This window comes from Cyprinus carpio, chromosome B3 (genome assembly GCF_018340385.1).
Source record: "Cyprinus carpio isolate SPL01 chromosome B3, ASM1834038v1, whole genome shotgun sequence".
In the NCBI taxonomy this organism is placed as follows: Eukaryota; Metazoa; Chordata; class Actinopteri; order Cypriniformes; family Cyprinidae; genus Cyprinus; species Cyprinus carpio.
In genome coordinates this window covers 17804891-18093248 of record NC_056599.1, presented here as the reverse complement: position 1 = coordinate 18093248, position 288358 = coordinate 17804891, and the positions used below count along the sequence as shown (strand labels likewise).

At 36.9% G+C, this 288358-nt stretch overlaps 9 protein-coding genes and 4 long non-coding RNA genes across 22 annotated transcripts; 5 read left to right on the top strand and 8 right to left on the bottom strand.

The window, feature by feature from the left end:
• Nucleotides 1-45314: 45314 nt before the first annotated feature.
• On the bottom strand, nt 45315-66845 carry LOC109078602 (ubiquitin carboxyl-terminal hydrolase 31-like). 3 transcript variants are annotated; one of them, XM_019093844.2, is made up of 17 exons: nt 65273-66845; nt 62245-62382; nt 60550-60644; nt 60375-60467; nt 57383-57518; nt 56948-57095; nt 56111-56285; nt 55832-55943; nt 55604-55698; nt 55169-55246; nt 54388-54517; nt 53525-53644; nt 51163-51388; nt 50896-51054; nt 49676-49828; nt 49469-49507; nt 45315-49384 (listed from the first exon to the last, which is right to left on the bottom strand). In XM_019093844.2, exons 1-17 carry the CDS (start codon nt 65798-65800, stop codon nt 47883-47885), a joined length of 3927 nt encoding a protein of 1308 aa, XP_018949389.2. In that variant the 5' UTR covers nt 65801-66845; the 3' UTR covers nt 45315-47882. The 3 variants fall into 3 exon arrangements, with proteins under 3 accessions (XP_018949389.2, XP_042575993.1, XP_042575992.1); XM_042720059.1 differs by lacking the exon at nt 65273-66845 and adding an exon at nt 65059-65258; XM_042720058.1 differs by lacking the exon at nt 49469-49507 and having other exon boundaries at nt 65273-66844.
• A 3434-nt stretch (nt 66846-70279) lies between these two features.
• On the bottom strand, nt 70280-81916 carry LOC109064212 (BTB/POZ domain-containing protein KCTD5-like). Its single transcript, XM_019081205.2, has 6 exons — nt 81569-81916; nt 78221-78329; nt 77947-78038; nt 77341-77436; nt 74092-74217; nt 70280-72426 (listed from the first exon to the last, which is right to left on the bottom strand). Exons 1-6 carry the CDS (start codon nt 81788-81790, stop codon nt 72397-72399), a joined length of 675 nt encoding a protein of 224 aa, XP_018936750.2. The 5' UTR covers nt 81791-81916; the 3' UTR covers nt 70280-72396.
• Nucleotides 81917-84064: 2148 nt separating this feature from the next.
• On the bottom strand, nt 84065-102355 carry LOC109064211 (3-phosphoinositide-dependent protein kinase 1-like). Of its 3 annotated transcripts, none has more exons than XM_042720055.1 (15): nt 102205-102355; nt 91291-91515; nt 91031-91073; nt 90798-90935; nt 90534-90678; nt 90334-90431; nt 89972-90047; nt 89813-89881; nt 89308-89404; nt 89046-89219; nt 87880-87960; nt 87452-87648; nt 87074-87131; nt 86757-86909; nt 84065-85572 (listed from the first exon to the last, which is right to left on the bottom strand). In XM_042720055.1, exons 1-15 carry the CDS (start codon nt 102226-102228, stop codon nt 85465-85467), a joined length of 1686 nt encoding a protein of 561 aa, XP_042575989.1. In that variant the 5' UTR covers nt 102229-102355; the 3' UTR covers nt 84065-85464. The 3 variants fall into 3 exon arrangements, with proteins under 3 accessions (XP_042575989.1, XP_042575990.1, XP_042575991.1); XM_042720056.1 differs by having other exon boundaries at nt 84065-85557; XM_042720057.1 differs by lacking the exons at nt 87880-87960; nt 102205-102355 and having other exon boundaries at nt 84065-85557; nt 91291-91581.
• A 12074-nt stretch (nt 102356-114429) lies between these two features.
• On the bottom strand, nt 114430-116548 carry LOC109056081 (interleukin-21 receptor-like). 3 transcript variants are annotated; one of them, XM_019073299.2, is made up of 7 exons: nt 116323-116365; nt 115917-116076; nt 115714-115828; nt 115439-115605; nt 115205-115356; nt 114811-114979; nt 114430-114706 (listed from the first exon to the last, which is right to left on the bottom strand). In XM_019073299.2, exons 2-7 carry the CDS (start codon nt 116071-116073, stop codon nt 114684-114686), a joined length of 783 nt encoding a protein of 260 aa, XP_018928844.1. In that variant the 5' UTR covers nt 116074-116076; nt 116323-116365; the 3' UTR covers nt 114430-114683. The 3 variants fall into 3 exon arrangements, with proteins under 3 accessions (XP_018928844.1, XP_042575988.1, XP_042575987.1); XM_042720054.1 differs by having other exon boundaries at nt 114430-114979; nt 115917-116061; nt 116323-116548; XM_042720053.1 differs by having other exon boundaries at nt 114430-114979.
• Nucleotides 116549-135046: 18498 nt separating this feature from the next.
• Nucleotides 135047-139949, bottom strand: LOC109050548 (interleukin-21 receptor-like). Its single transcript, XM_042720052.1, has 8 exons — nt 139795-139949; nt 139592-139706; nt 139286-139452; nt 139052-139203; nt 138646-138826; nt 138461-138548; nt 138239-138323; nt 135047-137422 (listed from the first exon to the last, which is right to left on the bottom strand). The coding sequence occupies exons 1-8, from the start codon at nt 139859-139861 to the stop codon at nt 136922-136924; spliced, it is 1356 nt and encodes a 451-aa protein (XP_042575986.1). The 5' UTR covers nt 139862-139949; the 3' UTR covers nt 135047-136921.
• A 6-nt stretch (nt 139950-139955) lies between these two features.
• LOC109045629 (interleukin-21 receptor-like) lies at nt 139956-149455 on the bottom strand. Its single transcript, XM_042720051.1, has 8 exons — nt 149295-149455; nt 148778-148901; nt 148445-148553; nt 148126-148322; nt 147351-147496; nt 146956-147203; nt 145964-146057; nt 139956-143909 (listed from the first exon to the last, which is right to left on the bottom strand). The coding sequence occupies exons 2-8, from the start codon at nt 148878-148880 to the stop codon at nt 143220-143222; spliced, it is 1587 nt and encodes a 528-aa protein (XP_042575985.1). The 5' UTR covers nt 148881-148901; nt 149295-149455; the 3' UTR covers nt 139956-143219.
• Nucleotides 149456-151355: 1900 nt separating this feature from the next.
• On the top strand, nt 151356-159610 carry LOC109050538 (SUMO-conjugating enzyme UBC9-B). The gene is made up of 7 exons (XM_019068099.2): nt 151356-151566; nt 153748-153842; nt 157692-157775; nt 158032-158104; nt 158203-158312; nt 158599-158678; nt 158772-159610. The coding sequence occupies exons 2-7, from the start codon at nt 153777-153779 to the stop codon at nt 158830-158832; spliced, it is 474 nt and encodes a 157-aa protein (XP_018923644.1). The 5' UTR covers nt 151356-151566; nt 153748-153776; the 3' UTR covers nt 158833-159610.
• Nucleotides 159611-166783: 7173 nt separating this feature from the next.
• On the top strand, nt 166784-217532 carry LOC109045108 (BAI1-associated protein 3-like). Its single transcript, XM_042720050.1, has 34 exons — nt 166784-167315; nt 178883-179044; nt 191048-191135; nt 194039-194116; nt 194227-194334; nt 196785-196844; nt 197508-197574; nt 198105-198318; nt 198395-198439; nt 198527-198604; nt 198734-198839; nt 198940-199047; nt 199782-199874; nt 199959-200062; nt 200286-200403; nt 202418-202542; nt 202942-203032; nt 204159-204215; nt 204517-204614; nt 204941-204992; nt 205089-205240; nt 205432-205555; nt 206493-206636; nt 206796-206891; nt 207177-207392; nt 209514-209582; nt 209667-209746; nt 209945-210053; nt 213752-213823; nt 213903-213986; nt 215149-215269; nt 215569-215692; nt 215776-215981; nt 216924-217532. Exons 2-34 carry the CDS (start codon nt 178896-178898, stop codon nt 217025-217027), a joined length of 3540 nt encoding a protein of 1179 aa, XP_042575984.1. The 5' UTR covers nt 166784-167315; nt 178883-178895; the 3' UTR covers nt 217028-217532.
• Nucleotides 213269-215626, bottom strand: LOC122136522. 2 transcript variants are annotated; one of them, XR_006154192.1, is made up of 2 exons: nt 213834-215626; nt 213269-213639 (listed from the first exon to the last, which is right to left on the bottom strand). It is a non-coding gene; the product is annotated as an uncharacterized LOC122136522 (long non-coding RNA). The 2 variants fall into 2 exon arrangements; XR_006154193.1 differs by having other exon boundaries at nt 213726-213855.
• A 4498-nt stretch (nt 217533-222030) lies between the features above and the next one.
• LOC122136521 lies at nt 222031-255999 on the bottom strand. 2 transcript variants are annotated; one of them, XR_006154191.1, is made up of 4 exons: nt 255643-255999; nt 226988-227055; nt 226351-226423; nt 222031-222794 (listed from the first exon to the last, which is right to left on the bottom strand). It is a non-coding gene; the product is annotated as an uncharacterized LOC122136521 (long non-coding RNA). The 2 variants fall into 2 exon arrangements; XR_006154190.1 differs by lacking the exon at nt 255643-255999 and having other exon boundaries at nt 226988-227414.
• LOC122136520 lies at nt 245306-261969 on the top strand. The gene is made up of 3 exons (XR_006154189.1): nt 245306-245401; nt 260907-261036; nt 261506-261969. It is a non-coding gene; the product is annotated as an uncharacterized LOC122136520 (long non-coding RNA).
• Nucleotides 261970-266923: 4954 nt separating this feature from the next.
• Nucleotides 266924-277275, top strand: LOC109082054 (probable G-protein coupled receptor 146). 2 transcript variants are annotated; one of them, XM_019096981.2, is made up of 2 exons: nt 266924-267220; nt 274508-277275. In XM_019096981.2, exon 2 carries the CDS (start codon nt 274550-274552, stop codon nt 275549-275551), a length of 1002 nt encoding a protein of 333 aa, XP_018952526.1. In that variant the 5' UTR covers nt 266924-267220; nt 274508-274549; the 3' UTR covers nt 275552-277275. The 2 variants fall into 2 exon arrangements, with proteins under 2 accessions (XP_018952526.1, XP_042575983.1); XM_042720049.1 differs by lacking the exon at nt 266924-267220 and adding an exon at nt 274310-274350.
• Nucleotides 277276-277549: 274 nt separating this feature from the next.
• Nucleotides 277550-283694, top strand: LOC122136519. Its single transcript, XR_006154188.1, has 2 exons — nt 277550-278512; nt 280254-283694. It is a non-coding gene; the product is annotated as an uncharacterized LOC122136519 (long non-coding RNA).
• Nucleotides 283695-288358: the final 4664 nt, after the last annotated feature.

The window sequence follows — 288358 nt, the reverse complement described above, 5'->3', positions numbered from 1 at the left end:
ATAAACTAATGTGAATCAGTCATCCAACCATCCATTCTCCAAAGCGCTTGTCCCATGTAGGGTCACAGGGTGCTCAAACCCATCCCAGCATCTCGGCCGTATGTGCCAATATGAATCAGATAAGCCAATAATAATAATAATAATAATAAAAACTTTTGCTGCTAAAGTCAAAGTAAGTTCTCACAGAAAGAGTTGATCAGCCCTGTTCCTGATGAAGCATTCAGAAAACATCCAAGCATTTCAAGGGTCTTGAAAGCAAACACAGACGTCAGTTTTTTTTTTTTTGTTTGTTTTTTTTAACAACCACTGTAATATGAAAAGCAGAATAAATAAGTTATACCCAGAAATATATAAATAAACATGGTTCTCAGTTGAAGAATGCTGCAGCAATGTTCGTTGAGGAAATAACGAGAGCTTGTGAAGGAGTTAAACTGGTTCAGTGACTCCACAGCTGATATAACGTCTGAGAGAAATGCAGAATACCCATATAGTCAAAACATCTTGATCCTATTTTCTTCTCTCCTTCTTTTACTTCAAGGATACTTCAGATGGAAAGGACTACATCAAAAACTTCATTGTAGCCTAAACTCTCTGCAAGGGCTTTCATGTTCAGAGAAAGAGCTTAGGCTTTGGAAGACTGTGCGTTTTGGGTTGATATGTTATTCATTCCACATTTTCCACTGCACAATCGAATACCTCAGCTTGATTCAGTAATGAATAAATGAGGGATACCAATCTCTATTTTCTGAACCTGCTAAGGCCAGGTGCCCACTTCAACACTCAATGTAGCGTCACAGTAGCAAAATGTCCATCATCTGTCGTTAATACTGTAGTGACATATGAAGCACTGCTCTATATGTTTCCATCTACTTCTGTTTGAGCAAATGTTGAGCAAATGCCAAAAACATATGCTGAGCAAATGCCAAAATGTGCATAAAATCTTAAAATGCACATTAAAAAAATGTATGCACACAGTTGAGGCAGATAATTTTTTTTATCCAAAAAGAAGACATGCAAATAAACTATAATGGAAACACACTTACAAAAATAAGTTATTTTATTTGCATCAAAAAAATAATGTGACTTTGCCTCAACAGATCATGACATACAGCAAAACTGGACTAACCAGAGGATGGTCTCGTTGCACAGTATCTAAAATGGTGGTTTAGTCATTCTGAAATGCCTGAGCCAAAGTCTATCGTCAAAATTATTTGGTATAATTGCCTTCCAGAATGGTCTCACACGACTGCTTTTCCAAAGATCAGGAATCCACCTCCAAACGCAAGATAACATGACAGTGTTTATTGCATTTTGTCTGCACATTCTGAGGTGCAAGTCATTTATTTTGTATGAAAAAAAGCTACTGTGGCTCCTCCTATTGCAGCAATTTCCTTTTTCTTACTGATATTTGTCATCAGTTTTCGAGGAAGTGACAATTTTGTTCTCTTGGACTCACAGGATAGAATCAGTGCTTTATTCGCAAATGTTTTATGCAATATTCCACTTTTTATGGATTAGAAACATGGCCACAGAAGTCAGTTTTTACACTAAGCAGCATTCTTTTAGTCAATACCGCAAATCTGTGAGGGGAAATTGTTCACCCTCACACGAAATTCCAGATTTCTATTGAAATTGCTGGATTTTGTCTGCAAAAATGAGCTGAGCAATGGTAAAGATGCAGTCGTATATTAAACTAGACTAACAGAATTTATTGTCTTTCCTCCTTATTTTTAATATAAGAGTAGATGCGGTCAAGTTTAAACCTGAATGTCGAGGCTTTCGGTGTCAGCTGTACAAAAACAGTTCATTAAGCTGCTTGATGTTGCAAAAGGGTGTTTCTTATTACTCTATTTTAATTTATTATTGCAATCACAAACACACTAATTTGTTTTACCATTAACTGCTACTAGTAACAAGCAAGTCCTGAAACTCCAGTATTGCAGGACCATGCTACTCAATTTTTTTTTTTTTTGTGCAACAAAGGTCCATTGTCAATACTGCAGATGAAGCAGCTTTCTGTTGGTTACAATGGAAAATTTGCATGACCGGTTTGAAAATTTTTGCCCTCATGCACAACTTGCTATTTTGATGCAATAAAAAAGAAAAAGAAACTAAAAAAAGCATATATGGGCAATTTAAGTTTTTTTTTTTTTTTTTTTTTTTCCCATTTCTCACTGTGTTGCCCTCATGTGCTCTTTCGTCCTCTTGTAATTTAATTGGCTGTTGCTTATGGCTGTTTTCTCTCTACTCTCGATAGTCACCTGAAGACTGGCTACATTTAACACCATTTTGAAATAGTGTTAAATCTGTGAAATATCGTAGCATCTGTGACTAGCTGCTGCACATCTCACAAGCGCGCATACTAGAACGGACGGCAACAGGGAGTTGCACCCCAGCTTCAGTCTTACAGTGCGCGCTTGACTTAAGAGACAAAAAAAGTCATGTTCTCTACGTGGAATTGGAACCTTTTCTAATCTGAAAAGGTGTAACAAAGATAAATAGTGGCCTTTGCGATGCCCTGCGGTCTCTGTCACGCATCCGCTGGGGAGGGTCAGAACAACTTCCTGTCGACCATCCCTAAGACAGAGAGACATGCCATGGCTGAGACTCTCAGTGCTTCATCATATAAAGGTCACAGGCATTACAGTAAGGAGCCGCTGACAAGAGTCCACTGACAGTCTATGGAGACATATGGACCACTACTTGCAATGCAGCACGGCCGCCATCTCCGCAAATGGAATTTTAGTTCATCCGAAATCATGGCTGAAATTTCCTCTATATCACCCTTTCTCATTTATCTAGATATGCGGCAGCGGGCGAGGGATATATTCTGGGAATATTTCATAAGAACAGGCCAAAGCTGTCTGGGAAGCTATAACATATTGTACTCTTTTTGAGGATGCTTGATCCAGCCTGCCAAAAAGAGTCCTGATAAGAGCCGAGAGTGATTTTGCTTAGCATTGTGTCTTATGTTAGAGTGCTGACACTGCCATTTTGCAGTTTGCAGGCTCTCAGAATACTAAAAAGGTTATCATTATACTGCAACCAGTTGGATGAACCATTATGCCACAAAACAATTCTAAATTCTCACCTTGCAACAAACGCGTCCAACTATATGGCAACAGATCTAATGAATAAAAGGGGTGAAAACATCCATTATATTACAAATTACATATCCTGGCCTACATACTATGATCAAAAAAATATTTCAGCCTAAATTTAGGTTTATGTATTTGAATTGTATGTAAAATTTCCATCTATTTGGATTCCATAAACAAAAACTAATAAACCTAATGTGATGCATATTTGTCATACATTAATAAAACAGGTAATATTTGTGTAATACTAATAATAACCTGAAAGTGTTTTAAATACACAATAACCAAATGTTAAAAATATTTTTCAAGTTTGTAATTAAACAAAGATTATTGCAGTAAATTCAAATTTTGCTTTTTCCACAGCTAGACATAATTTAACAACATATTTGTATATACTTTTTAACTGAATAAAGTGAATTGTTTCACAGTTAACAGATTTATGCTACAACTTTTTTGACTGCAGAAATCTTACCTGTTTCATTTATGTATGACTGACAAATCACATTAAGTTTATTAGTTTGTTGGTTAAGTTAAGACTGTAATTTTATTGGGTGCAACTTTTATATGCATAACTTTTATATGCAATTCAAGTCAATCTTATCTTTAGGCATAAAATATATTTATAAAATACAATAACCGGTAAATAGTAAATCAGTAAAATCGGATCCAAGAGACCCCTTACCTCCAAACAATCCATAGCAGGGGGTCTGTTATCTTTTGCTTAACAGAAACGTGCGGGATGTGCTGATCTCGAGTCACGAGGCTCGAACAGAAGGCCTGTCAGCTTCAAAGTGAATCAGTCTTGTACTGTAGTTTGTTTGATCACAGAAGACAAGTGATCTTAAGGCTTCTGACAATATTTAAACTTCCTTTTTTTTCTCTAGGCCCTCCTTAGAAACACTCTCTGGCATGCTTGTCTCACGGAGCATGTGATTGTGTTATCAATGTCACTGCGGAGCGGATAATTAGCACAAACATCAAACATTAGCACCCCCTCTGCCCCATAGTGAGGCTCCGTCACATTGGTAGATGTTTGTTGATTTTACTGAGGCTGCCTTGTCCCGTATGAAATTCAACCTGTACAAACATTCACAAGACCTACAACATTAAGCAAAGAATGAACATCAAGCAGGTCCTATCCTATGTTTTAACACACTATGTTTTAACACACTATGTTTTTATCCTATGTGTAATTTGATTTCTGTAGTATTTATCAATGCAATAGTATGATATATTTGCAGATCTATAAGCTTAAGGGGAATGTATTGAACACTTTTTATGCTTTGTTTTGTCTTGTTTTTTCCCTGTCTGTTGCTACAAAAAAATTTCATGTGATTTCTGAACACCACATAGTCGGTGTAGATGTGTAAATGTGGGTTGTACTGTTTTCAAATGTATTCTGTTATACTGACCTCATTAAGTTTCAGATGTTTTGAGTGCAAGTGATTTTTTGTATCTACTGTATGTGTGTTCTGGCAGCTTCATATCAATAAAGGTTTTTAGCTGTGGAGAAACTTTTAAGTTTTGAAAGTTACAGTATGTTTTTATAGTACAATGAACTCTTTTATCTCAAGCGATCAAGGACGATTTAATTCCTTGTGATGTTTCTCAGTGTGAGTATGGTATTTTATTTTATTTTTGAGTAAAGAATAGACACAAAAGCAGAGGCCAGATTTGAACAACTTCTCTTTATGTGTCATGAGCATGTGCATTGAGATTTGTTTTTCTAAGCTGCTTCATGTGATGCTGATGTTGTTCTGACTTTTATTTTGAGACATTTGAATTTGTTAATTCATTCATTTCACCTGCTGATGATTACTGACCCAATTTATATCTGTCCTTCATTTGATGAAAGTATACCTTGAAAAAGGCCGTAAAACCAAAGCAGTTTACAGATAAAAACTTTTAGTTTAGTGAAATTAGAAATGTCACTTATGCACACTTTGTCTCAGATTTACAACTGCATTCGGTTTTAGTATTTAAAAAGTAATAGAATGCATTCATGAGTGCATCCCTCGTCACTATTTAGTCTGTATACTCTGACCTAATGGTCGTATTAATAATTTAAAATGGCAAAAATGCTGATATAAGTGGCATTAGGAGAGGCTGGGGCACTGCGACACTGAAATATGCATCGGTGCAGAGTGCACTCCTTCCTGTATAAATTAGCTACTGCTAGAGTTATTAGCATTCTGCTATTTATACATTTAAACTCTGAACTCCCTCTAGCGATGCTCACATAAAAGTGATAAGCGATTTGGCAAGTCTGAGGAATAAATCTATTTACTTACACAAAATCCATGTGATAGCTTTTTAATAGAGGCCATTACTATTGTTTCCAGTGATCTAGTGTGATTCCATTAGTGGTTAATTTCTCTGATGATTAGATAAACAAATGCCCTGATGAAACTTTGATTATGTTTCCATCTCAAATACAGTACAAATCTAATACACGGGATCAGCGGGTCCTTGGGACAGCATCAGAAGGGATTTCTTACGGCTTTTTCAAATGCATCAAAAAACACAAATGACATATTAGCGTGTCACTTAATTGGACGCGTGCCCGAACGGATTCAGACAATATATCGCACCCAGCTGTCTGTTGACAAATAACTCCATCACCTCCTCCCGATCTAGCTGCTTCGATATGACTGAAATAATTCAATCACAGTATAATTGCTAACATCAGAGCACATCGATCACAATATTCTGGGAGAGTGCATTCCTGCGGAGGGAATTAAGACAGTCTCTGCCAAACTTTTGACATGATCTTTTATCTCTTCTTGTTGTTCAGCCATCTTCCAGAAGCTTTTATTAGAAAAAGGATCTATGTGTCACATTCGAAATGGAGCAAATTACATGGCCTGTTGGCCTGGCATAACAACTTTGCTCATGGACAGTTTTTCTTTTGCACTCTGTTATGGTTTACACTTTCTACTGTAATTGCCTTTAGACTGTGTTTTGTTTTGTGCTCTCTGTGTGTGGGAAAGTATTTCTGCACTTTTGATGTTCAGCACCTGAATTTCCCCCTTAAGGATCAATACATTTCTTCCATCCACCTTGCCATCTGCAATAACAGGCACTGAAAGGAAGCACACTGCAAACAGTCATTTCTTTATAAGGATTAAGGATATAAGACGGACGGACGGACGGACGGACGGACGGACAGACAGACAGACAGATAGATAGATAGATAGATAGATAGATAGATAGATAGATAGATAGATAGATTATACCAAACAATCTCCTGCTATTTTGGACCAGCAAAAACAGCCTTTCCACCTACACAGATGCATGGACCAACATTCAGATACATCATCCAAGCTAAGAGCCTGATAATTAACGGCCCTGGGCATTTTGTGACCAAATCAAGACCCAATAACCAAACTTTCCCTCTAGACGAAAATGCATATCTCACAGAATACCAGACGTATCACTTGAGAAATCACTCAGGGCCTCACACGGGGCCTTTGGGAGGGTAAATCACTAAGTGCACAAGCAATCCCGCCATTAGTTCTCCCTCCATTTCCTTGATTGCACATGTGGCATGAACCGTAATATTCATGCCAACCTCCCCGTCACAAATTCATAAGGATCCAGCACAACTAGAGCTTTTCCGTCATCTCAGCTAGTCCAATTACCAGTATGTTTTTCTTTGCCGAGTTTATCAATCATTTACGCTGAGGGGTGCCTGTTGAGGGAAGCAGCACAGTGTTCATTGATACCGCATTCAGGTCGTGTTTGTGTTGTAGCAGGGACGCGGAACAGAGTTTCATCCACCTCATATTGCTTTGCATACTATTCTATCAGGGAGGAATGACACTTAACAAGTTGATGTTGGTTAACCCGTGGTTGGCAGGGTCAGTGTTGGGGTGGAATTATTTCACGCTTGGGTTCAACATCTGGCTCGTTTGTGTGACAGGCACGGGAAGCAACTAGCAGCTCAAACTCGCAATGTAGATTTTCAGATGTGATGCCACACTTCGCTGACAGAGCGCAAACTGGTCAGCTGCACGCAATGAATGTGAATGTGGGAATATGTGAGCATGTGTATAAGAGACTCCTGACCATGTATTGCTTTGATAGAAGCATGGACACAATCATGAGGAGGATTAGCCGAGAGATCACTCTTAATCTCTCTCGCTGACAATGTATCAGAGTGCAGGTTTAGAATTGAAAGAGAATGCCTCTTGCGTTCTAATTTGCATTCCAGTCCTGAATTTGAATTGAGGGAAAACAAGATACATTTGAATGTAAAGGGGTAGAATTCATTTGAAGGAGAATCCCACATCAGTCTCAACCAATCCACTCTTGATTCCCTAGTGTTTTAAGAGAAAATCTTGTGTGCTGAGGGGTTAAATCTAAAATGACTAATATTTTGAGGTGAACGTTTATTTACATTTAATTAAAGCTGCAGTGTGTACCTTTTGCGGTTGCTCAAAAAAAAAAAAAAAAAAAGAGCAGTACATAAGATAGTGTTCAAAACTGTCTCCCATTCGCAAAGGTAAGCTTATGTTTTATAATTTGAGGTGTTATGTTCAATTTCACGGGAAATTGACATCATTTGTCAGTTTGATGTTAAATGCCATTGCGGTTACATCACATCTGTAAACGAAAAGAAGACCCAGCTACCATATGACGTGTGTGTGTTGAGCATTTGTAGCTTGTTCTTATAACAGCTGCTTAGAATTTAACTTATCTCAATGCCTGCATTTAAGTTGTAATTTTCTAAATGTTAATCAGTATAAACTACTGTTATAATGAATAAATTAACAATTATTTATTAATGATACTGTCACAAACACGCTGCCGGAAGGAACACAGAGCCGAGGAAATCGAGAGTATTTATTAATCCAACACAGGGGTAAATCCAACATGGAAAACTGGAGGACGACACACGTATGGAACTGGTAGAACCAACAAAACTGAAAGGACTGGGGCATATAAAGCCAGGACAACGAGGAAACACAGGTGTGGGGAATCAATTAATAATCAAACTAAACAAGGACAGGAAACAGACCAAATAAGGAAAAACAGGAACGAAAGGTGTCCTCGCACCGTAGGCAACAACAGGAGGAGGCATAGGTGGGAGCTTGGGAGGAGGCTCCAATGGAGGACGGACCACCGGGATGGGGCTGGCAGACAGAGACGATGGGGGAGGAGCCAGGGAGGAGCTTGGAGTAGGAGGAGTCCAGCTGGACCCAGGCCACAGCCATAATGACAGCCCACAGTGGAGCCGACGGTGGGAGGAGCCATGGAGGAAGAATGGCCGCCGACTCCAGGGGGCCAACCAATGGCGGCGGAGCAGGTGCGGGTGGGAGGGCGGGAATTTTGGAGGAGCGGAAGCCCCCTCAGGGCTGGATGAGGAAACAAAGGATGAAGGAGGGCTGGATGGAGAGAGGAGAGGGGGCAGTTGAACTTCCAGTTCCGATTCCCAATCAATAAGTTCCTCCTCCTCATTTTGGTGTTCCATATTTTGCTCACCCTCAGCCGTGGTGCAGGGGGCAGAGCTCCTATCCACGCTCACACCGTCCACGGCTTGCTCCGTTATTATGGGCACTCAGGCTTGCGTCATAGAAAGCACAGAGTGCGTAATCCGGGTAGCTGGTGATGTGAGCTCATAACAGGAACTGTCTGGTATGGTCCTCAAGGGATCGTCCTTCCTGCTCCAGCAGGAGGAGGAGGAGGAATTCGGGGCAAAGGAGGGGATCCATGAACACAACAGAAAGAAAAAGGCCTGAGGAAAACTGGAAAACAAACGGAGAGTAGACACAATTTACACTTTTAGGTCAGGTCTTCGGCCACAAATACGCTGCCAGAAGGAACATGGAGCTGAGGATAATCGAGAGAGTCTTTATTAATCCAAGACAGGGGTAAATCCAACATGGAAACCTGGAGAATAACACACGTATGGAACTGGTAGACCTGACAAAACTGAATATAAAGGACTGGGGCATATAAAGTCAGGATATTGAGGAAACACAGGTGTGGGGAATCAATTAATAATCAGACTAAACAAGGACAGGAAACAGACCAAATAAGGAAAAACAGGAACTGACACACATGACAACAGGTCCAATCCTGACAGGTACATTGATCAAAAGTATCAGTAAAGACTTTCAGTGTTATAAAAGATTTCAGTTTTAAATAAATGCTGTTGAATTTACTATTCATGAAAAAATTCTGAAGAATAATATTACATTTTCAAATGTATTAAAATAGAACATTATTATTTGATTTTAATAACTATTTACAAGATCACTATTTTACTGTATTTTCTTAAATAAAGACTTTTAAAACAACTTAAAAAATCTTTCTGACCCCTAAGTTTATAAAATGATGGTATTAAACAGTATAATATATTTTTTGTGTTTTTAAAAAATCTCTTTTTTTAACAAAATAATGCACCTTTTCTGAATAAAATAAGTTATTTAAAAAAAAAGACCTGTATAACTTCAAATTCCTCATATTAGAATGATTTCTGAAGCATCGTGTGACACTGAAGACTGCAGTAATGATGCTGAAAATTCAGCTTTGTCATCACAGGAATTAATTACATTTTAAATTCTTTAAATTCTAATAATATTTCATGGTAAAACTATATTTACTGCATTTTTATCAAATAAATACAGCCTTGGTGAGCATAAAAGACTTTCAATAACATTATAAAACTATACATTGGACTTGCAGTGTTCTGTAGTCAAATTCATTCCCAAAATACCAAAATAAGTAGTAACCTAGGAACTAAAGGCAAGCCAGTTCTTAAACTCTTAAATTTGGCCTAGCCCTAAAAAAATATAAGTGAACATCAAAGTCTGATCTTAATCACCAAGTAAACAGAAAAACAGGATGATCATTTTTGTGCACATACAGTTTGTAAAGTATAAAAACCATTATGCCTATGGAATGTCCCCACAATTCACAAAAACAAATAGTGTGTGTGTGTGTGTGTGTGTGTGTGTGTGCGTGCGAGTGTGTGTGTGTGTGTGTGTGTGTGTGTGTGCGCGTGTGTGCGTGAGTGTGTGTGTGTGTGTGTGTGTGTGTGTGTGTGTGTGTGTGTGTGTGTGTGTGTGTGTGTTGCAGACGCTGATCATTTCCATGGTCTTATCTTACCAGATAACATAGTGCTCACTCAACTCAGGGCTTTATAATTAAAACCATAATTACACAACTGTGCAGACAATCTCATTTCCAGCTAGCAGCAATTAAACATAGTGCGACCATGACTTAATGATCATTAGAGAGGAACTTTGTATCCAGCAGCCTGAGGATCTCATGAGACTCATGTGCAGAGAAAGACAAAGACCATGTTGAGGCCTGTGTGATGCACCTGTTTAATGATTACAAGGAGTAAAAAAGAGATAGCACACAAATCATTTTCCTTTGCTTTCTGCAATACGATGGGATGCATTTATGGGCATGTCGCTCCAAAGGAGCCTTGGATCATCGTATTGGTCGGCAATCAGCACCAAGGACAGATCCAGCGCACAGACTCCAATACAGCAGCTCCAGGGAAAGAGGAAACACAAAACACAGAGCAAAACAGAAAGAGCTGGCACTGACATTATAGCACAGACACTTTAATTGCATTCCTTTGCAGAAATGAACCCAGTTTGAACATTCTGTGTCTAAACTACAGGCTGAATCATAAAATATGTTTTAGGGCCAATTAAATTTGGTGCAATTATAGGAAAAACTGGAAAGAGTCAAATAAAAAGAAGGATTTACAGTGGAGATATGGCTATAAATAGTCCTATTCAAAACTTGAGAGTTAAATGGCCTTTTATTGGACTATTTTAGCTAGGGGGAGTTCTTCCTTCATGATTATCAAAGGTAAAGGTTTGGTGACAATATTATCCAGTGCAGGTTTCGCCTACTTAAAATTGATTATAGCAATTCCACAGCACTCACAGGTTCAGGCTAGAGGGAAATGCTTACTTTCTAGTGAAATGCATGTCATGAGTGACTGACTGAACTCAATAGAGCAGGGACCCCATTCACACAGCAGCATTCATAACCATTACTGCCTGCATCGTAAACGCAGGGGGGCTATAAATATCATGTTAACTTCTCACCCTTCATTCAGTACTATTGGAGAATCAGTCAAAATAGCCTGACAGTTTCTCAATAGACTTTCAAACCAATCACTTGATTACAAGGCTAGCTGACTCTTTGCTGTTATTAAAAAAAAAAGCTTCTGAAAGGATTTGATGTAATTTTGAAAAACGGTACCTTCAAAAGTTTAGGGTTAGTAAAGTTTTTTTTTTTTTTTTTTAAGAAATTAGTACTTTTATTTAGCAAGGGTGTATTAAAAAGATGTATACTGTTACAAAAGTGTTTCTCATAATGTTTCCTTTTCAAACAAATAAATGCTGCTCTTTTGAACTGTATTCATTAGCCCTCTGGGGTCTGAGGGGGTTTTGGGGCCCTGGATGAGTTTTGACATGTCTGTCAGTCCTGAAAAAGAAAATTATCACACAAAAATCCACAAACATATTAAGCAGCACGACTGTTTTAGCTAACACTTTAGAATACTGTTCCATCATTAATGAATAACTACACAAGAACACATGAGTAGTGCAATATTAGCACTCTATTAACTACTGGTATCTAACGAGAAACTCTGATTAATGAATTAGTAAGTAATAGTGCTTAGTCGAATGTGGTAGTTCACTATTAGCTAATCAATAACAACTATTTTTTTTTCAAACCTCCCCAAGAACTTGAGTCATTACTATCTAAAACCTTACATATATCTCAAAAGTTTATAATGACATCAGCCAATATTATGGAGTCGTCATGCTTTTTACTTTAGAATACTGATCCAAGTAATCAGTAGTTCCTTTAGAAGGATTTGGTAATACTTGAGTCATTATCATCACTTTAGATACATTATGCATTATTCACATTAAGCATGAACCTGCATACAGTAGTTCTTAGTATTTCTTCCAGGATATATATATATATATATATATATATATATATATATATATATATATATATATATATATATATATATATATAATAGTAGTTATTGATTTTTTTAATAGTGAACTACCAGTTTCAATGGAGCACTATTACTTACTAAATCGTTAATCAGAGTTTCTTGTTAGGTTATAGTACTATAATGTTAATAGTGCGTTAGTCATTTGTTCCTGTGTAGTTATTCATTAACGATGGAACAGTATTCTAATGTGTTACCCTGTTTTCAACACTGATAATATTTATAAGGTTTCTTGAGCAGCAAATCAGCATATTAGAATGATTTCTGAAGGATCACCTGAAACTGGAAACTGGAGTAATGATGATAAATTGTAAGCATGAGACTCCACTGAAAATAAATAAATAAATAAATATATAAAAAACCTTCACACTCTGAGTTTTTAGACCAATAGTGTACAGGCTAATATCAAGCAAAGATATGATTCAAAAATATCATATTATAGTTATGTTTTTTATGATGCTTCTGAAAGTGTCAAATTTAGGAATAAGTTTGGATTTATATTTGTCAGGATAGGACTGTCATTAGTCAAGGTTTTAGCACTGTTCTTGTGGTGCCATCAATGAATCTGTGTTGCCTTTTTTCCCCTTACAATATCATTTATATGTCAAAGTGTCCATGAGCAAAGATGGAACCACGCCAAAAAAAAAAAAAAAAAAAAATGTAGCAATTTTAAAACATTCCACTTCTTAAAATTGTAGATTTGGTCTGTCCCAACTCAGAAGTCTTGACTTCCATCATATAATTATGTTTATGTTAATCCTTAACATAAACATACTTAACGCGTTAATCCTTAAATAAAGAATACAGATTATTTTCTGTTAAAAAATTGGTTTCTGACATGCTGAAATATCAAACTTGTCAGCATTTTAGAAGCTTTTGTATTCTCAGTGAGTAAATCTGCATTCAGGAGTGGGATTTGGAGAGCTTATCTTATAAACCAGCCTGTTTATATAACCTATGACTAATGGAAACTCATATTCACAACACACTATGAAACTAAAATGGATAGTGGCCTTTGTAAACTGGAGGCAGCGGCATAATGTTTGTCCACATGAAGTATGTGATATGCGCATCTTAATACATGTTGCTCATTGTAACGGTTTGAAATACAGGCACTCAGTAAACCACAGCATCCTCACCAGTGCCATTAGAAAAACTCTCATTTCTTTCTTTGGTATTCCCAGTAAAAGGTCAAACCCAATTACAGATATTTTGCCGGCGGCACTGTGCGACTCCACGAACAATGATTCCTCAACCATTCAAATTAAAGGTTGAGACAGAAACAAGTCAAGGAAATTAAACCCCGGCACACAGGTCAATTTCAGCATTGCAAAAAAAAAAAAAAAAAAAAAAAAAAAAAAAAAATGCCTCCCATGCTTCAGTATGTCAAATAAACCTTAGTTAGAGAGTATGAGAATCATTAGAGCATGAGATACTATGTCTAATGCTAAGCTGAACATCATTAAAGGTTTCTACTAAGGTTTATAGCCAAGGGGGACAGAAAGTGCACAAGGAGGAATCTGGTGATTTCACTGCCTACATGTTGGCTTAGACTTAAAAAAATACAGTAACTTGTGAGTGGAAAATGAATGACTGACAACTGTCGAGATTCATAATTCCTTGTCATCATGCCATCTTGGTACAGTATGTGAGATTTGTTATATATTGTAAGTTTATGTAACATTCCTGAGTTTCTTTCTTAAACTGGTAAACACATGATTTCCGGTGGTTAAAATACAGAAATGTGTCGCAACAATTGACATACACAAAAAAAAAAAAAAAAAAGTCTCGCCATGCTGGAAAAAGAGAATACTAAAACTCATCCAGCACTAGATTTGAGAGAGAACACTGTTTCAGTCCCTCTTGTCCATTTATTTTTCCTTGTGATCTATAAGTCTATTTGTTTATTTATTAATGGCAAGCTGTGAGACGAATGGAAAACAGCGCAACTGAGATGTGCAATGAAATTTATCAGTTCATTAAAAAATTTATGTTTTAAAGAGAAGCTTATCAAAGCAAACCACGCTGACCACTTCTCAGAGCCGCTTTGTTGTGCTGCGACACAAAACCGCATGCAAGATGTTTTTCTGAAACACGTTTAATTTCTAATTTAAAATGGCAGCCAATGGCCCTTTACGAGCCAATGATTCTGAAAATGTCGAAGTGACCGTATATTGGTAGATTGATGAACTTTCCTTTCAACAGCCATATTCTATCACTTTTATGAGTCTGGCGTGTGAGGTGTTCCCATCAGGACAAATGGGATGGAAATGTTGTTTGCATTGGGTTGTCCTCAGCCAAAATATAGGCATGCCCACTATCCCATCAGCCTCGGCTGGACTCTGTTCAGTGAAGCGAGATTACAGGACAGGCATCATTTCCGTCATAATGTCACGCATTAGCATATATCCTGCAGCCGGACTCCAAGGCATGTGGCACTTCCATGAATGTAATAGACTTTGCTGTCCCATTATTTTACTAATTACTTTTGAGGCACAGATCCTGTGTGTTTTTGAAAAAACTACATCTGTTATATAAACTATATAGGATGACATTAATAGCAAGAAATTTAAAACACAAAAGGCAAAAAATAGTCTTGAGGCTAATAATAAGAAGAAGAAGAAGAATAATAAGCATTAAAAAATATTATATACCCAAACTTTTTTTTTTTTTTTTTTTTTTTTTTTTTTTATAAAATTACAAAACTAGTCCAAAACCAGTTCTTATAGACTGATGGCTTAAATTTGGTTGCTTAACCTCATATAAATGCAAAATAATACATTTAATATGTATTTTTAGATTCTGAGATCAACAAAAATTATTTCCTGATTATAAGCACCTTCTTTCCCTGACCATATGCTAAAGAAAGAAAAAAAAAATTATATCATGTATGTGCTGCTTAAAACTAAATTACCTTAATTCATTATACTATGCTTAGCTCATAGTTTTCTATTAATTAGCAAGCCAAAATCTAGCTAGGGTTTTTCATATTGAATGCCAGCTTGTCTAAAATCTATCTTCATCTCCTGCAGGTATTGTTTTTTATTCAAGAATAAAGTATTGTCCTTGTTACAAGAGCTGGACAGTGAAGCATGGCTCAGTTCTCTCTGGCAGATGAAAAGACTGAAAGCACCTTCCTATTCCAATCACAGTCCCATCCATCCCAACTCCACGCCACATTTATTATGGAGGATGAATGTCTTAGTCATTTCAATAAATAACAAAGGCAAACCATAGTAAAAGTTTAATCACACTCATCACAAGCATAAAAGCATATCTTTCTTCTCACGCTGCTGCACTGATGATGGACCAGAGTGCAAATAGAAAAGAGTTCATGACTTGTAAACAAAGAGCACATAGATGGAAATTTTATTTTCACTGTGTAGCATTTGCAATTTTCACACAATTTTCTTTGTCATGTTTGAACAAACAGTGGACAAAGCTGAGATTTACTGACCTTAAAGGTTTAACTCTCATAATGCATTCAAAATCTGTATACGATTTTTGCATTCTGAGGCCATTCGGTCCAATCATAACTTAATATTTTTCAGCTAAAACCATTCTGTATCTGATCAGCAACTCCTGAATAATGAGTGAATGTAGAAAAAAAAAATGAATGTTACAATGTTATTACCACGTTATTACTGCTTCACTCCCTTTTTAAAATAATTACAAAATTTATAAATTCTTTGAAATGTAAAATTACACATGACCACACCAAAAAACTATGATGCTTTGACTTTATAATTCATGATTGCTCAAAACTATTTATGAAACCTGCATATTTATTTCAAACAAAACATCAAAACAGCATAAATATTACTCTGAAAAGTTTTAAAACAAAATAAATTTATTTTACTTGCATAAACTTTTTTCAGATGGAAAAACTGATAAATTTTTCATGCTGCAATGGGTTGTAAATAGGCATACATATTCCTGTTTATCAACAAATTTCAGTCCAAAAAGTGTGTGAGATATGATTTTTTTTAATTTATTTTTTTTTATATATCTTCAAAGATAATTTAACAAAAATTATTTTTAACACATAGTGGTGCTCCATACTAACCTGGGTCCAAAATGACCCAAATACTAATATATTAAAGGGGTAATATGATGCGATTTAAAATTTTCCTTTCTCTTTGGAGTGTTACAAGCTCTTGATGCATAAAGAAGATTTGTAAAGTTGCAAAGACTAAAGTCTCAAATCCAAAGAGATATTCTTTAGAAAAGTTAAGACTTGTCCACGCCCTCCTAAAACGGCTCGTTTAAACACACCCCCACATTTCAACGTCACTATGTGGGAAGATTTGCATAACACCACCCAAATGTTCACACAGAAAAAGAAGGCGTAACTTTTATTCTCACTGTGTGTTTCGTTGTGAAAGCTGAACTGCTTTGTTTGGCCTTCCAAAAGAGGACGATATCTGCTTCGTCATGCCTAGAGCTGATCCGTGTTGGTCACTGAGGAAATACATCAACTTCACGCTGTTGATCGTTGGATCGGCTTTCACCTGTGGACGAAGCGGAGTCCAGCCCGAGGTCGTCACATGTGGTTGCCTCAAGCCTGGCCGCTTCTTTTTCGAATCCGCCGGCCGTGCCGTTCTCAAGTCCGCTTTCTGTTCCTCACTCAAGCCCGCAGCGTGTGATGCATTTTATGGAGGACTGTTTCCTGAACCTGCAGAGTAGCCTACAGTGGGTCTGTGATCAGAGGCTGTTCTATAAACTGGGGCAGTTCCAACTTTGGAAGGACAGTATGGCACTTCTGACTCACAGCCTGTAAGTACATTTTTTATATTTAAAGAATTTGCCACTGATGGTTCAAACACGAATTTGAGCAGTGTAGAGTAGTGCTTGTTGTTTGTTGTTTCTCCAATCACAAATGCAGACATGGTTTTATGTTTACGCAGCAAGATACACAACGCAACGTGTAAATAGACAATATAAGTCATTATAATCAGTAATTATGTCCCCACTGGATGCAACAAGTGCCTAGTTTGTAATGGATTTTATTGGTTTTGTCTTGTTGCGCCGGGCGGGACACACAGCATCACAGTTAAGGGGCATAACATTTCCGTGACACGCTTGATGTATTCGGCCAATCACAACACACTGGATAGCTGGCCAATCAGCATACACCTTGCTTACAGACCGATGAGCTTTGTAAAAATGTTAGCGTTTCAGAAGGCGGGGCATAAAGGAGAAACAATAATGTACATTATGTGGAAAATAATGGGGTTTTTTTAACCTTAAACCGCATAAACACATTTCATTACACCAAATACACAAAATAATGTTCTTTTTAGCAACATCATATGACCCCTTTAATATTCTTTTTTAAATGGTTATATCTCTTTAAAAAATAATAATAATAATTGTGAGAAGAAAAATCAAGATTTTGAGGGTCTTAAAAATAAATAAAAAAATACATTGTATTCACAGAAAATGCTGCAATTTGTGTCACATGGCTGAGTACTGAAATTATTAACAGGATTTTTACTCAGATTATCTATCAGTTTTAACTCAGTTTAGAGTGTAATGAAATATTTTATTATTAAACATTTGCTATCTCAGCCTATAGTCTATAGTTTTTGTCTATATTATTATAATATATGCTTTTATAGAAATTAAAATATCACCTTGTGATATCAAGTATTTTTGACCATGTGGTTCAAACAGACGCTCTTGGAGTCTTTGAGAATCTATTTATAACCATCCTTGTCAAGCTCAAACTTTTAAATCTGTTATAGGCAGGATAGAAAAAAAAGTGTTTGCACATAATTAGTTTTTCTTGGCACAAAGTAAAAAAAAAAAAAAAAAAAAAAAAAAATCGACTGAATAATGTAGAGTTGTGTGATTTATGCTAGTTAAGGCTGGTATTTGGCATTTCTGCTTTGACCTTCAACCCCGTAAAGCTCAATCCCTGAAACATTTTAAATGTAACAGTGTTAGCACAAAACATATTGAAAGAGAAATGTCATGGGTTAGTTTTATTTTTCTGTTTAATTACAATATGTGATGGCAAAGGTGAATAATAACCAAGTTTACACACTAAAATTATTCTGTTTATGAATTGCAAACTTATCGTAATTGGAAAAAAATAACATTTCTTTTCTTAAAAAGTCAGTAATTAAAAAATGTATACATAAATTAATAAATCTTGACCATTTTAGGCAAAATGCACTTTTATGAAATATTTGTTTTAATATGTCATATAAACAAATACAAGAAAAGAACAGTATGGTCCATATCCAGACGGGCATGCACTGAAATGTTTCTTTAATCCACTACTTTCAACATCCTCCCAACCATCTGCAGTTTTCACAAAGCAGCTAAAGATACACACGTACAGTATATCACCAGCATCCCAAACGTCACATTTCATCAAGTGGGAAGTTAAAATAGAAGCAAGGATCTGCTGGTCTCTGCATTTCATCTGGTAAAACCTTTGGTGTCAAAACACAGGGAATGGCATTTGATCTTAAAAAGAAGGTGGAGAAAGAGACGAAAGCATGGCGAGACGACATTTCTCGGCATAGCTGTTTCAACAAATCTTAAATAAACACTGCAAACAATGCAAACCACCACTGTCTTTGAGTAGAGGTGGCAGAAGAGTCTCTATGCTGCAGTGCTCTGTGGGATGGATCCGCATGATAAAGACAGCAGATAAAATACCACAAGACAGGCAGAACACACACACACAAAACCTTACCACTTATTATAGCTTACCTTATTGTGAGAAACCAAATTCGCCTTTTCTTGAAATGATTACGAGAAGTCACCCGAGCAGTCTCTACATCAACAAAGTCCGGCCAAATGATAGCCTTGTGCCAGCTTTGTCCTAATTATACCCTTGTTTCCTGCAGGAAAACAAGCCACACACACTCTATCTTTAAAAAAGCTTTGACAACTTTCCTACACCCTGTCACAAAAAAGCAAATATTTTCCAGTACAAATTGGGCTTACCGTAGGGAGAACACAGCGTTCATTATTTGATCAAGTATCGAGTAGTATTGTAGTGGTTCGTATGAATCTATCGTGCATCCCGAAAAGGTTGCTTTGTGACAGTTTTTCTTGTTAAGTTCTCTGTGAGCGGCAGCCCTCTGTGGAGAGGAATCTGACGCTATCTCTGCCTGTTTGTCACATACTAGAGTCTCGCAAGTCTAAAGCCACTTCAAAAGGGCGACGAGAGACATGAAGCCATTAGGAAATAGAGAAAAAAAAGATGGAGGCAACGAAAGAGCAGCCGAGTTTGCCGCGAAACAGACCTTGAACAGTTCGAGGGGAAACGAGCCAAACTCGCAAGATCCAGACGCTTCGTGTTTTCGTCTCTCATATACCTATGTCTCATGTTGTAATTATAGCATCAATATCAATCAGCGACTCAGAGAGAAACACATCTGGCTCCTGTGCAGACAGTCTCAAAATAAAAGTGTTTATGGCTTTCAGCTCTTATTACTTTGTTCTTGCTTTGAGGAAGGGTAGAGTTCAGATTCTGCTCAGGGCGTCAGCAGGGCTGATGAATTACAAGCGAGTAAGAAGGAGCTGACAGAATAATGGAATTCAGAAGCAAAAACAGGTGCTTGTTGGCTGCGTATCATTCTGAGGGAAACTGCAACACTTCGCTGCATTCTGACATATGTCAACACTGTCGGACGGAAGAGGCCTGTTGAATGAGCTTCACCGCAGACATCAGATCAACTGTCTCTGATTGTATATTGAATCAGGGGAGGTCTACTGTTGTTCTGCTTGCTTTTGCAGGTCTTATATCTGTCTGTGCATCTTTGATCACTATAAGCAGCTTTGACCGATTAGCATGGAGCCATTAAAGTCACGATGTAATGGAAATAAGCAACAAGTCTTTTCTTCTGTATTGTGACATACATATGAGTTATGGATGGTTCGGTCTACATAATTATTTGTCAGTTTTGATAGTCACTTTATGTGTCAGATTATGCAATTTTGACTAGTGTTGGGTGATATGCTTCATAGTAATATCATCCTTTCGTCAGCCTGTGATATCGGTGATACACGATATTATCATGCTAATTTATTTCATTATTTACTTAGTTTCATAGCTAGAGAGTAAACCAACTGAGGTTAAAAGCAGCCTAATGTTAGTGTAATCTATTACCTTCTCATTAGGCCTATATCTTTTTAGTCAAGTAGCATATGGATGTCATGTCATAAGATGTTTTTAATATGACTGAATTTGTATTTAACGTGTTCATTTAATAAAAACATTGTAAGCTATAATGCTTACATTTTCTCAGTTATTTAAACAGCAGCTACAGAAAATGAGCAAAGAAAATGTACATTATCAAAAGAACATCAACATTGAATGCATTGTAGTTTACGCACTTTAAGAAAAAAAACTCCCGTTATAATCAGTGAAGCTGTCTACACTGTATGAATGATAAATCTCTCATACATACTTACATTGCACGGACATCTGCACTTTGTTGTTTATGATGACAGAATTTGCGAGAGTGCAGAATTCACCGGCATTTCAGCGATGACTCATCTGAGCACCTCTGATTGGCCATTGCATTCAAAAACTCAATGAAATCATGTGTGATTGGTTATTGTGCACAACACTGTAAAAACGAGTAAAAAAAAATGTGATGGAACAAATAAGCCCTAATATTAATTAGACAGTATTACTAGCCTGATACTACTACTACTACTACAACTACTAATAGCAATATTAATAATAATAATAATAGTCTTGATATTGTCAAAGGCACCAGCCACAGATTATATCTCTGACCATCACTGATGCACAACCCTCATTTTGAATCCTAAAATCTTGTTGTGTCAAGAACAAGAAACATGTCAGACTACTCATTGCTATCTGACCACTCATTGCTTGCCGTCTTTAACGACGTGCGTGCTGTCATCGATATGGCAGGACTAGACAGAAGGTGCCATGAGCATAAAAAAAATGGCTATTAAACAGTCTTGTCGTCAGAAAAGCCCAAAAAACTGGGCACAAATCTTGATTGCATGAATAGGACAGTATGGACTGTCAAAGAGAACTGAAGTAAAATAATTTTTTGAAAATAAAATCACTCTGTCGCAGTTGTCCCTCTAGGAAGCATCATGAATGCAGGAGTATTGTTCCCATAGCTCCACAAACATTTCTTCCATTATAAAATTCTACCTAGCAGGACCGATACCATTATCTCTCTTTCTTTTTGCCATTTTTTAAACCATGTACAAAAGCACTTCTGTGTTCCTATTGGCTAGTGTCACAGATGTGACAGAAATCGTCATGGACGACCAAAATATAAATAACAAAATTAAACATGCTAGTCTTTCTGTGGTGATGTCGTGAAGCATTGCAGAAGTGGCATAGGGCTACAATCGTCTAGTCTGAACTGGGCTTGAAACGGATTATCAAATAAAATTAGGGTTGTTGAATTAGATCTGAATGCAGTCAGTTGTAAGCAGGGACGGGGTTTACACAGATCTAATAATGAACCTTTTTAACATTTTCGGGGTTCTCAGAAGTCGTCATAGATTGATAAACTTCTATATAACTTTTTTATTCAAATATAAAAAAGTTGCTAGATTCATAGTGTAAATACTTGTGGAAATGCATTATCACAGTCTGTAAAATAGCGAAGTCCGAATCAGGAATTTTGATTAAAAATGACAAGGAAAAAATGTTGAAAAAATGAAACATGGATGAATTGTTCACAGCACAATCAATAACATAAATTTGGAAAATAGATAGAGTGAATTTCCATTTAACTCCTGCTGATGACTACACACTGAAGCAAAAATATCTTTCTCCATTCACAACCAAACAATTTCCTCTTATTTTTTTTTACTTCTCCTTCTACTGTGTTTAATGGCAGCAAGCCAACCTAAAGCCAATCTCTGCCACCTACCTGACTGGAATGTGAATCACAAAATGGTTGGCCGCGAAAGAGGGAAGGAAATCTCAAACTTATTTTTAACAACAGAATGGGTGCCAACTGAGTGGCCAATAACGATGTCAGATTTAAAATCATATATATCTTCCATTTAGATGAACAAGAATGCAAAAAATAAATGTGTTCTGTGCAGTAGATCTATAAGCCTTGTTATTGTTTACTTTTCAAAGGCAATTAATATTCTGTTCATGTCCTAATGTTCTGGGTTTGACTTTTAATCTTTCTCATATGGATTCTGTAGGGCTTATTTAAATCAATAAATGGCTGCAATTACGCGTGAGATCCGATTCCATTCAATTCACTCCTTCCCCTCGGGGCTATATTTTATACAACATTCACTCATTTAGTTTCATTGTCTACAGAAAATGCACTGCTTTCCCTCACATCAAATGACATTTTCATCCCATTGCTGACAACATCAGCGCAGTGACTCCTGTGGGCCTGGCCGCTGTTCCTCAATGCATATTTCATCCCAGAGAGATTGTTGGCTGGTAATCCATTTTCCATTTTTATGGATACATTTAAAATCAGATCACCATTTGCATGAGTTATGATATGCCATAAGAGCTGATATATATAAAATGACACAAACATCTGCTTTCACTAACAAACAAAACTCACATCCAACCCAACCCAAGCTGGTCGATCTGACAGATAAGATTAGATTTGAGAAATGGTCCAACTTTTTTCATGCCTTCGATATCATTTCTAGGTTTCTGTCAATAGTTGTTGCCAATAGAAACTATCAAACCCGCTGAAGCATGTGCCTCTAATTAACCTCCATTACCCTCTGTCTGTAAAGCTACTGCATCTGTCAAAACCTCAGACACACTGCTCTTTGAGTGGACTCGATGTAAACCTCCAATACGTCCATGTAAGTGATTGTAGATGCATTTTATGAAAGAGAGAGGATTTGCCAGTCGGTAGTAAATAACTACACATACTCTCAGGCCACAGAGGTACATATTTGATAAGCTTTGTCTAACGGCCAAATGAAAATGTCCCACATACAGAACTCTTGCCCTGACATAGACTAATGCTTGCCTCTACATCCTGCTGTTGTTGAAGGTTTATATAAGGAAACATGCTCAAGAATTCTAGTTTTTACCTAAAACATATTTCTGAAGTAAATGACTAGCATTGTTATACGTAATTAATTAAATCCATTAACTATTTAAATGGATAGTTCACCCAAAAATTAAGATTCTGTCATCATCTACTCAACCCAACCTCATGTCGCCCTCATTTTCCATCATTTTTATTTTCTTAAAATATCTTTTAAGAAAATAGTTCTGTTCTTTTCTGTTCTGTTCTGGTTTGTTTAATTTTTCATTGTTTACTTTCAAAATGGATGTCGTTTCCGTTTTGAAAGGGTTTTGTAATTTTTGCAAATAATTTTGAATTATTTTTAACTTAATTTCATCAGACAAAGGATGTCCAGTTAAGTATTAATAAACGGCATTATACCCTCTCAAGCTAAACAAATATATGCATTACAGTCCAAAGGTCTGAAATCACAGTACAAATATTTGATTTCATTTATTTGTATGTTTTAACAATAAAAGTTAATAGGGTCCAGTTTTATATTGAACCCCATTGAGTTTCATTGCATCTACAAAAATAGTTGAAACATTCTTCAAAATATCTTCTTTTATGTTCTGCGGAAAAAAGCCACACAGGTTAGTAACAACATAAGGTAAGTAAATTATTTTTTTGGGGGTGAAATATCCATGTCATTCACGTTCAAATGATTTTTAATATTCGTACCACAATTCTCCGATTGCAGACAGTGGATAGTCCTTTCAATCTGAATGATATAGGCAGTGGGCAGGCGTATATCTGAGAGGAAATCAGCCCGCCAAACTCTGACTAAGCTCTCCTCCATCAAACGTTATATGCTAAAAGGGTACACGGCACTAAGTAACATGAGATGGCGGCTGCATTAGTGCGGAGTGCAAGCTTACCTCTCAGTCCATTTGAGTATACATCCTTCCCTCTGCTTCGTTTGCACACTAGGTATGACAGAGTGTTAGATTACGAACATTTACACTTCCTCTGATGAGCAACGGCTGCATGGGATCAAACTCACCCACCCCCTGAGCAAGAGACACCAGCACTTATTTAGCATGACACCAAACATATCTCCCCGCTCTCTTCAAGGGCTCAACCAGACTGACTGCTACCTCCTTACAATGAATCATAATTAATTTCACACATGCTAAACAACTAATGAGCTCTAATGCCTAGAGCCCAGAATTTCCAATTCCCAGAGGCTCAGATTGCATACTGTGCTGAACCTTTAATGCGAGTGATATGATCATGACACTGACTGAATAAATAAGTTTTATGATGCATTTAAGAAGATTTAATAAATAAATAATTATTTTGTTTTTCATTTGTATTACTTTTATAAGATGAAAGATGCCTGATTAAGTGTTAATAAACTACCATACAATAAATAAAATACTATCTTAAGTACAAATGTCTGAAATCATGTTTAATATTAAACTTATTCATTCAGTTGGTTCATTTAGTCATGGAAATAAGTTTAAAAAATTTAAAATCATTGTAAAATGATAAAAAAGTGTTGTTCTAAAGTTTGGGGCCAGGAAGAATTTGATTGATTGATTGATTGATTGATTGATTGATTGATTGATTGATTGATTGATTGATTGATTGATTGATTGATTGATTGATTGATTGATTGATTGATTGATCGATCGATTTTTTAATAGCTGTAAGTCTGAATATATAAATGAAAAATTGTAATATATATAAATGTAAATCCTGAACAAAGTTATAATTCTGAAAATATAACTGTAAATCAGAATATTTATTAAAAAATCTGAATATATAAACACAAATCTGAATATATATTCTATACATATAAATGTAATTATATCTTTATTATCCAACATGCCAATAGACAGAAGTTCTTTATTTTTTTTTTATGAAAACTGAATGCCTGTACATCCTATATGTATCAGTGAAAATACTGTACTATATTAATTCTTGTAAGTGCATATCACTCATCTAAACCAAAAGGAGTATTTTCCCTCTACTTGCCAAAAGGTGCTTACAGTCAGTGAGAATGTTGATATCTTGCTTTCTAGACAATTCAACATGACTGAGAGGGAGTACTGGTTTTATTGAGACAATTGCAGCAGCATGTGATAGACAATAATAATTACAATAATTAATATAGTACAATATCTCCATTGACACATGTACAGATTTGCATCAGATTTGCATTTATATATTCAAGATTTATAAATATGCATTCCGATTTAGAATTATATAGTCAGAAATGTAACTATACATTCAAAATTTAAATTTATATATTCAAACTTATAACTATATTGGTGAATTTACTTCTGTTTATTAAAACTTTAATATACTGTAATATACTGTAATATACTTCATATATCTCCCCGAGAACAGCTCTGTCCGGTGCAGAAGGCGGAATTAACCAACCTGGTCAGTCAGCAAACCACCGTGTGAGCTATTATCCACAAATAGCAAAAACATGGAACAGTGGAGAACCTTCCCAAAAGTGGCCGGCCGACAAAATTACCCCAAGAGCACAGCGACGACTCATCCAAGAGGTCACAAAAGAGCCCACAACAACATCCAAAGAACTGCAGGCCTCACTTGCCTCAGTTAAGGTTAGTGTTCATGACTCCACCATAAGAAAGAGACTGGGCAAAAATGGTCTGCATGGCAGAGTTCTAAGACAAAAACCACTGCTGAGCAAAAGGAACATAAAGGCTCGTCTCAGTTTTGCCAGAAAAGACTTTTGGGAAAATACTCTGTGGACTGACAAGACAAAAGTTGAACTTTTTGGAAGGTGTGTGTCCCACGTCTGTCGTAAAAGTAACACCGCATTTCAGAAAAAGAACATCATACCGACAGTAAAACATGGTGGTGGTAGTGTGATGGTCTGGGGCTGTTTTGCTGCCTCAGGACCTGGAAGACTTGCTGTGATTAATGGAATCAAAAAATCCTGAAGGAGAATGTCCGGCCATCTGTTCGTGACCTCAAGCTTAAGCGAACTTGGGTTCTGCAGCAGGACAATGATCCAAAACACACCAGCAAGTCCACCTCTGAATGGCTGAAGAAAAACAAAATGAAGACTTTGGAGTGGCCGAGTCAAAGTCTACCTAAATCCTATTGAGATGCTGTGGCATGACCTTAAAAAGGCGGTTCATGCTCAAAAACCCTCCAATGTGGCCGAATTACAACAATTCTGCATAGATGAGTGGACCAAAATTCCTCCACAGCACTGGAACAGACTCATTGCAAGTTATCGCAAACGCTTGATTGCAGATGTTGCTGCTAAGGGTGGCCCAACCAGTTATTAGGTTTAGGGGCAAACATTTCTTCACACAGGGCCATGTAGTTTTGGATTTTGTTTTCCCTTAATAATAAAAACCTTCATTTAAAAACTGCATGTTGTGTTTACTTGTGTTATCTTTGAATAATATTTAAATTTATTTGTTGATCTGAAACATTAAAGTGTGACAAACATGCAAAAAAATAAGAAATCAGGAAGGGGGCCAACAATTTTTCACACCACTGTATATACTAGTGGCTAGTGGCCTATATATATATATATATGATTTACTTCTCACATATATTCACAATTTACATTTATTTATTCAGACTTTATATAAGTATTCCCTGTTTGGCACTTCATATATTTCATATAAATATTTATTGTAGTATAACATTTTAAGATTATCACAAACTATTCATTGTTTGAGGCATTTTTACTTGCACATATGTTCATGAAAAACACAAAAGCACCTTTTTGTAGAAAGACTTGTCAAAGGCTTGTCTGAAGCGAAGCCAAAAATGAATAAATTCATACATTCAGATCATCATATCTTGTGATGGAGAGAATATAGGGCTGAGCTTTACTGGAATGTGACAGACAGCACTCTGGATATGTGCCTGATGGAAACGGATGTGAAACTTAGCGCTGTTCAGATGGAAAAATGCTTATTTTTAACTACAGGTGACACAGCTTAGATGTCTGTGTACCATAACACAGAGGAAACACCTAATCGTTTTGCTGCCGTTAAGGGACTTTATCTCACATTCAGTGATATAGCCACAGGGTATACGCTCACAATGAGCCACCTGAAAAGAACAGAAGAGGAAGCAGCAGCTGACGTGTTACATAACACGAATGCCGCCACGTTAGAGACGTGCAGTGTTTAGTGTCTGCACATGCTGCTCAACAGCGTATGGCTTGGCAAATCTCCTCACCTTCTGCTTATGTATATTGGCAGGCTTATTTTTAAACTAAAGTTTGAGGACATCTGTGCTAAAAAGCACTGTGCTTAGTTATTCAATACTTCTGATTTGAGTTTGATACTTGAGATGAGAACAGTAAGCTTGAGCACAAGGTCACGAAGGCCCCAGTGAACGAAAGCGTTCTCTCAGGCAACTTCGTCGTCCTTTCCAACAAAGTCAACGTGAACCTTTATAAGAAACCAAAGGACAAGATGATTAAATTTCCCCCTTCAGCCACACAGACTGGAAATACTAGAGGGAATATACAGCAAGGTCATGACAGTCTCCACAGTGCAGACCAGCGACATGTTTGTTTGTTTGTTTGTTTGTCCAAGTCATTTCCCTCCCACTATTTTCATGAGGGAACTAGTGAAAAGTAGAAGAGAAGAGATGTGCCAGGGAAGGGTAAACGGAAACATCGTAATGAAACAGAGATATAAGAATTTAACAACTGTGATGTAAATGCAGTTGTCTAAACATTTTTAAGTGGTTAAAGAGGCATTTGCAATGAAAGTGAATATGTGCCATTTCATAAACGTTAAAATACTCACTGTTTCAATATAGTCACAAGTAAACAATACCAATGTTAACATGATTTCAGAGGTGAGAAGTTAAAAGGTTATTTTAACGTTACTGACACACTATTATAGGTTTTAATCATATTTTGAATCAGTTTTTATTTTTATATCTTCCATTTGCATTTTCATTTTAGTTTAAGTTTAAAATGTAAAACAAAATTGAAACTAAAATTAGAGCCTGAAATAAAATAAACTATTGAAAAAGCGTGGTAAAAAAGACAGGGCATATATAAACAGGGCATATATATATGTATGTGTGTGTGTGTGTGTGTGTGTGTGTGTGTGTGTGTGTGTGTGTGTGTGTGTGTGTGTCTGTGTGTGTGTGTAATTTCACTTTTATTTCAAGTTATAGTGCATTTAGTTAAAATAAATTAAAATGAGAAATGTTGCCTCATTTTAATGAGAATTTTTCAGTATTTTATTTCAGATAATGTTTATTTTATTTCAAATAACAAAAGTTTTTAAAGGGTCTACTTTTAGATTCAATTTAGTTTAAATTTTAGTTAACTATAATAACCCTGGATTTTAGTATGTTCATTATATTCAACTTGACAACACTGTTATCATTGCAACATAATGCCATTAACCCTAAAACCCCTTTAAAAAAATGATGTGTATATATATATATATATATATATATATATATATATATATATATATATATATATATATATATATATATATATATATAAACATTACTAATATATCTATGCAAATGCATATATTTCTAAAATTCTCATGAAATTATTAGCTTCACATTTCTGCTTTTAAATCCTCCTAAAATTACCAGTGCCACTCTGTGAGACAAGGAGAGACATTTATTTATGTATTTAGTTAATTAATTAGTTAGTTATTTTGATTTATTTATTTGTGGTAATCAACTTTTTTTTTTTAATATTACTTTAAAAAAAAAAAAAAAAAAAAGCTTAGCGACATGTTTGTTTTGTTTGTTTGTTTGTTTGTTTGTTTGTTTGTCAAATTCGACTTTGTCCCTCGATCTTCGTGAAAGGACGAGTGAAAGGTAGAAGAGAGGAGATTCGACCGGGACGAGTAAAGGGAAACATCAACACGTCTGGGCATAATCAGTTACTATGACACTCCGGAGGATCAAAAGCAATGAGCTGCTGACTGTTTAATAAACTGGGAGCTTACGCTGCAGTATGCTCTTAACTGTGATTCATTACTGTCACTAGATCCTGTATGAAAATAAAAGAGGTGCCTGAGGAGTCTACTCAATTCCAGCCGCGCTAAATTGCCGTAAATTGCCTCCGCATTGCACGTCAAGACTTCGTATGGAGTTCACTTTCACACTTTTTTAAAGATCCAATTAAAAATACATGAAAAGAAGAACTTTAGAAATCCTCACAAGTAGCTAAAGGAGTTTAAAGTTCATGTATTGGAAGTAGGCTGATATTTTATTCATAAGAGGCTTTCGTTTAATTATAAAGGTGGAATTTTAATGCTAAATAACCAAGATGATAATTCAGATACAAGTGTCAGTCATATTACTGAAGTCAATATGCAAATTAAATCTGCATGCTCAGTTTGCAATTAGTATTCAGAATCGAATTACTGTATATGGATGACTGTACATCTAATTGTGAAAAATACTGATTAATGAGTGGAGAAAAACAGCTACTATATTAATAAATTGTGGATTCCCTTGAGATTGAGAAAGTGTTTGATTGTGTGCGCTATATTATGCATTTTAATACTTCTATAATAAAATGCATCACTCTGTTTGCTGGTAATACTGCAAAAGCAGAGAAAATAGAAGAGAAACTTCACCTTTAGAGGAAATGTGTGTGTTTGCTAGAGATGTTAGTGTGCCCTTGCCCTACCTGGGTCATGAGAGAAAGGGATTCTTGGAGTGTGAAAGAAATCTGAGGTGAATACCCTAAAACAGTTCCTACATAATAAAGACTTCACACTCTTCTAGTATAACATGATCTATAATTTATCGTGCTGCATTCATTATCATTCCCATGACTCTTCACTTGAGAAACTGGACAGTACATGGGAAGGCTGCTGCCACAAGCAGTTATGAAAAATGTATGTATTTAAAACGTCAATTACTCTGAAAAGCCTGTTGAAGTTGCACTTTTGATGTATATTTTAAATGCACAAACTTAAGATTTTTCACTGTGCAAAACAGCTCGAGGCGCATCCAGACTGACAATCACATATGGAGACGCCAATCCTCTGAAGATGAGATCACCAACAAGTGAATTCAACTAAATGAATGCTGATCTGAAAATTTAATAACTTTACTGTGATGTAAATGCAGTTGTCTAAAGGGTTTTAAGGGAATGGGGCCAATTCATATATGATGCAATCATGCTAAGTTCACATACTTGTTTAAAAAAAAAAAACCTTATACAGCCCGCTAATAATTTATTTTGAAATGTGCAGGTCTGTGTGATTCCGCCCACTTCCAATTTACCCAATAGTATTTTGACACCCGGGTTGCCATTTGGCAGAAAACAGCATATTGCAGCAATGAAAACCAGCAGGGTCAGTGTTTGTATATTCTACCTGATCTACAAAGCCTCAGCTTCCATCTAAAAAGCTACATGACCAGAGGAAGATTAAAACATGGATTAATCAACTCATCAATTTACAGAGTAAGGCTCATCATTTTCCAGTGTCAGTTGGGCTCGTTCCTGTTGAGTGTCCTCAATCTGGCAACCCATGTAAGAGTTGAGTCTGAGGAAGAGGAAGCAGGAGAAACATTGCTGTCCAATAATTTGTATTTGGACTGCCATGCCCATTTCAACTGTTAGCTGTCAATATTACATACAGTACCTTTATTCAGACTTATAAGCATATATTCAGATTTACATATATATATACAGATTTACAACTATATATTCGGATTTACTTCTATATATATTTAGACTTATAAGCATATATTTAGATTTACATTTACATATTCAGACATAACAATATATTCAGAATTATAACTATATATTCACAGTTTACATTTATATATTCAGGCTTATAACTATATATTCAGATTTTTATATGATTATTTCATGTTGTGTGTGTGTGTGTGTATATATCTTTATATATATATATATACATATCTTTTGTGCCAAATGAACAGTTTGTCAAAAGTTTAAAATATATATAATATTAATATATATATAATTTTAACTGATTAACAGATCAAAAAATATACAAGTTTTAACAGAAGAGTTTATGCAAATGCTTTCATATAATTACACAATTCTGCTTAGAAATCCTCCAAACATTGCTCTGGTTCAGAACCATTGTAAATTCCACTGTAATCTCAGTTTTTGCTTTTTAATTAATATATATATATAGAGCAATATTTGGAGGATTTCTTCAAACAGGTCTGAATAAGTTAGTTAAAATTATATATATATATATATATATATATATATATATATATATATATATATATATATATATATATTTGGCGCACTCTTTCTGGGATATATAGATTTAGATACATTTTATTTCATTTATGAAGTCTTTAATGTGGTGTAAATTATATTATTTCACCCAACGCAACATAAGAACGAGATGTCAGCTGCATCAGCAGCGGTCGTTTTGCACGATGGAAACGCCTTTTGCCTTACATAAAAATAAATGGATTTTATTCATTATAATACTGAGTTAAATTTAATTTGATGTTAAAATATTTTCTCTACTCTCAGTGCTGTTTGTTTTTGGGCAGATTTTGGAGTCAGTCACTGCATCTTTCAAAGCCTCAGCTAAAGTGCAAATTAATAATTAACACTATGATTGGCATGATGTTAGTCATGTTGTTAAAGCTTTAGGCTGGTGTTGTTAGAATCGCAAGTTCAGTTCCAGGTATGGATCAGTGTGAACTCCAAAGTTACTGAGGGAATTTCACCTTCATTGTGTTCGGCACTCAACCCCAGATTGCTCCAGAGGGACTGTTCCTGCAATTAGCGTACTGCAATTTACTTTGGATGAAAGCATCTGTTACATGACAAGTAATGAAATGAGATACAAATGCCCTGTTCAAACAGGAGAAAAACAGCATAACAACTGAGTCAAAACATGTTTCAGGTGTAGCAAAGATGCCAGTGGCATCTGTTGTTATGGGACGTGGCATTGAAGTTTCTTGAGAAAGACAGTTGGAGTAAAGCATTAGTTAAAATTATACCATACAAGTGTTACCTGAATTAAAAGTGAGTTTCATTCAACTAATATTACTGAGGTAAATTCAGGCTAATGATACACGGGGCAACTTCTTCAGCAATTTTGCTGGGAAACTTTTTTCCTTAACACGTTATATAATATAATATAATATAATATAATATAATATAATATAATATAATATAATATAATATAATATAATATAATATAATATAATATAATATAATATAAACATTTAATATATTCTGTCACACAGTGTACCTTTAAGTTGAATTTAAGGTGTAATATTCCTTAAAATGTTTTTTTTTTTTTTTTTTTTTTGTCTTTTTGGATTTATTTATTTATATTTATTCAGACCTGTTAGAAGGTTTGCTTCAGTTCATTTGGCACAAAAGAACAGTTTGTCAAAGTGTCAAGGTTATGTTAAATGTAGATATATTAGATGTGGACATTAGCAAGGATAGATTTTACGACATGAAAGCATATCCATGTCATTTAAAAGCAATGCACTTGTAAGGTTGAGACATTAATAAAAATATTTAATTGTTTTTGAAAAGACAGTGCTAATATGGCCTGATTTATTGTCTCTGTGAGCTCCTGTTCTGGTGCTGAAGAATTTAGCAGCTGCGTCCTAATAGAAGTAATGAGAAATCCCTCTTGCTGACAAATCTATTAAAGCACCAATTTACTTTCCAGAGCTGCTGTAGGTGATATTTATGATGCAAATGTGCGAGGGGGAGACAGAGCAGACGACCAAGTCATTAACAGTAAATGTATCTGCATTTGCATTTTGAGTGTCTCAGTTTAAAGATGATTTTTAGACACCCTGAGCTTTTATCTTCTTTATATTCCCTCCACAGGCTTGGTGGCAAGAAGCCCTTTAATGACAGCCTACCATAACGTAGGTTTGCTTCATGAGTGACAATGAGTTTAAAGGCAGTTTTCTCACTTAGACAGGCTGTTAAACGGCAGCTGTACTCAAGGACACTCATTTGCATATTATCACTTCACAGGTTTAAAAAAAATTTAAATAGCTATCTATATATACATTTACACAGTTTCCACATAGCGATGCATTAATTTGGTAATTAAACAGCAAGTGGGTGAATGAAATATACATTACAACTATGCACCATAAGAACTGAAATTCTGTGCATTTATTATCTTTCAGAAAATGAAATTAGAGTCAGTGAACTCAGGATGAACAATGAGGAGTGAAAAATACCCAATTCAACATCACCTTAATCCCCATGACAGTTAATAGGGTTAATTAAAAAACAGAGAACAAAGACTCACATACCCATTAGCTTTACCGGCTAAGCTCGGAGAAATATTAGAAGAGCCTGAAATTATTAGTCCATAAATAAATAATGTTGAGGGCTGCTTATGAGGGCATCTGGCTCCCCAGCCCCATATTAGCACTCAAGGGGCTATGGATCCTGATAAAGCTCTATTCTGCCTCCATTATGACTGCATGAAAATGAAACTGTCCATTTAGGAAGGCACTGAGAAGATGGGGGACGGCTTAGCTGTGGTCTTAGATGTGTAATAATGTTCATTTCCTGTTGCAATACATTTTATCTGTAAAGTAATTGCGTGATTGAACAAATAAAACTCAATAAAAAGGACAGCTGGCTCGAATGCATGGCCCAAGATGAAGATTTTGCTACACCTGCCAATGGTGGGTGAATTGAGATAATTTGTCATAAATGTTTTTATTTGCCATGAAACTGTACTTTACAAAATTTTCATATAAATATATGTGTGTGTGTGTGTGTGTGTGTGTGTGTGTGTTCAGTTCAATTAACCTTTATTTGTATAGCAAATAATTTACCTATTTATTGCTTATTCTGTATATTATTGTATATATCTATCAATATTAATGTAACTCTTTTGTTACATTATAAATGTAACACTTTCCGACATTAGTGCTAATAATGTTTAATATTTTTGCAATAATATTTTAATTTTAAAATAAGCACTTATATTCCAAATAAGACAAAATCTTTGCATATTTTAAAATAAAAATATTAATTGCAAACAGTTCAAATTGATTACTTAACAAAAATAAATAAATAAATAACAAAATAATAATAATAACAAAAATATATTTATATATATATATTTTTTTTTTTTTCTTTATTCCCCTAAATAAATGTAAGACCTTTATTTATTTAACTATTTATTTAAAGCCATCATTGGCATCTTTTAATTAAAAATAAATAAATAAATATATAAATGTGACCCTTTTGGTCTAAACTCAATTTGTTTGCTCATCTAAGCACATTTTCTCTCACATTTGGCACTTGGCAAGTGTTCATTTTGGAACCCACTTCAGCCTCTTCCTTTCCTATGATATTAAATCTTTGCAGTGTTCCAGGTGCACCATTGCATGACCATGGAGACGTTGCCCTGTTATGAGCAGTGCAAAGACTTATATATTAGATGCCAAGGATATTAGGCTATATGACAAGAAACAACAGCAACAACGTTTAAAGGAGGTGGTGGAATGCATAAAGAGGAAAATATGTTTACTCCAGCTATCAGCCTTTGTTTGGAATTATATTAATCAAGTTGTGAAAGTACGAGAGCTGTAATCTGACCTAATTGACAGGTGCAGAAGCTTCATTAAATCTGAGTGAAAGCTTCAGGAGCAGCAATCAAACCAGACGGCATCTGCTGTCATGATGAATGAATGTGCATCAGTTCTCTGCAGTGATATATATCAGTAGGACTTGTGAAATGCTGTAATTATGCATGGCCGATCAAAAGCAAGTCCATCCCTCTCTCGCACAAACACACATGCTGTCATCATTGTTGCATGAGTCTCTGAAGATGAGATTTGATCCTAAGTAACTGTGTTAGGCTGTTCTACATGCATTGGGCTTTCCAGCATATAAATGAAGGCCAGTGGAAACGCTGTTTGATTATTGATCGTTCCCTTGTTTGTGAACAGAAGCAGAAAACTCTCACAGAGTTACATAGACATTGAGCTTATGCACCATTCAGAATGTCTGTAAAGTTCAATTCAATTCTTGATTTCAAAATTCAGTCAGCAAACAGAATGCCATCTTGCATTTTGAATTGGAATTCAAAAGATAGTAAAATTCTGTCATCATGTACTCACCCTGTTTTTTAAACTGGATCAAGTGATTTGTGTAAAAAAATAAAAAAATTTAAAAAATGATTTCTACTCTTCTGAATGCAGCAAGGAGAGCAAGGTGGATTTTCAGTGAAGAATATCCTTTCAAAAATATCTACAGTTTGGAACATGACAGTAAATCATGACAGAATTTACATTTTGGGGTAAATTAGTATAATAAAAAATTAAATAAAATTCAAAGAAATTCCTGTAACTAAGTGTAGTTTTAAATTATGTACACCATTCTCAAGTATGGTTTCGGTAAGATTAAGTTTTCGAAAAAGACTTGATTTATTTGATACAAATCAGTAAGAAAAAAAAAAGTAACTGTGAAATATTATTGTAATTTAAACATTTTCTATTTGAATATACAGACCATTACTCCAGTCTTCAGTTTCACGTGAACCTTCAGAAATCATTCTAATATTCTGATTCGCTGTGCAAAAACTTTTTCTTATTATTGTCAGTGTTGAAAACAGTTAATATTTTCATGGAAATTGTCATACATTCACTGAAAAAAAAATGGTGGTGAAACAATTTTCACTCAGAAATTTCACTCAGCTAGTAAATGACAAAGAAACGGCAAGTAAATGTGAAATTTTAAAGTGGAAATATTTTCTTGAAGAAATAGTATTTTCTTGTCAAACATACTCTAATAATCTTTGTTTTATTTACAACTTTGAAAATCATTTTTTCAGTGCCGTTTTTAGGATTCTTTGATGAATAGAAATCTTTTGTATCATTATAAATGTTTTAACTGTCTCTGTCACACACAAACATTTGTATTTTAAGTCTTCTTGTCATTCTAGTTTAACATCCTGTGAGACGTGGGCAGCGTTAATTCTTAAAATATGAATTTTTGCCCACACGAAACTGTCTGACAATGACTAAGACAGGCTTTAAGGATTACAGCAAATAATTTTAAATGAAAAACCTCCGGATGCTAGATGAAGTGAAACAGATTGAGTATCAATATCTTGGAGCAACTCATCCAGTATGGATGATAAAATCATGTGGCATTTGAGCTCTGCTTAATGGTTGAGTACATGAACCCCAAAGATCTATATTAAAATCAAGCTTGGGTTTAGATTGCTGCGATGGGGATCTCAGTCAAACACTGTGCTTTTGTTTCCATGCCAGATAAACTCTGTATTTGTTTCTGCAGATAACATCAGACAGGAAAGAAAAGGAAATTATAGCAAGTCATCTCAAAAACAAGAACAATGGCCCCCAAAATATTTCCCTCCTGCACGCTCACATTGTGTTTTCTGAGAGTTTAGAGGATGAATGTCCTGAAACAATCCTTGAGGATGAGGGTGTGAAGCAGGCAAGAGGCTCATCAAGACCGCAGGGAGTCTAGTGTCCAGAAATCCCTGCAGGGGTCTCGGTTTTCCGCGCGTGTTGTAAACACTTTCTCACCCAGTGGGCTGCGGTGGTCTGGGAGGATGTCCTGCATCAATCTAAAAGCTGTCGGCCCAGTTGACCTCATCGCACCACAGGAGAGACAGATCCCGGACCTCTTTATCTGTGGCCATGCTCTGGGTGTTTTGTTCCTGTTGTATCTCTTACTCTACACATCACTCTACTAAGGTAATGACAGTCACCTGAGGAAAGAGAAAGTGGCAGACAGGAAATTGATAGTCATGGAATGTATCCAGGCCTGGGTGGACATGGAGTGAAACAGCTGAGCGTATAACTCATACAGACAACATGATATCAAAATCCACACTATTAACTTCCTTAATACACACATTCCTGGTCTTATTGTGCATAAGTGATCAGTACATGTTGATCAAAAGAAAAACGTGTGCCTTTGTAATTTGTTCGTCAAAATGTAACAACTTGATCCACCTCTGAAATGACTTTCTTAATGGCTGACATTGCTTACACATAAAAATAATGTTAATAGCAGTGCTTTTCAACCTTTTGATCTCAAGGGCTTTCATTGTGATATGAAAAGCCCCTAAAGATACTTTCACTCTGATCTTGCAAGAAAAACTTAACCATTTTATGAGGTGGCGCTTTCATATGAATTTGTATGATGTGAATCATAAGCATAAGCATAAAGGCCCACTCTAAACATAACCATCACTGGGGCATGAGCAAATCATATTAAAATGTACAAATTCATACAAATTAGCCACCAATTTGCCAAAACATAAAATAGTATAAATTATTCAAATTATTCAGTTCCATTATTTCAGATGTTTACATAACTAAATGTTATTCAGCATTTAAACTTTTTAGTACCAATATATTATTATTATTATTATTTATTTACTTACTTATTTATTTAAGAGCTTGATATACTGTAACTACAAAAAAAAAAAAAAAATACATTCATTATAAAATTCACACTTTCGGATCGCTTCATATGACCATGAGAACCCTGGTTCATTTATAAAAAAAAAAAAAAACCTTGCTGAACTGACTACAAAAAGAAATAAGATTCTAGCTTACATCTTGATTTTGTGTTGTTGTTGTTTCGTATATTATTCATTAATCTGCCCCAGGCCTAGCCCTCTGGTTAAGAACCACTGATTTAAAGAGATAGGTGATGTAAAATTACAATTTTGTCATAATTTACTCACCCTTTAGAGCAAGGGTGTTAAACTCAGTTCCTGTAGGGCCGGATCCCTGCAAAGTTTTGTTCCAACCCTGCTCCAACACGCATACCATGTAGCTTTCAAATAAGCCTGAAGGACTTGATTAGTTGGATCAGGTGTGTTTAATTAGGGTTGAATCTAAACTCTGCAGGACTCCGGCCCTCCAGGAATTGAGTTTGACACCCCTGCTTTAGAGCGTTGGTCTCAAACTCAATTCTTGGAGGGCCACAGCTCTGCACAATTAACTCCAAACCTAATCAAACACACCTGATCCAGCTAATCCAGGTCTTCAAGTTTACTAGAAGCTTCCAAGCAGGTGTGATTTGGAGCTGGTTGGAGCTAAACTGCAGAGCTGTGGCCCTCTAGGACCTGAGTTTGAGACCACTGCTTTTTGAGGATGAGTAAATGCTGTATTTTCATTTTGGGGGAACAATTAATTTAAGCAGTTAAGAGCAAAAATGCTGTGATTTGGTTCTACTATGATCAAGAAGTTAACTGAAGAACTTGCTATATGTTTCAGACAAAGTTTGGCCAATTAGTTTCTGTGTATTTCTTTGCTGCCAGAGAAATTAATTCCCAAAATGATCTTGACCTTCAGCCTCCATGACAAAGTCACCATCTCATTTCCCAGCAGGAACTAATAAATAAGGCCAAAAATTCCCTCTCTGCAATCGACTGCAACTCGCATTCATATCTGACTTCATTTTTATGTGCAACTCCCACTTTTACAATCATTACCCAATGGATGAAATCAAGTCCTGGTCATTTTTCTCTTGTTGAAAATTTGTTCTAAGTTTCATGTTGTCTTCCGTGACAGGTGAAAAATATCAAATAAAGCAAAAAGAAAAACGCAAATGTGTTGCACAAAGCATAGCAAGTAAACTTTTCACAGGCACACAATACAGTCTAATCCAAGATCTCAAAAGCACGCCTTCAAATAACCTTTAGAAAACAGCCAGCCTCCCAGTAATTGGGGCTCATCTCCACAAAGCTGTAAATACACAGTTGCTCGGGATCTTTTTGATAATCTGCGGCTGTAAACAGCATCACACTGGTGACCTTTAGCAGGGTTTGTTGCGTGCATGTTAAAACCAAGGTCCTCTTCCTCTCACTCTGATGCTCCTATGCTTGGCTCTGAATAGTGGCCCTCTATGTCTAGCCATGGAGGAATCAATTACTATTGATTTTCTTACAATGTTCTGTTCACTCTCCAAGGCCGAGTCAGAGAAAGGGGACAAAGGGGATGAAAACCACTGGTGAATTACTAAAGTAACCTGCTTTACTGTGGGAGAGAGAAATTATTGAGTGCAAACAAGAAGAGCACAGTACGACGGACCAGGTGAATGTACATAAATGACGCCATCTGCGCCACTTAAAACCTCTCATCGTACTGGAGTGGAGCTAAACCATAGGTTCCTCCATGCGGCTGCTGTCTACCTCTCTTTATTGAGCCACCATGGGAAGAGATCCAGATGATGTCTGACTTCTTGTACGATTGAGAAACCAAAGGGAACAGCAGCAGTGTGCCAGCATACTAAAAAGAGCTGTGGTTCTCAACTCAGAACAACACGGTCTAGTTAAAGGGATAGTCAACTCCAAAAATAACAATTCTGACATTTATGTCATTCCAATCTTGTATTAATTTCTGTAGAAATTCTGCCTTCTGTAAAACACAAAACAGAAATTAAGCAGAACGTTCATGCTGGCCTTTTCCATATAATGGAAGTTAATGGGAACCCTGATCTCTCGTATCTTGTGCATATTCAAAAACTTTGTGCATCCTAAGGCTATCACACATATCATATTTTCATTACATGGTTATCATGGCTGAAAGAAATCACAATAACAATAGAAATGTTGGAGAAAAATATGATCAGACAAATTAATCTCTAACACTCAAAATTTGTAGTGTGTTGTAATACAAAGTGTAATGTATATTACATATATATATATATACATATATATATGTATATATATATATATATATGTATATGTATATATATATATGTATATGTATATGTATATATATATATGTATATGTATATATATGTATATGTATATATATATATGTGTGTGTGTATGTATGTAATACACAATTCATTGTATGGATTAGACTGTATTGTGTGCCTGTGAAAAGTTTACTTGCTATGCTTTGTGCAACACATTTGCGTTTTTCTTTTTGCTTTATTTGATATTTTTCACCTGTCACGGAAGATAACATGAAACTTAGAACAGATTTTCAACAAGAGAAAAATGATCAGGACTTGATTTCATCCATACTTTTTAGAGTAAAGTCACTTTTGTTTTTGTGCACCAGTAGTAGCAATACACTGGCTGTATCCAAATATGCATTCTTCTCTACTATATAGTAGATGAAAAACAATATGTGAATAGAGTAATAGAACCCAATTAATTGTATTCATAAAATAGTAGGCCAAATGTACAGAATATACCTTGATGGACATCTTACTATCCCAAGAGGCCACTGGAGAGGATCTGTGAATGTAACTGAACGTTAACATAACTGACGCTGGTAGGTAACATGACAATGACAACATGACAAATGGTATGGATTGTGATCATAAAACAGACATTCTTATTAAATAGAACATATATATATATATTTTTTTTTTTAAAAGTTGCAAAGTAACTAATCAAAAGTACCACCTACTCAGAAAGCATGTGATTTCAGAAGCAGCCATTGTGGCACCATCTTATTTTTTCTGTTTTATGGTGGGTGACATCCAGGGTTGAGCTCCAATACCATCACTTACTAAGTGGAGTTATGGGCTCTGGATTATTGATGATATCATTGTATGTGTAGTATTAACATATAATCAAATTTCCATTTTTTTTTAAATATCACAATTATTGTCAAAACTGTTATTTTGCGACATTCCTAGTGCATCACATTTAGTTCCAATAGTTGGAATTTGGCATTGTTCAGGTGAATCAAATTAACAGATCTTAAATCGAACCTGCTTCAAACATATTTGCCTGGACGTTTCTAGTGATTCTTAAGACCCTGGGTGCTTCTCAATCAGAAGGCTGCATCTTAGTAAGGCTGCAGTCTCAGCTACCACGTCATCAAGTGCCATAGAAGGACGTCTCAGTTTGAAGGATCCTTAGTAGTCCTTCATTTCATGTCCTTCATTCAGCCTGTTTTGAAGGGTGCATAAGGTGTATCCTTCAAGTCCTTCAATCACCCACAATTCTTTGCACAGATTCAAATTCATGAAAGCTTCCTGAGCTTGTCCACTTTCATTTTCATTTCATGTAATGCAAAAAAAAAAAAAAAAAGATATTGTAGATTAAGATATGTTTTCTGTTATTTTGTTGTAAATTAATTACATAATGCTAAACGGTGCATAATGTAAACCACTGAGAGACTATAGATAGCAACCTTTGAGAGACTTTGCAACCCTGCTAGACTGTGTCATTCTAGTGTTTGATGCTGAGCAGGACTCTAGCCTTGTAGCCTCAAAAGGACTGTTCTAGGAAGAATGGCTTGAAAAATACTATTCAAATTGTTCAGTCCACTTTTATAATACAATTAGAGACATTTTTGAAGCTCAATAGCACACTGCTGTTTTTCATAGCAGAAACAGAACAGTAAAAAAAAAAACTCATACAGGTCTGGAATGACATGACTGAGTAAATGATGACAGAATTTTCATGTCTTTTCATGAACGGACCCTTTATCCATGGTTCTCCAGATAATTTAACAGCTACTATTGTTGGTCATATTGAAACAATTCTCAGTTTTCTTGTTCCTCTAATGAGACCAATGCATTATCTCTCTTAGCGCAGTTGCAGTTAGAGGTCAGCGTGTGCACAAAGGGGCCTCTGTTGATCGGTATTCAACACATTTTTCATCATTTCATCGTCCCTCTGCCCTTGACTAGATGCGGCGTAAAATGGAAAATTTGCATCTCAAAGGTAAATAAGCATAATTCGACAGTCTTGTTTTTTTTCATTGCCTTCACTGAGGTTAGATGTGTAACAGTTGGGAACATTTAGGAGCTTTTTGAAAGGTTTGTTCCCTGCATCTCACATCTGGCTACAGATGTTAAATGTTCAATTAAACCAGCGGTCAGGTAGGCATGTACTCACCTCACAAAGGAAGGAAAGGAACTAATGCACAAGGCTTCCGAGGCAGATTTAAGGCTTCCTGTTTCAGGGCTTGTGGGATGCGGAATGATGCCACAGACATAGCAGTGCTGCAGGGGAATAGAGGAAGTGACAGATGATATCACCTCGCGGGCTGAGCTCTAATGGCCTGTGAATGACTCTCACAATCCCCACTACTAACTGTCATAATTAGCCAACACAGTCGGGCTGAATGGCGATGAACACAGTCTTCATCTGGCCTGTAAAGACTTTGGAGCACTGATCAGACTGCAGATTGAGCAGGTGAGGGGTAGATGCCCGGGGCAGTGAGTGTGGAGACGGCATTAGACTGTGATCATAAACAGCTGGGTGGGATTCGTAGTGATGCAGTGGACTCAAATGTTGTGAGATGCCTACCTGGTATGAGTGGTGAAGGCTTAGCTGGAAAAGCTTTGTTGGAAGCTCCACATTAGCTCCTGCTGGTAGATGTTGTAACTACACCATCTGGACAAAAGTAACCTTTTCCACTGATGATAGAAAAAAGTAGCTGCAACCCTGCTGAAAAAAAAAAATAAATAAAAAAAAACAGCATGTGCTGTTGTTTTGACGCTGGGATGCTGGTTTATGCTGGTCCTTTGCCAGCACATGACCAGCATAAACCAGCAAAGAACCAGCTTAAACCAGCAAGAACCAGTAAAGGACCAGCAAAGACCAGCGTCAAAACATACCTAACCAGCATATGCTGTTTTTTTCAACAGGGTGTATTCTGATTAAATACCCTTGTGCAAAATAATCATGGTTTTACTGTAGTCAAAGTGTAGTAACCATGGTTTTTTGGCGTATTGACTACCATGTGTAGCAGAATCATGGCTAATTTGTTTACCATGGTTTTAGTTGTAGTAAGACCATGGTTAATTTTAGTATGGGTAATTTTGTAAAGCAACTGTAAGTGTTTTTTTTTTTACCTTGAGGTACCAGTTCTGACGTTACACTGATTTCTAACGAGGCAAATGGCAGCTGTTTCTTTCCCACACTCCACCCCAAACGTCTGTTCTGGGAGTAGTTTGGTGAGCAGGTAGAAATCCCGCCAAAAGGTGAACTGCTTTACGGCAGCAACAAACACACATGCAGCGGTCCAGTGCAATCACGACAGTAATATATTTATGACAGTGAATTTCACTTACCTGTAGAGTGCTCTAAAAACAGTTGCTTTAAAAAAAAAATTAAGTGCCCATTAGCAAAGATATATCAAATAATATACCTCTTTATGAATGTATATGGCAATATATATATATATATATATATATATATATATTATATATATATATATATATATATATATATATATATATATAATTCAATTTTGTTAGGGTTTTTTTTTTTTTAATTAAAAGTTTCATAGACACTGCACCTGTAGACCAGTTTGCACTGTGGCTCAGGTCACATCTTGTTCATATAAAAGCATAAATACAGATCACAGATATTTTAGTACAGCTAAAAAGTTCCTGTTCCAAACATGATTGCTTTTTTTTTACCGGGTTATAGCAGTTTTGTTTAAATTATGATGATTTTTTTAGTAACACCTCCGGTAACACTCTTATTATTTAAATAAATAAATAAAAATTCTTCTGTGGGCCCAGTCTTCTGCATGTCTAGAGTATTGGATGTTTGATTGTACCAAATTTGTCTAAAAACAGCTCACTAGGTTTACAGATGCAGCCAATAGTCACCGATTTTTAAAGCTAGGTAGGAGATTCCAAATCTCAAACTAACAATTAACAGAAAAGCTATTAACTTTGTGGCATTTTATGTTTTGCCATTAAGAAAAAAATATTATTAATGAGGTTCCTCCAATCTGTAAATCATCTCTGGATTAAACGGTGCAAAGAGCACTTTAGGTGAGCCTCTTTCTAGACTGTGTAAATGAATATCGCAGATGTTAAATATTCAGCAGTGCATTTGCACTCAACACCCAGGGCACTTGCCAGTCCTCAAAAATAGCTGCTAATGATAACAACACTCCGAAGAACTGGGCTGTTCACTAACACAAATGGCTGTCAGAATCTGTAATGAAGAGGGAAAAAAGGAGCGAGATGCTGAAGATGCTGTATTTAAAAAAAGCAAACAAAAAAGACAGGAAAAGAGAGAAAGGTGTTTGAAATGCAGCACATGGTAATATATTAGGTCTGCCGGTGCTTTTGAACACCTTGCTGACGAAGTTTGCTTAGAGACAGCTTTCACCTCTGCTGAGATACGTGAAAACTGAGTCAAGTTGAGCTAAAAGCAAACAATAAATATTGTAGCTGTCCCTAGAGTCTTGGGATGCTCAGGGAGGGATAAGCCCTTAAAAAATGTTTGCTGGGGTTGAAGTGTAGCCTATATCGAGGCCTCACATGAAATAATAGCCTTACTTTCTCTGCAGTGAAAAAAACATAAAAAAACCTTTGGCCGCTATTCAAGCAATCACACAGAACAACATGAGCTTTTCTCAGACAGAGAGCTTTTACAAATGTGAACATCCACCTGCCATGTGAAAAATTAAAAACATTGTTTACATTCACTTAAAGGGATAGTTCACCCAAAAAAATGTAAACTCTTTTATTATTAACTTCAAACCTGTATGAAACTTTTTTATTTCTGAAACTAAACAGTTTTGGTTCCTACTGACAAAAATACAATGGAAGTCAATAGGAACCAAAACTGTTTGGTTACCAACATTCTTCAAAATATCTTCTTTTGTGTTCTACAGATAAATGGAAGGTTTCAAACAGGTTTGGAATGACTTGGGGGCGAGAAATTTATGACAGAATTTAAATTTTTTAGTGGATTACCCTTTTAAGACATGACTGTTTTTACATGAATCTCTCACTCAAACTACAATGATTCCATTGGTACTCACATTCATTATGAGCACCTTCACTTATAAAAGAAATTTAGTTAATTGCAAAGGGCCAGAAGTCCTCTAAAAGGGGTCTAGAATTACATGTTTTTCCCTAACAGGAAATCTTCTGTACAGCTGCATATTTTTAAAAGCATGGTGGAAAGCCCCATCTTGTGGTCAACATTGGATATTACACTGCTTGCTGCAAAGAAAAGTTCAAACTCAAGCAAAGCAAATAAAATGAATCAAAGTAATTATTTCAAGGACAAATTTGAGGTTGGACCTCTAATACAGGTCTATTTTTTAATCATAATTCAACCGCCAACTTACATTGGGGAGACAATGTTATGAATACAAATGATTCTTCAAAGAAATGCATTCTTTAAAATAATAATAATAAAAAAACATTCAAAATAAAAAAATGTGCATACACATAAAACATACAAATAAATTAACAAAAAGCATTTGACGCAGTCTCGTGCAACCAAACGTTTACATTTTTTTCTCTTTTTCTATAACCAAATATTATTTTCCTCTTTTGGATGACTTAGACTGTTGTTCATTATTAAATAAAATGACAGCCCAGTTATAAGCCCACCAAAGCACGTACCAGTTCATGAACAATACATGAAAACTGCTCTGGGCTGAGAGAAATCTTTCAAGTCCAGTGTGTAAACCAAGAGCACGCATATTATACCATAAGACTGATACAGCTTTTTTATAATGATAAAATCTTCTGTCCTATCCAAACACTTGATAAGACCATGTCCTATTAGCACTTGAGCCATTGAAAACATCCCATTTGCAGTAAGACTACAGAGAGGGTAATAGCACTTCTCTGAATTCATGGTTCGAGAGCTTCACAACTTAAAACATGGAATGACATGAAAAACAAATTGAATGTAGTGTTTAGGGTATCAGCATTGCAAGCGATGCAGGACTTGTGTGCACTGATTGAATGCCGACGATAAAGTTACACAGCTGATATAAGATACAACATTCCCTACATACTACATGTGAAAGCATGAGCAGACCACATCACGCCAGCGAAATGTGAAAAACCAAAACTAAATTAATCACATGGAAACAGGGAGGTCTTATGCTAGGGCTTATGAATTAAAATAACAGTTTTAATAATAAAAAAGATAGGAAAAAACAATGCCAATTGCTAATTCTGGAATACATATGATTAAAGTTAATAATTTATGTTCTCATATCACAATATTTAAAAAATTAAAAGTTGGGCAAGTGTGCAAAAAAGCAACAAAAAAAGGAAACAATTCATGCTGTTTTCTTTATAAAAAAAAAAAAAAAAAAAAATCAGACATTAATCACCAGACTCGTCTTGTTTAGCAACAGTTACTTGCATAGTTAAGTGCATGCGTTAATGTAATCATGCAATACTGCTTTTTACAAATACTTTTTCAGTGCACACACAATATGCGCCTGTCGCAAAAAATAAGAAGCGTGCTACACATTAGGTTCATTGCTGAATTATCTATTTTAAGATAAAGTGTGCTGAAAGAGATGGGTTTCTGAGACCAAAAAGCAGCATGAAAATGAGAATGGTTCAACAGTGGCGTCCGCAGCGCTTGGATTAATGTTTTAATTACAGGGCAGCAAGCTGAACAGCAGCCAACGTAATGACACTATTATGCAAATGTAACAATAATGACTTGCTTAACCTTACATTTCTCCTGTCATACATAACATTTTGAATAAGTCCAAATGAACTTGTCTGAGCTAAATTGAGAAGAAAATGTATTTAGGTGAAGTCGATAGTGTTGACAAGTACGGTTTCTGCAGAGCCATTTCAATTGGATATTAAATCACAAAGTCTTGGCACAAAAAAAAAAAAAAAAAAAAAATACAAATAAAAACAAATAATGAAACCCATTGTGGTGAGCCATTACAGTCCTGAAAATAAATTTTGATTTACATTGATTAAATGGTTTTATCACTATTGCATATGCACTGTATTGATAGTTAAAATAATTTGTTTCTAAAACAGCAACATTAAGTTCAACATGATTCCCAAGTAAGGAAGGTCATATATCTGTTCTCCTACAAAGTGTTGAAAACTATTGCACTGGTTGTCCACAGATAAATATGGGAGATAAAAACCACTGCGCAAGGGTTTAACCCCAGCTCGGAGCAAGCCAAATGAAAACCGCTCATATATGTTGACATTGGACTTGGCGGGCATGAAATGGTTCAAGTATGATTATGTGGTTTTAAACTTTCATTGTAAAAACAAAGATATACAAAACGAATTCATGCAGGGCTTACACTGCCTTCATTAATATCCAGATAAGTAGATCACAGCGTTTTGCTGGAATAAACTAAATATTGTTCATTTAAAGACCTTCACTAATTTACCATTTGAAAGAACACAATCATACAGCAACAATTCAGCTATCGGCCTGTAGTTGGCATTGTTGCGCATATTTCTAAGGGCAGTAATGCTACTGGAACACTTGTAACTGCTCTTAGTACAAAATAAAAAAGTTGGGGTAGAAGAGCAGGCTTTGAGAGGTACCAAAGAGATTGTTCTGACTCTGCCGAACCCCATTAAGTCTTCAGTCACAAATTCGGCCAGGTTTCATGATGTAACTCTTCTCAATCTCATGCTGTATCAGTGCCAGGGGAACACTGGACTGTAAATAGCACCAAGTGTAGTTGTGGAGTGAATTGGTACAGTACTCCAAGGAATAGCGCAAGAATCTAATTTCATCACAAGTGACTTGTCCAAATAGAAAGGAATGGTACCAAGTTAAAAAGTATTGTACATAGTATCCATTACATCTAAGCATTATTCAAGGGAGGAAAAATATATACAAAGTGCTAAGTTAAAACATTCCTATTCAGAGTCGTGAACAGTAGTAGATTCATATACCATACCTTGCCAGAGGCACCGATTTGGTTCCATGGCAGGATAGAAAGGCGCTTTCTGATAATTTACATATTTTCTTTGAGAAAAGTAAAATACAGGTATATACTATATACTTTATATTTTTCTTAGGCACATCAAAAAATAGCTGCATTACAGAAAATAATGGAACTGCTATTAAAATTTCATTGAGGCGTCTGTGTTGGCCGTGCAGAGGATTGCATGCTGGAAGAAAGCTTTTTAGAGGATGAGATCTTTTCAAGATGCCTCTTTCCATTGATGGGAGACTGAAGGCTAGTCTCAGAATTGGAAGACTTGGACTTGCCTACTAGTAAGAGAGAGCGTTTGTTAGGGGTGGAGGTCTTTGAGGACTCTTTCTCATTGGCGGCGACCTTGCAGGAGCGCGGCTCTGGAGAGACCTGCAGAGAAGAGTTTACTGAGCCTTCGCCCTCGTCAGCATCGAGTCTGCACTGGCTGCTGGACTTGGCAGTCCTCTCGACAGCCTTCTTGGCGAGAATCGTGGTTTTACCCAGATCGGCTGACCGCCGAGTCTCTTTCTGCCGAAGTGCGCTCTTAAAGAACGAGAGTCCCTTTTCCTCAGATTTGCTGCTGCGGCGGAAGTCTCTCGAGGCGACGCTTGGGGAGCGCAGGCTGGTGACTGAGGAGCTACTGCTAGAGCTTCTCACCGGCCTCCTTTCAGGCCGGCTCACCTCGGCAGTTTTAGGTTGGGATGTTCGCGGGGTGGCACTGACTCTAGACTTCTCTGCCAGGGGACTGGTGTGCGCCAAGTCCTTGCTGGAGCCTCTCTCCACCAGCTTCTTCTTGCCAGACACAGAGTTCCTCTCAGCCACCGAGGAGCTCTTTTTGGATGTGGGCGAGGGAGATGCAGAGGATTGGGGTGTGGAAGTAAGGGACGGCTTCCCCTTTGTGCCTCCAGACACTGGAGACTCCTGTGCCTGCAAAGACTCTTTCCTTCTGGAGGGTGTTCCTGAAGGTGTACCCTTGGTACTCTTGGGAGAATCGCTCTTCTGTTTTAGATTGGTCGCTTTGGTGCCCTTCGCTTGAGGGCTGGAAGACACTTGGGAGGATGGAGACTTGGTGACAGAAGAGGTGCTCTGGCGCTTCTTGGAGGGCTTCTCTTGGTCCCCCTTGGTTTTGGTAGAACTCTTCTTGCTGGAGCTCTTCTCATCTGCTTTCTTCTCTGACCCAGAGCTCTTATGCTTCTGCTCTTTGGCGGGCGTTCCGAGAGCATTCTGGTCCACAGCATTAATCTGGTTGTTGTTGTCAACGGGCTCACCTTTAGAGCTCTTCCTGTCAGACTGCGTCGGAGCTCTGCAATAGGCCTCGTCTAGGATCCGTTTCCCGCTACCATCATCACTGCCATTACCCTCCATCATGGCAAGTGGGGCCTTACTGCTGGGCTGACGTTCATGTCTGCTGTAGCCGCCGAAGCAAGACGTGGACACTTTGTCGTCACAAGCTTCACCTATCCTCTCGAGAGGAGGGGAGGAGCGTGAGTCCAAGGAGAATCGCGAGGGCGAGTTGGATCTCATTTGTAGTTTCTGTGACAGGGACCAGGAATGTTTTGTCCCATTTTCGCTGAAAGCCAGAGGGCTGGTAACCGACGATCTGGATGACAAGCTCTGCCGCTGGATGCTCCTCACGAAAGGCCGCGCTGAAAATCCTCCTACAAAAAGAACAGAGAGTTTTTAACTAATGTGCTGATACCAGACTGAATGAAAAGAGCATTGGCATGCAGTTTTGTCTTAACTGAGCAAGGCGGGAGATCCTGTGTTAGTAAGCGCTAAAGCTACAAAAGAGAGAAGACATAATAAAGAAAGGCAAGAGTAAAACACTGACACAATACACAGAATAAGAGGACAAGGAAGATAAGGGCAAAATACGGTACTACTCAGCTTTACGTTAAAGACACCAGAAAGATGAACGCCCATGTTAGAGGCATAACGTAGCTCCTCACCATCATCTTCACTGCGATCAACGGGAAACTCCACTGACTCTGCCAAAGAGATCAGAGATGTGCGTCTTGAGGAGGCTCCAGAGGCCAGGCTGGGTGGCCTGCTGCCCGGAAGCCGGTTAACCCAGTGTTCACATAAAGATGAGCTGGTGGAGCCTAAAAGAGTAACACAAATCCAAAAACAAGGATCTTCATTTATAGGGACATGTTCTGCATTGCTGTAGAAGGGTATTTTTCACAAAAAAAAAAAAAAAAAAAAACAGTCCATTTTCTGTCCACTCTCTGACCCTTAGACCCTTAATTGGGCTGTTCTGATACAGTAGTCTTCATATGCTGATCTTTTAGACTAACCACTGCTGATCATCAGGGTTGTTGAATACAAAGACAGATGTTGATATGTAAAAGCTGATTGGTCATATAGCAGTTACTGCTATACAACGCATGATTTTTTGTTCCCCAAACAAATCGAATCATATCGTAATCATATGGTACATTTTTTTAGGTATTGGAAAATATCGTATCACTGGCTATGAGAATCGATGTCATATCATTTTGAGATGAAACCTCCGATTTACATTCCTACAAACTACGCCCAACAGCTGATTTCATTGGTTAACTACATCACACAATACCCTGTGAAGTTAAGCTTACACTTTCGGATTCGGTTAAGAGTTCAGAAAATCATGGACTGATGTGATCACATCAGAACTGGCTGCAGGGTGATGTCTTAACTGGGTTGGGGGGGGGGGGGGGGTTCAATTAAAATTAGGCCCATAAAACAGCAGTACTGTTTAAAAATAAAAAGTCATAAAAGTACCCTAAGAGTAATTTACAATAATTAAAGTGAGACATTTTCATTGTTTGGTGAACTGTTTCTGTAATGTGCTCATGACACTGATGTCAATATTATGATGATTTTAAATGACTCATTTTTTCTAACTTGGTCTCCATAAATGAGCCGGAGGCCCTTCAATGCTAGATATGTCTAGACAGTACATCAAACTCTTTTAATTCTTTTATTTTTTCTATTTCTCCGAAATGGAATCAGGCTCTACTAAAATTCTCATCAAAGAGTGTCATATTAATATGAAGCAGTTTCATTGGGCTGGAAAAAGAGGGTCACTTGGTTCACATGCCAGCACCTTCACAAGCTTTCTAAATGAACAAGACAAATGAGTCAGCAAACTGTGTCAACCCAAAACTCAATAAGGAACAAGAGTCACCTGCGACAGAGCTGTTTGCCGACCACGAGGGAATAGTTGTCCTCCTTTGATAGAACAGAATGTATGCGGTTTGCTGACAGACATCCTCGTCAGCTACAGGCTGAACCTCACTGTCATCAAAGCAGTACCATTGCCCATCAATGGAGTTCTTACAGTACGCTGTTAAGAGTTAAAAAATAGGGACTGAAATATCAAAACCACCAGTCAAGAAGGTAATTCAATGAAATTCTGACGTAAATCCAAGCACTTAAGTTCTTAGTGCATTACCTGTGTAATGCCCTCCGTGCATGTTTCCATGATGGTTACACACAGCATACAGGTCATAAAGGTAGTCATCTGGGTTACGGCCAAGTCCGTAAGGTCGCCTCCATGGGGACCAGTGGGAGGGTAAGCTCCAGCTGCTCTGGCTTCTCTTCACCACATGAGGCGCCATATCCATGCCAATCAAAGGAAATCGTATCATGTTTTGCATCTTTACCCTCCTGTCCCCTTCTTGAAGACACAAGGTCCACACATTAGTAAGCTATTTACACACATTACACACTTTTATCCAAAGATAGTGAACTGGAATGCTAACACACAACTCCCCAGGTAGACCTTCATGATATTTAAAGTATCGCCCCCTGGTGGGGTTCAAACTTTAAGTTACTATCCAAACGTTCACCACAGGCCACTCTACAGGCCTGTTTACACCTGGTCACTTCATGCATTTTCTCTGATCGGATATCTATCGGTTTTGATAAAACAGTTCCATTTACACTTGGCCACATAAATGTGTCTTTGTGTCTTTAATTCCTGCACTATTTAATAGAGTTCACGTCAATGAAAGCAACAGACATGCGCTGCAGTTTATTCATTATCAGCTAATTTCTAGACGAAAGACCACAAAAGAAGAGAGAGTGGCATCAGCACTGGAAAGATAAGTTTGTCTAACTACTTTTAATGAGGATGATTGTGTGTTGAGAGTCTGTGACTTAATTTCAGTTTTATTTGCAGCAGTTTACGCATCGGCTCGCTGAAGAGATACTCAGCTACTCATCAGCGGTGATGCATGTTGTATTATATCTGACTGTAACATGTCATATAGCCTATAACACTCTCACACTTTATTATTTTAACATTTTGGGAGGAGTAAAATTTGCATATGTGGCTTCAACAACCAGATGCATTTACACTTGTCTAGTTTTGTCTGGAATGTGTCCCAGACCACCTCCTGAAGTGGTTTGAGCGATCAGATTTAAATCTGTCTTGAAAGCATTTGGGACTGCATTTACACCTGGGGTCTCATTTATAAATGTTGCGTACGCACAAAATGGGCATAGAAAATGCGTAAGCAATTTTAAATGATTTTAAACTCTGTTTTCATTTCGATATACACATTTACATTAAATATTCCACTCTCATTAATGGAGATAACCAATGAAATTACATAAAGTCATTACACAGAAGTTAAAAACTATACGAATTTAGGCATGTTTAGTGTATGCGCTTGATCACTTTTCCTGTGGTATGCTGTTTTAATGACAGCGAGGAGTGCTATAGGTGCACAATAATTCATCTTCAGACTAAACTGCATATCTCATTTTATGAGAAAATATTTTTGTGAGAACAATGATCAATGATGCGCACTTCGATATTGTGGCGGACACTGCTGGATTCGGTGGAACGGTCTATATTGTCTGGTTTGAATAGGTCCAATGATAATATCTTACTGTACAACCACAGCTGCACGGAGGTGCTGATGCCCTGTGAAGGCATCTCCACAACATTATGAAAAATACCACTGTATTTGAAGGATACAACTTGAAGAAAATGGTAATTTGCATGTTTTCTTTTTAAAATAGGCTACTTTGTCAGTGACGCGCCGAGTCAGACAATTCCATTTACACTGCAATAAAAATACGCTAAAAATAGCTAAAAGATATTCACCTTATCAGCAAAACTGCATAAATTACATTTTATTTGAATTGTTTAAAACAATTGAAATACTATTTGGTCAGTGGAAAAGAATGAGATCAACTATTTTCTAAAATATTTATCTGAGAACTATTGTAAACAGTTTTGTTTTTATGGCTTTTGATACATTTATGCTAAAACATAAGAATACTGGATGATTTTTAGCAATAAAAAGTGTATGGCACAAATGGCATTTATAGTCCATATCTCATATTTCCTTAATGTCTTGTACCTTTAACGGTGTTAAGTATGGTGTCACGTTGATGGGAATGGACGGAAAAAATATGCAGATGAGGTTATGCATATTAAAACTAGGCGTTGTAAGCTCCATATATGGTGATTTGGGGGAGGAGTCGGGGTGGAGATGCACGTATGCACAATTTTCCCCTGACTGGGATTTATAAAGGGATTTTTGCTCAGGTTCTGGAGTACACATGGTTTTATAAATCTGAAAACTTTTGTGAGTATACAAAATCTAGCTTATGTGCATACGTACACTTTCAGGATGAAATCTACGGAGAGTTTTAAAATGAGATCCCTGGTCTTTTCACGACTGGATAGCTATCCGATCAGAGAAAACACACAAAGTGACCAGGTGTAAACAGGCCCTATCACACATACACATGCAGAGAGCACCATTTGTGCAGGGAATGTGATTTGATCAATACAGCACCTGTCTAAACCTCTTGAGGTGCAGTATGAGAACATCCGGCAGGGTCCACAGGCTGAGTTTGATCTGCCCCTGTTGCAGTTGCCTGCAATGGGGGCAGCGCCAAGCATCATCTGGGGCCAACTGGAAGACATACAGGAAGCAGACATAAACATAATCAGTCAGAGAGGTTTAACATTTACAAATCTGGCAGTTCCTTCATTTTCCTTAAAGCACAGCCAGTTCCAAACCCTTTCTTAGCTGCCCAAGGCCGGCTCTGGCTAACCACAGTGTATATTTATATGATATGTGGACCCATTCCAGGGTTAAAGATGTGTTTGCAAAAAAACTAGCAATTTTAAAACAGCACTGACAGCAGAAATAGAGTAACACTGACATATGCTCCCACAAAGGCAGCTCTGGAGAAGTGGAAATGAAAGAAATTAAAGGAGCGTGAGGGCTCTTTTAAAGGGATAGTTCACGCAACAAATCAAAAGTCTGTCTTCATTCCTCACTCTCATGTCATTCAAAACCTGTATGACTTTCTTCCATGAACACAGAAGAAGAATGTCTGAGCTGCTCTTTTCCATACAAAGAAAGTGGATGAGGGCTGTTGAGCTCCAGAAATGACATTAAAACATCATAAATCACCTCCTGTGTGAGGAAGGGACAGAAATTTAAGTCACTATTCAATAAAAATCTTGATCGACAGCCTTGGACTTTTTTCATTTTCATTGCATGGCTTAGTTTTGAAACTTCTCCCTTTGAAAGTAAGTCAAACAGGTTTGGAAAGACATGATAGTGACTACATGACAGAGTTTTCATTTTTGGGTAAATGGATCCTTTGTGAAGGTAAAACTTGAACGTGTATTATGCCTGACTTTTACCTGCTCCTCTTTGGTGTAGAGCTGGAAGCACTGAGCGAGGGTGCAGGCCTGCGGCTGATGGTGCTGCTCTCTGTGCAGATACACACTCTCAGCATCAGGGATGTACTCTTCCTCAGTGTGTCCAAACAAACTGCGGGAATCAGAAACCAGTCAAGCATGTCTGCGATCCTCTCTGTAGGATATTTTCTCTAACAGTCTGCCAGAGAATGTTTAATACATGCACACATGTGGTCAAGAAACTCCTTTGACACTTACAGTGTCGAACTTCAAAAAATGTTTGAAATGACCCTTCCTTCCTGGCTTCACTGAAATGTCTTGCTCTGAAATTTTTAACCATACAATTCCCCTGTGGAATTGATCTTACCACAAACTACCTACAGGAAGTGTACAGCAGTATAAAGTTTCCGTGCATTAGACAAACAAATAAATAAATAAAGTGGCATCTAAAAGGCTCCATTTGTGTTTTTATTTTTTTAATGCAGGGGTTCCCAAACTTTACTTTCAACTAAACAACTAAAATATTTATTTGAAGTATTTCCTGACATTTAAATATAATACTTCAATAATTTAACAATACACTTGCATGTTCATGGTTAATGGGAAACAAGGGAAACAAAGGGAAACAAATAAAATATTTTTTTATTTAAAAAAAAAAAAAAAAAAAAAAACTTTTTATTTTATTATTTTTATTATTAAAAATGTATCTGGGGCTACTACAAGAAAAAAAAACAAAAAAAAAACACTATAGACAAGTTATTATTTATGGCTCCATTTGACTTACTATTCCTTGGTCTCTTTGTCCCACTCCACTACAATCTTAACATGGGGAGGTCCACCTGGCCCACAGGATTTATATGCTCTAAAAAGCAAAGATTAAAGGAAAGGCATGATGTTTGCCAAGAAAATAACAAACTGAAGAATCAAGCTTTGTAGTATTTTGTTTTATTACACGTGTTAAATTCAATGATCACACTAAAGCTGTTATAATAAACTTTTCAGCTACACTCATTAATTCATCTAGCGTAACATCAAATGTCTTTGGTTTGTGTAGTTAAAAATGCTGTTGTAATAAAAGTATTGACTACTTGCTTGCCTGTGGAAGAACTGTCTATGTGCACTAATAGTAGAAAAATTTACATGTCTAAATCAGTCAGTAGAACACCTGAAGTTTAAGTTCACACAATATGCTCTGAACACATGGTTATGCATTACAAACCTTTCCACAGTCGGGTGACATAGTGGCTGTTCCTCCTGTGGCAACAGATATGTGATTCCAACTACTCCAACCACACGCAGACTAAAGGGTCCAACCTAAAATCACCAACCCACTTTATCAGAAGTGCAAGTTTTATGCAAGAAAAAAGGTAATTTAATTGTACTGACTTCGTAAAAAAAAGATGCATTTCAAGACCTGTATTTAACAACAAGTAGAGGTTTCACTGACCTGAATGTAAACCCCTGGTCTTAGAAGGTGACGCATTTTCTCCAGAATTTCTTTCTGTAACACATCCCATGTCACAGTGCGCTCTAGATACAGTACAAACGGAAGACCGAACCTGCAACAAACACAAAGTACTGTATTGATTTTCCAGTTTGTGCCACATTGCTGTCTTATATTGTGTATAATGAGATTACTACATTTTCTCCATGTACTGTAAGATATTGTTTCAAAAATAATGGAACTTTAACTCATGTAAGCATGTCGGAAAGACTCTAATTATACCTCCGTCCTTGATGGCCAGTGCAGGCTCTGTTACAGATCAGCAGAATCATTTTCTCACAGCCAGTGTTTTTGTTGGGAGTTGCTGGATTTAGCGCACCCTGCATGAAAGACGGCGTTCGGCTGCTCTCCGCTCCAGATTTCAAATTGTTCTGATTCAGATTAGCAAGAAGGCTCCCTGGAAATGGTTAAAGATGTTACTTGCATCACTAAAAACAACAACAAAAAAGGTTAGAAATAGTATCAAGATAATTACTTTCATACTCTCCAGTCTACTTTTATGATGATCCTAATCTAAGCTAGATATAGTTTCTATGTTTTCAAAGACAAAGCACTACCTTTAGCTCAATTTCCAACATTATATTTTAATGTTTCAATAAATGCTTATTGCTTATAATTAGGATTATCTGATACACATTTAGTTTTTCTTAACCCCAAAGTATACTTCGGTTTTTACGTGTATGCGAAGGTTTGCGTACAGTTTCGTAAATACTGTCATCAGCACAGCTCGAGTTTTCTAACCACACATACTCTGTATGCTCAGTTTGCACATGTGCCTTGATTTATTATTTATTTTTTGCATTAATTTGTTGGTCCAAAAGGGGACAACACTGGCCCGGCCCAATTGTTTCACAGTTGAAAAACAACTGACTACAGGAGATGGTGACAAGAATAGACACCCACCTAGATAAGCAAATAAACCGATACCTGCAACTCCAGTTTAAACAAATACAAAGACTTTTTTTGGTCAAATTCTGGAGAGAAATGGCACAGACCAAGCCTGCACAAAACTGATGTATACTTTGAGCTATAACCAAAGTGCGATGCATGAAAGAGTACCTCTTTTAGAGCGAATGTTTTCTAATCTAAAAGTCTCAGGAGTTTCAAAAGCAAAGACTGAGTCACTTTCTTGAATGATATCAAGATCGTCGTCATCGTCACAAAAGGAGCGGTGGAAACCGTCGTAATACATTTCAGTCAGGACAAACTGCACAGACATAAGAGAGACGGATGGTCAGAAGTGATATACACTCAACATCTCGGTAAAACAAGGCAAACAAACAGGAAACGGCTTTGGTTGATGACTTTATGAGGGAAGACGAACATACAAATGGCAATCAACCCTCCATCAGTGTCCACACATCAGTATTAATGGAAAATCAATATTGTATTCAGGGAAACAGTAAAGATCTTTACACCAAGACCGGAATTCGATGCAAAATAACATCTCAGTATCTTGGCAAAATAAAAAATAAAAAACAGTGGAAACTGCACCTGGTCTGGTGGGATCTTGGTCTCACGTGACACGGCCTCTCTCAGTCTGGACACAGTGCTGTTGAGTGGTACGGCCACACCGATCCTCATGCAGTGAGAGTACTTGCCTTGATAAACCACGGTCACATACAGAGGCCTGAAGGATGCCAAGTAATACAACAAATTAATCCAAAGCAACTTCAGGCCCTGAAGCAACCAACGGCAGAATAAGAAGTTCATGTATCACCCCATGCAAACCTACAGGCTCCACAGATATATGAAAGTCCTATGGATTTGTTTTGTAGTGACATGAGGGTGAGTAAATTGGGTTGAACTATTATTTTAAAGACGAATGCTAATGCAACTATATTCATGTGCAAAAACAATTACATTTTGGGTGTGGATAAAATAAATAAATAAACATTCCAAAAAAAATGAATTTAAAATACAAGCTGACACAACGTAACACACTACTTAAGATTCTTTTACAGCATTCAGCAGCCTGTAAGGACTGAAAGCATTTCGAATTGCTCTAATGATGCTTGATCACCTCTCTAAACGCATTAGGAAGCAAACTCATCTCTAAAGAGCAAAAGCTGTGTGCAGTGGCCCCAAAAGGCAAAGCAGACTAAATCAACAACTCTTCATCAATATCTGCCCAAGTGAAGTAGCATATCAGGAAAGCGTAGGGAATAAATGGCCTATGAAATAATACACAGAGATAACAGCACTTGCTAAGCATGGATAAACAGAATTAAGGAGAGGGCAAATGAAATCTACTCCCACAGACTGTGTCGACCAGGGCAACTATCGCTTAAGTCGCACATCGCTGAACTTCCAGAAGAAATTTCCTCTTCCTCGGATCGGTCATTCTTCATGCTGGCAGAGCATAAGCTCCCAATCTAGTCTTTCTCTGCACTAATGTTTTTTAGAGTAGAGAAATGCAGACAGTGCATAAAGCCACAGCGGGTGGAGGGGTCAAAATATCCCCCGCTTCTTCTTTATGATGTAGAACCTTTTGGATTAGGTTTTACTCAATAATGATGTGGAAGTGAAACCTGCCCAGCTATTCTACTCTCCCAGGGACTATTATTCACTGGTTCATCATCTCTGCAGTACTATGAGGGGCAGGTGTGCTGTAAATCACTGTCTGTCTTCTAATACTACGGCTTCTTTAATCATTAATGTGTACTAATGAATTCAGCAGCTTAAAAATGCCTTTGGATTAAACCAATTGCTCTCCTTGATCAACCACTACACTGGCCTCTTAAAAATAGCATCAGAGCACCTCCGGAGAGAAGCAGAAGAGGATGATTATTTGAAGGGAAAAGTATATATTTAGCACCTAAAACAAGGAGAAAGTAGCAACTTTGGAACCTTTATATTTTTACGAAGAAATATTGTGAGTAAAAGTATATAGATATGCATGGCAAGCAGTCAATTTCCACAGAAAATAAGTTTAATTTGGCCATAAGATTGTAAAAACAAAGGAAAATGTCTGCTTTGTTTAGTAATACACTTACAATGAGAAGATACATGGTAAGTGTTAGTGTTGTTTTTGTTAACTAAAACTAAGACTACAAATCGTTTGGGTATCTGAAATAAAGCTGAAATAAAACAAAAATATTCTATGCAAACTAAATATTACTTTAATAAGTTCAAGGTGAAGCATAAAAAAAACTGAATTAAAAATATATATATATTAAAAATATTTTTTAATCGAAATATACAAAAAAAAAATTACGAGAGCAAAGCACAAAAAAAAAATGAAAACAAAAATAAAAGTTAATTCAATATATTCATAAATATTATAAGCAGCTTTAGACTATGAGAGGTGTTTCACTTCTTCTTAACCTTGCCTGTGCAAAGTTAAATGCAATCTTTCATATATCATATCATCATATCCACATTAACTTGGTAAAACATGTAGCTTTAGGATGATTGTACAACTTAAGTATTTATAAAACAACATGACAGAAATATCCACAGGAATAAAGACAGTAACTTTTCTATCCCCCTAGAAAAGTAGTCCAGCCTCAAATGAATAATTCCTGTCAAAAATAAGATTCTCACATTTTTTTTTTAAAACACCATAGACGTCTACTGTAAGCGTATTACTGTACATTACCTTTTTTTTTACACCTTTGTTCAGAAATTCTTTTCGAAGGTAATCAATATGCTATTGATGCTCTCAATATAGCTGTATTTAATTCAGAATTCTCCAAATATCATAATTAAATACACTACTGTTCAAAAGTTTGGGATCAATAAAGTATTTTTTATTTTATTTTTTAAATAAATTATTACTTTTATCCAGCAAAGATGCATTAGATTGATCAAAAGTAACAGTAAAACATTTAAAACGTTGCAATCTATTTTAGATAAATACTGTAATTTTGAACTTTCTTTACATCAAAGATTACAGAGGGAAAAATGTATTAATTTCCACAAACAAAAAAAAAAATATTAAGCAGCACAACTTTAACACTGACTGTTTTGAGCAGCAAATAATTTCTGAAGGATCATGTGACACTGAAGACTGGAGTAATGATGCTAAAAATTCAGCTTTGATATCACAATGTAAAGCTGTGCTAACATGTAATATTGTTTTTACTGTATTTTTATAGTGTATCTATATAGTTACTACAGAGTGACAACATGTTTCATGATTGGTGACAATATGTGGTCGGCTGTGTTACAGATCCAGCCCAAAGTTCAGTTAAGAATTAAATGAAGCCATTAGTTTTCTATGAATTCCAAAGTGAAAGTCCATAGCAGATTAAATGAACAACATCATTCCTACAGTCATGAAATCGAACACTTCATCTAAACTCAGGTGTCTAAGCATATTTCTTAATATTCATCCTACCCCTGTTGATCAGTCACGCCATTAATAAAGACATGACGGTTGATCAATCTGCCTTCATGTCTAAACCTACAGATGAAGCATGATGCTGTCATCAGAACACACAGAAAGGAATTATATGGCGCTCTCTCTGACATCAGTACTTACCGTGTATGAGGTAATGGTATTGGGAGGGAGATGCAAAGAAAAGGATCAAAAGTGTTGCTCTGTTTCTGACAGTGTGGACAGGTAAGCGAGGATCTGGAATCAACAGAGGACACAGTGAGCGATTTCAACTAAGACAAACATTTAATATTTACAGCTGACCGAGGGTGTTTATTACCTGTACTGAGCTTGAAACAGCTCTTGAACAAACGAGCCGGCTGAAAGAGGAGGTGAAGGTCCCTCTAACGCTCCATCGTCTTCCTCAATAGGAGGCTACGGTGACAAACATGAGAATGTTAGGCACTATTTAACAACATCAGTAACTCAAAACAAGCCAGCAGACGGTCAATTATTAAATATGCATGATAGACTTACATATCACATAACAAACACTAATAATAAAAAATAAATATAAAATGTGTCATTTACAGGCAGATACATTTCAAGTCAAGTACATAAAGCAGGGCCACAACTACATAATTTAGAAAACTTCTGAAAACATGATATGATCACCACAAGGTGTGTGTCAAAGTAAATTCTCCAAATATTACGCAATGAAAATTTTTACTGGAGAGTTACGAGATACAAGACACAAACTGCATCATATACACTACAATTCAAAAGTTTGGGGTCAGTAAGATATTTTTTTTTTTTTATTCAGCAAGGATGCACAAAAATAAAAAAAACTAACACTGAATACAGTAACAACAAAAAAAAAAACATACCCATTAAAAAAAAATACTAATCCTGAAAAAAAGTGTATCACAGTTTCCACAAAAAACATTAATCAGCACAACTGTTTTCAAGATTGATGATAATAATAATAATAATAATAAATGTTTCTTGAGCATCAAATCAGCATATAAGAATGATTTCTGAAGGATCATGTGACACTAAAGAGTGGAGTAATGATGCTGAAAATTCAGCTTAATAAATTAATAATAAATTACATTTTAAAATATATCCAAATAGAAAATGGCTATTTTACATTATGATAACATTTCACAATATTTCTGTTTTTACTGATCAAATACATTCAGTGTAGTTAAGAAAAAAAATTCTCATAAAACAATAGTACTAGTATATCTGCTATTAAACCATCTAGAATGCTGTGATTTAAACACTATCTACACAATCCAAGCGTACAGAAGAACTGTTGACAGAAGTCAGATTAAAGGTTCATATGATTATGCTGCACCGTAACGTAGAGCTTGAGTCAATAAATAAAACCCTGATATACTGCCGAGACAGTGTAAGTGATTAATAATTTGAGAGACTGGCGTTCTTCTATAAGTTTAAGATTCCAGCTAAGCATCTGGCTCTTCAGAGCAGCGCAGTCAGTCAGTCAGCCAGGAAACTGTCAGCCTTGAGCTTCTCGGCAAATACTCCAGGAAACCACAACACACATCTAAATCAATCGGACAAGCTGAATGACCTCATGCGAGTATGCAAGTGGCTGACCCTGACTAGGACACCACAGGCTGTAAAAAGAAACCGAACAGGCCATAGGATGTGACTTAACGTCCCATGCGTTTGATACAGGGGAGGATTTGAGTGCCCTAAACTCTTCTTTCCTGATCTTTGTCAGATTCATGTTTGATGTGAAACTCTGCCATTCCAGGGCAGAATGGCTCTATAAATCCAGCCACGCTTGGCTCTTCTCCTGTTCTGCTATTTAAACGATTGAGCTCCCAAGCTTTTATGGAGCTGCTGAAACAAATGGCATTCTGTGCAACTTCTGTAAACAGCTGGAGTGGTTAACGGTCTCCTAATTCAGCTGACCTTAAGAGGTGAACGTACTGTGCGACAGCCTTAGACCAAACATCCGGTCATTAAACCCAACTGTGTCCGTTCACGAAGACATCAGCCATACCTTTATAGAGGCTCTGATGTTAGGGTGTACAAGATGGTTGAGGTCTTCATGGACACGGTCGAGCAGCCAGAGAAGGAACTCCTGGGCATCGTGTTGGGCATTTCCTCGGTACTGCAGGGAACTCCTGGCCACAGCATTCTACCACAACACACCCAGAGAGTATCAGTCAAGTTCTGAACAATGAGACATGAATGTTTCTAATCTACAGAAACAAGATCACATATGGAAAACTTCTATTGAGTGTTGACAGCTGTGCTTTTTAGGGATTCGCTTTTATGTGTTTTTAACCATTTAAAGCCTACTGAATCATATTTGATACATGATTCACGAAGGACTCTAAATTATCAACATGTTCAAACCTTGATGACTGATAATACTTCAGAAGTTTATTTAGCAGGAAAATGGTCTTCTAGTATAATTGTCAGTATTTCCACTTTCAGGTTGTGTCTTTTTGCTGTAAAATCTGTAATGCTCAAGGGCACCTCAGTTGTAGTATTGCCGGCCTGAGACTCGAACCCACAATCTTAAAAAAAAAAACTTCCATAAAAAAAAAGATTCTTACATTAACTTAAAAAAGTTAATGTAAGAATGAACATTTAAGATTAACGGACTGCGGAAACTTAGGTTTACTTGCTATTTTTAAGAAAAATCATTAAATTGTGAGTATCAGATATGATATATCAGGCTTTTGAGCAATGTTTATTTGTACATTTCTCAATCATAATCGTATTGTGCTGCATTTTATTTTTCCCTACACTTTGATCATGCTGCAGAGCTCTGATCATAAAACTAAGCCTTACTGGGAGAAATATAGTGATAACTGACATTTATATGCATTTATGTAATCTGCTATATTATTATAAAAATCTCACTAATTTAAAAGATATAGCTTTTTCTTACTTTTGGGCCATTAAGGCTAAATCACAACATCTGCAACAATCTTTGCTCAGTTTGGGCCTCTTTTTTTTCTTGTCTCAGGTTGTTTTTTTTTCTTGAGCATGAGCTTCATATTCTCTATATATCATACTATATGTACCACATATAACATACTCTATGCGTTTTATTGCATTAAAAAAAACATATGCAAACTTTTTGTTAGATGTGTAAAATTTCTATAAACCATTCTGTTATTAAAAAAAAAAAAAAACTTACTATTTTCGCATGTCAGGCTTTACAGGGTTAACATAACACTGAATAAAACTCATATGATGCTCCACCAGCAGTGGACTGAAATAATGCCTAGGTAGGGACCACTTAAAGGGGTCATATGATGTTGCTAAAAAGAACATTATTTTGTGTATTTGGTGTAATGAAATGTGTTCATGCGGTTTAAGGTTAAAAACACATTATTTTCCACATACTGTACATTATTGTTTCTCCTCTATGCCCCGCCTTCTGAAAGTCGTTTATTTTCACAAAGCTCATCGCTCTGAAAAGCGAGGTGTGCTGTGATTGGCCAGGTACCCAGCACATTGTGATTGGCTGAATGCCTCAAGCGTGTGACGGAAATATTACGCCTCTTAACATATTGGGATGCCTTATCCGGCCGGAGCGACGAGATAAAAACATCAAACCCATTATAAACGTGATATAAACATGATTTCTAGTCGTGTTTTCTTTTGGAAGGCCAAACAAAGTAGTTTCGCTTTCATGGTGAAACACACAGTGTCTATACGACATGGATGGCGGTGGCAACAACAATACTACAACGAGAATAAAAGGTATGCCTTCTTTTTGGTGTGAACATCCGGGCTGCGTTATGCAAATCTTCCCACATAGTGATGTAGAGATGTGGGGGCGTGTTAGAACGAGCCGTTTTAGGAGGGTGTGGCAGAGTCTTAACTTTGATAAAGAATATCTCTTTGATTTGAGACTTTAGTCTTTGCAACTTCACAGATTTTCTTTATTCACCAAAAGCTTGTAACACTCCAAAGAGAAAGGAAAACTTGAAATCGCATCATATGACCCCTTTAAATATATCAAAAGGGTTAACCAAAGGGAACCAAACAGGTTGCCCAAATTCTTTTAAAGCACTTTTCCATGAAAACTACCTATGGCTTGCTTATGGCTGTAAAGTGGGATAGGAGAATCTTTTTAGCATTTAAACCTTAAAGAAGACTAGCAACTAGTCTCAGCCTCAGACGTCACGCCCACGGACCATTGGCTGAACGTCTGATGCATATTGCACACAAAAGTGGAAACACTTCAGGAGTGTCGAAGACGTCTTCGTATTGGTTAAATTCTAGAGGATTTCAGCAAGACGTGTGTGTCGCGTTCTTTAACGTTCCATATGGAAACAAAAATACTGTGGCGCCAAACCCCCTCACAAAAAAGAAAGCCGTTTTGTTTACAACTGTGACGACGAGCGCTTATAACGATCAACTAAAAGCTGGATTTACAAAAGTATGTGAAATATTTAAAGTTTGCATAGAATCTTTAAAATATGTCCAAGAGTTTTACACACTGGTCTGTTATTGTGGCGACATTTACACGCCTCGAAACGTGACGATGAACAAAACGAACTGTGATTGGTTGTTTGACATGTCAGTCAAACGGCCTCGTGGGCGGGCCTTGGCCAATGAAAGCTGCCATAGATTCCAGACCTTCACTCTGAAGGTCTGGCTTCGCGAGACTAACTATAGCAACCAACAAAACGTCACTGCAAACATAATCACAGTTTGTGAGTAGTTCGACACATTTCCATGAATCACTTCTTTCGAAAAGTATGTTTCCAATAAGTTATTCAAAACTCAAGACTACAAATTCCCCGTTATATATCCGATTCTCGGTTCAATTAATCAGCAAGTCACTGACCTGCTCAAACCGATTCATTCCAACGACTTTTGTGAAGCTGCTAAAGTGATTCACTGAAAAGATCCGACTCAAAAGAATCATCAAAACATCCCTAGAGGTGTCATTCAGTTTCTCAGGACACATCTCGGTTAACGGAGATAATCTTTTATGCGTGGTTACAGCAGACAGGTAAAATATTCCCACGACGTCACCACCCTCCTCCGCGTGAACTCACTTTGAAGTCTCGGCTGTGCTGAGGCGTGTACTCAAAGGTCCACAGGGCTCGGACCAGCCCCGACAGCTGCTCGGTCACCTCTCCTCTGTCCTGACCGCCCTTCCTCTGCAGGACCCCGTTGGTCTTGGGCTTCTCGTCGTCCGTCTGGTCGCCTCGGTACTGCTCCAGCGCTAGATACTCGGCGAACAGCTCCGTGTTGCTCAGGCACTGCAGAATAGCGTTCATGAAGCACGTATTGCCGTGGTTCTTCAAACCGGCCACTCCGGGGATTTTATCCCTGGCAAGGAACCCCCCGCAGTCGCTGTCATCCGACGCAACGGACCCCTTGCCCTCGTTCTTGAAGGCTGTGAACCCCCCATCGTCCTTGTCGCCCTCGGGCGCGTGCAGCTCCGATCCGAAATGAGAGAGCGTGGAGAGGGTCTTCAGGACTCTGCTCATGAAGCTCCCCACGGAGCGCACCGAGCCCCGGCGGAAGAGCTTCTTGCTGAAGCCGGACTTCTTCTCTTTGCCCGAAGCTTTGCTGGACATGTTTGGAGCGTTTAGGGCATCCCCTCTCTCGAGAATCTAGCTACAATTGCTAAAGCGCTGTGCAAACGCTGGCTGCTTATTTAGCGCATAAGATCCACTCAAGGTCTGGCATGTTGTTACTTCGCAAAGTCACGGAAAACTAGCTGGCCGGAGGCAGTGCATCTATCATCCAAGCGTTTGCTTCAGTGACACGATCCGAAGTTGCCTTGAGAAAATGCATTGTGAGACGCGCACGCCTGACACTTTTTTTTTTCTTCAGATATCAAAACCTGTCAAGCCAGTAACCCGGCTATTAAATAGCAGCATCTACTCGCTGCGCATTTTTAACACACTGCATTATTCGCTCACTGGATTTATCCTCTAAAATCAAACCGTTAGGGTTTGCATGCTGTTTATAATCCAGTGAAGTGATTTTTTTGTTACTAGCGAACACGCTGGCTAGCTAGGCCTGCCCTGGCTAACCGTTTGCCATGTCAGTGAAATGACGGGCAAAAGTGAATTTCTACCCGAGACCATCGTGTCTAGCACCAGCATCAAAGTCAGACGCGCTTGACCGCCACGCGTGTTGATCAAACGCTGTAGGCACGCAAGTCACTGTCATAATACGGGACAGTGGTTAGCTTGCGCTGCTAGTGCGCTAGCCGATGCCGCTTCTTCATGCATAATTGAGCGATGCACTGCAACTCCACCCAGGCAATGACGCTCCGACCGCTAAATGTTATGCATTCAGCAGAGACGCTTCGGCTTGTTTGTCTGTTTTATATCCAATAGTCGCAGCGACCGCTATCCAGCGCGAGACCGACGCTACAGCAGCAGATGCGCGCGAACCGGTGACAGATCGGCGTGCATCACAACTCCCAAAACGGTTTCGCGTGTTCCCGGTTTCCTTCTGGTGTCCGGTGGTTACTGGCAGTGATACTGATGTGTCGCTGGGCCGTTGCGTCCTCGAGCGCTTTAGTTACTAAAATCACTGCAGGGCGGCGGTGCGCCCGTGACGTCACCGCCCCGCAGTAGCTACTGTCCTGTGTTCATGGATTTGGGTGTCCTCCTCAACCTTTAGGGAGTCGTAGTGCTTAATTTCGTAATGAGCAGTGCACGACATAAAAGTGTTTTAAAACAGGTTACTCAACCCCTGGTAAGCTCAAGCAGCCCTTAAACGAACATGAAATGCGTTCCTTTAATATAGCTATTCATTTGTATTAGGCCTATCTGTAATTCTATTAAATTAACTTAAAAAATTAAGAATATTTTGGGTGAAAAACTGCAACTGGCCAGTAGCTAAGTAAATCATGTTTATGGCTGACATAATTAAAGGCTATTTGGAAGACTAAAAAACACCACAACTTTCATCCATTCTGAGGAGGGCAGTCATTAAGAAACTTTGTGGGAAAGATTTAACATTTAATACATTTTCCTTCTGATATTATTTTTGCTTTGCAGCAAAGATTGGAGAAGACAGTGAAAGGACTGAGGACACTAAATGTGAAGACTATGTTATCCATATGAGAGAGGTGCTGAAATCTGAAGGCACTGAGGCGGTTACTTTAGTCACAAAGACGCCACACAAACCTGTTCTAGATTCATTTGAAAATCTTGTCAAACAGGATTTTAACCCAACTGACTTTTATGCTTTGGGAAGTGTCCTACTTTGTGGATTTGCATAGCCAGTATATTTACCACACAGAGTATTTATAGAGAAATTTTCATATTTATTTTTTGTTTATTTATTTATCAATAAAAGGGTATGCTGTTGCTCGCCTTTGGTCAAAAAAAAGAAAAAGGTCTGCCAAGAATTGTGTCAATCCAGTGTTTCTGGTGCTTGAGGAAACCTTCCTGCAAAGCTACAGTATTGTGAAAAGTTCTACTCGTGTAAAAATGCTGGAAAGTGAGGATGCTTAAAAAAAATATTTATCAATTAATTTATATTAACTAAATTATATCAACATTTGGTGTGAACATCCTTTGTGTTTAAAGCAGCTTTAGGTGTACTTGCGTAGAGTTTTTCAGATAGCTTTGCAGGTAGGTCTCTTGAAGCGTTTTGGAGACGATGCCACAGTTCTTCTGGACTGAGTCTGTCTCAGTTTGTTCGGTTTCTTCATGTCATTTCAAACAGACTGATGATGAGATCAGATCTCTGTGTCAGACAAAAATCTCACTGGATTATTACAATTAATGGCAAAATGAATGTTTGGGAAGCAAAATCTTACTAGTGTCTCAAGACTTTTGCACAGTACTATGTCTGTGTATATATAATTAGATTAACATTAGGATTATCTATCTATCTATCTATCTATCTATCTATCTATCTATCTATCTATCTATCTATCTATCTATCTATCTATCTATCATCTGTAACATGTAAATTGATCTTTTTATATACTTTTCTTTTTCTTTTCAAATTTATACATTTAATTCTGGGATTTATAGTACAAATACATGTAGAAGAGAACTGAGTGTACTCCACTGTATCAGGCAGTGGTTTTGGCCTGCCTCCACAGCTGATCCAGTTGTTACACATTCAAGGTCGTTTGACTGAGGTCTGGCGTAACATGAGAGCAGCATCTCTATCTGGCAGAGAGCTCTCTGCTCTTCTCCTGCAGCCCATCCATCCTGCACAACACTCCATCTACACACAAAACGCTTCCCTTCTGCATGCCAATAAGGAATAGCTGGGGTGCTCAATATAGGACACGTATTAAAAATGCATGACCTTTAATGACTGTTCATTTATATCTTTATTGCCTTTTTTCCCTGTGGATTGTGATAATTCTGTGGATTCTCAAAGCACCGCGTAATGTACATCATCCCAGATCAGAAGCAGAAAATGACTCCTTTATTTCAAAGGCAAGTCGTTTATCGCCTTTTCATGTGAACGACATATGATAAATGACTACTGTTCTCTTAAAGACATATGACATTATGTTAGCACATTCAGAATGCTATGTCATGAGGGAAAGCTTTCTTTGCCAACAAAAGCCTTGTTTTTCTTACATACCTGGCTTTGAATCAGGCTAAGATGCAACAGGGCTGTCCTGTTTGGGCAACTTCTCTGTAATATTGCTTAGCTCCTCAACAAATCTATTACTTCTCTAACATTTTGGCCAATAGAAATCTGAGCTTGGGTGCAGGTTGTCTGGAGGGATTGGCTGGCTTGTTGCTAACAGTCAAGTGCAGTAACTCATCAGAAGGACAGGGCATTCCCACACTGCTGAATAGAGCACGCACCCCGTTAAGCAGAGACACATACACAAGGCAGACAAGCGTGTCGCAGCTTGTTGAAATATCATGGGAAAATGCACAAGTGCACCTGCAACAAGCTCCCTGGATATTCATGAGCAGAATGTTTTATGCAATCAAAAACACAGAAAAAGACACTACAAACTAGAATTTAATAAGTTAAATAAGTTTAAACTTACTGAATTTGGCAGTTGTTGCTGTTTTAGGGTGCATTCTAAAGACTGGTTATAAATCATGCCATTAATTGGGACTGTATTATTAATAGGCTACAAAATAATAAAAACAAATCAAATGTATTGGTAAAAAAAAAAAAAAAAAAGTATTTTTAGCACTTTTGCAAAGTGCATACATTCAAGAATTAACAAAAATATTTATAATGTAAATATTTCTATTCACAAATAACATTCACATACACACATATACATATATGTGAAATCTATTTGATGTATACAGTAAAAACAATATTACTGTAAATTATTGTTATAAAATAGTTTTCTATTTTAATATATTTTATAATGTAATTTCTTCCTATGATGCAAAGCTGAATTTTCAGTATCATTACTCCAGTCCTCAGTGTCACATGATCCTTCTGAAATAATTCTAATTAAATTAATACTTTTATTCAACACAGTCACAATAAGGCCAGGACACTTCTGAAAAATCTCAGAAAGTTTATCTTCCTCAAATTCTATGACAATTTACTAAACTGATCAAAATTGGCATTACATTTTTAATTTTTAAAATAATTTAACTTTTTTAAATATACTTTTTTTTTTGTTTGTTTTATTGTATTTTTTATCAAATAAATGCAGCCTTGGTGAGAATAAGATACTTTTTTTTCAAAAACATCTTAATTATTCCAAAGTTTTGAGCGGTAAATTTTTTATACACACACACACACACACATACATACATATACATACATATATATATAAAACTCTTTTTTTATATATAATCATTATATTTTGGATGGCATCAAAAAAAAAAAAAAAAAAAAAAAAGGGTGGAAACAGCTGGTTTATAGGATCAAAGTTCTCTCACGATTGTTGCAACCCTGAAATACCTAAAAATGCCCTCTGCTGTGCTAGTTGTGTCGATACAGCTAAAGACTCTTAAATTACACATTTCTTTGCATTCAAGCCTGGGTTAAAAAAAATGCAGAAAGGATGAATATATCAGTATATTTCAACAAGAAACAAACAAACAAACAAACACAAACAAACAAAAAAAACAGAAGAAACGTTTCAGAATTCAAAAGTGTTTATTTAGTTTGACCAGGTTCTAGCATTACCATCATATACATTTTCCCCAGTCGTAACTTGCAATTACATATATAATATACTATGTGAATACACAAATTGTAAGCATAAAAAAATACAAATACAAAAACATGTTATAGGATAATAATAAGTATAGGAACAGCAGTGACAAAGTGGAGCAAAAGACAATTCAGTCAGATTTTGCCCGTTTTCAAAATACATTTTGCAGATTGCACGCTATAATAAAAATAAAAAACAAACTCACCGGGGCACATCAGAAACAAGTTTAAGTAAACAGGCAACTGAAATGTAGACCGTGGCTGACAAAGTCCAGCAGACAAAGGAGAAGTGAGATCGGTGCATCAGTGTGCGCATCCTACTTTCTCCACCAAGAACTTGGAGGCAGGACATAAAAAAAAAAGGGGGCTTTAAGGGCTGCAGCGCCCTACACAGTGATGACCCTCACTCTCCAGTGTCACGACCTGGACGATGGGCGCTTTCAGTGCACTGTCTGGAGCCTCTGAGGCCATAACAGAGGCACGTTTCAACGAATCCAAACCTCCTCTCTAGCTGCTAAGACGCAAGGCTGACGTTAACTAACTAGGTAACAGAGAGGATATGTAAACATACAGGTCTTGAAACCAAACTAGAATGTGATGTCACATAGTCAAGGTAAGTAAACGTGTAGTATTATTGTTTATAAAACACTAGCCATGTAAACTTCGCCTCGATCAGGCAATATTAAGAGATCGGATGAATCTCTGCAAAAAATTATAGCTTGTATTCCACTAGTAAAAGCCCTTTGTGTGTGTGTGAGAGAGGATTAGGAAAAATAACATGCACTGAATATGATGCTCTTTAGTCTATATACAGGTTGTCAAATAGATATACTCGAAGCCTAGCAAAGTGATGTGTTATTTCCCTGACCACAATTCAGTAAATTCAGATCTTGTGTAGGTTCATTAAAGGCAACATTGTCGAAATGTTTTTAAATAAACTACTGGATTATGTATATTTGGAATCAACTTTCAAAAAGTTGAACCGAAGCAAAGCAAGAACTGCAGTGTTAAACTATGTAGATGTGAATTTTTTTTCACTCTTCTAGAAGTGCCCATTCTGTCTCCGTCTCTTACCAAAGTGTCAACAACATAAGCCCTACAACGCCACTAATTAACAGTCGCTGTCATGTAAATAAAGCGTTGTTCGAAACGGTATTGCCAAAACAAATCAGACCGAATGCCTTTCGTGGCTTCGCCTTAATTCTCCAATTAAACCAAATCTAGCTCTGTCACAAAGTCAACAGCGTTAGGTGTTTTTCACCCCCAAAAATGTTAAAAATAGTTCCAGTTTATCCAAAGTCCAAGTGGAATGAATGTGGGGATGGAAGACTGTTCTGTTTTTAACCAACTCAAGGCAGCAACAGTAAAACCTCACAAAACGTGAGGAAACTTTGAGGCAAACTGTTACGGATGTTCTTTCACCCTTCTGGTATAAAACTAACACTATGCGAGTCAAAAAAAAAAAAAAAAAGAATCATAATCCCATCTGTTCTTACAAACAAGCTAAAGCAAAAAGTCCTTGCTATAAAAATCCACCGTCCCTCACCTGTCAATGTTACATATAATCCACCTTAATAATGTAATCTCAATCAAAAAAAATACTTTTGACTTTTTTTTAAAAACTCCACTCTCTTAGTTATAATTTTAAACAACGAGGTTTAACTTTCTGGCATAATATACAGGTTTAAGTTTTTTTTTTTTTTTCATAAATGACATGATAAACATATTTTGTGAAAGCTGATAAGAGACCCTGAGTAAACATGATTGGACCAGGCGTGATTGAGGCCCTTTTTGCTCAGCTTACTAATGACATGCATATTCCTACCTTTCAACACAAACGATTCGGATATATCCGCCGATGTCAAGAAACAACAGTCTGGTTTAACCGTGCAGGCACAAACAAGTGTCAATGAATCTAAAACAAAACAGAACATCCATTCCAAACAGGTTGTCATTCTGCTTGACAATTCTCATTCGATGTGATATGGTGCGTGTTGTTTTGCACGGCAACTGCAGGACCAGAGCATATAAAACAGTTGTTTCACATTCGAGAGCCTTGTTCTTGAAGAATCTGCAAGAGAGGAACAACTGTTAATGGATGGATTGGATGATGAAAGTAAGTTTGTCTAAATAAAACAGGGAAAGACATTAAATATTCAATATATGATTTAAAATTCTTTATAGAAATAAGGGACAGCTCATTTCTGTGAATCAGTACAACAGTGATTTCACTTAAATGTTGACAAACACCTCCATAATGTTTTACATATTTCTGAAAACACTTTTAATGTAAACAAACAAAATATAATAAAATGTATATAATATTTATATATATATATAAAAATATATATACATAAAAAAATCCTAAATAAATATCAAAAATAATACTGTCTTATTATTTATATTACGTTTTAAATTAGTTTTTATATATTCTGTTTTACTTTTAATTCAAGTGCAAATTTTAGAAATGTATTTGATTTTTTTTTTTTTTTTAATGTCTATATTACTTGTATTCATTTTCTTTATGTTTTATAGTTATTTTAGGAGATCAAGTTAAACCAAAACAAAATTAAAAAGTAATGATGCCAAATGGTTTCAGATGATTTAAATGTTTTAGTTAACTATAATAAACCTAAATCAATATTCAATACAAAGTAAATAATATAGTTAATAAAAAAAAAGGGCATGGTAAAGAAGAATCAAATATCTTTGATTTAGGTTTATTATTTGGCATCATCACTTTTAAAAAGTAACTGTAAACTTTTAATAAAACACCTTAATTTTATTTCAGCTACAGTTCACAGTTTATATATATATAAAAAAACATGTCTTAATATATATAATTAAAATAAATCCCTTATGTTGTAAGAAACTGTGTGGAAAAGAAGCCTTGATTGTTTCTTTTACTAAGACTAATGGCAGTTTGATCGAAAAAGAAAATTTTACATTAAGGCATTGCAGAGCAAATAAATAACAAAAAGTGCACTAAACATCTTTAAAAATCTGAAAACTTTTCCCCATAATCCCCCAGCCCTGAACATGAGGCCTTTGCTTATTTGTACAAGCGATTGTGTGGCCCTCAAAGGAAGCCTACAACAATGCCTTGGTGATACCAACCCAACATGTTTATTACTTTGCATAAACCCCGTTGACCTGATACAGCATTACACTATCACAAAACTACTGAAACAGAGCCGAATGAAGCCATAGGTGGTTTCAGAAGTGAAACTTGTGGCTGCAGCATCTGATGGGGAAGCATTAAATATTAAGCAGGTTTTCCATCATCTGCTATCAGAAAGCGGACTAGATGAGCTGAGGATATAACTGCAGGGCTTTCTAATAGGCACGAGTACAGGCAGACAGCATGCATCAAATTGAGCATTAATAACAGAGATTCAGGGAGCGAGGGAGCACCACTGCCTTCAGCATTCAGCAGAGACATAATTATCAGCTTAAGTGATATGTAAATGATGCCTCACCAAGAAATACAAAAAAAAAAAAAAAAAAACTATTTCCACATCCTCAGTGTGCACGGCATTCATGGAAACAAAACACTCAGGCATGAACACATTTGATCTGGTGGTTAATCAGCTCTTTGAGTACTGTTATGCCATGTGACCAACCGAAGAGCAGAGCTGTGGGATATTTTCTTACGATATGTGCATAAGTTACTATTTCTGTCTGGGCACGAGGGAAGAGCGCACTGGAGACTGTGAAAGGGTTCTGTCAGCCTCACCTTGGCCTTTTCACTGGGCTCGCTGTTTGTGCCGTATGACTGATTGTGCAGCTCCTTGGAGACCACGCAGAGGAACTCTGCTTGATCCTCATTTCCGTAGTTGTACGAAGAGCCGATACTAACCAACTGGCAGGAGAAAGGAAAGGAAAACATATGACGACAGTATTTCCATAGTGAACTGATTTTACTACATAAGATATAAATACAAAATACACTTCCTTGCCATATATATTGTTGTTGGTAATAGTGTGTAAAAGAGTACATGTAAAGCATCCCATAATTGGGTTCTGCTTTTAACATCAAAGACCACAGAGAACAATTTGAAAAAAAAATATAACAAATGTGACCAGGTCATATTTCACCACAAACTCTTTCCTTAAAGAAAAAAAAAATTGTCTTTTTTTTTGCACCAGTGACATTAATTTTGTGGTAATGAAATTACTGTAATGAAGAAAAAAAATTGCACTGCAAATATTTCTGTCATGGTAACATTACTGAATTTTATTTATTTTATTCATTAAAATAAATAAAACATATGTGATATTTTTTAAATTATCAGCAGAAAGAAAACTCAAATTATTTTAGGATTTTTCTCTTTTTTTGCATTAAAGTAATGCTAATTATGCTAAATTACTCATTTATATTATATCACAAAGCAAAAAATGCAATTTGAAAGTCACGTGTTTATCTTTTGGTGTAAAGAAACTAACTCTAATCATAACAACCTGAGTGTTTGCTTGAGGTGGAAAAAAGTGGAAAAAAAGAGATGATTTGTCAATGACTGTGTCGCATTGAGCAATATTACGGAAAAAGTCAAGTGGGCAAGCGAGATGAAGAAAATCAGTAAAACCCATCCCAGATTATTCACAATCAATCTTTTGTTTATAGAGGAGCATCAACATCTCAGGAAGGCGATCATTGACTCTACTCCAGTACTGATTCTACGGTCTCTTCAGTTTCTAGTTAGTGATTAGACTAGATGCTTCACTCACCACAGGCTGCTGAACTCCAGACACTTCCTCACACCTGCCACTGACTACAGACCAACTCACTTGAGCACCTAACCACCCACCGCACCACAAATTACATTTTGTCCTTCAAACATCTCAAGCGTAAAAGCTTTACTTTGTTTCTGTGCCTTACCCTTCCACCACACGAGCATGAATATGCAAAAATAAAAGCAAACGCTATTTAGCATACTAGTCAAATAAAAGCGAACTTCCAAAAAGAAAAACTTCCACTGGTCCTAGATGCCCTTAGATGATACTGATCTCAATGCTAAAAATTTCGGACTGCACTCTCAAGGCAACATCACATTAATTAAAGCAAATATCATGTCTCACTATACTAACATATTATACACTTTTTTTTCTCACAGGATTTTACACCCTATAGCGCCATCTTGGAGAGTATTACATATGTAAACAACATATGCAATGTTAGCGGATATACTGTTTATGTTCAGATTCAGTTGTTTACAGAAGTGTAAACAACGTAAACAACTTATCCGTGTAGAGTGCTGCTGACACAGAACATCGTTTACAAATGTGATACTCTCCAAAATGGTGCTATAGGGTGACGCGGAGGAGACAAATTGTGGAATTAAGCAGTTATTTTTGTTTTCTTTGCGCACAAAAAGTATTCTCATAGCTTTGTATTATTTTAACGATGTCCTTTTTACGTTTCTGAGCCCTGACCGTGGCAGGATCCTTGCAGTCTATGAAAGGGTCAGAGAGCTCTCGGAATGCATCAAAAATATCATAATTGTTCCTCCGAAGATGAACAAAGGTCTTTCGGGTTTGTAACGACATGAGGGTAATTAATGACAGAATTTTCATTTTCGGGTGAACTATCCCTTTATACTGTGGCCATTAATTGAATCAATGAAGAAATTAATTAAGAACACATTAAGGTCAAAGCAAACATTTTGCAATCCAACTATTTAAAATTAATCAACTTATTATTCACTTTTTAACGCCATGCCAGCATCAAGGCTTATAATAAACTTATGACAGATGATAACATCTAATGTTGATGGAAACAACAACCCAACACTGTATCTATTGCAATTTCTACGCACAGTGTTTTTAAAAGGTACATTTACAGGGAATGCCTGGCATTCTGTCACCTTACCACTGCCCACATAAGGCAGCACATCAGGACGAGGCAAAAGCAGGTCAGGAGTGCACACACACCTCACACACTGCGCCGGGGAAATCCCTCCTATACCACATGGTTCACAGATTGACTAATACCACCTCCACACCACATGAAGACAGCAAACTTCCACATTCACTACAGATTTTGCTTTGAATTTTCAATGGATGGCTGTCAGTGTATATAAACCTGAGCTGGTTTAGTTCACATGTTTTCAGAGAAAGAAAAAGCACACTGAACACAACATGTTTTGCAAACTGGTGTAAGCGTAGTAAAATTAGCATTCCCACATTTGAATCAGTATGTAACTTCTAACTACTGAAAGCAGCAGAAGCACCTATTAAAACCACTGGCTTTAGATCATCACAGACGTCCAAACCATCATATTTAAAGAACAGCATATTAATCAGTCAATAAAAGTCATTACACCCCGTCTACAACAGACACAACTGATGACCACAACAGCTGGAGTCAGCCAGCACTAGAAGCTGCAAGCTACTGCACAACGTTCACTAACTTACTCAAATAAATGAATGATTACTTATATATACACAACACAACTAAGCTGCAGCAACTGATAAATGGCTGTTTTTATAATTAGAAAACATTTAATAAAAAAAATTAAAAAAAGTTTCAAATTCTTATGATCAATGAGGCCGCATTTATATGATCAAAAATGCAGGATAACCGTAATATTGTGAAATAATTCTTCAGTGTCACATGCTCCTTCTGAAAGTATTCTAATATGCTGATTTGCTGCTCAAGAAACATTTTATCATCAACACTGTTAAAATCAGATGCGCTTCTTAATATTTCTGTAGAAACAGTGATATTGTTAGTATTGCCCTCTTTTTAAAAAAATAAATAAATAAATAATAATAATACTACTGTGTTTTGCTGTAATTTTATTACTGCAAATATCTTAGTGACCCCGAGTCTTGGACTGTACTGTAGTATATTTAATCTATAGTATATTTAATTAATAAGAGTGTAACATCAGCCAGTAACAAATATTGTACCGGTATATTGTGCATCCCCAAATAAAATTCTAGTTTTCCTAAAAAGCTGAAACGAGAGTAATCCTCTAATCACCTGTTCAAACTTCCAGCCATCTGACATGGTGGAGACCATCTGTGTCAGTTCCTCCTCCTGACACTGCAGGACTCTGTAGACGTGCTTCACAGGAAGCTGAAGAAAGAGGAAAAGCATATGAGACGTACCTATGTAAAAGAAAGGTCTGCAGAATCACCCAATTTTTCTGACTGATTAACATGTTCAGTGGGCCTCATTTATGACACATGAACAGAACAAATGTGTAAATAATCTGTTTAATAAATTATGTCTTTAATATATATATGGACTAAACCATTAAAAAATTATCAATTTATTTATTTTTTACTCAAGGCTTTTTATTTTCAATCATTTGAACACTTTGGAAAATCTTTTTTTTTTTTTTTTTTTTTTTTTATGAGTTAGTGTTCATGCTTCCAATGATAGCAGTAGATAAACAGTACACTTTTATACCCCTGCAGCACAACCCTTTTTCTATATTTTGAGAATTTACATACTAGTTTTCTAATTTTACACAATAATATACTTACTAAATCTTGTTAGATATGTAAAGTAGCATAACAATCATAAAATAAAAATAAAAAGTAAAGAAATCAAGATTACATTCAAGTTCCCAATTTGACGTACCTGAGCCGTCTTACAATCCCTCTCTCTGATTTTGTCTTTGACCAGTTTAATCAATGAAGTGATATTGTAGAATTCGGCCTCTTCCAGCACGCCTGACAGATGAAACAGATTAAATATTTAATCAAAAACCACATATCATACACAAAACAAGCTTAATGTAAAGAACATGTCAGAAACAAGTTTCAACTGAATTTAGCTGCCAGTGAGAAAACAGCAGAAATCTAACAGCATGTTCAGACATATCTTAAAGTTCTTGATGCCATTCTCATCATACCTTCCTCTGCTAGGCCTCGGTTCAGCACCAGCTTCCCATGTCTCAGATAGTTAAGCACCGGACCAAAATAAGTGGGATCGCGGTCTATCAAATAGGCACCTGTTTCATCCTGGATGAGGAAAGAGCATCGTTAGTACCATAAGACTCTTCTCCAAAGGATTTCAGCATAATAAACATCATTTATTAAAATGTGGATTATTAAATCAGGCTTAAATGACTCAGCAACTCACTAGATCCTTTGTTTAAATCAGTATCAGTACTGAAGAGTGTCTGTTAAGACAAGGTGGGGCTGACATTTAACATACATGCTGCAGAGCCCATAGGGACGCTGATCCATCTCCAGCACAACATCATTATCACGGATCAATACTGAAGCTGGAAAAGTGAGCTTTATTCCACAGCAAACAAAAGCAACTGGCAAGTGAAACTTTACAGTTCAATCACGCAATTTCTGTTTTGCGATGAAAACTTCTCTACCAGTAAGAAATATATTTATATATATTTTTTATTCTTTGTCTTTTTAGAGGCTTTCAACTGCCGTTGCCCTAATAAATGATGCATACTGACCTTTAAAAGTTTAAAAGCATCCAGGCAACCCTATTTCTTCTTCTGTCACAAAGAAGAAACTAGACGATTTATTAAAAAGACCAATATACTTGTTTGACATGATAAATAATCAAACTCTGTGCATAACACATATTAAACCAGTTTAATTAGTTGCCAATTCTATTCTGGATCAGTTCCTCCCAAATGGTTTTAAAGGGATCATATGATGCTTTTTTAAAGATCATTATTTTGTGTATTTGGAGTAACAGAATATGTTGACATGCTTTAATGTTCAAAAAACACATTATTTTTCAAATACTGTACATTATTGTAGGTCCTCTATGCCTCGCAATTTCCTACAAAGTCCCTCCTTCTGACCAGTGCAGTCTGCTCTGATTGGCCAACTGACCCAGTGCATTGTGATTGGCCGAACACCGCAAGCAGCCGTCGGAAATGTAACGCCCCTTTCCATAATCGTGAGCTTCATCTTTCAAAATAAATGTAAAGACAGTTAATAATGTTCTTAGTTTTACCATCAGTTCAAGCCCGAAAGGGAACAGAGTCTCGTGATAGACACAGTGATGATGCTCGTATGTGTCTGCAGTACACAAGCCACGGACGGTTAAGACAGCTGACTCCACTGTGTGACCCTGTGTCTCTCTCTCTCACACACACACGTGACGTGCAAAACTCCACATTGGAACAGTCAATAGCAAATACTTAAACTAATAACAAAACATACAGTGGCTGATTCAGAAGCACCAGATTGTCATAAAGTCAGAATTACCCGATCTCCTAGGTTCACGGAACGGTCATCTGCTGTTCTGTTGTAAGTAATCTTAAAGATTCCTAAATGCATCTACTTTCAGAAGGCCAAATAAAGTGCTTTTGCTTTCACCTAGATACACACAGCATCTCCCTGACATGACTGCTTCAACACTAACTACGGTTACTGAAACCACGCCTTCTTTCTTTGCGTGAACATTTGGGTGGCATTACGCAAATATTTCCACATAGTGACGTAAAGATGTGGGGGCGTGTTAGAGCGAGCCGTTTCGGGGGGGCGTGGCAGAGTCTTAACTTTGATAAAGAATATCTCTTTGGATTTGAGACTTTAGTCTTTGCAATTTTACAGATATTCTTTAATGCACCAAGAGCTTGTGACACTCCAAAGAGAAAGAAAAAATGTAAATCGCATCAAATGACCCCTTTAAGTATTAAAGAGTAATTTATTCATTTAGTTATTCACATCATTATTCAGTTATTTTTTTTTTTCCATTTTGCTAGCTATTTTAAAAAAGAAAAGAATGCATTATAAGAATTAAAACCTTAAATATGTAAACTAATTTTAAAAAATTACAAAAACAAACATATTTCTCTACTTTTAAATATTAAACAGTATCAGTATCAACAGTATTAAACAACTCAATTGTTTTTTATTGTTTAGTCCAGATAAACACTAGCAAAAGTATTTTATTGTTTAATAGGATAACTAATATTAAGCTCCGTTCATCTTCAGAACACAATTTAAGATTTTTTTAGATGAAAACCGAGAGGCTTGAGACTGTCCCATAGACTGTCAGGTAAGTAACACTGTCAAGGTCCAGGAAAGTATGAAAAGCATCGTCAGAATACTCCATCTTCCATCAGTGATTCAACCGTAACGTTATGAGGAGACGACAATACTTTTTGTACACAAAGAAAACAAAAATAACGACTTTATTCAACAATTCCTATCCTCTGCGTCTCTCCAAATAAATGTTGTGCCATTTTGACAAATCTGAGCATCTATCTTAAACTGTGTTCCGAAGACGAACAAAGCTTTTACGGGTTTGGAACGACATGGGGGAAAGTGATTAATGACAAAAATTTCATTTTGGAGTGGAGCAACCCTTTAATTGGTTTAAAACACAATTTTAACACAATAGTTAATATACTTTTGGTTTATTCAGATAAACAGTAGTAAAAAGACTTTATATTCCGGTAACACTTCACATAAGACAGCACAGCATTAGACAATGTGTTTGATATTATGAACTACCAATGAGCTTTTAATTATCTTGGTTAATTGTCATTCATACATTTTATTATGCATTGTTAGCCAATGTGAAGATATACAATTGTACATATACATACACAATAAATGCTGTAAAAGTCCTGATCATTATTAGTTCCTGTTAACTAATGCTTTTAAACGGAGTCTTGTGAAGTGTCACCAATATGTAAAGAGTTTAATCAGATAATAGCTAGTCACTTAGTTTCAAAGCTTCCAGCCAGACAGACGGTTACTAACAAAGCCTAGTAATCTTAGTAATACATAAGGTATACTTGGACAAGCATTAGTAGTTTTTAATACTTGTGGTTTAGCGAGAACACCACTAGTATTCATTTCTTCAGTTAGCACTCGACACGTAACGTAGCTTGCAAGTTTGTACTAATGAAAAATTATAGACGAGGTGTTCTCATATTGCAACATTAAAGGCTTTAACGACCTGATGCTATTTAAAATATACTGCAGACGACACCTTTAACTAGATATGACAGTCTCGAGCTGACTTTATTTGGCGAACAAGCTAACTTCCATCAAGTGTTATCAGTTATCGTTAGGCTAAGCTAGTCAGCGGAGCTCCATTCACTGTGACTTCACCAGCTACGTTAGCCGTCTAGCTACAATATTATATATAGCGAAATGAAACACGACAGACCCGTCATTTTGAGTTTTTACAGGTTAACCGAACTGTTTAAAGCCCAGATAAGCGAAGTGGCGCTTAATGTTTATTGTCGTGCTAGCGGTATAAATACCTTGTCGGAGTCGAGGTCGGGGTCGGCCTGGCACAGGCGGTACAGGAAAGACTTCGGGTCTCTGCACAGCGTTTGTGTCGTCGTGAGAAAGTACGTGCCGCCGACGTTCAGACGAACCCATTTGGACAAGCCACTTGCAGACGGCTGCAGTCTCTCTCCGGGAGAAAGAGCAGGACACCTGCGAGCGCTCGAGCCGCTCGGGTCAGGGCTCTTCTCCGCCATCCCTCCTCTGGTCTACCGCTGCCTTCCCTGATGATGGAACTAAGCGAGAGCAGGAAGTGTGCGGAGTTTGAGAGCCGCTGTGCCCTCCCATCCCAGCCAAATACACCGGCTGTGTCTCCCAACACATGGTGCTGACTATCCAGACCGCACACTTTTGGCACCCAAGAACACTGCGCGCGCAGGGATGCCCGAGAATTCTACCTAGATAGGCAGCTCGTAAGTTTTGACACGCAACCATGATTGTTTTTTTTATTCAAGCTGTTAAGACTTTTTATACCCTACAGGAATTTTCTTTTTTTTTTTCTTTTCCTGAAGTGGACTAACAAGGACGTCATTGAAAAATCATGCTTTGGTAGATCTTAAAGGGGTCATATGATGCGATTTCAATTTTTTCTTTCTCTTTGGAGTGTTACAAGCTCTTGGTGCATAAAGAAGATCTGTAAAGTTGCAAGAGATATTCTTTATAAAAGTTAACACTTGTCTACGCCCCCCTGAAACGGCTCGTTCTAACACGGCCCCACCTCGCTACGTCACGATGTGGGAAGATTTGCATAACGCTGCCCAGATTTTCACGCAAAGAAAGAAGGCGTACTGTTTATTCTCGTTGTAGTATTGTTGTTGCCGCTGCTGCCATGTCGTATAGATGTGTGTGTGTCAATGTGAATGCAAAACTACTTTGTTTGGCCTTCCTGCTTCCTGCTTCGTCATGGCTGGAGCTGATGCGTGCTGGTCGCTGAGGAAATACATCAACTTTGCACTGTGGATCGCCGGATCGGCTTTCACCGTGGACGAAGCGGAGTCCAGCCCAGGGTCGTCACATGTGGTTGCTTCAAGCACAAGGTACGCTCCTTCATAGAATCCGCCGGCTGCGCGGTTCTCAAGCCGCCCGCCTCTGCTCACTCAAGGCCGCAGTGTGTGATGCTGTTCCGTTGAGAAAGTGAAACTACTTTGTTTGGCCTTCCAAAAGAGGACACGATTAGAAATCATGTTTATATCACGTTTATAAAGGGTTTTATGTTTCTGTCTCGTCGCTCCAGCCGGACAAGGCATCACAATATGTTAAGAGGCGTAACATTTCCTACTCATGCTTGAGGCATTCAGCCAATCACAATGTGCTGGATAGCTGGCCAATCACAGCAGACCTCGCTTTTCAGACCGATGAACCTTGAAAAAAATCGATGCGTTTCAGAAGGCGGGGCATAGAGGAGAAACAATAATGTACATTATGTGGAAATTAATGTGTTTTTTGAACCTTAAACCGCATAAACACATTTCATTACACCAAATACACAAAAATAATGTTCTTTTTAGCAGCATCATATGACCCCTTTAAGATGGGCATTGTGTTTTAGGGTTAAAGAAAATGTCTGTAAACTTACTGTAAAATTAAACTGAAAAATTATGAAAGTAAAAATTCTAAGATAAAGGGTCAGTTATGAGATAAAAAGTCATAGTTATAAAATACTATGAGGTCAAAGGTCAAATATAACAAAAATTGAAGTTATAAGGAACTATGAGATTTTTGAGATGATATAATTATGAGATTAAAAGTTGTTATAAAAAGGCAATTAAAACATACCAAGTCAAAATTATGATATACTAAGTCATAGTTAATAGAAGTCAAAATTATGAGATTTTGACATTTTGACTATTCATCTTAGTCATAATTATGATTTACAAAAACAATATATTTTTCTTATTCTGTGAGAACAGGCTCCCATAATGATATAGGTAGTGTTTCTTTGGTTTAACACGATAAACACCAGAAAACATTTAACATATCGATGGTTTAGTGTGACAAACACAAGTAGAACAGTTCATATTTCAATGGCTTAGATAAGTATAGTGATCTAGTTTATATTTCTATGGTTTAATCAGATAATTTATCTGCATCAGTGTTATGAGAGTGTGCATGATTGTCACCTTTATCCATATAGTGTTTTTAACGATACAGATTGTGTCAATGCACTTTACAGTATTAAATAGGATAAATAGTGTGTCAATAATGCAAAATGAAAATAGCAAACACTCAATTTTCAGTTAAAGGCAGTTCATCATTGAATTCAGTGATGTCATCATCCAGCTCAGTTCAGTTTAAATAGTATCTGTGCAATCAAGTCGACAATATCGCTGGATATTAAGCTAAGGATTTAACTTAGCCAGCATGCATGAGACAGCCAAATGAGCCAGATGTACAAGACATGGAAAGTCTATTGGGAGCTGTTGTCTTAGCACTGCTGTCTCGCACATGTTAGAAACACAAGCAGAAAGTTCTTACTCTTCAAATATACTTTTATTATGAGACTTAGCATGATTTTCTCCTGGACATTCTTCAGTATCATTAAGGTGCATGGAAATCCAAGGGCATAAACATTGAATCTGATATAATCTGAGTGACCTGATTAGGACACATAAAAATCTTGCAAATATTACAGCCATCATTTACAATTCAAAGGTTAACATCTCAATATTTACAACACGTGGCCCCTGAACATGAGTCAATTAAAATCTCAGAATATTAGAATTTAAATAATATATTAGGTACTACAGGCTGAGCCACTGCCAGCGAATAATCTTACATAAGAATAAAATTATACAAGGTGCAAATCCAGTAACACTGTGTTACTTTCTGAATAATACATCATCTGTACATCACAGTTGTATTCGCTGACACACCTAATCGTGTTATAAACACACGATTGAACAATTCCTCAAAAAATGCAAGGAGACAACACAACAAAAGAAGAAAAACAGACTTCTGTGTTTGATTCTCACTTAGTTACAGAGTTTTCGTTTGTCTGTGCTGGACCAACATCCTTTTAAATGTACAATTAAGTGGTCAAAAACTGCATCTGCAAACACGGCCCTTATTTACAGTTGCGATCCTCTTCACAGCTCAATTCCCGTAGGTATAACACCATATTTACACTGCAAGAGAATCACCCGGCACGACAAAACATGACTGTTGACAGCCATCTGCTTTTATTGCTGCTCTCTTACTGTGTATACTGTGTAACGTACCTAATCAAGTACTTATTTTCAAACTAAACCAATGTTTTTAAATAAAGTATAATATAAAACAAACATAAACAGCAGATTTAAGGAACCCAGTGCAAGTTTCACATGTGAAACCACAAAAAAATCCATTGCTGGGTAAATTTCAGACTAAATATAACGTCTCAGAAGTGATTCTTTTTCAGATGATGATAATTACATGTAATATGATATTCTACAGGTGAACAACATGACTTAGAGAATAAATAGAAATATATTAATGACATGTGTATGAATTTAATATGTACTTGACCTGTAGGGTCATTTGAGTGTCCTCTATAGCTATCCTTATTATTTTAAAAGGCCATAGATTGAGTGTTTTTTTCCCCAAGCTTTTGGGATACCTCCTATGTATATACATATCTACATACACATATATAGTGTACAAATTGCGGATTTGATGAGTTTTACTAATCTTTGCTTTTATATTACACCTGCTAAATATGACAAAAACACTGCAAGCAAAACATCTTTTTACTTCAAGAAGGAATATTGATGCACTAGTCCCATAAATGCACAGTTGACTTTCTGATTGGTAGGTGAATGGTGAAGGACTCAGACCTTTAAGACTTGCCTTGACTCCAGTGGTCTTCTCATGCCCCGGCATGCCAGTAGTCTTATTAGTGATATACTGTTCCCCACACCTCTTGAATCTTCTTGCACCATTTGTCCGCATTACCACTGGGATCCATGAGATAATATGTCCTGTTTGGCTGCACATGAGAAAACTATGAAAAGATTTAGCAGTATTTAGCAAAGTCCCAAGAAGTACCATGATATTACCATGTTTTCTTTGGATATGTAACCTTAGAGCACCATGTTAATACTAAGTCATATAAATTACATTTACTAATCCTTCAGTATGATGCATTTATCTTACTGGGGAAGTCGTGGCCTAGTGGTTAGAGAGTTTAACTCCTAACCCTAAGGTTGTGGGTTCGAGTCTTGGGCCGGCAATACCATGGCTGAGGTGCCCTTGAGCAAGACACCGAACCCCCAACTGCTCCCCGGGCGCCGCAGCATAAATGGCTGCCCACTGCTCCGGGTGTGTGTTTACGATGTGTGTGTGTTCACTGCTGTGTGTGTGCACTTTGGATGGGTTAAATGCAGAACACGAATTCTGAGTATGGGTCACCATACTTGGCTGTATGTCACATCACTTTCACTTTCATAGTACCATACATTTAAAGGAACACTTCACTCAAAAAATGATAATTTGATGGAAATGTAGGTTTCTACAAACAGATTTGTAGAAATTTAGCATTACATGACTTGCTCACCAATGGATCCTCTACAGTGAATGGGTGCCGTCAGAATGAGAGTGCAAACTCCAACTCAACTCCAGTCCATCAATTAAAATCTTGTGAAGTGAAAAGCTATGTGTTTGTAAGAAACAAATCCTGATACAGACAAGAAGTTTTCACTGGAAAAAGCAATACTATGGATAGACCACTCGTATTTCAGCGGGAAGCAACGGTTTGAAGTTAAAACATCTTAATGATGGATTTGTTTCCTACAAATACGTGACTTTTCGCTTCACAAGATGTTAACTGATGGACTGGAGTTGTGTGGATTATTGTGATGTTTTTATCAGCTGTTTAGACTCTTATTCTGACGGCACCCATTCACTGCAGAGGATCCATTATTGAGCAAGTGATGTAATGCTAAATTTCTCCAAATCTGTTTCCGATGAAGAAACAAACTCCTCTACATCTTGGATGAAGTACATTTTCAGAAAATTTTCATTTTTGGGTTAACTTTTCATTTAATACCATTCATAAAGCTTCTAGAGAAGGCAAATATTAGTCAAATAACTATAACATCATAACCTACAAATCAATTATAGAAATATATAAAACTACTTATGTATCGATATTATCAAAAAGTTTTTAAAAAATACTAGAATTTTTACCGTGTGGACAAAAAATGTCTTGAAATTCTTGGCCTCGGGACGCAGCTCTGGAGACCATGGAATTTCCCCCTTTAGTATTTTATTCACAGGATCCACATAATATAGATGTGGCCCTTCTGTCAGTAAAAGCTGACGGCGTCGAGCAAACAGTCCCTGTGAAAAATGACAAACAACAAAGGTTAAAAAATATTTACTGTCATTTCCAACTGCAGCCAAATGAGGGTGCTATTTGAAAACCAAAAGAAAGAAAACCATGCACCTGTTTTTCACTCTAGATACCATAAAAAAATTAGAGAAAAAGGGAGAAAGAATGTTACCTTTCGTTTGTCAACTGGTCCCATTTTATATATCAAGTTATTTTCAACAAACTGGTGCCTTTGAGACAGAAATAAATAGCAGATGTTAATGAATAAGCTGGCAGTTAGTGCTACTTGGTGTTGTTGAAAAGAGAACTATAATGATCAAGAGTTTATTTTAAAACATGCTATAATAAAAACCTAACAGGAAATGCAAGAGATAAAAAAGATCATTATAAGCACATACACACACCCTTTATAATCTCTTTTACTATGTGTAATAACAAAATTAATGTGTGTTTAAACTGTGCTGTCACTACAGGATGGCAATTTAATATTTAACCAGAATGAATGTTTATGAGCAGGAAAACAAATTTCTGAATGAAGGTTATAACATACCAAGGGTTGCCACTTGTTTGCTTCTGCAGCAGAAGTCGTTTCTCCTCACTGGAGAACTGCAGGTCCAGCTCAAAGGAGTTGCTGTCCAAGTCATGGACGTACTGCTCAATATTGCTGCAGGATCTCAGTGGGACGATCTGAGATGAGCTGGATGGGACCACCTGCAGGCTGCTGAACTGACTGAGGAGATCTTCATACTGCATGATTCAAATAAAACAGCAAATCAGTACACAGAGACAAGACCCAGCGAGCCTGCACTTATGAGCTCGCAATTTGTACTATTAACCGACTTTAGAAACTTAAATATTTAACTTTAATTTAACCTGAACTCGTGGCCGATTTTATTTTGTATCAAAGAGTGAAAAAGAATATTAAATGAGAAAAAAAATAGATGGCAGGGCTTGATTTTAGCACCATCTCTAGCTCACAGCAGGTAGACGGTCAGAGGAGAGGGTATAAGGATGTTCTGCACAAGCCGTCAAGCTGACGTCATTAGAAGAAACACCATTCTAGATGGGAAGCAAATTTTCAGATTTTGACGATATTACAAAGACAAAGTAATTTTCAGTGGACTAACTTGCACAAGACTAGTAAAGTGCGCTAAGTAAAAAGGATCAATTTAGATTTCATCCGGACTTAAAAGAAACATGAAATGTTAGCTGTAAAGTAGAACCCAGTTTCTATAGGTTTAACAAGTGATCTATTTTGATTTCTTAAAACATAATGCATGAGGCTGTTTACAAAAACAAAACAAAGCAAAAATAACAAAATAAAAAACATAAAAACTACCAAACAAAACACAAAACAAAGATACAAAAATAAAGTAAAAATCATAACAAAAACTAGCAAACAAAACACAAAACAAAGAAATAAAAATAACAAAATAAAAAAAACATAAAAACTACCAAACAAAACAAAAACAACTAAATAAAGATCATAACAAAAACAACCAAACAAAACACAAAACAAAGAAACAAAAATAACAAAGTAAAGATCATAACAAAAACAACCAAACAAAACACAAAACAAAGAAACAAAAATAACAAAGTAAAAATCAAAACAAAAACAACCAAACAAAACACAAAACAAAGATACAAAAATAACAAAGTAAAAATCATAACAAAAACTAGCAAACAAAACACAAAACAAAGAAATAAAAATAACAAAATAACAAAAAATACCAAACAAAACACAAAACAAAGGAAAAAAACAAAACAAAGAAACAAAAACAACTAAATAAAAATCATCACAAAAACAACCAAACAAAACACAAAACAGATACAAAAATAACAAAGTAAAAACATAAAAACTACCAAACAAAACACAAAACAAAGAAATAAAAATAACAAAATAAAAATCATAAAAACAACCAAACAAAACAAAGAAACAAAAATAACAAAATAAAAACCATAACAAAAACAACCAAATAAAACACAAAACAAAGAAAAAAAAGAAACAAAAACAACTAAATAAAAATCATAAGAAAAAAATAATCCAAAAGAAAAAAACAACAGAAAACAAACAAAATCAAAACACTGTTTATATGTAATATTTCATAGTATTGTGCATAATAGGTATGATAAATCTAACTAACATTGCCATAGTAGTCTTCATCATCTTCAGCCATGGCTGGTAGGTAAGGGGTCAGCTTGGGTGGAGTCTGAACCGGCAAGTTCTCCCATGAGATTGTCTCAAAGAACATGTGGCCTTTCAGTGGATTGAACCCACCCATTTCCTCACATCCTAGCCGCTTTCTAGGGTCCAAAGACTGAAATCAGAAGGAAAACAATGAGTGTGCTTCAACACACTCGTGCGGCCCGAAAGTGATGATAGGTAATGGAAACAAAGATTCTTACCAACAGTCGCTGCACCAGATCTTTAGCTTTAGGAAAGAACTTCTCAGGAAATTCATATTCCAGCTTGATTATCTTTTGGAAAATCAAGTACTCATTCCTATTAAAAGACAAAAGTAAATGACTAACTGAACTCAATATCAACTGAATGGTTTGCAGCGAAGAGCTCTAAATCAGCTGAGAGAACTAAAGGGTTAAGTTAGTCACGTGGTTGAGTGTTTTGTGTTCAACGGCCATCCAAGCCAATTTATTGGTTGCAATGTAACCAAAATGGCAAGTGGGTCATGTGACCCAGTGGTTGGGGTTTCCTCAGAAGCCCTCTGTTCTGTCTACACAAACAAGTCATAAACACCAAAGCCAACACTTCCTGTTATTTCACACCATGTTTTTTAAAACTGCGATTACAGCAGTGATCAACCACCAGCACTTCAGCTGAAGTGCAAAGCATCATCACCACATTATTTTGATTATTTTAATTGAACTGAAGCTGAATTGATCAGTAACTTACCCGGCTCTAAACGGAGGTAACCCAGCCACCAGCTGGTAGATTATACAACCCAGTGCCCAGAGATCAGAACTAAACGAGAAATATCACAGAAAATAAAACAATTTCAATGCAACTTATTCACATCTTAATCTGGTAATATTGCACAATAAATGCCAAAACCTTTTGCAGGCTGATTTTTCTGTCAGCAGCTCTGGAGAAACGTACTGTGCAGTGCCAACAAAAGAATTGGCTCTTGCTGTAAAGACAAGTCTTGATATTAAGAGCAGATTTAGGTGGGCAAAACATCATTACATATCTTCAGGGGCCATAACCGCACTGACAATTCATATATGTGCATAAAGAAAAATGATAGACTGTCCTATATTTATGTTATTTGAGAGCTGTTGTGAGTGTATCTATAGATAACAAACGCTTCATGTCTGACCTACAAGGGGGTTGAAGGAAGTTAAAGACAGTCGTTAGGAAAAAAACAACAACCAGAACAAAACAATTCCACAAAATATTTAATAATGTTGCGTTACTTTGAACGCTGTCTGCTGACAACTGTTTTGCTGTCCCGAAATCCGTAATTTGAATGTGCATGTCTTCGCTCAGTAAAATGTTCTCTGGCTTAAGGTCCCTAAATAAATAATGAAAAAAAATAAAAATAATAATAATTAAAATTAATACTTAAAAATGCATTATGAAATTATTCCTATTGTTGGTCAAAAGTGTAAATTACCTGTGAATAATTCCCATTGCGTGCAAATACTCGAGTGCACAAACTATCTCAGCAGTGTAGAATCTTGTGCAAGTCTCATCAAATGAGCCTATTTTGCGAATGTATCTAAGTAGTTCTCCATTCTTTGCATAACTGAGGGCAAAATCTGATGGATTAGAAGTTAAGAACATTTTAACAAAGTAATAATGAGTTTAACAAACACATGCTTGATTTCATTTTACAGTTTCACAGCTCAACACCACAGTTTTATTCTGAAAAGGATACATAATTTATGGGAATCTTGAAACGTGAAGAAGAGCTTTACGAAAAAGGGATGATCTATGCTTGACAATATATCCTTCTCTCTGATCACATAGTGTGCTTTATTCTCTTTCCTGATGTGATTCTTCTCTAGAATCTTCACTGGAAAACAAATGTACATCAGTTTAGTTCATTTATTTACTAACATACACACACAAATATATATATATAATTAAATATAATATAATGCCCATTACTTGCATATTCCTTTCCTGTGGCCAGTTCCTTTGCAAGCACAACCTGCAATTCAAATGTGTACAGATATTACAACAAATCAATGAAGCCATCGTAAAACTTTATTGTTATTCAACTACCAAAAATATCCATCACTAACCTGCCTATTCAGAGCCCCCCCAAAAAATATAAATTTGTTTTAAAATCGTTATTAAATAAATATTAAACATTTTTTTGCAAAGTCTTCTGACATGCGGGCTACTAAAACAAAAATTGTACCCACTGTTGAGAAGGAACCCTCTCCTAAAATTTTGCCAAAGCTGAAATCCTCCTTCTTGCGTGATTGTGGAGGCTTGATGGTAGACGTCTTTTCCTGAACGCTTGCCTCACCCCCGCGGATCTCCATACTGAGACAATGAGGAAGGTTGGAGTTGAGCTGAATCTTTACCATTGATGAAGAAGCACAGGAGCACAACACCACGCTAGGCTGGATGGGAGCAGCATCGTACTGAATGGGCAAAACACACACACAGAGCAAACATGACACAGACTCAGACATGTGGCTGCATGTGCAATGAGGAACAAAACCACCTTGGAGGCAGTAACCAGCAGCTGATAAAGTACAGTAGAGCTTCCGTAGAGGGGAGGGCTGTGTTTGTTTTCACCCAGGATTACGAGTACTCACATTCATTCACTCAGACCTGCCTTTGTTTACGCTGCAGAGAACGCCAAATATTTACCCTTATGGAGTTTAATGTTAATTGATGGACTGGAGTCTTGTGGTTTACTTGTGGATTATTGTGATGTTTTTATCAGCTGTTAAAACTCTCATTCTGATGGCACCCATTCACTTCAGAGGATCCATTGGTGAGCAAGCAATGTAATAATCAATTTCTCCAAATCTGTTTTGATGAAGGAACAAACTCCTCAACATCTTGGATGGCCTGAGTTTGGGTGAGCCTATATTCAGCAATTTTTCATTTTTGGGTGAATATTGGATGCTTACTTTAAATAACATCCAAGCAAGTACATTAGAATTATTTCTTGTAGGCAAATCTATCAGGGCTTGCAAAATCGCTAGCCTGATGTCCCGGGGCTTTTGTGTTTTCCAGTCAGGCTACCAAAATGCATCACCGCCCTGCCCTGACATAAAGATGTCAATACCTCGACAAAATGATCTCAAGGCCACGACATAATATCACGTTCCCACGAGTTAATATGACATTCCCACAAATTAATATCTTATAGCCACGGCATATTACCACGTTTCCCACGAGTTATTATGTTGTTGCTATGACAAAACTAAGTGAACCTACTATGTCAGCTCCCGGGCACCATACGTTTCAGACAATGCGTGTACACAGAATTTATTCCTCTTTCGCGTATCCTTGCTTCTGAATGAACACACACACATAAATATCTCAAAATAATTGTCTCTGAAGGACTCTCGTAAACACAGTCGGTTATGTCTTAAGTAAATCACCTGTGCATCATTATATTTAGTGATGGGTCATTCAATTTGTTCATTTTGAATGAATCTTTAATGTGACGGGAAGAACGAGTCGTCTCGGGGAGTGATTCATTCAGTCGCACATGCGCAACATCCTATAGGTTCTGTACTGGAATTAGTCAAGTAGAATCAGAATCAGAAAGAGCTTTATTGCCAAGTATGCTTGCGCATATAAGGAATTTGTTAATAAATTGTATGAACAGTTGTGCTATAGATGATAAAATGGAATAGAATAGAGTGAGATGCAGGGACGTACTAGGATGGAGGTGGTAACAAATAAACATACGGTTATTGCACATTTTATTGCAGAAAGTGGAGAACATTTGACTGTTCATGAGGTAGATTGCCTGGGGGAAGAAACTGTTCTTGTGCCTGGCTGTCCTGGTATTTGTGGCTCTGAGGCGCCGGCCAGATGGCAAAAGTTCAAAAAGGGGATAACTTGGATGTGAGGGATCCAGATTCTTATCCCTATCCCTCACTCTTATAACTCTGGATGTATACAGTTCTTGAAGGGTGGGCAGGGGAGCACCAATAATCCTTTCAGCAGTCCAAACCATTCTCTGTAGTCTTCTGATGTCTGATTTTGTAGCGGAACAAAACCAGACAGTTATTGAAGTGCATATGACAGACTTAATAACGGCTGAGTAGAACTGTTTCAGCAGCTCCTGTGGCAGGTTAAACTTCCTCAGCTGATGAAGGAAGTACAACCTTTGTTGGGCCATTTTAACAATGGAGTAGATGTGATTATCCCACTTCAGATCCTGAGAGATGGTGGTTCCCAGGAATTTGAATGACTCCACTGCAGCCACAGTGCTATCTATGATGGTGAGTGGGGGGAGTGCAGGGAGGTTTCTCCTGAAGTCCACTATCATCTCCACTGTTTTGAGCGTGTTCAGCTCCAGGTTGTTAAGACTGCACCAGACAGCCAGCTGCTCAATCTCTTGTCTGTAAGCAGACTCGTCGCCGTCCTGGATGAGACTGATGACTGTAGTGTCGTCTGCAAACGTCAGAAGCTTGACAGAGGGATCTTTAGAGGTGCAATCGTTGGTGTACAGGGAGAAGAGCAGTGGGGAGAGAACACATCCCTGAGGGGCACCAGTGTTGGTGGAGTGGCTGTTTGACATGAATTTCCCTAAATCCAAAATAAGTTGCCTATCTGTCAGAAAGCTGGTGATCCACTGACAGATAGAGCTAGGAACAGAGAGCTGGGTCAGTTTGGTCTGGAGGGCTGTTGGGATGATGGTGTTGAAAGCCGAACTAAAGTCCACAAACAGGATCCTCACATAAGCCCCTGTTTTGTCCAGATGTTGCAGGATGAAGTGCAGTCCCATGTTTACTGCATCATCCACGGACCTGTTTGCTTTGTAAGCAAACTGCAGGGGGTCCAGTAAGGGTCCAGTGATGTCCTTCAGATAAGCCAGAATCAGTTTTCCAAAGGACTTCACAACGACAGATGTTAGAGCCAAAGGTCTGTAGTCATTAAGTCCTGTTATCTTGGGTTTCTTTGGAACGGGGATGATGGTGGAGTGTTTAAAGCAGGAAGGGACTTCACACAACTCCAGAGATCTGTTGAAGATCTGTGAAAAGATGGGAGCCAGCTGGTCAGCACAGGTTTTCAGACAGGCTGGTGTAACACCATCTGGGCCTGGTGCCTTTCTTCTTTTGTTCTTCCTTAAGACCTGGTGCACATCATCGTCACTGATTTGTAGTGTGTGTGGGGGGGGAATGCAGGAAGTGTTAACGGTTGTGTAGAGAGATGGTCAGAATGGGTGTGGGGGGTTTCAAATCTTCAGCAAGTTGTTGATTCACCTCAGTGCAGGGGCATGGTGTCTTGTAGCTCATGCCTTTATCACCAGCAGGGTGGACTACTGTAATGGTCTCCTCACCGGCCTTCCCAAAAAGACCATTAGACAGCTGCAGCTCATCCAGAATGCTGCTGCCAGAATTCTGACTAGAACCAGAAAATCTGAGCATATTACACCAGTCCTCAGATCCTTACACTGGCTTCCAGTTACATTTAAGATTGATTTTAAAGTACTTTTACTCGTTTATAAATCACTCAATGACCCAGGACCAAAAAATATTGCAGATATGTTCACTGAATATAAACCTAACAGAACACTCAGATCATTAGGATCAACTCAGTTATAAATACCAAGGGTTCACACAAAACAAGGGGAGTCTGCCTTTAGTTACTATGCTGCCCGCAGTTGGAATCAGCTTCCAGAAGAGATCAGATGTGCTAAAACATTAGTCACATTTAAATCTAGACTCAATACTCATCTGTTTAGCTGTACATTTATTGAATGAGCACTGTGCGATGTCCGAACTGATTGCACTGTATTTTATGTATTCACTGTATTTTATGTAAAATAATTTTCTATTTTTAACTGTTTTAAATTCATTTTAAATAAGTCAATTTTAAAATCATTTCCAAAGTTTTAAAATTGCTTGTTTTATTTTTGTTATTAATTTTCTTCATGATTATTTTACTTTCGTTTATGTAAAGCACATTGAATTACCATTGTGTACGAAATGTGCTATATAAATAAACTTGCCTTGCCTAGTTTGTGATGGCTTTCAGACCTTTCCACACTGAGTCATTGGAAGTAAACTGATCTTCCAACTTTATAGTGTAGGTCCTTTTAGCCACTCTAATCTCCTTATTCAGTGTGTTCCTGGCCTGATTGTACAAGACTCTGTCCCCATTTCTGTAGGCATCCTCTTTGGCCTGACGAAGATGTCTGAGTTTTGCTGTAAACCATGGCTTATCATTGTTGAATGTTAAATAAGTCCTGGTAGGAATGCATATATCCTCACAGAAACTAATATAGGATTTTACAGTCTCTGTGAGTTCGTCCAGATCAGTGGTAGCAGCTTCAAAAACACTCCAATCAGTGAGGTCTAACAGGCTCTTAAAGCCCACTCTGTTTCGTTGGTCCATCTCTTTACAGTCTTTACTACAGGTTCAGCAGATTTGGGTTTTTGCCTGTAGGTTGGTATAAGAACCAGGCAGTGATCAGAGAGCCCCAAAGCTGCCCATGGGACAAAGTGATATGCATCTTTTATTGCTGTGTAACAGTGATCTAGCATATAACTGTCTCCTGTGGGACATGTAACATGCTGTCTGTATTTTGGCAGTTTACGGGAAAGATTTGCTTTATTAAAGTCCCTGAGAATGATTAAAACAGAGTCCAGGTGTTGTTGTTCTGTCTCTGGGATCTGATCAGCGAGTTTCTGTAAAGCTGAGCTCACGTGCGCTTGCGGAGGAATGTACACATGTGAATGAACGAGTGAAACTCCCATGGTGAATAGAACGGCTTGCAGTTAATGAAGAGCGCTTCTAGATCAGGACAGCACATCTTCTTTAACATAGTTACATCTGTACAGCACCTTTCATTGATATAAAAGCATGTCCTGCCGCGGCGCGATTTCCCTGTTTATTCTGTGTCGCGATCTGCTCTAAACAGCTGAAAGCTGGGCAGAAGGAGTGCGCTGTCCAGAATGGCGTCATTCAGCCAGGTTTCCATGAAACACAGAGCAGCAGAGTGTGAGAAATCCTTTTTTGTCCGGGAAAGCAGAAGTAGTTTGTCCGTTTTGTTGGGTAGAGAGCGGAGATTTGCCTGGTGGACGCTAGGCAACGGTGTTAGAAATCCCAGTCTGCGCGTCCTGGAGACTTTGTGATGCGTTCTGCCGAATGTTCAGCAGTTCATCCCTGGTGAAACTGACTGAGTATGAAAAACAAAAAACATGAAAAACTAACACCTGTTAGTTCACCTGTTTCAAGTCTTCGGTTTTTCGAGTTGTTTGTTCATCACGTGACAGCCCCATAAGCTTAACCAATGCAGTCTGAGCCGGAAAGAGAATTGATTAGTTCATCTCTCGATTCTTCGGGTTTGAGTCCTTCGTTCATCACATGATAGACCCATAAGCTTAACCTATGCAGTCTGAGCCGGAAAGAGACTTAATAATATTAACCAACTCTTTATTACCTTTGTTACAACATTCAGTGTTATGGAAAAGAACCATCATGACAGAAATTCACACATTTATAAACTGTAAGACGTAAAAAGCAACAATTTGAGACCAGAAATGCATCAGGTAATTGTAAGAGAATGAATTAATGAATTAATTAATTAATGATGCATTTTTGTAGCCCTTTGTGTATTGTTGTACACCCAAAGTGCTTTACAATCATGTGGGGGGATCCCTCCTCAACCACCACCAGTGTGCAGCATCCACTTGGATGATGTGACGGCAGCCACAGGACAACGGCACCAGTGCACTCACCATACACCAGCTACTGGTGGAGAGGAGAGAGAGTCATAGAGCCAATCAAGTGGTTGGGGATTATATTAGGAGGCCATGATTGACAAAGGCCAGGGGGGCAATTTGGCTAGGACACTGGGGTTTCACCCCTACTCTTTACGAGAAGTGCCATGGGATTTTTAATGACCACAGAGAGTCAGGACCTCAGTTTAACGTCTCATCTGAAAGACAGTGTTTTTTGACAGTATAGTGTCCCCGTCACTATACTGGGGAATTAGGACCCACACAGACCACAGGGTGAGCTTCCCCTGCTGGCTTCACTAACACCTCTTTCAACAGCAACCTAGTTTTCCCAGGAGGTCTCCCATCCAGGTACTGACCAGCCTAAACCCTGCTTAGCTTCAGTGGGCAACCAGTCTTGGGCTGCAGAGTGATATGGCTGTGGCTGTGTAAAAATAATTATAATAATGATAAAAATAATAATAATAATAATAACTATGCTCTGGTAGTGTAGGGTTGCTCAATAACTCTCTGTACACGGCACTTGTTTTATTTTGTTCTTGTTGTTTTTTTTAGATGAGCTAACAATGCAACTCATCCTCACTGGACATTGTTTACATCTCTGCACATCATCTGTGTAGCATCTCTGCACATTATCTGTGTAGTAGTTTAATATATTGTGTATATTTAATTTTCTTCTTATTTTTTTGCACAGTCTAAAAAGAGTATGCCAGACCTACATTTCACTGCTTGTTGTATGTCATATAACTTGTATGTGACAAATAAAATCTTGAATCTTGAATGCACCCGTTTGTAAGAAAGCTTATAAATTTAAAGGAATACACAATCCCAAAATAACATCTTTGTCACTATTCACTTACCCCCATGTCGTTCCAAACCCATAAAAGCTTTGTTAGTCTTCGGAATATAAAGATTGGAAAAAAGATTGGTCCATTATGCTGAACAAAACTCAAAGGTCAGAGTCAAAAAAATTATCTGAACTTCCCATCACTAATTATATTGGATCTGTGCATTCAGTCTTAAAGGGGCAGCAGCCTATAAATACTCGCTGTTCCATAAGTGCCACCCACTGTCAGAAAGTGAAATTTGCATCACATTCACAAAGCTAAAATCAGACCATTCTGTTTTTGCTTCAAATTTTTAACTTATACAATCCAAATAATATTTAGCATCTTTTTTGGATAGTAATTCAAATACAGTGGTTGCCTCTGATTTTAAATAGAGCACAGGCAAAGCCTTTGTTTATATGAAGAGATTTCTTTTAGTTGTATAATTTTTTATTTGATTTGGGATTTGTTTTTTAAATTTCAAGTTAGTTTTATTATTTAACATTTCAATTTTACAAAGAAATATGCAGCATTTTGTCTGACAAATAATAAAAGGACACCCTTTCATTTATAATTGGTCAAATCTCCTTTTGTAAAAAAAAATATATAAATATATAAATAAATTGTAAGAAAACTGTATTGTGTAATCTGTATCGTGAATTTTATCACGTCGCAAGTTTAGTGAATCGTTACATCCCTATATGCTACTAGTTTTTGCGGATTATACTGATTTGTCCACAGTCAAGTTCAGCCGATGTCTTTTTTTATTTGGGCTAGTTAAATTCATTTTGGGCTACCAAAACCCGAAGAATGCCTGCCCGGAGGGCTACCAGGGATTTTGTAATTTTGCAAGCCCTGTATATCTTTATTTACTTGTAAATGCCATTTTATGTTTACATGGGGCAATGTCGCATTTAGATCAGTGTCTATCTTCACAACGAGGAACCTGAGAGACAAGACTAATATTATAATTCATCTATACTGTGTGTGTGTGTGTGTGTGTGTGTGTGTGTGTGTGTGTGTGTGTATGTGTGTGTGTATGTATCTTTTATACATAAAGGTATATCTGTATCAACATGAGGCAGTTTAGCTTAAAGATAACACCTGAAGCCATGCAAATAAAGAAAGACCTGCTTCTCCACAGCAGGCTGATCACTCCTCATTTGTTTACTATGAGAAATGTGGAGAGAGAGAGAAAAAAACATATTCTAAAAGGTTTTGTGTAAAACCCTGGTACTTTCCAGACACCTGCTACATGAGGCACTTCTCCAATACCTCTTTGCCAAACACACTTAACCACAGAAACTAAAGAGGATTGTCCCCCCACCTGTAACTGACAACATGGATGCTGCAGGAGCTTGACACACAGAAAAAAGTGAAATCATGCCATTTACACAAAGTATTATGATACATTAAACGGTAGAAGGAATGTAAACTGTCTGCAAACAGCATTAAAATAAAGTACTAAAATAAGAAAATCTCAGACGTGCAGCACCAGTCAAAAGTTTTTACACACCATCTAAATCTTTTTATTACTATTTTTTTTTATTACTATTTAATAATTTTATTTTTATTTGAAAAATATTCATTGTGCATTGACAAAAAGAAGCAACCATCTATGCATTCTTATTTATATTTATTTTTTCACCAACCACACCAAATAAAAATAATCCTAATAATCATAATCATACATATATTTTTTAATTATTATTATTTACGTATTTATATTATCAAAATATGTACTGTCAAGTTATATCTCAAATACATAAAAGACATTTCCTCCACATAAATCCATGCTTTGGTAAATCATAATTATGACATAAAATGTCATATTTACAACATAAAATGTAAAAATTATTAAATACTAAGCCACAATTGTAAGAAGATTCAAAATTATGAGATAAAAAATGTTACTTCATATCTAATAACTTTGACTGTCTTCAATGACTTAATTGTCATACTTTTATAAACCTTTCATTTAACTTTTTATCTCATAATTGACTCAATTTCGTTTTGTCATAATTATGTTTTACCAATTTTTTTTATTATTAAAAAGTTTATTATTATTATTATTATTATTATTATTATTATTAAAAAAAATAGATTTCAATTAAAATATTGGGTTTCTGAAGAAATACATAGACATTATGTTTGTCAGAATATAAGCTTGAGAAACTTGACTGGTAGTGTGTGTTTGTAAAAGGATCAGCTATCTGAACAGACACTTCAAGTATTAACAGGTAACATCACTTCCTTTATAGCACATTAATAATATAAATAGGAGTGGCATAAACACAATGGCTAAAAGAACAGTAACCATTACAAGCTGCGGAATAAAGCCTCCACCCTCAGGATCAATGCCATCAAAATAGTGCACCACGCTGTAATCTGATCGCACAACGAACATCTTTCCTGGAAGTCACATTTAAAACTACATTAGGAAGTTGAGTTTTGATAGAGTCAACAAATACAATACCCTGACATGACATCTTTAACAGCCAGCACTGGGTGACTTAAAAAGCAAATAGTGGCACTGTATGCATGAAAGAACACTATAGTGAAGGTTGACAGGCTGCCAAAATAAGCGTGAAATCAAACGAGTTAGTAAGCCTGGTCATAAAGTGCCTTCACAAGGAAAATACATTCAGAAAGGTCTAGACAAAGTGCTTTTATGTTTTAAAAAACAAATCATAATCTTAATCAAACACCGCAAAAGACAGATAGACAATGTCTAGCCTGTCTGCATATTGCTGTTAAACATTTGTGAGACACTGCGAGACAACTAGCCTATCTCTGTAGATGCCAAATATGTCGAGACATACTAGCTGCAAATGTCAGGTCGTGTCTTCGAGAGTGTAAACACTTGTTTAGCACACACACAGCCATGCACAATGACTCTGAGTAACTGTTTCATTCAGTGCATTTGTAGGTAGGCGATGCAGCATGAATTTCCTGCATGGCTGTGGCTCATTATCAGATATGTGGTCACATAAACAACACCCTAACGCAGATGTCACAACACAATTTTCCTAGTACAGCTGCATTTGTCTAATTAACTGTAGTATTAATTAGCGCCAGGCTATTGATCTTGTGGAAGTATTTACAGGGTCCTTTCTTCTGGCCCCTACATTTTAGTGAATTAAATTGTGATACTAAATAAGTAGTTTTAAAAATCATTGTGTGGATACTGTATTTTCAATCTAAATCTTAGAATAATATATTTAAATGATCCTTTTTTTTAATCTGTAATGCCAAATAATCTGTAATACGTGAAAGTCAATTTCTGCCACATAAAGTCATAACATATAAAGTTGAAATTGTGAGATACTAAGCCATAATTATGAGAAGATAAAAAGGCAAAAACAAGAATGACTTTATGAAATATTTTGACTGCCGTGACTTAATATTGCATAATTTCAACATTATAATCTTAGAATTATTACTTAAAGTTTCATTTAATTTGACTTGTCATGTCATAATTGATAGTTTACCAGTGAGTGATTTTTTTTCGTATGTGGCAGAAACACGCTTCTTTACTAAAAAGACACAAAATGCTTCTGAAAATTCCAGAAAATCTGATATCGAAATTTACATGCTATTTAAGATTTTATCAATTTCCATGACTCTTCCAGGTTTTCCATGACCATAAAGCATAAAAGTGTAACATTTCGTTTTGTAAATTTTGTGCAACAAATATCCTTAAAAAAAGTCTGTTTAAAATGTAAAGCAATCATTTTAAAACACTCATAAAATGCTAACTTGTTTGACATTTTGATTTTAATCAAAGTAACAGCCAAGAAAAAAACAGCAACATAAATTTCTTCAGTTCTGTAGCCTGTTTCGCTGTTTAATCCTTGTACAACTCCTCGAATCTGTACATGGGCTAATTTGTGGAAATAATCACGTCGGCCTAATGACGAGCAATATTTGTTTACATCATGTCTCTTCTGCTGTACAGTTGGATTAGCTGGTACACGGCTGTTTAAATGTCGTGGCGTTGTTTGTCAAGTAAACATGTCTCTAGTGAGAGCGGTTTTTATGAGGTGACTGTACAGACACCTTAGATAAATTAAACAAATCCATCATGAACCGACTCTGCGCTGCTGCGTCACTTCCTTTGCCATGTTCACGAGCACTGCTGCTTGTTTTTAGCCAGTCAGCTGACAAACTACATGTTAAAAACAACCAAAGTAACTACAATAAAATTACACTGTATATAACTAATGGCATGACTACATGCAATAACGATGAACTATGTTAAAGCACGGATTTTTTTTATTTTATTTTTTATTTTTCTTAACATAAAAATTAGGGAATGCTGAAACAAACAAGCCCGTGCCCTTCGTCTTCCAAAACGCCTAAACAAACAAACAAATTACGTCAATTATTTTAATTGCATTTAAAGAATAAAACTTAAAAAAGTGAAACCCCTTCCAAAACACTAAGCTGCTTAGCTAGAAGAAGATAGCAAGTGGCTAATTTGGACAGTGTGAATAAAGATGCGGCTCCAGGACATCCTCTCATTCAGTGTGACTCGAGTGTTATGTTGTGTTTCTCATCATATACTCACAGCTTGGCTCTTGGTCTTGGCCATGGACGGCTGCAGGCGGATAATGTCTCAGTAATGTTGTCATTGCAGAGCTGTAGTGGATGGCCGCTGCAGCTCTGACGTCACACCACAACAAGCGCTCGCGCCGCGGAGGGAGAAGCGCAGTGCACACTCTAGACAGCAGAGGGCGGCACAGCGCGCGCAATGAGGGAGACACCAGGATCGCATTTTGCTCTTCTGACGGCCGTAATCCATCTCAAGGGTGCCCAAACTGCCCTCCAGGACCGAGTTTGGGCACCCCTGCTTTAGCGAGTCTATATTGTTTTCCATGTGGATACTTTTATTTTGCTGTTGAAACAAATGTGATCGCAAACATGCTCTCCCATGTAGCTACCTCTATAGAAGCTTACCTGCTCAAAGTTATAATTACTTCCAAATGTGTTTATTTATTACACTCTTCCATTTACCTCTATAGAAGTTTACCCTCTTAAAGTTTATTTATAGTTACTTTTTTATATTTATGTAGGCCTACGTGTGTATGTATTTATTTTTTACACTCTCCCATATAAGTTTACCCTCTTAAAGTTTATTTATAGTTACTTTCATATTTATTTAGCCTATTTATTTATTGTTTGTTTGTTTGTCTGCACTCTCCATATACAGTCATGTGAAAAAATTAGGACACCCTATTGAATTCCATGGTTTTCTGTATCATAGTAAAAAATATATATACTGTATATATATAGGAAACGAAACCCTCAGATGAACAACGACACAAGACATATTGTACTGTCATTATTTATTTACTAAAAACAATGACAAAATGGAAAAGCCATATGTGACAAAGTTAGGACACCCTTACTGTTATCATAGGAATTAAGAGGGTAAGTAGCAGTCAGGCACTGCTAATCAAATAGACCTACCTTTGATTAACTGATCATCAGCTAGAGTGAGCACCTCTATAAAAGCATACGTTTTGGCGGTTTGCTGGTAATGAGTAATGCAGCCATCTGCAAACAAACTGAAGTTGATCATTCCACAGTGATGAAGATAATTCATAAGTGGAAGATATTCAAACAGACCCGAATCCTAACAGAAGTGGACATCCCGGCAAATTCACCCCAAGATCAGACCATGGTGCGGCTGACACAGAACAGCATAAACTGTTTACGTTCAGTGGATACTCTCCAAAATGGCGCTATGGTGACACGGCGAAGACTAATTGTTGAATGAGGTTGTTATTTTTGTTTTCTTTGTGTACAAAAAGTATTCTTGTAGCTTCGTAAAATTAAGGTTGAACCCCTGATGTCACATGGATTATTTTACCGATCTCCATATGTTTCTGGATGTTGATCGTGTTAATTACATTGCTGTCTATGGGAGGGACAGAGAGCTGTCAGAATGCATCAAAAATATATTAATTTGTGTTCCGAAGACAAACAAAGCTTTTACAGGTTTGGAATGACATAGGAGTAAGTGATTCATGACAAAATTTTCATTTTGGGGTGGAGTAACCATTTAAAAACGGGTATTTCAGAACATAGAAGTAATGATTAAATGACCAAAAGAACCCCATTGCCCTTCATTCCCATGCTTTTAAACATAATTTGTCAATTCTTCGATATTTAGGTACTGAACAAGTAAAAATACCCAGAAGAGGTAAAATCTATAAAATTTTACTACAGGGAAGCCTTTAATAGACATTTAATGTCTATTAATCTAATCTCTTCGTAGAGATCACCAATAATTCCAGCAACCCAGACAGCAGCCTCTGCCGATTCTTCCTGGCAAGCCTCAACGAGGAGTGCAGAGCGCGGCTGTCTGGAGGTGGATCTCGGGAATCATTCACCGCCTTTGTGGAGTGGGTGCTGGTGAGCAACAACTCACCTTTGACCATTGGACCCACCGAGGAGCATCTCACCAGCCCCACTCCAGACCCAGAGCCCAGCAAACCATCACCCCGTTGCGCGGAGCCTAAGCCAGAGCCCACCGTGACCTATGAGCCATCTCCTATCTCATATTACTGATGCCTCAGTCCTGCCATCTGCCACTTTGCTCACCCTCAGCCCACCATCTGTCCAGTGGGATTGCTGTGGGTCTGCCAGTCTCCATCGGCGTCATGGCTGGTGGATCCTCTTCTCCTCCAGCCTCCGAGTCCTTGACTCCGCCTCGGCCCTTCGACCCAGCGGCTCTACCATGGCTCCTAGCTCCCTCGTCTCCTCCATGGCCCTTCAGTCCACCAGCTCCACTGGGCTCCATCGTCCCTCTGGCTCCACCTTGGTCAGTCGTCAACCATCTGCCACCTCGGGACTCTACTCCTCCAGCCCCACCTCAGTCCTCTGTTGCTCCGGCTCCACCACAGCCTTCCGGATGCCCACCTGGGCCTCAGTCGCTGGCGCCATCTGCTCCGCCTTGACCCTCTGGATCCTCCCTGTCACCCTGGCTCATCAGCTCTCCATCTCCGTCTCTGCCTCGGGCTCCTCCACCTGCTCCGCTGCTGTTGGTCGCCCCCCCTGGAGTTGTCAGCCCTTCCTCCACCATGGCTCTTCGCTCCACCGTGGACTGATATCATTGCCGTGGCCTGGGTCTCACCTGGCTCCTCCTCCTGCTCAGGTTCCCTCCTATCATCTCCCTGGCTCCCCCCTCCATCACCACCACCCTGGACTCTGTTAGTCGTCTTCCTCCTGGGAGTCCGTCCTCTGCCAGAACCTCCACCTGTTTTGTCTGCCTGCCAGCCCTTTGCCACCATCCAACATCCACTCCTTTGTCCTCTTCCTAAGTCCCCCTCCATCCCTCCCTCTATCTTCACGGTGTGAGGACACGCCTTCCGGGAGGGGGTGATCTGTCACACCCCTGTGGACTGTTGATCGTGGTTTCTCCCTCTGTGTCCTTATTTGGTTGTTCCTGTTCTCATTATTAGTTAATCACCTCCATTGTGCTCACCTGTCTGCCCCTCCTTATCTACCCTATATTAGTTCCTGTCTCTTGTGTTCTAGTGGTTGGTTATTATGGATTTTAACCTCTGCATCTGTGCCTACCCTGTTTGGATTTACCTGTTGTGGATTTATTAAAGTATTATTGTATTCATCTTTGTCGTCCTGCCTGATCTCTAGTACACCATACCGTGACACTATGGTTGTAATCCCCTAATTTAACCATGGTTTTACTAAAGTACCTCAAATTACATTTAAGCTTAAGATATTTAAACATCTACAAAATAAAAACAGAATGACAAGTTACTATTATATGATACAAGCTTTATTACAGCAGTTACATAATCTGAAAGAAAATATGAACTGTTGCAGTTGTTCTCACATGACAAAATGATTCAGAACTATGAACTACAACTTTATAAAATGGTGATAAAGCACTGCAGTAGTAGAGATAGTTTTATGCTAATTTACAAAATAAAAATAGCAAATTGTTTCACTGTAATAATGCATTCTCTATAAAAATTAATTACATGTTGTACAAATAAACATGACTTGGTGCACATACACAGCATTATCAGAATCAGAAGAGCCTTATTATGTTTACTATGTTATGTTTATTATGTTTACACACACAAGGAATTTGACTTGACGACAGGAGCTTCCAGTGTAGAAGAAAGTACAAATATAGTGCATACATACAAAGGAATAACACAGTAGGGATGCAATATAGCACTAATATAAAAAAAGAAAAACAAAACATTAAATAATGTACTATATATACAGAAACAGAAGTATAGGGGGAAAAAATTGTTTAGATAATGTACAGGTATTTTATTAGTGTACAGATATGTTATTTACAAAATGTGCAATTTAATATAAATATGTCAGATAACTATTTTAGTTGTGATGGACGATGTATAATTATGAAGATGAATTCAGATTGAATAGAGCCTGCGGGAAAAAAACTGTTCTTGTGTCTGGCTGTTCTGGTGGTCAGCTGCTCAACCTCCTGTCTGTAAGCAGACCCGTCTCCTCCTATACATTATACTGACTACCTCTTTACAATATCTTGTGTAGGCAACTAACAATTATTTTTTTTGATAATCAATTTATCTATAATTGCATGACCACCCCCCCCCCCCCCCCCCCCCCAAAAAAAAAATCTAAATTATATATTATTTTTTTAATTAAAATAATTTGAATCCATTATTTTAAATAAAGTCATTTCACATCCTGCCTATGAAAACAAATATAATGAATGTATCTATGTAGGCTCTGCTGTACATTATAAGCATTAAAGTGTTAAAAATACAAAACATTATATTCTATACCTAAAAACAACAGATCACTTGCTATTTTAAAAAAAGAATTTAAAACAATTTAAAGGGGTAATGTGATGCAATTTCAAGTTTTCCTTTCTGTTTGGAGTGTTACAAGCTCTTGGTGCATAAAGAAGATCTGTAAAGTTGCAAAGACTAAAGTCTCAAATCCAAAGAGATGTTCTTTATAAAAGTTAAGACTTGTCCACGCCCTCCTAAAATGCCTCTTTTAAACACACCCCCAGATGTCAACGTCATGATGTGGGAAGATTTGCATAACATATATGATACGTATATGATGTCACCCTTTTCCATGTGTGAAGATGTTGCGCAGTGCAAATCCGTGAATGAATGTTAAAGGGATAGTTCACCCAAAAATCAAAATTATGTCATTAATGACTCACCCTCATGTCGTTCCAAACCCGTGAGACCTCCGTTCATCTTCGGAACACAGTATAAGATATTTTAGATTTAGTCCGAGAGCTTTCTGTCCCTCCATTGAGAATGTATGTACGGTATACTACTGTCCACGTCCAGAAAGGTAATAAAAACATCTTCAAAGTAGTCCATGTGACATCAGAGGGTCCGTTAGAATTTTTTGAAGCATCGAAAATACATTTTGGTCCAAAAAAATATCAAAAACTACGACTTTATTCAGCATTGACTTCTCTCCCGGGTCTGTTATGAGCGCGCCGTTCACAGCACATCCGGTTCGCGAACGAATCACTCGATGTAACCGGATCTTCTTGAACCAGTTCACCAAATCGAACTGAATCGTTTGAAACGGTTCGCGTCAACAATAAGCATTAATCCACAAATGACTTAAGCAGTTAACTTTTTTAACATGGCTGACACTCCCTCTGAGTTCAAATAAACCAATATCCCGGAGTAATTCATTTACTCAAACAGTACACTGACTGAACCGAGCCAGATAACGAACGAAACATTGACTCGTTCTCGAGTCAAGAACCGGTTGCATCGGTTTTTCGGATCACCGGTAGTGATGGGAAGTTCTGTTCTTCTCCGCGAACCGGTTCTTTCGGACAGTTTGATTCAATAAACCGGTTGCCGAAAACGGTTCACCAGTTATTTTGCACTCGACGTAATGACTTCATTGGCAATGATTGCCCTTGATTCAAGCCTTCCGTTTACCCGCGCTCAAAACATTAGCACAGAATCGGTTCAGAATCAATCACCAAAAGAACCAGTTCAGTTCAGACGCGCTGTGTGTCAGTCTGAATCACGCATGCGCAGTATCATCAGCTCCTCGGTTCTCGAATCGCACGCGTATCGCACGCGTCCGACAGAAACGGTTCTTGACTCAAGAACGAGTCAATGGTTTCGTTCGTTATCTGGCTCGGTTCAGTCAGTGTACTGTTTGAGTAAATGAATTACTCCGGGATATTGATTTATTTGAACTCAGAGGGAGTGTCAGCCATGTTAAAAAAGTTAACAGCTTAAGTCATTTGTGGATTAATGCTTATTGTTGACGCGAACCGTTTCAAACGATTCAGTTCGATTTGGTGAACTGGTTCAAGAAGATCCGGTTACATCGAGTGATTCGTTCGCGAACCGGATGTGCTGTGAACGGCGCGCTCATAACAGACCCGGGAGAGAAGTCAATGCTGAATAAAGTCGTAGTTTTTGATATTTTTGGACCAAAATGTATTTTCGATGCTTCAAAAAATTCTAACGGACCCTCTGATGTCACATGGACTACTTTGAAGATGTTTTTTATTACCTTTCTGGACGTGGACAGTATACCGTACATACATTCTCAATGGAGGGACAGAAAGTTCTCGGACTAAATCTAAAATATCTTATACTGTGTTCCGAAGATGAACGGAGGCCTCACGGGTTTGGAACGACATGAGGGTGAGTCATTAATGACATAATTTTCATTTTTGGGTGAACTATCCCTTTAACTGTAAGCAGTTGTTTGACTGTACTAAAATACCATAATATGTTTGCAGATATTTAGGAAACATGCTAAGCTGACATATGTTTCTCCATGATTCTGGATAATTAATAATCATAATTTTTAGATCACAATTCTCCAGTTCTGAACAGACTAAACAAAATAAAATAACATAACATCAGGGCTCCAGACTAACACTTGAGTGCAGTGGCACTGGTGATTTTGTGACGGAGGTAATGGAGAGCCTTGAAACAATTGCTGTTGCCGTTTCATCACTCAAAACAAAATGTGTTTTCATTAAGATTAGGGAAAGCAGTATGTCATCCCAATTGTCAACACAACTGAAATGGACTGAAAACTTAGTTTAGCGCCTGTTCCTTTGAACAGACTGGTATAGCTTAACCCACTAGTGTTAGAAGACAATCAGAATTGCATGTACAGTGAATTGCATAATTATTAAGCAAGTTGATGTTCTGATCATATTTTTCAATTACAATTAAAAATTACAAACCAAAACCAAATATAAAAATATAAAAAGCAAAAAATTGAAATGAAAAACGTCTTATATCCAGGTATGCATAATTATTAGGCAGATTTTCTTTTACAGGTAAAATGGGACAAAAAAAAAATAGATTTAACTCAGACTGAAAAGTCAAAAATTATTAAATACTCATGAGAATGATACAACACTAGAAATTGCAAATTAAGGCATGAGCATTGGACAGCAAAACTCTCATCGATTCAGCAGGGTCAGACAAAAACAGGCCAAGAAGAAAAGATGCATGTTAACTGCAAAAAAAAAAAATAAAGAAAAAAGAAAAAATTATAATAATAATTAAAAAATAAAATAAAAATCAGGAATTAAGTATTAGGTGTGAAACCGTCAGGAACCCTTTTAGTCTCCAGCACCATCATTTTCCAGAACGGCAACCTACTTCTGGAGACTCCAGAAGTGTAAGGTGTCAGGTTCTTAGAGTTTTTGCTATAAAATCCTGATAAATGACCCCCACTTAATAAGAATCATAGGCTTTATAGATGGACAGATCATGATTGGCTCTTGAAGGACCAGCACCACATTTAAGAGTCACTCTCAACCTGTCTGTCTATAAAGCCTTCAGACAGATAGGTTGTCTATAACCAGTCTTCATGTATTTCACAACACTTCAGCTTGTGATTCTTATTAAATGTGGGTTATATTTCAGGATTTTTTACCATAGTAAAGTTTCTTAAGAACCTGGCACTTTGCACTTCTGGAGACTCAAGGTAAGTTGCAGTTCTGGAAAATGGTGGTGCTGGAGACTAAAGGGTTCCTTATGGTTTCACACTTAATTTTTCACCTTAATTCTTAATTCTTTTGCAGTTAACGTGTCTTTTCTTCTCCACCTGTTTTGGTCTGACCCTGCTGACCCAATGAGTGTTTTGCTGTCCATTGGTCATACTTTAACTTTGAAATTTCTAGTATTGCAATAGAATTGCATTTTTTCATTTATTATTATTATTATTATTATTATTATTATTATTATTATTATTATTTTATAATTATTATTATTATTATTATTACTTTTTTTGGCATATTTTACCTGTAAAAGAAAATCTGCTTAATTATGCATACCTGAATATGAATGTTTTTAACTTCCAGCCTTCCTTAAAAAGAACATATCACTTATAACTGATCAAACATAATAGGCCTAGTAGTTATTAAGATTGATGTGGTTTGGAATTGGTAGAATGTGCTTGGTGGTAAAATATGATAAGAAATCAACTTGCATGATAATTATGCACATACTGTTTATAGCTGGATAAATGTGTATGTGTGTTAAATATTGTAAACAGTGTAACCACACAATTGTTTTTTTATTTATTTATTTTTATTTAGTAAGCTGATTAGTACAGTAGTTTAACACACTTGAGTCAGGACAAAATTGAATCCACAAGTACAAATAAGATAGAAATGTGTGTATTTTAAACACTGTAAACTACACAATTATCTGTTTACACAATGATATGTTTTTACTCAAGTTATTGAATAGAAAAGTAGTACAATATACTAGTGTTAGAAGACAATCAGATGTACATGTATATAGCTGGATGAATGTTAAATATTGTAAATATGGTAAACCACACAATTATGTTTTATTTATTTATTCATTTATTTTTTATTTAGCAAGCAAGCAGATTGGTCCATTAGTTTAACATACTTGTGTCAGGACAAAATTGAATCCACAAGTACAAATAAGATTGAAATGTGTATATGCTTTAAGCATTGTAAACTGCACAATTATCTGTTTACACACTGGTATATTATTATTTTTGTACTCTGTTATTAAACAGACAAACACACAAATAGTCCAATATACTTGTGTTAGAAGACAATCAAATGTGTGCATCTTCAAATAAGATGGAAATGTGTACTATTGATAAATCATCTTCTGATGCTTTTAAATCTTTCCATGGCTTTACATGTCTGGCTTATATACAGATATTTTGAAATGGCGCTTAAATTTGCATGTTGGTGTTATATCTAAAGAAACAAAGAAATTTCATAAAATGGTCGTATGTTTTTTGAGTCTTATTAATGACATTCTGCAAGAAGGTCTATTAATATTTTCAGGAAAGTTTAAACGAATGATAACATGCTTGTTAGTTCATTCATTCACTGTTCATTTTAAAACATGCATCTGATATTATGCCTGTATTTTCATAGGAGGTTTTCTTATCTGAAAAATGATGCCTATTGCATGTTTACATTCATAGGTAGAAGTTTTATAATGTTATTTGTTGTAATAACTGACAACACATTTGTCAAATTTAATTGTTTTTTTTTTTTCATTTTCAGAAATCATGAAATTAATTATAATTATTTTATTGAGCCCTAATTTTTAAGAGTAAGAAGTAACAAAATCTGTTGTTAATACTGAAAATGCATATAAAAGTATGCAAAAAAAAAAGAAAGAGAAAACTTGTGGTATTGATATGCAAAAATGGACTTTGGCGTATATGTGATGTGTTTGGTGTGCATATAAAAGCCTACGCAGTTTTGACATACATATGATACAAAATTTGTTGACGTGCATATGATACGCAGTTTTTGCATACATATGATAGGCATCTACCCCACAACCCTAACCCTACCCATCGCATAGCATATACACACCAAAGTCCATTTTTGCGTATCAATACCAAGAGTTTTCGTTTTTATTTCGTTTCGTTTCATTTTCTACATAAACCATAGATAAATCATGGTTACTGCAGTAAAACCATGGTTAATTTCGTAGTTACTATGGTTTTACTACAAAAAACCATGGTTAATTTTATAGTTACTATGGTTTTACTACAAAAACCATTGATAAACCATATCAATGGTTTCGTTCGTCTTCAGAACACAATTTAAGATATTTTGGATGAAAACCGGGAGGCTTGTGACTGTCCCATAGACTGCCAAGTAATTTGCACTGTCAAGGTCCAGAAAAATATGAAAGACATCAACCGCTTAGTCCATCTGCCATCAGTAATTCAATCTGAATTTAATGACTTCACGAGAATACTTTCTGTAAGCGAAGAAAACAAAAATAATGACTTTATTCAACAGTTATTCTCCTGTGTCTCTCTACATCACCATAGTGCCATTTTGGAGAATATCCACTGAACGTAAGCAGCGTATGCTCTTCTGTGTTCTGACGATATCTTTCATACTTTTCTGGACCTTGACAGTGCAATTTACTTGGCAGTCTATGGGACAGTCACAGGCCTCCCAGTTTTAATCCAAAATATCTTAAATTGTGTTCTGAAGACGAACAAATCTTTTATGGGTTTGGAACGACAAAATTTTCATTTTGGGGTGGAGTTACCCTTTAAGTGCCAGCGATGCAGTGTTGCCAGATATTGCTATTAAAACAAACAAAAAACAAAAAAACAAATCTTTGAAAGATCAAAGACAATTTTAATATAACTCCGACTGGATTCATCTGAAAGAAGAATGTCATATACACCTAGGATGACTTAAGGGTGAGTAATTTACGGACTAATTTATAATTTTGGGTGAACTAACCCTTAAATGCCAGTGTTTGTTTGTAACTCTTCAGCTATGGAACCAGCAGATTGCTGATGACTTTTACCCTCCATGCACCTCTTGCATGGCTTGCTGACCCCACTCTGTGACTTTGCCTTGTGGCTGAGTTGCTGCTTTCTAAATGCTTTGGCTTTCCAGTAATTCCACTTACAGTTGACCTTGGAATATCTAGCAGTGATGAAATTTCACAAACTGACTTATTGCAAAGGTGTCATCCTATCACAGCACCACACCTAAATTCACTGAGCTTTTCAGAACGACCCATTTTCCAAATGCCTGTAAATGCAGACTGCACGGCTAGATGCTTGATTTTATACAATAGTAATTACTAATTTTTGTATATGTAGAAAAAAGAAAAAAAAAAAAGAAAAAAATACAGTACTTTATTTATGTATGCTTTTTTATGTACCCATGGTTATTTACCCAGGTAAAGTTTACTTAGATTTACTTAAACTGCTAAAATCTATCTATTCTACTAGGTGAAATTGCAGTCAGTTTAGGTTTGGCTTTAACAGTCTTAACCACATGAAATACATATTTCTTCTCAGTACACATACCACAACTGGAAATACAGTACAATCAATGCCAATGTTACTTAATGAATGAAAGAAAATGAAAAACACAAAATAATATAAGCAGTGCACACAAAAAAATCAAATCTCATTTGAAGTAGTAGAGGGAGTATAATTGCTACTTTTACAACTAAAATAAGTTGATTTTAAATTTCTTGGCATCAACAGATCTCAAAAAAGTTGGAACAAGGCCATGTTTACCACTGTCTGGCATCCCCTCTTCTTTTTATAACAGTCTGCAAACGTCTGGGGACTAAGGAGACAAGTTGCTCAAGTTTAGGAATAGGAATGTTGTCCCATTCTTGTCTAATACAGGCTTCTAGTTGCTCAACTGTCTTAGGTCTTCTTTGTCGCATCTTCCTCTTTATGATCTGCCAAATGTTTTCTATAGATGAAAGATCTGGACTGCAGGCTGGCCATTTCAGTACTCGGATCCTTCTTCTACGCAGCCATGATGTTGTAATTGATGCAGTATGTGGTCTGGCATTGTCATGTTGGAAAATGCAAGGTCTTCCCTGAAAGAGACGATGTCTGGATGGGAGCATATGTTGTTCTAGAACTTGGATATACCTTTCAGCATTGATGGTGCCTTTCCAGATGTGTAAGCTGCCCATGCCACACGCACTCATGCAACCCCATACCATCAGAGATGCAGGCTTCTGAACTGAGCGCTGATAACAAACTTGGGGTTGTTCTTGTCCTCTTTAGTCCGGATGATATGGCATCCCAGTTTTCCAAAAAGAACTTCAAATTTTGATTCATCTGACCACAGAACAGTTTTCCATTTTGCCACAGTCCATTTTAAATGAGCCTTGGCCCAGAGAAAACGCCTGCGCTTCTGGATCACGTTTAGATATGGCTTCTGTTTTGACCTATAGAGTTTTAGCCAGCAATGGTGAATGGCACGGTGGATTGTGTTCACCGACAATGTTTTCTGGTAGTATTTCTGAGCCCATGTTGTGATTTCCATTACAGTAGCACTCCTGTATGTGATGCAGTGCTGTCTAAGGCCTGTAGATCACGGGCATCCAGTATGGTTTTCCGGCCTTGACCCTTATGCACAGAGATTGTTCCAGATTCTCTGAATCTTTGGATGATATTATGCACTGTAGATGATGATAACTTCAAACTCTTTGCAATTTTTCCTCTGAGAAACTCCTTTCTGATATTGCTCCACTATTTTTCGCCACAGCATTGGGGGAATTGGTGATCCTCTGCCCATCTTGATTTCTGAGAGACACTGCCACTCTGAAAGGCTCTTTTATGTTGCCAATTGACCTAATAAGTCGCAAATTGGTCCCCCAGCTGTTCCTTATATGTACATTTAACTTTTCCGGCCTCTTATTGCTACCTGTCCCAACTTTTTTGGAATGTGTAGCTCTCATGAAATCCAAAATGAGCTAATATTTGGCATGACATTTCAAAATGTCTCTCTTTCAACATTTAATATGTTATCTATATTCAATTTTGAATAAAATATAAGTTTATGAGATTTGTAAATTATTCAATTCCTTTTTTACTCACAATTTGTACAGTGTTCCAACTTTTTTGGATTCGGGTTTGTAATCATTGGAGGTGCAATAGCTGAATATGATAAACAGTTACCTGGCAGCAGGAATGGATACAAACAGAATTAAAAGTCCAACCATTGCAAACATTCCAATAGCAATCTTGCTGACTTCCCTGGGTTCATCTTGTACAAAAATCAGAGACTTAAAGAATAAGAGAAAACATGGATGGATCAACTTTGATTTTACGTTAAGAGATATATTTGAAATGTGTGTAAATATAGAGCAGTAGCTACCACAGTATTCACCTCTGTATGCTGTTTTCCATTTCACAGTGCTGCTCCAGTCGCTCCACGTTCCACCGTAGACCTGTCTGTCATCTACCTTACTCTTCACCATCACAGCGTACATAGTGTCCGGATCAAGCTTCATTTCCTCAGTCTGAATCATTTCTTTTTCTGGGTGAACAATGACCTCCTTAAAAAAATAATGTCAATGTTAAGCCATTCATAGAGCACATTTATTTTACATTTACATTTAGTCATTTAGCAGACGCTTTTATCCAACTGTCACAACAGGAAAACACAGATAGATGGTGTCACATATGTTTCTTTGATGTGGTGAAACAGAGGATGTTTACAGAGAACATGTCCTATGAATGGCGGACATTCATAATTGAATCATCACTATAATCAGTCTTACACTTGTGGGATCTCCATCTTTGTAGTACTTGAATTCATATATGATGGGTAGAGCAGTTCGGAAGGTATGTTTTTCATATCCACTCTTCCAAAAGAAATGATACGTCCCATTTGCATATTGTAACGTCAGATTAAATGGGGTTTTTGTTTTAACTGAGAAAAGAGAGAAGCTTTATGTTTGTGAAATATAAACTGTGCAAATCACTTTTTTCTTTGATTACATACAAATACTCACTATTCTTTGCTGGCTTAAAAGAAGCATCCAACAGAGATGAATTCCCAGTTCCATTTTCCAAATAGTGAAGTGTCATAGTATATTTATCAAAACTCCTGAAGCCTACATCTACTGTGAAATTGCAGATGTGATCTTCATGTACTCGCTGAAGTTGGCAGCTATAATCCCTGTGTGTGAAAATCCATGTTTGAGAAGATCTTTCAGTGCACACTTCCATTTACAAAAATAAAATGAACAAATTACTTAGAGACAATGAATAACTGGAGCATGCTTACTGGTTACCGATGATCGAATGAGCCTCCAGCCAGTATGATATGTTTCTAGCGGATGTGATTGGTAGTTTTAAAGAGCAGCTGATGGTATGCCAGTAATCTGTCACACAGATGCGCCCTTTTGTCAGAGATAAAACAGGGAAATGGTCATGCATTTTCGGAAATCCATTGTGACTGAAACTGCAGATTTAAGAAACAAGTTTTACCCTGTGAAGCGGCTTTAACCTGCACTGAAAAAGCCAAGAAAATGCAGAAAATCCAAGTGGGGGTCATTATTCTTGTACAAAACTGTAAGAACACGCTCTTCCAGACTTCAACTTGGCCAGAACACACACAACTCCGCACATGCAACTGACAAGACATGAACTGCATAAATGTAACAATTTATTAAAAACATTAGAGGCAACTTACAAGTAAGGAATACAAGAATGATTCATTTTAAACCTTCAATATAAAACCCCCTCAGGTTCCATTCATTTAAACTACAAATGATAAAAAAAAATCAGATGTTCATTCTAATGAGAATAAACAGCAAAAGACAAAACACCCAGATGCTTAAAAATCAAGTATGTATGTACGCTAAAATTTTAAAGAAGTCTCAAATTAACTCACCAAATTTATTCTGAAGCATTAGAGAGATATTACATAATAGAGTGAAAGCTGAAGTCTGAGGCAGTGAAGGGCATCAAGACGGCTTTATATACAGAGAAGTTCCTGTTTATGTAGGAGGTCTTAACCTCAAATTGTATCGAAAAATCTCTCATTAGTGAAGATGGTATCTTAAGGTTCTCACTTCACCAAACTTCACGAATGGAATTACACACTAAACTCTCACAATAAATTAACTTTTGCAGGTTACATATTCGCTTAGGACAGTGGAACCCAAACTTTTTGCAGCGTGCACCCCTTTCAAGTGTTTGACACATGTCAAGCACCCCCACCACTGTACTTTGGTTAAACAACACATTTTTAACTGCAATGACTAAATACATGTATTCACTGTACACAGGGCTTAACATTAACTCTTTTGCTTACCAGCCACTGTAGCTAGTGGTTTTCCAAAATTACTAGCCACTCAGCATTTTCACTGGCCACAATTTTGTTGCTGGAAAATTATGAAATATATTTTATATGACTAAAGTTACTGCATAATACAAACAATGTAAATTGATTTCCAGATAAAAATTTAATTTACCCCAAAAATTAATAAATTCATTTTTCATCTTTTATATCAAATTCTTACATTATTTCCCCCTAAACTTATTAAATGCATGTGTCATCTTTTATATCAAATTCTTACATTTTATTAATAATTTCACTTAACCCATTTGTGCCCACATTTTTCTGAATGGTTTCATGCATATAGTCATGTTAATAGTGTCCTTTGTGAATATGTTCTGCATTTATTTTCCCCGGGTTTTTATGTTTCTTAAAAATCGTATCTCCAACTGTAGTTGCCGGTGGGCAAATATGTTGTATGCACCCCTTCAATGTCAATTTTGAATAGGAGGGGAACATTTGGCATCAAACTAAAAATAACTGCTTTCAACAGATCAAACTTTATTCATAGACAAATAATATATATGTATGTATATATATATATATATATATATATATATATATATATATATATATATATATATATATATATATATATATATATAATATAATAAAAAGGTATAACTTAAAGAAAAAAAACAGTTTGGTTCTGCAAAATATCATCTTTTGTGCTCAACAGAAGAAAGAATCTCATACAATTACACTATACATGACACAGTTTCCATTTTTGGGTGAACTTTCCCTTACGTGAGCAGTTTTAGTATAAGTAGCCTACAAGTAGTACTGCAGTTAAGGTACAAGTAGTTTCATAAATTTACATAAACATATTTGCAAACTATACTTTGTGATGTAAATATGTAAAATATAATTTTTGTGAATTTTTTATGAATAGGCACATATTGATTAGGTCAAATGGATTAACCCTGACAAAAGTCCTTGATATTCATGAAATTAATGATATTCTTGTTAAAATATATGATTATTTAAATAATTATCCTGTGTAGGCTACACCCATGATTGTTTGTTTATTTATTTACTTATTACTGAACCTGCAGGTATTTTCATTCTTTGAGGTGTGTTAGTTAAATGAAAATAAATAGAATGAAGAAAATATTACATCTATATAATAAAAAAGAAAGAAAATTACACATATTTTTAGACCCATAGTATTCAATGGCTGACTGTAGTAGGTGATTTCATATAATAATTTAAATGTAAACTCATTGCTTGTCTGAATTTCAACATTATAATGGAATCATAAGCTACTAGTCATAAAAAGAATTAGGGTCCTTGACCAATTAGAATGAAATGCATCCAAACTGGATAAATGGGCCTCAATAGTTTGCCCCTTACAAGACAAAATGTCATAAAAGGAAGATAAAGATCATCTACAGCAATTAATCCCATGCGTCAGCTCTTTATCTTTCCATTTTTCTTTTTGTGTGACTGCCTGAAGTTTGTAAACTGCTGATTTCACTTAAAAACTGGAAATTCCCACCCCTTGTGGCAAAAGCAGACACAGAAGAGGGGCAGTGGAGCTGTGGAAAGATTGCTCTCTCATTTCCTCCTTTTGACAGCTTTAGTCTCTATCAAATTAAGGTCTACTGTACAGTAGAAGTGTCAGTTAAAGGTTAAGTTATGTTTTAGGTGGGATATTATGAAAGCATAAAGCAGAAAACAAGACCAAAAACCTATTAACAGAGTATACCCCATTTCCCCATGATACTGTATGTACAGTCGTGGCCAAAAGTTTTGAGAATTACATAAATATAATAGCAATTTGAATATACTCCAGAATGTTATGAAGAGTGATCAGATGAATTGCATAGTCCTTCTTTGCCATGAAAATTAACTTAATCCCAAAAAAACCTTTCCACTGCATTTCATTGCTGTCATTAAAGGACCTGCTGAGATCATTTCAGTAATCATCTTGTTAACTCAGGTGAGAATGTTGACGAGCACAAGGCTGGAGATGATTATATCAGGCTGATTGGGTTAGAATGGCAGACTTGACATGTTAAAAGGAGGGTGATGCTTGAAATCATTGTTCTTCCATTGTTAACCATGGTGACCTGCAAAGAAACGCGTGCAGCCATCATTCCGTTGCATAAAAATGGCTTCACAGGCAAGGATATTGTGGCTACTAAGATTGCACCTAAATCAACAATTTATAGGTTCATCAAGAACTTCAAGGAAAGAGGTTCAATTCTTGTAAAGAAGGCTTCAGGGCGTCCAAGAAAGTCCAGCAAGCGCCAGGATCGTCTCCTAAAGAGGATTCAGATGCGGGATCGGAGTGCCACCAGTGCAGAGCTTGCTCAGGAATGGCAGCAGGCAGGTGTGAGCGCATATGCACGCACAGTGAGGCGAAGACTTTTGGAAGATGGCCTGGTGTCAAGAAGGGCAGCAAAGAAGCCACTTCTCTCCAAAAAAAACACCAGGGGACAGATTGATCTTCTGCAGAAAGTATAGTAAATGGACTGCTGGGGACTGGGGCAAAGTCATATTCTCCGATGAAGCCCCTTTCCGATTGTTTGGGGCATCTGGAAAAAGGCTTGTCCGGAGAAGAAAAGGTGAGCGCTACCATCAGTCCTGTGTCATGCCAACAGTAAAGCATCCTGACACCATTCATTTGTGGGATTGCTTCTCATCCAAGGGAGTGGGCTCACTCACAATTCTGCCCAAAAACACAGCCATGAATAAAGAATGGTACCAAAACACCCTCCAACAGCAACTTCTTCCAACAATCCAACAACAGTTTGGTGAAGAACAATGCATTTTCCAGCACGATGGAGCACCGTGCCATAAGGCAAAAGTGATAACTAAGTGGCTCGGGGACCAGAATGTTGAAATTTTGGGTCCATGGCCTGGAAACTCCCCAGATCGTAATCCCATTGACAACTTGTGGTCAATCCTCAAGAGGCAGGTGGACAAACAAAAACCCACTAATTCTGACAAACTCCAAGAAGTTATTATGAAAGAATGGGTTGCTATCAGTCAGGATTTGGCCCAGAAGTTGATTGAGAGCATGCCCAGTCGAATTGCAGAGGTCCTGAAAAAGAAGGGCCAACACTGCAAATACTGACTCTTTGCATAAATTTCATGTAATTGTCGATAAAAGCCTTTGAAACGTATGAAGTGCTTGTAATTATATTTCAGTACATCACAGAAACAACTGAAACAAAGATCTAAAAGCAGTTTAGCAGCAAACTTTTTGAAAACTAATATTTATGTAATTCTCAAAACTTTTGGCCACGACTGTACTTACAAGTAATTTTCCCACCAGCAACTATAGTTGTCACTTGTACTTTTGACTAAGAATGCAAAAAACTACAGATCTCCTGTAAGATTTGTTTTGTTTGAATGATTCTAGAGACCTTTATGATTACGTAGATATATACACTCACTGGCCACTTTATTAGGTACACCTTGCTAGTACCAAGTTGGACCCCCTTTTGCCTTCAGAATTGCCTTAATTCTTTGTGGCATTCAACAAGGTGTTGGAAACATTCCTCAAAGATTTTGGTCCATATTGACATGATAGCATCACGCAGTTGCTGCAGATTTGTCGGCTGCACATCCATGATGTGAATCTCCCGTTACACCACATCCCAAAGCTGCTCTATTGGATTGAGATCTGGTGACTGTGGAGGCCATTTGAGTAAATGTTCAAGAAACCAGTCTGAGATGATTTGAGCTTTGTGACATGGTGCATTATCCTGCTGGAAGTAGCCATCAGAAGATGGGTACACTGTAGTCATAAAGGGATGGACATGGTCAGCAACAATACTCAGGTAGGCTGTGGCTTTTAAACGATGCTCAATTGGTACTAAGGGGCCAAAAGTGTGCCAAAAAAATATCTCCCACACCATTACACAACCACCAGCAGCCTGAACTGTTGAGACAAGGTAGGATGGATCCATGCTTTCATGTTCTTTACGCCAAATTCTGACACTATCATCTGAATGTTGCAGCAGAAATCGAGACTCATCAGACCAGGCAACGTTTTTCCAATCTTCATTCAAGTAGAGCAGGGATCCTCAAATCTGGACCTCGAGATCCACTTTCCTGCAGAGTTTAGCTTTAACCCTAATCAAACACACCTGAGCATGCCAATCAATGCCAATCAATGTCTTTGGGGTCATTAGAAAATCACAGGCAGGTGACTTTGATCAGGGTTAGAGCTAAACTCTGCAGCTCATTGGACCTCCAGGGCAAGATTTGAGGAAGGTGAACGTAGAGTAAGCAAGCTTGGTGCAGGGAGCGTATACAGTTTTTACCACACTTCAGGAAGCTAAGGTGTCCACCATTCATCACTGCAAGTATGTATTTCCATTATGTTCAATAAAGCAATCTTAACTCTAGAGATGGTTGTGCGTGAAAATCCCAGTAGTTCAGCAGTTTTTGAAATACTCAGACCAGCCTGTATGGCACCAACAACCATTCCATGTTCGAAGTCACTTTCTTCCCCATTTTGATGCTCGATTTGAACTTCAGCAAGTCATCTTTACCACATCTAGATGCCTAATTGCATTAAGTTGCTGCCATGTGATTGGCTGATTAGCAATTTGTGTTACCAAGCAGTTGAACAGGTGTACCTAATAAAGTGGCCAGTGAGTGTATATGTCAACAAAAAAATACTTATTAGTAACATGAAAATTACATTTCTTTGGGAGGGTTTGCCTTCGCCATGCTTCCTGGAAGTAGAGGTAGGAATTTGACCGCCTCATGTGACAGGAAGGAAGTGAATACCTTCTTTTTTTTTTCTTTCTTGAAATCCTTTATCTGGTTGTTTGTTTGCATGTCATTGAGAAATAAACCATGGATAACATCTAGAAAAATACTTACAAAAGGAAATATAATAAGACTCTATAGGGCTGTTACCAATCAACTGAAATCAGTATTAACAAAATCAATCTTTCCACTGCTGGAGAAACAGAAGCAGCTAAAGTGGCATTTAGATGCATTTACACAGACAGTTTAATGAAGCTGAAATGCAGGATGAATGCATTTACATTGCAAAATTACAACAGAATAAATAATGTTGTGAGCTTGGTGTTTTAAATCAGGTGTTTTTATTTACAAATATGAAAAGTTGGAAAAAATACAATAAAAAGTTACTTTTACATTTGAAAGTAACCCGCCAGCAGGTGGCAGCAAGTGACTGTCTCAATGAGTGAGTCATTGATGCATTCAAACGATTTGTTCAGACAGCTGATTCGTTCAAGAATGAAGCAAGTTTATGCCTGCGTCCCAGTGTGCATACTATCCATCCTAAATTCTATGTGATATTAGTAATTTTCAATACTATTTAGGGCAGATAGGGTGCACATTGAGAAGCAGGGCATGTCTTTATGAATGGACCACTGAATCATTGACTCAAATTATTAATTCAAAAACGTGAATCATTCAGTAATGAATCACCGCTGTGTGTTACTCAGAGATTGGCAAGTTTGTTTGGAACTATTTTCATTAAATAGATAAAAAAAAAACAGTCACACTGACATTATTATACTAAAATGTATGCCCTAAGTCACTTAATATTAACTACTCGTCTGAAGTCTTGTTTAAAATCAATGTCAAATTTACAATTGTACTGATTTCTGGGGAAAACAGCACTCTCTTGGTCTCGGCTCAACTGCCGCAACCTTGTTACTATTGATTATGAATTATGAATTGCCATCTACACCAAGTGTAATAAAATCATTCTCGCCAAAATTTTGGTGCTACCCTAATTAGATGTTTTAATTAGATTAGAGTAGTTGTCCAGTTGGGCAAGTAAAATTCTCTTTCATTTGCCCATTCAAAAAAATGCACACAGATCATCAAAAGCATTCTCTCACACACCCCTGCTGTTCGGTCTGTGCAAACCTAGTGGTGCATGCACCACAGTTTGGGAACCGTTGCTATAGGCAATAGGGGGTCTACTAGCATAACAACGTTTCCAATGGCAATATCCTCTACATCCTTCTGCCATTTAGATTGAGTCTGCAGATTTGGTAGATAGTACTTGATGAACGCAGACTAGAGGCTGACATTTTCTCGGGAATCATGCGGGTCATGCGAATCCCGTGGGATTTGAAACAAAATCACTTTTAATCACGTGAATGGGAAGGGACAGGAAAAATGTCAGCAGGAGTGGGTGGGACCGGGAATCGTAATAACACTATGATACCCAACTTTATACACAAATATATCTTTTATATAAATAAACTATAAACTGTATATTTTAATTTTTAACTCAATTCTAGTTGCCCTGTATCTTTATGCTCTCCTCCTGTTTGCTTTGGTGTGGCTGGTGACTGACAGATCTTTAATGGATGGTCTGTATGGTAATACTGTACATCGGGCAGGACATCCAAAAGCCCACCTATTATTCATCGACCTTAAATATAGCTATTCTTCTTAAAGATGTATGTAGTAACAACTTTACATGGCCGCTCAATCTACTGTTAACCTACAGAAATGTGCGATTATTGAAGTGTGTGTGGAAGCTGAACAGCAGCACGCTCACAGCATGACAGATGGAGGCACCAGTGCGCTCACTTGCTCTTAAAAAGTAATACATCTTTTGAATCTGTAAAGACTCTGTTTATTTGTGTGCAATCAGAATAACAACAAAATGTTGCGCTTCTGTAGTATAATTTAAAGCAAACAGGTTGCATTTTCTGCCGTATTGGTCATGTGAACTTGAACGAGAAACTTTGAAATAATAATAAAATCTATAAAGAGTGTAATGTCTACTTTCAAGTGAAAAATACATTTAAACAGAAAACGTCTGTGTTACCATGGATGATTTAAATGAAATTGAATGTGTGTGCAGCACACACTGTGCTTTAAGATGGCTTTCAGTTCAATTAAATAACAAAAAACTACATTTTTCTCATAATTGACAGAATCCGAAAAAAAAAAAAAAAAAAAAAAAACACGTGAGTGGGAGGGAATGGGAGTCATTCTTCTGGGATTGAGATGGGATGGGATTTTCCCCCAGTTTTTTAGTGGGATTGGAACAGGACGTGATTTTTTTTTTTTTTTTTTTTTTTTTTGCTGAAGTGGGATGGGAAAGGTTTGAAAATCCACTCCCGTGTCACCCTCCAATGCAGACCAGAATAAGTTGGTGAGGATCTGACTGTGGCTACATAATTTCTGACTGATCATTTCGCTTTGAGGATATACAACCGGTGGGAGTGAGCAGTCAAGCCACCCCATGAGAAGGTGATTTGGGGTAATAGGATCAATATCTGAGATGTCAGAGGATAGATATCCAAGAGGCTTGGAGTTCATTATTCCCTCTACCTCAGTTAACACCATCCTGAGGACTTCCACTGTAACAGATTGAGCACCAACAGAAGCATTCAGAGCTGATTTAACAGATCGTATCTGCTGTTCCCATACTCCTCCGAAATGAGGTGCTCCAGGTGGGTTGAAGTGGAAGTGAACTTTCTGCTTCGCTAATTGTTGCCGTAACTCAGGTGACATACCTTTGAAGGCTTCATACAATTCTCTCTCTCCACCTTTAAAATTAGTCCCTTGATCAGACCAAAGTTCAAAGGGTGTTCCTCTATGTGCCACAAAACTTCTAAGTGGCATGAGGAAGGAATCAGAGTCAATACTTGATAGTATGTCTAGGTAGACACATCTGGTTGTCAAACACTTCCAAATTATCCCCCACCTCTTCTCCACTCTCTGTCCAATTTTCACTGAGAAGGGCCCACAGCAATCCATCCTTGTGGAGTAAAATACAGGCTTAAATAGCTGGAATCGAGCTACAGGCAAGTCTGACATTTGTGGACTTTTTGGGTTGGCTCTCGATCTCCGACAGTCAGTGCATCGAAACTGGTGATTGCGGATGGCCTCTCTGTCACGCCTCCTACTGATTTCAGCCAGGACTCTCTCTGAACCTGGATGTTTCAACTGGTGATCATAATCTTGAATGATGAGCTTGGTAAGGGCATGACTGGGGTCAAGGACAATTGGGTGCTTAGTTGCTATGTTGAGTGCCACGGCTCGTCGAAGTCTTCCCTCTACTCATATAACATCCATCTCTTTGTCCAACTCTGGACTCAAGGTGAGCAGTTTACTGTTAGAAGGGAGAGGTTTACCTTGTTTCAGACATTGAAAGTCATCAAAGAAACTATCCAGCTGAGATACTCTCCACTGAAGTCTTTTCTGCTTGTGGGAAATCTTTAGCTGTTAAGGGCTCTCCACTTGCCACCCCATGAACACAACGTGCAGTTGCTTCCAGTAGTTTTTTTGTAAGTTGTAAACTGGCTGGCATCAGGAATTTCTGTGTTGGAGCTCAATACATTTAGGATGCAGAATGTTGACTTGTCATCCTTCAGAGAACTGTGAACAGTACACTTTGGCCAGTGATCAGAGTGCATTAAGAAAAACGGGGGACCATTGGTCCTTCTGTTTGAAGTGGCCAGATCCACAAGTGATTTTCCCTTTGTAAGGTCATCCGCAGGATTCAGAGCAGAGTCCACATACTTCCAATCCTATGGACTTGTAGTTTCTTGTATCTCTGCAATGCTGGTGCCAACAAAGACTTTGAACGAACCGCAGTTCGGACCCAAATAAAATATGAACGCAGTCCAGCAGGGGGAGGGGGGAGCAATCGAACTCGGGTGTGGATCAGGCAAGCGAACCAAGTGTGAAAGCACCCTAAGGGACGGTGCTTTTACCTAAGAGTGTCGGTGGGGCAGTGCTAGTGCAGACCCAGAGTGGATTCAGGAAATTCTGTTTCCTTTTGTGACAACCACAGTTCGGTACTGGTAGACTGTGCCTCCTTAGGTAGATGACTTACCACTCTTGGTTACCACAGGTTGGTTTGAGGCCCACTGCTGGATGTCAAATCCTCCACTTGCCAGTAGCTCTCTAATATGGTCAATCAGCCCTCTGGCCTTATCAGTTGTTTTCAGGCTCTGAAGAGAGTTGTCAACATAGAAGCTCCTTTGAATAGTGAATTGTAGGTCATCACCAGACTCTGTGATGTTAAGGACATATTTGTGCAGGGCGCAGCAAGGGCTGCAAGTAGTGCCGAATGGGAGCACCTGCCATTCATAGATGTCCGGTTCTCTGTCTCGTTCCATATCTCTCCAAAGGAATCACAGGATAGGTCTGTCCTGTTTCAGAACTCGAACTTGATGGAACATTCCTTTCATGTCCCCACTTACAGCTATGGATTGCTCCCTGAATCTTATTAGGACTCCAATGAGTGATGGACCTAGTACTGGACCAGGTCATAGGGATTCATTTAGGTTCATCCCTTTGTACTGGAACCAGCAGTTAAAGACCAGTCAATGTTTGTCATTGTGGGTGACCATATGATGTGGTATGAACCACCTCTCAAGGCTCTGTGTTGCTTTGTTTGGGTCAAGTCTGGCCACATAACCTTCCTCCACCAATTTCTTGATCTCCGCAGAATAGGTTGCTGCTCGTTCTGGGTCTTTAAAGAGATTCTTTACAGTTCTACGAAGGAGTGGCATTACCGTGTCTTCAGAGGCATTAAGACTGGTCATGCTGGATTCAAGTAACAGGGGGGTAGCATACCTCTGGATCCCATTTACGTCAACTCTCACAGTTCCTTTGTTCAGGATTTCAAGGGCCACCTGATCCTCTTTGGAGCAAGTGACTTGTTTCTCATTACGGTAGGGGAGAATGTCCAGTTCCCATAACTTTGTGACATTTCTCATCAGCTCTGTTTGCTTGGATGACAAAGAGGTGAAAAGGACCTGCTGAGAATGAAGAGGATTCAGAAGGAGCTTTCCTGGACCCTGTAATGTCCAACGCAGTCTTGTTTTGATGGTGGCTGGCCCACCAGGGGGTCCCAGATTTATTGGTTCGATTGGGGTGGTTAGATGAGGCTGATCAGCACCAATCAGCAGGAGTGGGTGAATTTTCTCAAAGGACTGGATACGAAGGCCCTTTAGGTGTTTGTACTTACTTACAAGGGCCTCCATAGCATAGAATTGTTGAGCTTATCCCAGGTGGTCAGCTGTAAAGGCTTGCTTGATATGGTATGTCTTATGTGGTTGCGCCACTGGAGAGATGCTAAATTAAATCTTTGAACCTTGCAGTCGTGACACTTTCTGATGGATTCTAATTGATAGTTCCTCCTCTTCACCTTTTAGATTCAGTTTTAGGGCTGCAGCAAAAAACAAGATGGTGCGTTCGGATCCATGGTCTAAGATGGCATAAGTGTCCAAGGTGCGGATATTATATCTCAGCAGAACTCTGACTACCTTGAGCAGGACACGGCTATCTGTTCCGGGTTTGTCCAGGTATAAGGTTTCAGCAATGGAACTAGGGAAGTATCTTTGACTGACCTGTAATTGTTGTCATGGAGTATCAGCAAATGTTCCCCTTTACACTTTACAGGGTTTCTTCAGCTTGCAATGTGCAGATAAATGTTATGTTCCACACTTCCAACAGCGTTCGTTAGTCAGAATCCATTGCTTCACTTGTTCAGTCGTGAGCTGCTGAAAATTGATGCACTGACTAAGGAAATGGTTTGCATTCTAACCATAAGGGCAAAAGGCTTTACTTTTCACCTTGTTCACTGGCGAAGTGGCAGGTTTATTTGGAGAAGAATTTGTATTTGTGGTGAGGCTGCCTGCTCCATGCAGTACAGTAGCTGGTCTTGACCTTTGCTCTTTGAGTTTCAGTCATTTGCTTTGTCAATCCCCACCACATCACTACTTTGATGCTATGATTCAGCTTGCAACCATTTGGAGAACTCTGGAAGTGAAAAGATTGAGGCATGACTAGGCAGCATTTGTCTCCTTAAACCAGCTCTTCAATCAGGTGGCAGCTTGGTTAGCAGGGGAACTACATGAGAACTGCACCTCAATTCGCTATCCCCTTCTGTTCCCAGGGATTTCGGCAGTCCTACCAGGGCTTGAACGTGTAATGCAAACCTTTCAAAGGCTTCAGGGTCTCCTGGACGGACATCTGGTGCGTCCATTACTCGAGCAATCTTATTTAAAGCAAGTTGATGAGGCTTACCAAATTTCACTGTCAAGGCAACCATTGTCTCTGTGTAAGGATATGGAGAGTTGGGGAAGGAATCTGCAATCTATCTAGCCTCTTGCAGTTGCAGATGATCCACCAAGATTTGGAACAACTCTGATGTGTCCTCAGGTAGCAGATTGTGAAGCGTAAGCTTCAGGCGAGCTTGACTCCTGAATGGAAGGATGCCCTGACCATGAAGGCTTGGGTCTCTGAGCAGGGAGTGGAATTGGGTGATAATTCATATCGATCTTTAATCGTGGTGCAGGCTCATACCTGCTCTGAAATCTGTCAGATGGCCCATAAGCTCGGTTAGCAGCATGCTGAGGGGAATGTACATACCACTGTTGGTCAGGGTATTCATAATGCAAAGGAGGTGGCTCTTTATAAGGCTGTGATGATCTTCTTCTCCCATACAACTTTGTCTCTCATAAACTGTAACTGACCCATCATTTTGTTAATCAAAACCATCATGTTATGTGGCTCAGTCAGGGAGGCTCTCTGCTGCTGATGTGGGTAACTTGGGTCATTAGCACCATGACTCACAGCACTCACAGAATAATGTGGAGTCCTAGCTGGCAGTGAATAAGGATCGGGGAAACCACATATAAAGGAGAAGCATGCAAGTCAAGCCAGGTACTTTTCCCATACAAGGTAATTGGAGCTTTGGTATTTATTTGACCCTTAAGTGCACTGTGGGGGGCAGGCATAACATTTGTTGTCTACTCATGGATGGGAGTAGAAGCTTTTGGTAGCTTTCTAGTGTCAGTCTGATACTGAAAGGCTCTGGAGGACTGGCCCCTTGAATCTTGAAGGCAGGGATATAATGTTGACTCTGATAATGGGTTTGAGCCTCTAGGTGGTGTACAATGTGCCGTCTGTTGTGTACCTCCTCTGCTCTCACTGGTTTCCTGTTGTTGTCTGTGCTCATACGGTGCTGTGCTTAAAGGATGAAGATGTTCACTACATGGCCGAGAACCTCCACAGTCCATTTCAAAATCATCAAAGTGGGCAGGGTGACATGTCTGACGTTTTGGCCATACAGATTCTGGAACAGTTCCTCTCTGATGCTCATCAACCATACGGTCACTGTAGCAAATCACTTCCGGCTCGAAGGACCACAATGTTCAGAAGAGATAGGAATGACTTAGTTAGTTGGAAATATGTTGCATTTGCTACAGGATATCAGTCACGGCTCAGGGTGACCATATAGGGTTAATGTAGGTTTACTTGTATGATTAGGATTCAGAATCAGCAGTCAGCATGGTATGGTATACAGGGATTTCTTTCTATGGTTCCAAACTACACAATATGCAATTAGGTATATATGGATGTGGTTCTAAAATGAACAGAAAGAAGAAATAATTACCAACTGCAATATCATCCCAAATAGTACAGTATTATGGACTTTTTTTTCACTAATACATCGAGTATCCTTTTCAGCAGCTTAGATGTCTTTACAGCTTTTCGGTTGTTCTGTATTTAAGTTAGAGAGTCGTAAAAAATCTTCAGATCAGTGGAAAATAGTCTACCATTTGGTACAGATATCGATATACATTTTGCTTTATGTATATGATATTTCCCTAATCGAATAAGAATTTTAATTATATTATCAATTTCCAATAAACCAGTATCACAATCCATAAACAAGACCATTACATCAGTTATAGTGACAGACTTGTAAAATAACTCCAAAAGAAATGGAAAGGCCCCCAACAGTCAGATTAGGAATAGAACCAATTACAGGATTATACATCTTTTCGGTTTTTCTATTAAATTGAGTAGTTTCGGGAAGATACAGTGAATGAGTTTAAAATATTCTTTAGAAGATACATTTGTCCCAAGATAATTAACAAATTCATTATAATTATATAGGTCACCTGACTGATTTACCAAATCTGTAACAAAAATTAAACCTTTTCCAAAAAAATGGTTTTGTTTTTGAATAATATATATTAATTATTCCAAATAACACAGGAATGGGGAGAGATATTGTGTTTGTTGACTAATTTCTGCGCATTCAAAGCTTGTTTGTGAAGTTTAGTTTATTTAAAATCACAAACAAGTAGAAAATTAAGACCACCACATTCTTTGAAGATTAGATTGGGAATAAAGAACCATGGAAGGTTATTTTCACAATGACAGTGCTTGATCCAATTAATTTTAAATATATTATTGATAGTGTTAAAGTCTAAAGCATTTAGACTTTCTTCTGATACATTTCTGATTATGGTTTTCCTTTTAATATACTGTCTTACCTCTCCAGTTAAATTTAAATAAAATTTTATCAACCGCGGCACACATTTTAGAATCTACATAAAGAGATAATGCAGGAAATACAAGTCTGGAGATCCCTTCAGCCTTGGAAATCAATTAACGACCTTGAATAGATAAATTTCTTTGGAGCTGTATTCCAGATATATATCTCAATACCTTTAATTTGGGAGCAATGCACAGTGTAAAGTTTCAACTACTAATAAAAATAAAAATGGGGAAATAGGGCATCCCTGTCTAATGCCTATTTGGAAAACAAAACGAGAAAACGTACCACCTGATAAAGAAACATTACTTGAGATATTATTATTATAGAGTGTGTGCATCATATTAGTAAAAGTTGGGCCAAAACCAAAATGATTAAGGGCCTAATACATGAAATTGTGCTCTACGGTATCGAAAGCCTTACAAATCTAAAAACAAAATAAGAGCTTCCTCATTTACTAAATCTGAATAATCTAAAAGGTCTAACACCAGTCTAATATTGTTTGAAATATTTCTTCTCTTCATAAATCCAGACTGTGTGACAGATATGATTTCCTCCAAGCATGGGTTTAACCTACCTGGCGTATAGAGATGCTAACAATTTGTAATCCGAGTTAAGAAGTGTGATTTGGGTGCCAGTTATCTAAGTGCAAAATGTCTTTATTTGGGTTTGGAATTAGTGTAATTACTCTCTGTTTCATAGATCCTGTAAGTTCTCCATTTGCACATTCAAAATAAACACTCTCACACACCCCCCCCCAAAAACCCCCAAAACAAAAAAAAAAATCTGTAAAACTCAAAAGGTAAACAAACGGGTCCTGGCCTTTTTTTTTTTTTTTTTTTTTTAATGATATTAACTAATTCTTTCAATGACATCTCCTCTTCACAAAGGTTTTTGGTATTTATACTTATACTAGGACTAAAGGGTTGTATCTTTTTAAAAAATAAATCACTTGAATCAGGGTTAAAAGATTATGTACATAATTTTTGGTAAAAGTCTGAAACAAATTTTGAAATTCTTTTGTCATCTGATATAACAGTGTCATCAATATACAAAGAGGACTTTTTTTTAAGTTCGGCTCAGTTTTTTCTTTTTTTCTTTTTCCAAATTGAAAGTATGCAGAGTTTTTTTTTTTTTCTCCGGCTTCTAGCCATTTGACCCTAGATCTAATGAAGGCCCCTTTAGCCACTTCTATATAAAAGGAGTCAAATTTTTCTCTTAATAGGTATAAACTTTTCTTTCTCTGCATCATTTGGTGTAATATGGTTAATTTCTTTCAATAAAAAATTTAATTGTAATCTTTAAGATCTTTACTAAATTTTATAGAGAACTTTCGACACTCATATTTAAACATTTCCCAATCTAAGGTATGAGAAATATGATTTATGTATTTCTTTTTTTAAATAATAAATTAAGCCTTTAATACCCAAACAATTATTAGAATTGTGTAAAAAGAGTTATTTAATTTCCAATACCCTGGTTTCCTAAATAAGTTATATAAGGTCAGAATTTGTCTAACTCGATACCTGCATGATCAGTTAAAGGTGCATTGGAAATAGAACATGATTTAACAGAAGAAATCAGAATATCAGATATTAACCAAAAATCAATAATCAATCGATTTTTGTGTCAAATCAGATTTAAACTAGGTAAAGGAAGAGGAAGAGTCATTATATAAGAATCTATGAATATCTACCAATGAGAGACTTGAACATTTACATTTACATTTATTTACATTTATGCATTTAGTGGACACTTTTATCCAAAGCGACTTACAGTGCATTCAGGCTATATATATATATATATATATATATATATATATATATATTAACCAGTATGTGTAAAACATATATCACTTATTATTTTGTTAACAGTGGTAGTGCCATATTTTGGAGGAAATCTATCATAACATAAATCAGGAGCCTCATTAAAGTCCCCACCCATAATTAGTGATAGGTATTTTGTTTTTAAAGATATTAATTTGGATGTTAAGATCGCGTCCATGTTAGTTCCGATTTGAGTTACACAAGATGGAGTTTTCAATTGCCATTAATTTCTCTAAAAAATTCTTTTTTTTTTTTTTTTTTCTAGTTTCTCAGTTGCTTCCAAGAAAACTGCATTTGATGGCTCTGCAGTGTGGCGTCGCAAATTTGATTGTGGACTCTTGGTGGGAGTATCAGGTAATGTTGAAAGAGCAGCTTTATCCTCCTGCACAGGTGCCGTTGTGTAATCATGCACACGTTTCACTGCTAAAGTGTCTTCCATTTGTTGCAATGAGGAAAAGAAGTTTTATGATGAGACCGAATTGTTATAACAGATCGAAAGAGCAGTCACTTCTCAAATAGCAACTTGGTTAATTCCCAAGAAAGTGCTTATAGGAAACACCCATCATCCTCAAGAAAAATCCAGTAATAGGGGTTCTTAACTTTGTCAAATTAATAACATTTCATACCGTTTTTACTCGCATGAGGACAAGATGGCTGATGCAATACTTACAATGAACTTAAGTGAGGGTACACTCCCACGCACTGGACAGAATAGGTAATGCTTCCAAATTAACTATATACTGTACATACTTGATTCGCACTTTAAATGCTTGAGCTTGTTAGAGCAGAATGGATTCTGATTGGCTGTCAATGCCTTTATTGATCATCAGCTGGATAATATTATTCTGAAAGTGGAACTGTACCTCTATATTGTTATTGTTATAGTTGTGGTGTGAATTTGCTTAAATTTAGAATGATTTTTAGAACTTTACAGTTATCATTCTTGGTGTGAACGGGCCTTAAAGGACACTAATTATGGAATCCTGCCTCAGAATAAAAATGAATTAATTAAAAATCAGCTATGACTTTATTTGTTGCAATTTTGATCTATAAAGTCGCAATTATCTTTTTATGCATTGGTTTTAAATCTGAGATGTTATAGCTTGTAATTGTGACTTTATTTCTTGTGACCTCTTATCTCACAGTTGTAATACATCTGAAAATGTAATTAGGCCTATATTTTTTATCTTAAACTGTCTCACCATTACTACATAGGTTTTTCTTTCTTCATTTTACTTTCAGTCAGACATTAACTTCCGTAGTTATAGTGATTAGAAGAGAAGGAAAAAGGAGAGAAGCTTTAAAAATTTAGTAGGACTCCAAAAGTAGGATTTGAAGAGATTCAATTTGAGGATTTTTGATCTACTTATCTCAAGGCAATCTCAAGAAATCTCCAATGATCTCAGGGTCCTCATCTAATAACCATCCATTCTAATAGCACTGTATGTTGTATGCTGATAGATCTTAACAGCCCTCTCTCAAATGTGATACATAGTTCTTGTCACCATCAGTGTGTGTGTGTGTGTGTGTGTGTGTGTGTGTGTGGTACAGTAAGTGTAATTATAACCACATTTACACAATTACAACATTGTGAACTTATTATTTTGTAGACATCTGTTGAAAAATGAAAGGATTGGGTGAGTGTGAGGGAATTAAAATACATTGGCAAGTAAATAAATATGAGAAGTGCCCTTTTTCCACTTGAGCCCCTGCCCCTCATAATGTCTGTACATGTCCCTGAGCCTCAATAAACTGGACCAACGTTGTAAAGAAGAGTGGGCCAAAATTCCTCCAGAATGGTGTGAGAGACTGATAAAGGCATACAGAAAATGATTACTTCGAGTTATTGCCGCTAAAAGTGGATTTACAGACATCTGAATCAAATGGTGTCCTAAGTTTGTCACAAATTGCTTTTCCATCTTGGATTTATTTTTGTTATATAAATAATGACATGGAGCAATATGTCATTGATGTTGTTCATCTGAGGATTTATTTTCCAAATTTTAAGACCTGCCAAAGACCAGATTAATTTTTTATTTTTTTTTAATTATTATTATTATTATGCCCCGATAAAGAAAACCTTGGAATTCAGTAGGGTGTCCTAACTTTTTCACATGACTGAAAACTTAAAATTAATTAATTAATTAATTAATTAATTTATTTATTTATTTATTTATTTATACACTCTCCCATTTACCCGTATAGATGTTTACCCTCTTAAAGTTTATTTATAGTTACTTTCATATGTATGTATGTATTTATTTAGTTAGTTTGTTAGTTATTTAGTTATTTGGTGTTTGTTTGTCTACATGCTACTACACTACCTTTATAGAAGATGATCCTTTTAAAGTTTATGTGTTAATTATTTTCTGCACTCTCCAAATGACCTCTATCTGGTCAAAGTTATTCATATTAATTAATTAATGAATTTATTTATTTATTAATTTATTTATTTATTTCACTATCCCATTTACCTGTATAGAAGTTTACTCTCTTAAAGTTTTTTAATAGTTACTTTCTTGTTTGTTTGTTTGTTTATTGTCTGTCTCTCTGTCTATGCTCTCCTGTATGTATCACAAATTTTACCATGGACTTACAGTTACTTCTTAATTTAAAAGCGTTTAGTGTCATTGTCCAGTATGAAAAATAAAAATGCCAATTCATTCAATATAGAGAATTTGTGAGGTCAGGCACAAGTGATGAGAAGATGAGATGAAAAGGCCTGGCTGCCAATTCCAGTTCATCTCACAGGTGTTTAAACTCATCCAGACAAGTCTTTATGGACTTTGTTTGTACACTGGGGCACTACCCCAAACTGTTCCTTCAAAGTCTTATGTATAGCATTGTCCAAAATGTCTTGGTATGCAATTCCCTTTTCCAGAATAGACCTGACCCTTTATAGCTCATACCTCATATAATCTGCTAAAAAACATCTGTTTGGTTTTGATTATCATGTATTGTGCTGAAATCATGCATTTTAAATCAGTTTCAACTTCTGATATAGGGTTTTCTGAGTGCACACATATTAAGCACAAGCAAAGAAAGCAGCTGTCACACAGCATGTGAGAACTAAACTAAGTTCTCTTTCATGTCTTATTGCACTTAAACTGTCAAATACACACAGGTTTATGTTAAAAACAAACATGTTACAAAAACCGTTGGTTCTGTCAGTGAAGGTAAACAGTTGGGAAAGAAATTGCATGTTTATTTTAAATCTGTGTGGCAGCAGCATAAAATACAGTAAATAAATCAATAAATCCACTGCTCTGTTGTATCCACTGAGGCTGGGACTCCATATAGTGTTCTGTACTTGTCTGTGCAACCAAACACAGAACAGTTAGAATGCTTCGCTCTAACTTCTGGCATGGCGTTAGAACTGGCACACCATTGTCCCTTGCAAAAACACAATGGTGGCGCTGTGGGTGGAAACATGCAGATTAAGGGGTGGTAGTATCCCCTTTCTATGTCACAGAAAAGCGAAATCTGAGTGGTCCATTATTTCACAAGTCTGCAGAGAAAGGCTTACAAAAAAAAAAAAAAAAAAAAAAGATTGCATTCTAATATACGTTTTCTGGGTTGGTAGATGCACCAGTGACCCAATTATAGAAATTAAAAACAGAAAAAGTCAGATTTTCATGATATGTCAACTTTAAGATTTCTCTTCACCGGAAGTAAGGGGCCTAGCACAACCCCTGAAAAACAACCCCATGCCATTATCCCTTCTCCACCAAACTTTACAGATGGCACAGTGCAGTCAGGCAGGTAACATTCTACTGGTATCCGCCAAACCCAGACTCGTCCATTAGTCTGATAAACAGAGAAGCATGATTCATCACTTCATAGAACACATACTTGGTAATGTGAGTCTTGCGTGCAGTTGCTAGGCTATGGAAACTCATTCCATGAAGCTCCCGCCTCACACGTTTTGTGCTGATATTAATGCCAGTGTTTGTTTGTAACTCTTCAGCTATGGAACCAGCAGATTGCAGCTGATGACTTTTACCCTCCATGCACCTCAGCTCTTGCTGACCCCACTCTGTGACTTTGCCTTGTGGCTGAGTTTCTGCTTTCTAAACGCTTCAGCTTTCCAATAATACCACTTACAGTTGACACTGGCAGGGATGAAATTTCACAAACTGACTTATTGCGAAGGTGTCATCCTATCACAGCACCACACCTAAATTCACTGAGCTTTTCAGAATGACCCATTTTCCAAATGCCTGTAAATGCAGACTGCATGGCTAGATGCTTGATTTTATACAACAGTAATTACTAATTTTTGTATATGTAGAGGTGTATGTTTATAATTTTAATTTCCCACATTTATTTATTTATTTATGCTCTCTTATGTACCCATATGGGTATTTACCCTGGTAAAGTTTACTTAGATTTACTTAAACTGCTAAAATATTTCTATTCTTCTAGGTGAAATTGCAGTCAGTTCAAGTGTGGCTTTAACAGACTTAACCACATTAAATACTTATTATTTTCTTCTCAGTACAAATACCACAAATGGAAATACAGTACATTCAACACTAATATTACTTAATGAATGAAACAAAATAAAAAACACAAAATCATATAAGCAGTGCACACAAAAACTCAAATCTCACTTGAAGTAGTAGAGGGAGTATAATAGCTACTTCACCACTGGATAACTTGTTTTCATTGAGGTACAGTATGAGAATGTCTTGTTACATTATTTGAAAAGGCCTGTGCATTTTGTTCTATAACATAAATTATATACAGTCATGCTTCAAAAGTGAATATACAGCATTCACTCTTAAAAAAAGGTGTTTCACGATGCCATAAAAGAACCTTTCTGTCTAATTGGTTCCATTAAGAACCTTTAACATCAGAAGAAACTTTCTATTTCAAAAAAGGTTCTTTAGGTTATAAAAAGGTAAGAAAGAGATGGTTCTTTAAAGAACCTTCGACTGAATGGTTCTTCTATGGCATCGCTGTGAATAACCTTTTAAGCATCTTTTATTTTGAAGAGTGTATCAATTCAAAATGTCTACATATCTACAGAAATCCGTGGTATAATATCTTCGTACATTTAATCATTGGAGGTGTTTTTGTCCTGCTCTACATCTCTGGTGAAGGTGGGAATGGGGCCTGTGGGAGTGTCGGTAAGAGTGCAGTAGTCTTGTTTGAAACATGCAGGCACTGGGTTAATGATAACCGGTGCTTCAGAAGCCTTGCAGCCCATAAGAGACTCAAGACTAAGAGCAGAGTCCTTCAGAGACAGAACATCCCCACTCAGACACAAGTTCAGAGACTGGAAGAGGTTGTCCACTTTATCAGGTAACTCTTCGCAGAACAAAGAAAATTCCTCACACGGGATGCTTGTCCCGCTGCGCGTATCAGGCATTTGGCATGGGGCCCAGACCTCAGCTGTGGGGCCAACATAGGGTGTGTGGCATTGTGCTGTGGGATACATGCCTGTTTTCTCTACCTGATCCTGTAGTGTGGTAAGGACCTCGGAAATCTTGTCAATTTTTGAAAAGTCTTCCGTAACTTGAAAATCTTGTAAAGGACTTTTTGCCAAAACCCAACACTTTGAAAAAAGGAGGAGGACAAACATTAGTATGGTCTGAATCTATGGATATATCTTACACAGTCACATTATACTATTATTACAATTGACATTAAATTAAGATTTCCATAAGAATAAAATGCAGTTTATTCATGTGATATCAAAGCTGAATTTTAGCATCATTACTCCATTCTTCAGTGTCACATGATCCTTCAGAAATCATTCTAATATGCTGATTTGCTGACCTAGAAACATTTCTTGCTTCATAGTTTTGGTAAGTGAGTTTTGTAAGTTGTTGTGTTTATATATATATATATATATATATATATATATATATATATATATATATATATATATATATATATATATATATATATTATATATATATATATATATATATATATATATATATATATAAATTAATACTTTTATTATGCAAAGCATGAATTAAATGGATAAAAAGTATGGAAGTAAAGACATTTATAATATTACAAAAAAAAGTCTGTTTTAAATAAATGCATTTTTTTTTTTTATATATACTTTCTATTCAACAAAGGATCAAAGAATCCTGGGGAAAATGTAAGATGGTTTCCATAAAAATATTAAGCAGCTGTTTTTAACATTGATAATAATAGCAACCATTAATAATTGAGCACCAGTTGATTAAAACTGAGCAAACAATCAACATATTAGAATAATCTCTGAAGTATTATGTCTCCCTGCAACATTATAAAGTACAGACTATCTCACAAACCTCTTCGAGTCATTTCATAAAACCCCAAAGGGGTTAAACCCCTGGTTATGAAACCCTGGTCTATTTGAAGTGTGAAATATTACCTGAAAATTGCCTTGGTAATTTTGATAAAGTGGCTGGAAGTACGTTGCTGGTGTTGGCACCCATGAAATATCTTTCATCTTAAATCTGCAATGCATAAATATCACACAATATTTACAGCTATCTTCCCTGTGACACCTGAGTTGCTCATTATCTCTGTATATTTTTCCCATGTCTACTACATAAAAACTGTTCTGCAATAGCAGAATATGATAAACAATTACCTGGCAGCAAGAATGGACATAAGCAGAATTAAAAGTCCAACCATTGCAAACATTCCGATGGCAATCTTGTTGACTTGACTGGGTTCATCTTGTATAATCAACAGAGCAAACATTGATGGATTGACTTTGATTTTACGTTAACAGAAATATTAGAAATGAGAGTGTAAATATAAAGCAGTAGCTACCACTGTATTCTCCTTTGTATGCTGTTTTCCATTTCACAGCGCTGCTCCAGTCGCTCCACGTTCCACCGTAGACCTGTCTGTCATTTACCTTACTCTTCACCATCACAGCGTACATAGTGTCCGGATCAAGCTTCATTTCCTTAGTCTGAATAATTTCTTTTTCTGGGTGAACAATGACCTCCTTAAAAAAATAATGTCAATGTTAAGCCATTCATAGAACACATTTATTTTACATTTACATTTAGTCATTTAGAAGACGCTTTTATCCAATTGTCACAACAGGAAAACACAGATAGATGGTGTCACATATGTTTCTTTAATGTGGTGAAACAGAGGATGTTCACAGAGAACATGTCCTATGAATGGCGGACATTCATAATTGAATCATCACTATAATCAGTCTTACACTTGTGGGATCTCCATCTTTGTAGTACTTGAATTCATACATGAAGATTAGAGCAGCTCGGTAGGTATGTGTTTCATATCCACTCTTCCAAAAGAAATGATACGTCCCATTTGCATATTGTAACGTCAGATTAAATGGGGTTTTTGGTTTAACTGTGAAAAGAGAGAAGCTTCATGTATGTGAAATATAAACTGTGCAAATCACTTTTTTCTTTGATTACATACAAATACTCACTATTCTTTGCTGGCTTAAAAGAAGCATCTAACAGAGATGAATTCCAAGTTCCATTTTGCAAATAGCGAAGTGTCATAGTATATTTATCAAAACTCTTGAAGCCTACATCTACTGTGAAATTGCAGATGTGATCTTCATGTACTCTCTGAAGTTGGCAGCTATAATCCCTGTGTGTGAAAATCCATGTTTGAGAAGATATTGCAGTGCACACTTCCATTCACATAAAAAAAAAAAAAAAAAAAAAAAAAAAACTGAAAAATAGTGAACAAATTACTAAGAGACAATTAATAACTGGAGCATGCTTACTGGTTACCGATGATCGAATGAGCCTCCAGCCAGTATGATATGTTTATAGCAGATGTGTTTGGTAGTTTTAAAGAGCAGCTGATGGTATGCCAGTAATCTGTCACACAGATGCGCCCTTTTGTCAGAGATAAAACAGCGAAATGGTCATACATTTTTGGAAATCCATTGTAACTGAAACTGCAGATTTAAGAAACATCTTTTACCCTGTGAAGCGGCTTTAACCTGCACTGAAAAAGCCAAGAAAATGCAGAAAATCCCAGTGGGGCTCATTGTTCATGTACAAAACTGTAAGAACACGCTCTTCCAGACTTCAACTTAGCCAGAACTCACATAACTCCGCACATGCAACTGACAAGACATGAACTGCATAAATGTAACAATTTATTAAAAACATTAGAGGCAACTTACAAGTAAGGAATACAAGAATGATTCATTTTAAACCTTCAATATAAAACCCCCTCAGTTTCCATTCATTTAAACTCTAAATGATAAAAAATCAGATGTTCATTCAAATGAGAATTCAAACAACCCAAGATGTTTAAAAATGAAGCATGTACGCTCAAAATTTAAAGAAGACTCATATCAACTCACCAAATTTATTCTGAAGCATTAGAGAAATATTACATAATAGAGTGAAAGCTGAAGTCTGAGGCAGTGAAGGGCATCAAGACGGCTTTATATACAGAGAAGTTCCTGTTTATGTAGGAGGTCTTAACCTCAAATTTTATCGAAAAATCTCTCATTAGTGAAGATGGTATCTTAAGGTTCTCACTTCACCAAACTACACGAATGGAATTACACACTAAACTCTCACAATAAATTAACTTTTGCAGGTTAACACATTCGCTTAGGAGATTTTAAACCGTATATACAACATAATGTAACTGTAGCAAGGAGAAAGTTTGCTCACAGAAGAGTTTGCATACAGGTATTATATCAAAGGGAGGATCTGAATGCATTTTGAATAGGCCTAAACATAATTCTTTGTTATTTTTTTATTTTACTAAATTATACCAATAATACATCTGTAACATTTCCAGTCAGAAACATATTGATGTGACCTTCCCCACGTATGACTGATTCTATAAATGACTGCAGCTGACATTTAGCACAGTGATTTAAGAGATTAAAAGTTACAAATGTGAACTTTTATATGTGGCTTTCTGCTGTATGTCGCAGTCTTTTTCATCTTTCACTTTTAGCTGTTGCAGAAAACATTTTAAAAGTGCTCCTGCATATACAGTTTGAAAAATCAGCCCACAAATGTTGCTATACAAGTTGATGTTTCTTATATAAGCAAAAGTTGCTTGTTAATACTCATTTGGCTGAATAGTACAGTAATAAGGCTAAAAAGGAAATGTAAGTTTGCTTTTAAACCCTCCATTCTAGCTGCAAATAACATCTGTAATCACCTCCAACCATCAAAGTGTCTACTTCCTTAGTAATAAATTATCATATCATTAAAATAAAGTGCATGAATCATTTCATGGAAATCTGAGGATTAATGGAAAAATGAAAAAGGTTAAAAAACACTTGACAAAAAAACAAAAAACAACAACAACCAAAAAATCCCCAAAACAGATCAAATATTCTCTCTGCTGAGCTAATGATTTGTACAAAAGATCTGATATGTAGAAATACCCGTAGTATTATCAGGTGCTTGACATTTTGTAGATCTGTCTGAAACATGCCTTATCTTGCTCAGAGCAAACTCTGATAACTGCAACATTGTGTGCAATGACAGAAGAACTGCAAGCAAACGAAATGCATAATTCTCAGTCTTACCTCATTAGATAATCAGTACCTAAACACTGGTCGCACCTCACGTCCCATACTTTTGCTACATGCCGAATAAATGTACTTCAACTGCTGCTGGGAAAGTACAGAGCTGCAGCTGAGTAGTAGTAAGATGGTATGCCAGTATTGACATAACACCACATCATAAAATCACCACAGACCCCTGTCGTGCATTCTGTGTGTTAGCATGTAGCTAAACGTGTTACTTATCTTAGGTTCCAAACATGTTTACACATTGTGTAAAAACTCTGAATATTAGTTAGAATCTTGAACTTTAACTTATTATCAAAAAATATGCACAGATGATGATTCTGATTTTGGCATGCACTAATTCTACTCTTGCACACTAAATGCAGAGGTTGTGTGGTTAATTTGGCAAAACTGTAAATGCATAATGTAATTCAAAATGCTTTCCATCATTCACACCAAGAATGCTAACTATATTAGCATCCACACCAACGCAAAATAAAGTTGTGTTTATTATAGAAGCATGGTGTAGTTCTGTCGACTGCACTTTAAAAGCTTGTTAGAGCAGAATGGATTCTCATTGGCTGTCAATGCCTTTATTGTTCATCAGCTGGATAATATCATTCTGAAAGTGGAACTGTACCTCTATATTGTTATTGTTATAGTTGTGGTGTGAATTCGCTTAAATTTAGAATGATTTTTAGAACTTTACAGTTATCATTCTTGGTGTGAACGGACCTTAAAGGACACTAATTATGGAATCCTGCCTCAGAATAAAAATTAATTATTTAAAAATCAACTATGACTTTATTTGTTGCAATTTTGATCTATAAAGTCACAGTTATCGTTTTATGGTTTTAAATCTCAGATGTTATAGCTTGTAATTGTGACTTTATTTCTTGTGACCTCTTATCTCACAGTTGTAATACATCTGAAAATATAATTAGGCCTATATTTTTTTATCTTAAAATGTCTCACCATTACTACATAGGTTTTTCTTTCTTCCTTTTACTTTCAGTCAGACATTAACTTCCGTAGTTATAGTGATTAGAAGAGAAGGAAAAAGGAGAGAAGGTTTTAAAATGTAGTAAGATTTCATAAGTAGGATTTGAAGAGAAGTAATTCATGGGATTCTGAAGTTCTTGTGACAAAGTCACATTAAGATATCGAGTGTTACAATATTTTACTGAGATATAAAAATAGAGTATGACAGAAAAAGTACAACCCAGTCCATTAGAGTGACAAATAATTATTATTAGTAGCAAAACCTCTGACTACAGAACTTAATCAAGTTAGACACCATATTGAATTTAACACAGATTAAAACGAGGCTGGGAAGGACAAGTTTACAGACTTTACATTGTCACACACACTGTATAAAGCTTGTAGGTCAGGTCTTTTTCACAATTCACAACTTTTGAAACTGTTTTCTAGAATTTTTGTCAATTAAAAATAGTTTTCCATCAGCTGAACAATTGGTATATTGTTAAACAACACTCTTATCCTTTGATCGCATTGTACTTCATTCTCTCACAGCCTCGTTTCCAATCCTGTCATATTAAATATGGCACTACCTTGACTAAAGTCTATAGACCTAAAGGAATGATAGTATACAAACTGAGATGCAGCCACACATACTGTCCTGCAGTCTTTATGTAGAGCAATGTCTTGTGAACGATCACACAGCTGATGTCTAATGAGTCCATTTATGCCACAAATACAGTTCAGTGTAATAAAACACATTGTGAGCAAGTTAGGTCCAACTAGTGAAGTCTTCAAACAATTTGTAGATGCTTTCACTTTCTATTGTCTATTATTCAGCTGTGATTTAGTTTGTTGTAGCAATAGAAACTCCCATGAACAGCTACTTTCCATTGCTGTGGGCATCAACTTGAACTGATGTAAAAGCCACCCACTGTTTGACATAATTTGAATGGGAGCGTCCCACGCCATCCAGCGATGAAGTCTCGATCTGCTCGTTCCCATCAAACGCTGAGGGGCTGGAACAGTCGGACTCCAGAAATCCACTGTCTATGGTGTCCAAATCCAAACCCATTTGTGGGTAACCGTCATCGGACTGCTCATTAGAACCGTAAGAGTCCAGAGAGACCTGCTCAATGTTCTCCAGGTCGTGCTCCTGTAGATGCCAGTCATCAAAGTCTGAACCCTGTAAACTCCTCCTGCCGTCCGGTACAAGAGGCTGCCTGTCATCCATCTCAGCCGCTCTCTGATTGGCGTCTTTGTCGTTGAGGAAGTCCTCTAGGCTCTGTCTGTGACTGTCATCGGACCAGTCGGCCATGACGCCCTCCTGACCGGATACAGTAACGGTGTCCATCGATATGTGGCCGCCTGAGTGTGCGAGGCCTTGACTGTTGCTGCCATGGAAGTAGAGTTTAGATGAGTTTTGACCCGCCGGACCAAAGTCCCGCTCGCCGGGCCTGTTAGCAGGTTCCTCTGAGCTTTCATTCTGCTGCTTCTCACAAAGCACCTGCAGAGTGGTGCTCTTCTCAAGGACATCAAAGCTGTTGAAGGTCAGGACTGGTCCGACCCATTTCTGAAATAAAACACAAGAAGATCCTTTGTCATTTTGTCATAAAAATACATTTCTGTATGCCCCTCTCAAAAATATAAACACATTTTAATTCCTAAAATCATTTTCATCTAGAAGAGTGATGTGAAATATATATACTATCATTCAAAGGTTTAGAATCAATAAGACTTTTTAATTTACTTTTTAAAGTCTCTTATGCTCACCAAGGCTGCATTTATACAGTTTGTACAGTAAAATATTGCAAAATATTATTACAATTAACAAGAACTGTTTTCTATTTGAATATATTATAAAATGGCATTTATTCTTGTGCTGAATTTTCAGCATCATTACTCCAGTCTTCAGTGTCACATGATTCTTCAAAAACCATTTTATGATGATTTGCTGCTTGACAAAACATTTATTATTATCATTATCATTACTATTATTATTATTGATATTGAAATTATTTGTGCTGCTTAATGTTTTTGTGGTAAACCGTGATCAACTCTTTGATGATGAATAATAATAAGAAGAAATAAATAAATAAATAATTATTTGACAGAGAAATCTTCTATAAAATTATAAATTTCAGTAAAGTCACCTTTGATCAATCTAATGCATCCTTGCTGAATAAAGGCATTAATTTAAGACTTTACATAGCCTATATAAACTATATATCTTAAAGTTGTATGAAATTCTAAACCAAGCGAACTTATGAACCTATGAACAAATTAACAAATGAACTTGCTAAAACACTGATTAACATCAAACCACTTCTTCACAGACGACGCCTACTTGCAGATAACGCAAAAGACATCCGTAATCAATTTAACCATCATTTCCTTTTAAAAATGTGTTATAAAAAATCATTCATTGAATGCTTTTACATCCGTATGAATGGCTAGTAAATGCTCCTCAACACATGAAGTCATGAATCACAAAGCAACATTTGTCGAGTGTTTGGTCCACACAGAATGAAAAATAATTTTATAAACACTAAACTGTACAACTACAATATATATATATATATATATATATATATATATATATATATATATATATATATATATATATATATATATATATATATAAAATAACACAAGGTAAAAAACGACGTTCAATTATTTTAGTCATTAATTTTGTAACATTCTCAGAAATCTATTTTAGAATAAGAAGGGTTGGAAAATTACAGCGGTGTCACGGAACAACTTACAGCAAACACGGAGCAGATCAAAACACTTATCCCACTAACACCTAAAATTATTCTAATTTTAAGTACATACTTTTGGAATTATATAAAAAAAGTTAAGATGACGTTTAATGTTTTACACTTTCCATTTGACGTCACACAACTCTCGCTGTTGATAATGCAGCGTGTTACTGACCCCTACTGGAACACGTGTTCACTTGCAGGTAAAAAAAAAAAAAAAAAAAAAAAATTCATACAACTGCCTCGGCTCCTCAGTAACAGTTTACCGAGACAAAGCTGGTGCTACAAGTCTTGCAAGTTCACGACACTGCCACATTTCATAACGCTTAGGTTTTATAGAAATCCTCAAAATCCTCAGAAACGCTGTTACTATTAATATCTTGTCAGAGTTAGGCTACTAAAGTCCTCAGAGGAACAAAAATAACTCAAGAAGTAGCTCTCAAACCTTTTTATTTTTGTTGTGCTACGCCTGAGATAAAGGGTAGTATTTTCAGCTCACACTAGCCTACCCAGCGGAATATTCACTAAATTCCCCTTTACTTAAAAACAACTATTTATAACTACCCACCTTATCAGAGTTTGGGTTTGAACTCATAGTACTTTCCATTAGAGGGGAAAACTGCTACTTTCAGTTTTCATGTTTAACGCAATCTCAGCCAAATGTTAAGTGAGCCCTCCTGTTCCTTTGAAGCCCCTACAGACTGACTCATTTGACAAATGTCACATTCCCCTCTTGCAAGTGAGGTTAAGCATGTCGCACTTCTGAAAGTCCCCTGATAAGACATGTTATCATGCACACACACGCACACAGAGACTTCTGCTTGTGCACCATGAGATTTATACACAGAGTCAAAAGAAAGCATACCTTAAAGTCTCCTTGGTATGTATGGTAGAGGGGTGTGAAGTACTCATGAGGGCTTGGGATGTGTTGCCATAAGAACAGCTTTTTGATGCCCCCTCTGTAGATGCAAAAAGACAAAGTGTCACAGAACTGAAGTGTAGTTTGGTGGGTGCATTAAAAGGCTGCTATTGTAGGACACAAAGTCAAGTCAGCTTTATTTTTCTAGCGCTTAATACAAGTTTCGAAGCAGCTTCACACAGCATTAAACTGTCAAAGTAGCAGAATCAATTATGCACACTTCAAAAAATGAGGCAAATCCGAATTCTGCTACAAACATGTTGATTGTGTGCTGAAAGAGAAATGGAAACGTTGGCTGTCATGAGAAATGTCTAGCTTTATGCACTTGCAGCGCTTGTACGTCTGACTTCCTCCAGTTTTTGCCCTACATGAAAATAGACTGTCTGCAAAAACCTATCTGCTGCTGTTGTGGTTTTCGTGAACGTGGGAGGTGAGAAAGGACTATTCATATACGGTAAGTGCGTCATATCGATTACTGGAAAACTCATTTAGAGGAGGCGCTATCAAAATTTAAGATCATACTCGTCTATAGTCTCTTAATCACCCCGCCACTTTGTGGGATATCAGGCAAACTTCTCAGTACATCATCTTTCAGATTTTTAGGAATGAGTGAACTGATCTAGATCGTTTTAAAGGTTAATACAGGCTTCACAGATATATGACTTACAGATAATAAAGTGACTCATGTGACTCATAAAATGACTAACAGTCATAACAAAACAGGTTTGAGTTTGCTTCACTTCTCCATATTCCACAAAGTGACTTCTGTACAATTTGTACAATTCCCTAAATGTGCCTCATGGCCTTTATAAGGAACCAGACTTCTTGATTTCAATTTTGTCTTTCTCAAGTAAACAGTTTATACTGAGAAAGGTCATTTATATCTGAACAGAAACAAAGTGAAATATTGGACAAATAAAAGTAAGATTGATACTCACAATTTCCCACTGTACACAAGCAGCACCACCATCACAACAGGAAGTGTCAACAGCAGGAAATAGTACTGTTCTGACTGTGGAGAGTCGGATGTCCATTCAACACTGCTCCATTCACTCCACATGGATGTAAAAGCTGAAGGATGCACTGCAACCTGAACTTCTGCCACATACTGCCTTCCTGGCAGGAGTTTTTCACCGATGATAACCATTGATTGTTTGCTCTGCTGCAGGGTGTAAATTTGTGCCGTCTGAGGAAGCATCACATGGTATTCAGAAAAATGTCAACTAAACTCAGCAAAATAGGTGCAATTTTATATTATACATATAATAACACACACACACACAAACACACACACACTATACATATATAGAGAGAGAGAACAAATGAGGTTTACCTTTTCTGGGTCACTTTTGGTTCGTAATCGTACTCTGTAGTATAATTTATTATACAGAAAGTGTTCTGTATAAGCCACATCCCAAGTGAGGTTAAAATCCCCATCAATTTTTGTAATGTTTAGGTTCAGAGGTTGTTTTGGTTTAACTATGAAACGAAAAGAAAACCAATGTTAGTGCATTGTACAAAAGTAACCAAGACTATTGAATAACAGTGCGGTCCAAAAAGCCTGAAATCGAATTAACAATCTTGTACCAAGATCTCAATTCAACCAGAATGTTTCAGGATCTTAAAATTATACACCGAAAAGGTTATGTTCATTAAAGCTCAAGATGCTCTTCGGATCAGATCATGCTGGGTTTGGCACTAACTGAGCAAAAGAGGATAAACCAGATACTATGAGATTTTGAAAAGATCTAAGTTTTTTTAAGCACTGTTGTTCTTGAACATTCTGATCTCACTGTATCCACCGTATTATGCAAAGCAGAAGTGAGCTATTTTTTGTGAACATTTAAGACCTCTGATTCATCAACCACTATAAGAATAGTAGTAAACTGTAAAACTTCCTGCCGTGCGTTTATGATGACAATACATTAAAATAGTTTAATAAGAAATAGCAGTTTGCTGTATACAGCAGCATAACATTGTTTTTGTGCTGCTAAAATAATCTGAAGCGAACGACACCGGAAGTCTTCAAGTTACAAAAGCCCACCCACATGCTTACGTTAAAAGTGAGGTGGATATGACATTTGCACCAAGTAGATACCGGGACATACCAGATCTGTATAAAACAATATTTTCAGAGTGACTCTTTGTTGGGGTCTCCACATTGCCTTGTTTGGTTATTTGTGTTACTATGATAGAGCAGTTAGTATCATAGGACGTTATCATGTCCATATCCACTGGCTCCATTGTGCACCAGGATTGTGGCGATTTGATAGTGCAGCTCCCATTCGCAGACATAATTTCATCCCTGAAAAACATGAAAATGTGCCAATTAAATAACATGCTGCTCAATGGTAATGCAGGCTAGACAAGATTTAAAATGAGTCACTTTAGGACTTAAAGTGAGAACACGATGAGCTAGATCTGCACCTGCAATCTGCCACTACGTGACACGAAGCTGCTCCTGCCGAGTCAGAATTGGAGCAGTTGAGCATGGAGATAAAGTCTGTGGTGCAGGTTACGTTGCACACACCGTCATCTGCAAACAGTGATGTGAGAGGAAATGTGGTCAACTGAGCTACAGAAACGATAGCATTTCTTCTCAAAGCAACACCCGAATAGGTCAAAGGACACCAGCTAAATTGCTTTTACTGCTGCAGCTACATCCTTTTGAGGGTGTCGTATTTAAATGCTACGTCTGCACTTGTTTTATAAGATGCTTGATGTAGAGAGATGGATATATTGCAATAAATGTACACTTACTGCACTCAATAAGTCCACAAATTACAAGCAAGGCTATGGCTTGCCATAGAGCCATCATGGAGGAACAGGGAAAAATTCTGCGGTCAGCCCTGCTCAAATGCATTGTACAGAATCCACATGCAGACTGCAAAGAAAAGTGCATATGTTTTTGTACTGCTGTTATGTATTAATGTGTAATAACTTAATTTGTTGTCATTTAAATTCTTAATTTAAACAAAAAATTTTAAACAACAGCAAATGTAAGAAAAAAAAAAATATATAGATAGATTGATAGATAGATAGATAGATAGATAGATAGATAGATAGATAGATATAGATATATACACACACACATACATTTTTATACATATAAAATATACAACACCATGACAATGATGTATTAAATATTTTTCCTCTAAATCATCATATATGGTTTAGTTTATAACCAACATATTTGTATTAAACAAAAAGATATTGTCGAGTTCAAAAAGACGAGTGAAAGTGCCTATAAAAGAAGTAGAGGAATTTTAAAACTTACCTTGATATTATTCCCATTGAGTCTGTTTACAAAAATCTAAAATTAGAATGAAAATATACAATTCTGTTGTTCACAATCAAACACCAGTCGTACATAAGCCTTGACATTTATACCATGCCAATCTACTGATCAACATGCACAGTCAGAGTGCTTGTGACGAAAATATGACATGAAGGATGTGGTTGTGGTTAAAACAAGAGCCTATTTGCAGATGCTCCGCCCCTTGTGGGCCAATTAAGGGTATTTCCTGTTATGTAGGTGTTGTCCTCAAGGGCCTGATAAAAGTGCAATGTCAGCAAACTCTGATTTTAGGGGGGTCAAAACAGTTGATAACAGATAAATCATGCCTTGGCATGAATATAATATAATATATATATATATATATATATATATATATATATATATATATATATATAGAATGAATATAAATGAAAAAGCAATGATAATGTTTGACATTTTATTGTGGTGTCAGTGCTGTAATATCAATGTCAACAATTAGATTATGTTTCAAATATTAGACGCTAATATTTATCTCCTCAGTCATATTTACAACAAGAATACATGTTTGCTTGAGAGTTAAAGCTGTGTCCCAAATGACACACTATACACTCATCCACTATGTACTTATGCACTATGTTCTCAACCATGTAGTGTATGAATTATATAAGGTTATTTTGTCATTCATAAACAGAGTCTGATAGCCCCTCCCCCTACGCTACGTAACTAAAGCTGCGACAGTTGAGTGCATGAAGTGTCTAACATTCCACACTTTGTTTTTTCGGTTATTTAAGTGCATCATCTGGTTATTTAAAGTGCACATTTTCTTTGTGGAATTTTCAGTGTGAAAATTACTACTCACACTATTTATACTAATAAAAAACTTCATAGAATAGTGCGTAAGTACGCGATTTAGGACACACCTTAAAGGAACACTCCACTATTTTTGACAACAGGCTCATTTTCCAACCCCCCTAGAGTTAAACAGTTGAGTTTTTCCGTTTTTGAATCCATTCAGCCGATCTTCGGGTCTGGCGGTAGCACTTTTAGCTTAGCATAGAATCATTGAATCTGATTAGACCGTTAGCATCTCGCTCGAAATGACCAAAGAATTTCTATATTTTTCCTATTTAAAATTTGACTCTTTTGTAGTTGCATCATGTACTAAGACCAATGGAAATTTAAAAGTTTAGATTTTCTAGGCCAATATGGCTAGGAACTATACTCTCATTCCGGCGTAATAATCAAGGATCTTTGCTGTCGTACCATGAGTGCAGCGGGCGCAATGATATTACACAGCGCCTGAAAATAGCCTAACTTCCACCAACATTACCAGTGTGACCACCTGCTTGCACAGGGAGCGTGCCTTCCATTGGAATTTACCCTGCTGGGGACTATTTTCAGGAAGCTACGTAATATCATTGCGCCTGCTGCACCCATGGTGAAAGTATAGTTCCTAGCCATATCGGCCTAGAAAATTGCAGCTTTTCATTTTCCGTCGGCCTTATATACGATGTAACTACAGAGGAGTCGTGTTTTAAATAGGAAAAATATTGAAACTCTTTGGTCATTTTTGAGCGAGATGCTAACTGTCTAATCAGATTCAATGATTCTATGCTAAGCTGCAGCTAAAAGTGCTAGCGCCAGACCCGAAGATCGACTGAATGGATTCAAAAACTGTAAACCTGTTTAACTTTAGGGGAGTTGGAAAATGCAAATGTAAAATGAAAATGTACACGTAAAATGAAAAAATTTCAAAAGTAGTGGAGTGTTCCTTTAAGAGATCCTATGGGTGTCTAAGAAATGCCTGACCAAAATGTTTTAATGTCTTACATCAGTGGGTTTCTCTAACTCAGTTTGTAAAACATGCAGTAAAGAAGTTGAAACGTATTATTATTGCACTAATCACATTACATTACTGATTATGTTTTAATCAGTGTTATTGTTTTATTAGTCAGTTATCAATTATTAGTTTGCTTTGAATTGGACGTACAGGTGATAATCATCAGCTTGCGTTTATAGATAATAGCTTGCAACTCATTCGCTTGTAATTAAAGGAAACAATCCATTCAGTTGGACTCGGGACATATGGACATTGTTGAAAGTTTCACACAGGCATCTGCGCGTGTGCTCACGGGTCCTAATTATCTTGAGTAAATGTCTGTTTTCTTTTTTCCAGGAGGGAAACTTCGATAGATTCTTGATTTGAGTTTGCCTTGAATTCCCAATTAAAGGGTGCTTGGTCTGGAGTACAGTACGCTTCTTCACTGATAAGGTATGCGACGTAAAAAAAAAACAGAGTTAATTTCTGAGCGTTTACTGTGGTTTGCGGTGTTTTTGTTTTCGGCTCTTGTTAGCTAGCCAGCTATGCTAGGCTAACAGTTTATTCACACCGCACGCGACGCGACAAAGTACATCGCGTATGCATTATAATTCAGTAGATGCATGCATGTAGAGCAAACAATTCTGTGCATGTAGTATTTACGCGAGTAGTTAATCGCAACAGATCGTGATTTGGCTCATTCAAGCGGTTAAAATGCGCAGTGAGGGATGCTGGTGTGCGGCATCGCGACTGAAATTGCGCATCAGACAGCTCCATTCATTCCGCGCGCGTTATTCGCTCATTACTGTAATCAAACAGACCAGCATATTCATTATAGTAAACTGCTTTGCTTGTGCTAACTGTTGACGCCCAGAATGTAATTTGCGTATTTAAGCCTTCACGCGTTTCCATTCATGCATAGTTTTTTAATTATTATTATTATTATTATTATTATTATTATACAATTATTTGTTTTCTGCGATTTAATAAACATGTTTTGATAATGGTTATCACTTCCTCTTACCCCCCCCCAAAGTCACACTTTGTTTAGTTAGATTAAACGGTGGTTTTTGGATACGTTGGTTATGAGAACCGTGCATATTTTTAGCATTTTCGCTTCTCCATTTATATATTGTTCTCTCACGAGAGGTTTTTACTGTGCACCTTCAATATATGTTAATTTTCTGCAAATGATAGTAATGAACATGCTTGTAATGATCAAATCTGCATGAAATAAATTCACCTTATCTGCTTTCTAAATGCATATTTTACACTGTAAAAATCGGGATCAATGTACTGAGTTCCTATCAAAGGCGTATGACCTGTAGGTTTTCTTTCTGATTTTAAATTGTTGTGTTTTAGGGTTAACAGAATATCAGTAAAATGAATGGGTAATGGAAAAAGTCCTGGGAGAAAATTGCCTTTTTAATTTTTTTGCATGTGCATATGTTCTGGGCCTTGAGCTTCTGGTGAAATCACACACTTGCATTCATTTGAGTGCAGTGCCCACATTTCAATATCGTAATCAACAACCAATGGATAGAACCAAGTCCCGTCCTACTCATTACTGTTTAGATAATCCATTATGCTGTATGCCATAAAACAAGTTGCTCCTTCTGTTTCATTTTGGCTTTAATAACATCGACAGCCTCTGAAAATAACGAAAAATTGCATTTTATTGGGTTGGATTAATTTTCTATTTTGTGTAGTTTAAGAACATGGTGTTATTGCATAGTGCACATGTATTTATCTTCCACTTAACCTTGAAACTATTGTCTTACAGTAGTTTGGCTGTCGTTGAAAGTGTAAGAATTGTAAGTCATGCCCAGTTCTGATTAGTTATTTTTTGACTCATGATGATGAGTATCAAACCTTTTAACGTTATTAATCAGGAAACCTTTTTGCTGTTTAGCTGTTTTTCATGTCATTGCATTGACGGTAGAGCTGCACTATTCCTCCTGTTAGAAACCCCAGAGGACCAGGTTTTAGAATTGTATTAAATGGGGAAGCCTATTAAATGGTTGATATGTTATGTGAGGTGTGTTACACAAACTATTAATCACTACTGGTAAAATTAGAAAATAAAGTTCACACATACTGTACATAAAAATCAGTAACCTAATGTTGAGAAAAGCCTTATTTGTATGATTTTAGCCCGATCATCTACTAATGGAGACTGTGAAATGTACAATCATTCTGCACTAAACGGCAGTGTCTTGTTGCCTATCACTGTTGCTACAATTTCACTGCTGCATGTTCTTACAAAATAGAAACTAAAAAGCTCTCTGTATTTGAGACACTATGGTGACATTTCTTCATTGGTGTGAAGCCAATGTGGTTTTAAGGTTTACCTTTTATGGTAGTGTCAACCAATTGGATGAACAAAATTTTCAACTTGGTTTATTTTATTGATGGACAGAATGCAATAAAATTCTGATTAAATATTTGAAGGTTTTTTTTTTTTTTAGGTTTTTTTTTTTTCTCTCCAATATTCGGTCTTTTAATAACTTGTAAAGGCTCAATATAAAGTTGATTATTGACAAAATGCAGTTTTTGAAATTGCACACTGACTGTGCATAGCTTTACAGACACATGCATCTTATTTAAGAGAAATATCATGTCCATGTTTTCCAGATTTTCAACCATTTTGTGGGCCACAAGTCATGTCTGGTATAGCATTAAGTCGTCTCGCACAAGAACGGAAGGCTTGGCGGAAAGACCATCCTTTTGTAAGTATGCGACATTTCCGATCATAGATGTGCAGCTGTTCTACAGAAATCCAGAAAGAGAGAGGTTTGTTTAACTGAAGTGTTTGAGATGCAACAGGTTTAGAGTAAATGTATCAGTTTCCAATCAATGACATTTTTAGAAAATTAAATTATTTAGAGTTTTCGTATTAACATTCGGAGAAGAGGCCCTGAAGGGGTTAATGAAGGGGAGTATGTTCCATCTGTGGAGGAGAAACTGTTTTTAATTTATTCTGCTGAGAAGTCACTATTGAAACTGTTGGGGTGTATTTGCTCACAAAAATGAGACCATAGATTAAAGAAAGTTTCTAGAGTCTGACATTTTGAAACCTTTGCAGCCACCCACAGGATTTATAAAAATTTTTATGCATGTGTGTATGTCTGTGTGTGTATATGTATTCATAAATATGACCCAAAAAATTATTAGATTTTCACACAAATCCTGAAAGTAGACAAAGAGAATCCAATCAAAGGAGACAAAAATGTTCACTTGGTCATTTGATTTGAGAAAAAATTATCCGGTGTTTAATATTTGTGAGTGGCAAAAGTATGTGAATTTTTGCTTTCAGTATCTGGTGTGACCCCCTTTTGCAGCAGTTATTGCAAGTAACAATACCTGTAACCGCTGATCAGTCCTGCACAACGGCTTGTAGGAATTTTAGCCCATTCCTCAGTACAGAACCACTTCAACTCTGTGATGTTGGTGGGTTTCCTCCTATGAACTGCTTGCTTCAGGTCCTTCCACAAAATTTCAATTGGATTAAAGGGTTAGTTCACCCAAAAACTAAAATAAGCCCATAAATGACTCACCCTCAAGTCATCCTAGGTGTACGACTTTCTTCTTTCAGACGAATTCAGTCTGAGTTGTACTTAAAAAATGGTCTTTGATCTTTCTAGCCATTTAATGCCACTCAGCGGGTGTTGGAGTGCATCAGTCAAAAAGAAGTGAAATAAAAAGCGCCCATCCTTTAAAAAAGTCTCACATGGCTCCAGGGGGTGAACAAAGCCCTCCTGTAGTGAATCGATGCGTTTTTGTAAGAAAAATAATCACGTAATAAACAATTTAATCTAGTTTACGCTCACTGCTGTAAACGAAGCAGTTCCGGGCAGATGACGTATGAGGTCGGCTTTGCGCATCAAAACAAAACAACGGTCATGAATTAGAAGTACAAAACAAGGATTTGTAAAGAAGAATGTTGGAGGGTTTCAATATAAGCCAAGAGGAGACTGGTTTTCCTTTGCTAAAGTAAGGAAACTTTGCTGCCTTTGCTACTGTTAACAAACGTTGGTTTTCATGAGACTCACCGGCGCATGCGCAACGCCGACCTCCAAACGTCATCCGCCCGGAGCTGCTTCGGTGTATAACCGTGAGAGCAAGCTACAAAGTTATGTTTGGAATATGGATATTTTTCTTACAAAAATGCATCGATTCACTACAGGAGGACTTTGTTCACTCCCAGGAGCCGTGTGAGACACTTATTTTTTTTTGCGGTCCTTTGAAACCTATTGGACTTTTACAAGTCTTTCTTTTAGAGTGTTCTTTGTAAGTGGACCACTCCTGGGGAGGGTAACAATTAGAGGTTAAATGGATCATAGTTGATCCATACGGACCAAGCTCCACGGGTTCGGCACACATGTGATTCGTGGATTAATTGCCAAATTTAACCATAATAGAGTGAAAGTTTATCAATTGTACGTGTTTACACACGCAACCAAGTTTTTAAACCATTCTAGCGTGAAAAGTGAAATGGAACTTGATTCATTACTTGCGTGCTGTTTTTCTATCACAGCTGCACAAACATGAAGCTCGCACACACAGAGAGGCAGGTTTGACTGCGCGTGAACATCGAACAGAATTTTCTTTCCTGACTCATTCACTCCTTGCCTTTGAACAGACGCATATACACAAAATTGGCAAAACACAGATCTTGACAGCCATTGTGGCAAATGCTATCTTTTTGTGTCTTAAGTGAACGAGAACAGCTGAGAATAAAAAAAAATTGGATGTGCATCAGGTCTTAAAGGGGCAGCAGCCTAATAATGTCTGCTGCTGTCATTATGCTCATCAAAACAAAACACATTTTTGACAAAGATGATTTTTTTTTTTAATGTCTACAGTGAACACTATGCAGATTAAATTTACACTTAAAGGGTTAGTTCACCCAAAAAATTAAAACGCTGTCATTAATTACTAGCCCTCATGTCATTTCAAACCCGTAAGACCTTCTGGAACACAAATGATATTTTTGATTAAATCTGGAGCTGTCTGACCCTGCATAGACAGCAATGCAACTGAAATGTTCCCAAGTCCAGAAACGTAGCAAGGAGATCTGTAAAATAATCCATGTGACATCAGCGGTTCATCCGCAATTATACAAAGCTACGAAAATACTTTTTGTGCGCAAAAGGAAAAAAAAAAAAAAATCAGCAATTTGTCTCCTCCGCATCACCCTGATGCCAATTTGGAGAATATCCACTGGACGTATGCTGTTCTGTGTCTGCTGCGTCACGCAGCTGAGATATTCTCCAAAATGGCACCAGGGTGATGCGGAGGAGACAAATTGTTAAATTTTTTTTTTTTTTTTTTTTTATTCTTTTGCGCACAAATTATGCTTGTAGCTTTGTATAATTGCGGATGAACCGCTGATGTCACATGGATTATTTTACAGATCTCCTTGCTACGTTTCTGGACTTGGGAACATTTCAGTTGCGTTGCTGTCTATGCAGGGTCAGACAGCTCCAGATTCCATCAAAAATATCTTCATTTGTGTTACGAAGATGAACAAAGGTCTTACGGGTTTGAAACGACATAAGGGTGAGTAATTAATGACAGAATTTTCATTTATGGGTGAACTAAATTTTTGGTGGGGTTCCTCCAGTAAAATTCGCATTCCAGGGGCTGAATATCACATTATTGGGGGCGCTTCAACCCGCGGCAACAGTGTTAAAGTAGCCCAATTCCATGGGGAAACTGCAGACTTTGCAACACTGATCTGAAAGCACATGCATGTTCTGTTGTATTTATCTATGCTTGTAATTTCTATAGCCTCTTTGTTCTTGTTTTTACTGGCTGTTCACTTCTCTTGTAATAATGTTTGAACTTTCTTAGGCTAAGAGTTTTTGCTGTGGTATCGTACTAATGGAAAGCAAAGTTACATAGATTGGGTGCCTCGAAAAAAATCCGATCTGTGCCTCAAAAACTGTAATATGATCCGAACTGTGAGATTTGTGATCCGTTGAACCACTTGTAACAGTGGTCTTGAATTTCTTCCATTTGTACACAATCTGTCTGACTGTCGATTGGTGGAGTCCAAACTCTTTAGAGATGGCTTTAAAACATCAACGTAAAACTTTTTTTTTTTTTTTTTTTTTTCCTCTCTCTCTGAGGTCCTCCGAGATCTCCTTTATTCATGCCATGATACACTTCCACAAGCATGACCAAACTTTGATGGATACCTGTTCTTTAAATAAAACACTGCACACACTGACACCTGCTAGTCATCTCACTGATTAAAAGCATCTCTGAAGAGATGGACTCTAATTTCACCTTCAAATTAATAGCTTATCCTAGAGATTCACATTCTTTTGCCGCTCACAGATATGTAATATTGGATCGTTTTCCTGAATAAATGAGTGACAGAGTATTGATTTTCATCTCATCTGTTTGATTGGGTTCTGTCAACTTTCAGGACTTGCATGAAAATCTCATGATTTCTTTGGGTTATATTTATGCAGGAATATAGACTATTTTAAAGGGTTCACAAACTTTCAAGCAGCACTATATATTATTATCATTATGCATCTTTTTTTTTTTTTTTTTCTCCTCCTCAGGGTTTTGTAGCTGTACCAACAAAAAACCCTGATGGAACAATGAACCTGATGAATTGGGAGTGTGCCATCCCTGGAAAAAAAGGGGTAAGTGTCAATCTGGATGTAATGTTTCCGTTCAACATGTTTGTGTTCTATGAATACCACATTAATATTTCAAGTTTGTAAGACCCATTACTATTTACAACTAGTATTTGCTTTCATCTTAAATGTCTTCTGTGAACTGTTTTGTAATTGTGTGGTTTGAGAAGGGGAAGAAAAAAAAACAAACATGTTTTGGACCTTGTATGCCTTTTGTATTTATTATGAATGAAGATAATGGTAACTTAATGTTTCTTTTCAGACACCGTGGGAGGGAGGCTTGTTCAAACTTCGGATGCTGTTCAAGGACGACTACCCTTCTTCTCCACCAAAGTGTAAATCAGATGTTTAGTGGATCTAATCCTTTGTTTGTACTTTGTAATATGCACATTGTGTCGAATTATGGCTGGTTTTTATAATGTGACCTCTACAGGTAAATTTGAGCCCCCTTTATTCCATCCGAATGTATATCCGTCTGGTACCGTATGCTTGTCTATATTAGAGGAAGACAAAGACTGGAGGCCTGCCATTACAATCAAGCAGGTAAGCTGTAAAGTATGGATCCTTAAAGGTTGCACCACTTTGTAAATTGAAGGACGTGTTGTTAAATGCTCTTTAAATAGAACAGCCAATAAAATAGTTCAAGATTGTTTAAGGATGAATTATATTTTCATTGGATTTCATTTTCAGTTTTTTTTTTCTAAATTAAACTTTAAATGTCATATTGATTTTTGATGCATCTTACAATCTCCTTAAACCAAATCTTCCTTGCAATCCTGAAGAGGGCAGTGTTATCTCATAAAGCTCCGCAACTGATTTCTATTTCTAGATCTTGCTAGGAATCCAAGAACTCCTTAATGAACCAAATATTCAGGACCCCGCACAGGCCGAAGCATACACAATTTACTGGTACGCACCTCCATCTCAAATAAAGTCTTGCCTGTTGAGTATGTAATGCTTATTGCCTCTGTTATGAATCTTGTGTTTGCATTTCTGTTTCAGCCAGAACAGAGTGGAGTATGAAAAAAGGGTCAGAGCACAAGCCAAAAAGTTCTCGCCGTAAACCACAAGATTTCGCACTCTATTGGAAATGGGTTTTGACCAGGTCTCCTTGCCCCTGTTACTCCCCCTTACAAATCATATCCACTTCATACTAATTTACTTCTGGGTTTAAAGAAATGAATGTGTCGTGCCATTGTCAATCCACTGATGCTCGTCCTGACAAACTCTTCCTGGGGTTTTAAATTTGGCCTTTTGTATAGTTTCTTTTTCCTTCGCATTTGGGCAGCTGAGATGCTCACAAAGTTGTGGATTTTTTTTTTTTTTTTTTTTTTTTGGGTGGGATTACTTGGTAACAGTGCTACATATTTGCAAAAAAAAAGGCACAATAAACATCATCCACATGCAGAAGAAATGATATTCCACAGATGCAGAGGTATGAGCATAAAACTGCTTTCGTTTTGCTTGATCTTTGTTTTCTTTCAGACTGGCCTCCTTAGTCTCTTTCATAGTTTTAATAATTTAAACCTTGCTATTAATGTCAGTATTTCAACTGCTGTAAAATGATACTTTTATACTTTCTTTACTTTGGATTAGTGTCTGTAGAGAGATTTCCATTCCTGATGCAGGCAGTGTACTAAGCATGCACCATTCAGTATGATAGCGTTGTGCTGCCTCGGCCGTCTGTGTTTTGCAAAAGGAGAAGAAAAAAAAAAAAAAGACTTAACGTAAAAGGCATCTGAATCAAATGGTTGGTTAGTTAACCGCTGCATCAGTCTCTTTGTGTTCATATGGTGTTTTGTTCATGTAAGTGTATAGAGTAAATAAAATGTTTATACAAAGCCAGTTGTGAATGCAGGTATGTTCTTCTCATGAATGGATTGATATCAACCATCTTGAAAGGTAAGTCTTTTCATGGTTCTTGATCATGTTCAATTTTAATGTTTGAATGCCACTGGAATGAGGTTTGGTTTACTGCCATATGTAGTGAATGGAAGCAAACACGGAAGATTGTCAATTTGGGAAGAGCTTAACTTGTCTCTGGAGCTGCAGTATGCATGACAACTCTGGAAACTGTTGTTATTGATAGCAGTAATGATATACATTTTATTGTTATTGTCAATATTCTTTTCTTTTTTTTTTTAAATGTGAAAATATGCAGACATGAGAAAATGTTGAAAATCTGATTTAATAATTGTGTAATAAGTGTTTTATAAAATGTCAAGTAGTAGACAGGAATTGGAAAAATTATTTTATCAATTTATAACTTAAAAAAAGATGCCAAACTATGAATATTTAATTGTTTAAATGATTTAAAAAGACGTTTCATTAAATGTGTTAGTAATATGCATATCAATAATTTTCAAATTCGTAGTATTAGTGATATCAATTGTTTTTTTCAAAGTTATAAAATGTGTGACCTCTACAAGTTTTATGACTCATGTTTTGAATATGATGGTGATAATATAACCAGTCTTGACAGTGACGTGCCATCTTGAGTGGTGAGGATCTTGCATCACTTCATAACTACAGGAATACTGGTGATTTATTAATTACACTTTATGTATATGTTTTGTATTCTGAATGAGAACAGTTTTTATAAATCATGTATGTGATTAGGTGGAACTTGGTGGTATGGTTGGAGAATCAATCAGAGTAAATTTGAAGTGTTGATTTATTATTGCCATCAGATTTAGCAGAAGCTTTCTAGGCTCGATGCTGCCTAGCAGCTGCAGACCAGGAGCCCTACATAGAAGGTCAGTGTTTTGTTGGGCCGTTTGGAGGGATCTAACCAGACACCCATGAGAAAAATGCCCACTGTTGAATGTTAAAGGAGTAATAATGGCTGGCCTTGAATTTGATAAGACTCCCCATTGAAATGAGAAGTTAATGCAGGGGAATTTATGTGCTAATTATGTATTCTTCCTCACAAAGGTAATGTTTAATCACGCTGACATTAACTTGGTAAGGTGTGAATTCATGAGAATTGCAGGTACTGTGAGCTTGTCAACGCTGTTCTGAAAGAATGAGGAAAAACCCTGGACTCCAGCCTCTTGCGGGGTCACCACAATTATGAATATGAGTATTTTCTGCATGATTTCTACAGTCTGAGCTGTAAGGAAACTGTTAAGGGGGAATCTTGTCAGTATAGAGACAGAAAGACACTTAAGTTGTTCTTCTGCTAATTGCAGGAGGAGATTGCTAGAGTGTAACTTCTTGGTAATTACTTTCTTTAACTCTTAGCACATTTTGATACTTTTAAATTTTTGGTTTTATGCAATTAAAATTAAATCCAAAATCTCCGCTTTACTAAAACTGCCATACTATAATAAGTGGTAGAATTATAGGCAAACTACTACCTTTCCAATTTTGGTATGTAGCTCATTCTTTTATCAATAAATTATACCTAAAAGAATAGTACTCACTAAAATTCCTGAAAATTTGCTCGCCCTCAAGCCAGCCAAGATGCAGAGGAGTTTGTTTCTTAAATAGAGAAAGTAATATTATTTGCAGAGGACAGCTTTTATAAGCTGTTTGGACTCGTACTGACAGCACGCACTCACTGCAGAACATCCATTGGTGAACAAGTAATGTAATGGGGTGAACTATTCTTTCAAATCTTGCAGATATTTAAGGACAGGTGTTCAATTTCCTTTCTAAGTTATGATTTTTTTTTCTTCTTCCTTTCTGGCCGATGATAAAATGGCTAAAAAAATCGCATTGATTTACACCGAAACTCATGAGCTATAAGGATCTGAATATCATAGCGGTTTAGAGATGAGCTTTTTGATTTAGGGTAGTAAGTAGACAACTAGCAACCACAAAAATGGGCTAACAACCACATAGCAATGCACTAGAATTATGTTGGCTTGTTTTGCATGGGGGAAAAAACTTTTAACTCTAATTGGAAATTAATGTGCTCTTTGAGTTTCATGGCACACAGTAGGTTTTTGAAGGCATATGCATCACTCTGCATTTTGCTAATTGCAATGTATAAGACAAAAATGTCTCTAATAATGTCTCTTTAAGTGTCATTTGTGTGTCTTAAGGGATTTCCTACAGTAACCTTGTTGATTGCCATCTTTGAGTAGCTGGTTAAACAAGCTTAACACACAATGCAAAAGACAGTTCTGCAATGCAAATTAAATCATTAACAGTGCTCTGCCCACATCCTCGACATTGATGCAATTCTCTCCCCATTTCTGGAAAGGTGGCGTTGATTATTTTTCTCAGTCACGCTTCATAAAGGCTGATTGCCATTTAGAGACCTTTTACTCCTGACATCAATTTCATTTCTAAATGACTTATTTTCTCTGTATCCAGAATCGCTGCATGTAATATCCTTTTAGTAATCACTCCACAGATGTAATGGGAAAATTGTAACCTACATGTTCAGGTGTCACAGACAGTCCGAGACCAGGAAGAGAAATATCCTTTGATGCATTATTGCATTCCCTTTCCAAAAAAAAAAAAAAAAAAAATGGTAGATCCTGTTGCGTGTTTTTTACTTTGTTTTAAAGATGTTGTGGGGTTGGTGCTTTAAATCTAATCTAGCTGGGGCAGTGCACTAATGATGTGCCCATGGAAACAGATGGAAGGGTCAATGTGAACCTTTTCCTCTGATCAGAAACCAACAGATATCGGCAGTCATCCACCAAGGGATGTACCACACATTATATGTCAAGAAGCTGTCATTTATATGGTGGGAATTGAATTCTCTGCGTATATTGATGTGTTAGATTAAATGTATGAGTCATTTTAATATCAAGAAATAACTTTCCTGTCTGACTGTTTATTGAGCCGAGCTTTGTTATTCACCTTAGACTTGATGTTCGTGAAGCCTTTCGAATTAACTACGTTTCTGCATGAATGACTCATGAAATATGATTTCAGCTGCATCCAGGTACAATAACAGACTTAATCAATTAGCAACATGCACAACATTTGGCAGTTCTGTATTTTTAATGAACAAATGCTTTGTACAACCAAAATAATTAATGGAAAAAGTATGTGAGAACTTATATCTAGTATCTAGCAGAATTAAGCTCCTTTAGCCATATATGTAGCTCTACACTCTCAGAAAAAAAGGTATAAAAGCTGACACTGGGACAGTACCCTTACAAAAGGTATAACTTTGTATCTTATTTACCCACAAAAGGTGCATTAGTGCCATAAAAGTACATATTTGTACTTGCATTGTACAAATTAGTACCTAAATGGTACATAGTGCCTTACATACCACCGAGAGTGTGGGTTGGAGTTACTATTATTGTTTTTATTTATTTGTTTTGTTCTGGACCTTTGGTGAAAATAGATTTTGTAAACCCCTTATTAAAAATAAATATTACAGAAAGACAATCATATGGACGCTTGTTGTAGCTTTATATTTTGCACTTCTTACCTTCTAATATCTTTTAAAATAACTGACCTTTGCTTAGAAAAAAAAAAAAGAAAAGACAATTGTGCAAAAACTCACAATCACAATATATAAAGTTGCTGCAATATGATTCCATTCATATTTATTTTTTAATATGAAACCTACGAAATCTTTTTCAGCTTCCCTCAACTTTTCTTAATGTATGGAATCCTGTTTCTGGTGCAGAATTAGAAGAGGTCATTGCAATTTTTATTTCTCCCATTTGACATTATATTTAATATTTGCAACTTGTATATCAAAGTTGTGACTTAATGTCTTGAAATGTAAATAAAGCTCAATTCCAAAAAATAAATAATTGAAATAATATTTAGCTCTTTCTAAACTATAAGGTTTTCTACAAGAAATCAGTTTTCTATCTTATGCTGCATGCTTTTCTTTAGATTATGTAATATTCTTTGAGGCTCCTTCATACGATCACTTGTGGCAGCACTGAATAACCCCCTAATATATTAGTGCTTACAATTATACAAAGGAGGAGACGCCTGTGCGATGACGATTCAATCCATGAAAGCTTTGAGTGCAGTCTATGATGGAAGCTTGAAAGAAATATTTCCATTTGATCCTTTCAAACTGTGATATGTTTGAGTACAAAACAGTACATCGCACCACAAGTGGGCTAGTGGAAGTGCAAACCTCTAGAGCTTCAAAAGACCCATCAATTGCGGCAAATGGCTATTTATAAAGTCCAGGCCCTAATTCTCCATGTTACAAGCACTCAGCGTTTGCAGGAAAACAACACAGTAGCATCCTGTTAAATCTAATTCATTCTGACCCGACCACTTAGCATGCACTCAAAAAGAAAGAAACCTGCTTGGTGTAGTCCAGTGGATCTCATTACATCGGGTTATGGCTCAATAACAGTGCCTCATACTCTTAATTATGGCTTTTACGACTTTTAACATGTTTTAGTTGTTGTGGAAAGTCTGTTTTAATGCTAATGCATCTATAAATTACTAAATTGGACATATTGGATGTAACTAGTCAGCACCGGAGCCAAAAGGTTGAGAACAATGTTATGTTCAGAAAATACACTGTATTTTAATGTTGTTTTTAATCCTTTCCCCAACTAAACTAAGAGACAGTTAGAGACCCTTTAAAGAAATAAAATGAACTTTGTGTGTATGTGTGTAGTGCAGCTTTTTCGAAAAAGATTTTAACCCTCATAATGAATGTAAAATCTGCATAAGACATTGGCATTCTGGAATAAGTTTGAACCCATAAAACAGTCATAACAAAAACCGTATTCTATCTGATCAATAACTTCTCATTAATGAGAAAATGTACACAAAATATTTAAAATGTACCATAGGTATGAGGTATTTCAATGTTATTACTACATTTAACCCTTTTTTAATTAAAAACATTTTTTTTTAAATGTCAAACTTTACATGAACTACGAAAAAAAAAAAAAAAACTATTTTTTTCCCAGTATGAGTAATTTCAATATATCATTATGAAATGTATAAGAAAACATAATTTAAGAATTACCAATATCAACTATATTTACTTTCCTTTTATTTAATAAATGACTGCTCAAAAAGAGTCAAATTTATGAATGTTACATACTTTTTCTAACAAAACAACTTCAAAATAACATAAATATCACTCTGGAACATTTTAAATCAATTAAATATAATTTAGTTGCGCAAACATCCGGGGGAATAAGATGCTGCTTGGTTCATCAATAAGCAATTTAACAAAATTTATAGTCTCTGAAGTATGTGAGATACAGAAATGAGACCAAAAAAAAAAAAAAAGGATGTACAAAAAGTATTTTTGAGATTTAATTTATAGATGAAAAAAAAAAAAGTCTGTATAACATCATGTGTAGACATTTCACATGTTCAAAGTTTGGTTCCCATACTTAAAACTCTATCTAAATGAGATTATTCATTTAAAATCATACATATATAAATATATATTTTAATTAATATATATATATATATATATATATATATATATATATATATATATATATATATATATATATATATATATATATATATATATATATATATATCACCTCCCAAGTTACTTCAGAGTAGTTAGTTATACTTTTTGCTTGTGTAGAATAGCTAACTGCTATTTGAATACAGTAGTTTGTTTAATTATATGATTAGCTTTTATCTTCACAAACTGCAGTTTCAAAGCCGCTTCCCTAAGATGTTGGATGGCGACAATCCCAGTCCATTCCAGCATTCAAGCCAGGTGTTTGATTTCAGCACAGCTGTGAAATCAATGAAAGTAAATAACCGTTAAACACATCCTCCTGTCCCCACCTTCTTGCATGCAGGTAAAGCCGTTTAGAGCTTCTTCCAGCAATTTGGAAATCCGTTGCTGAGAAGAGATGCCCGGCTGGTGCTTTGTTTTATTGGCTCTGCTAAAGAATAATTTCAGTGTACTGAGAGGCACCTCTCCCCAGCAGCTACGTAATTAATGTGTCCGAACCTATTTATAGTTGCGAGGAAAGGCAGTGGAGACGTGGGTGGTGTAGATGGGTGGGGGCTACGGGTGGTGGTGGGGTATAAGGATCGAGCCGGGGGGGTGAAGTGACACTTTCGCCTCTTCGCTGTGAATTCTGAGGCTTCATACGTGGATGACAAATAGTGAAATGTCCTGAGACAGGGTCTGATGTAGCAATAAAAGACACAAACTGAACCGAGTCTAGAAACAAACAAACAAAAAAAATGGGTTTAGCCTACAGAATCAAGGGGGACCTTCGGCCCTAGGTTTCCACAGTTCTTTGAACAAAAATGGCCCGTGATGGAATCATCTGGGTTCTTCTTGCGTTTAAAAGCTCTTGTGTGGGACATTAAACAAAATGAACAACTGGCATTTGGCAAAGATTGTGTTTTAATTTCCTGAACTGACTTGCCAGATCTGTCTTCTGAGACTGAGGTTGGCTCATCCAATAGCTGTGTTGGCACTAATCTAATCTGGTTTCCCACGTTGAAAAACCGGTAATCAATAACACCAGCTCAATAAGATCAGCTTATATTAGTGAAGGAGTGGGCTAATTTGAAAGAACTCACCCATATAGCCTGTCACGTGCACACATTTAAATTAAAAACAGAACAGAATAAGGCACAAAACATTTCAGCGATGTTCTCTAGATTGATTCTCTCAGAAGTTCTCTGTTTTTGTAGATCTTCCTCTTGCGATCTACAAAGACTCCTCAATGGTCTGTGCTCTTTTTTTTTTTTTTTTTCTCTGGCCCTGAGCACTAAAAGCAACGTGTTTTCTCATATTCTCACACGCATGTGCATGAACACACGTTCGGTCTGTGACAGCATGAGTCACCGCACTGTTTTGGAGCTCTGGTCCACGCTTCTGTTTTACTCATACTAATGTCTCAGATGTACTGTCTGCAGGGTAGCACCTCCTCCTACTGGTTTGTCTAATTGGAACAAAATAGAGGAGACCTACATAGATGCCAAGTCTTGGCTGTGGCTTTCTTTTAGTGAAAGCTCTGAAAACAATAGCCTGGAGGTTTTATGTAGGTTTTGTGAAATTTGCCCTAGTTATGCAATGCTGGCAAACCCACAGTAAGGGAGAGTCTATTATTGGGCTGATTTATAAAATTGTAGGCTGTCCAGACTGTGATATTCATCTGTTTGGCAGGCAGTACTCATGCAACCCTTATAGAGAGTCTATTATTCTCAATACCAAAGCAGATGACTTGTTGTAGCTACAAATACTGACAGGTTCTGGACGTCTTTTTTATTATTATATTATGCTGCTGCACATGACCTACACATAAAACTAAAACATTTTTCTTGTTCTATAATAGTATAAAACACGGCAAAGCTGTTCTTTCTTGGCAAAGCGGCTGACAGCCCCTCAGCAACAGCTCGAGGCATGCAAAGTAGTCTTGCACTTCCCTTTACCATATATAGCTCATACCGGCGCGCACAAGAGCAGACGGAAACGTGTCGGAGAAATTAAAACCTTTCCCTGTAATCAGATGAGGACAAATTAACGTTTATTGCTTAGTTGACATCTCCCGACTTAAAGGGATATAGCACCAACCAGTTGCGTAGATTTCGATGGGCGAAGAAAAGTCTGAGACGCACAGAAACATCGCACAGCAGTGAATGAGAAATCCACAGGTGAGATGCCTTTCTATGGATTTATACGTGAATTGTGTTGTCTGAATTGTATTCTTTCATTTAACGTTGTGAATTGCAGTCTAATAAGCTTGAGTAGGAAATATTTCTAGCTTTATTCTGTTACCTGTGAGTACAAGTCAATGTATATGTTGTTAAGTCTTGCTTTACACCTGCGTTATAGTGTTACAGATTAATTTTTTTATTTTTTCAATATACTAAATCGTATTATTTTTGTAATTTATTCTGCTTAATGGCTTACTGTGGATTTGAATTGCGATTTAGTGGCTGTTTGGGCTTTTTAAGCTTTTGATTGAATGTTTCTACCTTTTTTTTCCTGCTTGCAGATCTCTGTTCATGTCTTATAGTAGCTAGTTCAACACCTGTAGCTATGTCTCAACAGATGTTATGCGTAATAAAGTAGCTCTCAGAGGGCGCAGTTTTTGTATTTAATTATTCATTTATTTGTCTGACAGTGAAAAAGAGCATTTTGCCCTCAAACTGAATCATCAGCTTGCTTTTGTATTTTGTATGCAGTCATTAGACACAAGTAGAATTGTAAATGGTGTGATGTATATCATTAAGTTTTGTTGATGTATTAGCTGGTGTTTCATATCCCATTCTTTTGTCTAGATTGTAAAAATGTAATGGATTAAATAGTATAAAACTGCTCCATGCACTAAAAATCTAAATATTTGTTCAAATTTGAAATTTAAAAGAGTGCAGATTTCACCCACCGAATGCACACATAATGCAAGAATAATTGAGAGACGTGTGTTTGGATAACTTGGGGTACTCATAAAAATCTTCATTTAAATGCGAACACATATTTTATTTTACCCCTGAGTGTTGATGGTGCAATGGTGCACAAGGGAGTTAGTTGCCAAGACAACAACACATATAGACACAAGATAAGGTTGAAAATTCAAGAAGCAAATTAATAATAAATCATGTGTAGCATATTCATTTAAACAGTTTGGAGTGCAAAAACTTTTCAGTACAAAGAGTGAAAAAAAATCACATAGACTTAAATGGCACATAGGAGCTTAACGACTTAACAAGTAGTTAGATTAAGTGGAGTTTAGTCATAACAGTGTTGTAAATAACCATTGGCTAATTCATTTGATTGTGTGAAGTTGAGTGGAAAAGAATTTAGATATAATAAAATGTATTTGATTTTTATATACTGTATTCATCGTAAACATCATCTCATAAATTGTCAAGAATTTAGAAAATATTGTATACAAGATTAAGATATCAAGCTGAAAACTATGTCTTTCTGTTTTTACATTGGCCATAGAGAAGCGAATGCTCACGCAAGAGCTTGTCCCGCTGTAATTGAATGTGAAAGCTCCGCAGTCTTCCCTTTGGTGTCTGATTGACAGTTTAAATCTTTGCTGCTCTTAATGGGGGCTTGAGCAGACGTGTGAGCAGAGCTTCCTGCCACAGGTGAAAGACAGCACTCCATTCTCTCATCTGTCTTTCTGTGAGTTGCTGTTGATGCTGTGGGTCTCAGTACAGCTATAGAGAGAGAGAAAAAAAGTGGAATTGTATTATTTATTTATTTATTTTCAGCCTCTATATTTTAATGTGCTGCAATCAGATGCCGTCTTTGAGTTTAAGAGTCCTTTGATTTGAAAGTAACTGGTATTTTATTAGAGCTGTTGGTTTGCAAATGTCCATCCATTTTTCATTCCTCTCTAAAATCATGACGGCTCGTCATCATTTACCCTTTATGTTTCTCAATAATCAGCTGCTCCACTTTAGTAGAGTAAAATTCCACTGCCTCATTTGAGAAGACTTTTCTTGAAAGTTGCTGTTGATTTGAGCAGTGACCTAAAACTGTAGTAAATGTCAAATAAATCAAGGGAATATTATTGTTTCATATGAAATAAGCAGCACAGAATTTCAGAATTTATAGTGGACTACACAGCCTGACAGATGGAAAATATGTGAAATAGATGGTAATAATTGTGAAAAGTAAATAGTAAATTAAAAGTAAATTATGAAAAATGAAATTTGTGATAATTTACTCACCCTCTCTTCACAGCTCTGTTCTTTATGATGGTAGTTTATAGTGACCCTACCTAATAAGGTCCAAAAATGCATCATACAATTTATCGTACTTCTTCAAGTCTTCTGAAATCATTTAAAGCATTGTGTGATGAACAAAATGAAATTTAAATAATTATTCACTGAATGTCCATCAGTGAGTTGAACGAGAACCACAAAACTGTTGTATAGCTGCAAAAAACTTGAATATAGCTCAATTTTTGTTATTTTTGGAGCTTAACATTCGTGCACAGACATTTTGGATGATGTAAGGGTGAGTAAAGGATAACAGAATTTACATTTTTTGGTGAACTATCCCTTTGGCCTGAAAAGAAATCTAGATAAACTGCTCTTTTTCAAGGATCAAGCATTCTAAATTAAGCGGCTTCCTAAAATACCATGTTTTAGCCAAAATTCAGCGCAGCAGTGCATGTATCCTTTGTGGAGAATTCAATTCAGGATGCACTGCAATGACCTGAAAAAATATATATATAAATAAATAAATGAAAATAAAATAAATAAAAAATGTGAAAAATAGATATAAATGTATAATATAATATAATATAATATATATGATGAGTGGGGCGGGGCCGACAGCCATGGAAACGGAGCGAGGCCAGTGGAGTTAATGATAATAAGCGACACCTGCAACAATCACTGGTCTCGAGTCCCACGGAGGAGCTCCAGAAGGATAAAAGGAGGAGTGAAGACAGTGCAAGACAGGAGAGGACCAGGCTTGGATTATTTTATGTTGTTTTGGTTTTGTTTGTGCGCGGCAGTCATCCGTGAGGGGCTGTCGTGCTATTTTCAGTTTTGTTTTTATTTTATTATTAAAGTTATGTTTAAATGTTCACTGGTTCCCGCCTCCTTCTTCCCGACCTACGAACTTTGTTACATTGGTGCTGAAACCCGGGTTGACGCTGTCAGAGAGCCTTCGCTGCTGAGGGGGATCATGGTGCTGAGGAGGTTGGTGGTACTGGAGTGATTGAAGATGAGGTGGGACAGAGGGCTCACTGCCATGCTCCTGGGCAGAGGAGGGGTGGCTGCTATCCGAGAGGGAGCGGAGAAGTCAGCGCCGTTCACCTCGAGGCTGGAGCCTGCTGCCGTCCGCCATGTTTGGGGAGGAGCGGGGAACGGGGGACTCGCTGCCGGCTGCCATCGACTGGAGGAGTCATCACCAGGAGGCGGAGGAGCGTCGGGCTGTCCACCAAAAATGTCCAGTACCATTGCATGACACCACGAGTGAGAGCCTCTCAGCTGATTGAGGACCAAGCGGCAGTGTGTCTGGGAACCGGACCGAGAATTTTTTATTTCTGGTTTCCTTTCTCCCTGCTCTCGTCTCTGTCTCTCCTCATCCTTCCATCTCCTTTTCTCTCACCTCGTCTGTCCTCACACCCAGATACCCCATGGCCACCGTGATCAGCTCAAAATAACTGTGTGCATCAAGTCTCCTATGCAGAGTGCTGTTTGTGTTGCTGCCAATAGACAAATATACTCTACTACTACAGAACTACAGCATGTTGCCTTTGATTGATTCAAGTTGGTGGCTAGTCCATCCTGTCCACTGAAGTTCTCCAGTGAGATGACTTAAGCTGGCCGCACACTAGATGATTTTAAGGCCGATTTGCACCCCCGAATGAATGGGAGGGGGATTTGCAGCTTGTCGCAAGCGATTTTTCTATTGTGTGGTGTTATTAAGATTATTTAACTGCTCCCAGTGGAGATGGAGCATCCCCAAACTCAAATCATAAATATCAAACATGTTGAACGTCCTCTATTTGTTTTTGTTCTTTAGTCACGTTAGAGTGTCCGTGAGATCATGTGTCACTGTGAAATCTTTCCTACAATCATCAAGTGTGTGGTCTCGCATTCTGGTCGAATCAGTGTGTGCCTTAAGAAAACTGTCTAGTGTGCTGCCAGCCTTATGACATGTTGTTTGTTGAGCTGTTCTCACAAATCAGCTTTTCTGTTTGTACGCAGTGAAATTCGGGCAGAAAGTATTCAAAGATCAGGGAGAAGAATGATCTCGTAATTGACGCACCTAGTCAGCGATCAGTTGTGTAGTGTGCACAGCGACATGACAGGAGGCAAGAAACTGAGTCTTTAAGTGTCCACAGGGAGATATTTTCAGTCATGCAGTGCATGTTTGGCTTATTTTGGATGTTTTTAAGAATTATTTGAGATGCCATGATGGTTAGGATGCTGATTTAGAGGGAAGTTGCCCATGTAGGCAGTGAGGCAGATCACTAGGTTTTGGAAAAAGGCCAATATTTCACTAGCTGTCATTATTCAGCATTCAGTGACACAACACTTTTGGTGTAAAAGACTGTGTCATTGGACGTCTATCTGATTTGTTCCATCACATGGTGAGTGTAAACACCCATAAACATCTCAAATGCAGCTTGGACGGACACAGAATTATAGCTATTCTTATTTAGTTTCATTTCAGAGAGACCAATAGGGTTTCGAGTCCGATCGATCCCAATTGCAAAATGTCTGTGGTATTATGCCTGATGTTAACGTTGATCAACACTGCAGATTGGCTTTTTGAGAATGGCCTTGTGGGGAATAAGCTGGCATAGATCCCCTGATGGCCCCATACACCTGTATCACAACCTGGAGGATTATTGGTCTTATCGGCCCTGAGATCGTAATGATATGAGCCCTGGTTCCTCCCCTGTGCTACCTGCCCTGTATTAGTGTTTCCTAACCTTTTTTGTCTCAGGACCCCAACAGCCCATCAGTAGTAGTAAGTGCCAATTCATCCACATCAAACCTGTAATATGTTGCTTTTTAAAAACATGTCATTAATATTACTAACCATTAAAATTACTTGCCATTAATATTTTTTTCTGGCCATGAAACTATGCATTTTTTTCATTAAAAGTTAAGGAAACAGATCTAAATACAATTTTATTGTTTTTAATATTTTAAATGTATTACTATTTTTGTGTTTATTATTATTATTATTATCATCATCTAATCAAATTATTATCTAATTATCAATACAAAAGAAGAAATATCACTAATACTACTGAACTGTAAAGTATTTCATAAGGATGATTTTATTTTAATAATTACAACAACAAAAACAACTATGGACCTTTTTTGCATTTCCGGATTTTTTCAGCAGTGGAAGTCATAATAGGTGGATAAATTTCTATAGCAGTGAATGGGAGGATACCGCAAATATTATATATAAAAGTAGAACAACGATAAACTACACAATAGTGATTTCATGACTTTAAAAATATGGGGGGAAAAATGAGAGAGAGACTGATAATAACAGCAGTCACAAGAGAAAACGATGTCAAATTTACTGTCACTCCCATAGACGCTGTATTAGAAACACCCTCGCATTAGTGTTAACTGTTTTTTTTTAGGCCCTGTTTATTAAGTTTAGTAAATTTTTTCTTTTGTGTAGCATTCATTACAATAAAAAGATTAGTATTTAAAAGATTAAATATTTAAAAGTTTTGACAGTCCTAGTATTCTTTTAATAATATATATGTTGTGTATACAAAAAAATTTTTCCCTCATGATTTCTGTTACAGAAATAGAAATCTTTCTATGTTCCCATCGAATCACCCACTCACTGAGCAAACCCATGTCTCAAACCGACAACAGCAGCTCTGCCCCTCCACTGACTGATCCACAGATCTGTCTGTCTTTTTGTCAGTCAGGTTAGACATAGCTTTCACTCCAAGGTCTCGCTTGTGGAGAAAAAGCTCAGGGTGCTCTACACCCACACAACTAATATAGATGACACATTCTGAGAATTGTGGGTCTGATTTGATTGGATCACATTGTGGCTAGACAGGTTAAAATATTAAATATATGTGTATATCATTTCATTATTGAAGTGAAAAAAAAAAATGGCACTCATACAGGCAACCTTTTACCTCACCATTCAGAGCTTCATAATGAGAAGGACACTTGACATTTCTCCAATTTATGAAATACTGGAGACATGGTTATGGGCCATCTCTCAGTGCTTATCCAGAAAGACTTCATTGTGAGAGAAAAGAGCGGTGATTGCGTCAATGACAATCACAGCCTGCCATCACAAATTATTATGAAAACAGTGCTCCTGTTGGATTAGTGGGCCGAGAGCAATAGAATAAGTAGAAAATAGTGTTCACACATATGATCAGTGTTACAATATCACACAAATAATGCAAAACATAAATTTGTGTGATGCCAGAATTATACAAGATGTAGGTTCCCATGATTTCCGTGATGCAGAATACGTGGATGGAATCGTGGAATCCAGTCATAAAAACAGATTTTACTGTATAACAAGGAATGTTGCCAGATTTTGGATGAATAAATCAAAAGTAGGTCAGTACACTAAAATCAAAACGCAATATGAATAGTGTTTGTGAATTAGAAGTTGTGTGCAAGCCACGAAAATACTATTTAAATATAAATCCTTTATGTTCTGCATGTCGCTGTGTGAATGAATGGCGCAGATGCACGGATTCATTTACTACACACATACTGAAGCGCACTTGACACTCACGATATGTTCAGCCTCTGCTTCCTCAATATAAGAGTACATGAACACATAAACAATCTCTAGAACTGTTCTGAAAGTCACTTAATGAGCATTTTACTATTTATTTTGAGTAAAACTATCGTCAGTACAAATACAAATATACAAATGGAAACCTAAAAGTCTTCACAGCAACCCGTTAAAATAAAAGTTTGGTTTAGCTTGAAGAAACTGTGACAGAAATATATTACTTAATGTAATGATAGAACGACTAGGCTACTAACAATAAAATTATTAAAACATTATAAGAATTTTAAGAAATATTTACCAGAAAAGTTATTTACCAGAATTTTAATTTTTTTTTTTATTTAATACACAACATTGAATTTCTTTAAAAAAGAAAAGAAAATAATAATATATATATATTTAATAAAATCAATTACTCTGAGATGCTTTTCATTATTAAAACCTTATTAAACCATTAAAATGGAATTCAGAAAATTAACTGAAAACACAGAATTTGGTAAAAAATAAAAGTAAATGGGCCTTAAAAATGTAATATTTGTTCAGCTTAATAAATTGCTTTTAAGTTGTGTATGTTTCATGGTTTCAATTAATTTTTCATGCGTTTTGATTAATAAAATGTAATTTAAACCATTAAAACAGAGTCTAGAAAAATTTAAACTGAAAAAAATCTGAATCCAGAAAAATGAAAACAGAACAAAACAGAATTTTGAAAAATAAATAAATACAACGGAATTCGGGAAAAAAATAAAATGGATTTCATAGGGCCCTAAAGATGGTCCATTTAGTGACATATGGCATATATAATAAATACTGACCTGGAAAACCTCATTGTAGACTGAACGGTCTTCTTCCTTGGATGGCATTTCTTGTCAGAAAGAATTAGCCACAAATAAATGAAGGCTGAGGAATAGGCACCGGTCAGCCTTGCGAGAGCATTATACAGCAGCCCTTCCTCATTTTGCTTGACAAAGATCAGAAGGTTAACTCATCTCTATGAATGAGAATGAAAATCCATACAACGAAGCAGTCGCTCAGCCTTTGTATATGAATGAGAGTAGGAATATGTGTAAAAGAAGATTATGAAATCAATAAAACAATTTGGTTGCAATTGGCGAAATTGAAATCGATAAATCGGAAGCCAAGGAGAGAAGCTTATCAGCAATATTGCTTATCTGATGGGGGCACTCTTAACTTTTAGATGCAAGTTTAGGAATAGAAGAGTCTCCTGGTCGCCATTGCCAGCTTAACTGCCCCAACAAAAGGTGATATAAGCAAAACAAAAGCGTGATTTGTGCAGCTTTTGTTGAATCCTGTGTACCTGCATTGGCAGTTCCTCTCGCTCAACCGTTACCATAGAGACCCCTCCATCCCCAGCGGAGAAGCCTTTGACTGCCAGGTTTACTGTCTCTCTATTGAGCAGCGGTGTTATTCACATGACCCAAGAGCATCTGCGAGAGACAGAGGCTCAGCGGGGACGACCCGGTGAGAAGGAGCCGATGTTCCCGCTCTCGGCTATGGCAGCACTCCCTTGGCAGCTGTTGTCTTGTGTTTGGTAGCATGTCAGTTCTCGCCTTTCATGGGAGCTGATGACTGAGACGGAGTGACATTCAATTCAGATGGCGGAGTGCGTAGTTGAAATGAGTTCACCTGGGAAGCAGCTGCTCGGTGGCCTGGTGCTAATTGCTACCAGTAAGAGAGCTGAGAATTCAGGTGAATGCGCCGCGGTGCCGTTCGATGCACATTGCTCTCAATTCCTGCACAGCGGCTGGTGGAATTTGCTCAGTGGAGCGAGTCTGCAAGGTGCTGGGATTCAGATGGAATGCTGTGCTGTGTCTCATCTTTCGATGTTTCTTAATGCACGTCTGGTCAAATTAAAAGAAGGGGAAAAGCAAACACATCCTTTCCTCTTGTCCTGAGGGTTAATCAAGCTGAGAGAAACCAGCTTTTTTTTTTTTTCATTTCATCCTGTAGGACGAGAACAAATGTTTGATATTTTGAGTCAGATTTAGAAGACATTGTTTACATTTGTCTCCTAGCAGCAAGGCACATGTAGACACACCGCACAGACAAAAGCCAACAAACAAGCTGGTTTTTGGATTTAGAATTTTATGAAAAATAACTGTCATATTCACACTGTACCAACAGACACCAACAAACTTCAAGTCAGAGAGTAAGTCTGACAGGGGGAAAAAAATATAACCATTTTACATGTCATTCTTCACCTGAATATATGCCAAATTAAATGAAAGAGCGTGATGTCGTGGTTGCTGCTATGGTGAAGACGGGGCACCTACTTTAATTTATGCAGAGATCAGCAAGTTGGAAAATTGACAAAGTTTTAAAAATTTTGCTCGGGTCAGTTTTGGTTTGTCCAGTTACCTGCCATTTTTAGGATAATTTGCTAATTGCAACCAGAAATCAACTCACAGTCTTGCCTCATTGTCATGGCAAAAGTTTGTGGCCAGGTCAGATTACATCAGAGTTTGTTGTCGTTTGTTGGAAAATCATATCACACTACTCAAGACATTTCACGACCCAACAAACACTGATTAAACATGTACAGTCTGGTTAAAACAAACACCGACCAACAGCAACAAATGCAGATTGGGGTAACACACTGATCCAACAAACTCTGACAGACTTGTCTGGTGGTGTTTGTTGGCATTTGTCTGTACGGTGTGAATTGGCCTTTTGTTGTATCTTGAATGAATCAAAAGTCTGTTAATGTATGATAAGTCATTTAGTGTTTAATAAATAGTTTTATATCCACCAGTAGAAGGTATTTTGAAGCACCTTAAAGTTGGTTTTGGCAGGTCATGTCCAAGTTGGTCAAGCTGGACCACTGAAAACCGGTTAAAAAAGGCAATATAAACAGGTCCAAATGGCATCAAACTTTGCTTTCCTTGCTGATTTAAAATGCTAAATCTTCAGAAATGTTTCTGTGTGAAGTTTGGTTCATCAGGAAGCTGGTGTTTAGCCTTGCCAATTAGCTAGTTTCACAAGTGACCAGCTAAAAAGTGCCCAAATCCTTGCTAAAATCAGTCAGAAGACCATGCTGACCAACTTTGGAGATTTAGCAAGCAGCTAAAGCCTTCTACACACTGCACAATTTTAGCAATCCTATCAGATCAATGCATGTCACACTATGCGACATGAATCTAATAAACTTGTACGACATGCGTGCAGGCTGTACGATGATGACAGCTATTGACTCGTACGCTTCGACACACATTACTAAAGAAGAATAAGACATCATCAACATGCGCTAGTGGTGAACAAAAGAGCATGATGAATCACAGTTTGACAGTTGTATTTTTTATGTGTGCTGAAAAAAAAAGTAAAGCATAGCACTTGAGGTAAACAGTTTTATGTTTTAGCGCCATGTCGCGTTGATTTCATGTCGCATTTTTATTGGCTGGTCAGTAAACGTGGGTTGTAACTGCAAACACACTGTGTGATGATCATGCTGAATTTCTGACACTGTCAGAAAACTATTGTAGGCTATTTTTGGTCACAAGACTGTGATGACGGCCATCGTTGAACCTTTCTCACTGTACAACACAGGACAACCGATTAGGAGCCACAGAAATCTTTTGTCTGGGACAGCAGAAAATTGTGCAGTATGTTTCAGGCTTAAAACATGGCTGTACAGTCCTGCTCCTAGAAGTGCCACTGTACTGCAAAATTAAACTCACCTGGACAAGCTAATCAAGGTCTTCAGGATCATTAGAAACTTCCAGACAGGTGTGGTGGGGAAGGTTAGAGCTAAACTCTGGAAACTCTGGATTGGGCTAAGATGTTTGTTTGTTTGTTTTTCAGCTGGGTGGATTTCAAGTCAACCCTGCAAACGGACTAAACTAGCTAAATTGGTAATCAACATAAATTCCCCTTTAATTTTGAGGTGTTTTGAGGAAACTTCATGCTAGTTTCAGCAGGTCATGTCTAAGAGTTGGTCAAGCTGGAGCTTGAAAAACATGATGCAGTATAAACTGGTCCAAACAAGTCAACATTGCTTTCTTCAAAAAAAAAAAAAAAAAAAACTTCAGAAAAAAAAAAAAAAAAAAAAAAAAAAAATATATATATATATATATATATATATATATATATATATATATATATATATATATATATATATATTTTGTATATATATATTAATAATACAATTTAACCAAAACCTGACAGTCTGATGTAGTACTGTGAAGTAATGTACCAGTGACATGCAAACACAGAGATGTTTGCATGTCTTTGATGTATAGAAAACAACTGATACGACAGTGGGCTTCAGAACTCCTCCTCGTAACATTTTGGAGATTTAACAAAGGCGGACTGTCATGAGATGAAAGAACTGTTTGTACATCTGCATGTGACATCTCAATCAAAATTATCCTCCGTCACTCATTCTGTCAATGCCACCGCTTTTCCCAGAAATGTGACTGAATGTGGCTCACTAGTGAGTCACTCTCGGTCCGTACCGAGAAGTGGCTGTTCTTCGCTCTCAGACTCTTCTTGGGTTAAGCGCCTAGAGTTTAAACCTCTGGTTCCATCATAACTGAATGAAGAGCCTGTGCCGAACTCTCACAATCTCCGTCTGCACCACATCTGAGCTGCCAGGTGAAAAATCCGCCGCCGTCTTGACATTGAGAGTAATTGCAGGCTTCACTTCTCACACTGATGACCGCTTGCTGCGGCTGAAGACAAATGTGCCTGACTCTTACGTCAATTAACACTGGACAGCGGCCACGTGCGCCCTATGCAAAGTGTGTTTATAAATGGATTACGAGAGGGATTGATAATGCCTGTAATTACTCATTGTGCCTGTTGTGTGCACAGCCAATGGTCGGCCCGAGAGGTGGACGCTGGGTTAATTGTTTCGTCGCCCCCGCCTTTCTGAGAAGTGCTCTCTGATAATGGCCCCCACACGTCCCCTCGTTCTGTCACCTTCCACCCCCCCCACCCCCCACTGCGTAGCTGATGCAGTGTGTGGTATTCTGTGCAGATAGTGAACGAGCATGTCGACGCTGCTGGATCTGAAGAGCAGTGTGCTGAGGCAGGTGCAGAGGAGCCAGTCCCTGAGGACCAGGAGGGAGCCACCGGCAAGCACCAGCGCTGGAGGGAGTCCCCCGCCGGTCACCCGCCGCTCTGGCACCGTCGTACACAGGTGAGTCTGTACCACAAGAGCTCACTCTCTCAAAACTAAGGCTGCCATTACAACCTAAAAGGCTTTTACTGCTGAAACCGATACTTTATTCACGAGTCCTATTCTATTTGTACTTTATAAAGCTTCTTGTTACCTTATAGGCGAAGCGGAACACAGTCCAGGATTGAATACCACTGCTTTAAAGCACCAGTACAAAGATTTATGTTTTCTAAAGAAGTGAATAGTTGTAATCTCTATAGAACAATGAAATCAATTCAATTTGTATTTGTATGTATTGTATACGCATATACGCTCACAACGTATCATTCCAAAGCTGCTTTACAAACAATAGTGCCTTTTAAACCTCCCAGAAAGAAGGATAAAGATGACAGTGGAAAAAGTGAGTATGTTTAAGGAAGTGGGGAAGAAAGTTCGGAAAGGCCATGGCTGTGGAGGCCTACATTCTCACTTTGACACATGCGTACAACATAGACAACACATTTATACAAAGCATGTTACACCTGTTGTACAAATCTGAATAAAAACAGATGTAATGCAATCATAGAATAATATAATATAATATAATATAATATAATATAATATAATATAATATAATATAATATAATATAATATAATATAATATAATATAATATAATAATAAAATACATTCTAGCATACTCTTAAAAAATAAAACTCACTTTTAGCAATTTTATCATTCAGATGTTTGGAGTCAGTAAGATTTTCTTATGTTTTTGAAAATCTCTTATGCTCACCAAGGCTTTAAATTTTTTTCATTAAAACAGTAATTTTAGTGAAATATTATTACAGTTCAAATTTCCAGTTTTCTATTTTCGTGTATTTTAAAGGGGTCATATGATGCGATTTAAATTTTTCCTTTCTCTTTGGAGTGTTACAAGCTCTTGGTGAATAAAGAAGATCTGTGAAGTTGCAAAGACTAAAGTCTCAAATCCAAAGAGATATTCTTTATGAAAGTTGAGACTTGTCCACGCCCCCCTGAAACGGCTCGTTCTAACACGCCCCCACATATCTGTTTACTCAAGCTGGCCATGGCTCACCCTAGGCCTCTGGCCTCTGCTTACTCAAGGCCGTGGTATGTGACGTGGTTTCATTGAGAAAGTGATTACTACTTTGTTTTTACCTTCCAAAAGAAGACAGAACTATAAATAATTTTTATATCACGTTTATAATGGGTTTTATGTTTTTGTCTCATTGCTCCGGCCGGACAAGGCATCACAATATGTTAAGGGGCGTAACATTTCCGTCTCACGCTTGAGGCATTCAGCCAATCACAATGCGCTGGATAGCTGGCCAATCACAGCACACCTCGCCTATCAGAGCGATGAGCCTTGTAAAAATCTATGCGTTTCAGAGGGCAGGGCATAGAGGAGAAACAATAATGTACAGTATGTGGAAAATAAGTTTTTTTTTTTTTTTACCTTAAACCACATAAACACATTTCATTACACCAAATACACAAAATAATGTTCTTTTTAGCAGCATCATATGACCCCTTTAAAATGTAATTTATTTTTTGATGCAAAGCTGAATTTTCAGTCTTCAGTGTCATGTTTCCTTAGAAATCAGTCTAATATGCTGATTTGCTGCTCAAGAAACATTCTTCTTATAAAAACATATTATTATCAATGATCATGGTTTTATTCAGTTTTAAACAGTTGTGCTGCTTAATATTTTTGTTGAAACTGTGACTGTGATTTTTTTGTTAGTGTAAATCTCATTACTTTTGATAAATTTAATGCATACTTGCTGAATAGAACTATGATTTTATATAATAATAATAATAATAATAATAATAATAATAATGTACTGACAACAAATTTTAAACAGTGCACACATTTATAATTTATCATCTGCCACTAACTAGAAGCGGCAGCAAATCATGTTGGTGTGTCTTTGTGCAAAGACTTGTTCTTAATTTCCTTTATCATCAACTGACTGGTTGCCGAGAAAGAAGCTGCATTTAATTCATTTTAACAATGTTTTTGTGATTTTTGTCCACAATCAACCTGTAAAGTGTGGTTTTAGCAAATGTGTTAACTAAAGGCTAGTTAAAAAGAATGAGCACTTTGATATGTCCTATGTCTTAATATTATACTTCAGTTCAGAAAAGAAATTGCACCCACAAAGTGCAATTTCATGGTTGCTTTAACAACCATTATTTTACAGAGTAATACAGTAGAGGTTAATACACTTAACAAATGGAGGGTAATTGTTTCAATGTTTTTAATGTTTCGAGTTTTGTATTGATCTGTTAACTTCCTCCAGATCTTAGCAGATGGTGGCATGACTGTCCATGAACAGGCCAGTGACTCATTTAGCTCTTGAACGCCTACTGTGTCTATAGTACATTCATGCTTTGAGAATGACTCAATCTTGACACCTTGCTCTATCACATTTCAATTTTATCGTTGTTAAGAATTCAGTTCAAAAAGGCCTTTGTGCGGATCATGCAACAATTACCTTTCTGGCTCTGTTCAGTATTACCAGGCTTTTTCTTTTCCATTCAGGCCAGGTTTTTTAGACAATTTTCAGGCAGCAATGATAAAAGTGGTTTGGTCTCTGTGGTTAGCGAAGAAGAGTGCAAGTCCGTTTGATCTTCACGAAAGTCCTAATACCAGAGGCTATAAATATAACACAGCTTAAGTGTTTTCCAGCACATCTCCACCGGTGTTAGAAGAACAGAACATGTTTTTTACCCTATCTGTTGTATTTGCTGCTTTATATACTTATAAAGACATCACTTGAACTTATTTTGTCCTAGGTCACAGTTTAGTGCTATATGATCAACTTCACGTCCACAAACATGTATGTGGAGAATGGCTTCACTGCTGTAGCTAAACAAGTCGATTGTTTTTCAGCCGTCCTCTCTGTCTGTCTTGTTTTAATTCCTTTTCGACTGATTTCAAAGCCAAACGTAATGATGGGCATATGAACCTTGAGGTTTCTATAGCAACCAAAACACGTCTGTTTATCACAGCTGCTCCTAAAATATGAGCTGCTTTATTTTTAATGACTGCACCTCTTCTGTCTAGGAGGGAAAAACACCTGTTACGTGCAGAGCTGAACTAAATGATTGTTTTGCGCTTGATTTGATGTACCCTTCTCCGCTAATGTTTTTTTATACCATACGCGAGGGTGATTGCTGTCATCGCCGGCCAGATGTAACAAGCAGCGGTCAATGCACGCAATCTCTCCATTGTTTTCCTAACTAGCGGCTGGACTAGACAGGATTCAGTCAGCCTCATATGAGATTCTGAAGCGCGTTAGCCACCGTTGCCTCGGGCTATATGACTGCAATCATTAGGTCTGCAGGAAGCTGTTTGTCTCCTTCATTAGCACCAAAGAGAACTAATACCTGTAACCCAGATACTCATTAATATTATGCAAATGATACAAAGCTGTGTGGAGCGTCCCGTCCTTATTCACATCACAGGTGACCCTGATTACAGCCTGTGTAAGATCTACAGATCAATGGAAACGTTTGATAACGATTATGTGGAGTAAGATCCCAATGCCAGGCACAGATTCATGAGAGATTACTGTATTACTATTTTATTACTCATATATTAGGCCTACTGTTTATTAAAAAAAATACATTTTTTTTATAAGGTTTTACAGCTGTATTGGTTCCTTTTGTCAACACTGGTCAATCTTTATGAGAACATTTAAAAATAAAACATGAAGTCTTCCAACTGTCTTCATTCAAAGTAGGTCTTCTTTCCATATTTCACATGCTTTGAGTTCAATAATGTTTTTATTTTATTTTATTTTTTTCAATAATTTTATCCAATTATGCTTATATTTTGTACACTACTTTACAATAGGTTCCCTTTAATTTTTTTTACTTTTAGATAAGGCATCAACTGACATCTAACAACTAACAGAGCAATACAGTTGATACAATATTAATTAATCTTTGCTGGATTTAGTTTGTTATTCATTGTTAGTTTGTGTCAGTTCAGGTCCATTGAATAATACTGACACAACTTTAAGAAATGTATTAGTAAATGTTGAGTTTAACACAAACTAAGATTAATAAAAGTTTTTAATGGTTAGTCCATATTAGTCCACTTCCAGAATGAAAATTTCCTAGTAATTTACTCACCCCCGTGTCATCCAAAATGTTCATGTCTTGCCTTGTTCATGATTGTTTCACTAGATAATACCCATATTCCTCGGCTGGGATTGTGTAGAGCCCTTTGAAGCTGCACTGAAACTGCAGTTTGGACCTTCAACCCATTGGTCACCTTTGAAGTCCACTATATGGAGAAAAATCCTGGAATGTTTTCCTCTAAAACCTTATTTATTTGCGATTGAAAAAAGAAAGATAAGAACATCTTGGACGACATGGGGGTTATCAGGAAATTTTCATTCTGGAAGTGAACTACTCCTTTAACTTGGTTAGTTAACTATTTATTGTATTGTATTTTATCGTAAAGTGCTACTATTAGCCTATATTTTGCGTGCCATCTCCATCATAGAAATTGTATAGAAAAAAAATACATAATTGTTTAAAATTTTGTAGATAATTTATAATAATGGCCAACTACTGTACAAACTATTAGTAGCTAATCTGAAAACCAAAAAGGCTGCGAAATACAGTACATATGGGGTTGAATAGATAGAATGAGCTGAAAATCACTTTGAAAGCATATTGTAGTCTCATTCTTAATTGTAATCATTTGTGTGTCTGATGGTGTTGACCCATGTTGATGGGTAGGACAATAAAAATACATTGTGTGTGAATATGGGATAAACAGGACTAAACAAACCTCTAAACATTTGGAATAATCCAAAATAATTCCTCTGTTCAGGTACATACACTTGTTTTTCAGTTCTGTAGCCACTGATGTCCCATATATTCAGAATCAGAGCAGGGTTTCCCTTATTTTTTCAGTTATTGATTAGATCAGACAGTTTGTAATAGCTTTTTTGTCTTGGTAGTATCTAATCATGCACACTAATATGAGTTGATCACTACAGCGAATAGGAGAACATTTTATTTTGTATCGTCAAGCCGACCGCAGACCACAGCTCAAACTAAAACGCACAAAGAGCAATTTGTCATCATTTTAAAAGGAGAAAGAGGTGGAGGGGTTCTCCACCACAAGCTTTTTACTGAATCACATCATTACAGATACGTTACATGACAAAATGCGAATGTTTTTGTTCTTTTGTACAAAATGTTTTTGAACTTCTGGTCTATAAGTGAGTATATAAAGCAAAGGAAAAATGCAAATTATAAGGATGCTAGTTTGATAATTCAGTCTTGAGTTTTGGAACCAAGAATTTTATGCTTCTCTTGTTACATTTATCTTTCTTTAAAAGATAAATGTGATTATTTGAGCCCATGACTTTAAATGAATATTACAATTTTAAGTATTTCTTCCAGTTACCACATATTGTGTAAAGCTAATACTGCACATTCACTGTGAAAGTTAATCAAAAAAACTAATAATTAAAAATAAAAATAAATAACAATTATAATAAAATAAAATAATGACAGCACAGAATGTGACAAACTGCAAGAACCAAACAATAAAGTTAAATTGCAGATAAAATTCTTAATCATCCATGAGAATAAAGACTTTTGCGGAGACGAGAGGGAGCTGTTACAGTTCAGTGCCTTGTTTACTTGGTATAATCACCTTGTTGTGAGGGAAACAGCAGTAGGAACCTGGATGTGTAACTTTCATATAGCTGTGACAGTCATCTAAATGACCTGGTTAAGAGAAAGATCTTGTATTATGATGCACCCTCAGTACACTGCGGAAAATATGAGGAATACGGTTGATTGGCGGCAGCATTAGAAATTAGAAATCACATGCAGTAGGACCTGAAGGGCCCGAATGGAATCAGAGGTAATGAGCTCCATCCACAATTTTATTTCCTGTTGTGTGGGTGAGAATTACTTTTATTTTCTGCACGAACTCGCCGAAACGATTTGTCTCTAAATGTCGCCTTAACCAAAGGATAATTATTGCATACTTAACATTTAATTTTGCTGGGCATTCATCTGATTCATAAGTGCCAAGCCGTATTTTTTGTTCTGTGCTTCTGAAGTCCAGTCGGTGGGAAGCTCCTGTATTCATACACTTGCATCTGTGTGTGTTTGTGATATGCCAGTAAATAATTTACTTTTTCATTTTTTTGCTCTCCAATACAACATTTGAGGTCTGAATAATGAAAATAAACAATATTGCTAAAATAATAAAAAGCTTCATGGAAAAGTCTGTTTCCTAGCAACATGAATGTGGATGGCCAAATAAGCTTTGTGCCTATTTGTGTGTGTGTATGTGTCACTTGCATTCGTATAAATCACAGAAGTTGTAATAATCCAGGTTTAAAAGCTTTGATTGAAGATGTAAAGCCAAGCACAGACTCAAAATGTTCAAGACATGTTTAAACAGCAAGCTTATTGGTTTTCATCATCACTCAGAGTAAAATATTACAGCTCAGGGGTCACCGTTTATTAGCTTTGTCAGTTATGTCTCAGATGTTTCTCTTAAAAGCAGGGTAGGTGATTTGGTTCAAAAACATTTTTAATGCTGGTTGAAAGTCTCTTCACATCCTGATAGCAATCACTAAGTTTAAGGGATAGTTGACCCAGAAATGAAGATTATGTCATTAATTACTCACCCTCATGTCGTTCCAAACCTGTAAGACCTTTATTCACCTTCGGAACAAATATTAAGATATTTTTGATGAAATCCAAGAAGTTTCTGACCCTGCATAGACAGCAACACAACTACTACAAGGCTCAAGGCTCATAAAGGTAAGGACATCGACAAAATAGTCCATGTGAAATCAATGGTTCAGCCTTAATTTTACGAAGCTACTACAAATTTGTGTTCTGAAGATGAACGAAATTCGCGGTTGTTGATTGTGGCCTGAGGAATGTTGGTCCACTCCTCTTCAATGGCTGTGCGAAGTTGCTGGATATTGGCTGGAACTGGAACACGCTGTCGAATACACCGGTCCAGAGCATCCTAAACATGCTCAATGGGTGACATGTCCAGTGAGTATGCTGGCCATGCAAGAACTGGGATGTTTTCAGCTTCCATGGAACTGTGTACAGATCTTTGCAACATGAGGCCGTGCATTATCATGCTGCAACATGAGGTGAGGTGGATGGATTATCTCGGCAAAGGAGAAGTGCTCACTAACACAGATTTAGACAGATTTGTGAACAATATTTGAGAGAAATAGGGCTTTTGTGTACATAGAAAAAGTCTTAGATCTTTGAGTTCAGCTCATGAAAAATGGGGGCAAAAATAAAAGTGTTTATAATTTTGTTCAGTGTATTTGCATACCTCTGCGCACACTGTTCACGAAGACATGAAACGTCATCATTGCGTTCCATTACGCTATTGCAGAGCGACCGAGAATGGAAGGCATTATTATTGTAATATTATGCGTTTACTGTAATATTTTCTCACCGAATGAGACATGAGGTAATCTGACAGCATTGTATTTAATCCTCCACCAATGCTGTCTCTCATCGTGTTGCTGGTTAGCCTCTGTCGGCCTGAGCGCATTCTGGCTTTGGAGAGTGATTTGGAGAAATAGAAATAGAAACAAATTAGACAGTTGTTGACATACAGTAACAGTATACAGCTACGAAATTAATTCTGATAACAGAGCTTTTGGAATTTGACATTCTGAAGTGTTTGTTATAAGTTTATATCAGAATATCTGACTTTTGATAACATACTTTGTTATCCTGGCACAGTTTTGACACTCTGGAGATCTTTTCTGAAGCTCTAGAGGAGATGACTAAGGTCTTTTCCCAGGAGACAAAATCTGAGAAACAGGCAACTTAAATGTGCTCTAAGCAATGTTTTTTTGAATACCACATATAAAATGTCCTCACTACTTGACAGATATATCTGAAATACATCACTACCTGTCTCTATCTGACAGTACTAGGCTCTGTAAACAGCTGAAAATAGCGAGAGAAGCAGCCTCTGAAACTAGCCAATCAGAAACAGTCTCTGCCTGTCAATCATTTTGCATGGTTGCCAAGGATGTCTGTAATACCTCGAGCAAGTCTGTGATTTGATATCTGCCATCTGTGCTCATGGGACCATAACTTATTTGAACCAATTACCTAAGTCGAAAATCTCACGTGACTAATCACTCCAGAGCTTCTCATGACAACACTGATTAGCTGCTGGCATCATAAGAACAGGGAAAAACATAAGGCTGCATGCAAAATTGCATACTCTCTGAGTAGATACTTCTTTTGAAAAAGTACTTACTTAGAGACCTTTAAAAACAATATGTTCTATAGTATGGATAAATGGAATCCGATGTACTACATCCGTCATGTTGTCATTGTCATTGTCATGTGACCTACCAACATTAGTTGCATTAGTCCCTTCACTGCCATTCACAAATCCTCTCCTGTGGACTATAGTGAAATATCCATCAGATGTGCACTTCATAATCTCACTGGGAAGAGAAGGTCTTCCGGGGACCTTTTGTTTACTGTTTCATGAATGCTGTGAATTCAGATATACTACTTAATTTACTATACAATAGGGAAGTATGTGATTTTGGATGCAACCTGTGTACTTCACTTTTTACTTCACAGTGCTGTCTTCCACCTTCAACACCACGATATTCAATACCACCTTCAGTGCCTCCTTTGTTTTTAAATCCCCCAAAACCTAAACAGTCTCAATAATCAAGCAGTTCTGATTTTGTGAACAGCATGACGTCATACTGCTCAGGCAGGGTGCGATTTGTGGAAAAACAGAGGGGGGTGATGATTTTGAAAACTTTTTTCTCTCTCTATAATCGGAGGTTGACCCAACTCCAGAGCAAGGCTTTAAAGTAACTTAATGTTAGTGTAATCTGTTAACAAAGCACATCATAAACCCGCCTTTTCAGGCAAGTACCAGATATTGTGTGTCATGTCATGAAATGTTTTTAATATGACGGAAACTGTAGGCCATTTATCGTGATCACAATTTAATAAAAACATAAGGCTGATTAATTATTTAATTTCCACGGTTATTCAAGCAACAAATAAATTATATTGAGAAAGCGAAAAAAGAACATTTACAGTATCAACTGAGCTTTTTGAAACTCCGAATCAGTTAAATGATTGGAAGTCAGAGGAGCGAAAACTGTAGGGTTACCACTCCTTATAAGGCCATGATAACCAGCCCAACCTTGAGCCTTGGTTTGCGGACATTTTTTTGTTGGATGGGAGTGTTCTTGAAATGAGCAAAATAGTGGAAGTTAAAACCGCTAAAATCGCTTGCAGCACCTTCGCACTTCTTTTTATCTCATTGGCATCTATGAGAATCAACTGAGACATTAAAGCTATCTCATTTGCGATTTTTTCTTTCACACAGGTAGGTACAAAACAGTCTAGACAGTCCTAGAATTATCAGACAATGAAATAATGTGTGGCCTCCTTGACAGTATATTAATATGGATGTGTGAAGACTCAAAGTGTCATCCCTAATTCATCTCCTGAGGGAATCCCAGGAGCGCTCTGTTGGATATCTGGGGGGGTTAATGCTCACCTGCTGTGATGGTGTTGATAAAGAAATGGTCTGGAGTGCTGTGGGCTGGATAAATAATGAGGGATGGGGGCTGGAGCTCACCGAGGTGGTCTGACATCTGTATGGCCATACTAATGTGTTCCCCGCTCATTCCTCCACACACTACTGAAGTCAGGCAGGCCAGAGCAGGAGAGATGGGCGATATTCCCTAGGTGCTGCACTCTGCCAACCAATCCCGCATTGACTGGCCTATCATCACCATGACGACCGGGTCTGGAAAATTAGCAAGTGGCAGGGGTCCAGGAGTTCACCCCGGTTTGCGGGAGATGCAAGCTTCCCACCTCCTCCTCTGATCGCTTGGCGATAAGATAAATGAAGTTGGACAGTGTGTAAGAGTCTTGATCGGAAGTGGCAAGATGTGATTGTATACTTGTTGCATTGATGATGTTTAAGCAGTGCGGCAGTGACTAATGAGGACGGAAAACATCCATCATCTTCTTATCTCCATGGAGGCCTTTCTCGAGGACGCGCTTCAAGCTGTTGATTTTCAGGCTTGTCAGAGGGACGGGGAGGCCTGTCACCTCAATCCCTAGTGAGCGCAGGCGTTCTGCAGATAAACTTGAAGCAACAAGGTCCACAACAAGCCCTGATATCTGCTGTCAGTGTTTCCCACCATGTTTGTTAGTTTAGCTTGGCTGAGCCACATCTGCTTTCTGATCCCATTCTTTCAGATGTGTAAAGTAACGGATTACCTGCCTAGCTGAAAAGACCGGCATGAATTTCCATTATGCATCGGTCTGGGGGTGCATTTCCCAAAAACATCAGTAACCAACTGTGGTTGCGAGATTCATCATTTTCAATATAGTTCAACGATTTGGTGTTTCTTGAATCCATAGTTCCAAAGAACATTTGCAAATAGAATCACAAGCTTTTGTGGTTGAAACTACAACTCTCGGCCTCTGGTTACTAGCATGGTTTCTTGTTATTATGACATGTGGACTTATATAGATCATGTACTTGAGCAAAATAATCATTTTAACATGCAGTATAATCTGTATCTGTAATTCCATACATTTACAAATTTTATTCTATGTCTGCTATTATTAGGAGAATTAAAAAGGCATTTTTGCATGCACATGTGCGTAGGCAAGTCATTAACAACAGTTCTAACCACTGTTGTGGAGAAGCTGGTTCTAACCACTCTGGAGAAGCTGGTTAAGCCATTCGATAATTACAAACCAGCAAAGGTAAAGCAGTCTTGTCTGTGCAATTATCTCATGCATTACGATCTCATGAAAAAACAACTATTTTAGAGTCCAATTTCTTGTGAAAGATTGCAAAGTATACTACAAATACATTTACATATTTATGTACTTAATAAAAATACCCTGCAATTGTACTTTTAGTAATAAACTGGTATACTTAAAGTCTGCTCAATTGGAGCAACTTATTTTGTGCTTAATGCACTTTAATTGTGCAGAAATCTACTGCTAAGAGCCAACTAAAGATATACTGAAGTATATTTGATTGTGCTAAAGTGGAACTAATGCAAGTTTACTTCAGGTACACTTTAAGTATCTTATATTTAAAGACCGATGTTATGTAAGATCATACAATCCTCATCAATAGTGACATTAAAACAATTGTAGGCTTAATATTAAGAAATGTGCATTATTCAAGTAGCACTCAAAAAAGTCTCAGGCAATAGGTCAAATATGTTAATAGATTTTAACTGTACTTAGTATGAAATAAATGTATTTTAAATATATTACTTTTTTACAAGGGTTGTCATTTTAAATATATTCATTAAAAATGTTACTTGTTATGTTGCAAGTTGGATAATTATCACAGTGAATATTTTCTCTTATTATTGTTTGGTTAAATTCATTATTCATTTCTGTTATAAGTCATTATTTGTGGTATTCAGAAGAAGGTGTACAGCACATCGAAAGTAGCAACTGTTATTATCTATTATGGTTCATATTAGTGTTCACATAGAATAGAGAAGTTGAACTTTACTGTCATGACAAAATCATTTTTACTTCTCTTAAAACTAAGCATTGTCTGAAAGTAAAAGCTTCATACTAATTTGTCCTCATGTCAGCAACGCTCTCAGTTTCATCCTAAATTTGACAATTTGACAGTTTATTACCACTTCTCTGTCTTCTTCTCTGGAATCTATGTTCCAGTAATTACATGTCAGCCCAAAACAAGCGTTTGCTGGATGCCTGTCAAAGATCTCTCAATGTTGCTCATCTTATCTTATTAGTGTTAATGAGAAGCACTCCAGAGGTCCACATGTGCTTTCACCATATATGTGATAGTGATTACAGTGAAGCAGTGCCAGGGTAATAAAAAAAAAAACCCTTGGCTGAAAGAGAAACTCTTTTTGAAGCCACATTGTGTAATTAAATGTAAACAGGGTTGAAATGTTCTGCAACTGAACTGATACCTTCTCTATTTCCAGGGTTGCCAGGGGAAATGGGGAGTTCTTTGACCACATGAATAAAATCCTCCAGAAACAGGATAGTCTGCTGTCTGCCGGCCAAACTGAGGTAACCACATTCATCAAAAGATTGCATCCCTGCTTTTACCCAGGTGTATCCCTGTCACCACATTCCCCCCGTGTGCTGAAGAATCAGGTCATATTAGAGCAGTTCTTTCTCCTGAGCATTGCTGAGGGATTCGGCCATCACAGAAACTCACCCTCCCTTTTCCCCTCATATAAAGACCGTGTCAAAGTTAATGTGCTTGAATTAGATGTTTACTGAAAAGCGTTCCCCTCCCACTGTTCTAGCAGTAAATGTTGAAAAGGACAGCGATCAATGCTAGCTGAGTAGAATTTGCCTCCAAATGGTTCTGGGTGATAAAAACAGCATTAACACTTATAATGGGTAGTACTGTATACTCACTGTTGAAGAATCCTACAGAAATTGCAATCTTATGATCTAATCACGTAATTAATGTATGAAATTATGCTTTTCTGCATTGTTATTCAACACAGTAATCCAACATTCATCATCTTTGTGGGAAAAATTGTGCAAACCTTGATATATAGAAATTTTCTCCTTTATACCTTGATGCATGAATTAATGAATCACAAGGTAAAGTATAATATTTACTTGGAAATAAAAAAAAAAGGACTGAAGAAAGGCTGCATGTTCTTAAGCAAACCCTTGCATGAATTTCTCTTTACATAATTTTACAGATTTTTGTGCTGTCTTGCTTGAACAGGTCATGCCACAACATTTCATTCGGCTAAAGGTCAGGACTTTGACTTGGCCATTGGACAACACAAAACTTCTCTGGTTGTGCCTTTCTGTTATTGATTTACTTGTGTGTTTAGGATCATTAGCATTGCGATCCACAGCCTACACACAGTCCAGCTTCACCTCGAGGATGGATATCCTGACATTCACTAGTATAATTTCTATATAAGCCAAGTCAGGTTTAGTGCCACTCTTCTCATTATAGTCCAACTGTAAGAAAAAAACAATAATATGCCCTCCACAACCTTACATTGACAGTGGCAATGATATGAGGAAATGTCATGTAATAATGGTAATAAATGTCAGCTAACCTAATTGACAGACAAAAATAATAAATGCAAAGAGACTAAATGCAGTGCAGAATGAAATACAATGCCTAGTGAGATTGGATACAAAGCGAACAGAGAAATTCACAAGCGTTAGCCGGCAGTACTGCTGTGGAGATGAAGAGTACAATTAGGATTCATTATACCCACAAAGACTGCGACTACCCGGATCTTAGGCTGTAAATCATGATACTCCCACCACCATATGGCAGGTCTGCTATGATGGCCTGAAGTCAGAATTTGCCGTTTTGCTGTGGTCAAAAATAACTTTTCCATTTATGCTGTAAAGTTCAAATTTGATCTCTTCACACTGGTGGATGTGTCTGGACCATTCTGGTGGTCTTTAACAAAGATGAAATGGGCTGCACTGTTCTTTTTGGCGAGCAGAAAATCCCTCTTTAATAACTTCCCACGCGCACATCTCTGGCTCAGTGTTTTCCTTACAGTGGATTCATGAACTCTTGAAAGCAGTCATTGCTAGAGTTATTGCTAGTGAATTGCTGGCTGTTATCCTAGGATTTTGTGATCAAGTGATTGTTGCTGAAATTTTATTTGAATTGGCCACACCCACAGGAATTTGAATTGGAATTAGAGGAAGTGTAATTTACCGAATCACAGTAGAGTGTAACAGTCATGCACCTGGAAGTAAAAATCCCATTCATTTTCTCCATATGTGGAACTGATTTTTAACAATTACTTATAAATCATTAAAAACAGACTAACTGTAAGCTACAAAGTTTAATCTTTAGTGTATGCTTTTGTTGAAGCCATTAGTCAACAGAATTCCTGTTGTTTCTCCGCCAGAAAACTCCACAGCGAGAAAACTGAAACTCTAAATACTTATATATACATATTTATACAGTATATGCTTATATGTGCATATTATGCAATAAGCTTAAACTGTGGTAACTTTTTTAAATTTATATCATTCACAATGCTTTATGGGATTATAGTTTCTTCACTACTTAAAGCCATTAAGTACATCATTTTGTACTGTGTCCAGTTTAAAATTTTTGCTTCGAATCAAAGTTTGTAATGTTATGATTCACCTTGTAGCTGGATGGTTTGGTTCATGACTTTTTAAAAAATCCATTTGGGAAAAATACTTCCAGAAACAAGGCTGCTGAAAAAGTGAAAGGCACTCAGAAATTCAACAGGCATGGCATTCTGGGAAATGAAGTGTTCTTCCACACTTGTCCATAAATGTGTTAAATATACATAACTATATATAAATTAAATACAAATATATTAGGTGAATGTAAATTTGAATTGCATTTTTGCATCATGTTTGCTATTTCGGTTTAAATTCAGGAATCAAAATCAAATGGAATGTTTATTTTGCTTTATTGATGGCCCATAGTAATTAATACAATGTTACTATCATTGGTAGTAAACAAAAAAACTTTTTATCTGAGTTTTATTTTCTGTTTTATTTATTTATTTATTTTCAGACTCTCCCTGAAATAGACATTGATTAGAATATTTGTCTCAAATCACTCCTCTTGGAGAACTGACTGTGTTGTAGATTCGCAATGAAAAAGTAAATGACGTTCATCGACAAAAGTGGGAGTTTATCGCTGTGCCATTGTCAAGATCCCCTTAATCTATTAGCATAGCTCAAATAAAAACGAGCTTATATTTTGGATCAAATTATCCATTTCTCACAGAGGATAATTCTGAGGGGCTCATGAACTCTTCTCTTGTCAGCTCATTGCTCTCAGCCGGTGAAGCCCTTAAATCTACACGGCTAGAGAGCTGCATTGAGCTCATTATTATGCACAATTAATGATCTCCCCACTCTTCATTGATCACCTCACCTGTCATCTTTGTTTCTATTGGTTCTCCATTCTCATGCTTTTACAGGAGGAGAGCAGCTGTGCTCCTCCACCCCCGGAGTGCAAAAACCAGGCTTTTATTCCAGAGAGATCCACCAGAGATGAGGTGAGTCTCTTGGTCATCCTTTCAAAAGCAACAGTGATTCAGATATCATGATTCCTTCTAGTGGTACTTTTTGGTTTTTCTCCTTTTTGAAATAAATCATTCTGTTATAGCTGGATTTGTTGTATGAGGAGGCGATCTACACCGTGGTCAATTGCGTTGGGGTACCATCGCCAGAATATGTTACCAATGAAGGGGACATTTTCAACTACCTGCAAAAGGTGCAACTTTGTTGTTTCCTCAATAAATTACATAGTGCATGATTCAAATGCTCCTGCATCCCTCCATAACAACACAAATATTACAATGTGTGTTGTGCCTCTGGTGCTTCTAATCCACCAAGACCTAAATAAATATCATGCTCTGATTGATTTCTAAATAGAAATGAAACACACAAATAAATACAATCCTTGTTTTATGTTTTGTTTTCAAAGCTCTTGCATTCTTTGAAAAAAAAAAAAGCTAGTCCTTGAAGGGAGTGTGGGGGAACGGAGGGTTGTGCTTGGGTGGTGGTGGGGGGTTTGTTTACTTAGACTTGGTTTTATGAGTTGGAGCAGATGCTCTTGTCTCAGACATGATTAAACATCAAAGCCCGTGCCCAATGGGGATTGATGTTCGGTGCTTATATTACACCCATGAAACCCCTGTCACTCCAGAGGAGCCTGATTCCATTCTGAGACCTCTAACACTGAGGTGGAACAGGTCTTACGTTTGAAGTGTCTGATCTATAATGTTTTTCCTTCAAAAAAAAAGAAATTTTTTTTTTTGCTTTAACGGCTGACATAACCTGAGCTTTGGTTACCATCTCTATAATAAAATGCAAAAACCCTTTTTCTCAAGAATAATGTATGTCAGCACTCATAAACTTTGAATTAATTTTTAAAGAGTTAAAATGAGAACAAGGTAGACATGTAGAAGCAGTTAAACAGTTTTTGTAGTAGTTTTTGCAGGTCTCAACACCAAGGATTTTTTCTACTCCCCTGCCACAAAAAATTTAATTGTTGTTGTTGCTGTTTTCTTGCATTCTGATAAATAACCTTATATGTCACCAACATTTTAACACTTAAGTTTTACAATTCTTAGTTCCAATTTCATATTAAAATAAACATAATAAATAAATAGAATAAAGATACAAATTAAACAATGCTTTAGATTTTTAGATTCGTAGGTGTTCAAGTACAGAAATTTAATAATTAAATGTAAAATAGCATTGAATAGCATAAAATAGCATACATATACAGTATATTAGTCAATGTTAAAGCTACAAAAGTAAGTGATTGATTGATTGATTTTTTTAACATTAAGGACACCGACTGCAGCTGGTAAATTAGGCATGGTTTTAAACACAATGCATGGATCCAATATAGTGAGACAAATTCAATTTCTTTACCAGCTGTGTGAGTTAACTTAAAATGTAACTGACTGGGTATTTGACATGCTGTGGTATGTATTTGTCCGTTCAAGTGCAAGATGATGTGGAAAGTATAAATAATAATAAGGGGCTCATGCATTGCCTGTGACACGGATATATTTGTGCATGCCTTGCACGCAGAACACACTGAATGGAGTTGTTATTCATGTCTTCTTGTGCTTGAATGCTTTAAAATCTCATATTAGAGATCCACGAACAACCTAAGAGGCTTTTGCACCAAACGTTTTCATAGTTCCTAGAACTATTGGTAGATGTACCCACTTTTTTGGCATGTTTGCACCACAAGAACTGGAAACGATTTTAGTTACAGGAACTCCTTTTGGGGGGACTGCATTAGCTTCTGTTTCAATGTAGGGTCTTACCTGGCACAACAGGAACAACCAGTGATGTAAGTGTACACTGTTTGGATTATGGCATGCCATATGAAACATCTGCACCTTCCATGTTTTCATTAACTCCAAAAACATTGAACAGCGATAGATGGACTGATGGCGAAATCCAAGCACTTTCTCCATCACGTTTTGCATCACTTCAGAGTTCTTACTGGCAGTGCAAAAGGAACCCGGAATATGGCCCTGGGGACAGAAGAAATCATAAAAATGCTTATGTCAGGATTTTATTTATTTTTTATTATTATTTTTTTTTATTAATAGAAAGGTCATAAAAATAGCATTTATTTGTAATAGAAACGCTTTTGTTACATTTTAAATGTCTTTACAGTCGCTTTTGATCAATTCATTGCATCCTTGCAGAATAATAATAATAAAAAAAAAACATTTATTTTAAATAAATAAATAAATGCATACATAAAGGTAGTATATGCTGGATAAATTGAGTTTTTAAGACGTGAGACTAAACTGTCAAAGACTTGAAACTGACTTGCGAAAACACGTCTATCATTGCTTTATTATAACCATTATACCCAGTCATAAAAACTTCATATTCAAAATGCTATATATATATATATATGTATGTGTGTGTGTGTGTGTGTGTGTGTGTGTGTGTGTGTGTGTGTGTGTGTGTGTATATATATATATGTGTGTATATATATATGTGTGTATATATATATATGTGATATATGTATATATATATATGTGTATATATATATATATATGTGTGTGTATATATATATATATATGTATATATATATATATATATATATATATATATATATATATATATATATATATATTATATGTATTAGAAACCAATCTTTTCTCTAATCATTCTCTCACTCAGGTCTTTGATATGGGTCAAGAGGAGCATGACATCATCCTTCAGAAAGTCAGAGAATCCAAGGTGAGGGTCTCACATAGATTTTATCCAATACTACAAACATGACTCTCTTTTTCTCAAGCTTTTGTTCCGACAGTCACAACAGTGGTGGTATCTGCTGCCTGCTCGATATTAAGAGCCAACTTCTAATTTCTTTATAGACAGATTTCACTCTTTTCTTCTTCCGTATGAGTAAAAGTAAAATAATTCTTCAACAAGTGGAAAATACTGATATCTGTAGAGTGCCTCTCTTACTAAACAGATGCAGAATCAATGAGAGAAAAAAATTAACAAGTTTTATCTTTTGCAAAACCAAAGAAACTTTGAAATGTCAAAATGAAAGAAGCTCCAGTTACCTCTTTTAACCTCTTAAAGGTCTTTGAAAAGAACAGATAAATGTTGTGCTATTTGAATGTGCATCATAATGATCCGAGCCTTCATTTGAACAGCAGTCTCCCACTGCCTGTGTCATACATAATATACTCACCTCTAACATCTGAAAAAGAAAACCTCTATTGATTTCTTTCCTCTCGACAGGCCTTGGCACTACAGCACGGCATGCTTGCATTTATTTTACTGTGCACTCACTCGAGGTGCCGCCACCATGTCGAACAGCAAATAAAGCATGCTTAGTTTTTATTACTGCTGAGATGTGTTCTAATCCATGTCTGAAACATTCTTTTGTAGAAAGCCAGCTTTTCTCTCAGGGTCTCTGTAATGAAAGGCAAGAATCTCATGGCGAAAGATGCCAATGGTAAGATGTTTTTGTCTTTTGTGAATTATTTGTGTGTTTTGCGTCTAATTTCATGTCTTTTTGATGTAGTCTGATGACACCTAGTTTTGTTGTGGAAAAAAAGAACAGCAAGACAAAACATTCACATCGAGACATAATACCTACATCCCTTAGAAAATCTTCAAAGGACATTGTATTTATTTTAACTAAAGCATCACGGAAATCATATTAGTTTTAGACTTTATTTTGTCTGCAAAGTTTTATTCTCCTTTTGATGAGCCAAAATTCACATCACACTCTCAGAAAGGTACAAAGCTGTCAGTGGGTTGGTACCGTAAGGTAAAAAAAAAAAAGCCAAAAGGTATATCTTTGTATCTTATTTACCCTTAAATAGTGCATATTAGTATGTTAAAAGTACATGTTAGTCGTTTAAAAGTACATATTCGTACTTTATGAATTTTTTTTTTTCTTTTTTATATGCTTTGAAAGCATTTATCCTGACCTTTATTGAATTTATTTAATGAACATTTTTGTCTATGGGTGCTGTTTAGGATATAGTGACCCCTACTGCATGCTGGGAATCCTCTTGGGACAGTCGCCCAAAGACACTGAGGAGAAGAAAGAGAGGAAGTTCAGTTTTCGCAAGAGACGGGAAAAGTTGGAGAAGCGCTCGAGTGTTAAGGAAGTGCTGGCTGGTCGAGATATCCAGGTGACCGAAGTCAAACCAGAGACTCTTAACCCAGTGTGGAATGAACACTTTGTTTTGTGAGTATCCTACTGTTAGAATTGAATAGATATTATTAAATGATCTGTGCATTTTAAATGTGTTTGTTTTCCACAGTGACATTGATGATGTTCACAATGACCTGCTCCATCTGGACATATGGTAAGCTGCATTAACATATGTCCTTCAGAACGAGAACAGTCATCTCTGTTTTTCTCACTGAAAAATTGTTCGTTATTTTCCACCCAAGGATCATGATGACGATGTTTCTGTTGCGGAAGCCTGTAAGAAACTGAATGAAATTAGTGGATTCAGAGGAATGGGCAGGTAGGTCACACAACAACCGTCTGTTGTCTTAAAGCTAATGAGCCTGAGATACGTCTGACACATTCTCTGCAGATACTGGTTCAAATGCATGCTGAATGTATGACTCAAATGGTTGCATCATAATATTAGATATTTCAAGCAAATTGCCAAATCCGTGAGGGCTAACGGGGCCGCTGCATCAGGAAGTGAGGAGAATGCTGATGATTTCCTGGGTTGCATCAACGTTCCGCTGAATGTGAGTTCTGTTTCCACACACTTTAGTTTCTATAACAGTAAGACAAATCATTGTGTTTGTCACTTAATCTACTTTCGGATCACTTTTTGTCCCTCACTAGGAGATCCCAGTTGTTGGTTATGATAAATGGTTTAAGCTGGAGCCCAGATCCAGCGCCTCTAAAGTTCAAGGAGAATGTCACCTGATTCTTCGTCTCTTTACCACTCAGGTACCACTGCTCACCTGAGATCTAGCAGCATTCATTAAAGGGATAGTAACCCTAAAAATGGAAATTCTGGTGTAATGTGTCCACCCTCATGTGTTACAAAACCTGCATGACTTTCATTATTCTGTGGAACACAAAATTAGAATGCTGAAGAATACTTTTCCATCTACTTATTCAATGGAGATGTGTGCTATTCAGTAATTGTGGAACTTGAAAACCCAGTTCCCTATTTCCTTGCATTGAATGGACAAGAGTAGTGAGTACACTGCTGTTCTAATGTTTGGGATCACTAAGGTTTTTTAAAATTAAATTAGGACTTTTATTCAGCAAGGATGTATTAAATTTATCAAAAGTTACTGTGAAAGACATTTATAATGCTGCATTTAAATTATATGTAAATCAAATTAAATTATATTTAAAACAAAAAATTAAAATGTATAAAAATGAGAAACGCTTTTTGAGCAGCAAATCTGCAGTTTTTTTTTAATTCAGCTTTGCATCACAAGAATAAATAACATTTTAAAATACATTAAAATAGAAAATCAGCAAATGCATGCTCATGACCATAAGAGTCTTCTTTTTAGAAACATTACAAAAAATTTTCTCCAAACTTTTGAAAGGTAGAGTACATGCAGCATGCAGGTTTTTGAAAGACAAAATAGCTGAATTTTCCAAGGTTATAATATTCCTATTCATCTTCATAATATTTATTAATCACTCCTACTTCTGCTCAACAGAGAGACACAGCCTTGAGTAAAATGGCCTCCAATGTGACCATTCACAAGAAGATGTTGAGCCAGATGCTGGACTATGAACATAATCAAATTCAGGTTGCACTTTTTTTTATTTGCCTAGCATTCATTTGCATCAAGCTTAGGAGCTTATCATTAATAATCACACCATTTTAATTGCAGAAAGAGCCTTATAACTGGAATGGACAAGTGTGTGCGGCTGCATGGACTGTGCTGTCCCATCATGCAGTGCAGGCCGACCTCTCCCCTCTGCAGCAGGCCATCATGTGCGTATTAAACATCAAACCTGTAGTGAGATCATAGCTCATCTGTGACATGCCACGCAGTCGGCGTGTTTATTCACAGGATGAGCACAACAGCATGAAAACAGCAAATGCTTATAACACCATGACCCATCCTGATAATCGCTGCATACTTCAGCTACACACGCCTGCCAACAGTGAGACTGACACTAGTATGTAAAACGGATGTTTTTGCATGTGTTTGCAGCCGTTGGCAGTGTTACAGCAGCCATCACCGCTCTCAGAGGATGAGCTACGCTCTGCTTCTCAGGCTGCTGAAAACCGTGGAGGCAGAGTGGGAGGATACCGCTGTGCACGGGGAGCTGGTGGGTTTTTACAACAGCTCGCTGACCCTGAATGTCTGGGCACAGAAACCGGAGATCACTCTGGGGCTCAGTGCTTTTTGGTGTTTTACACATTAGGGGTGAATTCATTGCACTGCAGAAAATCCATTTCTTAATCAGCATTTTTGTTCTTGTTTTCCAGTAAAATGCATATGCTTGTAGGATGAGACCTGTTAAAATGTATTGAGGTTTATGTTTATAAATGGTAAAAAAGTCATTATCTATAAATATCCTTTACAATTTTTGCTTAAATGTAAAGTACACACTACTGTCTACTGTCATATTATCAAACTTATCATTTCATCATTTCCCAACAGTTATTCTTATCCTTACAATATCTTGCTGTTTCATCTGGGCTTGACAGTAAAGAATGTAGCAGAAACTTGAGTTTAGCTTACCTGTCAAGAAGAAACTCCACAAGTTTGGTGTCTCGATTGAAACCCAAACAATCCATCAAATTCCTCTATCTATTAAAAGCACTGCTAAAATTCACCCATTTGCCCATTATTTTACCAATTGTCTGTCTCTGTGTATTTTGGTAAGTTTTTAGATTTTAACTTACACTTCTGTAAAAGAATCTGGGCGATGTCCCCATACTCTCGCTGCTGGTTGAAGTGGAAAAAGATCTGAGTTGGCCAGTGCTTCCAGTTTTGGTGAGATAAAACCACGAATGGTACACTAATAAAGTACAATCTTAAGTAAAATGGTTTTAAACAGAACCAAATTTGGATTATTTGGTTGTAACAATAGCAGAAGCCTTTTGTGCTAAATAGGACCCTATATAAAAGGTTCCATAAGTATGCATGATTTAAAAGTGCTATATAGGACCTATTACACAAGTAATGAAAAATCTAGTAATATGGATCATAAATTCAATATCTCTGTCACTTATTTAATGGAGAATTGGAGAGAAGTATCCTTAACTGAACAGAGCTGGTCACAGTTACATGTACTACAGAAAGAAAAAGACATGACTGGTAGGAAACCAGTTACAATTTGAAAGTTAAATGTATAGTCATTTTTAAAAAGAAAATGTACCTGTCAAGAGTGTGTTGACAGTCAGTCTGTGTAGTTGAATAGTTGAGCTCCAGAAAATCGGTAATGAGGTGACTTTGACAGTTACAGATTTGAAAATCAAAAAAGCGGCAAAAAAGAACCATTAACTCTAACTCAAAGAACCGTTTTAACAGCAAAGGGTTCTTCGGGCTCTTATGGTTATATAAAGTTATACTAGCAATATGAATAGTAACACTGTTATTTCATGTAAAAAAGAAACTTATTTCTTAAGAGTGTACTGTAGATGAAGAGGATGTATTTTTTTACAATTTTTTAAAAAAGTCACCTTTAAGGACATTTATGTTTCTTTATATATTTGATAGATTTTAGATATTTTACTGGAAAAACAAAACAAAAACAGAATATGTTTTTTGCATTTGAAAGGCACTGAATAGTTTGCTAGATATGTTTTTAAAAAGTTTTTAACCCATGTCGACTTTGTTACATTGTCAATATTTGCACAAACACACCTCCTTTTTTTGTAATCTAGGTTTATTATATTCAGCGCTATTTGTCTGATGTAGTTAATGTTCCATAAAGTGTTTGCAGAGTTGCGCTTTGCAAATTGCAATTGGTGCTAATTCACTGCGTAATACCTTCAGCGAATCGGGGGCCAATTAGCTGGTTGGCTGGTTTTAGCTGGTCATAGCTGGATTTAAAGGGGGTTTGGCCACTTCTTAAGCTGGTCAGGCTTGGAGACCAGCTGGAACAACCAGCTAAAACCAGCTACTTCCAGCTAAGACCAGCCAGCCAGCTTAGGCTAGTTTTAGCTGGGGGGGGGGGGGTGTTCAGCAGGGAAAACAATGCAGTCGGCGTGTGCAAATAAACGGCGCTATCAGCGGATGTGATTAATTCTCCATGAATTCCCCCCTAAGGCTCTAGTTTGGAACTAATTCTTTTCATCTGGGTCCAGTCTGTAATTATGTGTTTCTGAGTGCAGGAGGGTCTCTTGGCAGAGAGCTTCAGACTTTACTGTGATTACTGCCTTTCTCAAATGAAGAGTATGCGTCAAGTATTCCCCTGCAACAATTCTGCTGCCATCATACGCTGTGAGCTTATGCTGAGGTGAGTTCATACACACACACAGGCTACAAAGACTCATGAACTCACACATATGTTCACAGGAGCCGGACTTCATACGGTCGATTTCCAAGCCAAAGGACCAAAATAAAACCATTTCAATTCAGATATTTCTGCCATCAATTGCAGCAGCTGTGTTTGGGAACTCATGGTGATCTGCCCTTTCGGACTCCAATGGGTAGATCTGTATTGGGTAGTGTGACACACAAAAATTGACATCTGTGTGCATTCTAGTGTCGCTACTACAATGTAGTACAGTATACTGGGCTCAGAGACAAACCAACACAAAAACAATTCATGCAGTTTCCACATGGTGTCGTTGAAATGCATTTGATGTCGTTGAAATGTGTCATTGGATATTGATCATTAATATGTGTGCCTTAGGAGCATTGGTCACATGCAGTCAATGGCAGCCTTTAGAGCCGTGTGTTCAAACCGCAGTGAACTGCACTTGGAAATAGCAACAGTTATAAAGGTAATAATGTGATTCAGACATACAAAAGTGAGATACACAGTGGTTCTGAAAGTTATTTGGACACTGAAGCCACACTTTTCAAAATGTACACTACTGTTCAAAAGTTTGAGGTAAAAAAAGCCCTGCTGAAAAACAAAACAAAACAAAACAAAACAAACAGTAGACACCATTACAAAATTTGTAATGGTTTTACTGGTTATAATGGGACTTTTACTGGTTTTTAATGGAAACTGTAATGGATCCTATGAGTTTCTACTGGTATTTGACCTTCTATTGGTGGCTTGTTAAATCCAATAAACCCTAATGGAATATTTCCAAAAACACACTACAGAAAACCATTTTTATTTTTTTTTAAATGGATTTGTTGGTTAAAAGTTGGTGATTTGCAATGTTTGTAATGGTATTTTTAGTGGAAACCATTAGAATTTTCTGTGATGGTTTCTATTGTTTTCTTTTTTCTTTTTCTTTAAATTATTTTAAAATTATTTAAAATTATTTTTTTCTTTTTCTAGAAATTATTTTATTTAGTCAGGACACATTAAATTGACCAAACATGACAGAAATCTGTTGTAAAATTTTGAATGATATATAAAGCATCATATGTCACTGAAAACTGGTAATGATGCTGAAAATTCAGCTTTGATATGTTTTGTTTGGGAATACTTGACACAAAAAGTTTGTTAGGTTTCAAATTGTAAAATGATAAATACATTGTTCAAAATGCAGACAAAAGTACTGTAATAATTTCTGGTTGCCAAACATAGAATATACTTCATGTGATGAAGTACACCTGTGGTTGATATATTAAACCTTTGTGAACTGGAGAGGAAATGACTTCATACATATTGAGAGACCGAATGGTTAAAGGTCGTGGCTCTGAAAAAAAGCTTTAAGCTTAAGCTTTAAGTAAAGCTTTAGCAGATGCTACGTGATTTTATATTTTGTATTAAATGCATCTACATTTCTACAGTTAGTTGGGTTAATGTGTCCAAGATGGTCCAAATGCTTTTGGGGCTACTGTACACAGTGATTTTAAATAGTTCATATTTTACTAAATTATGGATACATTTGTATATAACTACTATTTTTAATTGGTTGTTTTTTATTTGTTTATTCCTGACTTTAGAAAGGTACAGTTGAGTGGTATGAAGGAATAATATCAAACATCAAACCAGATGAAGGCGTAAGTATTGATTTAATTACCATTTAAAGGTGTTTTCAAATGTAGTTCCAACCATTTATCTACTGCACAAAGAAAGCCTGGAAACTGACATGAATACCTAGTTTCAGTCGCCCTTTATATTATGACTTATATTAGCATATAATATAAAACTGGAACAAACTGAAAATTTTGTGCTTTATGTCTACATTCATACTGCTGTAGTTAAAGCACCTGTAGTTTCTCTGTTGCTCATAACTGAACAAGAAAGCATTGGTCAAGCATTTCAGTAGCTGATGTACCTGTTGTCTGCACATCTCCACAGACTCTAGAAGAGCAGCTGAGGCGTTTGGTTATGGTGGTGGATGCAGTATGTGTTGATGTGCAGAGAGGACAAAATGTCTACAACAAGCTTTATTACAGGTATCTTTAGACATGTGTAATTTCAGAATTACACAAAATAATGACTATTTTAAAACAGGTTTCCAAAGCATGCTCCCTGCCTACCATTGGCCGGTCAAACAGTCCCACTATAAACTCATACCAAGTCAGGATTGCTTAGTTCAGCAGAACAATCAGAACAATGTTTTGATTGCCCTGCAGAGACACAGCATTCAGGAAAACCAGCCTATGAATAGCTCATTTAAAGCACAATTCATTTTTAATGGGATGGGTTGGGACACAACAACAATGAAACAAGTGTCAAAAAAACAAACAAACATAGAAAATGTTTTTGTCTTGTCTTTCAGCTCTGTGAAGGTTGACTTCTTCAGCATCTCCTACCGGCAGTTAGAGAAACTTGTAAGTTTGAGCACCCCTGGGAATGCTTAAAAATAAGTCTTGCCTCGATAAACAGGAGTCAGGCAATAGAGCTTTAATGTTGTGCTGTGTCTCCAGGTGGCAGATGACGTGAATGTGGCAATGGAGCGAGTGTGTGGGAACCTGGAGCAGGAGAGTTCGCGACTCACCCAAACCATGGGAGAGACCCTTTTTGAGCTCTACATGTCTCTGAAGTCCCTCAAGCGCTTCAGGGAGTTTCTGCCTCTTAAGTTAGTCACTGAGATCCTTTAAATCCATCTGCATGAGAGCTAATTCATCAGCTAGACTAATTAAAAGAGTGAATGTACATGATTGTTGATAGATTGATGATTCCACTAATTAACAAGGTTATCGACTCTTGAGTGAGCCTGAGGATGGCTTAGTCATAACTGGTGATTCACATGTGGACATTTCTTTTCAGAGACACTAAGATGTTGGCTCTAACTGGATTTCACAACTGGTTCAAGACCTCTATTCATAAATTGCTGCAGATTGTACATGAAAGATCCACTGACAGGATCCGCAAAGCTGTGGAAATGGATCAGGTGAGTTGGAGGCCAAACTCAAGAATTATATCATACTATAGCTACCAATACAATATGTGGCCGATTAATTTGAGTTCTTTAATGGTGATGTCAGAAAGAATAGCATAAAATAGCAACATTATCGGGCTGGGCCTGTTTCCAGAAAACTATGGATTGACTTAACATGAACATACAAGATTAATTTAAAAAAAATATTTAAAGTGTTGTACAGCAATAACAGTGATAGCAATGCTGCAAATGAGTAGACAGAGAGAAATAGCTTATGGAAGGTGAGGAAGATGGTGTGGGGCAACATGATGACAAGCCAAGACATGTGTTATGGTTTCCATGCCTGCCACTGAGTCATTTTAAACACAACATATCCACCTTCGCTGAATATTATTCATGTAGTTGTCTGCAAACATCATGCCAATACTTTGTTTATACCAACATTGGTTACCCACCCAAAATTTCATTTTCAATTATATTATTTTATTTTTATATTAGATTATTTTGTTTTCAAGTTAAATATAAATGTATTTGCTTTAATTAAAACAAATTAAGAAAAAAAAATATAAGAATAGTAGCATCGACTGTATTAAGTTTAAAGATATTTTTGTGGATTTCCTGCACTAGACTTTCCAGTACTAGTTACAATACTTTTGGGATTAAGTTGAACCTGTAGTTTTAAGAATTTTTATGTAATAATTTCTATTAACTACTTATAAAACCTGGCCCTGGCAGAAAATGTTGTTCACGGTAAAAAGAAATGTTTCTTTTAAGAACTGTTCACTCAAAGGCTCTTTGTGGAACCCAGAATGGTTCTTCTATGGCATCACTGCGAAAACCCCCTTCAGTTTAAAGTGTGTGCTGAGAAGACAAAAATCAAGTTAATGTACCCCACTGAGAGAGTATTGTGTTGGCTGCATAGCATAACGTGTCTATTTTAACGATACAGCTGGAGCCGATACAGAGTCAGACCAAACACAGCTCCTCGGCGGTGGACGTTACGATATGCTTCAGCCAGGTGCAGGAGTTCTGGGCCCAGCTGGCGTGGCCTGATTCAGCGGGAGCCTTCATTTTCATCACACGCCTGACGGACGTGAGCGCCTCTAAGCTCCACTTTCATAAGCATGCAGTTTAAGCTTGCACAGCTGTGGAGCGGCAGTCAGAAACACTGAAAATAAAAAGCATGCTTGTAATGGAAAGGAGAATTGATGGTTTCACCCACATAACGCAATTCTTTCTTGATGTGTGGCAGAATTTCTGCAGCGAGGCGGTGTGTTACGCCGAGCTGATCAAGCGCAAGATTGAAAGGGGCCAGCTGGGAAGAGACCACAAGAGTTTCATCGTGCAGGTACCGCTTCTGGGCAAGGGAGGGTTGGCTTTTATTACAAGCGAAGTAAATGTCAGCGTTGAGTGCTTCTCCCTGACAACACTGACGTCTCAGCGGTGCGCCTGTGTCACAGTGTGTCTGACCTCGTTAGCGCCCCCTTTTCATTTTGCATTATATGCTTTCTCTCTCCCTCCGCCCCATTTAGACCTCCTTATTTTCTTCCTTTTTGTTCTTTCCACTCTTTACCTCTCCTTTCCTCATTTCCGATCTCCCTTCCTCCTCTTCCTGGCTGCTGCTTTTGCGCAGGTTTGTGTTGCTCTGAATAGCACGGAGCATGTGCGTGTGTACCTGGGGGGTCTGCCACGGGAGCTGGACTGGCGGGGGGTCGAACAGGCCATGGAGGAGTCATGCGGCTTGGAAGGGAAGGAGCAGGTCAACAAGTCCCTCAATGGGCAGCTCTACAACGCTGATATCGACCTGCAGAGGGAGGCCAAACGCCTAATCACACACCTTACTGATAGGGTAATGACATACATCAAGAAGCACAGTTCAACTGCTAAGAGACCTGATTATATCAAGAGCTATGGCAACATACTGTACAAGCATGCTATGATAACGCTAAAGCATATTGTACCCAAACATAGGTTTCTGAAAATTAGATTTCTGGGGTGCCTTTCCCATTTAAGGACGTAACTCATTACTTAAAGGAATAGTTCATCCAAAAATTAACCCATGATTTACTCACCCTCAAGCCATTCTGTGTGTATATAGCTTTCTTCTTTCCAACGAATACAATTGGAGTTACATTAAAAATGTTTTGGCTCCTCTAAGTTTTATAATGGCAGTGAATGGAAGTCGAAATTTTGAAGTCCAATAAAAGTGGATCCATCCATCTTAAAAAGTAGTCCTCACAGCTCCGGGAGGTTGATAAAGGCCTTCTGAAGGGAACTGATAAATTTGTGCAGGAAAAATTTCCTTATTTAAACTTCATAAACTGTAATATCTATCTTCCACTAACTGTCTTATGCACATTCACGAGAGAGTGGCGGATGACGTAAGACATAGGCGAATGTGGTGACGAATGTGAAAGCGCAAAAGAGAGAGCAAAACAAAACACCGGTCACGAATTAGAAGAACAAAACGAAGATTTGTAAAGAAAAATGTCGGAGGATTTTGATACAAGACAAAAGTAGACTGGTTTTTCCTTTTTTGTAAACAAAACCTGGTTCTCGCGAGACTAGCATATTCTCACTGGAGCTGTGTGGAGCACTTTTTATGATGGATTGACAAACTTTATTGGGCTTCAAAATCTCAATGGCTATTCACTGCCATTATAAAGCCTGGAGAAGCCAGGACATTTTTTAAAAAAAATAACTACGATTGCATTCGTCTGAAAGAAGAAAGACTTGAGGGGGAGTAAATCATGGGAAATTTTCATTTTTGGGTGAACTAACCCTTTAAATACATAATTTAATGCAACATTGGATAAATAAACTAATGTCAGAATAAAAAGAATTAAATTAATGTCAGATTATTTCTGTAAAAGCTAGTCTTGTCTGTTTTTCCCGAGACTATAGAAACTTTGTATCGCTCAGCCATTGTTTGAACCACAATGATATTATAATATAAATTTGTCATTAATGACATCACAATTGTGTTTGAAGCAATAACTTATGCTAGTTAATTCAAGGTGGAATCAAAGTCAGATGTAATGTTATGTTAAGTATGTTATGTAAACAACAGACATTGCATTTAAAAACTTCTATTGATCACCATTGTTTTACTTTATTTCTAGATGTTTGAGGTTCCCTTAGAGTACAAGAGTGCATTCACACATGCACACTCTTTAAAAACTTAACTTTTATTCTCTTAACAAACATGGAATGGAAGATATAGGTTGTACCACGTCATCTATTTATCTAATTAAGTCAATGTCAGCTATGCTTATAACCACATCTCAAGAGCAGTGTTTCCAATTATTTGCAAAGTTTAAAGTTTGCGATGCTGCTTTGTGAATGTTTGTTGGAAATGAAGTTTTGGGGAAAACCAAATCATTGAACTATGTTGATAAAAACAGACATTATTGTGACCATAACTGGCTAAGAATGGTTTTGGGAAACACACCCCTGACTGCTGCACAGTTTCTGGAGTAAAAAGTCAATCATATGATTCCACCCAAAGATGCAAATTTAACTTAGGTGCAAAACAATAAATGCGGTCATTGCTTTAAGAGGTGAATGTCTGCTGTTTTTTGAACGCACTCATGTAAGACAGTAATTATACAGAAATACTTTGATGACAGACTTTCCTCAGACAATTTAGAACGACCAAAACAAACGAGATCGGTCCACTGGTTAGTCAAGTTAGCCTGTCTCATAGTGCAAAGTCACATGACTTTTTCAATGCGCATAGTGGAATTTATTCGGTTAATGTGTTTCCATCGTAGTTTATGGAAATTTTTTCTTATCAGATAAAAAGTTTATCCAACTCAGTTGTGCGCATAAATTTTTTATGCACATTTTTAGAATTTACACACATCTTAACGTTTCCATCCAGCGGTTTTTAATGCCATCATCTAAAATGCGCATTAAAAATAGGTGGATGGAAACATAGCTACTGTACATAAAACTTTGTCCCACACAGATGCTTCCTGAACTCAGAAGATGTATTCAACACATCAGCCTATCTCCAGACTCCATTAACACTGATGAGGTAAGTATGAATAAACAGAGAAAGAACATGTAATTATGGCCTAATGTGTTTTTCAATGTATGTCCTCTTTGATGAACTGCTCAAGCTGTGGCTCCTCTGATGAAGTACCTAGATGACACTCTAGTCATCCTCAATGAGTCACTGGTTAAAGAGAATCTAACAAGGTAATTACTTGCTTCATTTAGTGATAAGGGGGACATACTGTAATGATAACAGTAATGATAACAGTAATGACACACAGATTTATCCTTGGACGCATGTTTTTTTCAAGTAAATTGGGCTCTGTAAAGTGGTAATCGACTGCATGTGAAGGAGGTCACTGTGTCCGTGAGCGTGATCTTTCTGGTTGTTGTTCACCTCAGGGTTCTGCAGAGTCTGTGGGAGCTGCTCCTGCGGATGATCCTGGACACTGTGGGGGAAAACAGGGGCGTCCAGGTGGAATTCTACACACGGTTCCAGTACACTGTAGAGGTCAGTCACATTCGGTTCCAGTACACTGTAGAAGTCAGTCACATTCTACACACGGTTCCAGTACACTGTAGAAGTCAGTCACATTCTACACACGGTTCCAGTACACTGTAGAAGTCAGTCACATTCTACACACGGTTCCAGTACACTGTAGAAGTCAGTCACATTCTACACACGGTTCCAGTACACTGTAGAAGTCAGTCACATTCTACACACGGTTCCAGTACACTGTAGAAGTCAGTCACATAGCTGCTTTTCTATCAGTGGGCAAAACATGTTCTCGTTGTTTAAGCATTTCAATCCAATCCAGACCAGATAAAAGAGATCATAATAAAATATCCACTGTGGGACTGATAACAGAGCTCATAATACAATAAATCAGTCATTGCATCAGTAATCATTGCTGGGTAGTAACTGATTACATGTAATTTGGATTACATAGTACTTGCAATTATATTACATTTTAAAATATTTGAAATCAGACTACAGTTACTTTTTTTATTGATTACATGATTACATAATAAAAACACAAAAATTCAACTTATGAATTATTTATACTTAAAAATGCATTTAAATGCATAAAATCGCATGTTTTTGTTTTTATTTATATGTATAGCAGGGATTTCCATATGATAAAAGCAAAGTCAAATCCTTAAGAGGAAGAAAACAGCAATTTTTAGTACAGAAATGTTCTACTTTTTTGTCAGCTGAACCTCTTTGACCTAATATATTTACTTAGAGTCAACCTGAAATTTTAAAGTAATATTACGAAGTTAATAATAATTGTGGGGAAGTCATGTGTTCACGGTGTGTGTGTGTGTGTGTATTCACTGCTGTGTGTGCACTTTGGTGAATGCCTGAGTATTCTGAGTATGGGTCACCATACTTGGCTGTATGTCAAGTCACTTTTTTTTCACTTTCATAATTAAGTAAAACATTTGCATGTTCATGGTTCTTTGACATTGGTTGATAGTCACATGAAAAGCAGGTAAACAAATAGAATATTTCATGCTTTTTAGTAAGCATTTTATTTTAATTGGTTTAATGATTTAATTTGACAGTTTTTGTGATTTAATTAATTATTCACCTTTGGTTGGCAGTTTCAATTTCTTGTAATTTAATGTTTAATGAACTTCATGATTTTAATAACAAATGGAATATATTTGCATTGCATTTTTGTATTTCATGTCAGTATGATACAATAATATTCTATTTACTGTAAATCACTGTGGTAAACAGGTTAGGTCAAAAGTGATCTAAAAGTAATCAAAAAATAGTCTGATTATATTACCTAAAATGTGGAATGTAATGGATTAAGTTTCTACAATTTTTGTCATGTAATTTGGAATCAGTAATGGACAACATTTAATCTACCCAGCTCTGTCTGTAATCCAAGTGTTTACACACAGTTCGAGATGTAAATAGCAACTGCAATATGGAGGGTGATCACATATTTCTGTTTACTACATTGAAATAGCATTTGGCTACAGAAAAAAAACTGGTCGCCAGACAACAGACCAGGAACCAATCCTGAGTATCGACGTCTTTGCACGCAGTCTACCAGCATGCTTCCATGTTTAGAATGGTTTGTAATCGTACCGTGCCAAACCAAGCTCAAGTGGAAATATTACTGTAACTGTTCTTTACCGTTCTTTGAACTGTTGGGCCCGACGGTGGAGAAGCAGCTAATAAGTATTACAAAGTCCCTTTCAAAGATATGCAATTCTCTCTGTGACCGTATTTGAGAGCTGTTTCACTCATACAAAATCAACTCTACAAATATCAATGTCTCAAAAACAGTCTATAAAATCTGACACAAACTATCCTATATAAGTTTTTATGCTCAAATAGTGTTAAAAAATAATTTCAGGTTGATCCTCACATGCAGTCCCAAGCTTGCGTCTCAGGACACCAGCTGTTTCTATAGCAACCAGAGCTTCTAACAGCAGCTGTAGTGATGCGATGACTTTACCAGCTGGCATCTGGCTCTTTTACTTAGAAGATGGGATTTATTCTGCCATAATGTGCGTTTCTTTTTGTTTTTTTCTTCTTCTTTTTTTTTCTTTTATAGTAATATGAGTGAACAATCTTGGTGTATATATAGTCCTTGGTTTCCATAGACAGGTTACTGGTACTCAACACTGGAATCATTCTATGTATTCCCACTGGAAAAAAGGTGACTTTAGGCCAAAGAAATTGGCTCTACCATGGTCTAAAATCCTGTACAGCAATCAGTACAGCAACAGTCAAGCAAGAGGTCCCTATAAAAATCCATATATTTAAAATACATTTATTTCATACTAAGTGTTCTTAAAATCTATTATCATATTTACTTAATGAGACTTAATGATATAAAAACTATATTTAAACTTTATTTGGAGTACCAACTGTGAACAATGCACATTTCTTAATATTAAGCCTAAAATGGGTTTTAATGTCCCTACTGATTAAGATTCTACATGATCTTTGAATAAAATTGGTCTTTAAATGCAAGATATTTAAAGTGTAGCTAAAGTATACTTGCAATAGTTCCACTTTATCATAATCAAATATATTTTAGTATATATTTATTTACACTTCAGTACTACTTTCACACAAATAAAGTGCATTAAGCACAAAATTTAGCAGATTTTAGTATATCAGTTTAGCATACTAAAAGTACAATTGCAGGGTTTTTTTGTATTAAGTACATAAATATGTAAATGTATTTGTAGTATACTTAGCATTAATAAATGCTAACGTTGAACAAATACATTTTAGTATATTAATCTTTCACTAGGGCTATGCAAAAAAAAAAAATTCTTTAAAACTAATCTTCTATTATAACTGAACAATGTGTCAATTCAACATGTGTAAATTGATAATGCATTCATTATATACAGTATTTACATAACAGAAGCTTCTAAATATGCTGAATCAGGTTATGTTAATATATGTCCGCAAAACTTGTAAGACTCAAGGCTGGAATACATTGCACAACATTGTACACGAAAAAACTCACAAGAAACATGCGGATGGAGACATAAGAATACAATATGTGTTCAAAAATGGCTTTAACGTGTTCAATATCCTCCAAATGGATGGAATCATAATCTAAAGATAAAAATCAGAGTTGGTTTTGAGAGAGGTTGGCACGTCCCTTGCCTGAGCTCCAGCAGCATTTTGAAGGCAAATGAGTAGTATATTATTGAAGTTAGAAAATGCAGCCGAAAGCCAACTATGTGTTTTGCCAGCTGGCGGTTTATTACAAGAACTCTGTGACAGCAAAGGGCAGTGATCCTCATGTCTGGATTCTCTCAGTTTGCATTCACAGTCACGGTGTTACATCATGCCTGACACCGTCAGATTTTCGCCAGTGCTTTTGACCACAGCTCAGTGGAGAACTTAGGACGTCCCCAGCAGCATGTCAATATGTGAGATCCATTATTCCAACAGAGAAGAACTGGCAGGAACTCACCACAGATTTACATGAAAACTCATGAAGTGCCGAGCGAGCGCGTGGGTTGAACATGTTATTCACTATATAGTTGGTCTATTAGCATAACAAGTCTCAAGAGCATGTTACGAGAGTCTGCATGTCTGCTGGAGTCTGTGCAGTCAAAGAAAGAGCAAAAGAAAAAAAAATGGCATAAGGTATAAAGTACATTGACTTGTATTGATTGTCAGTGAGATTACCTTAATAACAAGCTCTTTTAATGCAGACACTGGTGCGGTTCTTCCACGCTGATGGAGAAGGACTGCTCTTGGAAGACCTTAAGAGTGGAGATTATAAGGTATTCTCACCTTTAAACAATGTGGCTGACGAAATGAGTAAGCATGGCTTCATCCGCCTTCCCTCTTCCTTCCCATCAGGCCCTGGAGGAGGAGCTGCGTCTGAACAAATGCTCCTCCTTTGAGCTGATCGAACAGTATTTCCTGGAGAAAATCTCCCAGCAGGTGGGTAGGAGTCCTGCTGAGCCGCCACAGCTTTTAGCTCCAGCCCTGCAGAGAGAGGAGGAGTTGATTAGGAGCTAAGACATCACAAATACTATTCCTTCCTCTGATGATTAAAAGTTTACATCAGTCATTTCCTCTTTGACTAAGCGTTCTTTGCACTGTGAAAGATTTCGCAGCCTCTGACTGTGTCTCAAATCCTGCTAAGCTGACTTGCTGTCTGCTGCCTACGGGGGCAGATGTCTGCAAAACCAGCATGTTATGAAACCCAACCGAACCTCATAAATGTCTGATCTGAACTGCTTTCATAGGCAGCAACTTTGTTAACTTCTTTAAAAAAAAGTTTGCTGCTAAACAAATTTCATTCCTCACGTCAAGTACACGAAAAGCATGTCCCACAGTTGTTGTTAGCATGTTGCTAAGCTAGTCAGTTCTTTAATAGTTATGTTACGTGCGTAGCTGTATATGCGAGCTTCAGAGTTCTTAACACACGTTGGCTCGTGGGTTCTTGGCTTTGTTGCAAGGAGAAAACCGAGCTAAGAATTTAGAAGTTAATGTGGGAATTCAAGTGATTTTGCCTGGGTATGAAAACTTAAGGCAATTTTATATTTCTTGTCCTCCTTTTTCACGTGTAGCTTCATGATTTATCTAAATGAGTAGCGTTTCATGGCAAGCTTTATAGCTTTACTTCATGAACATTACAGCAAATGCACACAAAATAAATTTTCTTCTAAACTGGCATCCATGTATCTGGAAAATCAGGGTTAAAATAAAAACCGGTGGTGGTGTTCATGTAAGGTAAATATGATCATTCCGACATGACCTCAAGTAAGATTTATCCAATAACTAAATATCACTATATACATGGGAGATACATGCAGGGTTGCCACAAATTTTGGACACTGTGTGGTCGGCCAATCTCAAAAAGTAGCATCATTTCATCACCTACAATTTGAGACAATTTTCACACCAGTTACACATCTATGGGGCTCAAAAATGCTATTTCACTTGCTTTTGAGGCACAACCTGTTAGAAACATTTCCACTTAAAGCAATTGTAGAGTTTCAACGTTGCCTAATGTGTTATTAGTTCTAAACTTGATGTGAATGTTATATGTATTCTGTGCTATAGATGGTAATCTTTAACAGATGCATTTTCTTTACAGAGAATCTTAAAGCACAGTCGTTTTGGTCGTATCAGTGTGAAGTGTTACTATGATGCCCCTGAGCAAAGACTCACTGTGGAGATACTGCATGCAGCTGACCTCATTGCCCTGGATGCTAACGGTAAAAAAAAAATGAAGAAAAGTAATGATTTCATAACATTTGCATCCTGAATTTTATTGGTCTTTCTTACATCTGGTGTTTGTTGCATATTTTAACCAATTGTGGCAAATTTTAAATTGTAACAAATTAGTTGCATTGTGTGTTGATTCTGATGGGAAAGTTTTCATAAAATGTTGGAACTATTTAGTTTCTGCTGTGTTTACTACTGCCATTTCTTTTCCAAATCTAGTATCTCTACTTACTGATATTTTCGGTTGTTATCTGTTACTGGATTTATCTCCAAATTCGTGCTTTCCTAGGCCTCAGCGACCCGTTTGTCATCGTGGAGCTGTGTCCTCACCATCTGTTCCCCACGGCTCGGAGTCAGCGCACACAAGTGAAGCTCAAAACCCTGCATCCGGTTTTTGATGAGCTTTTTTACTTGTGAGTACCACACCAACTGCTTACCTTAACACTTAAGTCCCAGCACCCCAAACAGTCCTTTGATCCCATTTGCTTCTTCACAGCCATGTCAGCCCTGAGCAGTACAGGCACAGGTGTGCCTGTCTGACCTTCACTGTAATGGACTATGATTGGTTGTCCACTAATGATTTCGCTGGCGAGGCTGTTGCCCCACTGAGTGACTTCTGCTGGCCGGGCAGGCCAAGTGCCACACCTGCTGGAAAGACCCTTCAACCCGTTATCCTGCACTTGTCCCGCCAAAAACCAAGCGGTATGCTAATCTGCCCAGTTTATCCACTGACCCGTGACATTTCTCCTTAAGAGTAAGCATAAAACGTCTTAAATCAGGGGTACTCAACTCTGCTTCTGGAGACCTACTGAACCTTCGTGTAGAGTTTGGATCTAGTCCTGCTCTTAAACACCTGCCTGTAATTGTCTAGTAATCTTGAAGACCTTTATTAGCTGGATCAGATATGTTTGATTAGGCCTGAAGCTAATGGTACCTTCAAGTCCTTCTGGGAAATTCCTATATCTACGAGTTCGCAATTACAATGTGATTACAACAGTCAGGTGATTTTGATCTAAACAAAATAGAAGTGTTAGGAATTTTAAAAAATGAGAAAGAAAATATCTACCTAAGACAAAATGCTATTGTTATAAATGAAAAGCACAAAATGCACCTTTCCTGATGCTTTTTAATGTATTTTATCATTATTGTGCTCCTTATTCTCTCACAAACCTGTCAGCTGGGTTCAGTTTTCCAGTAAATGTTACTGGTATTCTTTATCAACACTTAAAAAGAAAACATTGACAAATTGGCCTTGAAGAAAATCTCAATTTTGCACAAATATCTAAAAAAATAAATAAATAAAAAATTGGCATGATTTAGAGTAGCATAAACTCTCCACAAAAGCAGCTGTATATAAACAGTGTTGAGTCCTATGGAATAATGCATAATTTTACAGTAAAGATGACATGTTATTTAAATACTGCTGATTATTTCTACATTCAGAGAGAGAAAAGCAAGTAGGACTGGTTAGATTTCATTGTGTTGTCAGCATTGTTTGGTGTTTAGTATCTGTCGCAGCCTGTCCTCTTAAAAGGATTTTCAATTACATGTGTCATTGTCTATCGAGAGGTCTGCCACCTCAACATTATTGTTGTGTCTGGTCTGATGGATTCATTTCTGACTGAGTTGTTTCTTGTGATACAGAGAAGCCCATCATGAAGATGCTGGAGGCGAGAACGGGAGACAGAGAGGCTCAAGAGTTTGTGCGAAAGCTGAAAGAGATCGAGAAGTCAATGGAGGAAGAGTAATGTGTCCCCTGTAGTGTATGTATTTCTGATAGTGGTCTTTTTTACCTGTTGTACTATGTTTACTCTTTAAATGCAAACTCTTTTAAATGTATTTTTCACTGTTGTCGAGAAAAAAAAAAGTAGTATTTTATCACTGTTCAGCACTTAATGTGTGCTGTGTTTTGATGTTGAAGCCCTCTGATGGAGCTTATTGTTCATAGGATTGTATGAATTTAGTAGTAGAAGGGTCTATTTTGAAAGAAACACTTGAATTTGAATGCTTATCTGAGCTATAGATTATGACTTGAACTCAGAGAACAAACACTATAAAAATAACAGAATTTCATGCAGCAGTTTTGCAAGGCCGCGTACACACTGCAGATAAATACAGAAAAAAATAATATATAATAGTATTTTTGGCTTGTTTTCAAGTCTAAACATTCTTTTAGAGATAAGTTTTCATAAAGTATATCTCAAATTAAGGATATTTTTCTCACGTCCTAAGAGGAAAAAAATACATATACAGGAAAAAAAATTTACATTTGCAAGAAACTTGCAAGAAACTGTCAAATCATTAACTTTTGTTTGTTGTAATCGTTGTTTTTTTTTGTGAAAAAACAAAGAAATTGTGCATTTTTTTTTTCAGGTTTATGCTGTTTAGCATTCAAAATTTTGTAGTAGTTTAGTAAAAGTTAGTAAAAGTTTTGTAGGTTAGTAATTTTTTTTAAAGTCTCTTATGCTCACTGGGGCTATATTTATTTATTTATTTTTTATTGAAAATCATTTAAAATGTATTTTTTTTTATTTATTTTCATATGTAATTTATTTCTGTGATGTAAAGCTGAATTTTCTTTAGTGTCACATGATCCTTCAGAAATCATCCTAATTTGCTGATTTGCTCAAAAAACATAATATTATAAATGTTAAGAATGTTTGTTCTACCTTTTTTTTTTATTATTTATTTATTATTTCTTTTTTTTTGTAGAAAGTGTGATACATTTTTATTTTCATGATGAATACAAAGTAAAAACAAAAATAATTATAACATTATAAATGAGATTTACTGCCACTTCTGATCAATTTAATGTATCCTAGCTAGATAAAAGTATTAATTTATTTTAAAATCTTACTGATTCCAACCAACTGCTAAAATTTCTTCAAAAATAGCTAACACTAAACTGAGTGTCTCAAACTACCAGCCCGCAAGACAGTTTCATACAGCTCCTTGAATTTATCTTTGCACCAAGCCCATAAATCAAATGTCATTTTCAACTGGCCTTTAATATTTCCCCCAAAATTTGAGACGGAGAATGTTGGCATCTTTGTTTTTTTTACAGCCAAACCGTTGCTATGGTTATCACCATGTCACCCATCTCAAAAGTGACTCCTGTATTCCACACACACGGAAGGGATGCACTGCCGCATTTAAATGCAGTCATCATTCCCCAAACTTTGTAGTGTGTACGTGGCCTACGTGTAGCAAGAAAGGCAACAGAATGTTGATGACTTTTTCATGTAATCATACAGCAGCGCCGATACGATAATGTTTACCTTATTATTGATCGAAAGTGTTCTCTGTTCGCTCTTATCAAGGAAAAGTCTTTTATCTTAAACTGTGAATGTTCAGTATTTGTCCTTGAATCCCACTGGATGTGTTGAGATTTTATCGTAGCATTTCTGTAAGATGTTGTCTTTCCTAAAGAATGTATTCGTTTATGCCAAGTGGTTTATCAATTTACGGGTTTAACGTTCAGATGGTTCTCTTCTCTTGTATTTTCTCTGCCAAATGACTTGTTTTTATTGCCAGTAAATGATTAGGGTAAAAAAAAAAAATAGGACTTTTTCACATCGCACATCACTACGTTTTGAATGTCTGGCTATTTTTTGTGACTGAAGCAGTACAGTATGGGGGTTTATTGGATTTATGAACTATTCTATCATGTTCTTCCCCATCTGTACATTATCAGTAGCTCTCAGCAGGCCACTTCCTGTTCAGCTATTATAACTTCAGCCTGTTACTTTTCCTCACCAGCATCTCTCTATATCTGACCTTCACACTTATCATGTGCTATTCAGCTCCTGGTGAGTGAAAACCATCAGAAATGAGCCACTCGCAAACAAATGAAGGCCAAAGCCTGCTGAAACATACCGCAGCACCCAGCAACACTGATATTACTGCTCCACTTGAAACATGCTCAAGAATGTGATACTGTCAGCAACTCTCTGTCTCCTTTGTGACTCCAGTAATGGTGTATATGGTGTGTGTGTGTGCATGCACTTGTGTGGCTGCGTGCACTTTGAATTCAATAAACAGATGATAACGATTAGAAAGAGACGCGTTTATGCTGAAACCATGCCAAAGCTTCATTTGAGCCGAGTCACTGTGTGATCAGTATGTTTTGTTTTTTTTTGTTTTTTTTGGGGTAGTTTTTGTGCATATGGTGTGCAGAGACATCTTCAGCCTCATTATCAAACCCACACTGCAACTGAGCCTCACAATTCTGCAGTTATTCCAGGTATTTGATAAATACAGAATTGCAGAAATGCAACATTTTATACCCTTGGTTATTTATTTATTTATTTTTAGAATTCTTAAAATAGATCTCTAGGTGAGTTTAGTTATAAAGTAAAGTGCAGTTTTGCAATGTGAACGCCTAAAGGCATAGAGTTATAGTATAAAATGAATTTGTTGACCTTATTTTTCCAAGCCGAAGTTGAATGTCCGAGACTTCCGATTTATTAGACGGCAGGTAAATAACTAAAGAATATTTTACAAAAACAGTCAGATGTTCTGCATGATATTTGTTACAAAAAAAAAAAAATTGTAACATTTTATTTTGTTATCATCATAAACGCACTGCTTTGTATCTGTTTTACCATTTACTGCATTTCATTTGAAACCAAGCCCTGCACGTTCAAAGTGGCCGCGCACTCTCTCACGTTACAAAGGTGGTACACAGATTTGGAGTCGATTAAGTTTTATTAAACAAAAGGTTTGAACACAAGGCAGTACAACACTCACAAGGAGGAAGTCACCACCAGGTGTCCCCACAGATTTCAGTATGACTGTCTGTAGTTCCTTGTCCGGACACTAGATGGCGTATTAAGAGGTGAGATGGGTCAAAATTGTAACCGTAAAGAAAATATTTTTATTATTGTAAAAACCTGCATCATTACTATTAAACCGACAGGGCTCTTTAAAGGACAGATAACATTATTATAAAAGACAAAAGGACAAAACGTCTACTGGAAGAGGTGGGAAGCTAATCTGTATTGCATTGCAGCATCATAATTATGAGTTCACCATTAAAGCACAGAGAAGACACCTACTTATTACCTCCACTTATTATGTATAGTTATTATACTAATAATTTAGCAGTCCTAGTTCAAAACTAGCATGGCAACACTGCCTCGTATTGTTTACAATGTTTCATTAGGCTGCTAAAATTATCTTAGATTAGATTAGATTGCTTTAGCTTTGAGGTGTAGCCTATTCTGAAACCTTTTGGATGTGCATACTAATCTTAGAAAATAGCAATAGAATGTTTACATGTATTTCATCTGTTTGATGTGAGTGAAGCTCACAAAACTTCTCAAATGACACGTCTGAGTCATATTTCACCCTAAAAAGTAGCCTATATATATTTAATATAATTATACTACAAAGTATGGTTATTTGCATTATATATTTTATTATAAGAATGCAAAGAAAATTGCACATTGCTTACATTGTAAAGTATTTATACATCATGATAGTATTAGCAGGTATTTCATACACTATGTGTATTCAAATGACATTTGTCAAGATTTATTTATTTTATTATTATTGTTGTTGTTGTTGTTATCTTCCGACTGGCATTGCTCCACTGAGTTGTGATTGGAGATCAGCGTGTGCTAGAAACTGACCTGAAAGGTCCACTTCCAGCCTTCTTGCACATGTTTGTGTCCTGGCTGCGTCTCATAAAGCCAGCCATGGGCTGTTAAGCTCTAAGTGGCTCCTGCTGATGGTCAGGCTCTGTGGACTGTTATACCTGGTGTGTGGGCCTGATTGGACCCAACAGACTAGTCTGTGTTCTAAATAAACAACTTCACTGCCTATACTGCATATATAGTCAGCTGTCTTCTAAGACAGCATCCGTAATAGAACCTCGCAGGTGAGTGATTTGGAACACTCTACATGGGCAGATACCGCACTCTGCATGAATGTAATGTTTTCAGACACTTTGTGTTAATAGTAATTTAAATAAAAATGTATTATTAGTTTAAATTTACACAAAGTTAAACTTTGACAAGTGCTTTAAAGTGCTTTTTGACCCACTTTAGTAGGAATTAAGTATATTTTTATATGCAATTTCATAATTCTATTGCCTTGGTATTGCTAAAGTGTAATGATGATTGTACTGAGGCATTTATGGTAAACAAGAATATACTTTAATGTCATTTCTATTGAAAATTGTATGTCATGTATTTAAATATTTTGTAATTACACTTTTGTAATAATGTTGCAAGTTAGTAAATTTATTATAAAAACTATTAACTTTAAATGTACTATCAACTAACAGTACAGTTTTATACTTTAAATACTTTAGCATGTTAGTCAACAAATGAAAATAAGTGTACTTTATTAATACACAACAAAACATTTTAAAACATAATGGTTCAAAAGTAAAAATGTATATACACTTAAAAATAAGGTGCTTTAAAAGGTTCTTCAAGCAATGCCACAGAAGAACCATTTTTGGTTCCACAAAGAAGCATTCAGTCAAAAGTTCTTTAAAGAACCATCTCTTTGTGAAACAAAAAAGGTTCTTCTGATGTTAAAGTTTCTTAACATCAGATTCTTAACATTTGTCTCAATGGTTTTAAAACCATTTAGACAAAAAAGTTTCTTCTATGGCATCGTACCTTTATTTTTAAGAGTGTGTTTGTGTGCGTGTGTATATATATATACACACACACATATATATATATATATATATATATATATATATATATATATACACACACACACACACACACACACACACACATACATATACATACATATACACACATATATACTTTTAACATTTGAAGTACACTTCAATACCAATAAGTGCATTTTTTCCCCACAAAGGAGCTCATGCCAATACATTTTGGGATTGCCTTGCCTACAAAGAAATATGCACTAACGCCTTAGAATCTGGCTAAAATCTGGTATCTCATAAGTCAGTGTAATAAATACGTGTAGATTTTGAAAAAGCCTTCATTTAAGGAACAACACTCCATCAAATGCAGCCTCTGCAGGCAGCCAACTACGATTTGGAAAAGAGCAACGGACTCACGTTCACTGCTTTCTCACTGACTCACTCATTCCCCTAAAGCACTTGCTCACTTACACGTTCATTCAGATGTTCTGGGAGGATAAAGATGAGATCCCCTGATGTCACGAACAGGAACTGTTTTATCCTTATGGCCATTACATCACATTATTAACACATAACAGGCCTAGCCATGTCTGGTGGTGGGGGGAGGGCTAATTGCATTTCCATTCCACTTGTCACACATGTTGTCGTGATGGACATCTCATTACACTTAGTCCTCATCCAGCCTGAACTTCCTGGACATAGTGTTATTAAAAAAGACAGATGCAGCAGGCCTTTTTAACCCCCCTTAGCACTCGTCCTGGATGTGGATCTCTCCGTGGGGGAGCGAGGCCTCTTCTGAGTGCATGTGTGAGGGCCACATGGTGCTTGGGACTCCTGCCTCAGAGTAACAGCTTGGTGAAGATACTTGGTAGTATCTTCAGCTAATGAAGAACAAAGGGTAGATGAGGAGAGAAGTGCAGACCCACTGTCAATCCTTTATAAATATTACATAGAATGACTGATGAGGGGCACAGAATGAGAGCGTGTTTGATAAGATGGAATGTGCTGATATGAACACACACGCCCCACTGAACGTCCTGAATTATTCAGAGGACATGCACTACTTCACAAACATGAGTTAATTCTCTGAACCACCATGTTTTGGTAATCAGTACTTTTTTGTTTCTTTCAACTCATTTAGAAAGTTTGATCTCATGCCCTAAAGGACTATTCTGGGTTGAATTGCCAGCAACTTAAACTATTACTGCAGATGCTCATGATTAGCACAGAAAAAAGCTTTATAATGAAAACACATTTACTCATTTTAATGCTCTAGCAATGGAATAAATGTTATGCAACAGTTAGGCAAACATTTTTTCACACTGTTTCAAGATCGTAACACTTCAAGATTAGTTTTAGAATGCATTAGCAGAGTGATTGAATCCATAAAGCACTGCCTGCATAAAGCAAACAGCAAACTCCATTAATATTCCATTATGTAGGCCTATAGTGCATAACCAGAAGTTCATCCACTTAGGAAAGTAGTCCCCTCTAAAAGGATGGTTTAGCCAACTTAGCGGCTCAAATACACTTTTTAGGAATCAATGTAAGCTCTTTAACAAAAAAGCTTGACATGTTTTTAAACCCTCTAGAACACTTGTTTTCTATGACTGTTTTCAATTTTTAGATAAAATCGTTAGAAGTGAAAATTTGTTTCTGTAGTATTTTTTTTAAACATTGTATTTTACTCCTTTTGTAATTTCATATGCAAAAACAACTATAAGGCTATCACAGAAAAAAATAACCATGCTAACAATAGCATACTAGCATATTATGCTTACCATACCACTGAGCCTATATATATAGCGTAAAGACTCACATCTATATTTTACTACTTGAGCCAATGAAAAATAAATAACTTGCCCTAAACAATATTTTCTATGTCTATGAAAACTATTTTATAAAACCTGGCACAACGTATTTCTTGTTGAAGAAAGTCAATTAATTTAAATTAAATATTTGATCTAAAACAAACAAACAAACAAAAAATATAGAGATTTAATCAAAACAAAAATTTGCATTCAAGAAATAAGATTAGAAATTATTTGTTTTGTGATGACTGGTCGAACTTTGTGTTTAATATACACTCTAAACCCAGATAAATTGAATTTACTTAAAAAAATACTTAAAAAGCCCTGGTTGCCCTAAAAAAATTAAGTAATGTGAACTTCAACGTTCAGTTCATCAACTTAAAATATCAATTAATTTGCAGTTATTACACCTAGTATATTTAAGTTCAATGTACTAATTTCCAAGTTAAATATATCAGTTGTTTTATTTTTCCAATTTGTTAAACGAGAAAATTAAGAAAAAAGCAAACAAATAAAGGAACATTCATGCAATGTTTAGTTTTATTTTAATTCAATTCTAAATCAGTCTAAAAAAGAAAAATGGGTAGAAGGCCTGAGATTGGTCAGTTTATCCAATACCATTTTTTTTTCCAAGATGATTTCCACTCTAGATGGGTTTAGCTGTGGACTTTCTAGATCAATACTGAGGATTCTTACTGGAGTCTGTCTTGTCAGCTGCATTCTAACCGAGAGAGAAACAGATCGGCAAAGACATTGTCACGGTTGCCTTCTGTGACAAGACGAAGAACGAGGAGATGAGGATAAACTCAAAACGACAGTCTTTAATAAACTATCCAAAGAGGTAACACAAGGCAAGGCGAGACTAACATGAAGCACAATATCTACGTTAAGTTCCGGACATGGGTTTTCTTCTTCTTGTTGTAGTGTTAATTGGCGATGGGCAAGCCAACTTTTGGTGCATTACCTCCACCAACTGAACTGGAGTGTGGAGTGACAATGAGGATTCCCGTGTCTATTAGATAACGTATTATCATTCTTCTGAATTTTCTATTACCTAGTATTGGTTTTAATGTCATATTATTTACAACTTCTGATTGTAACTTTGTTTCCAGCATCTGTCTCTCTTTACTATATGCTCTACACTGTAATAAAATATGCTCAACTGTTTCAATTTTGCCACAAGACCTACATAATCCAGAAGGATGTTTCCTGATTTTATGTACATTTCCATTTAAAGATGAATGTCCTAATCTTAATGTTGCTATTATTACTTATTCTCTTCTTTTAAAGTCACTTCCAGTCTCATTATTTTGAAATCCTACTTTCTTTTGGATTTTATACAGATGTCTACCTGTCTTCTCCGTATCCCATTTATGTTGCCAAAATTTAATTACAGCTTGCTTAATAATTGTCTTTGCTTCTGCCTTGCTGATTTTTACATCAATTTCTACATTATTTTTATTCAATGACTTCTTAGCATGTTTATCTGCCATTTAGTTTCCATCTAATCCAATATTTTCTGGGATCCATAAAAATGAAACAACCTTGTCATGAGCATGAAGTCTATATAGCAGTTGCATGATTTCTATAATAATATCTTGTCTGCAATTTGATTGTCCCGACTGAATACTTCTTAGAGCCGCCAGTGAATTCGGAGCATAAAACTGCTTTCTTAGCCTGTGCGTCTTCTAACCAATGTAAAGCTAAAACAATAGCAATCAACTCTGTAGTAAATACAGATAAGTAGTCTGGTGTTCTTTTTGCAATAATTACTTCTTGTTGTGGTATGACTATTGCTATCCCTGTCTTATTAGATTCTGGATCTTTTGATCCATATGTATAAATTTGTACATTGTCATAGTATAACCGTTCAATATAATTATTTACTTCATTAACTGCACCACTATTTGATTTTTCCACTTCTAGTAGATACAGGTCTATTGCAGGCATTTTAGATAACCATGGTGGGAGTGCAGATATAGGCACCGTATCACTATATTTCTTATTTACTAAATCCATTGTTTGTGCCATTTCTTCTGCTATCCAACCAATGCTTTTTATATTTGTTCTCTCATGTTCCCAGCATTCTTCAAAAATCACCTGAGTTGGATGTTTACTATTGTGGCCTTTTGGACACGGGTCGTTGAAAGACACAGGGCTTAAATAATCAGAACATAACAAGGATATGAACAAGACACAGCTGGAATCAAATCAACACATTGAGCACAGGAACGGGAATAACCAAATAAGGGCATAATAAACATGGAGCACATGGGGGGAGGAAAACAACACAAGACAGGAGCAGAATCTGACAATTGTCAAGTCAGTTAGATAATGCTGTTGTCAAATACTCAAGATCACATGCTAAGTTCAAACCATGTTCTACTTGAAGCTGTTCATATCCTTGGACCGGGAACTGTGCTTTTCTATGGCAACACTAGCAAAGCCTACGAATCTGCAGCATTCAGGTACAGTAGTCACGTGGTACAAGTAAAAGCTCTCAGAAAATTCCCAGATTGCAGATGGTTATTATGAGTTCTAAAAGGACATGAATGCTTTTTCCAAGTTGGAATCTTGTAATTATGGCAAATACAACATGGGATGAATACACTTACTGTATATGTACCTGGTTTACTGTAAAAAGTGCTGGCCTTTGAAGTATCATCTGTGTGATGTCAGGCTTGTCGTTGACAACTTTTCTGTGAAAAGCAAACATTAAAGTTACAGTCTTTATAATGGCATCTGACTTAAGGGTTTTAATTTAATTGTGCATTGTGCCATTCAATAAAGTGATCCTCATTAGAACAGGTCTCAGTTAGCCCACATGACACACAGCTGATCTGGAGTTTTGGTGTGAAGAGGGCATACAGTAAGTGTACAATTTAGTGCATAAAGTGATTTAAATGTTTGTGCATGCCTGATGTGAACAAGGGAAATGTTTCGTTCTTGTATAACTTTCTTGTTTGAACATAGAGGCATGGTTTCACAGACAGGGCTTAGCTTAAACCAGGACTAGGCCTTAGTTAAATTAGGATATTTAAATAACTTTTATTAAAATGCATTAAGAACTTTATTAGTGTACACCTTGAGACAAGACAATGGCACTGACGTATTTTAAGATATGTCAGTACAAGTTATTTTCAGTTAAGACAGCTTGAACATGCATTTTAGTCTGGGACTAGCCTTAAGCCCTGTCTGTGAAACAGGGGGATAATGTTTAAATAGCTGTGCTCTCTTTTCACAGTTATGAGGGCCATACTTACACTTCCAAAGCATCTCTTCCATTTCTTCTTCCTTCCAAAACAAGATGGCTGTTAAGAGGGCTGTGAACCTAGATAGAACAGAAGTATATTCATCCATTGTTTGTATTTATTCCGTTAATTAATTTAAACTTACTCTTTCAAACAACAGCCATGTCTGTTATTGTCTCTCCTCAGCTGGAATCGTGACTGCTGTATGAGTAAAATTAACTTCCACTCCTCACAAACAACATTGAGTGAAAAAGAAATAGGAAGAGGCGAATAAAACGTCAGTCAAACTCACTGGTCTGGGGTTCAATCACAGTTTGTCTGCCGCAGGCGAGTGAAAAAACTAACGTTAGCCAGCTAATTACTGATTATAATGTCTTTTTATGAGTTGTGTTGCGTACCGCACTATGTAAACACAAAACCATGTCTGCCTTTGTGATCGGAGAAATGACAAACAACAAGGAATTGCCTTGGAATTTCCCCACTTTATAGAAACGGCCTTTGTGCACAGAAGCATTGTAGGCTACTGGTTCAGGAAACAGTCCTCGTCCTCCGTAAAATGCTTTGCACACATCTGAATATTTGGTTTGAACTGTTCTGGAACAGTGTTGTAAATACAACTTAACCACTGATTTCTAGATGTGTCCTCTTTTGGAAGACCAAACAAAGTAGTTTAGCTTTCACAACAAAACACACAGCGTCCCCACAACATGGGGTGGCGGCAACAGCGAGAATAAACATTACACCTTCTTTCTTTTCGTGAACATTTGGGCGGTGTTATGGAAATCTTCCCACATCATGATGTAGACATGGGGGGGGGGTTAGAACAAGACGGTTTAGGTAGGCATGGTTGACTCTTAACTTTTTTAAAGAATATCTCTTTGGATTTAAGACTTTAGTCTTTGCAACTTTACAGATCTTCTTTATGCACCAAGAGCTTGTAACACTCCAAAGAGAAAGAAAAAATTGAAATCGCATCATATGACCCCTTTAAGACAATTTTCGGCAATCACAGTCTCTTGAGGAAAAGAAAGATCGATAAAAGGTAAATGGTAAAAAGGAAACAAAATTTCCACCTTCTTATCCACCGCTGCTTGATTTCGCACACAATTACGGCGACAAAATGGTTTTGTTAACTGACTCGCAGCACCAGTGTGGGGGAGGCGGTGTCAGGAGATAAACTTAATAATATTAATTTAACGAAACCTTGATATTTTACATTTGTCAAAACAAATATGTCTTAGTTGAGCTCTTAATAAATAATATTTATTTTTATCAATGTACTGAATGAATATAATATTACTTGAAAAATAAAACAAATAATGGTAAATTGAATTTGAATGAAAGACAAATTATTAATTGGATGAGGTACTGCTTGAAAATCTTTTTTCCGTGTAACAACATTGGCTTAATCCAAAATATCACACTTCTTTTGAATATGTACCTAGCCTACTCTTTGACAATTAAAAAGCATATCCTATATAATATTGATGTGATTATTATAAATGTGATCTGGATGTACGTACTACAATCATCATTTTGTCATTTTCCTGTGACCTTCTAGCATCAGTTTCATCACTTTCATTCACAAATCCTCTCCTTAGCCTTAAGTATTCATCAGATGCACACTTCAGAACTTCACCAGTAGTAGGTCTTCTGTTTACATTTTTCCTAATGTTTTATGAACACTGTGCATCATGACATACTACACTGATGACATACTGTTTTTTGCTTACTATATATAAAGGAAGTATGCATATTTGGAAGCAGCTATTGGCTACATTCAAAAAGGCTAGCATACTAGCCATACAACCACATGTATGGCAGAAATGTTAAAAGTAGCCTGCTAGTATGCTATTTAAAATTCAGTCCTTGCTCTGAAGCCTACACAGGAACACTAGCTCAACCAATAGTTTTGTGAGTTTTGGGTGGGACTTTCTGTTTGACCAACTAATGACAAACAGTGGAAGGTTGGAAAACCTGTTCGAAAACAGTTTTTGTTTTTTTTGTTTTTGCAATTCCATATTTATGCTAGTAGCTCAGACATTACACACTATATAAACGAGAGTTTTTCTTGATTTTAAAGTAAGAAATGGCTCTAAACCGACCGCATCTCTCTCTCTGGGTGTGTGGAGAGTGTCTGATAGAAAGAGAGAGAGGAATGCTGGCAGAGGGCTGTGTTTAGGGGTGGGTCTCAGTTCGGATCTGGCTCTGTCAGGTACATTTAACAGTGCTCTGATCTCACATCCCTTATCTGTTCCCACACAGCCTTAATCCTCCCACAGAAATGTAGAAGTAAAGAGTTTCATCAATAGCAGGCCAGCTCCCCACGGCCCCTCCACTGAGATACACCTGCACGTTCCTCTGTTTCACCTGAGCAGCCCGCACTTCAGGATTAGTAATGATTCCAGTGGGGATATGTTTCCATTTGAGATTTATGCATGCAGGGCTGTCATTAACCACAGGGTTTGCATTACTACTCTCAGGTTAGAACATGTTGTCTGGAAGCTGAAATCCTCTCACAGGGAACTTCTAAACTTCCAGCAAGTCAAAGCAAATGTCATCAAAGGCAAAGAAAATCTGATCCACTCTTAAAACAAAAACTTATGCACAGCTCAATGAATCTACATTATTAGAAGAATCGGACTATCCCATGAAAGTCAAACCAATAACCCAAAAGATCCTGGCAAACTCTTATACAAAAAAAAATAAAAATAAAAAAAATGTGTAAAATCTTTTGCTTAGTTTGAGAGCACATAATTAGATTCCCACAGATAAAAGCTGAACAGAGGCACCTGTTGAAAGGCCCTTTGGCAGAATGCTACAGGTGGGCTGCAGATTGGAAGTGGCGTCGGGGTAATTAAGCATTTCAGAAAGGAAGGTTGGGAGAGCTGGGGTGTGGATAGATCGGCACAGTGACTCCTTTGTGGTTGCCAGAGCTTCTGTCAAAGGGAGCAGAAATGATATTGAACAGCTCGCCCCTGAGGAATGTGGCTGGACCGGCAATGGGGGCTTCGCTCAACCCCTTCCACTGTCCCTGTACCTCTCGCCTCAGAGGACTTCTGAAAGTGCAGAATCATTCTTGTTATCTCCGCTGAAGAGAAAGAAAGTACAGTGAGTGTGCAAAATTAAGAAGAAAGGTAGGCTGTTATTTTAACTACACAATGTTAGAAGACTAATTGTTAGGCAACACAGGGTTTGTTTAATGTGACTAATGCAAGGGAAACCAGTTCAGCAGCCCAGATCCAAACCCAAGATTGGTTTCACCTGAACTCTGAATAGATTATCATAAATTACTTATTTTTCATGCTGAGAAATGCCATTTATACCTTGTAGAGGTGCATTTCACAATTTATTTGCACATGAATCATAATCTAGGGAAATCAGCAACAAAATTATGCTGATTAATTGGATACACAGAAGTACTGTAGATCTTCATCTACGTTTCTCCAGAAAACCAACCACCCATTTTCCATACCACTTGTCTTATGTAGGGTCACAGGGATGCTACAGTGTCTCGGGCCACAAGCAGGGAAACACCCTGGATGGATTGTCAATATATAAGACACACATTTATAATGTTTCCATTTGTCTTGCATGCATTTGAATCGTGGGGGGAACTGGAGTAAACCAATGTCAACATTTAAACCCACACAGAAAATCTAAGTTGGGACTTGAACCAGGGACCTTCTTGTTGTGAGCTAACAGTGCTATCTTACTTATACAAGTATTGTCACTGCCAACTTGAAATTTTACAATGAGTTTTCCTGAAACTCAATTTTCCTGAGTTTTCCACATTGTTCATTTCATTTCATGGCCATGAGCCACAGAACATTGCTGCTGTGTCCCTGTAAAATATTACTGATAAATCCTTGTCTGTCAATGAAGTTTACTGTCTGTAAACCTGAGAATCATTTAGCCTGATAATATTTCATCAATCAAGTCATTTAGAAGCAGAACTAGCAATGTCAGATTCACAAATGAATGACCCTTTCAAACAAAAAGAGCACTGAATGAGGTGGATATGATTTTTCTTTCCCTAGTCCTTGTGTTTCTGCCGTTGATATTGTTTTCTGAAACAGAATGGCTATAAGCCTGCATTGTAGAGAGGAGCCAAACAGTCCATAGGTTTAGTCTCAGGGGCCTTTAGCTTGTGCAATTAATTAGCTAAGGTTGGCTCACTTCCTTTAGTGCAATCGAATAACATCAGATTGGCGGACTCATTTGTTTTTCCTGCCCTCAGCCAAATTTGGGCTCCGCTTGCAATTTTGTGTGTGGATAAAAGCAGAAAAGCCTTCCAAACAAAAGAGGGGGACAGTCAGGGAGTGACGTTAACCCACTCTGGGAGCATTTTCTGAAGCCTGAGATGTTAATTTTGGGAGCGCTCTAATGCGGTGGATGTTTGTTCTGCTGGGTGGAGCAGAGGGGGAACAGCAGAGTACCCATTATTGTGGTGAGGCTGGGCCACATCAACCCTCTGTTTATGCCTACAGCTCTGCATACTGAGACATTCTGCCTCCTTCTTCTGCAGTCTCCTCACACGCACCTCAATGCTCCAGTGAGCAAACCTCACACACGGACTCAAATGAAAGCAAGTGGACCAGAACTTTCCTATTAACTTCCTATTGAAGGGTTAGTCCACCCAAATATGAAGATTCTGTCATCATTTATTTACCCTTATGTCGTTCCAAGCTATTATAACTTTCTTTCTTCTGTGGAACACAAAATATTTATGTGCAGTAATAATGAATGATGTTTTCATACTTCAAAAATTAAATGACGCAAGAGCACTATAAAGTAGTCCATTCAGCTTGTGTGCTAAACCTGAAAAACTAAAAGTACTACAACATTGTTTATTAGAGATATTTGATTCAACGGCAAATTGTTCTTTTGAGTCTAATCTTTTGAATGAATCAGCTGAGCTATTTATAGATTTTAGGGTCAATATCACCATAGAGTGCCTTTCAACCCTCACAATACTCACACATTTTGGTCTTAATTTCCCATTCGCTTTATGACATATCATGAATAGTAGACACTTAAGTACTAGAGAAACATTAGCTGAGCTCCCACACATTTATTTTTAGATAATTATGGGCCATTAATCGAAGCATAAACCATAAGATATGTCCACCCTGTCATGGACATATTACTGTTAAATATGTTTTCATTGCAATATTAAGATGCAAATTATATTTTCTGAAAGGTATGATGTCCCTTTCCTGTTATTTGTTTGCTTTCAAATTAAAAATGCATAAAATATTTTATGTAAACCATGTGTTTTTAAAGAAACTCATACAATTTGCACTTGTATATTTTCTTATTTGGAGAAAATCGTGATATTTGGATGCAATTTTTTGTTTGCATGTTATTGCCTCCACACCTAGCTATTGAACATACTGGATTATATAGATATGATTCCTATTATTCAAAATATTATTTTAAAATATCAAGATGACAGGGCACACAAACAAAAAAACCCAAAGAAACACAAAATATGGCAATGTAATTAACTATTACAAAATAAAACAAAGAAACATTTATTCAACTTCGAAAAAAATAAAATAATAATAAATAATATAATTACATTCACATTATTATCACATTGACATACCCCCAAACCCTCAAAAGTTTCCAACAGGCAGAGATAACAGCACTGGCTCTGACGTCACGAGCCAAAAACGCAGAGTTCGCTGTCTACACGAAAACATTGCAACCGGAGTTTTAAAAAATCTTTACCCTGGTAGGCGTTTTCAAAAATGTTTGGTTTCAGTGCTGCGTTTGTGTGTGGACGAACAGCCAAACCGCGTAGAAAAAGCTGTGGTTTTAAAAAATAACCGCATTCATGTGGACAGGGCCTAAGTAAGTTAAATAGTTAGTCTGGTTGTTGAAGAGAATTTGGTATTTTTAAACGTAAAAAATACTGTATTCTAATCACTTCCGGCATATTTAATGGTGACAGGGTGGACATGTTAAGCTTGGGCAAAGCAAGTAAGCAAACTCACACGAAGAAAATTAGTCATTTGAAAAGTCACCCTGTTGTTAATTGTAATCTTATAGTAATGTAAAAGGGCTCCCTATAGTTTAGAGCATAAATTGAGGTAGATTTTTATCCTTAAATTTAAATTAAAATTTTAATTAAAAAAAGAAATTTTATGTTTAGTTTTTCCCCCTGCTGTACCGAAACTTTACCGAACAGAGACGTAAAAACTGAGGTACGTACCGAACCATCTTGTTTGTGTACAGTTCCCCTACATAACATTGAATCTAAAATTTCTCACAACAAATTCAAATCCAAATTTCAAATGCAAAATTCCTTTAAATTGCGTGTAACAAAATTTTCTTTCAACAGTAGCTAATGTTGCATAACTTGAACCATTATGCATCAAAAAGAATGAGCTATAAAAGTGATTTTAAGGACATATTTTTGAACTTGCCTCCTCTAATTTAAAGACCTCTATATGCAGTTAGTTCCTCTTCCGTAGGTTTTTGATCTAAAGTAAGGACAAGGGTAAGCAAAGAGAAGCACAGGCTTACTCAGCACAAGGTTTAATTGAATGTGAAGGACCACCGCACTTGTGTTTGCTTATGTGTGCCGCCCTCCGTCTGTTCTCTCTCCTGCTGTGCACTAATACCATCAGAGGCTTAACTAATACAGAAGTGCCCCCCACCCCTGAATCCAGTGACACCGCACTGCAGTAATCTATACTTTATTTCCTATCATGACTCCCCAAAGCCAGGCATTTGCCGGTCAAGTGGTCAGTCGTCGAGCCAAAGTGTCCACAGCTCCTTTCCTTTGATGTCTTTCATGACCAGTGAAGTAACAAAGACCATGGTAGCCATGACCACCAGCAGAGCAAGAAAAAGAATGACCCCGGTTGTCATGGATGCAGTCCCCTGGTTCATGTGAAGGTCACTGGAGTTCCTCCACTTCTCAGTCACAACTTGCCACATTTAAATGAATAAAATCAAGCTGTAGGAACCGACACATACACCCTTAGAGTTTCACAGCCTCCTTGCATGCTTCCTGATAACAAGTACAGTGGACTTTATCACAGACAAATAAACCAAAGCCATTCTTTCCAGGACAATATGGATGATTGATTTCAAATTTGCTGATGCGTTTGCATTGAGTGACTTACAGTTTACTCATTACAGAGAAGGCCTCTCCAGAGCAAACTGAAGCTTACTGTGTTGCGAAGGGCACAGTGGTGCTAGTTCATGGATCACACCTCTGTTCAATCATTCACACCGTTTATCAGACTTGGCCTTGTGAATACCTGTTATTGTCATGTGAAGCACTGGAAGCAGTTAAATAACTAAACAAGGACATGTGGTTCAGATTGTGCTGATATTCTGCATAATAGCCTTGATCTTTGTATCCATCCTGACGTGAACTAAAATACACAATACCAAACAGTTTTTATGATATTATTCAGTTTCTGAACATCCCCTAGGTTTACATACTGTACTTGGTTTATGCAGGTCTGATGCAACTAAACAACACAAAAGTTCCATCAATTTCATTATTTCATGGTCATTAAAAAAAAACACACACATTTTAAAAGGGGAAAAAAAAAAGTCAAGTCAGGATTGAAAAACAGTAATTGGAAAACCTGAAATCTTTTGAATGTTTATTTTATATGCTTTGCACACATGAAATGGTAAATATGCAGTACTTTTTTTCTTAATCTTAACTTCATTGTTTGATACGTTGTTCAAAAATAAAGCTAAATTAAGTTTAAATAAAGACTAATTGATATACTTATATATTTACAATGCAAAAAATGAAATGAAATACAAAATATTGGATATGACATTCAACTTTAATTACATATGAATTGTTTATGAATTGAATGTTTATTAAATAATTATTTATTCAATACATGTAGATAAAATAAAAGTTTAAATAAAAATGATTTAATTTATCTATAATACAATACATTTATTTAACTAAATATTGAATGTGTGTATTGAATATTTATTAAAAATAAAGGTACCGCTAAAACACACACAGACATACACACTTTCCCCGTGATTTTACATCTCTGGTGAAGTGAGTGGACCAGAGTAGGCAGACCAGTCAGGAGAGTTTTCTTGAGAGTCTGAAATAGGTGTGTTTATTAGAATATTTGTCAAGGCCACCTAAAATATCGGGTCTGAACCCAGTGAAACTAGTGTACTTTCTTACGACTTCATTAAAAGTGCAATAAAATGTTCACTGGTGTGAGGTGCAGGCACAGATTAACCATCGTTCTTCTTTCCCTCTGACCTCTATAGCTCCTGGACAGCCAGTTGCTGAGGAACTGTGGGAATGCTTGTAGAGAAACTTCCCACTTGGGACGTCAGTGTGTGAGAAACACAAATTCCTCAAGGGTTGCTGGCTATGAGGGCTTGTTAGTACAGTGTTCTCGTATACAAGGACTGGTCAGGACGTCAGCAACTCTCTAAGGCCCTGTGAGTCCAACCGCACAGAAAGAGTCCGGTTTATGGCATTTGCCCTCCACACCCCTCACAACGGCCCCTAAACCGCCCCACTGCCATTGGGCCCAGCAGCCTGAAGGAGGCAATGTGGCCTATGCACTCCACTGCAGGAGGTGAGCGAGTGGAGCATTTTGATGGGTGCCGAGCAGCTGTTAAAATGTTATCTTAACATTTTTTTCTTTTTTTTTTCTTTTTCAAAATGCAGAGAAACATAATGTTTCAACAACATGTGGCATTGTCTCAGCTGTTCCTCCGCCCCAATTTATATTCTGTGAACTTGACTGAGAACATGTTTTTCTCTTTAACTCTTATGCCTTTATTGTTCCTTCTCAAGTATTTAATGGATTGCACTCATTTGTAGTGGTGTTTGTTCATACAAGCATCACTTTTACTATTGGATTATCCAAAACCCCTAATCCTAAGTATTAAACTTCAGCATGCAGTTCATCCAACATCCTACATTATACCTCAAATAGAGCAGCTTGTTGCAGAGAGGAATGCTTTTATTATTATTATTATTATTATTATTATTATTATCATTATTATTATTATTATTATTATTATTATTATTATTATTATTATATAAGTGATCAGACTTATAAACATGTCATGGACTTGTACTCAATCAGCTACCAAAAAAAAAAAACACATTAAAATGGGCTGCTTTGACCTGGGCCAGTAAAAGCACTCAATGACACCCAGAACACCCTAGAATCCTTTCACTGAGAATTCTGCTGTTAAACACAATTAGCATATTTAAAACATAAGTTGTAATAATGCAAAGTAATGGGTCCAACAAAAGCACACACCTCTGATTACCAACCACTGAGCTCACAGTAGGTCGTGCTTTAAAGGTTAATCAGTTATTGTTAAAAATCAATTTCCAGATGAAAAACATGAATGGCAGTTTTACTTCTAGAACCAGACTTTTTGCACTTTTTGAGTATGCCTTAGCAACCACATAACAACCCCCTGGCAACCACTCAGAACACTCTAGCAACCACATAGTAGCAACGCTCAGTCCCCTCTCTGGCACAGCATTTGGATAGACGAAATTTTCGCGTAGCCAGACCTTCAGACTGACGGCTGAAGGACTTGAATTCATGGCAGCTTTCATTAGCCAAGGCCCGCCCATGAGACAGTTTGACTGACATGTCAAACAACCAATCACAGTTTGTTTAGTTTCAGCATCACATTTCGGGGTGTGGAAATGTCGCCACAATAACAGACCGGTGTGTAAAATTCTCAGATGTATTTTAAAGATTCTATGCCGCAAACTTTAAATATTTCACATACTTTTGAAAACTCAGTGTTTAGTTGATCCTGATAAGAGCTCGGCATCACAGTTATAAACACTACGGCTTTCTTCTTTCATGAGGGGGTTTGGTGGCACATCACCTTTGTTTCCAGGTGGAATGTTAAAGAACACGACACACGTCTCCCGGAAATCCTGTATAATTCAACCAATCCGATGACGACTTCGACAATCCTGAAGTGTTTCCACTTTTGTGTCCCATATGCATCTGACGTTTAGCCAATGGTCCGTGGACGTGACGTCTGAGGCTGAGACTAGATAGACTATAACACTCTGTAAAACTGGAGGGAAAATTATGACTCATTCAACTCAAGCTCTCATTTACTGTCACTGCGTGCTTAAAAGGAATACTGTACTCTTGCTGACAAACAGGAGCTTTAGCAAACAATTTCCTTTAATAGACCTGTTTACACACTGCCATCTATCAAAGATAGGAGTTATGTCAGAAAGGCAGCTCTCTGTGAAATGAATACAATGACTCTTAAGTAATCTTCTTTTAATAGCAAATTCAGATCAGGTACATTTGACTGGGTGAGATTAATCAAATATCGTATACTGCATCTACATTGTCACTTCATCCATCATGCTCAAACACACTCAAGGTTACGCTAACAGCTCTCTCCTCACATCCTGTTAGCATCCAGCAACCACAGAGCTGAGGTTAAACTCTGTTCTCACATAGCCAGAAGTTTTGGAAGAAAATTCCGCTTTGAGAGGAATCCACCACTCCTGATGTAACCTTTGTTTAACCTGGGATTCTGACAAGCACACATGAAATTAGCGTGTATGTGTGCGGGTTTGGTTCTAATCAAAGAAGAGATGTTTGTTTGGTGAGCACCGCCTGCGGAAGACGAAGCCCAGCCGGGAGAGCAACAGGATCCAGATGCCTGCTAATGGATAACACCAGCCTGCACTGTCCCTCTGCTCTTCTGTAGCTGTCACCGCCTGAATTAAACCCCTGAATGGTCTCTTTCACTTCTCCCTTTTGTTCTTCTCCTATTTTACGTGCTCTGCTCCTCATGGTTTCACTCTCTTTCATTACTGCACACTTTGTAAACAGCAATTAATGATCCAAACACACTATCCGATGCAGCTGGAGGAACAAACAATGCATTAGAGTTTACAGTTGGGTCCAAAAGTCTGAAAGCACTAGCGAAAGAGAGAAAGCCACATTTTTTAACAAAATTTAATTTAATTTAATTTAATTTAACTATAAAAAAATTGAAATTCACATATTTTTAATTTTAAGCAATTCAAATACAGTACAAAATCAGTACAAATCTTTAATTAATACAATTCAAAATGATTTTATATATTATTTTAATATATTGGCATTGGTTGTGTCCCTCTTTTGAGTTTAATGACAGCAGCACGTGAGCTGACATGATTTTCAAAGTGGTCTCACACTTTTGGACCCCATTGTAAATTGAATGGTAGTGTAATAATAAAGCAAACATTTTTCTTAAACAAACAATTAAATGTGGAAAACAGTGTAGAATTAACTATTTTTATTTCTCAGTGGGGGATTTTAGATGAGGAAGTCCCAGCAGGGATGATTCACCTAATGGGAAATGTTACGGAAAAACACATTAGATTCTCTGCTTCTCTAGAATCACTCCATGAAAAAGCAGGCCGTAGGCTAAAAGCTTTCCAGGGAAGAAAAATAGTGCCAAGGTCTGCCTCCACGGTTTATTTGCTTTCCCTGAAGCAGAGGTGCTATGACATCTCTGACATACTTTACAGCTTATTACAACCACAGACTGTCTCATACGCACACAAATGCTCATAAGCAGATGACTTCACTGACTTACAGTATTGCTCATTTATCAGTTCTGCTTTGGCAAAGTAAAACTCACTAGCAGCTATGACTGCCAACAGCACAAAGATGCTATGTTGGCTCATTGCACACCCCCGTCTGCTTCTTTTTAATTGTGCTAAACATGCAGCCACTTTAGAGGAGAGCCATTAAGAAAGATTATGAGCATAAAGATGCTGCAAGATAAATATAGTATACATAAATATGGCAACAGTTTCCCAGCAAACCGGAGGTTTGTACTAAATGACTTCTTTTGAAACAATACACAGGATGGACTTGAATGAGAAGCGGATAATATTTAATAAGCAGGAGTCACACACATGACTCAGAGCTCCAATAAGAATGTATTCATTACATATAATCATGCAGTTATTTGTGCAAATGCTGGCTGCATTCCAGCAGTAAGCGCTGCTGCATACGCTGCCAAAACGTTCTGCATCACTTGTTGAGGAATCTTTCAACAAAATGATTTAATTTTCCCCCTGCTTGCCATAAACAATAATGATGTCCACATTCGGATTATGTTCACAATGCAGAGATAGACAAAAAAAAAGCCTGCTTTGGGATTCTTTCAGCACAATGGAGAAATATAATTTGCAAAGACTTCAAATGTCTTTGAAGGTTTGTCATCCGCCATTCATTGTAAGAAGAATTCTGTTGACGGCGACAGCAGAACTTTATGTTCCACCCTCAACGGTTTCATCTATTCGGAGCAGACAGCTCATTTAATGTGACACAAACAAAAATATGCAGTGAGGCATTGAAGTACAGTCTGTTCCATACTTCAGTTATTGTGCGCTTGGATGTCGAACATTCAGCGCACAAAACTTTCAAGGAATTTCTAGTTGAAAATAAGTTGTATAATCAGTGCTTCATTGATGGGATTATTGAAACTGAATTACTGAAGAGACTGTACGTATGTTCCTCACAGCTTTACTTCATCCAGATAAATACTGTAAGCGTGTTTATCTTGTTTTTTCAGAAAATGTATGTATTCAGGATTCTAATATGACCACTTAGAGAGTGATTCAATGTGCAGAGTGCTTTTTGTGTCCCTCATGAACATATGAGTGTGAACTTTAATTCATAAACAATAATAAAAAAGAGTGAAAGTGTTATTTTATATATTACAAAAAAATGCAGATAAAAAAATAATTTAACTTCATTAAAGTTTATCCTATTTTTAAACTTTTTCATAAGGTGGATGCCTTAGTAAATCACCTATAATCGTTTTTTTTTTTCCTTCCTCACAGACTTTATATATTTGACCTCTTCAAAGACAAGCAAATGCCTCTTTTATAAGGTTATTCAGTACTTTTTTTCAGCAGGAGACCATCTTACATGGTCAACCATGTTATCATGATTTTATATTATGGACACTGTAGAAATATCAGCATTAATTCTCATAACACCTTGTAGTTATAATGATCATTAACACAGTGATAAATCATAAAAAATTGTAAAATGCTTGACCTCGTCACTGTCAATTCTGTTATTTTTAAGGTCTTCTCTATATACCACTTTTTTAGCTTGAGATGGCAGAATGGAGAAAAAAAAACTGGTATCTGATCTAACTATTACAGAAACATTTTTCCTCCCCCCAAAACTCAAAATGGAAAAGCATTTAAAGTAACAATCCATTTTTTCTGGTCTACATTTATGCTTCTAAGCTAACAAATTCACTGAAAACCAAATGTTTGGAAGTTCGCTAAATATGCTTTCATCATACTGACAGAAAACAGACACTAGAGGGTGGATGCATTAGTTTTGCTAACAAGTAACAGTCAGTGTCATAGGAATGCTGTGCAGTCATAGTTATGGTGTGCGTCTATTGTACTCCCTTCTGTAGACTAGTACAGTAAGTATTTTCAACTCTGCTGACAGCAAGTCTCGATAGGGAAAATAGAGGTGATTGTTCATGCTGAACAACTCAAGGCTGAAACAAATGTTACAATGATCATAACATCATGTACCAAAACAGCAAGCAAAGGACCAAGTCATGAACTGTCACTGTACCAGTTAAAGGGGTCATATGATGTGATTTCAAATTTTCCTTTCCCTTTGGAGTGTTACAAGCTCTTGGTGAATAAAGAAAATCTCTGAAGTTGCAAAGACTAAAGTCTCAAATCCAAAGAGATATTCTTTATAAAAGTTAAGACTCATCCACGCCCCCCTGAAAGGGCACGTTCTAACATGCCCCCACATATCTACGTCAGTATGTGGAAAGATTTGCATAACGCCGCCCAGATGTTCACGCAAAGAAAGAAGGCGTACCTTTTATTCTCATTGTAGTATTGTTGTTGCCACTGCTGCCATGTCGAGAGTCATAAAACATACACAAATAAAACCAAATTAAACCCTGTGGCTCGTGACGATACACTGATGTGTAAAAACACAAAACGATTGGCCTGTGCAAGAAACTGAACAGTATTTATACCGGTTTTTACCTCTGATTTTCAATGTCTGAACTGTCCTGAGCGCTTTTGCTTGAGGCGTCTTCTTCTTGCTTCACGGCAGATCCCACACTTATAAGTGCATTACCGCCACCTGTCTCTCAAATGGACTACTGACACTCCTAATTGATATTGTAGATAGAGTGTCAATGGTCCATTTGAGAGATAGGGGGCAGTAATGCACTTATAAGTCTGCGATCAGCCATAAAGCAAGAAGAAGAAGAAGATGCCTCACGCGCAGGCTCAAGAAGTAGACGCAAAAGCGCTCAGGACAGTTTAGACATTGCGGTGAAAATCAGAGATAAAAAAACAATAAAAATACTGTTCAGTTTCTCATACAGAACAATCATTTTGTGTCTTTACACATCAATGTATCGTCATAAGCCATAGGGTTTAATTTGGTTTTGTTTGTGTATGTTTTATGACTCTCAATGCCGTGATTCCCATCCACTTCCATTATAAGACTGACAGACTGCAACGGTTTGAGAAAAAAAAAATCCGTTTAACTACAACTTAAAAAACAAAGTCAAAAACATATAAAAATAAAATTTTCATAATTAGATAAAAACCAAAATAACATTATTAGATGACCTATCCCTTTAATATCTCTGTTAATGTTGCTTTTGTTCCTCTTTTGTAAGTCACCTTAGATAAAACTGTTCACTAAATACATAAATGTAAATGGTTAGAGAGAAAAACTGGGCTTCACACACTAAATGACTGAAGATCACACAATACCAGACTGTTGTTATGTTGTTATGAACACCACAAACTCACACAGAAACTTGCGCCTTGTTACCAGCAAATGGAAGATAAGTGAATACAATGTGTTCTGAAATCAGCTGAAAATAGCAAACGTTTAATATCTTCTGAGAATAAAAAATTGAGTCTGTGGCCATCAGACCCTACAGGATTTTCTGTGAAATCTGTGTACTCAAATCTGCAGACTGGCTCCGACCTTTAGCAACTAGCGTCAACTTGTCCAGACTGTAAATTGTGACAAAAATGTGGGCAAAAGTCTTTTTGAAGCATTTTTTCTATGACATAACCTCTCCCAAGATTCCAAACGGAAAACGGTTAAGAGTCGCTTTAGCTGTCTTAATGAGTTAAGCAGTAAATACTGACCAAGATAATGTTCACCTCATGCATATACTTCTCCAACCACCGTCTTTTATGAATGTGTTTAAATTTTGCTGGTGGGGATTGTGGGAAAGGCAGCTTTGCCGGTGTTTGCCAGAACAGTGTTCTAGTGCGTCCCTGGTGGGTGGTCCTCCCTGCCCAGGGGAAAACTCCTATTAATGACTGAATATATGGGTTTTAATCAAATCCCCTTCCTGAGAGGATTCAATTAGGTGCAGGAGTTCACTGCCTTCTGCAATCTAATAAACAGCATGCATCCTGCACTCTGGCATCACTGCAATGCTGTCCGATGTAGGCCACAAATATGGCAGGGCACACAAAGAGCTCCTTGTGAAAGCTGAGAGGAATGCCCGACTTACTCTGTGTCTGTTTTCGGAGCTTGTTCTTATCTGATGCGTTGTGAGGAGAGGTTCAGGCCGTGCCATTGTTCCAGCTCTAAAACAGGCTGACTGTGCAGGGTTGAAAGGAGACAGTTTGGCTCCAGGGATGAGTGCACACCGCTGCCTCACTGATACAGTTTCACACACAGCCAGACTGACGGCAATTCTCAAAACACATCATAATGCAGACAAACTACAAATCAATGAGGGGATGTGCAAATACTTCTATATAAGGTGTATAAAATACACTGCATAAATTGTATAATAAATAATAAAAGTATTTTTTACATATTTATTATTCTATTCTGTTTAAAATACTTTTCAACAAGGATGCATAAAACTGATGAAATATAACTGTAAAGACGTTTATGTTACAAAAGCTTTCTTTTTCAAATAAACTTTCTATTCATCAAAGAAGCCTGCGGCAAAATAATGTATCCTGGTTTCCACAAAAATATTTAACAGTTTTTTTTTGTTTTTGTTTTTTTAAATTAAGAAACTAAGAGCAGAAAATCAGTATTAAAATGATTTATGAAGAATCATGTGACACTGAAGACTGGAGTAATGATGCTAAAAATTCAGCTTTGCAGCACATGAATTCAATTATATTGAAAAATAAACTCTTAAATTGTAATAATACTTCACATTATTACTGTTTTAACTGAATTTTTATCAAATAAATACAGCCTTGTTGAGCAAAAACCTTTCACAGCACTGTATATATAAAACACAAACACGCAAATAAAATTAAACATAGTTATCAACAAATAAAATTTTAACAAATGTTTCTGTCTAATTGTTTTGACTGCTTGATTATTTATTTAAAGTTATTATCTGGTGTCTTTAAATAATCTCAGTCATCATGTGACATACAACATACAACATACAACAAACAAACAAAAAATGACATGGCTCCCATTACTGTAGTGCAGCACTAAACCAACCCATCACCATGTGATCAGAGAGAGAACAATTACTGCAAGAAATGACCGAGAACAAAGGGAGGCTTAGTTATTACAAGATAACATCAGCACTAGAACTGTTTGCTGCTCAGATGGTCTTGACATTGTTGCTTGCTCCAGAGGTTACAGTGCGGACAAAAGCAGAACTCCATTCCTGAGACACGTTCTTGGCAGCGATGGGCGCTCGATGAGCACAGGGAAAAATAGAGACTCCCTTAACGATCCTCTCCCTCTCTATGGGCCCCACCTCAGCTATGACCTCACAATACTGGAGACCCTCTGTCTTTTGGTGGAGCATAGCTTTCATAGCTTTTCTAGGGTTTGTGGGTTGATGTCAGGATGTTGCTGAGTGGCTTTTGTTACGTTGCTAAGTCAAAAGAGTACAACTTTTATCAAACAAGCAAAAATCACAACTTTTTTTACTAGGGTTCTGTGCTGTTTACATATTTTACAATTGTTAGGACGAATTTCTCAATACTTAAGTTACTTTTCAAAACTCAGCGAGCACAACAGCAGACAATGTGAGCTAAACTGTGGATCATCATCGCTTTGGCACAAAATGCATTCACTGTAAAATAAATAAATAAATAAATATGTAAAATAACAGAGGAAATACTGGCAGCTCATTACACACGACATTATCCACTTCTATTAACTCTAAAACACAATGCAATGAAGTGTAAAATTGAAAATACTGGTACAACACCTGTAAAAAAATAAATACAGAATATTTCTAAAAACTGCTATGTGACAAGGTGTGCAGTAAACAAGCTAAAAAAAAAAAATTAAAATAAAAAAACAGAACTACAACTAGCTGTCAATCCAAAAAACAAAACAAAAAAAAAACATTTTTATAAATGTTTGTTTGTACCTGAGGGACAGGCCGAGTGGATAATCCAGCTCTAGGGTGTATGAAACACATACATATGAGTGTGTGTTATGCAGGTGATTGTGATTAAGCAGGGTTGTGTTTGGGTGTCTGTGTTTGTGCTTGAGATTGGATCGGTCGGCCTTGTTTGTCACAGTTGGGTGTCTGAATGTTTCTGTGTAAAAAGCTGCATGTGTTTATGGGTTTACTTAATTATACTTTATGGAAAAAGTAGTCGGCAGAAGTTATCTAAGTCTGGCAGGGACTTTCATTGTTTGGAAATATTAATAATAAAAGTACACTACCAATCCGATCAAAAGTTTGAGGTAAAAATTTGAAATGTTCTTGAAAGATGTATCTTTTGCACACCAAAGCTGCATTTATTTAAACAAAAATACATTAAAAGAATTATACTGTGATATGTTGTTACAATTTAAATGAAATTTATTCCTGTGATTTCAAAGCTGAATTTTTAGCATCATTACTCCAGTCTTTAGTGTCACATGATCCTTCAGAAATCATCCTAATATGCTGATTTGCTGCTCAAGAAATATTTGTAACCTTTGTAATCTTTTGTAATATTGTATTGTAATATTGAACAATTTAATGAGCTTTTGCTGAATAAAAGTATTAATTTCTTTTTAATTATTATTTTAATTTATTTTTTTTTTTTTTTGGTGTCTAAACTTTTTTTAAAATCTGTAAAAATCAAAATAGTTTATGTTTTAGGGTTAATTGTCAGTAATTATATTTCCCTTTGTATTTCAACAATGGAAGTCTATAGTATGTCCATAAGTAGCAATGTGTGTGTGTGTGTGTGGGTGGGTTTGGGGTACAGTGATATTGACAGCTCTCTTTGAACACACCCACCAAAATAACAATAGAGATTAGCAGACTACAGTGTAGAAGAGGCCCATTCAAGGGCTTCAACACATACAGGCCACACAGCATGAGAACAGCCTGATCACAATACAGACATCTGACCATGATGTCAAACTTTTACAGGATTAGGTAAGATTAAGATAAGATCTTAGGAACGATCACTCTTTGTTCAACAGGCTGAAAATCAAACTACTATATTTAAAATCTCTTTACAATATGGCTGAAATTTGATACAAGTTCCACATTCACATTATGTTCTATAGACCACTTCTAAACGGCTCTTTTAAAAGACCCTTAAAAAGAACATCATTTATTCAAAATATAAACCTTTTCTAACAATATAAATATTTGCTATCACTTCTTAACAATTTAACACATCCTTGCTGAATAAAAGTTTAAATTTCTTTTAAAAAAAAAGAAAAAAAAATAGAAAGAATAAAAATTTACTGACCCCAAACTTTTGAACTGTATTGTTAGAAAATATTTCTATTTGAAACAATTTAATTTTAAATTTTAATTTTAAAAATTACATTTTCATTTTAAATTTTAATAATTAAATGTTCATTTTAAATGTTAACTTTTTTATTCATCAAATAATCCTAAAAAAGTATCATGTTCCAAAAAAATATTAAGCAGCACAACCAGCCCGATCTCACGGCAATTCGTACATATTTTACGAGGTGGCTCATTCGTACGAATTCATACGACCACACTCATACAAATTCATAAGATTTTTGCCAAATCGTACGTATTTTACGAGTTGCACATTCGTATGAATTTGTATGAATGACCTACACCAAACCCCGCCCCTAAACCTACCCGTCACTGGGGTCTAGCCAAATCGTATGAAATCATACGAGTGAGGTCGTACAAATTCGTACGAATTAGCCACCTCGTAAAATACGTACGAATTGGTCGTGAGATAGCGTTGGCACAACAGTTTCCAGCACTGATAATAAATCAGTATATTAGAATGATTTCTGAAGGATCATGTGACACTGTAGACTGGAGTAATGATGCTGAAAATTCAGCTTTGAAATCACAATAAGTGAGCTGATAAATAAGAACAAATGTGCAAATGAGGAAAAATAAACATAAATAAAATAAAATTACATCTTAAAATATATTAAAATATAAAAGTTATTTTAAATTTGTAATAATATTTCACAATATGACATATTTTTATTGTATTTTTTGTTCAAATATATAAAGCCTTTGTGAGCATGAGACTTCTTTTAAAAATATGACAAAACATAACCGACCCCAAGCTTTTGAACAGTAGTGTATGCATATAATAATGTGAAAGCAATCAGCTATTTTTAACAACACGTGAATCTAAACTACTGCATGTTCTCAAATACCTCGTATTTGTTTAAGCTACACTCTGATCTCAAATCCAACAAAACAGACAGATGAACTGTTTTCTCCCTTTTGAAAATATCTACTCAAGAATGCCATCTGTTCTCAGAATGTATTTATACAAAAGTACAGGTCAGTGTCGAAAAAGTCAGAGCAGCTTTGAGCAAGCAAGAGAACGGATGCCAGAAGACGGCGCTTTTGCAAGCCACTGAATTTATGATGAGACGTTTTCCTCCAGTTCTTCCTGGAGTCTTCAAAGCAGTTGCTGCCAAACAGAGAGCGTCTTGTGTTCTGATGTGTACCTGGTTTATATAGAACCACAGCAAACCTTGATCGCTTCACTGCACCAAATATATTTATAGCCATGGTATCTTGAAGGTCTTACTGTTACTTCTTTTTTTTCAATCTCAGATTCATGTGTAAGTACTTAAAATAAGGTATTATTTATATCCATGGCCTTCGCTGCAGAAAAGAAAAAAAATAATCAACATGCCAAAATTCTGGAGTCAAAGCGAGACCGTATCAAAGGTTACTTGTTTGCTGTTTTTTTCACCATGCCTACTTCCTCAGTGCTTTGCATTGACCCATATCACACTAATGGCTTTGAGTTAGACTATGTAAACACATTTTTAAGCCAAACATGATATGTGAGAACACTAAAGCATTTGGAAGTTCCCCCGCTTTCGGGTACCTTGTTAATGGGTAATAAATGTTGGTTATTTAACTGCACTCTTTTGGTGCACCGCAATTAATGCAGAGGCAGGTCCCACATTAAAAAAAAAAAAAAAAAAAACCTGCTGATGCATTTGATTTGGTGAGATGGAGGGAAAGCTGAGGCAGTAAGTGTATAAACAAAGTACGGCAAATTCATCTGTGACGTAGATGTGTTTCTGCATAAAGCTGTGCGCAATGTTTTCCCAGTCCTAGGTTCTTGTGAAGTCGAATTCATGGTAATGAGGAAGAATAGGTTGTGTTGACGTTTAAAAATAAGCATGGTTTAAAATTTTAAAGAAAGAAAGAAAGAAAGAAAGAAAGAAAAAGAAAGAAAGAGAAGGAAAGAAAGAAAGAGAAAGAAAGAAAGAAAATGGTACATTTATTATTACAAATCAAATTTTTATTTAAAATGTGTAATTAAAATAAGTATTTAAAGGAGTATTTAAATAAGTATTTAAAGAAAGAAGGCGTGGTTTCAGTAACCTCAGTTAGTGTTGAAGCAGTCATGTCAGGGAGATGCTGTGTGTTTCTATGTGAAAGCAAAAGCACTTTATTTGGCCTTCTGAAAGTAGATGCATTTAGGAATCTTTAAGATTACTTACAACAGAACAGCAATACATTTTATGGACGACCGTTTCGTGAACCTAAGAGAGGAGGTAATTCTGACTTTGCTACGACAATCTGGTGCTTCTGAATCAGCTACTGTATGTTTTGTTATTGGTTTAAGTATTTGCTATTGACTGTTCAAATGTGGAGTTTTGCACGTCACGTGTGTGTGTGTGTGTGTGAGAGAGAGACACAGGGTCACACAGTGGAGTCAGCTGTCTTAACCGTCCGTGGCTTGTGTACTGCAAATACACACGAGCTTCATCACTGTGTCTATCACGAGACTCTGTTCCCTTTTCGGGCTTGAACTGATGGTAAAACTGATGGTCTTTACATTTATTCTGAAAGATGAAGCTCACGATTATGGAAAGGGGTGTTACATTTCCGACGGGTGCTTGCGGTGTTCAGCCAATCACAATGCCCTGGGTCAGTTGGCCAATCAGAGCAGACTGCACTGGTCAGAAGGAGGGACTTTGTAGAAAAGGACACGTTTGAGAGAGGCGGGGCATAGAGGACCTACAATAATGTGCAGTATTTAAAAAAAAATGTGTTTTTTGAACTTTAAAGCATGTCAACATATTCTGTTACTCCAAATACACAAAATAATGATCTTTAAAAAACCATCATATGACCCCTTTAATAATTTTGTTATTTTTATTATTTTATTGGATTTATTATATATCATTTTAAATTACATTTTATTATAATACATTTACATTTAATCATTTAGCAGAGCGAATATTATAATAAATATTGCATTTTGGGAGCTTTATTTAACACATAGGGAATTGCCACTTTTAATATATCAAAAAATATGTGGCTTTTTTACTTATATATTGTAATGTATGTTATTGCATATTCAATAATGCACTTCAAAATATATAGATGTACAAGTGTAATAAATATATTACATAGCATAATATATATTGTCATATATTGTGATAAGTTTTGTCTTCATTACTACTGTACAGTTTTATACAGTGTACGTATCAATATATAACCTTACACAGTCCATCTATATACTTTACTATACTATACTATACTATATTTTAAATATATAGAAATGTATTACTTTATATATAGCAATATATTTTCCAGTATATTTCCATATATTTTTGTTTTGTTAGGGTACAGTAATTAATATTAACGAGCCAGGCTCATAAGGTAGAGAATATGTGTCCCCCACTTAGTGTGTGTTTCTGACATAGGTGTTTTCCCAATCCACAAAAATTAGTATAGAGGCTATTCTTGGGAAATCTGATCAATTTCGACTGCAGCTGGTTGTACAGAGGAGGAATGCATTGCGTTGGTGTACCAGAAGGCAACACCTTTAAATGGATGGCCAGGTGGCGTGTGGCTAAGAAGATGTTTTTGTTTCTTTGGGGGGGGGGGGGGGGGGGCATGCTGCATTTCTTTGTTGTTGGACTGGAATTGGAACACAACCATGGCAGTAAAAACAATTTGTGTCAGAGACACGTAATACAGTCTTATCTGATGGATGCTGAGGGTGGAATATTTCTAAGATAAACATCACGCCTTTAAAAATCTGCTCAGATGCTGTACAGCACACAGATGCTCAAACGCCTACGTGCCGTTCTGGAGTCAAAGGTTGCCTTCAGTGCGGTTTGGGCCAGAGAGCAGAACAGTGCTGGTGTTATCTGATCGAGGGGCCCCATGGCAACTTGGGGCCAGTAGAGTCTGTGGAAGGGGGTTCAATTTCTGCTCCATTAAGATTGAACGCAGGAGGCCCTATGCCACTCCACAGCGAGGGGGCTTCACTTTCAAACTGCTTTTAAGAGCCTTTCATCTCGGATCACCCGTTACAACACAAACACGCTTCAGACTCGGATACCCAAGAACACTTTTCAGGCGGTTCAGATCAATGACAAACTAAAACAATGACAATCTATAATATCTTTACACTGGAAGCAGACTAAAGACATGATGCCGGCAGGGGCGAACATAAATGGGGCAGTGTCACAAGTCTGGTGGGAGTTCGGGAAAAGGGTGAGAGCAAAGTTACCGGTGTCTTTTTATACCGTGCCAGGGTTGCTCCTCCAATACCGGTGGATGAGTTCAGGCCTAACAGAGACAAGAATTTAAAGCTATTGGTGGCTAAAACTGGATACGACAGCGGTAGGGCTTGGAAATTAAATCCATTTCTACCTAAAGCCAGAACACAAGCACTCTAAAGCCTAAAGTTTTTTAGGGTTATGCAACGAACCTTCTCAGGCAAAAGAACAAAGAACATGCAAATGTTTTCACAGTGTTGGTTCACTTCAGCCCTAATGCACCCCATGACACCATAATACATAATATTTGTCTGTGAACACACTCTGACGAATGAGCAGATGCACTGCAGAGACTATGACCAATAGATTTATGTAGCCTTTACAGCTGATACCGCCAGTTGCACCACTCCTCCATATGTGAACCTACCAGGTAAATGAAACAAAATCAGCCTTTTAACTCTTACAAATAAGTACTGGTGGTACCATGGTATAATTCTATACCATGGAAATGGTAGCAAGAGATGTTATCATGGTGCTTTGCTATATGTTATGGTGTATATTCAGGTACCATGGCATGTGCATGGTGCTTCTGGGTATTTCAAAAAGCAGCATGGTATTTCCATGTCAAAAAAAAACAAAAAACATGGTATTATCATGGTACCATGTCCAAAATGAAACGAAACAAATATTGTAATAGCATAGTATATTTTAGTGAAAGACTACAATGGATACAAAAAATGTGTTCATCAGCAAAACCCGCCCAATTGTTAATCAAAACTAGCCCAAAACTAGCCCATTTGCATTTCGAGAGTCCCCAGGTAAAAGTCACATTCTGGGGTGTAAAATACATGTTTTTTTTGGTGGGGTTCCCCTAGTAAATTTCAAACTCCTGGGGCTAAAAATCATGTTATTGGGGTCGCTTTAACACACGGACATGTAAAGCAACCAGAGGCAACAGTGTTAAAGTAGCCCAATTCCACAGGTAACTGTGGACATGGCAACACTAGTGTCCATAACATAATCGTATGGCAAAATACATGACTGTTTTTAAACCGGTTTCCCAAACACTTTGTCTGAGCTCACAGCATTAGTCAGGAGACAGTGGAATAAGGCTGGTTAGATAAACACAACAATTGTGATTTTTTTTTTTTTTTAAGAGCGTCATTTTAGAATATGTGTCCGCCACTTTTCATATTGTTCTTCTCATGGTTGGATGAATTATAGAGGCACTGTGTTTGCTTCACAGATCAGATCATTACCAACAAACAGTTACTCACTTTCCATGTTTATAGGCACTATACACTATACACTGTACACTATAAGGTCTTTTCCTTTTTCTCTCCCTGATCTGCCCTCTTGTTGCTCAGATTTCAGAGGCTGCTGGGAAAATCAATATGGAGTACCTGTTGAGATACTCCTGTTAAGAGTCAACTTTCTCACAGCAACCAACCAAGCCTTCAATTTAGCAAGATAAATCACCACAAGCACACGGAAAGTAAATGGCTCTCTAGTCAAAGCTCATGGATCAAATTCATTTAACTTCACTTACTTTGCGAGAAAAAAAAAAACCTTCATGTGTTTTCCAAGGTACCAACTATGAAGTGCAACGTTTCTCTTTTTCCATGCAACAATTTTGCAATTTTTTCTTAAGAAGGATGTGGTTAGTTGATATCATCTCTGGTTTCAAAACAGAGACACTTGACAATAGACGGTTGGGATAGGCTACTTTCTTTCAAATAAGCTGTGTATCTGTCGCAAACAATACCATACTAACCACAAAGTGTAAAAACAACAAATAATGTCTCTGTCTCTGCATCATCTGACTACATTTGGAGACAACAAGTGCTGGATAAAATTCTCAGCCACCTTTCACATATGCAAACCTCAACAACAAGAGTAGAACAACAGTACACTTTTTAAACGTTGATGCAATGCTTAAAGCACAAACAAGCTCAGTAAAAAAGAGCAGTCTTTTAAGAGAGCAATCTTAATGTGAAACACTTTGAAACACTAGAAGCAACTTCAGGCATCATGAATAAGCAAAGGAGACCCAACTCACAACTGAATACAGGCAATAAAAGAGTAAAAATCCAAAACTATCGTAAGCATAAATGTTTTAAAAATATGAAAAAAATTAAATTGGGCATGGGCAATGGACTTTTTTACCAGTGAAATTTTTACCAAAATATTTATAATGTGACCGCACTTTAGGAGGCAGTATAATAAAGTTGCCTTCCTTTTAAGAACAAAATTTGCTTCAGGAGACTTTACAACAGATAATTTTTCATTGTTCTGCACTGCTGTATCTGATTGTCTGAAGATTATCAGAAAAAGCGTGGTCATATGACTAATTCGCAGCTCCCAGACATGGTGGGGGATTTACAATACATTTTGACGTGTGATATCAATGCCCACAAGCCATCAATAAAACAAACAATAGACATGTTCAGTGCATAGAGCTTCCTGAGGTGAGCCCACCCATCACAGGACAGTCTTGTGAGGAGTTGATCAGCATGATTATGCTTTAAGAAAATCACTGCTCTGCTTGGCTCTTGTGTGCCACTTTTATCAGCTGATTGAACAAAGCTCAAGCTGAGTCCTATATCTAGATGCACTGAAAGCCACAGCAGATTATAAACAGTAATTATTTGAAATTTGAAGCTTATAACTTTTATTTTCTCCAGTTCTATGCACATTATAGATACAAACACAAGCACACACACCCTTTGGCAAACTCTTCTGTGGATAGCGGGCCACAGGGAGTGGGATTCACGCCAGAGTAACCGCACAGTACTGAATATCTCTAATGAGACCCAGACTGGAGCACAACACACCAGAATATAGGCTTAGCTATATGCAACAACAGCTGAGCGTGCATTTGAAATTTGAAAAAAATTCCATAATCTTTAAAGGTACATTATGGTACATTGCAGCTCTTTGGTTTTCAACGTCTATCGACGTTTTCCGAGCTCCTTGGTTTTCAACCAAATATGGTTTTCGTAATTCTCTTAATTTTTAAAGGGATAGTTCACCAAAAATGAAAATTCTGTCATTATTTACTCACCCTCATGTCGTTCCCATAAGACGTTTTGTTCTTCTTCAAAAGACAAATTACTTTTTTTTTTTTTTGATGAAATTCAACTGACTTGTTCAAGGCCCAGAAAGGTAATGACATTGTTAAAATAGTCCATGTGACATCAGCCACATAGAAAACAAAAATAATGTATTTATTCAACTCAACACATGCCGTGGTACTGTCATGAACGTTTGTCAAAGACTGGCAAGGAAGAGAAGAAATTGTTTAAGTCTTTATTTTTGTTTTCTTTGCACACAAAAAGTATTTTATCGATGTCCTAACTACCTTTCTGGGCCTTAAACGTGTCAGTTGTGTTACTGTCTATGCAGGCTCTGTTCTGAAAATGAATGAAGGTCTTACAGGTTTTGAACGACATGCAGGTTAGTTATTAAAAGCAGAATTTTCATTTTTCGGCAAACTATCTCTTTAAATGATAAAAAATCAAAAAAAAGAATTGCATATACAAGACAGAAAACTTACATACACTAACATGGATGTTCGGTATAAAAAAATTCAGCCTGATTTTTACATTGGTTTTGTCTGTTCAAAAGAATGAGCAAAAAATGGTAGAAAGGCTAAATGAAATGACTCTCTGGCATATTCTATATTACTGTGAACCCCTGGTACACAAAGCATACAAAACTTTTCAGCTTAGTCTGTTATTATCACTTGCCACCAAGTTTTTTATGTAACAGCAGTGGCTCTGAGCACGTGACCAAAACTGTAAACCTTATTGGTTGGACAGCATTATTTTAAGTGTGATGGAAAAGAGATTAACACCTCTCCATAAAAATAGGTCCCACTGACGGCATGCGGATGTTTGAGTCTGAACAGAGGCATCAACTTTCAATTTATAATGTTTAATGCATCCGACTTTTTTTTATCACACCTGAGCATTTGTCTTGCTGAAACCAGGCCTTAAGCCATATAAAACAGTGCCACACTAGTACACCAAATAATCAACTATGCGAAACCTTTATCTTTCACAAAAAGACTGGAATTACACAACCTTGGCTACCTTACATAATGCCAGGAGGTATATTCCATTGGAGGGGCTCTTTGTTCTTGGCTTTTGTTGCCAGTAACAGTTACCGGGAGCTCAAGGAAGCATGTCATGGTGGCATGACATTAGATCTCACCTGCTGATGGTGCCAGAACAAGGGCTGCTTGTTCAGCCATGCAAACAGCTACAATGTTTGTATTCAGACATCTGTTATTAGTTTCAATTCGGACACTGCAATTGTCAAGAAAGTCAGATGTAACATTGGTAACATCACCGCAAAGCTCTGATTCTGAGTGGCGTTATAAATTCCGCACATCCCCTCAGACTGCTTTGATTTGGGGGTTGGTTGTTTCATGAATCAATTAACAAACATGCCACAAACAGATGCCCCCCTTGTCTGGGATGGCCTGATGCACAATCAGGAACATCTGCTACCAGGCTTTTCATTAGAGCTCAATTTCTCCGCGGGGAGAGCACCACCGAGAGTATTTGAGGGAGAGTCAGATTTCCTCAAAAGCTTCCATGCTGCCCCAAGAGTTTGGGAGATCCTGCTGTGTGAATGCTCTGGGCTAAAGGGTTCAGAGGAGGAGAACTGGACATTATGAAACATGGAGACACACAGCTGTTTCTGGACAGTCTCCCACTGTCTTGTCACGGCAACCCACTAATCCCCTTACATATCTGCCGCCTAGGCCAGACGGAACCTATCCATGGCGCTGCTGCATCTGGTGAAACCAAACAGCGGAATAATTTTGGCTTATGCTGCGAGAGGCACGGGTCAGGGGCCCAGATGCAGGTCTGATGGCCACCTCTGCCTCGCTGCAGGGAGAAAAGGAGGAGAAGCCAAGTTGTGATGAGATGATCAGATTAACTGTGACCGTCCCTTTACTGTAGTGGCGACACACCTCGCATGATCCATGTCACAGGAGCTCATGCACACTATTGAGATCACGCTCGCAGAGGGACATAGTGACTTTTGCAGGTGCATGCCGCTTTATTAGTGTTAGATTGGGCAGTGGCCACATTTTTGTTATGCACCCTGGAAAGATTAAAATACAAACATGCAAACCTCGCTTTGAGACAGCTGCATGCAATCAGCAGCTTCGGGGAGCATAATACGAATAACAAATCATTTCATATCCAAGGTCACATGGATTCAGTGAAAATCTGCAATCTTTTCCAGGAAGTCGATTCTTTGGTACCTGCATTCTGAACATGCATACCCGACACGCATATGCAAGACAAACATGCATCCTTGGGTTTGGCGATACTGATCTCTTGTCTCATCTATGTGGTGATGTTTATCTCTCTCACACCTTTTTTTGCATGCACATAAAACATATGGCAGCTATTTGCTTCAAGTTCGAAGGCCTTCCTTCATGCCCCCTTTATATTTGCTTTGGAAAATCTCCACAGTGCTGCCTTTTTGTTGCTTTGTGTTTTTACAACAAAGCCAGGGGTTTTAGACTTGCAGTCTGCATGAATTCAGCACACACATCTAACCACTTGGGCTTACATTTACGCATTGGGTATATGCTCTTTTCGTTCAGTGCATTCAAGCAGCACACACAGTACGCTGAAGTGCAAAAAACAGCCTTACCTTCAAAACGAATTAATTTATGTGAAGACACATGTTGCCCAGAGATGATAATTTTAAGTTTAGATGCAGACAGCTCTCTTGTTCTGTGAACTCGGATTTCAGATCGTATTAAGCAGTTTTAAGCAGCCGTTCGCCGTGTAATTGTATGTTAATCAAATCAACAAATGCTCAGGGGAAAGGATTTTAGCTGTGTTAGATAAAACAGGACAGGATCTCCCTGGTCTTTTAATACGTCTCCGTTGTACACTGACCTTTTAATCAGGACATGTGGTTTTGGTCTCCCTGGCAACTGTAGTTCAGTTATATTCAATTCAGCTTGAAGACCTTTTATCTCAAAGGGAACAGGAAATGTAAGTAATATAATGCTTTGAAGGACATTTCGCTTAAAGGTGAAAAGTGTAATTTTGGCACAGCAAACAGAATTGCAAAAATAATGATTGTTTCCACTTCCTAATCAAGCTCCCACTGCAAATCCATCTACTGTTGCTCAGAAAAATGCATTCTGAACCGAACTCACGCCATTAGTTGAGCTGAAAGCTCTATAAAGCTGGAAATGTGCTAAAGGTGATTACACATTTAGGGAAGTCTACCACCCAAGCATAGGATGGAGCCCAGTACAAGCTAGAGAGTCCATTCACAAAGGCTGCATCTGAAATCGCATACTTCCATACTATAAAGTAGGCGAAAAAGAGTATGTGACAAAAGAAATATGTCCGAATTCACATTATGCTGATCACCTAATACTTCCAGCATGACCCTGAAGTGTGCATACGATGGACACTTTACTATCCCATGAGGCCACGGGAGAAGATCTATTGATGGCAGTGACGTGAAGCAACTGACACTGGTAGTGATAATGACAACATGCATTTATACTATATAGAACTAGGGTTGGGTATACCGAAACCCAACACCAATATGGCACCGGTACCCATGTAACCGGTATGTACTAGAACCGAAGATTAGATTAGATTAGATTCAACTTTATTGTCATTGCACATGTGGGCACAAGGCAACGAAAATACAGTAGACAGGGGAAGAGATAACAGCAAAAAAAAACTTAGGAAAGAGAGGAGGAAAAAAAACCAACACCCAGACTGTGCTCCTTTGGGAGCACCGTTTGAGGACAGGAAAAACACCTCAGCACAAAAGCACATAATCCATACACCATAAAACATGACTTTGCAACTGGGGACGGAAGTTGGGGATCGAGGTGATCCAGCCCAGGCAATCAGCATCCGGTCCTGCAGGCCATTACAGCGCTTCGCCAGACTGGTGGAACAAAGCGGCGAAGGCGAGGGATGGGGGTTGGGGGGGTGAATGCATATCTGTATATGTGTAAGAGTTAGTGTATGTGTAGGCCTGGAGAGTTGCGATTCTCTCTAGAGGGCCTCAGTCCGCAGATTATAGAGCGTCACAGCAAGTTGCCATGGAGACAGCCTTGGCCAGGTCCTAGACAGAGTCAACAATCAATCAGGTGTCTGTGGGAGGGGGGAGGAATGCGAGAGCGTCTCGCTGCCGTGCTCACCCGGGAGATATTTGTTATCCAGCCAAGGCCAAGGCTGGTAGAGAAAGCCAAAAGAAGATATGATACCAGTTGTTTGGTCTAGTAGCCGCATTCCATTTTAACGGTCACTATGATTGTTCATTGTCCATTTTGGTCTCCAAATTCTCCATTTCCTTTCCAAAGCCGTGAGCTTCTTCATGATGTTATCCATATTGCGGTTAATAGTCTCAGTCTCAATGCTGACTGCTCTGCCCACTGCTTCAATCATGATGGGCAGCGTTGTGAGATTTTGGACAGCTGTTCTCGTTTTCTGATTTTTTTTGATAACCCAGGGCAAAGCCTAATCCAATCAGCAGAATACCTGTTATCATGTTCCGAATAGGTAGATGTCTTCAATGTCCTCCACGGAAAGAGCCGCCAGACACACGACCCGCCAATTCGCCCACGCGTCCATCGTGTAGCCAGCTGCGAACGTTCCGGCAGGGCAGTCAGGTTCCCCCGAACCCGAGCTCCTCGTCGAGAAGATGGTGTCAATTGCGTTGAGAGACCAATTAATCAAATCCATGTTCGAGTTTAGGAGAGCAGTGCAGAAAGAGTTTCTCAAAGTAGACAAGACAAGAGAAACCCAGAGAAGAAGATGGCAACGTGACGGATAGCTGCACGTCCAAATCAGCGTGATGCACAAAAGAACAATACCGGTACCCATGTAACCGGTATGTACTAGAACCGAATCAGAACAGATATTTCGGTGCCTCATTTCGGTGCCATGCCTGAGTGATCGATTGAAATATTTGTCCTCTGGTTCTCCGAAACGGACAAAGAAGCATCATCACCAGCATGGCACGTGAAAAAATATTTCCTGACTGAGAAAATGCACGTGAACTTAAGTCAGAAAGCTTTAATAATACAAATCCAACAACTCTTTGTAGTAACGAGAGTGTCCATGTTGTTTTCACATTCCGACTTAAAATCACAACTGGGGAAATGAGAGCATCCAAGGAGCGTGTGAATGCAGTAATTACAGTTGTTCTGATGGCAGCATATAGCCTAAACCAGTGGTTCTCAACCACATTCCTGGAGGACCACCAACACTGCACATTTTGCATGTCTCCTTAATCAAACACACCTGATTCAGGTCACCTTCTCATTAGTAGAAACTCACAGACTTGTTATGGGTGTGTCAGACAAAGGAGACATGCAAAAATAGAGGACCTACAATAACTCAAAGAATTTGAAAAATAACCACTGGCCTAAACTATATTGATGCAGTCAAGTGTTTATTGTCTTTGTTTTATCATTCAAAACATTTATATGTTCTGTTTACTCAGTTACAGCTATAATAGCGAGGCCTTTGTTCATATAAGGGATTTCCTGGAGTGTCATGAGTTCCGCTACTTCTGTGACTGGATATGTGGGTTTTCTGTGCGAGGGCGCGCTCTGGGGTCCAGTATGAATAAAACAGACATCATGTGTATAGCTAATGACCTATCCATAATTTTTTTAGGGAATTTTTATTTATTAATATTTTTTTTTTAATAAGCAACAGTTTAGGCACCGGAACCTTTTTTTAAAAGTATCGATTTGGCACCCGTATCGAAAAAAAACCAAACGATACCCAACCCTGTATAGAACATATTCTATTTACCTTCACAAAGTAATAACTTATTCAAAAAAGTGCCACTCAAGACAGTATGTGATTTAGGATGTATCCGATCACTTTCTAGGAGAGGGGTGTAGGCTATTGAGAAAATTGATTATAGTGCCCCTTGTGGCAACACTGAGAATGCAAGAACTGTTACGACACTTACCTTGCACAGAAGAATTGAATTTAGAATGCCTTTGAGGCAGTAAACCGAATGCAGGACTATATGATGGATTTATGATTGTTGGCTGGCTGGATGTTAGTGTTTTTACTTCTTTTATTTTCTCCAGAATGCATCATCTCTCTTGGATTTATTTGAATTGCAATATTGGGAAATATATCTTCCTGTCAATTCAGTTTAAATTTAAATTCAACGTCCAGTGGGGTGTAGATAATTCAGTTTGAATTTATGCTGGTGTGCTTAGCTGAACTGAAGCCAATTCTCCATTTTTGCATATTTGTTTTAGGGTCGATAGTAATCTCTGTATATGACACTGCAATAGGAGAGAAAATATAAATCTAAAAACCACAAACTCTTAACCTTTACCCAGTGTTGGGATGGTTACTTTGGAAATATAAGAGGTTACACGTTACAAGTTACCCCATTTAAGTATAATGAGTGTAACTACTTCAATTACTTTATAATACTTAATAATATAATATGCAATAATTACTTTAAAGTAATATAACTGATTACATTTGATTACTTTTTGATTTTTTTTTTTTTTTTTTTTTTTTTTATCTTTAATAAAGTTAATCATTTTCAAACATTTAAACCAGGCAGGGTTAACCTTACAGTAGTACTCAACACTAATTACTGTCAGACTTTCAAAATCCTTCATCACTTGAATTAACACTACAGTAATTAAACATTAAAACACAGCCACCATAAAATCTGACTTTTCTCAGATTACAGTTACATTTATTTTGTAATTAAATTCCGAAACGCCATTACATGTAACTAGTTACCCCCCAACACTGTCTTTATCATATTACATTAAATAATAAATGATGATTTATATTTTATTCCCTCAGTAAAAAAGTAATCATTTGAAAGCAGCGACTGTAATGAACATGTGAATATGTGAACATCAGGGCACAACTACACCAAGAGGTTTTCGGTTTTCCCTTATACAATAAAATAGCCTTAAACCCAATATATTTGTAAGTTGCTTAGGTGAGAGCGGATTATGGTGGTATGTGCTGCTCTAGCGGCTCTTTCAAAAACTGTAAATGTTGACCAGCTGAAAGTGCTTTGCATGATTTATGTGCGTTAACCCATGATGACTGAAGTGCAGGGAAAGGTTCACGCCGACCGTTGCAGATCAGCAGACTGGGAGTGGACCGCAGAACAATGCGTCCCCGCCTGATGCTTTTATCAGACAGGAAGCGCTCTGGTCGAGAGGTGGCCACAACAAAGGAGTGACAGGAATCCCTCGCACTTAAAAACAGGATGTTATTCTTAGACCTCGACGCTTGTACTCCACCTATTTTATGATGGAAGGGAATGTGCACTAGAAACCCTTGTGGGGGAAATTTAGGAAAATATAATGTGGGCCATAAAAAACACTGTTATAGAATGATGGCAGAAGGGGATGTTATTGAAATGGCTATGTTATGGGGTTGATTTCAGGTCAGCCTTCTATGCTTATTCATATAATGCATGGCAAGCCTATGTGAGGTTGCAACTCTGACAGGAAACAAGAGCAGCAGATACACACAGCTGCCAGCATTTGTGTGTGGCTTAATTCTTCTGAGTCAAAGATACCACAACCCCTGGATCTCAATTTGGATACGCGTGCCAGGCTCGGTCAGGTTCACTAACATGAGGAATGTATCTGAGTATTGCAAGCCTCCAAGGAACAAAGTGGTGTGACGTGCATATGGAACGGTGCCATTTTTGCATATTTGTGTTTGTGTGTATAAATAGGGCTTAGAACGCATTGTGTACGTGCTTCCACTCAAGTGTCTGTTTGAATGCCTCTTGATGAATTACAAAATCCACGATTTGGCTAGGCTGGATGTTTTTTTACACAAGAGTAATCCTGCAATTACAGCTTTTATCTTTGCGCTTGAGTTCCATCTGACAAACTACAACTTTTCTGTCCCTTCTAGTTTATTTAGATCTTGGAGCCAAGAAGACCAAATCAAGGATACACCCTCCAAGAGGAGATTATTCATTCAGCGCAGGGAGGCCCAGATGGTTATCAGGAGACTTCTGGCTCGCCGTGCACCTCATCTGAGGGTAAATAACGTACCAACGGGGATTGCCGGTGGCGATTACATCATTTACAGGGAATCAAAGGTCTGCTGTCTCCTACTAAAAAAAAAAAAAAACGGTTGGATTAGACCATGATGGTCGAATAAAAGAAATTCTGTCATTAAATAAAAAAAAGTTTGATTTCCATTGCCAAATATACTTGAAAAAATACTTCACACAAAATATACTCACCGTTATATTGTTCCAAACCCACATGGCTATTTTTTTTCATGAAACTCTAAAGGAGAAATTTGATCATTTTGATAATTATTTGATAATGATAAGATGTTTTTTGAGCAACAAATCATATATTATATGATATATTATAATGACTTCTGAAGGATCACTGAAGAGCAGGGTAATGACAGTTGAAAATTCACATTTCAAAATATAATAAAATGAACAAATTGTAATAATATTTCACTTTTTTCCCCACTGCATCTTCTGTTTCCAGCACAGGCAAAAATAGAAGCAGAGGATTAGGCCACACCTGCAGCCTGAGACGGGCAGACAGGACCTGCCTCATGTGGGTCCCTCAGGCGGATGAGTCCCAGACTGATCTGACAGTGTGACAGGCCTCAGCATGATGCTCAACCTAAAATAATCACACTATGTCTCCACATGTGTGCTTTATTGTTTTACTCTCATTAGAGGTGTTTGCTAAGGCAAGTGTCAAATCACTCAACTTGTACGTGAGTTTATTGTATTGCCACGAAATAAACAAATTAAAAAGATAACGGCGACTTTTTTAAAAAATTTTATCTGAAAGTTCTGACTTTTCCCCAATATGTTTAATTCTTACAATTTTGATTTTCTTCTCAGAACTGCGAGTTTGTAACTTGCAATTCTGACTTTTTATTTCTCAATTCTTTTAAATCTCGCAATTCTGAAAAAAAAAAATAAAAAGTGATAATTGCAAGGAAAAAAGTTTCCAAAAATATTAACTCAGAATATCAAGAAAAGGATTTTATCCCATGGCAGAAGAAAGTTTCAATATTACTGCCATTAGTTTCTTTGGTAAATGTAAAAATCTTACACAATAATTGTCTAAAAGTTAAAAAATCTATATTTTTGGTTTGACATTAAGGATATTTCAATGGACTATATATCTGGCTAAAGCCTTATAAATTCCAGAAGAGCATGGGTTTATCATGTGTGTCAGGGGTGAGGAAAAGTCAAGCTGTCCATGAACCTAATCTGTGCCACAGCGTAATGGGTTTACAGAGGAATACACAGCCTTACAGTTTAGAGGCATGAGAGGAGTGATCAGACGGGGCATTGTCGGTAGATGTGTGGACAGAAGTGATGAACTTCCATCTCAGATAAGACATTGTAAATAAAATAACCTTCACTGTTTCCCACTTGAGTGCACAAATAAAGCTGCATGCAAAGACCATGCCAACTTCACCCAAACCGGACAACAAGCAGAGAACATCAAAGACCACAGTTATGTCTGATCTCTCTCCACAGGAAATACCAAGGAAACATCAGTCTGGCCGTGGGAGGTGATTGTACTCTTTAGAGCTGCATTTAGATCCACAGGGTCCCAGTGCAGCATTCACTGCTCCCTACACACCGAGCAGGAGGCTTCACTTCAGAATTGGTTGTTTGCCTTGCATGTTATGAAACACCATATTGAAAAGTCATCCAGATAATGCATTTTGACTGGGATGTATATAAATATAAATGTAATATGCACTACCATTCAAAAGTTTAGGGTCACTAAGATTGTTTTTTAAGAAATTAATACTTTTATTCAGCAAGGGTGCATTAAATTGATCAGTAAAATTCTGAAATATAACTTTTTTTCTGAAGGATATTGTGATAATGAAGATTGGAGGAATGGCTGATAAAAATTCAGCTTTGCCATCACAGGAATAAGTTACATTTTAAAATATAGTAGAATACAAAACAGTTGTTTTATATTGCTATATATAAAACTTGTTATTATATTTATGGCAAAAATAAGAAATGTACGTTATGTTCTACTGTTGCTTCTCCAGTCTAAAAATCACTTTTACATTACATTTTTCAAAAGAATAAAACAAACAAACATTGCTCTTAGATGAACAAGTGAGGGTTTGTTGCAGTGACAACAAGGTCTGGAATTGAACTGGCCATATGTCTTGGTGAAGTCTAATTCCTTCAGAGGAGGGTGACAGCAGGCCAGAACTTCACTGCACTGTCCTGAAGAGAAGAGATTTGAGAGCTCGGGGATAAACAGTGATTTAGTCTTGCCCCTGTTTTCTCTATATACTTTTCTCTCATTAATGTCTGTCCAGTTGTATATAAATTAGGCTTCAGCATTTAAAATGTCTTGCCTGCACAAAGAAATAATTACTCAACAATACTGTAGAGCGACTGCACAGACAATAATGCACCGATTGACCTGCAGATGTGACTGTGATAATCACTGATCTGTAATCAGTCCACAGCTCACAGAAAAACAAACACTGACCTCACTCTCTCAAACATACAGATTACAGACGGAAATGTTGTACATTCCTGAACTTTGGTAGAATTCAATAAATCTACAGGTCATGTTCAGGCCCAGCTAATGTCGAAAGGTTTACACTAAGAACATGCCAGACATATCTAAAATAGTGCTGTCAAACGATTAATCGTGATTAATCGCATCCAAAATAAAAGTTTTTGTTAACATAATATATGTGTGTGTACTGTGTATATTTATTATGTATGTATTATATACACACACACACACACACACACACACACACACACACACACACACAGTACATATTTTGAAATTATTTACATGTATTTACATGTATATATTTATATTCAATTTATATTATACATAAATTTAATACATAAACATAACATATTTTACTTATATATACACATGCAAGTGTGTTTATTTATATATACATAATAAATATACACAGTACACACGTATATTATGCAAACAAAATAACGTTTATTTTGGATGCAATTAATCACGATTAATCATTTGACAGCACTAATCTAAGGTCTTATGTTCTTTCACTCATTTACAGCAGATTTTCATTACAGAAGGTTTTTCTTTTACTTTCTATTCAAAGAAATCTAAAATATAAATACCACTGTTTCCATCAGCAAAAGCTTTCAACATCGATAATAATAATAATACAGGTTTATGATCATCAAACTAGCATATTATAATGATTTCTGAAGGATAATGTGACACTGAAGACTGAAGTAATGATGCTGGAAATTCAGCTTAGCATCACAGGAATAAATTATATATATATATATATATATATATATATATATATATATATATATATATATATATATATATATATATATATATAAATAGTCATTTACATTAAAATAATACTTCACAATGTTGCTGTTCATTTTTGATCAAATAAATGTAGCCTTGGTGAGCATAAAAAAACTTTCAAAAACAATAAAAATTCGACCCCACACTTTTGAATGTATAGTATAGGGACTAGAATGTCACAGAAACCCTAGAAACCACTTAAAACCAACTTAGCAACCACATATCAATCCTAGCATCATGGCAGCAAGTCATGAGAATGAAACAGTTAAACTTTCATCAGAAAACGTATAAATCTATTTCGAAAACATGGTTTGTTCTTCATTCAGCTTCTGCAGACAGACCTTCATTTCTTTTTCCCTGACTCATGTAAAGATAAGGCTTTAGACTATGCATTTAGCTATTCACACCCAGCATCTAAGATCGGATAAACACATCATGTCCTTTAAAGGCAAAGCAAAATGCAGAAAACCTGTAAACATATGAGTCAGTCACTGACGCTCAATGACAAATTATCAGAAGAGGAGGCGGCTTCCAGTTAAAACCATGAAAAGTGTGGGTCAGTTCATGGACATAAGAAAAACTAAACATTATATTGGGGAAAAGAAAAAAAAACTTTGTAAACTAATATGTGTATATATATGTTTTTTTTCTTTTTTTTTAATCATCTTTCTCTCAGCATAATGGTGCCCTGTAATCAAGAATGATTCTCATCTCTCATCCCACCACACGTGCTGCAGGCCGTGTCCCACCAGCACGTATTCATTGAGGATTAAAAATAAAATACTAATTCTTTAATACCTCACCGGCAGCTCAAATGAAACAATGGGTCGTGTCATCTATTACTTTGGATATATGCGAATGCAGCACAGTTTAGAAAAGGCGGCCAGGATTATGACCCATGTGATTTGCAAATCGCTATTATAAAAATCCACATCAAAAAGTATTGAACCAAATTCAGGTCACATTAAAAGAGATTAGGCCAATTGTTCGTAGGAAACGGGGTCACAGACCTGTAATATTTCTGCTGCACAAGGGTCTGAAGTAGAAGGGACAGGCCTGTAAGTACTGCAAACAAATGTCTCTACACCTCTATGGTTTTTAAATGGAAAAGGATTACACAGCTATGCTTCACTCTTTATCTGTATTCCTAATGTCGCAAATACTGCTGCTACTGGGGAGGACCCAGAAGTCCACGTGGTTTTGAGAAAAGGATAAAGTGGTCACCATTAGTGGACACGGAAGTAGTTAACAGTGGTCATCGCATAACCACAACACTCATCCCGCAGGATAATCTCTTCCCAGCGGCTCCACAGCGCTGCTGAGTCATCTCCCAAGAGGTTTTCTCCATAAGACTCAAAGAAAGCAATAAAAATGCAATTATCCTGTCGATTTCCCCTTAATACGCAGATTCATAGCTTGTTATAAGTTCTTTTGAATTTATATTCTTTTAAATTCTTAAATTTAAAACTGGTGGATTACAACTCTATGAGGTAACTCTCAGCGTACAACTAAATTCTAAGTATTCATAAATGCGCTCTGATTGTTAAGTTAATGCCATGAGTTCATATTCTAAAAATAAAGTATAGTTGTGCTCCAAGAACAAACATTAGGGTAATTACAGGCTGTTATAAAAGGTCTCTCCGACACTCTGTGGGTCAGGATTTCAAAATGTGGGTCATGAACAGGGATAGAGTACTTAGAGTGGGTTTCACTTCTCATAATCTTTAAGCTTCTTTGCAAACTAGTCACATTATGAGAGAGACTTACTATGAAAAGTTCAGGAAAGCAGAACTGCAAGACGTCCCTTCAGTTCCCTTGAAAATGAGGTGAAAGGGGAAACGGATCTACCATATAGGATAATGAACACATGAACGAATGACTAACGGTATCAAATGCTGATTAAAGCATGCATTGGGGGCTTTTGCCAAAGACTAAAACTTGCAATGTTTTTTTTATTTATTTATTTAATTATTATATATATATATTTTTTGCATTTATCCTAATTTTGTGGGATGCAGGCTCCGGTTGCCGACCTGAGTTTACTGTCTATGATAATAAAAATCAACTGCAAGCAGGCTATAGTTTCCTTATCCAGACTACCGGTATAAAACGGACTAAATAATGCTGCGGGATCTGTAATCCTCTGACCTGGAGACTAAAAGCAGCTTTTGTGGCGTGTTTTTGAACGCGATAGTGAGTGCGTGCGCTGTTGAAAGTTGCTGTATGTCACCCCTCCCTCCGCCACACTCGTCCAATGACTTGAACTAAGCGAAATTACGAACGCTACTATGGCTGGGGCTAAGCTTATGAATATTAAGTAGGTCGCTCTCACGTGACTTGGTAACCTTCCATTGTCAAAGGCTTAGCTCATGCATATTAATTATCCTACGCAGGCGTTGTTCGGTGACCTTCCAATAGCTAACGCCTGCCTAATGAATATTAATTAGATAAGCGCCTTAGCCGTGTTACAGTCCAATAGAGAAAGTTTGCCTCATGAATATTAATAACTATGGTTTACCGTAGTAGGAATCGAAATTTTGCGGTCGGGCTTGAAAGAAGGCTGTGGGGGAGGGTCACGTGACGTGTGTACACACTGTAGAGTTCAGCACCACTCGATTCGTAGTAAGATCATCAGCGTCCTCCCCTTTCCAGAACAAGCTTTGACGGACCAGAGACGAATATACCAAATGCAACTGTGTTTACGCCACATATCGGCGCCTTAATCGAGCGCATTTTTACTTACTGCATTTCACACGAGGTCCTGGTAGTCTAGCTACCGATTTGGGAGCTTTTGTCAAAGTATCTGAGGAGAAATGTCAATGGAAATACAGCAGAACCCGATGCCTCCGTAGAGCTATCTGAGTGCCAAGAACTGGTCCTCTGGTGAGTAGGTTAGCCAATACCTCTCTATATTGAGTTTAAAGTTGTTTTTAAAGTAGCATTTAACCCGCTGTGTTTCGTCAGCAGTGATGGGAGAGCTCGCTAAATCAATCAGATTCATGTCTGACACCTTTTAACAGTTTACCGCTCGAAGAGTGGCTTATTTGTGACAAGTTAACAGGTTAAACTCAAACGTGCGTGTAATGCCCGGATGAAAAACAAACCAGTGATATTCACTGCTCAGTCAAACAAACGAATATTTTAGTAGAATTTTCCCCCTTATTTGTTTGCAAAATGCCTTTTTTTTTTTTTTTTTTTTTTTTGCGATTACGGGACAGGTTTGTGTTATGTATGTATGTATGTATATGAATATATATATATATGTGTGTGTGCGTGTGTGTGTGTTTTATACAGTTTGTGTAATTTTCAGTGTCCTAAGGGTGCCTGGATGGGTTGTGAACATCCTATAAGCATAATCAGTGTCTGTGAAGAACACCGTGTATTTTTACATTTAGAGACTGTAGCTTGTCAGTTTTAACTATTATATTGTATATATTTATATTAAAAATAAAATCAAACCAGGGTAGAGAGTCCGTTAAGTAATGAACTAACAATTGGAAAGTGGTAAATTGTTTTTAAACTTGAGAAAGCTGATGTGAAAGTTACTTACTCTTATTGACTTATACCTTTGAGAAGAAAACCACTGCATTGTAGTGTAATATTTACTAAATGTAATATTTACAAAAACGTCTTCATTTGCATTTTAAACCTCATTTGTGTTGTGTTTAAAATGTGTTAAAAAGAGCAGCATATTTTGAGGTTTTCAGATATTAATCCCATTAATTTTGTGTCAAGAAACAAAATAACACATGGAAAAGCATGACCATGTTGTTTTTATTTGCCTGAAGTTTAGTCTCATGTTATGACACATTGGCTTATTTTGCAATATACCTACGCACAAATGATGTTGCTGGGAAGTGACATCCGACTTCTTTTTATTGCCTAAACAACCAAAAACCTCAGGGAGGCTACGTTACCGTTGGATCATGTCCATGTAGAACTTGTAAGAGGATGGCAATGGGCCTGCGCTTTCTGTTGAAGATCGCAGACATCATATGAGACAGCTGAGAAAAGCATGCCTCTTTGCCTAAAGACACTAGCGAGTGCTTTACTCTCCAGCACGGTCTGGACTGTCCAGCTGGACATGAGAGGATTACATAACATGTTATCCAGTTCTCTCATACAGTTGTCAACTTTGATCTCTCATGTTCTTTTCAGTCCAGATATTTCATTCCACATATTTGTAATTTTATCAGTTGGATGTAAAATCATTGGAGGTGCATATATATATATATATATATATATATATATATATATATATATATATATATATATATATATATATATATATATATATATTAATTGATCTGACCCCAATAACCTACAATATCACTATTCAGCATTATCAAGACACGATGTACACCTCAAAATATAATGTTCACCAGCAAAGTGATGCATAACCAAATTGTGCTATACACACCATGCATGAATAATTTGTGTAACCAGGAGAATTTGTTTGTCTCGGTCCAAGACTGCCTAGTGATAATCCATGCATGCGGTACGCAAACACCCAGAGTGATCTTTCCTGGTGATGACTTTACAAAGAAGCGCTGAGAGAACATGCCGTCCCAGGGGTCAGGCCAGCTGAGGTGCTGTCAGGAAGACTAATACAGATAGGCCTATGTGCCAGAGGTTTAATTGAGCTGTTGTTTGTTGGTGTTTTGCAACTTCAGGAAAGTATTGCAGGTCATCTTTTGCCCTGTTGCTTGTAGGTGGTGAAAAGCAGGTAAGAATAAATGCCGCTGCTGTGGGAGAATGAGAGACTGGATCGGGTCAAGGCAGTGTTGAATAAAATTGCTCGTCGATGAAGAGGTCCTTCTCAACACCCACACTATCAAGCTAGACAAACTTTAATTACGCACTCACATGGTTTAGTATCCACTTATTAATTTGACATTTTTAATGGAATATGAAATATTTTTATTTGAATATTTAATAAGGTGCACTTTGATCTTTGTACCGGGATGACCATTACTATTTCTGCCTGCTGTAATTGGCAGAAAGAAGGCTGCTGAGTAAAAACACTGTACATTGTTGGAAGGCACAAGCATTTACTCAACTTCATGTCATTTCACAGTGTAAAAAAAAAAAATCCTGTAAAATTATGACATTCTGGTAACACACATGATGCAAAAATAATGCAGTAAACATGAAAAAAGTATGAAAATGTAAAAACAAAACACCTAATGTACATACTGAAAAATTAAACTATTTATATAAATAAACTGGCTGATTATATTTATAAACTAAAATTAAATGATCTAAAGTAAAGGTAAATTGAATATAGTTGTATGTGATGTGTAGCACAGGGACTTAATATAATATAAATTATATGGTAATTCATAGTTTTTAATTCCGAAACCCGAAAATGTGACAGTATTTTACATTAAATATAATGCAATGTTAAATCCTTTTCAGATATTTGCTGTTTTAGTCTTTTTAATACAATAAATTCAATAAATAACAACCAACTAATTTATCCCAACTTAAAAAAAAAAAACACTCATATGTTTTTACATGCAGTACTAGATTTTAGATTTTAATTAATAATAGAATGTATCATTTTTTTATTTTTGTTTGCATCATTTTTATGCATAATTTCTCCTTAAAAAATGCAGCCCCTTACATTTTGACTGTAAATACTTGTTCTTCCTCTAAGTGTGCTTTCTATTTTCTAAATCCCTGCAGCTGAAACACAGAAGTGAAAAATCTATTGTAGCTCGACATGATTTGACTGCAGAGCGCTCAGTCCTCATCTTCATTTACTACTCGTTACCTTAACCCTCACAGCACACACACACACACAAAGTTCAGAAAATGCAATCATGTGACATCACTCAGCCAATTCTGAGAATTTGCTGTACATTCCAGCAGGGATATGAGGGGTGTGGAGCAGCCCTCTTTTCATCTGCTTGGCGGTGGATGGGTTGACTTCTCTGAAAGTGTCAAGTGCATTTGGTTGTACTCCCCCAACACTCTTCTTCCAGATGCATCAGCCAAGATGTCTTGTTTGTGTGAGGGAGATAGAATTCATAACTGGGGTCATTGAGAGGTACACCGTGCAGTGGAGTGTATGGACACTTACCTTTGCAGGCGTGCTTGCTCATGTATGCGAGCCATGAGCTGCAGGTGTTAGAACGCCTCTCAAATGGCACGCTTTACAGCAAGCTGTGATGTCAGCTACCTTTTGCACCCATTCAGGAATGTTTCGGTCTGCCAGCCCAGACAGTGTTTAGTCATGGTCTCCTGAAGGACACAAGATGCTGCAAAGCAGGGATCTACAGTAAAGATGGGCAGGATAGTTGACCATATCAACTACATAAAATACAACTAAAAATAAGTTAATATATAAAAATATACACAAATATATATAAAAAAATAAAATTATACAGTACAGGTCAAAAATTTGGAAACATTACTATTTTTAATGTTTTTAAAAGAAGTCTCTTCTGCTCATCAAGCCTGCATTTATTTGATCAAAAATACAGAAAAAAACAGTAATATTGTGAAATATTATTACAACTTAAAATAATAGTTTCTATTTGAATATACTTAAAAAAATAATTTATTCCTGTGATGCAAAGCTGATTTATTATGAGTGTTGGAAACAGTTCTGCTGTCTAATTTATTTGATGAATAAAAGGTTAAAAAGAACTGCATTTATTCAAAATAAAAAAAATTCTAATAATATATATTCTAATAATATATTTTCTTTACTATCACTTTTTATCAGTTTAACACATCCTTGCTGAATAAAAGTATTGATTTTATTTAAAAAAAAGAAAGAAAAAAATTACTGACCCCAAATTACTGACCAGTAGTGTATATTGTTATTACAAAATATTTATATTTTAAAAACTTGGTTTTTTATTTTTATTTTTTTTTTTACTTTTTTATTCATCAAAGTATCCTAAAAAAGTATCACATGTTCTGAAAAAATATTAAGCAGCAGAACTGTTTCCAACTTTGATAATGAATCATCATATTAGAATGATTTCTAAAGGATCATGTGATAATGATCCTAAAAATTCAGCTTTGCATCACAGAAATAAATGATAACTTAAAGTATAATAAATTTAAAAACAATTATTTTAAATTGTAATAATATATCACAATATTACATTTTTTTTTTCTGTATTTTTGATATAATAAATGCAGGCTTGATGAGCAGAAGAAACTTCTTTCAAAAACATTAAAAATAGTAATGTTTCCAAACTTTTGACCTGTACTGTGTGTGTATATATACAGATTTTTTTTTTTATATATATATATATATATATATATATATATATATATATATATATATATATATATATATATATAAACATACATATATTTCTAATCTTAAAAAAAATAAAACACCGTCAAAAGTTTTGGAGTCAGTAAAACTTTTATTCAGCAAGAGAATAAAAGAAAATAATTTTGTCCAGCAAAGATGCATTAAATTGTTTAAAGACAAACCATTTCTATTTCAAATAAATGTTGTTCTTTTAAACTTTCTATTCATCAAAGGGCCCTGAACAACTGTATTCTGGTTTCTAACATTAATTAATAATAATATATGTTTCTTGAGCAGCAAGTTAGCATATTATAATGAATTGAAAGATTATATGACACTGAAGACTTTTTAAATAGTAAAACAGAAATCACTTTTTTATTGTAATAATAATTCATAATATAACTATTTTCAGTGTATTTTACACTGAATAAATTATAAAAAAAAAAATAATAATCTTATGGACCACATATTTTTGAATGGTCAAATAAATTTTTATTCACATGTATATATGGTTCAGTGAATGAGTAAATACAGAGGCTTTTAACAGTTTGCAACTGAAACTCCGCAGTACTGCCCTTATTTGCACTATTGGTTGCTATGGTCACAGAAGGAGGAGGAAGGGAACAGGATGATGACTGTTTATAAGGTAGAGATAGGGACACAGGTAGTAGCTAGTCTTGGCTGCACTATTGTGTTTTCTAGAATGGCAAAGTCCTTTTGCAAGATATTTTGTTTCTTTGAATGTAATTCATGTGGAAAAGCTGAACAAGGCCTTGGAAGCATTATGGACTCAGACTTTTACACCTGCCCTTTAGAAACCATCACATCTTGTTTTCCCACGGTGGTCCTTTCCTCCTGTTCCCGACCTGTGGCCAACAGGACCGAGTCTCTTGTCAATGAGAAAAACAGTTTAGCTTTCACAAGTTTTACCTCCAGACGAGTTTTAAGTGTACACGTGAGGATATATACTGGTAGTTATATACTGGTTAGACCACAACATAAAGTGCTGCGTGTACATACAGAGCTGTAAAAACATGCTGGTTCACTATAGGTGCATGACTCCAAGGTGAAAAGGGTAAATGAGTGCCTTCACCCTCTAGCGAGAGCCATAGAGGAGCAATTCGGGGCTGCCTCTCTCCAGGCCAAAATAGGCACTCTGTGACTGTTACGTAAGCAGACCGAGAAACACTCACTCAACAGTCATTATATCTGCTGGGATGTGCTCAGCATTGTCTGGGAAAACTCCAGGTCCACTACCAAATACATGCTGACATGCACACGAAAGCCAGGGGCCTTGTGTCAGAAAGTCTGAACTGTTGTTTTCAAATAATGTATTTATTTATTCATTCATTTGTTTAATAGCTGTGTGATTTCTAGAGCCAGTTAAATTAAATAAAACAATAATGTAGCCTTGTGTGTCATCATAGGTGAATACAAAAGTTAGGCTAGTGTTCCCATTATGTTCAGGGAGAGTGTTGTCAGTATGTTTTAATGAGTGGACTGCAGAGCAGCTCTCTGCGTGTGCCCGCACTCTGACCTCACTCTGAACTCAAACCTCACACTGTACATTCACTCATGCCATAAATCTGCATGCCTCACAGTCTCAGAGCTGAATTATGCCATCCTTTGGTCACAGCACATGCAGTGTCACCGCCCAAGGTGCTGAGCTGCAGAGGTGGAACCTATTGTTATTGAAAGAAATGGCTGATGACATATAATGCTGCTCCTTTTTTTGGTACAATTTGAACCACAGTGGTACGTGGTCAAATCTAATTGTCATGCAATGGCTGCACTGTTAATTCATGGTTTCAGTTTTCTTATCTGTAATGGTATAAAACGGGTGGCCAACATCGGTTCTGGAGAGCCACAGTCCTGCAGGTTTCAGCTCCAACCCTAATCAAACACACCTGAACAAGCTAATTAGGGTCTAAGGGTTACTGGAAAGGTACAGGCAGATTACTTTTATTTTTATCAAGGTTGGAGCAAAATCTGCAGGACTGCGGCTCTCCAGGACCAATGTTGACCACATCGGTATAAAAAAAAAAAAAAAAAACATCAAGGTTTTTGCAAAGCCGTTGATCAATAAACGGCTATAAAGATCATAAAATGTTAATATTTAGCATTACAGTCATTATAGGAGTTTGTATATATCAATGGCTTATAAAGAGCTTTTACTCTATAAGGAACGACCACCATGCTAATATCACATGATTAGTTGTGCATTTGAGAAATTTTAGAAAGTTAGCACGAACCTGCGAACATACCTTAAATTTTGCAGTATTCCAGAGTATATAAATTTATGTTGCAAATTGCAACTCAGTCCGCTTTTAATAACTGCTGTGGTAGCTCCAGAGCTGGTGGGGGCAGTAGAGAGTCTAATGCTGTTGGATCAGTTGCTTAGAAAGACAAGCCATGTGATTTATTTTTACTGCACCTTTAAAATACAATTTAAATTAAAAGTTCATCACAGGAGAGTATTGTTTGTGAGCTATTCATCATCTTGGTGTCTAGGGCAGTGGTTCCCAATCCTGGTCCTGGAGAACCCCCAACACTGCATGTTTTAGATGTCTCCCTATTCAAACACACCTGATTCAACTCATCAGCTCATTAGTGAAGACTCCAAGACCTCAAATCTGTGTATGTCAGATAAGAGAGACACCAAAAACATGCATTGTGTGGGGGAACTCTGCAGGAAAATGGCCCTTCTCGAGCAGGATTGGACACCCCTGATCTTGTCAGTTAATAAATGCCTTTTTAAATTCAAAACCAAACCAATCCATTCAGTTCAAGTTTATTTGTATAGCGCTTTTCACAATACAAATCGCTGCAAAGCAACTCCACAGACAACCACTACGCAACATTAATACATTGTTCATATTCTTTTTTTACAGCTGATTCAGAAAGAAGGATCGGACACCTTTGGAAATCTAGAAATGTGGAGCTGCATGGTTTACAATGAGACGGACGACAGCGTGGACCTCCGGCTCTGCCAGGACTTTGGACTTATTCTGTCTGTCTTCTCTCTGGTGTACCTCATCGTCTGCTTTCCAGTGGGGCTTTGCTACAATGTCCTGCTGGTGGTGGTCAACCTTTCCAACAAGGTCACAATGACAATGCCTGATGTCTACTTTGTGAACATAGCCATTGCTGGCCTGGTGCTCAACTTGGTGGCTCCAGTAGAGCTGCTGGGGCCCAGTTTCACACGCTGGCCCATGTGGGAGTACAACAATGAGCTCTACATTACCCTTCTCATTCTTTTCAACATTTCCTCTCTGGTCATCATGTACTCCACGACCTTGCTCAGTCTAGACTATTACATCGAGCGGGCTCTCCCGCGCACCTACATGTCCAGCGTCTACAACACCAAGCACGTCTGCGGCTTCATCTGGGGCGGTGCCGTTCTCACCAGCTTCTCTTCTCTGCTCTTCTACGTATGCAACCACGTCTCCACTAAGATCATCGAGTGCTCCAAGATGCAGAACAAAGAGGCAGCTGATGCCATCATGATGTTCATTGGGTACGTGGTGCCAGCGGTGGCTGTGCTTTATGCGTTTGTGCTGATCCTTCGCATTAGGAAGGAGTCCACCCCTTTGGACCAGGACTCTGGGAGGCTCGATCCATCCATCCACAGGTTGCTGCTGGCTTCTGTGTGCATGCAGTTTCTTCTATGGACTCCATACTACATGACCTTACTGGTGCACACAGTGGCTGGAGCTCCTGGGAGCCATTCCAACAAGCAGCACCTCACCACATACTTCTTCCTGAGATGTTTATCTGAGCTGCTCGCCTTCAGCAGTAGCTTTGCCATTCCCCTCATGTACAGGCAAATGAACAAGAACTTTTCCCATAAACTTCAGCGCCTTCTAAAGAGGCTGCACTGTAGGGACCAATCGTGTCCTCATGAACACTCAACAGTACAGCAGGTGGTCACATGAGGGCTCGTGTCCAGTCAGACCTGCTTCTTCCTCACTGGCACTTACTCCGAATCCACAAAAGTAGAGCCAGCACATGAACCTGGATATATATTGCGTGCTGAAAGGAAGTATTTTGCTCACCACAAGGAGTGGTACAGTATGTGTCTCTGTGAAATTGTGGAACCTCCGTAACATTTAACGACTTAACTTTATTTGTCCATCTCTGTGGTGAATGGGCGACCAAGAAGAAACCACTAAGTGCTGTTTTTGTGTAACCTATGTCTATTCTTTGGGTTCTTGGGCCTGGGGAAAATCTCAACCAATCTGATAGTCCTTTCTGTGGGTGGGGGGGTGTATGTCGAACGTTTGTAATCTGTTATGTGGCATAGCCTTCTAATGTGATGCTTTTAGACCAACCTATTCCCTTTTAGCTCAAGGCTACATTTCGCACCAGGCTCTCTGTTGGGATCCACAACAGCATAAACTCTTCAGTCTGGATTCAGTTTTCTGGTCACACTTTCCATAAAAACCTCTCTGGTAGATGCTAGTAAACGCAATATAATTACCTCAATTTCACACACCAACGGGCATTACATTGGAATGGTCTAACCAACTTTTACAGCACTCAGAAATAACTCTGTTATTGAAAGATTGTGTGTATGTGTGTGTGGTCGCGTGCTGGTGGTTGTGAGTGTGTGTTCTCGAGTGCTTGCTGCTAAGGTGATGTGCATCATAAATGCACAGCTGCTCAGCCATATTAAATCCAATCAGATGTATATAGCTTATTAAGATGAAGCTATAGAATTATCTACTAGACAATGGATCACAGTTTTTAAGGTCAACTAGTTAGAGATTTAATCTTTATTCAATACCTTTTCAATCATTAGTCTGTTACTACTGTAATTATTATCCATGCACCATGAGGACGTGGTTAACAATTTATGCTTTGAGATGGGAATCCAAGTCACACAAGTCCTTTTGATACAATCAAACATATTATGTTTCACTTAACAGCTCTATGCAGTAGATTATTTGGTAAAACTGCTCAAATTTGTACTGGAGCATTCAGTTGATTTCTGAAAGTATTGATCGGACTTCAGTGCTTCTAAGCGATGAATCACACTGGGATAACATTTCCTTTCTAATGTGCATATCCAAAAGCGATAGGTTATATTGAGATTATTTGCATGATTTTATTGTATGCATATATAGAGAGATATGCATCAATGCTCATAGTCTGAGAGAAAATTGTAGACATTTCCAGAAAATAATACTCAGAGGCAGGATGAGAAATAGTACAGTTTAAACTACTAAATGGTTTGTTGTTATCAAAAATGTCTTTACTCTTGTTTTTCTCGAGTCAGTGGATGCAGAATTAGTATGTTTTGGAAAAAAAAGCACTGTATGTGAATGGAAGAGTGAAGAAGTATCATTTGAATACACTTATGCAAGGGAAAGAATGTATTTAAAGTCATGAAGGGGATTAAAATCAGTTAACCCTCAATCATAAACAATGAAACGGCATCAAATCGCAATGTTATGGCTGTTGTAAGTGAGCTAATGCCAGTATGTATCATATTAAGTGATATGTGTATATATTGTATTTCAGAGATTTACTGGAAAAAACAGACATGCCATTTTAGATCACAGTATTATTTTCTCAGAGATTTATTTAGATACTAAAGTGTCAGTCATCCTCTGTCCCATACCGAGTCAAAGACTTCAATAAACTAACATGAATATAATCCTGCTTGGCTCTTTTTTTTGATTCCCCACTTCTAAGAACACCACAGCTTTCCAAATGACAAATGATAAAGCTTGCTTTGGTTTGCATCAACAAAGCAGGTATGGATGACTACTCACTCATTCATACCCAAGAAAATAAAATAAATATAGTTTATGCAACAGATGCAAATTTTTATTTTTATTTTTTTTTGCTTGGTGCGAGCCTCAGAATAGTGCCAGGCCCCAGGAGCACAAACCACACTGAAATGTTCTTTGGCAGAAACGGTTTCTGCAGAGCAGCAACAACCACAGACATTAGTATTTTGAAAGACATTTTCTGGCAATTTCTGAAAAACACATTTTGTAGCATAATGAACTCTTTCAATAAGAAGGTGAGTTCGGCTAATTTCAAGTAAATTGTTAAAGATATTGGAAACTGCATTGCAAAAATAATGATTGCTACCTTACAGGTTTCCCAAACAATCTCCAGCTGCCATAGGAAAAAAAAAAAAAAACATACTCCCGGCATTTGTTGGGTCAATGTTTCTGCTGATGGGCTGTTCAGGATCCATAAACAATTTTTTATTTTATTTTTTATTTATTTTTTTACATCTACATAGTAGAAAGCGTTTTAATATCAAAAAATGACTTTATTTTATTGCTGTTATGTACGAAGGTCAAACATTTCTGTTTGCAGTTTAAACAGGAATACACACTTCCAAACCACCTAAATGTTTGTAGAGTAAATTGTAAAGAGACTGTCCAGTGTTGACAATTTCAAATAACCTTTAGAGAACGAGCTTAGCTTAGCTGACGTAAGATGCTGCAGTGTTGACGCTCGCAAAAAAAGAACTCACCTGGGTTTTGTTATATACTGGCTGGCAGTGGGGGCACCTCCAGTCAACAGAGTCAGCAGTGTGTGTGTATGTCTGGAATCAAGCGAGCTCGGTCAGAGTGGGAGTAGACCGAGGGGCCCTGTTCAGGCCGCAACACTGTGTGGAGTCTCTACGAAGTGCCTGTGGCGTCCCCAAACCAAGCCACAAAACCCCTGTGAAATAAGAACATTCTAGACATTCTAAGAATTGTTTTGGCTTCTGAACACCCCCAGCACAACATATCCGCCTGTCACAACACAAGAGCAGCATTGTGCGATATGGAACAATGGATCCAGAGTGAGTATCGGAATGTTATACAAGAAACCAACCAGGAAACATGAACAATTCCATGTTGTTTGGCAAAACACTCCAAAACTTTATCGTAAGTCTTTTTTGTTGTTGTTTTTTACTATTTTGTATAAGAAATACAAATGTAACATAAATGCAAATCTCATCTTAAAATAAAACACCATAACCACACCATCTTAATTTAATTTAATATAATTTTATATAATAAATAATATATAATTTATATAATAAATTTTATATAATAAAATATAATATATAAATATAATAAGTACTTTCACTAGTGAAATCAATATTAAATGAGAATTACATTTAAAAACCATGGCAATCTAAAGAGTGAAATAATAATTTAAAAATGTATTGTGTGAATTGCATTATTTCCAATCAAGCTGTAGTTTTGTCAAGTAGTGCAAGAAATAATAGTTAATGAAATCATGAAATGCTATGTATACAATTTGATTTAGCAAGATGGAGTTCCCCATTTATATATATATATATATATATATATATATATATATATATATATATATATATATATATATATATATATAAAGTTTCAAATATCATTTCAACTACAATCATTTCCAAACAGTACTGATTGTATATACAACAATATATCATTTAAAATGATTAAGCAGACCAGTGAATTATCATTTTTGTTTAAAATGTCCACTGCTGGAGATACTAAATAACTATGTCTGAAATAAGAGTCCACACTATGGACTATGTATTTTCTAAGAGACTATGTATTTTCTAAGAGTCCACAGGGTCAGAATTTCCATAGTTAAAGAAACCCCAATAACTGTGCTACTGATAGTGTCTGGTGACAAGGTTTACAGACATATATTTTGTGTTTGTTGTCATTTTATTTTCAATAGTTTCAACTGTTTTTGACTGACCATATGAGTAATTACTTTAGAGGGGATGAAATTTGAGCTTAACCAAATGGAGGCACCATTGCATTAAGGATGACCCTTTAATCTACTTTAAAGAGGACCCTTCATAATCATGTCACTGCCTCTCCATGCCTTCCCTTCACATATGCACGTCAAACTCTTGTTTTTGACAAAGCATGCAGAAATTGTTTTGTACATGCAACCTAAACAAAACAGAGATTTGCTGGGTCTGCTAAATCCAGAGCTGTCAAAGCACAGATCTGCTCAGCTGTTCTTCATTTTTACATCTGTGTGGAATAAACTGCATATGGACGCCATGGATGCCTCTCTCCATTAGTAATTCAAGAAGGGCAAATCAGAACCGTTTACCTTACAAGCACGAGCCATAATCGATATGCTTTTTCTTTTTGCAACAATGATGAAAATATTTGGATATTTACCTCACCCCCACACATCTCTCTGAAATACTTTATTCTGATTGGTCAACCAGTGGTCAGATATTTCCTAATATTCACATCCATAGCAAAAATACTTTAACTAAATTCACATCTTTCGTATCTCACCACTAACTCGCACTTTCATGTTTCATACAAATCTTGTGTCTTAGTTATTGATTGTAGTTAATATGATTTCAGTGCTTATATTGGTGTAGCTAATATTGTTTCAGCTTTTGTCTTGTGTCTAGACCATTTGTTTTGTAAATTGTAACTGACAATTGTAATTGTGTTTTTTTCTTAGCTGAGGTTTAAATATATTTTATGGGTAAGAGTATAAAATTGTGTCAAATTAAATATTTCATTTTCACATATTTTTATGAGTAGCCGTGTTATAGAGACAATTGCAGTTTCTTTCTCAACTTTAATTCCTGGCTAACTGTGCATTATCTAATGAAGTTAAAAACTCTTTGTAATTACTCAACAGGACGTGCTGTCTAGAAACAGGTGGATGAGGCGCCCTCCCCCACTAACTTACAAAGATTTACCCAGAAATCCACACCTGCATTAACGTTCAACATCCTGTTGGTATGTCACACCCAAAGAGACGAAAGCTTTGTTTTTTCAGTGATGCTGAAACATCCGGTGTTTATTCTCTTAATGGAACGTCTCATCATTCCAATGGCCTCAAAAAATGACTTCACAGTTTCCTTAATCTGAAAGGCTCGAAATAATTAGCTCGAAATCCATCGGCAAACAGGCAAGAGGTTTGTAAAACAGGTTTTAAATCCCACATATTGGATAACACATCCTGAAAATTTTCTAACTCCGGACATGAGCTCAACTGACCCCTAAGAAGCCGGGGTCTCTAATGTTCTCTGGGCTTCTTTCAAAGTAAACTTGGTTTGAGCTTAAAAAAGTAATTTATTTGCAGACCCCAGCTTAAATCGGCCACACTAGGCCACCAGAGTTGCACATTTGGTTTGTCTCTTAAAGTTTTTTGTTTGACTTGGCTTTCGCCCAGATCTCTCACAAAAATTAGAACAACAATTCCCTTTAGAAGTTCAGGGTCACACCAGGCAATCCGACTCATTTAGCTGATCCACATTAGAGTAAAATAACATATTTATATATATGTAAGAACACAATCACAGCCTGACTGAAAGTAAACATTTATGGATTGATCTGATTTAAAACTGTCAAAAGGCTGAAGTTTGACCCCTTTTCTAACAGTATATGGCATTATAAAAATGGGTCAGGAGCTTTGTATTTACATTTACCCGTCCCACCTCTATTCTAACCCTGATAAGCGCTGGGAAATGGGATGGGGCAATTCAGTCATAGGACCCAGATTTACCACTCTTTAGATAATGTTATCATTTTTCATCTATGATTGGCACATTGAATGCCTTAGGCGATTACACACTCCCTTCCTGCTTTTGCACCACCTGAATGATCTGACATGAACTGAATGCTTTGATAAATCAGACCTGATGTGGAAAGACAGTCCAGCCTTGCTGGAGAGGCCCAGACTACAGCAGATGGCTGAAACCCAATCCTCTACGCTCCTGCCAGACCGGCTCGGTATTTTTCCTCTATGCAAATGTACCAGAGATTTGGAAATACAGCAACAATGAAATCCTGGTGTCAGCAGAACATCTGAGAATTGGACCATGGGAACCACACAGGGGAGAGTGCCCAGGTTGGCTGTGTTTGGCGCTGTGGTTGTGTGGGTTGGAAAGCAGTGAGAGCGTGTCTTTTTAAGTGAGAAGGTCCCTTGTGTCTTTCTACTCACTGAGACAAGTGTGTCTCCTCCAGACCACAGGCATGGATCTCTACAAGACATCATCCTGACACGCTTTCTTTCTGTCAAGCGTTGTTTCCAAAACACTTTGAAGATATTTAATCTTTGCTCTCATAACTCAATTTATGGGTCAGTAAATCGTGACCTAAATGTTTACGTTTCATAATAATTTTCCAGTCATCCAATGAAACAAACCACACGTTTCTCTAGTAATGCTCTCATATTATGTGAACTACTTTCTCCTTTATGAGCATCAATGAAACATCCAGTGTAGTCCAATTCAAAATCGAGTTTAAACCTTAATGAATAAATAAATACACATAAATACAATTTTGTACAGATGGCTATATGCTCTTCTCCTACGGCAACTCAAGATGCTGTTTGGATAATCTCAAATCATGATGGAAAACATGATCATTGGGTTTTATACAAATATGTGGCGTTCAAGCACCTTGAGTGCTGCTATTAAAGCAAAAAGTGCTAAACCAAATACTAGGACATTCTGAAATTCATGTTATTTTTTTAAGCTTTTCACTAAAATTGTTATAGAATAGAATAGAATAGAATAGAATAGAATAGAATATTACAAACTTCTGATTTTTACACTTTACGTATATATTTCATACACAGTTTAATAAAATAAAATATGATATATAAATATAATAAGTACTTTCACTAGTGGTCAGAATTTTTAGATACCACTTATGTATGTATGTATTTTGTTCATAGCTTTTGACACACTTTATCACTCATTCCATTTGGAACCAGATGGATTCCATCACATTTTGTTGGACAGCGAGTCACTGATTTTTACAGTAAAGCATTCAAAATGAAAGGGTGATGGTATTGTGTTCCAAAAAGTAAAAGGCCCAAAGTAAAATAAATAAATAAATAGTAATAATAATAAAAGAAATGTATCAGCAATTCAGCATAAACCACAGCCTTCAAACGAACAAAGTGGAAGAGGTCACAAAAGAGGTGTTTACTTGTCACCCATATCCCAGGGGTGTGCGGTCGGGTGAGGCAGCGGGGTGTCAGGCTGTGTGTTTTGCTGCTTGTTATTGAGGAGACAGCTGGAGCATAATGCTGTGCTCACCCCTCGGCTTGGTTCCCACAGGTGCAGGAATCTGTCACAACAATCTCTGCACTGACTCGCTCAAGGCCACTGACCTCTAACATGCCTGTCTTTGAGAAAGCTGCTGCTCTCTTGTCTTGACCACTGAAAATAGCATCTGACCAAACCATTCAACAAAGCATTCGCACATCCGATGGTATAATGTTACATATCTCTGCATTTCCAGGGAATTTCATTCTATTCACCTACATAAAGAATTTGTTATTATTTAAAAAGGAATAAGAAAAGGCTCTTTTTTTTTCCTTTTTTTTTTTAAGAAATGATTTCCATAATTTACACTTTGACTCCACCCTGTGTTCAAAACGAATACTGCAGCAGGATGAACTTTCCGTTGAATGGACATTCAAAGACGTTTCTTTTCCATTTTATTTTTATTTTTTTTTAATCCACAGCAGAATCACAAATATGGAAGGGGCACACTGAGCATTAAATCTTTGAGCACTTCCCATGTGCTGATGCTCATTTCCCGACATAACTCAGACACAGCATTTTTAAAAGGATCACTAAAGACATTAGCAGAATAATTCACTGCAGAAACATGAAATCCCAACGCTTATTCTGGATCTAGTCAATGTCATCCTGTAGCTGAAGCTGCCTTATAGCAGACAGAGCTTTATAGGCATTTTGACACATTGCTTTAATCTTCGTTATCCATGTTTCCTGTGTTGTGAATTCATTTAGTTCTGGGGCTGGATCCCATCACACCGTCCGTGCTGCACTCATGTCAGTGTATGCTGCTTGTACAGATTACATACAAAAGATTACACAATCTTTTATTTTCTAGATTTGATCTAACACAATGACATGTTTCTAGGTAATAGTGTGATGTCTGATGAAGAGCTTTTATGCTCGAAAAGTCACCTGTATAATATGCACTATAAATGCACTATCAACTATATATGACACCCATAATCTGCTGCTCTGCCCTGTTGAGGTTTTAATATGAATTGTATTTAGTATATAAGAATAAAAGTTATACTTGTATTCATTGAGGTTGTGTGCTTGAGTCTCCTTGGCTATTCAGGCCCAAAATAAATTTAATCCAGTTAGGAACCTGTTGGTCTCTTTCTTTACTCCTCTTATTTTTGGAGTGTTACAACTTGGTAATAAATATTTACCAATAAATATTTTGTAATAAATATTTTCTACTTTTGGAGATGTGGTGTGCCAACTTTGTTGTGTTTTGTTTTTTTCTTGTTTGAAATTGTTTTTGTTCTAGATGTAATTAATCCCAATTTCATGAATAAACTGATCATTATGTTTGATGCATTATTAGAGGCATCTTATTTAGTGACTCCTTCTGTGAGTTACATTTTAGACCAGTATGTGGCGACAAGTGTCTTCGTGAGTCATTAAATCATTTTTGGTTCTCAGAGGATTTATTCAGAAAACATTTCAACTGTTTGTTTACTAGGAGACACAGTGGTTCATTTTGCTTTGACTTCGTTTGGAGCTCTACTTATTGAGTTAATGCTGTGTAAAAGTATTCAATATTTATTCTAAAGTTATTCAATATTAATAATTGAGTAATTTGGATAAAAGCAAATTACCCCACTGTTAAAAAAATCCAACTTTTGAAAAGTTCTAAGAAATGTAAAAAAAAAAAAAAAAAAAAAGTAGGCTAAACAAATACTTTTTAGTAGAAGTCAGTTTGATTTGTGTGTGTGTGTGTGTGTGTGTGTGTGTGTGTGTGTGTGTGTGTGTGTGTGTGTGAACCGCACAAAACTACTCTAAACATGTCACTAGCAAAAGTTGTTTTGTTCACCTTTCTTAGATAGCTAGGATTTTGAGACACACAGAGAGAGAGAGAGAGAGAGAGAGAGAGAGAGATGTGTGTAAATTGTCAGTCTGTCTCTCTTTACAAACAAGCTGTGTTTAGGTAGCCTACTTAAAAACTTTTTATACTTTTTAAAAAAGAAAATTACCACCTCCTTGCTGAGAAATATAATGTAGCGATTCAGTATCGATTAATGAAAGTCACATGGCAGAGCTGACAACAAGTTTATGAGCTTTTGAATGTTACTTTTGCACAGCGCGATCTCAGATCTCTGTGTGCCAGTGGTGTGTCTGTGCGCGCGCGTAGAACAGTGATTAAACTGAACGATTATAATGCATTGGCCTTGTCACACACACATACATGTGATGTTCAGTTTTTCAAGAAACAATAAAAAATTTAAAAAAAAAAAAAATATAAAAATCAAAAATAAACAAAAACCAATAAAAACAAAAATCAAAATAGTCCTATTGTTATTTTATTGTATCATTTAAAATGTGTATGTACTGTACAAAGAGTTAATGCATTCTGTATAATATTGCGTTAAAAAAGGGTGGGGTGGGGTGTGTTGGTGGGGTAGGTTTTGGCACAGTGGTTAACCAGAAAAATAAAAAATGGCACGTCATGCCGAAAAGATTGCCGACCCCTGATGTAGTGGATTTGGAAATGAACATAAATCTTAAAGAAAGAGGATTGTTAAAAAAGATTAGAATTGCTAAATGCCCTGTTGAAAAAAACAGCATATGCTGGTTAGGTATGTTTTGACGCTGGGATGCTGGTCCTTTTGCTGGTTAATGCTAGCATAAACCAGCAAAGGACCAGCATAAATTAGCCTCCCAGCAGTAAAACATACCTTATCAGCATATGCTGTTTTTTCAGCAGGGTGCTAAAAAATAACTTTGATTGATCTGGCAGATCATTTAAAACTCAATATACTGACTATTAATCATTAAATGAACTAAAGTTTTTATGTTGTCGTTTGCTAGTTGAGTTAAGTTGAGTGCGATAGGTTGCCTTTTTATTTAATTTTTTACAGTGTGGCATACGTGCTGTTAATATTTATAATAGCACTCCCGCTCGTGTGTTTTCATTTAGCCTATACCTGCCAATAACGTTGCATTTTTTAAAGATGTTCTGAAGGTAAGAAATTAATTACAGAATTGTCTTATTTAGGCCCCATCCACACAGAGACACATTTTGCTGTATACGCATAAATTTTGTGTTGTATAGGCGTTTCGTCCACACGGATCCAGCGTTTTGGGAGAGTAAATCCGACATTTTTTGAAACCGGGTTCCAGAGTGGATACATTTGAAAACGCTGCCCTTCCGTTTTCGTCTGGACAGTGAATCCGTATATTTTCTGAAAAAATCAGCCCACGTCTCACCCCTAGTCAGACACCGCTACGTCACGTAACAGCAACAAAAACATGAACAAACACTGAACGATTGTCTTTTTATTAACTAACATTAACACAGATTAATAAATGTATTGTTCCATGTTCGTTTGTATACCGCGCGCAACGTTTATGTGCATTTTTAGTGTATCTCTGTGGCAGAATTACAGCGACACATGCTGGTCTGGCATGTATACTACATCCATTTACTACATCGGTTTCGTGTGGACGCAGATATTTCTTGAGACGAGGCAAAAAAAGATTGAATTCAAAAACAAACATGAGATAAAAACAAATTTGCTAAAACAACCATGCCATTTTGGCCTATTGTTGTCAAAAAAGCCATATCCCTTGCTTTCCGTAAGAGAGAACGCAGGCTTCTGGTGTCATCCTCTTCCAGCTATTTTTAGCTGTACAAAACAGCTCATTTTGCGGCCTGCTATTGGAAACTATTAATTAAGACTGATCAGTTCAGTCCAAGAATTATGCAGTGCTCTACTGGATTGTCAGTCAGTGGCTCACTTCTGTGAGAAAACAACCATTATGAATAGATGCACAGTAATAGAGGTCCTTTCAATCATCAAAATGCATTGTGTTAGATCAAACTTCTCCTTTTAGTCAATTGTGCGCCTACAGAACTATTGTTCAATGACTCAGAACAAGAGAACAAAATGACAAAATGATTCATTTATTTAGTGTTCTGTCTCTAAACGTGGAGTGTGTCAACTAATTTTATGGATCTTCAGAGCTCACAGTAGGACAGTGTTTTTAGAGAGAGCACAGTTCCTAGAACATCACGCCACGCCATTAACATGTAACTGCGTGAGGGAAAATCGTGCCACTCAGTTTGCATTTAACACTAATACACACAGGTTGTAGAGCACCAAGCTTCCACCAAATGTTGCCACCTAACAAATGTAATTACCTCCCTGCAGAGGGACACGGTCAGGCATGTAAAGTGAGAAAAGCAGGTTCATGCTGTCTGTAACTCATCAGTTGTTCCCGGCATCATAATTAATCAGTTCCCTCCAGATTGTTCTATGAATCCCTGTGAAAATTGCATTGATAGAGAATTTAATAGAGGGAGACAAACAACAACCTCCCCATTTAAGAGCTACACCTCTGGGAAAATGTTACTTGGGAGCAGATGGAGACTGTGGGACTGTAATTAAAAGTGCACACATAACAAAAGTTTTGATTCTTCATGACTGAATCCCTCCTATGAGGACTATTAAATCTGTTAAAATTTTATTTGTCCTAAAATTAGCAACATAAAAAGTAGCAAATTTGAAACTCATCTAATATCTGTAAATATTGCTCTTGTTCTTGTTCTTAAAATAATAATAATAATAATAATAATAATAATAATAATAATAATAATAATAATAATAATAAATTAAAATAGATGAAAAACCTAAACATAAATGAAAATTAAAAATGTTGCCTTGGAAACTAACTAAAACAAATAGCTTAGTTTCAAGTACTTAGATTATTAAAATTAAAACTGAAATATAAATACATTAAATAAAAGCTATATACTGTCAAAAAAAAACTAATAAAAATGAGAAATTCACATAACAAAATGACTAAACCTCAAACTAAAATAATTAAAATAAAATTATAATAATCTGTTGATGTAATTGATTTAATTAAAAAAAAAAAAAAAATATTTAACGTATTTTAATTGCCAAAAATCCAGTATTTAGCTGTTTACCTCATTTTGCATGCAAGCTGACACAAACCTACGGAGCCCCGTACATGACATGCAAGAAAAAATAAATAAATTGTGCGCATGATTTACTAATTTGTTCCCTCGATGTACTAAAATGTGCACACGATTACTATTTCATTCCCTCAATTTGCTAAATCGCGCGCCAATGAACTAATTTGTTCTCTCAATTTATAAATCATGTGCACAGTTTATAATTTGAGGGAACAAAATAGTAAATCGTGCACACGATTTATCCTACTATTTTTTTTTTCATGCCACGTGAAGGGCTCTGTACAAACCTATTACTGAAACATCAAAAACACCATGAATCCAAGAAAATATCATTTTCATTTTGACAAAAGGCAAGTAAATAATTCTAAAATTTTACACAAATTATAGTGTATTTATTAAGCCAAATCATTTAACTCATTACCAAAGTTATTTAAAAATAAATAAATAAATACATTGACAAACAACACACATACAATTCACATGTATGCATTTTTTTGTGAAAACATGTCTTAGGGGCATAGATGTCACATTATCATAGACTATGGCTACATCTTATTTGTTTTTAAGCTAAACAAAAAATTAAAACAAATAACATTGAAACAAACACAACAATTAAAAAAAAAAATAATAAAAAAGTGCTGGGTGCATATATAACTGAACTTCAAGCTGTTATTTTGATCATAACAATTTCTATATACTATTAATTATTATGTGCCAGTTAAATGTTAGTTAGTATTATAAAATGGCTGTTTAAACTCAGTG

Coding starts and splice junctions, on each gene's coding strand:
- LOC109050548 (XM_042720052.1), bottom strand. CDS start 139,861: ATGAGCCCCACTGGGATTTTCTGCATTTTCTTGGCTTTTTCAGTGCAG. Junction 138,827..139,051: donor AAGATGGAGATCCCACAAGT/GTAAGACTGATT, acceptor TATTTTTTTAAG/GAGGTCATTGTTCACCCAGA. Junction 138,549..138,645: donor ATACAAAGGAGAATACAGTG/GTAGCTACTGCT, acceptor TGATTATACAAG/ATGAACCCAGTCAAGTCAAC.
- LOC109050538 (XM_019068099.2), top strand. CDS start 153,777: ATGTCTGGTATAGCATTAAGTCGTCTCGCACAAGAACGGAAGGCTTGG. Junction 153,843..157,691: donor GGCGGAAAGACCATCCTTTT/GTAAGTATGCGA, acceptor TCTCCTCCTCAG/GGTTTTGTAGCTGTACCAAC. Junction 158,105..158,202: donor CCCTTCTTCTCCACCAAAGT/GTAAATCAGATG, acceptor TGACCTCTACAG/GTAAATTTGAGCCCCCTTTA.
- LOC109078602 (XM_019093844.2), bottom strand. CDS start 65,800: ATGTCCAGCAAAGCTTCGGGCAAAGAGAAGAAGTCCGGCTTCAGCAAG. Junction 53,645..54,387: donor TCTACACCAAAGAGGAGCAG/GTAAAAGTCAGG, acceptor TATGTCTTCCAG/TTGGCCCCAGATGATGCTTG. Junction 49,385..49,468: donor AGGATCTCCCGCCTTGCTCA/GTTAAGACAAAA, acceptor TTCTTTTTGTAG/GAGGATTTTCAGCGCGGCCT.
- LOC109064211 (XM_042720055.1), bottom strand. CDS start 102,228: ATGGCCAAGACCAAGAGCCAAGCT. Junction 90,048..90,333: donor GTCAGCAGACAGCGTTCAAA/GTAACGCAACAT, acceptor TTGTCTTTACAG/CAAGAGCCAATTCTTTTGTT. Junction 87,961..89,045: donor ATGAAGACTACTATGGCAAT/GTTAGTTAGATT, acceptor CTTCCCATCTAG/AATGGTGTTTCTTCTAATGA.
- LOC109056081 (XM_042720053.1), bottom strand. CDS start 116,073: ATGTCTTGTCAGTTGCATGTGCGGAGTTGTGTGTGTTCTGGCCAAGTT. Junction 115,829..115,916: donor GGTTAAAGCCGCTTCACAGG/GTAAAACTTGTT, acceptor CTCTGACAAAAG/GGCGCATCTGTGTGACAGAT. Junction 115,357..115,438: donor TTTTAAGCCAGCAAAGAATA/GTGAGTATTTGT, acceptor CTCTTTTCTCAG/TTAAAACAAAAACCCCATTT.
- LOC109045629 (XM_042720051.1), bottom strand. CDS start 148,880: ATGCATTTGAGCAGGGCTGACCGCAGAATTTTTCCCTGTTCCTCCATG. Junction 146,058..146,955: donor CTTGTGTACAGTGGGAAATT/GTGAGTATCAAT, acceptor TTGCATCTACAG/AGGGGGCATCAAAAAGCTGT. Junction 143,910..145,963: donor CATACCAAGGAGACTTTAAG/GTATGCTTTCTT, acceptor GTTTTATTTCAG/AAATGGGTCGGACCAGTCCT.
- LOC109082054 (XM_019096981.2), top strand. CDS start 274,550: ATGTGGAGCTGCATGGTTTACAATGAGACGGACGACAGCGTGGACCTC.
- LOC109064212 (XM_019081205.2), bottom strand. CDS start 81,790: ATGGCGGAGAAGAGCCCTGACCCGAGCGGCTCGAGCGCTCGCAGGTGT. Junction 78,330..81,568: donor CCGACCTCGACTCCGACAAG/GTATTTATACCG, acceptor TTCCTCATCCAG/GATGAAACAGGTGCCTATTT. Junction 72,427..74,091: donor AGCCCAGTGAAAAGGCCAAG/GTGAGGCTGACA, acceptor CCTCTCTTGCAG/ATTCTTCAAGAACAAGGCTC.
- LOC109045108 (XM_042720050.1), top strand. CDS start 178,896: ATGTCGACGCTGCTGGATCTGAAGAGCAGTGTGCTGAGGCAGGTGCAG. Junction 200,404..202,417: donor CCGCTGTGCACGGGGAGCTG/GTGGGTTTTTAC, acceptor TTCTGAGTGCAG/GAGGGTCTCTTGGCAGAGAG. Junction 207,393..209,513: donor TCACACACCTTACTGATAGG/GTAATGACATAC, acceptor TGTCCCACACAG/ATGCTTCCTGAACTCAGAAG.